The sequence below is a fragment of the Chlorocebus sabaeus genome, chromosome 9 (genome assembly GCF_047675955.1).
Source record: "Chlorocebus sabaeus isolate Y175 chromosome 9, mChlSab1.0.hap1, whole genome shotgun sequence".
NCBI lineage: Eukaryota > Metazoa > Chordata > Mammalia > Primates > Cercopithecidae > Chlorocebus > Chlorocebus sabaeus.
In genome coordinates, this window is record NC_132912.1 from 62547373 (window position 1) to 62834412 (window position 287040).

The 287040-nt window shown below is 47.1% G+C and overlaps 1 protein-coding gene, 1 non-coding gene and 3 pseudogenes across 4 annotated transcripts; 3 read left to right on the forward strand and 2 right to left on the reverse strand.

Annotated features, from left to right (window-relative positions):
• Positions 1 to 20480: 20480 nt before the first annotated feature.
• LOC103216786 (histone H2A.Z pseudogene) lies at positions 20481 to 25592 on the reverse strand (annotated as a pseudogene).
• Positions 25593 to 49357: 23765 nt separating this feature from the next.
• On the forward strand, positions 49358 to 185337 carry DLG5 (discs large MAGUK scaffold protein 5). 3 transcript variants are annotated; one of them, XM_007962848.3, is made up of 32 exons: positions 49358 to 50259; positions 106412 to 106480; positions 118504 to 118666; positions 121010 to 121153; positions 121844 to 122027; positions 132046 to 132305; positions 133561 to 133873; positions 139871 to 140055; positions 141753 to 141878; positions 144878 to 145010; positions 145408 to 145535; positions 146217 to 146392; positions 146774 to 146877; positions 151617 to 151709; positions 154017 to 155036; positions 156105 to 156228; positions 156649 to 156793; positions 158164 to 158276; positions 158940 to 159029; positions 159314 to 159464; positions 163593 to 163755; positions 163912 to 164045; positions 164749 to 164889; positions 166207 to 166390; positions 167991 to 168139; positions 169002 to 169172; positions 170062 to 170258; positions 179527 to 179670; positions 179931 to 180058; positions 181161 to 181270; positions 181999 to 182108; positions 183578 to 185337. In XM_007962848.3, exons 1-32 carry the CDS (start codon positions 49956 to 49958, stop codon positions 183679 to 183681), a joined length of 5760 nt encoding a protein of 1919 aa, XP_007961039.2. In that variant the 5' UTR covers positions 49358 to 49955; the 3' UTR covers positions 183682 to 185337. The 3 variants fall into 3 exon arrangements, with proteins under 3 accessions (XP_007961039.2, XP_007961040.2, XP_072875133.1); XM_007962849.3 differs by having other exon boundaries at positions 121022 to 121153; XM_073019032.1 differs by lacking the exon at positions 49358 to 50259 and adding an exon at positions 103111 to 103252.
• Positions 185338 to 186871: 1534 nt separating this feature from the next.
• Positions 186872 to 195729, forward strand: LOC140712396 (inosine-5'-monophosphate dehydrogenase 1-like; annotated as a pseudogene).
• Positions 195730 to 199035: 3306 nt separating this feature from the next.
• Positions 199036 to 199140, forward strand: LOC119628271 (U6 spliceosomal RNA). The gene has a single exon (XR_005244560.2). It is a non-coding gene; the product is annotated as a U6 spliceosomal RNA (small nuclear RNA).
• Positions 199141 to 243762: 44622 nt separating this feature from the next.
• On the reverse strand, positions 243763 to 245763 carry LOC103216787 (zinc finger protein 532 pseudogene; annotated as a pseudogene).
• Positions 245764 to 287040: the final 41277 nt, after the last annotated feature.

Genomic DNA, 287040 nt, shown 5'->3' on the forward strand with positions numbered 1-287040 from the left:
GGGTCATCTTGTTATGAGCCTGAGTTCTACAATCAGAGTGTCAAGATTTAAATCTCAACTCCCCCTTTTTTAAATTTTTATTTATTTTTTAATTTTAAATAGAGACGGGTCTTGCTATATGTTCCCAGCCCAGTTGGTCTCGAACACCTGGGTTCAAACAATCCTCTCAAAGTGCTGGGATTACAGGCGTGAGCCACCATGCTGAGTCCCAGTTCCCCCTTTCCATCTGGTGAACATGAACAAATTACTTAACCTCTCCTTGCCTCACTTGACTCATGTATAAGATAGGAATACTGTTTAGTAGTGTTTGACTCATTGGGTCATTGTGAGTTTTAAAGGTGATTACACATAAAAAGGTCTTAGTACAGTGTCTGGCACATAATACACATTAAATGTTTGCAGTTATTAATACAGTGACATTATTTTTTCCTGGAAAACATGGTCTGTGAATTCACAACTAAAAACCAATTCTCTAGCTCTTTTTGTTTGACCCTAAGTGGAGCTTGGTGGACTTGGGATCTAGCCTCCCTAGACATAGCAACTACCCAGCTGTCTGCTCAATCAGTAGGTTGTGGGAAGTATTTTACATGGGGGAGGAGAAGGGTTAGGGAAGGGGATGGATGTTGGCCACTGCGTGGTTGAGGGCTTGAACACTTTAATGCACGCCATAAAGTAAGTGTGATCTCATTTTAGAGTCACAGGTAGTAAGACCAGAATAATTCAGACAGGCAGGTTTTCTGTAGAGGTGCGGATGTTGGTAACACCTATGTATTTAGATTATGTAAGAAGGTATCCCATAAGGGGGAACTTAACATTTTTCTCTCTCTTTAAAAGAATATGTTAGGGCCGGGTGCAGTGGCTCATGCCTGTAATCCCAGCACTTTGGGAGGCCAAGGCTGGTGGATCATTTGAGGTCAGGAGTTTAAGACCAGCCTGGCCAACATGGTGAAACCCCATCTCTACTAAAAATACAAAAATTAGCCGGGTAGTGGTGGTGCACACCTGTAATCCCAACTATTCAGGAGGCTGACACAGGAGAATCACTTGATCCTGGGAGGCAGAGGTTGTGGTAAGCTGAGATCACACCAGTGTACTTCAGTCTGGGTGACAGAGTGAGACCCTGTTAAAAAAAAAAATAAAAAAAAGAATAGAACAGAAACTGGGTGACAAGGACAGAGGTAGGAAGTGACTCTAGTTTTTGTTTGTTTGTTTGTTTTGTTTTGTTTTGTCGTTTGTTTGTTTTTCCAGACAGGTTCATTCTCTGTCACCCAGGCTGGAGTAGAGTGGCATGATGACTTCGGATCACTGCGACCTCTTCACCTCCCAGGCTCAAGCAGTCCTTCCCACCTCAGCCTCCAGAGCAGGTAGGACTACAGGCACATTGCCCTGCTAATTTTTCTTTCTTTCTTTTTTTTGTTTTTGTAGTGATGGGATTTCACCATGTTGCCCAGGCTTCACTCTGTTCTGTTGTACCTTTCTAATTTTGTACCTTCTGAAGGTCTTGCCAATTTTTTTTTTTTTTTTTAAATCAATACCTGGGCAACATGGCAAAACCCCATCTCCACAAAAAATAAAAAAAATTAGCTGGGCATCATGGCACACATCTGTGGTCCCAGCTACTCAGGAGGCTGACGTGGGAGGATCGGTTGAGCCCAGAAGGTGGAGACTGCAGTGAATCAAGATCACACCACTGCATTCCAGCCTGGGCAACAGAGTGAGACCCTGTCTCAAAAAAATAAATCAACAGCTGATGGTAAAGAAATCCAGTTACCTTGGAGCAAACCCTGTCCCGGAAAGTACTTGAGTGTTCTGAAGGTAGTTGAGTGGTCCCTTCCAGTGATAGCGACGTAAAGCTGGTAGGCACTAGTCACCAGTTAGGACAAGGTAACCAAAAAATGCAAGTCAACAAGCCTTAAATACATAGGATTTTCTTTCTGACATAAAAAGTCCACAGTAGGCATTCCAAGGCTGATAGAACAGTTCACCAAGTTGTTGGGGAGGGACCCAGGCCCCTCCCAGCCTTCCACTACACCACCCCTCCACCATTCCTCATGGTTCAATGTGGCTGCTGAGGTTCCAGGCATTCCAGCCAGGAGAAGGGGAAAGAGACATAGCACTTCCCTTTAAGGAAAGTTCCCAAAAGTTACTTGACACTTCTGTTTACATCCCATGAGCCAGAACTGACATAGCCAAACCCAGCTCCAGAGAGGCTGGAAAATGTTTGGACTCTGGGTGGCCATGTGCCTAGCTAAAAATAGATCCCTCTGTTAGCAAAGAAAGAGGGGGAGGGCCACAGGAAGTGGAGAATGATGTATCTCTGCCTCATGATGGGCAGGACTTTTCTTTTTTGCTTTTTTGGCTTGACAAAGGTCAGAATATCCCCCTAATCCCTCAGAAAAAAGGGACTGAGACCCTGATCCCTTCATTCTCCCTTTTACTTTCCCCTTCTTGCAAATTTCATGCTTGAGTTACGGTGGGGTTTTTTTTTTTTTTAATATATAAACTGACATTTAAATTAGATCACATTCCCTTCGCAGGCTGTTTAAAATGTTTCAGGGCTGATGGAAAATGTGACTGTCAAACATTCATTCAACAAATAACACTTTTTTGACCCCCTACTGTATCCTGGCCCCAATACCAGGTCCTGGGTTTAAAGTGATGAACAGTATTGCTATGGCTCTTTTCCTTGTGGAATTAATCTAGTCACAGCACTGTCCAGCAGTACTGCAGTATATAGTAATATAGATGACAGTAATTATGTAAGTCTTATGTAATTTTTTTTTTTTTTTTTTTTGAGACAGAGTCTCGCTCTGTTGCCCGGGCTGGAGTGCAGTGGCCGGATCTCAGCTCACTGCAAGCTCCGCCTCCCGGGTTTACGCCATTCTCCGGCCTCAGCCTCCCAAGTAGCTGGGACTACAGGCGACCACCACCACGCCCGGCTAGTTTTTTGTGTTTTTAGTAGAGACGGGGTTTCACCGTGTTAGCCAGGATGGTCTCGATCTCCTGACCTCGTGATCCGCCCGTCTCGGCCTCCCAAAGTGCTGGGATTACAAGCTTGAGCCACCGCGCCCGGCTTTTTTTTTTTTTTTTGAGATGGAGTCTTGCTCTGTTGCCCATGCTGGAGTACAGTGGCACAATCTCAGCTCACTGCAACCTCTACCTCCTGGGTTCAAGCAATTTTCCTGTCTCAGCCTCCCGAGTAGCTGGCAGTACAGGCACACGCCACTACACCCAGCTAATTTTTTTGTATTTTTAGTGGAGATAGGGTTTCACCATATTGGCTAGGCTGGTCTTGAACTCCTGACCTCACGTAATCCACCCACCTCAGCCTCCCAAAGTGCTGGGATTACAGGTGTGAGCCACCATTCCCGGCCCATATGTAATTTTAAATCTAGTATTGGCCAGGCATGGTAGCTCACGTCTGTAATCCCAGCACTTTGGGAGGGTGAGGCAGGAGTACTGCTTGAATCCAGGCATTTGAGACCATCCTGAGCAACATGTAAAAACCCTGTCTCTACAAAGAATACAAAACATTATCCAGGCATGGTGGCACGCACTTGTAATCCCAGCTACTTGGGAGGCCGAGGTGGGAGGATCACCTGAGCCTAGGGAGAAGAAACGAGAAATTAATTTTAACAATACATTTTATAACATGCCCAAAATGTCATTTCAATGTGTAATCAATATAAAAATGACTGAGATATTTTACACTCTTATTTTCATACTAAGTTTTCCAAATCCAGTGTCTATTTTGCGCTTAGCACATAGCAAGTTTCACGTGCTCAGTAGCCACATAGCCCAAGGGTTGGCCATTCAGCTCCCCCGCTCACTCTCCAAGAACTTTCCAGTAAATGCTTCCTAGGGCTTACATTAACCAGAAATGATTTTCTGTTGCCTGCTAGCCTGGCCCCAAACCTGAGACCTGTATGAAGGTGGATAGTCCACACTCAGAAAAGAGAAGCAGGATAGTAGTCATGGAAGTTGGAATCTGCCAAGGAGTATGCAACAACTCACCAGCCAAATGAACTTGTCCTAAAAATACAGATCTAATTTTTTTAAAAAAGAAAAGACCAAGTGCAGTGGCTCACACCTGTAATCCCAGCATCCCAGCACTTTGGGAAGCCAAGGCGGGTGGATCACTTGAGGTCAGGAGTTTGAGATCAGCCTGGCCAACATGGTGAAACTCCATCTCTACTAAAGATACAAAAATTAGCCAGGCATGATGGCGCGTGCCTGTAGTCCCAGCTACTCAGGAGGCATGAGAATCGCTTGAACCCAGGAGGCAGAGGCTGCAGTGAGCCAAAACCGCGCCATTACACTCCAGCCTGAGCGACAGAGCAAGACCCTGTCTCAGGGGAAAAAAAGGAAGGGAAAAATGGTGAAGAGAGCCCAGTGTAGACAGACCCGAGTCTCATCATCTTCTCAAGAAGCTTTTTGGGTTGCCCAGGCCTTAAGTAGGCCTGTGCTTCCAAATTTCATTTGCTGGAGGAGTGCCAGTGTGCTGGCGAAGTCAGAGGCTAGAAGAAGCACGTTCTTGCACCTTGCAGTCTGTTCCACCACCGAGGAGCGGGCCTGACCCGAGTGGCCTGCAGTAAAGCTCCGAGTCAGGGAGCATGGTAAAATCACCTAACGCTGGTGTTTCAGGTAAATCACAATCTCTCCCCATAGACAACTTGATCTTCCTCATGTACAAGATAAGCTACTTATTCAGTAAGACAGCACTCAGGGAAGTATGAATTTTCAGACCTCGTGATAAATCCACTGGTCTGGCACAAATGGACCTGGACTGGGATAGCCATGACTCCAGTTCTAGCCACCTTTCTGCCTGCCATTAGCAGCATTGCCTGCGGCAGGCTGCCTCCCTTCTGTGTCTGTTTCCCAGTCTGTATAATGGAGATTAAACTCTCAGCCATGCATGTCTGCTTCCAAGCATCCATGAGGCATCTAGAAGCCAGAAAGCTTTGTACATCAGTTAGGCAGAACATGCAGAGGGAGCTGGTCACTGCTGATGGAGTCTCAAGTCTTGGCTAGCTCCTTCCATACCTCACCCTCTTGCCTTTCAGGAATTGTCCTGAGACCTGAAGCTGAGCCCTGAGAGGGTGCCTGGGACTGCCCCCGGCCCTGGTGTCACTGTGCGCCACAGCTTACCCTGATGTTCTCTAGGCCCCTTCCCTAACACTGAAACTACTCTCTAACCTGGGTAGGTTTTTTTTTTTTCTTTCTTGGGGGGGTGGGGAGAGGGGGGACAGGTTTGCTCTTGTTGCCCAGACTGGAGTGCAATGACATGATCTCAGCTCACTGCAACCTCTGCCTCCTGGATTCAAATGATTCTCCTGCCTCAGCCTCCCAAGTAGCTGAGATTACAGGCATGCACGACCATGCCCGGCTAATTTTTGTATTTTTAGTAGAAATGAGGGTTCACCATGTTGGCCAGGCTGGTCTCGAACTCCTGACCTCAGGTGATCCACCCGCCTTGGCATCCCAAAGTGCTAGAATTACAGGCGTGAGCCACTGCGCCCAGCCATGGATGTTTTGTTTTGCTAATTGTCTGCCTTTCCCTGGTCGAATGTAAGCTCCATAAGGACAGGGGTTTTGTTTTTTAATTCACTGCTGTATCCCCAGTGCTTAGCACACAGTGCCTGGCACGTAGTAGCCACTTTAAACACATCAGTCAAATGAGTATATGAAGGAGTGGATTCCATCTTAAATTCACTTTTAGAATTTGACGTCAAGGAGGAGTGAGGGCCTTGGAGCCCAGCAGGCCTGGAGTGGAATCCCTGCTTGGTTACTGCATAGCTCCAAGTTGTTCCCATCCTGATCAGGGTTAAGATGTCCTCCTGGCTGCAGGGTCTCCCTATTTAAGGACTGCACAAGCGTAACTGCCTCTTGTCCTCTCACCACTTCACAAAAGGCTCAATTCCAATTTTGCCCAAAGAGGGCCCCTCACAGGGCCAGACCAAGGGCATCAGGCTCTGACCACCATCTCCCGCCTCCCCACATTTTCTGCCTTCAGGCCTGGGCCCCAACCCTGGCCCCAAACACAAGAGCCAGAGCCAAATGCTTCTAGCATATACCACCACGGGTGATTTATTTAAGGGTCTCCGAATAATCGCTTAAGTGTCACCATGGCAACCTGAAGAGTTGCCATGGAGATTGGAGCAGGAAACATCCCCATGGAGACCCCTGGGAGACGCTCTAGGAAATCATTACCAGGTGGAGGGGGCTTGGGAAGGGGGAGCTGGACAAATAAGGGAGCCCCACGGTTTGTGTGCTGCCACAAGAAGGGGGGTTGAAGGAGCAAAGTGGGAAAGACCAGCCTAGAAAAGCAGGCAAGTTAATGATCTCCAACTCTAGGGTCCCATGTGATGAATAACTTCCATTATGTCCATAGAAGAGATCTGACAGAAAAGACAAGAATCTGGTGGTAATGGTGGCCCCCAGGACGGGGTTGGAGGAAAGAGGTTTCTTTTTCACTTTATACTCCTTTGTACTATTTGACTTTCTTTTATCATAGGCATGTAAATAGTTATTATTCCAAAATTAAATAAGTTATTTACTATGTTAAATATTTTATATGCTCAAAACAACCCCATAGAGTAGGTATCATCTCCATTATATGGATGAGGAAACTGCTGTTAAGAAAGGTTCAGAAAGTGGCCCACAAGGCCAGGAGTGGCGACTCATGCCTGTAATCCCAGCACTTTGGAAGGCCAAGGTGGAAGGATCACTTGAACCCAAGAGTTCAAGGTGAGCCTGAGCAACAGAGTGAGACCCTGTCTCTACAAAAATATTTTAAAATTATCTGGAGGTGGTGCACACCTATAATCCCGGCTACTCAGGAAGCTGAGCTGGGAAGATTGCTTGAGCCCAGGAGGTCAAGGCTGCAGTGAACCATAATCTCAACACTGCACTTCAGCCTGGGTGACAGAGTGTGACCCTGTCTCGAAAGAAGAAAGGGAGGAAAGAAAGGGAAGAGAGGGAGGGCAGGAAGGGAGGGAGGAAGGGAGGGAGGAAGGGAGGGAGGGAGGGAGGGCGGGCACAGTCATGACGACAGTCGAGAATCAAATCCAGAGCTCCTTGTCCCCTATGCAAGCCTGGATTCTCTGATCTCAACCCAGCTCTACCACTAACATGTCAGGCACCTTTAGGTAACCCGCATCCCTCTGGGCCTCAGTTTCCTTACCTGTCAGATAGTTTAGCAGTTGGGACTGGATGAAGACGAAGGTCTCTCTAGCTTGACATCCTGAGTTCACGAAGAGTTCCCCTCAGCACCATGAAGAATCACAGCTGTGGGTGGGGAGTGGGGAGTAGGGAGTGTGGTGACAGGGAGGAAAGGGGCGTGACAACAACCCTCAGGGACCTTGAGAAACCTCTGGATTCTCCCTTTGCAGAGAGTGTAAGAGAAGCAGGGAAGGTGAACCACCAGGAAAGTGTGCATCAAAACCGCAATGGAGCCAGGCGAGGTGGCTCCTGCCTGTTATCCCAGCACTTTGGGAGGCTGAGGCAGGGGAATCACTTGAGCCCAGGAGTTTGAGGTTACAGTGAGCTAAGATTGTGCCACTACACTCCAGCCTGGGCAACAGAGAGCCAGTCTCAAAAAACGGAATAGAAAAAAAAAAAAAAGTTTTTGAAAAACACATGGCTGATTCCGGGAGCGGTGACTCACACCTGTAATCCCAGCACTTTGGGAGGCTGAAGCGGGTGGATCAGTTGAGGTCAGGAGTTCGAGATCAACCTGGCCAACATGATGAAACCCTGTCTCTACTAAAAATACAAAAATTACCCGGACATGCTTGCTTGAGCCCAGGAGACAGAGGTTGCAGTGAGCTGAGATCGCATCACTGTACATCAGCCTGGGTGACAAATTGAGACTTTATCTCAAAACAAAAAACAAAACAAAACAAAAAAAACACAGCTGGGTGCAATGGCTCTCACACCTGTAATTCCAGCACTTCAGGAGGCTGAAGTGGGCAGATCACTTAAACCCGGAAGTTTGAGACCAGCTTGTGTGACAGAGTGAGACCCTGTCTCAGGGGAAAAAAAAAAAAAAAAAAAAAGGCCAGTCTTGGTGGCACGCCTGTAATCCCAGCAGTTTGGGATGCTGACACGGGTGTATCACCTGACATCAGGAGTTCGAGACCAGCCTGGCCAACATGGAGAAACCCTGTCTCTACTAAAAATGTAGAAGTTAGCTGGGTGTGATGGTGGACGCCTGTAATTCCAGCTATTCAGGAGGCTGAGCTGGGAGAATCACTTGAACCCGGGAAGCAGAGGTTGCAGTGAGTCGAGATTGCATCATCGCACTCCATCCTGGGTGACAAGAGTGAAATTCCATCTCAACAACAACAACCAAAAAAAAAAAAAAAAAAAAAAACCCACCCACACACAATGAGACACCTCATGGCCACTGGGATGGCTGGAATAAAACATATGAACAATTACAAGTATTTGCAAGGATGTGGAGAAATCAGAACCCTCCTATGCTGCTGGGTGGGAGTGTCAAATGGGGCAGCCACTTTGAGACACAGTTTGGCAGTTCCTCAAAAAATTAAACATATGGACACCAGATGACCCGGCCATTCCTCTGTTAGGTAGTAGACACCCAAGACAAATGAAAATACACCTCCACATAAAAACTGGCATGAAATGTCCAGAGCAGCATTATCCGTGGTAACCAAAAGCTGAATCTCCCCAAAAGTCTATCAACTGATGAACGGATAAACAAAATGTGATATGTCCATACAATGAAATATTATTCAATCATAGAAAGGATTGAAGTTCTGATACACACTACAACATGGATGAACCCTGAAAACATGCTATGTGAAAGAAGCCAGTCACAGAAGACCACACAGGATCACATAGTAAATGATTCCATTTATATGGAATGTCCAGAATAGGGAAATCAAAAGCAACAGAGAGTAGATTATTGGTTGCCTAGGGTTGGGGGAGAGGAGAAGTGGGAGTGAGAGAATAGCTAAGGCAGTGGTCTCCAACGTTTTTGGCACCAGGGACTGGTTTCATGGAAGACAATTTTTCCACAGACTGCCGGAGGGTGGGAGATAGTTTCAGGATGATTCAAGTGCATAACATTTTATTGTGCACTTTATTTCTATTATTATTACATTGTAATATATAATGAAATAATTATACAACTCACCATAATGTAGAATCAGTGGGAGCCCTGAGCTTGTTTTCCTGCAACTAGATGGTCCCATCTAGGGGGTTTGGGAAACAAGGATACCCTAAGTGTGTTGCTTATGCCCAGTCTACTCCATAATCTCGTTTTGGTTCACTGCGGAAAATCCTGCTTCACAAGGATAGGATGTTGGAAACAGAAGCAGGCTTTTCATTGCTTTTCTGGCAATCTCAGGACATTCTGCCTTGACTTTAATCAGAACATACAGAGATTTGAAGTTGTCTCAAACATACTTTCAAGGCAGCTGTGCAACTGAAGTATATCGACTCACTTGCCACCATAAAGCCTGCCACCAGATACAGCTTAATTTTCCCTTGCCACTCACTGATGGGGTTTTGATATGAGTCTGCAAGCAATTGATTTATGATGGTCTCTGTGCAGGCAAACCTCTCTGCTAACATTCATCTGTATTTGCAGCCACTCCCCAGGGCAAGCATCACCACCTCAGCTTCACCTCAGATCATCAGGCATTAGATTTTCATAAGAGGCACAACCTAGATCCCTCACATGTGCAGTTCACAATAGGATTCACGCTTCTGTGAGACTCGAATGCTGCTGCTGACCTGACAGAAGGTGGAGCTCAAGTGGTAATGTGAGCAGTGGGGAGTGGCTGTAAACACAGATGAAGCTTCACTCACTTGCCCACTGCTCACCTTCTGCTGTGCGGCAGGTTCCTAACAGGCTGGGCTGTGGACCATTACTCTTACCAGTCTGTGGCCCAGGGGTTGGGGACCCCTGAGCTAAGGAGTTTCTTTTTAGGGTGATTAAAATGTTCTAAATTGACTGTGGTGATAGAGATACAATTATGCAAAATACTAAAAGCCAGTGAATTGCACAATTTAAATGGGTGAATTGTATACTATGTGAATTATGTCTCAATAAAGATGTTTAAAAAGGAGAGAGGGACGGCACTGACCCAAGGTCACATAACCACTGAGTGGCCACCCCAAGTGCCCTGCCCCTGCCTATCCTTTTACTTTTCTGCTCTTGTTAAGGAGGACCAGAAGACTCTCCATGGGGCAGCCTTGAAGACTGATTCTAAAATGAACGAGGGCTGGGCGTAGTGTGGCTCACACCTGTAATCCCAACACTTTGGGAAGCTGAGGCAGGTAGATCATGGGTCAGGAGCTCAAGATCAGTCTAGCCAATATGGTTGAAACTGTGTCTCTACTAAAAATACAAAAAAATTAGCCAGGTATGGTGGTGCACACCTGTAGTCCGAGCTACTCGGGAGGCTGAGGTAGGAGAATCTCTTGAACCCGGGAGGCGGAGGTTGCAGTGAGCTGAGATCGCACCACTGCACTCCGGCCTGGGTGACAGAGCGAGACTCCACCTCAAAAAATAAAAATAAAATAAATAAATAAATAAATAAATAAATAAATAAATAAAATGAACGGGTAGTCAGGCATGGTGGTGTGCACATGTAGTCCCAGCTACTCGAGAGGCTGGGGCGGGAGCATTGTTCGAGCCCAGGAGTTCAAGGCCGCAGAGAGCCATGATCACACCACTGCACTTTAGCCTGGGCAACAGAGTGAGACCCTGTCTCAAAAAAAAAATTAAAAATAAAAATGAACAGGTGCCAGGTGGTAGGGGCCCTCCCATGACTCCCCTCTGCCAGAGCAGAGTTCTTTAACAGATGGGGCTGCCTCAAATTTCACTTAGGGAAAGGGTTGCCCTGCCAGAGGAAAAGAAAAGCAAAGGTTTGAAAGCCACTGACAGAGAAAGGGTTAAAAAATGATGGCAAAGGGATTCAGAACCTGGGCTTTGTCTTTGTATTAAGCAGGTCTTTATTCTGATGCTTTGACATCTTGGGGTTTTGCTGACCCTAGAGAAACTGCCCCTCCCATGGCTAGAGATGGTAAGGGACTCACTTGTGAGTGTGCCTTTTGTATGCAAACCAACCAATCCAGAGTCCATTTCCCAACTATTCCCTTTACAGGGCCCTTCCAGGGTTCTCACACTCCAGGCCACTATTCCCCAGGCCCTACACCCCACTGACAAGCCCACTGAAATTATTCACAGTAGCCAATTCTAGGCTTGCCTCCTACTCTGCCTCGACCGTTCCTTCCCTCAGAAACACAGCAAATGCTCCTGCCTACATTTCCCCCTCCCTGACTCCGTCTTCTGACCACCTTGGGGCCTCTGCTCCTGGACCTGCCTGATATGGCCTGCCCTCCCTGCTTGGGAACTGTGAGTAACAACTATTCTTTCAATAGCAATCAGATCCTGAACTCTTGGCCTTACCACATGTGAATATAAATAAGATCTACTTTTGAAAGCTGGCTTCATGCTCCCTGGGCATCAAACTTGCAAACTCTAGGCCTAGAGCAGCAGCTCATGCCTGTAATCCTGGCAGCTTGGCAGGCCCAGGTGGGAGGATAACTTGAGCCTAGGAGTTTGAGACCAACCTGGGCAACCCAAGGAGACCTCATCTCTACAAAAATATTTTTAAAAAATTAAGAGGGTGTGAGACCAGGCGTGATGGCTCACACCTGTAATCCCAGCACTTTGGAAGGCTGAGGCAGATGGATCATTTGAGGTCAGGAGTTCAAGACCAGCCTGGCCAATATGGTGAAACCCTGTCTCTACTAAAAATACAAAAAAATTAGCTGGGCATGGTGGCACGCCCTGTAATCCCAGCTATTCAGGAGGCTGAGGCAGGAGAATTGCTTGAACCTGGGAAACAGAAGCTGCAGTGAGCCAAGATCATACCACTGCACTCCAGCCTGAACAACAGAGTGAGACTCTGCCTCAAAAAAAAGAAAAAAAAATTAACAGGATGTGGTGGTGCATGCCTATGGTCCCAGCTACTTAGAAGGCTGAGGTGGGAGGATGTCTTGAGTCTGGGAGGCCGAGGCTGCAGCAATTCATGATGGTGCCACCGTACTCCAGCCTGAGCAACAGGCAAGAAGACCCTGTCTCAAAAAAAAAAAAAAAAAAAAAATGCAAACTCCTCACCTCTGTGCTTCGCTTTTCTCACCAGTAAGCCTAGGTTGCCAGCCATGCCTGCCTCAGGGCTGTCATGTATAATAGTGTAGGCTGTACCTTGTGCAAGGGAGCCATGCCAGGGAGCTGAGTGGAGCCTCCAATGTGCTCCCTGCTCTGCTCTCCAAGCTGGAGTTTTGCCAGGGAGAACAGGCGTCTTTTCCTTATTTGTAAAGAGGCCCAAATGGGCCAGCAGTGGCCTTGCCCACCTTGTGAGACTGCTGTCAGGACAAAAGCAGTAGAGTCCTGGTGCAGCACTTGGCACTCCAGAAATGGTGTTATCAGGGTCTCCATGGGGAGCAGGGAGCACCTTGAGATACTGCAACAACTTCTAGGAAGGCTTCCATTCTCTTTTCTTTGGGGTAGTGGGCGGCTGTATGTATATTTCAAGTCCATTTTATTGAACTCTCAAAAGAAGGTCACCCGAGCTGGTACCCAGGCTACAAATGAATAGATAGTTGCACACCCATGTCCATAGCCACATTATTCACAATAGCCAAAAAGCAGAAGCAGCGCAAGTGTCCACTGAAACGAAATGTAGCCTATACATATAGTGGAATATGATTCAGCCCTGAAAAGGAAGGAAATTCTGACACCTGCTACATCATGGATGGGCCTTGAAGACATTATGCAAGTGAAATAAGCCAATCACAGAAGGACACCTACTGTGTGATTCCACTTATATGACATACCTAGGGCAGTCGTATTTGTAAAAACAAAATAGAATGGTGGTTGCCGTGGGTAGCAGGTGGGGGAAAAGGGGAGTTAGTGTTTAAAGGTGCACAGTTGCAGTTTCGTAAGATGAAAACAGTTCTGGAGATTGCTTGTACAACAATGTGAAGGTACTTAATTTCACTGAAATATACACTTAAAAACAGTGAAGATAGTACATTTTATTTTACATATATTTTACCACGCTTTTTTGTAAAGGCACAGCCAAGTCATACTTCCCAGAAAAACCACCCATATGGGAGTAATTACTGTCCCTGCTCTTGTCCTACAGAAAAACGGCTCAGAGACCGAGCACGGTGGCTCACTCCTGTAATCCAGGAGGCTAGGAGGCTGAGGCTGGTGGATCATTTGAGGTCAGGAGTTCAAGACCAGCCTGGCCAACATGGTGAAACCCTGTCTCTACTAAAAATACAAAAATTAGCAGGTGTGGTGGCAGGTGCCTGTAGTCCCAGCTACTTGGGAGGCTGAGGCAGGAAAATCAGTTGAACCCCAGAGGCAGAAGTTGCAGTCAGTTGAGATTGTGCCACTGCACGCCAGCCTGGGCAACATAGAGAGACTCCATCCCCAAAAAAGAAAAACGGCTCAGACAACAGTAAGCCATCTTTAAAGTGTCTCTCAATTAGTAAGTTTCCATCACTCCGCTGGACATCCTTGGGACTGGCCCAGGCTGTGCACGCTCTCTGTCGCCTTGTGGGACACTTGTTCCCTTGCCAACACCAGCTATTATCACTTTGTTATATGCACGCATATATATCTATGTATGGGCATTTATCGATTTGACAAGAGAAAATGTTATCTATTTTATTTTCTTTATTTATTAATTTACTCTGAGAGAGGGCCTTGCTCTGTCACCCAGGCTGAAGTGCAGTGATGCAGTCTCAACTCACTGCTATCCTCCACCTCTGGGGCTCAAGCCATCCTCCCACTTCAGCCTCCCGAGTAGCTGGTACTACAGGCACGTGCCACCATGCCTGGCTAATTTTCGAATTTTTAGCAGAGGCGGGTTTTGCCATGTTGCCCAGGCTGGTGTTGAATTCTTGGGCTCAAGTGATCTACCCACCTCAACCTCCCAAAGTGCTGGGATTACAGACTTGAGCCACTGTGTCTGGCCCTATCTATTTTAATTTTTACTTCTTTGTTTACATCTGAGGTTTCAAATTTTGTTGGCTATTTTTCTTTTTTCATAAGTTGCCTGTCTTTAAGGCTAAGAGAGCAACCAGGAGAACAAGTGTGTTCACTTGGCGTTCTCAGTCCCACAGGTGTGTCAGACCTCATTGCCCTGTTTTTAATGACTTGCATTGTTTTTGGCACAAAGTGTATTAATCAGAGTTCCTGGTAACAAGAAATAGAAACCAAATCTGGTTAATGAAGTGGAAAAGCTTTGTTTTGTCATGCTTTTGGAAACATATCAGGCAGCTCACAGAATCTTCGTGAAGGCTAGAAACCCAGGATGAGAAAATGAACAAAAACCAAGGGTTACTGGCAGCAGAGTCCAGCTGGATCCCACCCAAGCCTTGGTCTGGTTAGAACACTGGGTTCCATGCCAAGGGACCCAGTGCTGCCTCTGCCCCCACTGCCCAAAGAACATTCTCCCGTTTTCCTTAGCAGGAGCATCCAGTGAGCCACACTGGCCACCAGAGAGGGAACAGGGAAAGTGAATATCTATCATTCCTGTCCTGGGGAACAAGAAGCAAGGGGAGGCCTTCACACAGTGGAGTAAGGTGGATATAGATGCTGGGCTGTCCAAAAGATGCTGACCACCAAGTTTATGAACTACTTAACAGGGTACAAAGCATCTTCCTGTCCATAAATAGAGCTATCAATGGCCACCACACGCTGGTGTTGCTACGTAGAAGGCACTAAGCTGAGCATATGACATGCTACATCATTAGCTCTTCTTTTTTTTTTTTTGAGACAGAGTCTCGCTCTGTTGCCCAGGCTGGAGTGCAGTGCCGCGATGCTCTCTGCTCACTGCAAGCTCCGCCTCCTGGGTTCACACCATTCTCCTGCCTCAGCCTCCCAAGTAGCTGGGACTACAGGCACCCGCCACCACGCCCGGCTAATTTTTTTTGTTTTTTTTTTTAGTAGAGATGGGGTTAACTGTGTTAGCCAGGATGGTCTCAATCTCCTGACCTCGTGATCCGCCCGCCTTGGCCTCCCGAAGTGCTGGGATTACAGGCATGAGCCACCGCGCCCGGCCTACATCATTAGCTCTTCTAATCATCCTCCAAGGTTGGTATTACTCTCTCTGTTTTGTAAGTAAGAAATCCAAGCTTGGAGTGATTCTATCACTTCCCCCAGGTACACAGTGAATGTCAGAGCCAAAATGCAAACCCTGCTGCATCTGACTCTAAAATCACACACAGCCAGGCGCAGTGGCTCACACCTGTAATCCCAACACTTCAGGAGGCCGAGGCAGGTGGATCACAAGGTCAGGGGTTTGAGACCAGCCTGCCCAACATGGTGAACCCCGTCTCTACTAAAAATACAAAAATTAGCCAGGCGCGGTGGCGGGCACCTGCAATCCCAGCTACTTGGGAGACTGAGGCAGGAGAATCGCTTGAACTTGGGAAGTGGAGGTTGCAGTGAACTGAGATCGCACCAGTGCACTCTAGCCCGGGTGACAGAGCAAGACTTCGTCTCAAAAAAAAAAAAAACGTAAATAAATAAAATAAAATCATATGCCACAGGGCCTCCCAGGTGGTTGTTTTGACAATCACAATACCCCACCACCACCCACCCCCCAGGAGTGGCCAGAGGCTTCCCAGTGAGTGAGTGACAGAATACAGCCCCACTAGATTCATTCTCTTTGGATTATCTTCAAGATGCCAGGAGAGCTCCAAATATAAGGGCTCTCCTGATTGCCATAAGGAAGAGACTTCGGTGATGTGTTTTCTGCATGTTCCCTGTTTTAGCCAATATATCAAGAAAATGCGTAAAATGTGTATTTAAAAATATATTTTAGGCCAGGCGAGGTGGCTGATGCCTGTAATCCCAGCACTTTGGATAGATCACTTGAGGTCAGGAGTTTGAAACTAGCCTGGTCAACATGGTGAAACCTCGTCTCTGCTGAAAAAATACAAAAATTAGCTGGGCGTGGTGGCATACACCTGTAGTCCTAGCTACTCGGGAGGCTGAGGCAGGAGGATAGCTTGAACCTGGGAGGTGGCAGTTTCAGTGAGTCAAGATTGCACCACTGCATTCCAGTGTGATCGACAGAGCAAAACTCCCTTTCAAAAAAAAAAAAAAAAAAAAAGGCTGGGCGCGGTGGCTCACACCTATAATCCCAGCACTTTGGGAGGCCAAGGCAGGCGGATCACGAGGTCAGGAGATCGAGACCATCCTGGCTAACATGGTGGAACCCTGTCTCTACTAAAAATACAAAAGAATTAGCTGGGCATGGTGGCAGGCACCTGTAGTCCCAGCTTCTTGGGAGGCTGAGGCAGGAGAATGGCGTGAACACAGGAGGCAGAGCTTGCAGTGAGCCGAGATCGAACCACTGCACTCCAGCCTGGGCAACAGAGTGAGAACCTGTCTCAATAAAAAAAAAAAAAAAAAAAGAAGAAGTATTTTAAAGCCTCTGGTTCTAGGTCTGATGGAGGTGTCTGATGGAGTAGCAGGTATCATATTTATCTTTCCCTGGCCTCTACTGTGAATGAATATAAAGCCCGGACAAAATATAGTAAACTCTTTGCAGATATGCTACATCAACCGGTACAGGGATATGGTCACTGAGAGAGTTCACCCCCGCTTTCACGCTGAAGACATTTTCTTGACGACGGGAAACAGTGTCCAAGGAGAGACTAGCAGTGTTATTAGCTGGGGAAAACAGATGGGAGTGCAAGGCTGCTGAGGCAACGGGGATTTCGGGGAGAGCAAGGAGACACAGAGCAGAAACCCAAAAATTCTGCTTAAAAATTCTTCTTGAGGACACAAGGAAGTTTTTGAGGGATAAAAATATTCTATATTTTGATTGTGGTGATGGTTACACATGTGTTTACAGTCATCAAAAGCCATTAAACTGTGCTCTTAAAATGAGTGAGTTTTATTGTAAGTATATCAATATGTTAATTGCATTTTGTATTTATTTATTTTGAAACAGGGTCTCGCTCTGTCACCCAGGCTGGAGCACAGTGGAGTGATCACAGCTCACTGCAGCCTTGTCCCCTGGGGCTCAAGTGATCCTCCCACCTCAACCTTCCAAGGAGCTGGGACTACAGGTGCACACCACCATGCCCGGCTATGGGGCCTCCCAATGTTGCCCAGATTGGCCTCAAATTCCTGGGCTCAAGTGATCCTCCCACCTCAGCCTCCCAAAGTGCCGAGATTATAGGTGTGAGCCACCACACCTGGCCAGTTTTTATTTTTGAAGAATGCCTTTGTCAAGCTCACCCATCCTCACTAACACTGTGAATGAACATTAAAAAAATATTGTCCTAGACTGTTTCCTAATAATTTTACTAAGGCAGTGAGAGTTATAATAAGCTAAAATACGATGAGATTAGCATCGCCCATCCTAAATCCCAACGTACTGTATTTTAAATCAATAAAGTTATTGTATTTTATTTTGTTTACTGAGTTGGGGTCTCCCTCTATTGCCTAGGCTGGAAAATAGTGGTGCGATCACATCTCACTGCAACCTCGACCTCCTAGACTCATGCAATCCTCCCATCTCTGCATCCCAAGTAGCTGGGACTACAGGTATGCATCACCAAGCCCCGCTAATTTGTTAATTTTTTAACAGAAATGCAGTCTCACTATGTTGCCCAGGCTGGTCTTAAACTCCTGGGCTCAAGTGATCCTCCCTCCCCGGCCTCCCAAAGTGCTGGGATTACAAACATGAGCTCCCACACCTAGCCAAAGTTGATTATTTTATTTTTTTTGAGTCAGAATCTCGCTCTGTCACCCAGGCTGGAGTGCAGTGGCATGCTATCGACTCACTGCAACCTCTGCCTCCTGGGTTCAAGTGATTCTCCTGCCTCAACCTCCCAAGTAACTGGGATTACAGGAGCAGACCAATATGCCCAGCTAATTTTTGTATTTTTGTAGGGACAGGGTTTTCGCCATGGTGGTCAGGCTGGTCTCGAACTCCTGGCCTCAAGTGATCCACCCGCTTCAGTCTTCCAAAGTGCTGGGATTACAGGCGTGGGCCACCGTGCCCAGCCAGAAATTGATTATTTTAAAATTCTCCTTCTTGAGGCTTCACTGACTCCTAAACTCCCACACACAGGGCAAGACTCCGGCAGATGGAGTAGAGAATAGCCTCTGCAGCTAGACAGCTGAGTTGAAGTTTCAGAGGCTTTTCAGGGCTGGGAGAGTTGGAGTTTGGCCCCAGCCAGAGTAGAGAGACTTTGGCGAAGACCTGAGGTTTTCACTTGAGATCCTAGAAAGATCGTACATACGCAGAGTGGGCCATGAGTTAGTAATGGGAATGGAGACAACTATGCCCTCTTGGATGCTGGAAAACAAATGAATGAGTGGCAACTACTTTAGCCGATCCAAGCTAAACTGAATAGGAGAAGAAGCTAAAAGCAACCAGATTTACTCTGTGGAATTTCCAAAAGGCTCAGGAATTGGCACCAGAATTAGACGTGAAAGTGGGGCTTAAGGACAAGAGAACTGTTTGAAAATTTAAGAAAAAAATTATATACCCCAAATGCCCTCCTCATATCCTGCCATCCAGAAAATTGGTGGGAGACTAAAGTTTATTCCCAGGAGATGGCTGGGCACGGTGGCTCACACCTGTAATCCCAGCACTTTGGGAGGCCAGCAGTTCGAGACCAGCCTGGCCAACACGAAGAAGCCACCTCTAAAAAAATACAAAAATTAGCATGATAAGGTGGCATGTGCCTGTAGTCCCAGCTACTCAGGGAGCTGAAGCACAAGACTCTCTTGAACCTGGGAGGCGGAAGTTGCAGTGAGCCAAGATCGTTCCCCTGTACTCCAGCCTGGGTGATAGAGCGAGACTCCATCTCTAAATAAATAAATAAATAAATAAATAAATAAATAAATAAATAAAGTTTATTCCCAGAAGAAAGTAAATTGCATGGTCTCTAGATTAGAGGACTCTGGACTCAGCTAGTAAGAGGGGTCTGTACTTACGGCAGGGGATTAAGCAAACATTTACAGCTGTAGTGTGAAACCCCGGCCTTCTTCATTCACTGAGCTCCTAGGGCTTCATAACTCCAGGTGATCAGTTGAAGAATGTATTTTGGAGACTCTGACTACCTAAAAAAAAAAAGATCTAAAGATACTCACGACAATGAATGGCTCAGCCAGATCACCCTGCAATGAAGTTCATAGTCAAAAAGTTCTCCCCATGTGCTCAGACTTTTCAATCAGCTTTTTAGTGCCCCTACTCAGATAACCAACAGTCATCAGACATCTGACCAAAGTCTCTAACATGAAAGGCAGAGATGAAAATAAATGGAAAAACCTACTTGGAGAAAATTATTTTATGCAAGGAAAAGAGAACTTTTAAAAATACAACAAAAAACCTATCATTATTATTTCTTAGCGAGATCTTAAAAGCATGCGTCAGGCTGAGCACGGTGGCTCACACCTATGATCTCAGTACTTTGGAAGGCCGAGGTGGGTGGATCCTTTGAGGTCAGGAGTTCGAGACCAGCCTGGCCAACATGGTGAAACCCCGCCTCTACTAAAAATACAAAAATTAGCTGGGCGTGGTGGCGGGCGCCTGTAGTCCCAGCACATGGGAGGCTGAGGCAGGAGAATCTCCCGAACCCAGGAGGCAGAGGTTGCAATGAGCAGAGATTATACCACTGCACTCCAGCCTGGGTGACAGAGCAAGACTCCGTCTCAAAAAAAAAAACAAAACAAATCATGCATTTCTGAAACAAGAACACAATACTATCAAAAATAGACATAATACTTATATGGATATTTTTCCCCCTTTCTGAGATAGAGTCTTGCTGTGTTGCCCAGACTAGAGTCCAGTAGTTATTCATAGGTGTAATCCCACTACTGATCAACTGATCAGCATGGGAGTTTTGACCTGCTCCATCTCTCTCTCTCTCTTTTTTTAGTTTTGGATATGACCTTTATTAAGCTTGTGCACCAGAGTGGAAATAATGCCTGTACAAAACCAAATGTTTGTTACTATAACTTCTGCATCACCGTTAAAATCCAGTTTTTTAAAAACTCAATCAAAACCCACTACTTTGGAATCAATAGCTTCTTTGAAGCCATAGTAACACTTAAACATGGTTAAGACTAGAATGCAGAAATTGGTCGGTTGGAAAGCTAATTAAACTTCCAGCTTGCTCAGATACAATTACAAAAAGACAAACTTGGGCTGGGAGCGGTGGCTCACGCCTGTAATCCCAGCACTTTGGGAGGCCAAGGCAGGCGGATCACCTGATGTCAGGAGTTCGAGGCCAGCCTGGCCAACATGATGAAAACCCATCTCTACTAAAAATACAAAAGTTAGCCAGGCGTGGTGGCGCGTGCCTATAATCGCAGCTACTTAGGAGGCTGAGCCAGGAGAATCGCTTGAACCTGGGAGGCGGAGGTTGCAGTGAGCTGAGATCACGCCATTGCACTCTAGCCTGGGCAACAAGAGCAAAACTCTATCTACAAAAAAAAAAAAAAAAAGATGAAATTGTGCTTTTCACAGAGACACAGTCCACTGGAATTACCATGCTGGACAGTTGGTAGAGTACTTAGAGTCCCGAGATAATAAGGAATCCAGGCCGCCTTTAGACAGTCTGCTGTTGTCCTTTCTTCCCCATCAGAGGTCTGTGAGTGTGTGGAATGACACCACCACCAGCAATTGTAGCCTTGATGAGAGAATCCTTGATGAGAGAAGATGAAGATGAAGAGAATTCTTCATCTTCACAAACAGCAAGTTGCAAGTGACAAGGGGTAATACGCTTTACCTTGAAGTCTTTTGATGCCTTTGCTGCCAGTTCAGGTAGCTCTGTGGTGAGTTACTCTAGGATGGCTATGCTATGCACTGCGGCAGTTGCACCCACATGCCCATGACTGGTTGTCCTAGATCTCAGGTGTCGATGAATATGTCCCACTGGGAACTGCAGGTCGGCTCTCTACGAGTGGGAAACCACCTTTGTCTTGGTTTTTCCAGAGTCCTTCCCAGCCTTATTGCCAGTCGTTTCGAATTCTGCTGAAGCTCAAACAAGCAAGACAGAGAAAGGGCTAATCAAACACCCAGCAAGATCCCACCATCTATTTCTTCAATGTAATGCAATTTAAACTACCAACCTGCTCCTTTTCTGATCCGGGCCAGTTCACCCCTCCTTAGGCAACCTGATGGTCCTCCGCTCCCAGGAGGCCATCATATTGATGCCGAACTTAGTACGGATACCCGATCGGCATAGCGTGCTACAGCCCAGAACTCCTGGGCTTAAGCAATCTTCCTGCCCCTGCCTCCCCAGGAACTAGCACTAAAGGTACAAACCACTATGCCCAGCAAGAGTATAATGTATATAGACATTCAATTTGCAAATATATAAACCCGAGACAAAAACACAATACTGTTGGGGTTTTGGTTGTTTTTGAGACCGTGTCTCACTCTGTCACCTAGACTGGAGTACAGTGGTGTGAACATGGCTTACTGCAGCCTTGACCTCCTGGAATCAAGCAGCCCTCCTGCTTCAGCCTCCCATGTAGTTGGGACAACAGGCACATGCCATCACACTCAACTAATCTTTTCATTTTTTTATAGAGATGGGGTCTCACTTTGCTGCCCAGGCTGGTTTTGAACTCCTGATCTCAGTCCTCCACCTCAGCCTCCCAAAGTACTGGGATTACAGGTATGGGCCACCATGCCTGGCCACTATTTTTTTTTTTTTTTTTTTAGGGGAACATTCAAAGGACAAAAGGAGCTCTTTAAACTTAAAAATATAATGTGAGAAATCAAAAACTCAGTAGAAGGATCGGAATATAAAATTGAGGAAAGCTTACAAAAACATAGTCACAGAAAATAGGAGAGAAGAGATAAGAAAATTAGAGGCCTGGCCGGACGCGGTGGCTCACGCCTGTAATCCCAGCACTTTGGGAGGCCGAGGCGGGCGGATCATGAGGTCAGGAGATCGAGACCATCCTGGCTAACAGAGTGAAACCCCGTCTCTACTAAAAATACAAAAAATTAGCCAGGCGTGGCGCCTGTAGTCCCAGCTACTCGGAGGCTGAGGCAGGAGAATGGCGTGAACCCGGGAGGCGGAGCTTGCAGTGAGCCGAGATCACGCCACTGCACTCCAGCCTGGGCGACAAAGCAAGACTCTGTCTCAAAAAAAAAAAAAAGAAAGAAAATTAGAGGCCTAATACAGGAATTCCACTTTCTGAATAATAGGAATTCCAGAAAAATAAATAAATAAATAAACAAACAAATAAATAAACAAAAAAAAACAACAGAGAAGAAGGAGTGGAGGAAATGCTCAAAGAAACACCCGGGCTGGGCACGATTGCTCACACCTGTAATTCCAGCACTTTGGGAGGCCAAGGTGGGTGGATCATGAGATCAGGAGTTTGAGACCAGCTTGGCCAACATATGAAACCTCATCTGTACTAAAAATACAAAAAATTAGCCAAGTGTGGTGACAGGCGCTTGTAATCCCAGCTACTCAGGAAGCTGAGGCAGGAGAATCACTTGAACTCGGGAGGGGGAGGTTCCAGTGAGCCGAGATTGTGCCACTGCACTCTAGCCGGGTGACAGAGCAAAACTCCATCTCAAATAAAATAAAATAAAATACCCAAAGAAAATTTTCAAAAACGGAGACATATATTTCCCGTTTAAAAGGGCCCAAGATGTTCTTGGCCCAATGGATTAAAAGAGACCAACATCAAGGCAAATCATTGTAATTTAGAACACTGAAGACAAAGAGAAGATCCTGCAAGTTTCTGAAGGGAAAGGGGAGCAGGTCAGGAATTAACAGTGGCTTGAATGTTTCAATAGATGCACTGGGAGTTAGAAGACAAGCAATGCTTTCAAATTTCCAAAGGAAAATCATCTCCAACGTAATTCTTTTTTTTTTTTTTTTTTTTGAGACAAAGTCTCACTCTGTCACCCAGGCTGGAATGTAGTGGTGCAATCTCAGCTTGCTGCAACCTCTGTCTTCTGACTTCAAGCAATTCTCCTGCCTCAGTCTCCCATGTAGCTGGGATTATAGGCATTAGCCACCAGACCTGACTAATTTTTTGTATTTTTAGTAGAGACAGGGTTTCACCAAGTTGGCCAGGCTGGTCTCAAACTCCTGACCTCAAGTGATCTGCCTACCTCGTATTCCCATAGTGCTGGGATTACAGGTGTGAGCCATGGTAACCAGCCATACAACTTAAAATTTTATACCCAACCAAACTATCAATCAAGGTTGAAGATAGAAAAAGACATTTGAGTTATTTAAGGTTCAGTAAAAAATGTTTATATACTCAGGAGGCTCCTGAAGGATGTGTTTCACCAAAATAAGGTAGTAAACCAAGAAAAAGACAAGGGGAAACAGGAATCTGACATGTGATAGACAAAGAGAATCCCCCAGGATGTTGGTAAAAAGAGACTGCAAGATGACAACAATGCAACAGTCCTGTAGGACAACCAGCCTAGACCAGATAAGGTCAGAAACGTCTAAGAGAGATTTCTTCTTTTCTTTTTTTTGAGACGGAGTTTTGCTCTTGTCACCCAGGCTGGAATACAATGGTGTGATCTCGGCTCACTGCAACCTCTGCCTCCCGAGTTGAAGCAATTCTCCTGCCACAGCCTCCCGAGTAGCCGGGATTACAGGCACCTGCCACCATGCCCGGCTAATTTTTTGTATTTTTAGTAGAGACAGGGTTTTACCATGCTGGCCAGGCTGGTCTCAAACTCCTGACCTCAGGCGATCCACCCATGTTGTCCTCCCAAAGTGCTGGGATTACAGGTGTGAGCCACTGTGCCCAGCCATGTCTAAGAGAGGTTTCTTCAAGAAAATAAAATTGGTAGAATATCATCTGAAAGTATTGAGGGAATATTTCAACAACTGAAAGAGCTTAGCATTAAATACATAGGAAACTAAGTAAATGAAGTGGGGGTGGAGATAATTATTAGCTCCAGGGAAAATAAAAAATTGTGCATAGTCCATCACATGGTAATAGTGTTTACATAGTGGTAATAATGTAAATACTGGCTACTGCTCTAACCAAATTATTGTATAACTATAGTGGAAAGATGGAGGCCAGGAAGGGCGCATGAGTTGTTCGAGTACGGAAGACAATAAATAGTGCCTAAAACTGAAAAAGTATGACGTAGTAATAAAATAATATTATTGAGGGAAATGGAGATAAATGCCAAAAGAATGAGCTATAAAAATTGAAGATGGCCAGGTGTACTGGCTCATGCCTGTATTCCCAGCACTTTGGGAGGCCGAGGCGGGTGGATCACTTGAAGTCAGGAGCTCAAGACCAGCCTGGCCAACATGGCGAAACCCCGTCTCTACTAAAAATACAAAAATTAGCCAGGTATGGTGGCATACGCCTATAATCCCAGCTACTCGGGAGGCTGAGGCAAGATGAGAATCGCTTGAATCTGGGAGGTGGAGGTTGCAGTGAGCTGAGATCATGTCACTGCACTCCAGCCTGGGTGACAGAGCGACACCCTGTCTCAAAAAAAAAAAAAAAAATGAAGGTGATTATCTCTGCTAAGGGGAAGGGAGAGGGCTCTTTTTCATAAGTCTTGCACCATCCTTTGACTTTTTAAACTATGTAAATGAATAACTTAAATAAAAATTAAAACTTTGACCCAATTTCTATCTCCAAACGTACAGCCTAAGGCAGGCAAACACACAAAGCAATGTAAAGACAAAGCATCCAAAACCTGAAAAGGAAAGTTAAGTTGTACACAGGGAAGGACAGCATATGCGTAGGTAAGAGGAACAGCAGGACTTCTGGAAATAGGCTGAAAATATTAATGATGCCTCCTTAGACTCATCCAGGAAACCATCATATTTAACATGACCTGGAACTTGACCTTTCAGGATGCAGTCTGTTCTCCCAGGGATGGGAGGTGGGAGCTTCCCCAGGGAAAGTAACGTGGGATGGAAGTTTCTAAAAGCCAAAGCAGCCATCACTGTCCCTCCCACTTCCTGTTCCTCTTCATCCATCCTCTCCTCCATCCTCCACCAGCCCCTCAGGATCCCTGCTTAGAGATATTGACCTGTGCTCATGTTTGCGAAGATCAAACTGACTGAGGGGATTAGGACGCGCTTAAGAGCCAGCAGACAAATCTGGCTTTACTTTTACCCCTGCATCCTCTCTCCCCAGCCATGCTCGTGGTATCTGGGCAGACAGCTCAGCCAACCCACCTGCACAGCTTCCCCAGACATTCCACACCCAGACAGTGGTGCCAGGAGTAAAGCGGCAGAGAAAGGGAAGGTATTAGGGTAGAATTAAGGTGAGGAAGTGACTCAGCCCCACATAAGCCTGCAGGCATCCGGAGGAGTTCTCAGGAGGCAGTGGTGGCTGGGCAGCATTTCAAGCTGGCCTGTGAGTGAGGCTGAAATGTGACTCGCTCTGCCCCACCAGGCACTCGGTGTTGCAGGGGAGGGCTGGCTGTGCTCCTGTCACCAACCCAGACTCCCAGAACATCCCTGGTGGTCTGGTTGGGTTTGGGGTCACTGGATTTTGCATGGCAATGGGTTTCTTTCTTCTGGGTTTGTTTGCCTTGCATAGGGTAGAACGAGGTAGAGACGTGACTACGGCAGGAGCGGCCTCTCCTGTGAAAGAAGCCACTCCCCTCGAGGACAGAGGGCGGTCCGCTTTGGGGGCCTGGCAGGGGAAAGCAAGCCCGTAGGCAGGACCACTGCGTCATACAGAATATGCTGCCTTTCAGTTAGACAATTCAAATTCAAGCTCTTGACACTTGGACAAGATACCAGCCTCTCAGAGACTGTTTATTCATGGAACAAACCCTGGAAAACAAAATTACCTCGACTGTGTGTCAGATGCGTTCACTCTGTAACCACCTCTGATATGCCAGGGTCTGGGTTCAGTTTAGAAATAATTTTTAAAAGTAAGCCATCTCACTCCATTAAGATGGCTACTATCTGGCTGGGTGCGGTGGCTCACTTCTGTAATCCCAGCACTTTGGGAGGCCAAGGCAGGAGGATCGCTTGAGCTCAGGGGTTCAAGACCAGCCTGGGCAACACAGCTAAACCCTGCTTCTACAAAAAAATATTTAAAATTAGGCAGGTGGTGCCATGCATCTGTAGTCCCAGCTACTTGGGGGTGCTGAGGCAAGAGGGTTGCTTGAACTCAGCAGGTAGAGGCTGTAGTGAGCCAAGATTGTGCCATTGCACTCCAACCTATAGGACAAAATGAGACCCTGTCTCAAAAAAAAAAAAAAAAAAAAAAAAGGATGGTTACAATGAAAAATTTAAAAATATATTTAAAAATAGGCTGGGCACAGTGGCTCGCACCTGTAATCTCAGCACTTTGGGAGACCAAACTGGGAGGATCATCTGAGGCCAGGAGTTGGAGACCAGCCTGGTCAACATAGCCAGACCCTGTCTCTACACAAAATTTAAAAATTAGCCAGGCATGGTCACACATGCCTATAGTCCCAGCTACTGGGAAGGCTGAGATAGTAGGATCCTTGAGCCCAGGAGTTCAATCCTATAGTAAGCTATGATCATGCCACTGCATTGCACTCCAGCCTGGGCAACAGAACAAGACTCTGTGTCTGTAAGTAAGTAAATAAATAAATAAATAAATATTTTAAACATAAATAAAAACCAGAAAATAACAAGCCTTAGCAAGGATATGGAGAAACTGAAATTCTTGTGCACTATGGTTGGAAATATACAATCGTGCAGCTGCTATGGAAAAGAGTATGGCAGTCCCTCAGAAAATTAAACATAGACCAGGTGTGGTGGCTCACACCTATAGTCTCAGCCCTTTGAGAGGCCAAAGCAAGAGGATCACTAGAGATCAGGAGTTTAAGACCAGCTTGGGCAACACAGAGAGGCCCCCATCTCTACAAAAAAAAAAATTTAATTAGCTGGGCATGGTGGTATGCACCTGTGGGGCCAGCTACTTGGGAAACTGAGGCGGGAGGATCACTTGAGCCAGGTGAAGGCTGCAGTGAGCTCTGATCACACCGCTGCACTCCAGCTTGGGTGACAGAGAGAGACCCTGTCTCAGAAAAAAACAAAATAATAAATAAATAAATAAATAAATAAATAAATAAATAAATAAACATAGGCTGAGTGTGATGGCTCATGCCTATAATCTCAGCGCTTTGGGAGGCAGAGGTAGAAGGATACCTTGAGCCCAGGAGTTCAAGGTTGCAGTGAACTGTGATCACATCACTGCACTACAGCCTGAGTGACAGAGTGAGACCTTGTCTCGTAGATAAATAAAACATAGAATTACCATATAATCCAGGTCGGGCACAGTGGCTCACACCACTCAGGCGGATCACCTGAGGTCAGGAGTTCAAGACCAGTCTGGCCAACATGGTGAAACCCCGTCTCTACTAAAAATACAAAAATTAGCCAAGTGTAGTGGTGCGTGCCTGTAGTCCCAGCTACTCAGGAGGCTGATGCAGAATTGCTTGAACCCAGGAGGCGGAGGTTGCAGTGAACTAAGATGGCACCACTTCACTCCACCCTGGGTGACAGAGTGAGACTCTGTCTCAAAAAAAAAAAAAATTGCCATATGATTCAGCAGAGTATTTGCCTAAAATAACTAATTAGTTTGATAATAAAATCCATCAGCCTCGGTCTCTCAAAGTACTGGGATTACAGACGTGAGCCACCACGCCCGGCCTGGTGTCTTTTTAAAAGAAATTTAGGCCAGGCGTGGTGGCTCACGCCTGTAATCCCAGCACTCTGGGAGGCCGAGACGGGTGGATCACGAGGTTAGGAGCTCAAGACCAGCGTGGCCAAGGTGGTGAATCCCCGTCTCTACTAAAAATACAAAAATATTAGGCACTCGGCAGTGACGGATGCCTTTAATCCCAGCTACTCGGGAGGCTGAGGCAGGAAAATTGCTTGAACCCAGGAGACGGAGGTTGCAGTGAGCTGAGATCTTGCCACCATTGCACTCTAGCCTGGGTAACAGAGCAAGACTCCTTCTCAAACAAACAAACAAAAAAGAAGTTTAAAAGTATTATTGTTTTAATTATGGTAAAATAGGCATAACATAAAATTAACCATCTTAATCATTTCAAGGGCACAGTTCACTAGTATTAATTACATTCACATTGCTGTGCAACCAATTTCCAGAACTCTTTTCATCTTGCAAAACTGAAACTCTGTACCCTACCTGTTAAGCAACAATTCCCCATTCTCCCCTCTCCCAGCCCCTGGCAGCCCCTCTTCTATTTTCTCTCTCTGGGATTTGGACTATTCTAGGTACCACAAGTAAATGGAATCGCATAGGATTTGTCTTTTTGTGACTGGCATATTCCACTTAGCATGATGTCCTCAAGGTTTATCCATTGTAGGATGTAAGAATTTCCTTTCTTCTTAAGGCTGAATATCTTACTGCATGTACATATCACATTTTGCTGCTCCATTCATCTGTCGATGGACATTTGGGTTGCTTCCACCTTTTGACTTTTGTGAACAATCCTGCTATGAAGGTGGGTGTCCAAATAACTCTATGATACTCTGCTGTTAATTTTTTTCTTTTTTTTTTTTTTTTTTTTTTTTTTGAGAGAGTTTTGCTCTTGTTGCCCAGGCTGGAGTGCAATGGCCCGATCTCGGCTCGCTGCAACCTCTGCCTCCAGGCTTCAGGTGATACTCCTGCCTCAGCCTCCCGAGTAGCTGGAATTAAATGCATGTGCCACATGAGCACAGTGGCTCACGTCTGTAATCTCAGCACTTTGGGAGACCTAGGCAGGTGGGTCGCTTGAGGTCAGGAGTTCAAGACCAGCCTGGCCCACATGGTAAAACCCCATCTCTACTAAAAATACAAACATTAGCCGGGTGTAGTGGTGGGCACCTGTAATCTCAGTTACTCAGGAGGCTGAGGCAGAATAGCTTGAACCCAGGAGGCGGAGTTTGTAGTGAGCCAAGATCGTGCCATTGCACTCCAGTCTGGGTGACAGAGAGACTCCATCTCAAAAAAAAAAAAAAAAATTTAAATTAAAAAACTAAAATAAAGTAAATGGGTTTCCTCGTAGTTCAGTTTACATATATACTGGGCTTGACATGTGGTTCCCAGGTCTTCTCGCCTGGGTTTCAGGGCAGTGTTTATGTATCAAAGGGGATGTAAGTACCAGTTCCTTAGGAAAGGCCCAGGAGAAAGGCTGTAGCCTTAACAAATGAGAAGTAGGGGACTCAGAGAAGAAGATGACAAGCCTACAACAAGAGGGGAAGAAACTTACTGTTTTGTTGGTGATGGTGGGTTTTTTTATCTTTTTTTTCTTTTTGAGACGGAGTCTTGCTCTGTTGCCAGGCTGGAGTGCAATGGCGTGATCTCAGCTCACTTCAACCTCGGCCTCCTTGGTTCAAGCGATTCCCCTGCCTCAGCCTCCCAAATAGCTGGGACTACAGGCCCGTGCCACCACGCCCAGCTAATTTTTTGTATTTTAAAAGACGGGGTTTCACCATGTTAGCCAGGGTAGTCTCAATCTCCTGACCTCATGATCCACCCGCCTCAGCCTCCCAAAGTGCTAGGATTACAGGCATGAGCCACTGCACCCAGCTGAAACTTACTTTAATACTCACCATTTGGGCACCACAGTTTCCTAGATGAACAGAGAGTATATCTTGTAATATTTAAAGACATGGCATTGCCAGGTGTGGTGGCTCACGCCTATAATTCTAGCACTCTAGGAGGCTGAGGCGGGCGGATCACCTGAGGTCAGCAGTTTGAGACCAGCCTGGCCAACCTGGTGAAACCCTGTCTCTACCAGTAATACAAAATTATCTGCGCATGGTGACACATGCCTGTAATTCCAGCTACTTGGGAGGCTGAGGCAGGAGAATTGCTTGAACCAGGAAGCAGAGATTGCAGTGAGCCGAGATCGCGCCATTACACTCCAGCCTGGGCAACAAGAGCAAAACTCTGTCTCAAAAAATAAAATAAAATAAAGACGTGACATTGCTAAATACCTATTTTACTCTCCATTTTGACTTGTGAGATGTGTATCTGTAAGTGTGTGTAGTAAGGGCATTACGCAGAACTACCCAGAAGTGCTTTCCTGAGCAAGGATATCCATAGCAGAGATTGTTCGTTGTCCTGCAAATCCATTCTCCCTCCTTCCTTAATCATGAAACTCCCAGCTTTTAGCTGGGCACACAGCCACCAAGAACAAGGACTACATTTCCCAGTATCACTTGCAGTTCTTTCTTTCTGAGAGATTAAGCTGTGGCCACTGGAATATATGCAGTGCCTGTATGACTTTCTGAAAGTGTATTCAAAGGAAAGGGACAAAAAATTCTTTTTGTCTTTCCTCCTTCTTGTTGGCTAGGATATAGACGTGATGGCTGGAGCTCAAGCAGCTCAAGCCATTTGCAGAGACAGTGGAACAAGAGCAACGGAACCTACCTCATGGAGCCCTATATCAGTCTGGATAGCTGACTTCAGATCTTCATTTATGTGGGACAGAAATGTATTTCTGTTTTGTTTAATTTGCTGTTATTTGGGGATTTCTGTTACTCACAGAAAAAAAAACTTATGTTTTGGGGTTTTGTTTTGTTTGTTTGTTTTTGGTTTTTTTGAGATGGAGTCTAGCTCTGTCACCCAGGCTGAAGTGCAGTGGTGTGACCTTGGCTCACTGCAACCTCTGCCTCCTGGGTTCAAGTGATTCTCCTGCCTCAGTCTCCCTAGTAGCTGGGATTACAGGCGCCTGCCACCACACCTAGCTAATTTTTGTATTTTTGTAGAGACAGGATTTTGCAATGTTGGTCAGGCTTGTCTCGAACTCCTGACCTCAGGTGATCTGCCCACCTTGGGATTACAGGCAGAATTACAGGCATGAGCCACTATAGCCAGCCAGAAAAAAAAAAATTTTAACTGACTTTCACAGTAGCCAATAAACCTTGGGCTTACTCCCATCCGGGGTCTATGCACCATTTTTCTTTTCTTTTATTTGAGATAGGAACTCACTCTGTTGCCCACAGGCTGGCATACAGGGGTATGATCATAGCTCACTACAGCCTCTTATTCCTGGACTCAAGTGATCCTCCTTCCTTAGCCTCCCAAAGTGCTAGTGTGTGAGCCACCACACCTGACTTTTTTTTTTTTCTTTTTTTTTTTCGAGATGGAGTCTCGCTCTGTCACCCAGGCTGGAGTGCAGTGGCGTGATCTCGGCTCACTGTAAGCTCCGCCTCCTGGGTTCATGCCATTCTCCTGCCTCAACCTCCTGAGTAGCTGGGACTACAGGCACCCGCCACCACATCTGGCTAATTTTTTTGTAGTTTTAGTAGAGACGGGGTTTTACCATGTTAGGCAGGATGGTCTCAATCTCCTGACCTTGAGGAGATTTCACCATGTTGGCCAGACTGCCTCTGGTCTCGAACTCCTGACCTCAAGTGATCTGCCTACCTTGGCCTCCCAAAGTGTTGGGATTACAGGCATTACCACTGCATCTGGCCATTTTCTTACTTTTCTTTATGGTTTGACTGTGAATGTCTATGTCACAAGACAAGACATTGCCTTGTTTTGAATTTATGACCACACGTTTTCTTCTGTGGCTTGCTTCTTTATGCAACATTTTTTGGACTTTTGCCTGTGTCGATGCTTGTGACTGTAGCTATACATTCTCACTGCTGCATGGCCGATTCTATTGTATAAACATACCACAATTTACTTAGCCATTCTTCTGTTGATAGTCATTTGGATTGTGTCCAGTCTTTGGTAATTACTAACAATGCTGCTGTATGTGACTCCTAATGCACACATCTATTTAATACATTTAAGAGGAAGTGCTGGGTCATGGGGTATGTGATTTTCAACTTTCCCAGGTAATGCCTAACTGTTTTCTGAAATGCGTCTGCTTCTAGACTGTCTCATCTGCAGTTCAACCTACTCAGTAGCACTAGGGTAGTCTCTCCTCACAGGTAACACCAATTGAGCTCTCTTGGTTTCATCAGGGTAAGAGTTTGGGGAAAGGGGAGGAAAAAAACGGTCAGGTGTGGCTGGGCGCGGTAGCTCACGCCTGTAATCCCAGCACTTTGGGAGGCCAAGGCGGGCAGATCACCTGAGGTCGAGAGTTCAAGACCAGCCTGACCAACATGGAGACACCCCATCTCTACTAAAAATACAAAATTAGCCGAGCGTGGTGGCACATGCTTGTAATCCCAGCTACTCGGGAGGCTGAGGCAGGAGAATCCCTTGAACCCGGGAGGCAGAGGTTGTGGGGAGCCGAGATGGTGCCACTGCACTCCAGCCTGGGCGACAGAGTGAGAGACTCTGTCTCAAAAAAAAAAAAAAAAAAAAGTAAGAAAATGATTCCCCTCAGAATCAGAGTAGAAGTTAGATGAAAGCAAGAGGCAGGGAATAATAATGTCATGGAGGGGTCCAGGAAAGGAGGAAAGGCTTCTGAGGTTCTGGTAAGGTTCTATTTCTTATCCTGGGGGCCAGCACATGGGGGTGACTATATGGGTGTTTGCTTTGGAACTGGTTTGAAACTATACACATACATTTTCTGCTGTCTTGTGCCTGTAAGAGAGAAGGAGGGAGGAAGAGTGAAGACACTGTTTTGACAGTGGAGGGGGAGAGAATGAATGCTTTTTTCCCTCTTCCTTCCCTGTCAGCATTCATGACTCATTCCACCACTATTTAGCACTTACTCCATTCTGCTTGAATTACTGTTAGCTGTTAACACGTCTGTCTCCCTCTGTCATTAATTTATTCATTCAGCTGACAATTACTGAAAGTCCCCAAAGTGTCTGCAGGAAAAAGGGGCGACTGAAGAGAGTTAACCAATAAAAGGGAAAAAACCTGGCCCCTATCCTCCAGCAGCTCAGTCTTGGGGTGGGGGATGGGAGAGACAGATTCCTCTGGAGCTCTGTGGCAATTTGGCCCTGTGCCCTCAGGGCCTGGGCTCTAACAGAGGTGCAAGTGCGAGATCCACCTGAGAACTGGGACGGGTTTCCTGCTGCCCTGTATCCTTTACCACCTGGCACAACCATGGAGACAGCTGGTGTGTGTTAGGGCCTGGGTAAGTCAGTGTGAGTCTCTTCAAGCTTCAAATACAAGTTTAAATCGAAAGCCTAGTTGACTATCCCGGGAAAGGGATTTCAGAGAGTGCTGGTTCACTGTCCTGATAAAATTCATCTAGGGTGCTAGTTAAAAATTCAGGTTTTGCCGGGCGCGGTGGCTCACGCCTGTAATCCCAGCACTTTGGGAGGCCGAGGTGGATGGATCACCTGAGGTCAGGAGTTCAAGACCAGCCTGGCCAACATGGTGAAACCCTGTTTCTACTAAAAACACAAAAATTATAGCCGGGCACGGTGTGAGCCACTGCACCAGGCCAAACCTAAACCTAATTTTTTTTTTTTTGGAGACAGAGTTTGGCTTCATGCCTATAATCCCAGCACTTTGGGAGGCCGAGGCAAGTGGATCACAAGGTTAGGAGTTCCAGACCAGTCTGGCCAACATGGCGAAACCCCATCTCTACTAAAAATATAAAAATTAGCCAGTGTGGTGGCAAGCGCCTGTAATCCCAGCTACTTGGAAGGCCAAAGCAGGAGAATTGCTTGAATTTGGGAGACAGAGGTTGCAGTGAGCCGAGTTTGCACCACTGCACTCCAGCCTGGGCAACATAGCGAGACTCCATCTCAAAAAACTAAAAATAAATTTTAAAAATACAAAAATTAGCTGGGCGTGGTGGCAGCTGCCTGTAATCCCAGCTACTCAGGAGGCTGAGGCAGAATTGCTTGAACCTGGGGTGGGGATGGGTGGGGCAGAGGTTGCAGTGAGCCGAGATCTTGCCATTGCGCTCCAGCCTGGACAACAAGAGTGAAACTCTGTTTCAAAAAAAAAAATTAGGTTTGGCCTGGTGCAGTGGCTCATACCTGTAATCCCAGCATTTTGGGAGGCCGAGGCAAGAGGATCACTTGAGCCCAGGGGTTTGAGACCAGCCTGGAAAACAAAGCGAGATCCTGTCTCTACAAACATTTTTTTAAAATGAGCCCCATTTGGTGGTGCGTGCCTGTAATCCTAGCTACTCAGGAGGGTAAGGTGGGAGGATCCCTTGAACCCAGGCATTTGAGGCTGAATTTGATCCCTTGAACCCAGGCATTTGCAGTGAGCCATTACTGCACCACTGCACTCCAGCCTGAGTGACAGAAAAAAAAAAAAAAAAAAGTGTCTCAGACTCTTGTCCTAGGTTGAAGCCCAGGAATCTGGATGTAAAACTAGCCCTTACAGTGTTATGTGTGTTGTCTGGTGATATGTGTGTCCTGCTCTTTTCTGAGTGTAAACTATATTTCACCATCTGGGAAGCCCTGAAGTGACTGCGTTGGGGGTTAGCAGAGTGGCCTCCTTATTCCCAGGAAAGTGCTAGGTCTGAGATTGAGAAGGCCTTATTCATATCTCTCAATATCTCTCTTGGGGGTCAGTGAATGTTTGTGGAAGTCAAATGAACTAAGAATAAACGAGAAAGAACCCAACATTTCTCTGAAATGTAAATGAATCCTGCCACCAACTCTGGAACATGCAAAATACTGTTCTATTAGTATTTGATTTTTTGATATTGTTTAGAGACAGGACCTGGCTGTGTCACCCAGGCTGGAGTGCAGTGGCACAATCACAGCACACTGCAGCCTCAAACTCCCAGGCTCAAGTGATCCTTGCGCCTCAGCCTCTCTGTAGGATTACAGGTGTGTGCCGCCATGCCTAGCTAATTTTAGGGTCTCACTATGTTGCCCAGCCTTGTCTCCAACTCCTGGCTTCAAGTGATCCTCCTGCCTCGGCCTCCCTAAGTGCTGGGATTATAAGCATGAGCCACTACACTTGACCATGTCCTATTATTCATATTTGTGTTTATTTGAAAACACAATATCTGAAGTGGTACCGTAAGGTGTTTGAGAGTTCATTTCTGGACATGGGTTTTAATCCCTGTTCTTCGACTTGCTATTTGTGTGACTTTGGGCACATCATCTGATGCCCCCTTGACTCAGTTTCCCCACTTGTTAATGGACATGCTAATAATGGTACATATATGTATCAGAGGGCTGTTCTGAGGACTGAAAGAGTCTATATATGAAACGTAGTTAATAACGTGTATGGCACACTACTACTAGAATGGTGAGTACTGTGATTTGTGATCCCCTTTGCTTTTGTCTTGCAGCGAGAAGGTGGAGCCAGGCTTGGGTGGAGACAACCCCAGGAAGGGAGAAGGGACTCTTCTAGAGCCAGTCAGCCTCCCTGAATAAAAGAGGCTCAGAAAACCTGGGTGGGGCTTATGCTCCCTGAAACCAAGGAAGAAAAACCTCCCTATGGAGGGCAGAGCTCCGTATGCAGGCCACAACTGGCCTTTCCTGGTTGGGAAGCTTCTGTGGTGCCTAGTAACTCACTCCTGTGTGCATTTTTCCTCCTTTAGCCTCTTCAGTTTTACCATAGATTGAAGTCAGACCCTGCGGAGTTGCTGAAAAGGCTCATGTGCTTGCTTTCCTGGGCAGTCAGGAGGGAGGAAACCAGGGAGCAAGACTGGGTCATTAAAAACCTCTGGAGGAGAAGACCTCGGGTAAGTCAGCATTTTCCTGCTTGGATTCAGGGTCCTCCCCTGAAAAAATGAAGGAACTGGACATGTAGATGTGCCCAGTTATGCTGAGAAAAAGAGGGAGGTGGGTTATGTGGCAGCTGAACTGAGATCAGAAGTGACCCAGGGAGTGGGGATGTATCGGGGGGTCCCCTGCAATTCAAGGCATTTTCCTCCCAAAAGACTTATGTCCAGAATTATCATCCCATTTCACAGATAAGAAAAGTCATAAAACAGGCAACGGGGAGGTATGGAAACAAACGAAGCCCACTCAAATGAAAATGAGCAAAGGCTATTTATTCAGAGCTTGCTATAGCAAGGGAGTCAGCTACCATCACTTGCCTTTGTCAGAGGACTCAAAGGCGGGCAGGGGAGTGGGGAAGCTTTATGGTGGGAAAAGGGGAGGCTTTGGGTGTGCCCTGATTGGAGGCTGTTGACATCGGGGAGCTGTAGGTGGGCTTATTAGAAGCAGGACATCCTATGTGACTGGTTAGGGGAGCATAGCTGGCTTCCTTCAGTTGGTCCTAAGTTGCATACTAGGGCAAAAATTAGGATGTTGTTGGTCAAGTTCTGGCCATTTTGGGCTGATTGCTGCAGGGGTTGTTTGGCTTCCTGGACTTGGTTGCCAGTGGTGGGTTGGCTTTCTGAATTGGTTGCTACAGGTTGTGGGTTGGAGTTCTATTTTTAAATATAGTCTGGCCATTGCCTATTTGTATGTTCAGTCTCAGAGGTCTTCATGGCCCTGCACCCAAGCAACTATCTCTGCGGTGGCCTGCTGCTGCTGCAACACCTCGTGTGACCATGTTTGCTTAAACGAGGCCTCCCGTGGAGGAGCTTTTCCTCCAAGGAACTCCTCCAGTAAAGCTGCATAGAGCTGGATGGCTCCCAGCTGGAAACTGAAGGCCAGTGTTCCATCTGGCAGTTGTTTCTCCAGCTGCTGCTTCGACACAAAGGAGGTTTGCTTAAAGGGGGTCAGCCTTATCCACACCTGTGGGGAGTTGTTTTAAGGTGGTTGATTTCATCACTTTCCAGCTTCATGATCCTGAGCAGGCTGACTTGCTTCTCTGAGCCTCAGTGTGGAATGGTGGTACTGCTATGGCTACACAGAGAAGAGGAGGAACAATAGAGAAGGTGTGGGTGAAAGGGACTCTGAATGCCGTGGAATGCTTCGGGGCATTCTCGTCACCTCCAAGAGTCTGATTGGGCCCATGGGCCCCCTTTGCATCTGGTTTCCACGTGCCTGCACCCACCGGCAGGGCAGGTGGGGCCACTGTTGATTTCTGGCTTATTCCCCAAGAGCTGGTTTTCCTTTCTTGGAAGGCAGGGGCAGTTTTTGTTTTTTTGTTTTGTTCTGAGACGGAGTTTCACTCTTGTTGCCCAGGCTGGAGTACAATGGCACGATCTCGGCTCACTGCAACCTCCGCCTCCCGTGTTCAAGTGATTATCCTGTCTCAGCCTCCCAAGTAGCTGCGATTACAGGCATGCACCACCACACCTGGCTAATTTTGTATTTTTAGTAGTGACAGGGTTTTACCATGTTGGTCAGGCTGGTCTGGAACTCCTGACCTCAGGTGATCTGCCCCCCTCCCAAAGTGCTGGGATTACAGGCATGAGCCACTGCACCCGGCCTGGCAGGGGCAGTTTTGATGCATGTACAAAAAGTTCTTCTGGGACTTCTCAGCCACTCCTGAGATTTTCTTCCCCTGCAAGATGGGAACCACACACAACTAGAAAGACTGGGAGGGGTGGCAATACACAGCTTCAGATCCCTCATCTGTATGATGGAGCTGATGCTTACTGCCTATGGATGTGGTGAAGATTAACTGGGGCCTGTGGACAAAGCACTCAGTACAGTGCCTGGAACATACTTAGTGCTCAGGAAAGGGGGACTGCTTCAATTTGCTTTGTGGCTGGGGTTGTATTTACTCTAGATATACTGGTCCTCTCAGACCTGAGTCCCTGGTCTAGACTGAAAAATGGAAGTGTTCTTATGGAGAGTTCCTGAGGACAATTACAAGTACCCAAAACAAGTAATCTCCTCTCCCTCCCTAATTCATTCTTTCAACAAGTAGGTGAGGTTTTTGTTTGTTTTTATTTTTTGAGACAGGGTCTTGCTCTGTCACCCAGGCTGGAGTGCAGTGGCACAATCATAGCCCACTGCAACCTCGACCTCCTGGGCTCAAGTGATTCTCCGATCTCAGCCTCCCAAGTAGCTGGGACCATGTCCAGCAAAATTTCTTTTTACTTTTTGTAGAGACAGGGTCTCCCTATGTTGCCCAGGCTGGTCTCAAACTCCTGGGATCAAGTGATCGTCGCTCCTTGGCCTCCCAAAGTGTTGTGATTACAGGCGTCAGCCACCACGCCCTGCCTCTACCAATAGTTTTGAGCCCCTACCAAGCTAGATACTGGGGATATAGACGTGAACTGAACAGGTGTTCTGTGGAGCTTAGAGTCTAGCAGGAAGCAGTCAGCAAACACAGAGTAACATAAAAGTAGTATAAAATGTGGCCAGGCGCCGTGGCTCACGCCTATAATCCCAACACTTGAGGAGGCTGAGGCAGGCAGATCACTTGAGGTCAGGAGTTTGAGACCAGCCTAGCCAACGTGGTGAAACCCCATCTCTACTAAAAAAAAATACAAAAAAATTAGCTGGGTGCACCTGTAATCCCAGCTACTCAGGAGGCTGAGGCAGGAGAATCACCTGAACCCAGGAGGCGGAAGTTGCAGTGAGCCAAGATCGTGCCATTGCACTCCAGCCTGGGCAACACGAGCGAAACTCTGTCTCGAAAAAAAAAAAAAAAAAAAAAAAGTATAAAACGTGATGAATGTCAGGAAGAAAAATGACTGCTCATAGAATCCAATTTTGGTCATTTGTGGGGGAGGTGGGAACAAAGTGGGGATATGCAGAAATAACCTTTAAACTGAGACCTACAGGACAGAAAGATGTGAGCTCCCCTTGGCACACTTTCCCTTGCCTTGGGTTTTTCAATTTTCAGGTATTTCTGAAGCATCTACTCCAGGTCTTCCTCTGTCATATGCACTGTGAAGGATATGAGAAAAATAACAGCATAAGGTCCCTGTCCCTAGTATGTTTGGGAGGCAAAGACATCCCAGGCCAAACTTATGAATGATGCAAGGCAATAGATAATGGCAAAAGAGGAAGAGGCATCAGGACTTCGGGGAGGGAAAGGCAACGTCAGCAGGAGATTCCTGCCCTAGAGAATGAGAGGAGTTTGGACAGGCAAAGAGGAGGCAGAAGTGGGCCCTGGGGGAGAAGGCGCACATTGTATTGGTGGAGGACAGAGAGGGTCAGTAGCTGGAGTATTGGGCGAAGCAATAGGAGATGAGTTAGAAGACAGCAAGTTTTGGATGCCCTGCAGGCAATGGGGAGCTAGTGGAGACTTTTGAGGAGTTGAGGGAGTGGTATGTTGTTCTGAAGAGGTGACTCCCACAATGCATGAGGCATTGTGCATTGGAAGACTAGGCTGATTGGGAGATAATCTGCTTGGCCCACTGGGGTTCACCGAGAAGGCTGTTCAGGCCTCAGGTTAAATTGTCAATCCTTTGGGAGAAGTAACCAGGATGATGTTATCACAGAGTGTCAGATCCTTTCCAGCTGTGACTTCAAACTGGTTCCTGTAAAAGAGACACACCATAGGAGTGTTTTAACAGGGAAGGAGGATGACGGCTGAGGAGCTAGGGCATAGGCCTTGCAGGGTTTCTGCAAAGAATTTAGGCGATAAACTTGAATTCCCACTCTAGTTTTGACAATAAATGATGTGTAGTTTTGGGCAAGCAACTTCTTAGCTCTTCATTTGCAAAGTAAGGATAGTTAGCCCTAGGGCTTAGCCAAGAACTTGGCACACAGTAAGCACTTAATAAATAGTATTTTTATTTATTTTATCATTAATAATTCATTAGTCCTTTCTAAGGATTAATCTGAGGTTCTCAAATGCTTTGAATCTCTCATCTCAGAATCTTGCCTTGTCCTTGGTATCTGGGCAAGATTCATGACTAGGTCTGGGCCTCACTCAGATTCCCTGTCTTGCTCTGTCCCCAGGCTAGAGTGCTGTGGCCCGATCTTGGCTCACTGCAACCTCCAACTTCCTGATTCAAATGATTCTCCTGCCTCAGCCTCCCAAGTAGCTGGGATTATAGGCATGTGCCACCACGCCCGGCTAATTTTTGTATTTTTGGTAGAAATGGGGTTTCACTATGTTGGCCAGGGTGGTCTCCATCTCCTGACCTCGTGATCCGACCGCCTCAGACTCCTGAAGTGCTGGGATTACAGGCGTGAGTCACCGCGCCCGGTCAGATTCCCTGCTTTAAAATCCTAGGATATTTGCCTCTGGGCCATTACTGAACTAAGAACAAAAGCAGTCTGGAAGAAAAATGTCTTCCTGATTTGAGAAGCTACCAAGAGCCAAGTTGGAGGTAATTTTTAACAAACAGGCATAGTTCATTTCATAGATACAGCATTCCTAAAAAGGTGTGTACAATATGGCATTTTCCTAAATAGAATTCCATTTTCAGCATCCTGGGGGAGTTAATTCTTTTAAGAAACTCTGCAAGGAAATCCTTTTAAATGTTGCATCTCGGATGTTGGGCCACGTGCAATTTCCCATGTGGGACAGGAAACCCGTCCTAGAAAGTACTGCTCCTCTGCTCACACACATCCATGTGTTCAGACTCATACTTGTGCAGTTTGCACTCACAGACACCCACAGGCACCTGGAAATGGTTCCTCCCCTGCTCACAGTGCCCTCACACTCTTGTCAATGTGAGTGCATGGACACTCAGGTGTGCACATGCATGCACTAACAGGCACACACAAGTACACATGCTCTTGTTGGCAGCCTTGTGTACTTCCAAAGGAGCTGCACACTCACAGCAGAGCGCCAGGATCTGTTTCTCCAGGGAACAGCTGTCGCTTATCCATTAGAACATAAAATCCAAGGCCAGAGGCCCCTGGGGCCTCTGCTCACTTAGCCTGCAGAGAAAGCCCTGTATCCAGTGTCTTTATTTGAAAATGTTCCTGTTCCCTCCAATCACTAGTGGAATAATGGATTCTGCCATAGATAACTTCTCCAAAAGCAAAGCCTGGTGGAAGGGTAGATTTCCATTCTTCCTATCACAGGGTGTTTTTGAGTGCCTAGGGCAGTGTCCTAGGCAGTATCTAGGCAGGTAGGTACAGAGGGTACAATAATAAACAAGTCGATGTCCCTTCTGCTCCCACAGAGCTCTTAGCTCATTGGGGATTGTTAGTCTTCTAATGCCATAACAAAATCCCACCAACTTAGAGCCTTAGAACAGCACCCATTTCAGGCCAGGTGTGGTGGCTCACACCTGTAATCCCAGCACTTTGGGAGGCCAAGGCCAGTGGATCAGGAGGTCAGGAGATCAAGACCATCCTGGCTAACACGGTGAAACCCTGTCTCTACTAAAAATACAAAAAATTAGCCAGGCATGGTAGTGGGCGTCTATACTCCTAGCTACTTGGAAGCCTTAGGCAGGAGAATGGCATGAACCCGGGAGGCAGAGCTTGCAGTGAGCCTAGATCAGGCCACTGCACTCCAGCCTGGGCGACAGAGCGAGACTCCGTCTCAAAACACAAACAAACAAAAAAACCAGAACATTTAGTATTTCACAGCTCTGTAGATCACAGGTCCAGGTCAGCTTGGCAGGTTTCTCTGCTCAGGCTTTCATAGCTTTCAAGGTAGTAGCTGCTGGGATCTTACCCAGGGCTCTGGGAAGAATCCACTTCCAAGCTCATTCAGTTGTTGCCAGAATCCAGTTCCTTGTGATTGTGAGAGTGAGGTTCCTGGCTCCTTGCTGGCTGTCAGCTGGGGACCACTCTTAGCTGCTTGCACGTGGGACCCTCCATCTCAGAGCCAGGAGTGACCAGTCAGATCCTTCTCATGCTTGGAATCTCTCTCACTTCCCTTTCTACTGCCTCCAGGTGGAGGAAATTCTCTGCTTTTAAGAGCTCACATGATCAGATTAGATTGTGCCTGCCTGGATACTTGAGGATACTCTCCCTATTTTATTTTATTTTATTTTATTTATTTTTTCCTTTTTTTTTCTTTCTTTTTTTGAGATGGAGTTTCACTCTTATTGCCCAGGCTGGAGAACAATGGCGTGATCTTGGCTCACTGCAACCTCCGCCTCCCAGGTTCAAGCGATTCTCCTGCCTCAGCCTCCCAAGTAGCTGGGATTACAGGCATGCACCACCATACTCAGATAATTTTGTAATTTTAGTAGAGACGGGGGTTTCTCCATGTTGGCCAGGCTGGTCTCAAACTCCTGACCTCAGGTGATCCACCCACCTCGGCCTCCCAAAGTGCTGGGATTACAGGTATGAGCCACCATGCCCAGCCTACTTGCCCTTTTTTATTTTATTTTATTTTTATTTTTATTTTCTTGGAGACAGAGTCTCGCTCTGTTACCCAGGCTGGAGTGCAGTGGTACGATCTCAGCTCACTGCAACCTCTGCCTCCCAGGGTCAAGCAATTCTCCTGCCTCAGCCTCCCAAGTAGCTGGGATTACAGGTACGTGCCACCACGCCCAGCTAATTTTTGTATTTTTAGTAGAGAGGGTTTCACCACGTTGGCCAGGCTGGTCTTGAACTCCTGACCTCAGGTGATCCACCTACTTCAGCCTCCCAAAGTGCTAGGATTACAGGTGTGAGCCACCGAGCCCGACCTACTCTCCCTATTTTAAAGTCCAGAACTTTAATAACATCTGTTAAGTCCCTGTAGCCATATAACAACACATCTTCACAGGTTCCAGGGACTGGAGCATGGTTGCCTTTTGGGAGCTTGGAAGGGGAGATATTCTGTTTATCACAGGAATATAGAAAACAAACATAATTTTTTTTTTTTTCTTTTAAGACAGAGTCTCACTCTGTCGCCCGGGCTGGAGTGCAGTGACATGATCTCTCCTCACTGCAACCTCCTCCTCTCAGGTTCAAGCAATTCTCCTGCCTCAGCCTCCCAAGTAGCTGGGATTACGCTGATAAGCCGGGCACAGTGGCTCACACCTGTAATCCCAGCACTTTTGGGAGGCTGAGGTGGGTGGATCACCTGAGGTCAGGAGTTTGAGACTAGCTGGCCAACAGGGTGAAACCCTACCTGTACTAAAAAAACAAAAATTAGCTGAGCGTGGTGGTGGGCACCTGTAATCCCAGGTACTTGGAAGGCTGAGGTAGGAAGCAGGAGAATCGCTTGAACCCAGGAGGCGGAGGTTGCAGTGAGCTGAGATGGCGCCATTGCACTCCAGCCTGCGGAACAAGAGCGAGACTCCATTTCAAAAAAAAACCAAAAAACCAAAAATTAAAAAAAAAAAATACACGCTGATAAACCTTAATAAATGGAGTAAAAAGTTGCAATGAGAGCATGTAGCAGAGATACCAAACCCTTTTCAAGGAGATTGGTAAGGCACGTATGGCTTCCTAAAGCAGGTTAACATCTAAGCTGAAATGTGAAGAATGGGCTCAAAGAGTTAATGCTCCCAGACAGCACTGTGCTTGCAGAAGGCTTGAGGGGCTGTGCCCTCAGGGCTATATTTGCCTTGGTGCCATCAGTTTAGGTCTGAATTTCTGAGCAAGGGTATCTTTTTTCTTTTTCATTCCCCAAAGAAAATATTTTAGAGGCAGAGTCTCACTGTGTTACCCCATTTGGCCTCGAACTTGGGTTCAAGTAATCCTCCTTAGTCACCTGAGCAGCTGGGAAGAGCAGTGTGGCCTGGTAGGCCAAGTTTGTCAGCAGGTCAAAGCAAGACAGGGTGGCGCTCCTGGTGCTTAGCATCCCAGCAGTGGCCACTCCGCAGTGGGCAGAGTTCATGGTCCATGCATGAAGTTCCCAACCTGCCACCCCTTTCCTGCGGCACCAGGGAGAATTTGTGACCTTCTCTCATTTGGCTTCTGATGCTTCTCTTTTTTAATTTTTTATAGACACTGGTCTCACTATGTTGCTCAGGCAGGTCTCAAACTTCTGGGCTCAAGCTATCCCGCCTCAGCCTTCCAAAGTGCTGGGATTACAGGTGTGAGCCATGGCGCCCAGCCACTTCTCCTTTTTGAGGCGCTTTCCTTCCCCATCTTCCCATTTTTAGTTGATATTATTTTGAAGTAGGGCCTCAATGCAAAGCTCTTTAGTTTATTCATTCATTCATACGTTCACCTGTTAATTAAAAAGACTATCTATTGAGCACCTACCACATGCCTGGTACAGTGCTATGGAGATACGGCAGAGAACAAGGTCCTGGGGGCCCCTGCCCTCGCTATCTGAAGACATGCTAAATGGAAATCTTTCAGCTAGAGTCCACAACCATTCATTCATGAAACTAAAAACATCTGTTCAAAACCTGTTGCTACATGCTGTGGAGCCTTTCTTCTCAGAGGGAAGCCAAAAGAACAGTGGTATTTACCATGGATTGAGCACTAGTTCCTTTGATACTATTATTGACATCCCTATTTCACAGGAGGAAAGCGAGGCAATTGGAGGTTTACCCAACATTACTCAGCTCGTAAGTTGCCAAGCCGGCATTTCAATCAGGCATTCTGACCTACAGGAGTTGCCTGCTCTAACATTAGGGAGTTTATATGCCTGCCAGACACCAGGCATTGTGGAGGGCTTTGTATAAGTCCTAGCATTTAATTCTCCTAATAACCCTACCAAAGGGTGATATTTATTGCCACTTTAGAGATGCAGAAATTGATGCTCCAGGAAGTATAGTACCTAGCCCCAGGAGACACAGCCAGTGAGTGTCCGAGCTGGGCACTGAGCTCATTTCCGTCCAGCTCACCTGCAGGAGGGAAGGAGCATGGGGACAGAAGATGATTGAAGAGTCAACCCTAGAGAGAAAGGAGCCAGGGGGGAGGGAGAGGAAGGTGGGGCAACAAGATGTCCCCAGTGGATGAAGCCCAGCGGAGGTGACAGTAGAGGAGGTATGAAGGAAAGGCCTGGAGGTGGCATCAGGATGGGAGACAACAGTTTTCTATGGGGAGTTGTGCTCAAAAGCCTGATTATAGGCGGGGCATGGTGGCTCATGTCTGTAATCCCAGCACTTTGGGAGGCCAAGGCAGGAGGATAGCTTGAGGCCAGCAGTTTGAGCCTAGCCTGGGCAACATAACAAGACTGTCTCTACAAAAATAAAAATAGGCCAAGCGCGGTGGCTCACGCCTGTAATCCCAGCACTATGGGAGGCCGAGGCGGGTGGATCATGAGGTCAGGAGATGGAGACCATCCTGGGTAACATGGTGAAACCCTGTCTCTACTAAACATACAAAAAATTAGCCGGGCGTGGTGGCAGGCGCCTATTGTCCTAGCTACTTGGGAGGCTGAGGCAGGAGAATGGTGTGAACCCGGGAGATGGAACTTGCAGTGAGCTGAGATTGTGCAACTGCACTCCAGCCTGGGCGACAGAGCAAGACTCCGTCTCAAAATAAATAAATAAATAAAAATTAAAATTAAAAAATACCTAGGTATGATGATGGTGTCTGCAGTCTCAGCTACTTGGGAGGCTGAGGTGGGAGGATCACTTGAGGAGTTGGAGGCTGTAGTGAGGTATGATGGTGCCACTGCACTCCAGCCTGGGAGACAGAGAAAGAATCTATCTCTAAAAATAAATAAATAGGGCGGGGCACAGTGGCTTATGCCTGTAATCCAGCACTGTGGGAGGCCCAAGAGGTGGATCTCTTGAGGCTAGGAGTTCAAGACCAGCTTGGCCAACATGGTGAAACCACGTTTCTACTAAAAATACAAAAATTAAGGCCGGGAGTGGTGGCTCACACCTATAATCCCAGCACTTTGGGAGGCTAGGGAGGGCAGATCACCTAAGGTCGGGAGTTCAAGACCAGCCTGACCAACATGGAGAAACCCTGTCTCTACTAAAATTACAAAATTAGCCACATGCCTGTAATCCCAGCTACTCAGGAGGCTGAAGCAGGAGAATCGCTTGAACCTGGGAGGTGGAGGTTGCAGTGAGCCAAGATCATGCCATTGCACTCCAACCTGGGCAACAAGAGTGAAACTCCGTCTCAAAAAAAAAAAAAAAAAAAATGTAGCCAGGTGTGGTCATACACACCTGTTATCCCAGCTACTCAGAAGGCTGAGGCAGGAGAATCACTTGAGCCTGGAAGGCAGAGGTTGCAGTGAGCCCACTGCACTCCAGCCTGGGTGACAGAGCAAGACCCTGTCGCCAATAAATAAATAAAATAAATAAATAGGCTGGGTATGGTGGCTCATGCCTGTAATCCCAGTACTTTGGGAGGCCAAGGTGGGTGGATCACCTGACGTCAGGAGTTCGAGACCAGCCTGGCCAACATGGCGAAACCCCGTCTCTACTAAAAATATAAAAATTAGCCGGGCATAGTGGCGTGCACCTGTAGTCCCAGCTACTCGGAAGGCTGAGGCAGGAGAATCGCTTGAACCCGGGAGGTGGAGGTTGCAGTGAGCTGAAATCACGCCACTGCACTCCAGCCTGGGTGACAAAGTGAGACTCTGTCTCCAGAAAAACAAATAAAATAAATTAAAAAAAAAAAGCAAACAAATGCAAGAATTAAAAAAAAAAATAAAAAAAAAAGAAGCTGATTGTAAAGCACCAACCAAGCAGTGAGCAGTCTATGAGATGTGGAGGTCCCAATGTCAAGCAATGATTGTTTCTGCAGGAGACGTGAGAGGAAAGGGAGGACCCTTGAGAATGAGGAGACTCAAACCTGTTTTTGACAAATGAGAAGGGGCCCAAACCAAAGCAGAAGCCGACTGTGTGTGAGCGCATGTGTCGGGGGGAGGAGAGGGATACACAGATTATATCCAGAGCATGGAAGGGCTCTCCTCAAAGACGAGCAGCTCTCTAAGACTGGAAGAAAGTAGGAAAGGTGGGTAAATCTACAGAGATGTCCTTAGGCAGCAGAAGAGTGAAGTGATAGGGTGATTTGTAAAATAAAGACCCCAGTCTTTGTCCTTCTCACCTCCCCACTGTGCTGATTCGAGTTTGAGTTTCTTAGGACTGCCATAACCAATGACCACAAACTGGGTGGCTTAAAACAAGAACCACTGACTCCACTGCAGTTGTTTTATTAGCTCAAACTTCTGAAGGTCAGAAGTCTGAAATCCAGGTGTTGCAGGGTTGGTTTCTTCTGGAGGCTCTCAAGGAGAATCTGTGCCGGCGTCTCCCCTAGCTTCTGGTGGTGGCCCCCCATTCTTCACATTCCTCGGCTTGTGGCCGCATCATTTCAGTCTCTGATCCAACTTCACATGGCATTTTCTCTGTGTCTCTGCATCCAAATTTCCCTATTCTAATAAGAACACCAGTCACTGGATGAGGACCTGCCCTAATCCAGTATGACCTCATGTGAACTTGATTACATCTGCAAAGACCCTATTCTAAATAAGTCACATTCACAGGTACTGAGTGTTAGGACTTGAACATATCTTTTGGGGGAACACAATTCAACCCACTACAAGGGTGTGCCCCAGAAGGTATAAAATGCTGCAGAAGTACAAGGTCACACCAAGGTCATTGGCTCAAGGAATCTTAAAATTGGTCCAGGTGGTGACTAACATCTGTAATCCCAGAACTTTGGGGGACCAAGGTGGGAGGATAACTTGAGCCCAGTAGTTCAAGACCAGCCTGGACAATGTGGCAAGACCCTATGTCTACAAAATATTAGAAAAATTAGCCAGGTGTGGTGTCAAGCACCTATGGTCCCAGCTACTTGGGAGGCTGAGGCAGGATAGTTGCCTGAGCCCAAGAAATTGAGGCTGCAGTGAGCTGTGTTTGCCTCATTGCAATCCAGCCTGGGCGAAAGAGACTCTGTCTTAAAAAATGTTTGTTTTTTTTTTTTTTTCTGAGACAGAGTCTTGCTCTGTCACCCAGGCTGAAGTGCAGTGGTGCAGTCTCAGCTCGCTGCAACCTCCACCTCCCGAGTTCAAGCAATTCTCATGCCTCAGCCTCCCGAATAGCTGGGATTACAGGCATGCACCATCATGCCTGGCTAAATTTTTATATTTTTGGTAGAGACGGGGTTTTACCATGTTGGCAGGCTGGTCTCCAACTCCTGAGCGCAGGCAATCCGCCTACTTCAGCCTCCCAAAGTGCTGGGATTACAGGTGTGAGCCACTTCACGTGGCTAAAAAATATGCTTCTAATCATAAGCTAAATTAGTCCCCAACTTTTCCTCTTTTCCCCTTCTTCTACTTTCGCCTTCCTTCCTTCACTTAGCTTTCTAGTTCATCCAGCTAAGAATACAAGTGCCAGGTGAAAGGTGCCTGAAAGGTGACTGCCTTGCAGATGATTTAAGCTCTGGAGTTGCCCAAAGGGAACTGGCAGTCAGAAAGAAGAACTGCATCTCAGGAGCAGGAGTGGGAGGGAAGAGTCAGGGAGCCTGTCTGGAACCCTGATACTGTGCAATGGCCAGCCTTCCACTCCCTTAAAACCTTGCTTAGCCATAGAGGGTCAGACTACCGGAGCAGGAAGGTATCTTTAAATAGTTCAGTTCTGCCACATTGGGGTCCATCTGGAGGCCTTAAAGAACTTGATAACTCTATGGACCTCATCCCAGTAAAATACATAAATGTTCACAAAAAAGTTGAGATCATGTCAAAAGCTTCATTGACATCCTTAAACTTATTCATGAAGCCAAGGCTAAGAACCCCTCATCTAGTACATTCTCCCTCCACCATTTCTCCTGAGGACAAAACAGATCGGCAAGGGTTATTGCTTTGTTCCACCTTGTGCAGCTGCTCAGAGGGCAGTCCAAATCCAAAGTGCAAATTCTGATACTGTTGTTCTTTCTACCATATTATGAGTTCGTTTCCATAAATAAAAACGACTTCTCCCCTTGAAGAAACAGACTAAGAAGACGTTGCTTTTTGAGGGAAGAGGGGAGGCATGTGGCTGGGACTGGCAGTGTGGGTAGACAAAGTGGCCCCCACTCCCAGCGAGATCCACTCATTCCATCGCAGATATTTGAAATGGACAGAGGAGCACTGCGGGGTCACTGAGCGCAGTCAGGGTTCTAGCTTTGAAGGACCTTGTCCTGCAGTCAGGGAGGTAAGCAGTAAGTGTCCACAAACAGCTGGGCTGTCGTGGAAGAGGAGACATTCTTGGGCTTTAAGGGGGACTGCAGACCCTTTCCAGGTCATCAAAGGAAGCAAGGTAGTCCGCTGATTTGTCTCCCTCTGAGACATTTAGGGGGAGAGCGCCCCACTTGCCAGAAAGACCAAGGACTGCACCGCAGATGCCCACCTTTCTCTTCCTCATCCAGCGACACACCCTCCTGCCAACATCCCAACTCCTTTAGACTCTGGGAGCAGCTCTTCTCAAATGCTGGCGCGGGGAATAGCCTATTTACCGCAGTTGAGGCGATTTAATTGGGAAATTCTCTACTTAGGTGCTCCTTGGAGAGGAAAAGCCTCATGGATTCGGCGGAGGTGGTAATCTGGAGATGTCCAAATTTAGGGGAAACCTTCCCCACCATTTGTCTCCAGGCTTTAATTTGGAGTTCTCAGTTTAGGACCCACTGGATTGGGGGCAAGATTTGTATGAGGGGGTCTCCAGCAGCTTGTGGGCTGGCCGCGTGCCCGGCCTGACTCCGCGTCCCCCACCTCCGGCTGCGCCTGGGCCTCGGGGGACCGAGAACCAGCCGGCGCCGCGTCCCCGCCTAGCGGGCGGGCCAGGGCCGGGGACCCCTCCCCTCCGCCCGTCCCCCCCTCCGCCCGTCCCCTCCTCCGCTGCTGCCACCTCCCGGAGGGACGGCCTGGGGAGGGGAGAGAGGAGGGACCGGCCGGCGGCGGCGGGGCTGGGGCTATGGCGGAGCGGACTGCGGCTGCGGGGCCCCGGTGAGCCGGACCGGGGTGCACGGGGGCCGAGGCAGCCTCCGAGCCGGGTCGGAGCCGTCGGGGGCCCGGGGAACACTGCCCAGGCGACTTTCTCCCGGGAGTTGTAGTCTCGCTCGGGGGGCGGCGCGCGGCCCGGCTTTCGGGGCGAGTTTTCTCGCGGGGCGGGCGGCGCGCGCGGAGGCTGAGGGGGAGGGGGAGCATGCCCGGCTGGAGCCCGGCCTCGGGGCGCGCCCCGGCCGCCGTCCCCACCTCCGCCTCCTCCTTCTCCTCCTGCGTCTCCTCCTCCTCTTCCAGTCCCGCCGCCGCGGCAGCCAACATGGCTGCGCTCCGGAGCCCGGGAGGCGGCCGCTGCTGAGCGCCGCCCGCCGCCCCGGGCCCCCAGCCCGCCCAGGCCCCGGCCCCGGCCCATGGCTCCCGCCGCCTCGCGGCTCCCGGCGCGCTAGGGCTGCTGCCGAGGCGCTCGCCCGCCCGCCCGCCGGCCTCTGGGGGCCCGGGAGGCGTCCGGCGGGGCGGGGCGGCGCAGCCCGCCACCATGGAGCCCCAGCGCCGGGAGCTGCTCGCCCAGTGTCAGCAGAGCCTGGCCCAGGCCATGACGGAGGTGGAAGCCGTGCTCGGGCTGCTCGAGGCCGCGGGAGCGCTCAGTCCCGGCGAGCGGCGGCAGCTGGACGAGGAGGCGGGAGGCGCCAAGGCGGAGCTGCTGCTCAAGCTGCTCCTGGCCAAGGAGCGGGACCACTTCCAGGACCTGCGGGCGGCGCTGGAGAAGACGCAGCCTCACCTGCTGCCCATTCTCTACCTGAACGGCGTCGTCGGGCCGCCGCAGCCCGCGGAAGGAGCGGGTGAGTGGCAGAGACCCTCGACCCCCGCCTCTGGGACGCGCCCTCCGCTTCTCCCTCCTGCTGGCGGAGGGGGACCTCGCCGGGGCCGCCGCTCCACCTGGCCATGGCCTTGGTGGACTCGTTCCTCTAGCCCAGCTGGGGAGGCGGCGGTGCGCGGACCCCAAAGTCCTGCCGCCTCCGCAAGTCCCGCCGTTTGCTGTGAACAATGCCCCCCGCTGAAGGCCTTCACCCTCAGGTGCCTCGGCGGCAGGGTGCCCGGGGGCCACCAGGTCCAGTAGCGGGTAGGGGGTACCTCGAAGGATGTTCATCAGTCCCTTTTCTGAGGCTCCTAACCACCCGCTAGTCTTTTGGGACCCTGTGCTAGCCTTTAACCAAGGATAACGTCTAAAAGAATGGGACCTGGGCCAGGACCCATACTCTTAAATTTTGGTGCCTGCCATCCTGTGCCGGGGCCGCCGTTGCCTTTTTATTTTCTGGCTGTCCCAGCTCCCTTTCCTCTGCTCAGAGCCCAGTCTCCCCCGGACTTGTGGCTGATTGTGCACAATGCCTGCCTGGGTTTCTTTGGAAACTGTGGGCCCTGAAAAGTTGGGGAAGTTGCATTGCACCATGGGAAAATCCTAGTAGTGGCTGTTGGGGCTAAGTTCCCTCCCGGACAGCACCGAGCTGCTTAAGGAGGAAGGCTGGTGACTGGTTCCCTTGGGGGTGCCTTTTGGAACCCCTGTGTCCTTGGTCTTGGGGATGACTGATTTTTAAGTGTGTGTTTCGGGGCAAGAACGGATACTGGCGGGAGTTTCTGACAAGTGGTAGGCTTGTCCTGGTCTGGTCGCGGAGTGTGGAAGCCAGCCCTTCAGACAAGGCAGCTGGAGGAAGAAGACATGGCACTGAGGGAGGAAGAGAACAAGCATTTATTGGGCATCTACTATTGTGGCAGGCACTCTGCCTTGTCACGTTCAATTGTCGTTGCCACTATGTGAGCTTTCTGTTATTCTTTGCCAGAGAGAAAACTCTGACTTGGAGTGGTTAAAATGCCCAGAAAGTATTGGGGACCAGGAATTTTGAATTATAACCTATTGTTTGAACTTGTTCAGAGCCAGGAAACAAAGTGCCATCTTTCTAGGTCTTGTCCTTGTTTTAACAGTGGATCGATAGGTACAGTAAAAATAAATAAAGATATATGTATAAAAGAAAAACAAGTGAACCGAGAGGGCTGAGAAATTGCCCTTAGCAACTTGAAGGTCAGAGGCTGATGGGACCCGTTTATTTGGCTGTTAAAAGCTCCACTTATTAAGGGAATGATTTTATAAGCCGTTCCTGGTAACAGCTCTCTTATATTGGCCATCTTAACCTCACTTTTTATAGCTGCAGGAAACTGGCAGAGAGACTAAACTGCTGGCCACACAGCGGGTCATTTCATTGGTGGCCCTCCTGTCTCCACTTTGAGCTTCTGACTTGCATCTCTGTCAAACCTGCATTCTTTCCCCCCAGTTGTGGTCATGTCAGAGTTGCTGGGCAAACCTAATCCTTTCCTGGGATAGTGCTTTGGGAGATGCTAGGAAGGGACTGTCAGATGTGGCCATGAGGACAAGGACAGAGGGGATCCCAACAAAGTAATTTTTTTCTTTTTAATTGTATCTGTGTATCTAATCTATCTCTGAAGGAAGAAGTTAACATCTGTTTCTGGAAGTCTTTCCTAGGAAGCACAGAAGTTAAGAGTACAGGCTAGAAGTCTGCGTTGGGAAGCATGTGAATCAATGCTCACCTTAATCTCTGAGAATAGATTGATGGGTCAATTGCCATTAATTAGGTCTCATCCTTTCCATGCCTGGTGGAGAATGTGGGGCCTCATGGGGCTGAAGTTCTAGGAGCTAGTCGTGACCTCTAAGGAAGGCAGAGATTAGGGTTTGGATTTTATCCCCTCAGGCATTGATTTCAGACCCCAGTTTTACCACAATGCAGAGTTCTGTGACTTTGGAGAGGGTCATGAAATCCTTAGAAAAATAATTTTCAAGGAGAAGTTAAGTTCATTTTATTTAATACATTAGAAAAAAGTTGGCTGGATGTGGTGGCTCATGCCTGTAATCCCAGCACTTTGGGAAGCTGAGGCGGGCAGATCACTTAAGGCCAGGAGTTCGAGACCAGCCTGGCCAACATGGTGAAACCCCGTTTGTACTAAAAATACAAAAATTAGCTGGGCGTGGTGGCGGGCGCCTGTAGTCCCAGCTACTTGGGAGGCTGAAGCAGGAGAATCACTTGACTCTGGGAAGTGGAGGTTGCAGTGAGCCGACATGGTGCCCCTGCATTCCAGCCTGGGTGACAGAGCAAGACTCCGTCTCAAGGAAAAGAAAGAAAAAAGTTAGGACAGCATTTGGTATGACAAGATGCCACCTGAAGCCCCTGGGGGAGAGGGTAACATGGTGTGTCAGCAAACAGTGGCGTGTTGGGGGCCTTTTTTTTTTTTTTTTGAGACAGAGTCTCACTGTGTCACCCAGGCTGGAGTGCAGTGGCACAGTCTCGGCTCACTGCAGCCTCCGCCTCCCAGTCTCAAGCCATCCTCCTGCCTCAGCCCTCCCAAGTAGCTGGGACCACAGGAACATGCCACTACACCAGCTAATTTTTGTATATTTTGCAGAGATGGGGTTTCTCCATGTTGTCCAGGATGGTCTCGAACTCCTGAGTTCAAGCGATCTGCTTGCCTCTGCCTCCCAAAAGTGTTGGGACTACAGGAGTGAGCCACTGCCCCTGGGGTGGGGTGGGGGGGGGGGCTCCTTTGTGAAGGGTGAATTGCTGTGTTACAGGTCTCCAGTTTTTCGCTTTTTTTTCTTTTAGCCAGGAAGTGTTTCTTATGGTCAAAGCTCAGTGCATGAGAGTGGCTCTGGCTGAAGGAATGGAAGTCTTCTTCCTTGAGGAGTCATAGTCAGGAAAATCCAGCACTTGGTCCTGCCTCCTTCCACTCCTGAGTGATTTCCACTCTGTGCTCTGGGCGGCAGCTCTGGGTGTGAATTGGCCTCAGTTCGAGGCCATTGCGGAGCCTGAGAGAGGAACCAGCTGGCTCCCTAGGATCCTTAGCATCAACGGGTGCTGCTTTGGCACCCTCTCTCTGTTGGAGGTGATGCCATCACCCACCTAGGAGCTTCCTTGATGGACACCTTGTGTGGGCTCCTGGTCCAGAGTGCCCATCCCCCACTGGCACTTGGGTGCTGAGGGAGTCTGCATTGGCAGCAGCCTACCACGTGGGGCCTGGAACTGGAAGGAAACTGGGGAGGACACATGCCTGGGTGCTGGTGGGCAGGTGAGCAAACCCAACCCATCGGGGCCACTCTTGCTGAGTTCGATCCCCAAACATTCATAACCCACCATGCTCAGGCCTGGGGGTGTGGAGCGACTAGGAGGCACACAGTGTTGTGGTCACGATTTTGTGTCCTATCTTCATATCTCATTGACTCCGTGGCAGCCCCAGGGAGATGAGTGGTGTCCTATGATCTTCATGTCATTTAGTTCCAGGGCCCTGTCTGTAAGGAAGAAGTCACAGTGCAGAAAGGTGCCGGAGTCAAGGCCAAGCCCAGTGCTCCTGATTCCTTGTCTAGGGGTGGTTTTTCCTGTTCCCTGGTTAGGCCTTCCCACTACAACTTCAGGACATTTCCAGTCACTGGGGGACTCTGAAATTACGTAGCTTTCTCTTGTCCTGGATTTGATATGTAGATCTGTAGGGAACAAGTGAACACCTTCTCCCCAGCTGGTGGTAGGGGGAGGACAGAATTGTTGTTTACTTCTGAGTGGCTCAGTTGGGTCTCTTGTTTTTCCCAGTAACGGAGTCTAGCGTGGTCACTTGGAGCCCCATGCAGTCCTTTGTTTTTTCTCTTTGATTCAGGGAAACACCTGGGTTTTTTCCCTTGAGGATTCTCAACTCCATGCCCCTGGAGTGAGCCTCAGTATCTTCATCTGTAAGATGGGCTAATGGTGCTACACTGCCTGCCTCTGTCACCAGGTGGGGCTGGGGTGTAGATAGGGGCTGGGGTACACAGGATGTAATTCTAGCCCGTAGCTTGCCACCTTGTTGAGGGAATGGGACACTCATGAACTCATGAGAGTGACATTATGAGACAGATCAACTGATACAGGTGCACAAACAGGCTTTTTCTTGTATTAAAAACTCGGTATGCTACATACTTTCCCCAGATACTCTCATTCACCTCTAGTGGCTTTCATTACCATCTAAATGTGGGGCTCCTCAAGTCATTCCCACCAGGCCTCTCTTGGGAGGCAGAAACGGCAGAACTCGGTGAGTGCCTGCTGGACCTCTCGTGTGCTCACTGCCTAATGTTTCCTTCTCGTTCCCACTCCCCACATGTCCCGTGCCTCCTCTTTACTTTCTTAGTGAACTGACTCACTTGCTTTATCAAACTTAAGAGAATGGAGCCCGCAGCGTCTGTTGGAGAAGCCGAGGAGAGCTTCGCGAATGTGCTGGGACTTGGTGTTGAAGCGAAGCTCTGAATGCCTGGAGGGATGGAGGGAGGACGTGTGGGCAGCAGAGGCTGAGCTGTAGAGAGGAGCTGTGTGTTTACCCAGCCTGAGCAGAGCAGGGCATTGGCCTTGGCTCTGGGTGGAAGGGAGATGGGGATGCAGAGGTAATCTGGAGGACCTTGATGGCTAGGCTGAGTGGGGGGTTTGAATTTAGGCATTGTACACTATCAGAAGTTAGAGCTGGAAGTTTTTTTTTTTTTTCCCCCCCCCAAGGAAATAACCCTGCCAGGCTTTTCCAGTGGGACTAGTGCAGGTGGGTGCTGATTGTCAGGTGTAGGTTATTTATTATTCAGTAGAGGTTGCCTGGGCCTTTTGTTCTCTCTCTACTTCCTTCAGGTACCAGCCACCTTTTCTTCATCCCCTCTGCCCTGGAGGGTCAGCAGGGCAAGGGATATAAGTAAAAGCTCCAGCTGTTGTAGTTTTTCTTTTGGTTCTTTTGTTTGTTTATTTACTTATTTTTCTTAGACACAGTGGAGTGCAGTGGTGCAATCATAGCTCACTGCAGCCTCAAACTCCTGAGCTCAAGCCATCCTCCTGCCTCAGCCTCCTTAGTAGCTGAGATTACAGGTGCATGCCAGCCTGCATGGCTAATTTAGGTTGTTTTGTGTTATTTGAGAGGAAGTGGCAAAGGCATTTGAAATTAATGGGTGAGAAGATATTTCTAAGTGAAGGACAGATTTTATCTGTATCATTTCAGGGTACCTTTATTGCAAAATGATAGAAACTTAGTTCAGACCATCTTAGGTAGAAAAAGAGAAATGTATTGACTTAGAATATTCCACAACCTTTGGATGGATGGTGGAAACTGGCCTTTGGGACATTTGACCTCTTGGATCGATGCTGTGGGCTTTTCCCACGGGTCTGAACATGACTTCAGGCCCCTCTGTTCGTGTTCACAGCCCCTGACCAGGGAAGAAAGGGAGCTCTATCTAATCAGCCCAGGAAAACCTCATGGGAGGATTCTGATTGGTCTGGCCAGCGTTACGTGTCTGCGTGAGGCCTGGTGACTGTGGCCAGGGCTAGAGGACTAAGACTGGCTCAGCTTTGGCCCTGTGCCCAGCAGTGAAACCACAGGGTAAGATGATGGGCTGCTGTGATTGGCAGCCCATTCCAATACTATGTGGGTTTTTTAGTGAGGCAGAGCAGTTGTCTAAAGGAAGACAAGCAGGAGCGATGTTGCGCAGGTAAAAGAGCAGATGAATGTCCACTCCAAGCATTGCCACCTTTGTGCGATAATACAGTTAGCACACGCGGTCATTGCTGGAGTGGGATGGTGGGTCTAGGTAGTGATGATCAGACTTTACAAAGTTTTAGACCTTGAGCAAGGTTTTTAATCCTTCTGAGCTTATCTCCTCTACAAAGTGATTAAAACACTAACTACTTCGCTGTGCTGTTTGACAATCCATGGTAAGAAAAATGGAAGAGCATTTTGTTACACTGAGCAATATAGCACAACAGTGACAGTAGTAGACAGCAACTAGCCTTAGAGCCAGAAAACTGGGAATCTCCTGGTGTTTCTGAGGTTCTGTGGGAGCTCCTTGTATACTATGCCAAGCAGGTGTCAGAGCTGTCCTCCCTGAACCAAATTTGCTATTATAGTCCTCATTCCCAGAATAGAGCCTGGTACAAGATGGGTGTGCAATAACTTTTTGTTGAACGAATGGTCAGCTGTGTGTAAAGTGAATGATGTATCCTTGTCCAGATCCTCTTCAAATATACATGCAGATTCCTAAGTGGTGACCTCATGGTGGCAGAGGCTGTGGGAGAGGAGGAAGGCTTGAGCAAGCCCCAGATGTACACATGGATATCACCGCCCACGGTATGTCTGTGATGGAAGCAGGTGGTGTGACATTGATGTCTGAAGTCCCCAAGGTTGCCCATCAGGTACTGGCGGTGTGGGGCTGGCTGCCAGGAGCCATGTGGAGCACCCACACTGGCTGTTGTAAGACATTCCCTTTTTACACATAGAATTTGAATGTCAACTTGATGTCCTCAAAAGAATACTGAGGAACTTTTCTTTAAAGAAGAAAAAGCCCTAAACTGGATATCTGCTCGTAACTGCAAAATCTTGACCTTGGCAGAGCCTTTTAGCTTCCTGGTGCTTGTTTTTTTTTTTTTTTTTTTCCCAGTTCAACAGTTAAAACAGAAGAGGTTGAGCATTGACGGGGGACTTGCTCATTCCTGTGGGGTTTTGAGCACTTTCCAGGTGCCATTTGGTCCAAGGAGGTTGGGTGATTGGGTTGGACTCGATTTTGGGGGCCCTTCCAGCTCTACATCAGGATTGCTGTTAATCTGATTTAATGTTAGTGTTGAGTGGTTTTTGATACTCTGACTTTCCATTTCCTGGAAAAGTAAGCAGAGTAGGATAAATATTTTGTCTCAGTTTTTTTTTTTTTTTTTTTTTTTTTTGAGATGGAGCCTTACTCTGTCACTCAGGCTGGAGTGCAATGGTGCAATCTCAGCTCACTGAAACCTCTGCCTCCCAGGTTCAAGTGATTCTCTTGTCTCAGCTTCCTGAGTAGCTGAGATTACAGGTGCGCACCACCACCCCCAGCTAATTTTTGTATTTTTAGTAGAGACAGGGTTTTGCCATCTTAGCCAGGCTGGTCTGGAACTCCTGACCTCAGGTGATCCGCCTGCCTTAGCCTCCCAGAATGCTGGGATTATAGGCATGAGCCACCGCTCCTGGCCATTGTCTCAGTTTTTTTTGTCCCACCTCATTCCAACCACCTGTATGTTCTGCCTTGTGCGAGGGGGCTCTACAGTCATTTCCTGAAACCCTGGGAAGATGTGAGCCACAGAAGTAGCAGATGTAGAGAAAGAGGGCTGAGCTGCGTGTTGGCCTGGGCAGTAGGGATGCTGTGTGTGTTCAGCAGGGAAGAATCTTAAATGGGATTGCGCTGGGGGGAAATTGGATTTTTTTTCGCCTTTTACCTGGCATAGATTGCATACCTCTGAACTGTATATCTCTATTGATCTTTTTGAGACTGCATTCCACAAAAGAGCTACAGAAGCATTTTAAACCAAACAGATGGTTGGAGTGTCCCATGTTGGCAGTCTATCCCTCTAAACCCTTGGTGGATAATTCCTAGTTGACTGTTGACCTTGACGTTCATTTCACACTTCAAAAAGGCTCATAACCCATTTGCTTTGAGGATTTAAACAAAATTGTGATAATAATTTACATAACATGAAATTTACCATTGAAACCTTTTTTTTTTTTTTTTTTTTTTTTTTTTTTTTGATATGGAGTCTCTCTCTGTCGCCCAGGCTGGAGTACAGTGGCGTGATCTCAGCTCACTGCAACCTCTGTCTCCCCAGTTTCAGCAATTCTCCTGCCTCAGCCTCCCAAGTAGCTGGGACTACAGGCATGCGCCGCCACGCCTGGCTAATTTTTTTGTATTTTTAGTAGAGACAAGGTTTCCCCATGTTGGCCGGGCTGATCTTGAACTCCTCTCCTCAAATGATCTGCCCGCCTTGGCCTCCCAAAGTGCTGGGATTACAGGCGTGAGCCACCGCGCCCGGCCAGCATTAAGTATTTTTACACTGTTGTGCAAACATCAACACCATCCATCTCTAGAAGTTTTTCATCTTGCAAAATCGAAACTCTACCTTTTGAATAATAACTCTACATGGCCTCCTAGGCCTTGACACTCACCATTATATGAATACTTTCTGTCTCTTTCTTTCTCTCTCTTTCTTTCTTTCTTTCTTTTTTTTTTTTTTTTTTTTTTTTTTTTGAGACGGAGTCTCACTCTGTCGCCCAGGCTGGAGTGCAGTGGCCGGATCTCTGCTCACTGCAAGCTCCGCCTCCTGGGTTCACGCCATTCTCCTGCCTCAGCCTCCCAAGTAGCTGGGACTACAGGCGCCCGCCACCTCGCCCGGCTAATTTTTTGTATTTTTTTTAGTAGAGACGGGGTTTCACCGTGTTAGCCAGCATGGTCTCGATCTCCTGACCTCGTGATCCACCCATCTCGGCCTCCCAAAGTGCTGGGATTACAGGCTTGAGCCACCGCGCCCGGCCTTCTTTCTTTTCTTTTCTTTTCTTTCTTTCTTTCTTTCTTTCTTTCTTTCTTTCTTTCTTTCTTTCTTTCTTTCTTTCTTTCTTTCTTTCTTTCTTTCTTTCTTTCTCTCTCTCTCTCTCTCTCTCTCTCTCTCTTTCTCGCTCTCTCTCTCTCTCTCTTCTTTTTTTTTTTTTTTTTGGAGATGGGGTCTCACTCTGTTGCTCAGCCTGGAGTGCATGGAGTGCAGTGGTACAGTCATGGTTCACTGCAGCCTCGACCTCCCATGCTCAATCAATCTTCCCACCTCAGCCTCCTGAGTAGCAGGGACTACAGGCACATGCCACCACACCCAGCTCCTTTTTGTATTTATTTTTTATTTTTTGAGATGGAGTCTCGTTCTGTCGTCCAGGCTGCAGTACAGTGGAGCAGTCTCGGCTCACTGCAAGCTCCGCCTCCCGGGTTCACGCCATTCTCCAGTCTCAGCCTCCTGAGTAGCTGGGACTACAGGCGCCCGCCACCATGCCCGGCTAATTTTTTGTTTTTGTATTTTTTGCATTTTTTTTTTTCAGAGATGGGGCTTTGCCATGTTTCCCAGGCTAGTCTTGAACTCCTGGGTTCAAGTGATCTGGCCGCCTTGGCCTCACAAGTTGTCTGTTTCTAAGAATTTGACTACTTTAGATATCTTTTATGAGTGAAGTTAATACAGATTTGTCTTTTTGTGACTGGCTTACTTCTCTAAGCATAAAGTCCTCAAGGTTCATCCATGTTGTAGTATGTGTCAAAATTCCTTTTTTAGGCCAAATAATATTCCTATATATATATATTCTATATTTCTTTCTTTACCTGTTGATGGATATACTTGAGTTGTCTTCACCTTTTGGCCATTGTGAATAATGCTGCTATGACACCATGGGTGTACAAATATCTCTTTGAGTTCCTGCTTTCTCTTTTGGGTTTATACCCAGAAGTGAACTTGCTGGGTCATATGGTAATTCTATGTTCAATTTTTTGAGAAGGTACCATACTGCTTACTTTGAGTTTTAATTAAGAAAATCCACGCTGTTCATAGCACCCTGACCTGGGGGTGGATAGCATTTTCTTTCCTTTTTTTCTTCTGAAAATTGTTTTTGACCAGGCGCGGTGGCTCATGCCTGTAATCCCAGCACTTTGGGAGGCCGAGGCGGGTGGATCACCTGAGGCCGGGAGTTTGAGACCAGCCTGGCCAACATGACGAAACCCCATCTCTACTAAAAATACAAAAAATGACTGGGTGTGGTGGTGTGTGCCTGTAATCCCAGCTACTTGGGAGGCTGAGGCAGGAGAATTGCTTGAATCCATGAGGCAGAGGCTGCAGTTAGCTGAGATTGCGCCATTGCACTCTAGCCTGGGCAGCAAGAGCGAAACTCTCTCACAAAAAAAAAAAAATTTTTTTTTCTTCCTTCAGATATGGTTTGGAAAGTCTTAGGACAGTTCACTAGTTATCTGTGACTCTCTTACTTTTTGAGACAGGGTCTTGCTTTGTTGTTTGGGCTGAGTGCAGTGGCGTGATCATGGCTTACTGTAGCCTCAACCTCCTGGGCTCAAGCAATCCTCCTGCCTCAGGCTCCTGAGTAGTTGGTACTACAGGCATGTGCCACCATGCCCAGCTAATTTTTTTTTTATTTTTAGTAGAGACAAGGGCTCACTATATTGCCCAGGCTGGTCTCGAACTCCTGGCCTCAAACAATCCATTATTGACATGAGCTACCGCACCCGTCCTACATGTGACTCTTTGAAGGCCAGACGTTAACCAAACAATCCTAGTGGTATTCATATCTGGCAGCCAAGGAATGTTCACACATTTTCTTTGTGTTTTCAGTACTTACATCTTCATCCCTAAAGGCCTTGAAGTATGTTCGTTATTTCTGCTCTGTGGATACTTCCTCCTTATCCCGTTCAGAATTGGTTTGGTTTTTCAGTCTCAAATCCGGGATAACAAGGCTATTGAGACTTTCTTTCAAAAGGCCTAGATCAGCATTTCCCAAAGAAACATCTTCTAACTGCTAGTTTGCTAGGATGTTGGTGCTGCTGTGGCCTAAAAGGGTTCTGTGGTCAAATGCATCCAGGCAGTGCTAGGTTCTTTTCTGCAGGCCCCTTGAGAGGGCTAAGCCCCTGTGCTTTGGGGCTCTACTAGAGTGGCTTTATTAGGCAGTGTTTCCCAAACTGATTTAACCACAGAGTCCTTTATCATGGAGCATCTTGTGACATCAGTGTTCTGAGGAATGCATTTTTGGGAAATTAAAACATTAATGTATGAAACTGGAACATCAACATATACCATCATTTTTTTACGTTTCCCCTAGCCCTCTCATTCAGAGTACCAAAACCCTAAACTTTCCTTTTTTTTTTGAGGTGGCATCTCACTCTGTTGCTCAGGCTGAAGCGCAGTGGTGTAATCTCAGTTCACTGCAACCTTCGTTCCCCGGGTTCAAGCAATTCTCCTGCCTCAGCCTCCCGAGTAGCTGGGATTACAGGTGCCTGCCACTACACCTGGCTAATTTTTGTATTTTTAGGAGAGAAGGGGTTTCACTATCTTGGCCAGGCTGGTCTTGAACTCCTGACCTCGTGATCCACCTGCTTCAGCCTCCCAAAGTGCCACGTTTACAGGTGTGAGCCACTGTGCCCAGCCCCTAGCCTTTTGAATTCTGATACCAGCTGAAATAGTCACATGTAATTCTGGGGCCAGTAGTCATTGTTTTATAGATGTGTGTCTTCTCTGGTCCTGTTTCCCCTATGGGGTTCGCCAATAATGAAGTCTGGTTTTGTGATTATTGTTTTTTGAGTTGCTCTAGAGACTAGAAATGAGTGAAGAGAACTGGGCTTTGGGCCACAGTTGGGGTTTCTGGGAGATCCTTGGAAGGATGTGTGGAGAGCCATCCTGGTGGTTTGGCGGCTGCAGGTCTGGGAATGGTTAGGTTTTGGGCAAGTCTTTGCTGAGCCCCTGGAAGGTGCTGGGCTGGGAGGCGGGGAAGGTGATCTCTGCTTTCAGAGTGTTATGTTACTCCTGGGAGGAGAAGGACATGGATGAGTGACCCAGGGGGCATTCTTGGTGGATTTGGAGCCAGGGAGCAAGGCTGCAGGACTAGAGACATCTGAATATCATGAGTCTATTCTTGGGGACCCCCACAGACTGGGATTTAAATCTTTGCTCTTTACTCCTAAGCTGTGTGACTTTAAGTCGCTTAACCTCCTGGACCTGATTTCTCTTCCCCATCTGTAGAAGAGTGGCTAATAGTATTCTCCCAGGGCTTTGGTGAGGATGGAGATGATTTAGGTGAGACAGGAGCAAGCCGCTGCTGCCGCCTCTGGAGCAATTGGGGGTAGCTTGTCCCTGAGTAGAGAACAAACTCCCAGCCTGTGCATGGAATCAGGAGGCATCCCAGGGCATAGGCCATACTTGGAGTTCAAGTGAGAGATGCCCAAGGCAGAGGCCTGCAGTGGACGAGGAGGCCCATGCTTCTCTGGGCTGCTTAAAACACACCTTCACAATCCTTTTGTCCTAGAGCCCACATTTTTGACTGTGACCTGTGAGGAGTTAGTTCCAAAAGGACCTTGAAGAGTTTGTTTTTGAAGAAAGGAGACTTAGAGGGACTTAGATGCTGCCCATTTTCAGATGGTGCAGGGCATGTGATAAGATCTGATTCTTTTTGATCCCAGAACGCTGAACATGGGCTGATTGCCAGAAGTTACTTGGAGGTAGAATTGAGTTCATTTTAAGGAAGAACCATTCTGCCTCCCTGTCTTTCTTCCTTTTAAAATTCTATTAAAGACTTTCAAGAGCTAGGCATGGTGGCTTATACCTGTAATCCCAGCTCTTCAGGAGGTCGAGGCAGGAGGATCCCTTGAGCCCAGGAGTTCGAGACCAGCCTGGGCAACACGGCAAAACCACGTGTCTACAAAAATAAAAAAAAAATTAGCTGGGCAAAGGGACACTACCTGTAGCCCCAGCTATTCGGGAGGCTGAGGCGGGAGGATTGGTTGAGCCCAAGAGTTTGAGGTTGCAGTGAGCTATGAGTGTACCACTGCGCTCCAGCCTGGGAGACAGAACCAGACCCCAGCTCTGAAAAAGCGAAAAATGAAAAAGGCTTTCACACATGTGGAAGAACAGAGAGGATAATATAATCATCACCCATCTCTCCCAACAAAATCCCAGGCAGCATGTCATTTTTCTTATAAATACTTAAAAATGTGTCTCTAAGAGATGAGGCATTAATAATAATTTCTTAATGTTATCAAGTTGCCCGGGTGATGCTCAGTTTTGCTTGTCTCAAAGATTCATTTTATTGGTGGCTTGTTAAAATCAGAATTTTAGCAAGGGCTTCCCACTGCATTTAGTTGATGTTGTCTTTGAAGTCTGTTTTAAAATCCCTGGCTGCTCCCCTTGCCCAGGCCAGTTGTTTCAGGAAGAACTTTGAAAAATGATTGGTGCTATCCAGCTCTGGAATGGACTGTTCTAGGTGGCCACTTGTAATCCTAAAACTGTTTAGCCATGGTTTCCTCACAGGGCTGTTGCAAACAATTAAATGAAATAGCACGTACAAAGTGTAAATGTCCTTTATGACCTAAGTTTTTTATTTTATTTTTTTAACCATGAGATCTTTTTTGTTAACTGGACTCTTAGGTGAAAGCCAGATCTATAAAATAGATGAGAGAGGTACTGATGGGGAGGGAATATAGGCTTGGAGCTTGTCCCTTGAGCTTGTGGCCTTCCTGAGGCTCCTCCACAGGGTTCCCACGGGTTCTTCACAGTTCCACAGAACACAGTTTGAAAACCACTGGTCTGCTTGCTTTTGATTTAAGATACTCCCCACGTGGGGGAGGGAAGCACCACCTGAAAGCCTCACCTTGCTTTGTGTGAGCTGAGCTGAGGTGGTGAGCCACCGCTGGAGCCAGAGGCTGCCAATGGTGTTTTCACTGGGTACTCTTGTCTTCACCTGCTTCCTTTGTAGGTTTCCTCTTGGGATGAACTGTGCTTTTAAAAAAGACAAATAGCCACTTTGTGGTGAGTCAAAACCACTCTCTGTTACTCTGGACAGTGATGTGGGGAGGAGCAGAGTGAAAATCCCATCAGAAAGTCAATTGCAGTGAGAAGTGGTTACTTTTTTTTTTTTGAAAAATTATTCTTGTGGGCGTGCTGGCATGTTCCTGTAGTCCTAGCTACTTGGGAGGCTGAGGCGGGAGGATCACTTGAGCCCAGGAGTTGTGGACTGTAGTGCGCTATGCTGCTATGCTAATCAGCTGGCCGGTTCGGCATCAGTATGGTGACCTGGGAGCAGGGGACCACCAGGTTGCCTAAGGAAGTCAGAAATGGAGCATGTCAAAACTCTCATTCTGATCAGTGGTGGGGTCATGCCTTTGAGTGGCTACCGTACTCCAGCCTGGGCAACGTAGTGAGACCCCACCCCATCTCTAAAAATAAATTGATAGATAGATAGATATAAACAGATAGAAAAAGGATCTTTTTTTTTTTTTTTTTTTTTTTAAAGAGACGATCCTGTCTGTTGCCCATGCTGTCATGATCGATGGCATGATCCTAGCTCATTGTAATCTCGAACTCCTGGGCTCAGGTGATCCTCCTGCCTCAGCCTCTCTGAGTAGCTAGGACAACAGGTACCCACCATCATGATTAGCTAATTAAAAAAATTTTTTCATGGAGATGGGGTCTTGCTGTGTTGCCCAGGCTGGTCTTGAACTCCTGGCCTTAAGTGATCCTCCCTCCTCAGCCTCCTAAAGTGTTGGGATCACAGACGTGAGCTGCCACACCCAACCTGTTTATTTTTTTTAAGAAAATGTTATCACTAGTTTGCCTTACCCCTCTGTTGCATAAGAGAACTATTCGTTTTTATGCGTAAACAAGCTCCTGCTAACATGCAGCCTACCGTGGGGGCTGCAAGGCTGCCTGGGTGGAAAGCGGTGCCATTAGAGATGGTCCCCTCTGACTCAGAGCTGCTGCCCTGGTGGCTGCCTCAAGCCAGGGTGTGTTTTCCCCGCCCACAGGATTTTTATAGATGTGGCATGCCTCTCAGACAGTTCTCAGACCTCTTCCTCAGAGTCCACGCCAGTTTGCTTGTCTGAATGGTCCCTCCCGGGCTCTAAGATGGCCCCTGAGTCCCCAGATTAAATCCTCACATCATTTGACCATTGCCAATCTGCTATCGAAATGTAGTAAAGATCTTTCCAGCCAATATTGAGGAAGGTGATAGCAAAACAAAGGAAACAAAATCTAATTCTATTTACATATTTTAACGTAAGAAGTAATAATTTAAAATACTTTAATTCTGGCTGGGCATGGTAGCTCACACCTATAATCTCAGCACTTTGGGAGGCAGGTGAATTGCTTGAGCCCAGGAGTTCGAGACCTGCCTGAGCCACATAGGGAGACCCCATCTCTACAAAAAATTCAAAAATTAGCTGGGCATGGTGGTGCATGCCTGTGATCCCAGTTACTTGGGAGGCTGAGGTGGGAGGATCCCTTGAACCTGGGAGGTATAGCTTGCATGAGCTGAGATCAGGCCACTGCCCTCCAACCTGGGTGGACAGTAAGACCCTGTCTCAATCAATCAATTGCTCACTCAATAAAATCAATTCTTAAAAAAAATATATATAGTGGCCTTTTCAGTATTCATGGTAACCTCTATACTCACTCCAACTAACCTTTCCTCTCATCTGGCCAGAACTTCTTTTCCTGTTTATGTTTTTTTTTTTTTTTTTCCCCCCTTCAGACAGAATCTCGCTCTGTCACCCAGGCTGCACTGCAGCCTGGAGTGCAGCGGCGCAGTCTTGGCTCACTTCAACCTCTGCCTTCCGGGTTCAAGAGATTCTTGTGTCTCAGCCTCCTCAGAAGCTGGGATTACAGGCGTGCGCCATCACACCCAGGTCATTTTTGGTATTTTTAGTAGAGACAGGGTTTCATCATGTTGGTCAGGCTGATCTCAAACTCCTGACTTCAGGTGATCCACCCACCTTGGCCCCCCAAAGTGCTGGGATGACAGGCCTGAGCCACCACGCCCGGCCTACATTTCTTTTTTTTTTTTTTGAGACGGAGTCTCGCTCTGTCGCCCAGGCTAGAGTGCAGTGGCGGGATCTCGGCTCACTGCAAGCTCCACCTCCCGGGTTCATATCATTCTCCTGCCTCAGCCTCCTGAGTAGCTGGGACTACAGGCACCTGCCACCACGCCCGGCTAGTTTTTTTTGATTTTTTTAGTAGAGACGGGGTTTCACCGTGTTAGCCAGGATGGTCTCGATCTCCTGACCTCGTGATCCGCCCGTCTCGGCCTCCCAAAGTGCTGGGATTACAGGCTTGAGCCACCGTGCCCGGCCCGGCCTACATTTCTTAAGCAGCCCATGATTGTTGGGTGCCACAGCTGGAAGGGATCTTAGAAACCACTTCACCCAAACTCCTTCTTTTACGAATGAGAAACAGCAGTCCTGAGACACAGTGACTTGATCATGATTTCATGGCATGCCACTGGCAGAGCTGGATCCAGGATCCAGGTCTCTTCCCAGCCTGGGGTTCCTTCCAAGACTTCTTTGCCAAAAGCAGGCTGGGTAGGAAGTCTCAGATCCGTGACTGGTTTTTCTTGACCTTTTCCCGGCTTTGTGGGCACCAGCCTTTACAGTGAGGGTGAGCAAGTGACACAGCATCCCAGTTTCTGGACTTGGGCTACAGCCTTTCATTCCTAACAATGAAAAAAATCTTTTTCAGCCTCTGCAATTGATATTTATCTTTTACAGATGGGCACACTTGGCCAGTAGAGTTTGGCAGCCCGCTCAGGGCCATCCGCTGCTGAGAGGCTAGGCAAGCCCTGGAGTCCTTGTCAGGTTCTTGATAATGACTGCATTTACTGAGTACTGCCAGCCACCCTGTGATCATTTCTGTGGTCTGAGCCTTGCCTACCTCTCCTCTCGTCATCACAGCATTCGTCCATTCATTCAGCAGATGTGTTCTGAGCATCTGTCACACTGGGGGCTTTCTGGATGCAGACGTAGGACGTGATATCTAAATTGAGTGCTGAGTCAGGGGATGGGTCTGATGCTGGCAGGAGACCCACGTCTCCTTTTTATGACACAGTGGAAACTCTGGGTGCTGACTGCTGTGGCTTCATCTTGCTTAGTCACAGGGCAGAGTTCAGGCAGGAAAATGAGGCCACCAGGACTCTTGTCCCAGGGAGAAAAGCCTTTTATAAAGATAAGACAATAAAGCCCCGTGGACACTGAGTTGGGACCCACCCTGATAGCCAACCTCAGTAGGAACTGGATCCAAGAAAAAACAGGAAAGTAAACAAAACCAAAATGTGCTCATTTTGAGTCCTCCTCCTGAATAAAACAGCTAAACCCGTGGCGGTTTAGAGTTTAGGGGCTGTGGGTGTGAATATATATATGCCTATGTATTCCCCCCCTCATTTTCGCTAGAAAATGGCAAACCACCTTTCTGTATCTTGTCGTATTCCCCCCGATTTTGTGAGCCCAGGGAGAGAGAACAAAACAGTGACCAGCTGTCCTTGTTTCTGTGGGAAGTTGTGAAATTTCATGTAATCTTGATCTTTTGTCCTCAGCCTCCCTCATTTTTTTTTTTTAATACTTTAAGTTCTGGGGTACATGTGCAGAACACGCAGGCTTGTTACATAGGTATACACGTGCTGTGGTGGTTTGCTGCACCCATCAACCCGTCATCTACGTTAGGTATTTTTCCTATTGCTATTCCTCTCCTAGACCCCCACCCCTGACTGGCCCTGGCGTGCGATGTTCCCCTCCCTGTGTCCATGTGCTCTCATTGTTCAACTCCCACTTAGGAGTGAGAACATGCGGTATTTGGTTTTCTGTGACCTCCCTCATCTTAAGTCTTCTCATGAGAACTCAGTGGAACTGGTCACAGTGTCTTCTCCTTGCATGAGATAACACAAGCTTTAGGGTGGAGCCCAGATTCCGACAAGGGTTTATCTGTTCATCTCTCCAGCAAGTACCCGGTCACTGCTCTTTACCAGGCTTGGCTAAGCGCCGAGCATGCAAAGATGAAAAGATATCTACCATGAACAATATCCCAACCTGGATTTGTTCTTTTAGCTGGAACATATATATCCTGCTGTTGTGTTTCAGAAGTTTTCCTTTTCAATTGCTCTATCGTGGAGCTTTTAGAAAATATCAGTCTAGCTTACTGACTTCCTCCTTCTCACCTTCCATTTTGTGCTTTATAGCACATGGCTAGTGTTTTTGTGTCTAAAAATCAGCAGATTCTCAGAAGGGCCACAAAGAAGATGGCTTCTGCCCCCCTTCCCCCCAGGAGTTTATTGTCTCTTTGGAAAACTTGTGTCTAGTGGTGCAGATTGTGCTGGACAGATGAGGCTGCTTGAAGTTTCGGTGCCTAAGGAAGGAGGGTGTACGGTGAGCTGGGCATAGGCAGGCGGCTGGAAGGGGGGAGGCAGGCCTTGCAAGGGGAGAACACAGAGCAGGACTTGGGAGAGAATCCATTCTATAACTGGCGGGTCTGTCGGTAATTCGGGCATTCTGATTGGAGCCTTCGCTCAGCGGGTGCTGGAACAGTGAGGCCAGGCCAACCAGCTTCTGCTGTCCTTCCAGTCATTCTCTCTGGGCTGGTTCTCTTGTGAGGCTGCTGGGGCTGGAGACAGGAATGGGTTGGGTTGGCGTGGGGTGGGAGGCTGATGGGTGGTCTGTGATGTGTGAAGGAGGACCCGGTGGCCGCAGGTGGGTAGGTGAGGATGTAGACCGGCTGGCCTTCCCAGGATCCCCTGAGGTGTCTGACTGGCTTTCTATGAGTTGCTAGGAGGATTGGAAAACCAACATTCTTCCCAGTTTCAAGTCTGAGCATTACAGTGGGGATGTTTGGAAATCAAGTTCATGTGTCCTCTGGGGAGTGTGGGACATGCTCCTGTGTTGTGGCTGTCTCTTTGGGGAGGAGAAGAGCATGGCTAAGGAGAGAGGAGGCTGAGGGTACCGCTGCTTTCCAGGCCTCATGTCCTCACCTCTCCGATGGGATCCGTGACTGCCCCGCCCTCACGTGGCTGGTGTGAAAGGTAGGTGGCTGCTGCAGGTTCATGGCCACACATGGGTGGTTGTATGCTGTGTAGGTGGTAGGCGTTGTGTTGCATAGGATACTTTATTATTTTTGTATTTATTTTCTCATTTGATCTCACCAGCAACCCTTTAGGGGTCCTTACTTGACCTTACAAGTGAGGAAGCAGGTGGGGAAGCCTGGGTTACTCGGGAGTCAGTTTAGGAGAGTAATTAAGAATCTGTACCTGAGCCAAGATACTGGGTTTGAATCCTGAATCTGCCACTTTCTATGACCCTGGCCAAATTGCTTTCTCTCTCTGTGCCTTAGTTTCCTCATCTATGGAATGGGGATAATAATAGGACCTTGTACTGTGAGGATTAAAGAAGTTACTGAGTGTTGAGAGCAGTGCGTGGCACATGGTAAGTACTGTGTAAGCATAAGCTCCTGTATTTGTGTGTGTATTTGAGACAGGGTATCACTCTGTTGCCCAGGCTGGAGTGCAGTGGCATGATCTCAGCTCATTGCCACCTCCACCTCACAGGCTCAATTGATTATCCTACCTTACTTAGCCTCCTGAGCAGCTGCAACTATAGGTGCATGCCACTATGCCTGGCTACTTTTTATATTTTTTATAGAGACGAGGTTTCACCATGTTTCCCAGGCTGGTCTTGAACTTCTGGGCTCAAGTGACCTGCCTGCCTTGGCCTCCCAAAGTGCTGAGATTACAGGCATGAGTCACCACACTGGCCCGGTTTTTTTATTCTTATGATTGTCCCAGTCCCATGGCTGTTTAAGTGGCATGGGAGGCAGGAGCCCAGCCATGACATCCAGGGCGGGTTGGCTGGTTTGTTTCTCCCTACTCTACCCCCAACTCAGGGTGTGGTCTGCAGACCAGTGCTGGTTTGCAATCTCCTGGTTCCTGGTCTGTGATGAAGTAAGCACAGAGATTGAGTGTTTAGCAACCTTTAGAGCAGCTTGACCTTGTTGGTACTCATTGAACAGGTATAGACTGCTTCAGTGTTGTCAGATCACTTGGTGAGTGGTGTGTAGTGTGAGCTGCAGGTAAGTCATCAATAGAAGGACGATGTGATTGCAAATAAAAAAGTGGAGCTCTGGGTCAGGTGCGGTGGCTCATGCCTGTAATCCCAGCACTCTAGGAGCCCGAGTCGGGTGGATCACCTGAGGTCAGGAGTTCAAGGCCAACCAGGCCAACGTAGTGAAACCCCATGTCTACTAAAAAATGTAAAAATTAGCTGGGCGTGGTGGTACGTGCCTGTACTCCCAGCTACTCGGGAGGCTGAGACAGGAGAGTCACTTGAACTGGAGCGGTGGATGTTGGAGTGAGCCAAGATTACGCCACTGCACTCCAGCCTGGGCAACCGAGGGAGACTCCAATCTCAGACAAAAAAAACAAAACAAAACAAAGTGAAGTGCAACACTGTTGCTGCTCACCCCGAACAGTCGACTTCCTTGGGAGGAACCTCAGCCAGTGGGAGAAGGTGAGATTGATGGCATTTTGCAGGCCAGTGCATGACATTTGTGTTCCAGCAGTCCCTGACGATTCAAGAAAGTGAGACCTCACAGTGGAGACTTATCAATGAGCAGTTGTTTCCATTTCACACCAGTGATGCTTACTGTGCAAATGCTTTTCCTACCATTCCCTTAGCAGGTATGGTTCAGCCAGGTTTGGTAAGAGTCCATACTGGAACACAACCTTGAGCTCATCCTGTTTCACCTCTTAGACTGGTGAGAACTAGAAAGCTGGATGCTGTCTATCAGCAGTGGGTGTGGGGATGCAGGAACTCTTGCCTTTGCAGGTGCAGCTGTCCTGGAGCCTCTGGCAGGGTACCGGCAAAGCCCCGACCCAGAAGCCCCTCTTGTGGGTGTCAGTTTCCCAGGTTCTCATGCAGGTCCTAAGGGGAAGGTCCAGGGTGTTCACTGCAGTGTTGCTTGTGGTGGTGAGGTAGAGCTGGATGTCCATTCCTGCAGAGCTAATGGGTATAATGGGTGGGTATGAGTCCATAGTCCCTTGCAGCAATGCCCAGCGCCTGGTGAGAAGCACACGTGGCAGGCAGTGTGATGGATTTAAATGCACAGTGCTCAGTGAAAACGTAAGAAATAGAGCATGAATGGTGAAGTGCTATTATGTAGATGCTGATATAGAACCCGTCTTGCAAGAACACGAAAAGATAAACACACGAGAATGGTTGACTGTGGGTGAGGGAAGGGAAATGGGAATTAAAGGAAATAAATAAGATGAGAGAGGGAAGAGGAAAGAAATGCATCTCTTTCCCATCCTAGAGCTGTCTTTGAGGGGAGGGCCTCGGCTGTGCTCCATCACTCAGTTCTGTGGCACCTTGTGCCTTGGCTGAGCTGGCAACCTCAGGCAGGTTGTTCACCCAGAAATGGTCTTGATAAAGAGTTAACCATGCTGTTACGTAGCTGTTAAAGTCACCAGGTGGGGAGGGACAACTTCGGGTCATGTGACAGTTGACACAGTAGGAACAAGGTGTTTTTAATGTAGGGACAAGGATGATTAGGTGATTGTGGAAGGAAGAGGTGCGCAAACACTTGATTTAAAGATAGCATTGGGAATATGCATCAGCTGTGCATGCAAAAACCCATGTTCTCATCTTGGCCATAGTGAAAAAAGTATGAATGGTCTAGAAAAACAACCACTCCATTCCTTGTGTTTACTGAGCTTATGATACCACATAAGACAGGAAGATGGGCTGGGTGAGGTGGCTCATGCCTGTAATCCTAGCACTTTGGGAGGCCGAGGTGGGAGGATCGATTGAGCCCAGGAGTTTGAGACCAGCCTGGGCAACACAGTGAGAACTCATCTCTATGAAAATATTTTAAAAAATGACAAGGAGCCAGCAGATTTTTTTTTTTTTTTTTTTTTTTTTTTTTTGAGACAAAGTCTTGGCTCTTGTTGCCCAGGCTGTTGGAGTGCAATGGTGCGATCTTGGCTCACTGCAACCTGTGCCTCCCGGGTTCAAGTGATTCTCCTTCCTCAGCCTCCGGAGTAGCTGGGATTACAGGCATCTGCCACCACACCCAGCTAATTTTCGTATTTTTTGTAGAGATGGGGTTTCACCATGTTGGTCAGGCTGGTCTCGAACTCTGACCTCAGGCAATCTCCCCACCTCAGCCTCCCAAAGTGCTGGGATTACAGGCGTGAGCCACCGCGCCCGGCCGCAGCCAGGAGATTTTTACCTTCAGGAAAGTAAAACTCTGCTGAGGATCAGGAGCAACATATTCTTTTTCTTTTTGTTGAGATGGGGGTTTTGCCATATTGCCCAGGCTGAAGGGCAGTGGTCATTCATAGACGTGATCATTGTGCACTACAGCCTCAAACTCCTGAACTCAAGGTATCCTCCCACCGCAGCCTCCTGAGTAGCTGGGATACGGGTGCACACCACCACACTTGACTTAGGGCAACCTTTTAATTGCCAGAAACCACTGTTAAGGAATTGCGAGAGCTCTTGTTTTCCGGGAATATTCAGGTAGAACCTCAGCCATGTCAGGGGAGGAGTTCTGTCATCTTCATGGTTGAGGTAGATGCCATCTGCGGTCCTTCCTGCACTAATTGAAGTGGGCTCCAAGTTTTAGGTCTGAGGCTATAACAGGCAGGATATCCCTTATCCAAAATACTTAAGACCAGAAATATTTCAGATTTTGGAATATTCCCATATACATAATGAGATACCTTGGGGATGGGACCGAAGTCTAAACATGAAGTTCATTTATGTTTCATATATACCTTTTACACATAGCTTAAAAGTGATTTTTTTTTTTTTTTTTTTTTGAGATGGAGTTTCAAAACAGAGTCTCACTCTGTTGCCCAGGCTAAAGTGCAGTGCCGTGATCTTGTCTCGCTGCAACCTCTGCCTCCCAGGTTCAAGCAGTTCTCCTGCCTCAGCTTCCTGAGCAGTTGGGATTGCAGGTGCCCAGCATCATGCCCAGCTAATATTTGTATTTTTGATTTTATTATTCATTTATTTATTTATTTTTTTGAGACAGAGTCTTACTCTATCACCCAGGCTGGAGTACAGTGGCACAATCTCAGTTCACTGCAACCTCCGCCTCCTGGGTTTAAGCAGTCCTCCTGCCTCAGCCTTCCGAGTAGCAGGGACTACAGGCGCATGCCACAACGCCTGGCTAATTTTTGTATTTTTAGTGGAGACAGGGTTTCTCCATGTTGGCCAGCCTGGCCTCAAACTCCTGACCTCAGGTGATCCACCTGCCTCGGCCTCAAGAACTGTGTGTATGAAACAAAGTGTATGTACATTGAGCCATCAGAATGCAAAGGTATTACTATCCCATGTTGATGCTGTAAAAGTTTTGGATTCTGGAGCGTTTTGGATTTTTGAATGAGGGATGCTCAATGGCTCATTTTTAATGGGAGCACAGTCTTGCCCTATGGGATTTATGTCACCAGTTCCCCTTGATTGGAGATGCAGAGATTTCCCGTTTTTTTCTGTACTCGCAATGCTGCGGTGCATCTCCTCATGCTGTAGATCTTTGTGTGCTTCTTTATTTTCTCAGGATGAATTCCTGGAAGTGGTGCTGTTGGGTCAAAGGGTGTGGACTTCGAATGGCTATCGATACAAAGTGCTAGGCTGAAACAGCAGTCCTGGGTTCACGCTTGGGGTTCCCCAGGTGCAGTCTTTGGATTGGCTTTTTCAGAGTCACTGGGGAAACTTCTGAAAGATTAAACCTCTCGGCCTCACCCTAGGTCTGTGAATCAGAACCTGGGTGTGGGCTGGTCCTCAGGGGGTCCTTTTACTCAGTGGTGTTTGGGAAATAGGCATGGCATCTCCTCAGTGTCCAAGCCTGCCCTGGAAGGGAGACAGAGAGACCACACCTGTCTGTTCCCTCTAAGGGAGAGCTGTGGTGTGAGTGCAGCTCGGCGGCAGCGAGTGAGAGGAGCTCAGTTTAGGGACTTGGCTCTGGGTGCCACTTTGCTCCTCTGTAGAGTGGGAGTGGCCTTGGGGAGTCTAATGTGCTAATACCAGCATACGAGTGAGTATTTCTCTTACTAATGTCATAAGAGGAGAAGGATCTCATGGTTGGCTTTCTGGCTGGGCCGGGCCAGATCTGGGAAGAGTGTGCAGGGAGAAGTGGGTCAGGACAGAGAGCTCATCTTTCCAGCCCTTCCCCAGGGGGACCTTGGGTTGCTCCACCTTTGGAGCGGGGTGCTGTTGGCTCAGGCCCACGGTGGGCCCTGGTGTCCTTATGTCCAGGTCAGCAAAGAGGAGCTGCTTCTGCCCTTGGTTGCTGCATCCTGTGCCTAGAAGTGAGAGTGCCAGGAAGCTGGGGTGTGGGCTTCCCAGCCAATGTCCGCAGTGCAGAGAGGAGGCCCCAAGGTGCCTCCCCACCCATAAGCGTGGGCCACAGAAGTCGCGCATGCTGCCTTTCTGATGCAATGCAGCAGTCTTTCCTCGGAGGGCCACAGCTGCACTGTGTGGATGTGCTACTTCCTGATGCCGGAGTTAGTCCGGATGGGTTTGCTCAGGTGCACCCAGCCAACGGGTAACTCTTTGCCAGGTGTAACCTCCAGGATGCTACTGTAAATGGGCTGTTTACTAGTTGTCCCTGTGAAGGTCAAGTCGGCTCTGATGGCCCTGCTTCTTGGTCTGTAAGTCAGAAGGAACATCATTCGTTCACTTCTTCAAGTAAACGTACTGTGCTGTGGTGGAGTCAGGATGAATGATCCACATTAGGGAGCAGACAGCAGCACAGCTGACTTGGGGACTGGTAAGTTGTGCCCTGCTATGGGCGCTTCGGAAACACATCCAAGGAAGGGGATTGTTTTTCTTTTCCTTTTTTTTTTTTTTTTTTTTTTGAGATGGGGTCTTGCTCTGTCACCCAGGCTGGAGTGCAATAACCTCTGCCTCCCAGGTTCAAGCCATTCTCCTGCCTCAGCCTCCCAAGCAGCTGGGATTACAGGCGTGCACCACCACGCCCGGCTTGCTTATTTATTTATTTGAGATGAAATTTCACTCTGTCACCCAGGCTGGAGTGTAGTGGCACGATCTTGGCTCACTGCAACCTCTGCCTCCCGGGTTCAAGTGATCCTCCTATCTCAGCCTCCTGAGTAGCTGGGATTACAGGCACATGCCACCACGCCTGGCTCATTTTCATATTTTTAGTAGAGATGGGGTTTCACCATGTTGGTCAGGCTGGTCTCAAACTCCTGACCTCGTGATCTGCCCGCCTTGGCGTCCCAAAGTGCTGGGATTACAGGTGTGAGCCACTGCGCCTGGGCTTTATTCTTGTATTTTTAGTAAAGACGGGGTTTCACCATGTTGGCCAGGCTGGTCTTGAACTCCTGACCTCAAGTCATCTGCCCGCCTTGGCCTCCCAAACTGTTAGGATTACAGGCGTGAGCCACCATGCCCAGCAAAGGGGATTGTTTTTCTCTTGTGGAAGGGGGCCCTGGGGTGAAGGTCCGTCTCCTGAAGGAGATAACTTGAGAACGGAGCTTTCTGGGCTTAGTAGAAGTCCATTAGGTGATGGGTAGGTGCATTCCAGGCAGGAGGAGCAGAAGCGTGAGGATATGCAGTAATGTAGGACACAGCCAGGTGTGCCAGGTCACCGTGGGCACCATGGTGACTGGAAGTGGCTGGGTCAGGGAGGAGTTGCAGGAGATGAGCTGGAGAGGAGGTGGAGGCTGTGCCGAGGACCCAGCCTTGTGGCCTCCCGGATCTGGCCTCCAAATCTGCTTCTGCTTTTGAGCTGTGAGGCTTAGGTAAGTTGCCTAGTCTCTTGGAGCCTCAGCTTCCTCACTTGTAATATGCAAGTAATAAGACGAACTTAAGAGGGAGTTATTAAATGATATAATATATATACAGTGTAGAGCAGAGAACTCGACACATAGTCAGATGTTCACAAAGTGTTTATCTCCTCCCTTTAAAGGCTGGGGTAAGGCTTTTTGACTTTAGGCCAGAGGGAGCCAGAGAAGGTTGTGGAGCACGAAATTGATAAGATTATATCTATTTGCTGTTATGCTTGGGTGCTGGTGTTGTGTGGAGGATACTAGGCCAAGACGAGGATGAGTGAGGAGTGAGAAGAGCCTTCCTCTTTCATGGTCTCTTGCTGGATTTCTCCTCAGCCATCTCCGGTGGGCTGCGGGGATGGCTTGCCAGGGCTCTGAGCTGAAGTTTTGGAGGAAGAGGCCAGGGTTTAAAATGTGTCCCTGGTGAGCCAGCTACCCCTGAGCGAACCTATGGGATTGGACACTTGCTGAGCACAAGTCTGGTCATGAGAAAGTGGGACGTGTGTTAGTAGAGGGGCAGAAAGCTGAGCCTGAGCCTTTGGAACTATGTGTTGTAGTGTAGCCATAGAAAGCATTTGTTGACCACTTGTGTGTGCCTGGGAGGTTGCAAGGATCATCTCATCCCACCCTCATCCCAGCAACTCTAAGATGAAATCCACTACTCTCCCCATTTTACAGACGAGGGAAATGAGGCACAGAGAGAGTAAGTCACTTGCCCAGAGTCCCAAGCCAGTGAGTCGGGATTTTGCCCTTGGCTGTTGGAATCCTGAGAGCACGCCCACTGTGCTGGGGTGGGGAATTGGAGCAGGCTTTGGGGAGTTTTCTGCTACCAGTTCCTGCTGGCAGATTTCCATTGCCCACATGGAAGAACGCTACAGCAAGGAGTGTTGGTCTGTGGTGAGGTGGCTGCCTCTGGAGGTGCTGAGCTCCCCAGTCTGGGAGGGCCTAGATGGCTGCCTGGCCTGGGTGCTGCCATAGCAGAGTCAGTGCCATCCTTGCTAGGGAGACAGGTTACATGCTATCCTAACCCTTGCCAACCTCAAGGCTGATGGGACCTCAGAAACCAAGCCCTGCAGGAAGGCACAGATCTGGGAGAATTCAGAGGAAAGCTATCTTCAGACTGGGCTATGAGTTGTCCAAGTACGTGGAGAGTGGCAGGTCTGGGGTGCTACCTGCTGTTTTCCAGCACTGGCTAGTTGATGACAGCTGTCCTGGGCTGCAAGCCTCTTTGCCACATCTGGTTAGGAGGAAAATCCTGGGATTGCTGCCCCATCCCAGTGTGGCTGACTTCGGGTGAGTGCCCTCCCTTTCTGGTCTTTGCATCTAGCATTTGATGACCTTGCACAGCACGGAGCTTCCTCCACTTCCTCACCGCCCGCCTGCCCCTCTCAGGCATGCACAGGCCTGTCAGGAGCCAGGCCGTGGAGGGGGCAGGGGCCCACTTCCTCAGGAGCACTCAGGGCAAGCCCTGACCTGAAGGGATAGACGCGGGGCCCAGCCGCGTGACTCGTGTGCCCTCAGGAGCTGCTCCTACACTGGTGCCAGGTGGTGTCATCCGGGGTTCGGATTAAAAGATAACTCTATTGGCAGGAGGAGGCAGGCCTTTTCTGGCTTTAATAACCAAGCCCACAGCCTGCGCCAGGCAGCATCTCCCAGCCCCTGCTCCCATGTGCCTCTGCCTCTCCTTTTGCTCCCCGCGTGCCCGGGAGGCTGGCAGGAGACCCATCCTCAGCTTGTGCTGCCACCACTGTCTCCCCTACCTTGTCCCCAGCTCCCATCTGTGGAGAGGTTTTTAAATCCTAACGAGCAATTCAGGATTTGCTTCCCTTTTTCTCTCTTCTTCTCCAAGAAAAGCAAAGTCCCAGGGAACTGCAGAGTCCATGTGTGGTAGAGGGTGGAGATGTGGAAACAGGATCTAGGTCTTTGGGGAGGCCAGGTTGATGGGGGACATGCAGGGTTGCTTTGGCCTAAGCATGGTGGCCGAGTGAGCTGTGTGCCACTTGGTCACCTGCGCTGATGGAGAAGGCTCTTCTGGCTCCTGGGAGGAAGGTGCTTGTGGTAGCAGGAGCTACCCTGAGGCCAAAGCTTCCTTGAAGCCATGTTGGTCTTGAGTAGTCTTTGGTGGTCCTACACTCCTGAATGGGCAATCACAGGACTTTGGAGGGTCTCCGGGGAGCCTCAGAGGCTGTACTGTCTATGGGAAAGGAGATAGACCCTGCCTGGAAATTCCACCACTCTCCAGTGACACAGAGGCAAAGGGACCAGAATATTTGGATAGAATATTTTTAAACTTCTTCACCATGTCTCCTATGTTTGCATAGGCCCTCATTTTGGGAATCACATCCTTTTTTTTTTTTTTTTTCTTTAATTCTACCACTAAGAAATGATACAATAGATTTTTTTTCTTTTTCTTCTCTTTCTTCTCTTTCTTTTGTCTCTTTTCTCTCTCCCCCTCTCCCCTTCTCTGCCTTTCCCTCTCTCCCCATCTCCCTGTCTTTCTCTCTTTGTAGAAACAGGGTCTCACTATGTTGCCTAGGCTGGTCTTGAACTCCTGGGCTTAGGTGATCGACCCACCTCAGGCTCCCAAAGTGCTGGGATTACAGGCATGAGCCAATCAGATTTTTTTCTTTAAGTACTGTTTTTATCTGTTTGCTTAAATATTAGTTTATTAAGAGAAAAGATTCTCTTAGGATATTTTCCCCTTTGGGGTATATAAAACATGGCAGCAGTAGCACATTACTCACTTGTTTTTAAATCAATTGTTAAATTGCAAAAATGTTTTAATTTTTTTTTTTTTTTTTTTGGAGATGGGGTCTCTCTCTGTTGCCCAGGCTGGAGTGCAGTGGCGCAATCTCCACTCACTGCGACCTTCGCCTCCCAGGTTCAAGCTATTCTCCTGCCTCAGCCTCCCGAGTAGCTGGGATTACAGGCATGCACCACCACGTTCAGCTAATTTTTGTATTTTTAGTAGAGATGGGGTTTTACCATGTTGGCCAGGCTTGTCTTGAACTCCTGACCTCAGGTGATCTACCTGCCTTGGCCTCCCAAAGTGTTGGGATTATAGGTATAAGCCACCATGCCTGGCTTTTTAAGTTTTTGATTCCTATTTTTTTTTTTTCCCTACAGTAAGCAACAAATATTTTATAGAATTATTTGGGCAGTGGGATTATTTTTCTTCAAATTCTGTTTTGAACATTTTAATGATACTCTCTTTTCTTCTCTGACATTTTGTTTTGAAAATGTTCAGATCCACCAAAGAATGGAAGGGAAAGTACAATAAACACTTGTTTAGTGTTCACCTAGACTCACCAGTGGTTAACAGCTTACCATATTTGCTTTTTTTTGTTTTGTTTTTTTTGAGAGAGAATTTCGCTCTTGTTGCCCAAACTGGAGTGCAATGGCGTGATCTGGGCTCACTGTAACCTCTGCCTCCCGGGTTCAAGCAATTCTCCTGCCTCAGCCTCCCGAGTAGCTGGGATTACAGGCATGCGCCACCATGCCCAGCTAATTTTTTTGTATTTTTAGTAGAAATGGGGTTTCACCATATTAGCCAGGCTGGTCTCTAACTCCTGACCTCAGTGATCCACCTGCCTCGGCCTCCCAAAGTGCTGGGATTACAGGCGTGAGCTACCGTGCCCTCCCATATTTGCTTTTTTACTTTCTCACTCTGCATATGTATCCACATAAAACTTGTTTTCCGGATCCATTTGGAAAAAAGTTGTGGACATCAGGACAGTTTACCCCTAAACCTTGAAGCATGCACAAACCAGGACGTATTCATACATGACACACCTCCATTATTAGAACCAAGAACCTCAACACTGATGCAATTATATCCTCTAGTCTATATTTCTTCATAAATCTCTCTAATTGTCCTAAACCTGCCTTTTACAGATTTTTTAAAAATCTAGGCTCTGAAGAAACATGTTGCAGCTGGTTGTTAGGCTAATATTATACTAGCCAAATATAATCTGGATTATCCATGGTTGACAGATCTTTGTTAGAACACGTTGTTATGATATAGACATTTACACACACTACCTTTTTTTTTTGAGAGAGTCTCCTTTGCCCAGGCTGGAGTGCTGTGGTGGGATCTTGGCTCACTGCAAATTTTGCCTCTCGGGTTCGAGCGATTCTTGTGCCTCAGCCTCCTGAGTAGCTGGGATTACAGGCGTGCATCACCACGCCTAGCTAATTTTTGAATTTTTAGTAGAGACGGGGTTTCACTATGTTGGCCAGGCTGGTCTTGAACTCCTGACCTCAGGTGATCCTCCTGCCTCGGCCTCCCAAAGTGTTGGGATTACAGGCGTGAGCCACTGCGCCCAGCCTACACTGACTTCTGATATCCCCAGGATAGCCTTAGAATTCTTGAAACTTGAGAGGGGACTGGGAGATCTGGGGAGATCTGCTATCCTCTTTTTACAGAATCCGTGGTCTGAACAGCTGAGGGACTTTTCCAGCGTCCCTGAATTGAGGTTTGCTTCTGTGTTCTGAATTTCTTCACTTATGAAATCTGACACCTTCAAGTCTGGACATTTTAAACTGTCCTGCCAAATTCTTTTCTATACCCAGGGCTCAAATGTACCATTGCCAGGAGTGTTACAGGTTATTTGACATAAAACAGAGAAAACCCAGTAGCATCTTTTACAAAGCTCAGAAACTTTTTCTCTTGTTTCCCCTTTTGGTGTGGGGTCACTGGCCTCCTTAGCTCTGGACACCTTCAGAACATCAGCCAGGGCCACTGCAGACCAAAGCACAGCCAGGGGAGAAGGGAAATCCTGGGGAGGAAGGAAAAGGCGTGAGTAGTGAAACGGCGTTGGTGGGGACAGGGTGGAAGAAGAGATGGTTGACGGGCCACGGCAGTGCTGCCCCGCGGGTGAGGGTCTGTCAGCTGAGTGCCTGCTGTGGACCTCCCATGGGAAGCAGCCTGGGGCTGCAGAGTGAGCACTGATGGACTTGGTCAGACTGGGGTTAAGTCCAGTGGTGTGACCTGCTCATCACTTTTCTTCCTTGAACCCATGTCCAGCTCTCAAAGGTTGTATCGAAGTTCCAAGAAGAAAAGCAGAGCAAGTGCTTTGAAAGGACATAGGAAGGAAGGTGGCCCTGCCCCCAAGACCGCTGTGCTGGGGTCTTGGCAAACCCCTTGCTCCTGGAACAGTCAGAGACTGGTGCAAGACCTCTGGAGTGGATAGTGCCAACTGGGGGAGGGCAGGGTGAGGAAAGGCCTTGTTCCCCAGGAGGAAGAGAGGTGCTGAGCTAGCAGCGAGGGCTTCTTGGAGGAGGTGAGATTTGAGTTTTTTGGATGGGCAGAGGTGGAGAAGGGGTACGTTGGCAATCAGGGAGTAGAAAAAGTTGGGCTGCTTTGGGCAGTAGAACTCCTTGCCCATCCAGAAGATCCTAAAATAGACCAGTAGAAAGGGCTGCTTCCGTCCTCTGTGTTTAAAGGAAAGGGTTTCTTGGGATTCTGAGCTGTTCTTCCTACCCCATTAAAAAAAAAAAAAAAAAAAGCTTTATTCTTTGCTGACAATAAAGCATGCACATTCATGTAGAAAATTTAATTAAGAAGAAAAAGAAAAGCACACAAAATCCCAGAGGCAACCCTGTTAACATTGTGCTGGGGAACAATAGAACTTCTCTTGTCTGGCAAGTGTGCTAGGTGTTATCTCATTTTAGCCTCACAAAAATCCTGGGAGGTGGGTACCTTGCTTATCCCTGTTTTAGGGGCAAGGAGAGTGAGGCGCAGACAGAGGCACAGAGTGGTTAAGGAATTTGCCCTGAGTCCCACAGCTAGTCAGTGGGTGAGCTGGGATTCCCAGGCAGGCAGTTGGGCTCCAGAGCTCACACAGGTAGCCCCTCTGCAATCCTGACCCCCCTTGTAGATAACCTTGCTGTTTTTGTATGTGCACACGCAGCCTTTCACACACACAGGCTAGGATTCAGATTCTGAGTAGGCGATAGAGATCCAAAACCACCGGGCAGTAGACACGCACCATCTTCTGCCCACAGCTTCCTACACGAGGCCTTCCATTGGTGGCTTATTAGAGTTTGGGAACGGAGGTTTTGTCCACTGGCTCTGGTTGCCTGAGGGACAGAAAGATCAGCCCATCGGTGGGACGGCCCCACACGGGCTGCATGCAGGGCAGGGAGACAGTAGGGGGTGGAGAAGAGGACTCAGCACTGGGAAGGGTTCAGGTGCAGGGAGTAGGGGGTCAAAAACTGCTGTCCCTTCCCCCATCTCCCATTAATGCAGTTTCCTCCAGGGAGAATTAGAAAACCAGGTAATGGTATCTGCAATGACTTCTAGTCCGCAGGCTGTGGCTATGTTTTGGTTACTTTTTGCTGGTCCATTTGAACTACTTTGGGCTTCTGTCATTCTGCCCCCAAGCACAGGACAGCCCACAGCAGATGCTTCCCTGTGGCATTAGGGACTGACTGTGGACTCGGCAAGTCACAGCCCAGCACTGCTGCCCATTGAGACACGAGATTGGCGAGTCTATCTGTGGGGGGCAGGGACTCCTGGAGCCCTTTGCCATGCCCCCAGCCCCTTGGCCTGGCAGGGCCACTGGAGGACAGACACTGCCAATGGCCTCCTTGGACCTTGCTTTCTCTTCAGGAAAGTGGGACTGAGATGTCTGTTCTCATTAACTAACAGGGTTATGGAGGAATACATGGGCTAGTGGGTAAGGAAAATGCAGCGGCATTACTTCGGGTTCCCCAGTGAATACCTTTGTCCCCTGACAGTCCCGCTTAAGTATGCATTGTGTGTTAGGTCTTTAGTGCACTTTCACCTCTTCCTCTCTCTCCTTCCTTGCTGAGACACTGGCGGGTAGGCAAGGTGAGGTTTATTTATCCTGCAATCAAGAATGGAGGAAACAGAGTTTCGGAGGGGCTGCTTTGGTGGTCACATGGTTAGCACGCCAACGCCAGTGCCAGAGACAGGGCTGGGACCAGGCTTGGCCCCCAGCCTGGGGGTGCCCTGTCCCTGCGCACACAGCATGCTGGCCTTGCCATTCTCCCAGTGACCCAGTACCTACTACGTTTAGTCTGAGAGGACAGCAGGAAGCCAGTGTTCCAGATTCAGTTTTGTTTGTCCTTGGCTGCATGGCTGCCTCTCTGGTTGTTCATTTATTCAGCAATCCTTCATTTTCATTTTAAAAACTTGATTACCCTTTAAAATGGACAAATACTGTATATATTTATCATGTGCACTTATTGTTTTGAAATTCAGCAATCCTTTATTGGGTGCCTCCTGGTTGTCTGGCCCTGTGAGACAGGCTAGGGCAGCAGAGATGAAGGTACCACCGTGGCCTCCAGGAACTCACCGTCTGGTGTGCGAGGTGGCTTGTAAACAGTCAGTGGCAATGTGTGTACAGGTGCAGTGTCCAAGGGGAGCAGGCTGGGGCTCTGGGAACACAGAGGCCTCAGTTTCCCCATCTGTCAAATGGGGCACTGGACTACTTTATCTTTGGGGTCCCTTCTGTTGACATTCTGTGACTCTGCCTGATAACAGTGCTCTCTTACAAGTAAGAACACATCTAGTGTCAGCCAAAATTTTATGATGAAAGTGCTCCCAAGTCAGATGCAGAGGGAGGAACCTGTTGCATTCCATACGTTTCCCTTTTCACAAACAAGTCCTCACTTTCCGATGGGCCACCTACATTTGTTTTGCACGGCCAGGCAGTGTTTTTCTCACAGGTTGCTTGGCTAATGGCTGTATGCCCATGCCAGCGGACTGCTTATGGCTCACGAGGTAGGGAGGGATTGAGGGCACGTGTCAGATGTGCTACTGCAATCAGAGCCAGGACTGGTTGCGATTCCATTAGCTGGGGTATCCCAGGAAACTGTGCCATCCCTGGTTCCTAATGCCTCGTTTGGTCTGTAGGTGTGTCCGTCCTCCCGAGTCTGGGACTTGTGGGGACCATAAATGCAGATGATGAGGGCAGGTGTCTCCGAGGCAACCTGCAGAAAGAGGCAGGGTTGAGTCTGAGAGAGGGGCAGGGCTGGGGACAGCTAGATCCCTGAGGGTTCCCCCTTTGTGGGCCTCATGCTAGGGGACTCATTCAAGGTTATACAGCCAGCAAGCAGCAGAGCCGGATGGCTCCGGAGTCAGTGTTCCCGCGTGCAGAATGTGAGCTTTTCAGCACACCAGCCCTCAGCCACCTGCCCTGGGAGAAAGTGTTTGAGATGAAGTGCTGAGGGGCTGCATTTTCAGTAGGATCCAGGGACCTTTTTTGTGATGTCCTGTGAGAATGATGTGTAGCAGGGTGGAAGGGAATGTGGCTTTTGGGAATGAGCTGAGCTGAATTGTTGCTTTCTTCACGTGTGTGTGTGTGTGTGTGTGTGTGTGTGTGTGTTGGGGGACAGAGGTGAGCTCACCAGCCTATGAATAATGAGCCTGTGTGAGGTGACAGCTGCTCACAGAACAAAGAGACGTGGAGACTCACCACCTTCCCTCCTTTGTTAAGTCCTTACTGTGCCCCAATCACTGCTGCAGGCTGTGAGATGCAGAGATAAACCAAAGCCTCATCCTTGAGAAGTCCCCAGCAGGACCGCATCTGCAGTTTGCAGGCCCAGTGCAAAATGAAAATCAGGAGCTCCTTTTTCCACGTAAATCATTGAGGATTTCACGATGGCAGCAGCAGAGTGTGAAGCCAGTTGTGGGCCTTGTGAGACTGCACAAGGTCACACGTCCATGAAACCACCCTGGTCCCAGCCTCATAGGTGAAGCCAGGCCTAGTAGACATCAGCTAGAACCATAGAGAGGCATGCATAGGGAGATAGGGGAGCAGGTCATTCCTGAGTAGGGGGATCTGGGAAACTCCTCGGAGAGGTCTCATTTGAGCTGGGCTTGAAGGGTCGGCTGGGATGTTGGTAGAGGCAGTAGTGATGGTGGAATTAGAAAACCGAATGGGAATACCGGGGAATGGGCTGAGTGTGATGAGCACATGGCACTATAGTCTGGCCAGAGGTATGGGTGGTAGAAGGGGGAGCCCTGGGAGGGTATGGACAGGTTAGGCTAGGCCCATGGAGACCCTCCAGTGCCAGCTTCTGGGCAGGTTTTATTCTGAGGCAACAGAGAAGAGCTGGGGACTCCTGGAAGCTCAGAGATTGTGCAGGACGGGCTCTGGGAAGCTCTCTTTGGAGGTGGCACTTGCTGATATTCCAGTAGCTCAGAATAACTACTCCAGAGCTACCTTGAGACGCCCAAGTGTAAAGCATAATTATTTACAGGTATGTGCCACTATGCCTGGCTAATTTTGTCTTTTTAGTAGAGACAGGGGTTTCTCCATGTTGGTCAGGCTGGTCTCGAACTCCCGACCTCAGGTGGTCCACATGCCTCGTCCTTCCAAAGTGTTGGGATTACAGGCGTGAACTACCGCGCCTGGCCGTAAAGTGTAATTATTGACCTCATCCTCTGTGTGCCATTATAGAGGAGGAAACAGAGGTGCAGAGAGGTATTATGTACCTTGCCCGTGGTGCTAAATGGCAAAGCTGGGACCCTAGAAACCCAAGGTGAATCGTGGGGTGGATGAGATAGTTGAACTGTGAGAGGTGTGGCCACATCGTGGCAGTGGAGAGGAAGTGACCAGCACAAGAGGCTTGGCGGTAGGACAGGTAGACCTTGGCTGCTGATGGGCTCAAGAGCTCCCTCCAGCTGAAGACTCCTGCTGCAGCTCAGCATCAGTGCTGGCAGGGACATCCCTCTTTGAGAAGCTGCTTGCCCTTCTCATTGGTAAGTCCTGCTAGCTGTTGTCTATAGGTTTTTGCCCCAATCTGCCTCTAAGTTCCCCCTTTTCCTCATCACCACCCTTTAGGGATGTTGTATTTTTTTTTTCTTGCAACTCTGGGTATCCAGCCCTCACCCATGCTGACAGCTCACTCTGTCCACCAGCTCACCACAAAGGCCACTTGTGGCAACAGACTCCATTGGTTCTGCTTGGCACAGGCCTGGGACGTTACCTGTGGGCTTCACAGCCAGGTGTTCATCTTATCCACTGAAAATGCAAACACCTAAGGGGAATGGAGATATTTGGAGATTTGAATGTTTCAGTTTGGGCAGTTCTTCTTCAGTTATCTTGATGGGGGTGTCCTCCCTGCCTTACACATTTGTTGTGGCTTTGTGTTGAGTACAGTGGTTCAGGTATGGTCAGAGCAGCTGGGATAGATGGAACTGACTTCAGTATATCTCAGTGGATGCTCTTGGCTTTGGGATCTTCTGCACTTTGGGGATGCTCACCATCCCTGGCTCCCACCCATAGTGCCCCTGCCTATCATTGTGTCCACCGTACCATGTCTCCACACATTTCCAAAAACTCCCTAGGATGGTTGTCAACCACTGGCTGAATTCTCAGGTTACTCCTGGGACAGATTCTAGCCTCTTCCTTGTAACTCCTTTTCTTTTCTTGTCCTCCATTGTCAGAGGGCGCAGTGCTTAGCATGAAGATACAGAGGCAGATGAAGTAGCCTGTGACCCCTGCTTAACCCCTTCTTGGGTCTAGAACCCGCATTCTGTCCATTCTCCCAGCCTAGCAGGTGACCTGCTGGAACTCAGTAACTCGACACCGCCTTGGTAATTGTCTGCTGAGGTCACAGTGAGCTCTTGTCACCGCCCATCCAGCAGGACCACAGTCCCCGACTGGGCTGACTGGTTCAGCCACTGTTCTGGACACTCATGGGAAACAAGTGGCCTTTGTGGTGAGCTGGTGGACAGAGTGCGCTGTCAGCATGGGTGAGGGCTGGATACCCAGAGTTTCTGGGGTAGGCTGCACCCAGGCCAGCCAGCTCAGAGCTGGGAGGCCCAGAACAGACCTCATTTTCTATGATAATGGGGAGCACAGAGTTGCAGAGACTTTTTTTTTTAGTGACTTGTGTCAACAGACTCCACTGGTTCTGCTTGGCACAGGCCTGGGAGGTTACCTGTGGGCTTGTGGGGCCTGGGAGGTTACCTGTGGGCTTCACGGCCACGTGTTCATCTTATCCACTGAAATGCAAACACCTAAGGGGAATGGAGATATTTGGAGATTTGAATGTTTCAGTTTGGGCAGTTCTTCTTCAGTTATCTTGATGGGGGGGTGTCTTTGTCACTCCCCGTCAAACACACACACACCCCACATATAAAAGACCACGCATCTTCAAAGAGCTTGGAAAATATTAGTTGACTTGGTTTAATGAGGTTTAATGTATAAAGCTTGAGAGGAACATGTACTTATTAACGGGGGCTGGGATGGTCCTTACGGGTGTCCTTGCCTGAGAATTCCATTTGCTTGGCACACGGTGTTAGTGCACAGGTGGATTTGGGCGCATTCCTATCTGTCTTTTGAGACTATCTTCAGAGGCTCCAGTGAATGGACTTAGAATGAAAAAGCAAGTGGCCCTTTAAAATAATGCCAGAAGAGTCAGTACCATTACCTAAAACTATGTCGCAAAGCTCTGACTGATGAATACTAATACATTTAACCCCTTCTTACCTAATCCTATTCATATGGGAATTCTGCTGTCCTCTGTCGTCATGGTTTTTTGCACATTCTTTGCTACCATTTTCCTCCCCAGGACCTTGCAGTCACCCAAGGGAAGAGGTGCTGACACAGACTGGGCTGTCCACGCGGGGGCTGCAGGAGAGGTGCGGAGTGGAGCCTGCCAAGGTCTTTCTTCTGAGGTTGCTGCCCAAGGAGGAGGCGAGGCACATAGGTTCCTGCCGTACTTTGCCTCCTAGTAATTCATTCTGCTCTCCCTGCACTTTGCATTTGCTCTGTTCTCTGGTGCTCCCTGACAGCCCTCCCCGCCCCCCTCTCTCATCTTTGATGTAGTCACCATGGACAAAAAAAAGCTCTCAAAATGAAAGAACAAGTTGTAGGCTCAGAATGTTTGCCCCCGAGGAAAATGCATGTTTGCACAAAATCCTGTCTGACAGTTTCCATTTAAACTAAGAAGTTGGGAGCCCAGCAGGCCCTAGGAAATATGAAAAATTGCCGCTTTGTTGGGCTGCGTGATGATGGCAGCTTGGGGTGGAACTCTGCCTGCCATGAGGGATCTGAGTTTTTCAGATGAAAATCACCGGCTGGCTGTAGGCATGGCTGCTGCTGCCATGAGCACACTCAACGGCGTGTGGCTCTGGAGCCTGTTTGTCTGTCCCTCAAGGTCTCCTCTTTGTTTTTCTGAAATGTGATGAAGTGGAACGTGACTTTAAAAATAGATATTTTCTGGAGATGGCCTGGCTGGGATCTCTGGCCTCAGCAGCCTTACTTCTGCCCCATGAGTCTCTTATCTCATCTCAGCTGATGGGACATTGGCAAGGGCAGCTTGTATTTTTTTTCCTTTTTATTCTTAGTAGTCTTTCCAAATATATTCCTTTTGATCACTTCTTTCTTTCCACACAGGCTACAGATTCAATAGAATCTCTTAACCATGTTAGCTTTTTTCTCCTTAATATTAATTTTATTTTCTGACTACCCAAGCAACAGTGCTTATTTAAAAAATAAAAGAAAGAAAAAGTTTCAAAAACTACAGATGATAGCAATCCAGTGTTCCCCTGAAGTGTCTGCTGGGGGCTTGAGGCTGGGAAAGAAGGCACAGTGGGCTCAGACAGTGTTCATCCGGGTGGGGTAGGCCTGCAGCTGCTGAGTGGACCCAGGACAGATGGCAGAGAGGACTGAGGACTCAGGCAGCTCAGGAGCAGTTACAGGCACAGGGCTGGCAGGTGGGTGCATCTGGTCATTTACTTTCTAGCTGAATGATCTTAGGTTAGTTCTTTGATCTTGGAGAGCCTCAGGGTTCTTGTCTGTAAAATGGGGCTAACAGCAATACGTTTGTCCGGGGTGCTGAAGTTTTAAGTGAGATAGTGTATGTGGGTGATGTCTGTATTGGAAGGGGCTGCACAGAGCATGGGTAAATGGTTGCAACTGTCTTAGTTTGCTAAGGCTGCCATACAGAGTATCACAGACCAGGAGGCTTAAACAACAGACATGGATTACCTCACAGTTCTAGAGGCTGGAAGTCCAAGGTCAAGGCGTCAGATGGGCAGGTTTCTTCTGAAGCTTCTTTCCTTAGCTTGCAGATGGCCATGTTCTTCATGCAGTTCTTCATGCAGTTCTCCTTCTTTGCATGTCTGTGTCCTGATCTCTTGTTATAAGGATGCCAATCATTTTGGATTAGCCCACCCTCATGGCCTCATTTTAACTTCATTACATCTTTAAAGACTTTATCTTCCAATACAGTCATATGTTGAGGAACTGCAGAAGGGGTTAGGGCTTCAACATGTGGATTTTGGGGGAATACACTTCAGTCCATAAGAGCAACATTACTGGCAGGGTGCGGTGGCTCATGCCTGTAATCCCAGCACTTCGGGAGGCCGAAGCAAGCAGATCACTTGAGGTCACATGAGGGAGTTCAAGACCAGACTGACCAATATAGTGAAACCCCATCTCTACTAAAATTACAAAAAATTATCCAGGCCTGGTGGCTTGCGCCTGTAATCCCAGCTACTCGGGAGTTTGAGGCGAACCTGGGAGGTGGAGGTTGCAGTGAGCTGAGATCTAGCCTGGGTGACAGAGAGAGACTCCGTCTCAAAAAAATAAAAGGCAACATTACTACTCTTACACTGTTCTCTAGTGACGACGGTGCCCATTTCTGGCTGAGGGTCAGTGGCAGGGTTCAGGAAGCTCAGAGGGCAGGATGCCCAGGGTGGGTGTGCAGACCCTGGTGGTATTCCCCAACTGAGCCACTCATCAGAGACTCTGAGCAGCGTCTTAAAAGCCTGGAATGCTGAAGGTGCTGATTCTTGGGGGTAGGAAGGGGTCCTGAGACATTTTTAGTTTTTATTTTTATTTTTTCCAGCATTTTTAAAGAGCAGCTTGGATGATTCTGATGAACAGCCAGACTGGGAGCCATTGGCCAGAAGCCCTGTTGACCAACTGCCCCTCCCTGTGGCTCTCACAGCCCGCACAGGGTGTCCAGGTGCTTGTTTTGGGGGGACCTTTCTTTACCTGGGGATTCCAGCGCTCTTGCCTTTGCTGGAGGGCACTTCCTTCTCTCATCCTGCTCATCAGAGTTGTCAGCTTGTTTCACTCCTGGCACTGGCATCAGCTTGCTGTGTGACCTGGCTCAGTCAGGCCCCCTCTGAACACCTGTAGGATGTCAGGGCTGGACAGTAGAGGGGATGCCTCTTAAACTATGAGAGGGCTGAAGTCTGACTAGAAAATGCAGATTCAACTCTTAACTCTTCACACATTCACTAAGCATTTGCCTTGCTCAGCGGGTAGAGAGAGCAGAGCAGGCATAGTGGTGCAGGCTGGAGGGTCCCAGTCCATTGAGATGAAACTGCCTGCAGAGCTCACTGCAAATGGCCAGAGGGTCAGGAGCTGCAGGAGGCTGAAATCTTTGGGGGCTGGCATACTTTGATTCCATTTGCTGTACTCCAGAATCATGGATGTGGATTTTGGTTTTTTTCTCTTTGCACAAGATAGTGAATGAAATATTTTCCCTTGTTACTCAAGATCAACTTTTCTGAGGGTTACCCATGTGTGAAAGATAATCTACATCCTTTTGTGCATTTGAAATGCTTCTGTGATCTCCTCTTCCATTTTCTGTGGTTGACTTGGGGCAATTTGAAGGCGTTGTGTGTCCAGATTTTGCTTGGAGTGTTTTAGGGGGAGCTCTTGTTTCTGCATTTAAACAAAGAGTAGCATGGGCCTGTTTTCTGAGCACAGGTAGCTAAGAATGAGCTCGTGCTCAACTGAAGGCCCATGTGAGCACTTGAATGTACTGAGATGACAGGTGTGGAATGGGTCATGATGAAAGCTTTGCTGTGGGGTTTTAGGGTGAAGAATGCTTGTGCTGTTTTATCTTTATTTGCGGGGGGATAGGAGGTGACAGCCTGAGTGTATTAGTACCCAAAGTCTTATTTAAAAGCTCCTCATTCCTGCTCTGGGTATGACAAAGGTGAACCTTGGATACCTCAGTGGATGTCTGCAGGTGAGTGTGTGCAGTGTCCTTTCTGTAAAACATTGTAAAGAGTCCTAGCGGTTTCAGGAATGGACTTCTGAAGGCCACTGTTTCCAAAATCCACACCAAGTACTGTGAAAATGAGGGTTGACCCTCCTGGACGGTGTTTCTTTATCGGAGAGGAAGCATGTTTGGAACATCTGAGGGCCCATCTTGGATTGGAGGATCATCTGCTTCAGGCAGGGCCCCCCAGAGAGCCTCTGATAGCCAAACTCTAAGGCTTTCTCTTTCTCGGGGCCTCAAAAGAAGTCGATGGAAAAAAGATAATTGCCCTTTTATTTTTCCCTGAGCGCTCTTTGAATCACAGTCATTTAAAAGATGTCAGAGACACAGATTAGATTGCAGAGTTTAATTCCAATCAGTAATTAATTACAGGAAGCCTGCTAAGCGCCGAGCACTGTGAACCATGTCTCTGGAGGTGGACCGGCCTGTAGAAACCACGCGCTCCAGGGATGAGGTACTCTTGCCTGACTGCCCAAGGCAGAAGTTGCTAATCCATTGTGGGTCCTTTCCCAATGAGCTGAGGTATGGCTTTAGGCACAGTACTCAGGCAGGGGGTGCGATGCAAGGCTGCTCTTTCAAGATGCACCTTATGCCTTTTCTGGTCTTATCCAAGCCCTTCAATTCTCAGATGGAGAAACAGGGCCAATCAGTTGCCTACTTAGTTGACTCCATGCATAGCATCTTTGACCTCCAAATGACCAGATCAGATGTTTCTTTGCTTCCGAGTCCTCCCTGGCATTTGGTGTGGCAGACCAGCCCCTCCAGGCTCCCTCCACCCCATTGCCTTCTAGGATGCATCATTCTCTTGCTCCTCCTAGTCCTGCTCCAAGTGATCTTTCTGTGTCTCTTCCAGAAACTCATTTTTTTCTCCTGTCTTCACAGGAAGTATTTCCCCAGATTCTGAACTGTATACACTTAGAACAATGTTACTTCAGGCCGGGCGTGGTGGCTTGTGCCTGTAATCCCTGAACTTTGGGAGGCTGAGGTGGGTGGATCCCCTGAGGTCAGGAGTTTGAGACCAGCCTGGCCTACATGGCAAAACACTGTCTTTCCTAAAAATACAAAAAATTAGCTGCTCCTGGTGGCAGGCACCTGTAATCTCAGTTACTTGAGAGGCTGAGTCAGGAGAATCGCTTGAACCCAGAAGGCGGAGGTTGCAGTGAGCTGAGATTGCACCACTACACTCAAGCCTGGGCAACAGAGGGAGACTCCTTCTCAAAGAAAAAAAAAAAGAACAATGTTACTTCATAGTCACTGTTTAGGAGGTCCATAGATCCAGGCCTCTCCTCTGTTTTTTCTTTTTCTTTCCCAGTGACATTGTTCAAATTGAGTCTTATGTTTTTTCTAACCCAAGGGCTTCCCATTACCAATTAGTGACTCTGGGCTTGCCACTCACATCCTGCAGGCTCAATGGTGTGCCTCTGGAGTGGACTGTGTTAGCCTGAAACTTTCTCCGTGCTGCCACATTCCAGTTTCTGAGTGTCAGCAGGCTGTCTTCACAAGGATTTTCTTTCATGCATTCTACCTGATGGATTTCAACGATCTCATTCCTCTTTCTTCAGTCCACTGCCCCTGTTAACTGTGTTACCTTCTAGGATGCCCCAACCACAAACCTCAGCACCATCCTCCATTCTTCCCTACCTGTGATCTTGGGCCCTCTCCCCACCCATACCCCATGACCAGTAGTTAAGGACAGCTCTTGTGGGAACATCCTAACTGTTCTCTCTGCTTCCAGGCTCTCCCTGCTTCCATCCTTGCAGTCCCCAGTTGCTGGAGACAGGTTCCCAAAGCTCATACCTGCTTGCTGATTCCTGTGTTCAAAAACCCTGGGCATTCTTGAACTCCAAGGCCCAGAAGCTGGAGCTTTCACCCTTAGTAATGAAAGTCAGAGTAGAAATTGTGTGAAACTAGGTGAGATGTGGTCCACCCTGAGGGCCCAGAGATTTTGGACACCTCTAATGGAGAGAAATGGAGGTGAAGCTCTTGGGTGTTTTTTTTTTTTTTTTTTTTTTTGACACATTGTTTCACTGGAATGCACCCAGGCTGGAGTGTAGTGGCGTGATCTCCTGATCTTGGCTCACTGCGATCTCTGCATCCCAGGTTCTCGTGCCTCACCCTCCCGAGTAGCTGGGATTACAGGTGTGTACCACCACACCTGGCTGATTTTTTTTTTTTTTTTTAAATAGGTTTCACCATGTTGGCCAGGCTGGTCTCCAACTCCTGGCCTCAAGTGATCCACCTGCCTCAGCCTCCCAGAATGCTGGGGTTACAGGCGTGAGCCACTGCACCTGGCCTTCTTGCTTTTTAATTCCTTTTCCTTTTGTATGCATGTTTGTTGTTTTTGTTGTTTGTGTTTTGAATAAGAGTAGAAGGAAGAAGGAGTTTCTGGAAGAGAAGAGGTTAACAGTAGAGAGTAGAGAGAAGCATGAAGGAAGACTGGGAAAGATTTGCAGTGGAGTTGGGGACGGAGATAGACCTGAGCCTCCTGAGGAGGCGAAAAATGGATCATTTATTAGCATTTCCTTTATAGTTACGAAGCACTTTCAGCATCCAGTACTTCATTTGCTCTGCAAAACAGCCTGTGAAATACTGACTATATAAAGGCTTTTAGCCTCAGTGTACAAATGACACCGAGGCTCAGAAAAAGTATTTGCTCCTGGTCACTGATTAGGAGGTGGCCAAAGCAGAGGGAGCCCATGTCCATCCAGCTTCTGATCCTGTGTCCTTTCCACAGTATGGGGTCGCTTTGTGCCTCCCACCCTATGCCAGGGGTCTTGACGAGTTCAAACTCAGCAGGAACATTGTGGTGGGCAAGGGGTTCTCCATGACCTCAGAGCCCTAGTTGCTGCTACTACAGACCCAGGCTGAGTTGCCTTGGTGGTCAGTGATTCTCAAGGCAGCCCACAAAGTAGATGAGGAGGGAAGTGTAGATGGCATTGAAGAAAGAGGGGGCAGAAACAGCACCCGTTTGCTGATGTCTTAGATAAGACCTTTCCTTTGTAGTTGCCCTCTTTGGTCTTTGTGGACAGAGTGTCCCTGACCTGTGAAGCCTGGGATGCCATGTCCTTGCCTAATGCCCAGTTCATGCCATGAGACTTGGGCAGTTCCCAGAGCCATCGTTTTCTCTGGCTGATGACTCAGCTTACGTTGAACTGAGATTAATGGAACATGCCATTGTGGGATGGTGTGGCACTAAGGGACAGTGGGGGAGGGACACCTTTACAGTTCTTTTGCCTTTAGTCTAAGCATCAGAATCATAAACAGCTTCCTGAAACTCCATTGGCCCGCTCCATTTCCTGCTGCCTTCTAAAGACCCAGGATGGAGATACTTATCTAGCTTGTTTCAGAGGCAGTACTGGTCTCTTCTGAGGGGATCAGAGAGTCCATAGCCAGAGGAGTGACAAGACCAGAGAGGTTGAAGCCAGGACCAGAGGACAAGGCTGGCAGCTGAGCTGTGACAGAGGTGACTGGAACCCTTCTTTCTCATGCTTCCCTTTTTTCCTTCTGTTGGAAAGATGGCCTTGGCCACAGTGCTGAATGCTGGCCACGAGATAGCACGCCTGTTTGGAGAAGAGCTACTGACTTGCCAGTAGTGATTACGAGGTACCTCCTGTTCCCTGAGTGTTGACACTGGGCGAGGAGTGCCTGCTTGCATCTTTTTCTATCCAGTGGGACAAGGAACTAGTGAGTATCACTTTTTCTGATCTTGTCAGAAAGGAGGAGGTCTGGTCAGGAGTTCAAGACTAGCCTGACCAACATGGTGAAATCCCATCTCTACTAAAATACAAAAATTAGCCAGGCGCAGAGGCACATGCCTGTAACCCTAGCTACTCAGGAGGCTGAGGCAGGAGAATCACTTGAACCCGGGAGATGAAGGTTGCAGTGAGCCGAAATCATGCACTCCAGCCTGGGTGACAGAGCGAGACCCTGTCTCAAAAAACAAAAAACAACAACAAAAAAGGAGGTCTAGGGTTAGTGGATGAGAGTCCTGCTTGAGTTGAGACCCTCTGCTTACTAGCTTTGTGGTCTTGGGCAAGTTACTTGGCTTCTCTGAGCCTACATTTCATCTAGAAGGTGAGTTGATAGTGGCCCATCTTGTAGGATTGCTAGGAGAATTAAATGAAATAATCCATACAAATCGTGCCTTTCCTGCAACAAGTGCTCAATAAACGTTACCTGATGTGAGTAGAGTGTACTGGTACATTCAACAAAAACATGAGCTGTGACATGTAGGATGCCTAGTAGACATTGAAGGCTCTCCCTAATGCTCTGCCTCATTTCCGTCAGCCTCCTTGATAACTGGGGAAGTTCAGGGGGTAGGTGGAGTGCAGATTCAGCTTGATCAGGAGTCGGGAGGATTGTGTCTCTCTCTTACCTTCACCATTAAGCAACATGGACATATCTGAGCACCTCTCTGAGCCCTGACCACATGCAGTTGTGTTCAGTTTGTTTGTTTGTTTATTTATTTTTATTTATTTTTTGAGATGGAGTCTCGTTCTGTTGCCCACGTTGGAGTGCAGTGGTGCAATCTCGACTCACTGCAACCTCCACCTCCTGGGTTCAAGCAGTTCTCCTGCCCCAGCCTCCCAAGTAGCTGGGATTATAGGCATGCACCACCATGCCCGGCTAATTTTTGTATTTTTAGTAGAGGCGGAGTTTTTCCATGTTGACCAGGCTGGTCCTGAAACCCTGACCTCAGGTGATCCGCCCGCTTTGGCCTCCCAGAGTGCTAGGATTACAGGCGTGAGCCACTGCACCCGGCTGTGTTCAGTTTCTTTACTTGTGTGGTCGACTCTCCCACCTCACTACTACCCACTTCTCCTCTGTCTTCTTGGTTGATTTCTCTTCTCATCCCTTAGCCCCTGGATGCTCAGGTTCATTCCTTGGAACTCTCCACTGCTCTTCCTGTCCGAACTTCTTCCTTGGGTGATTTTATCAAGGCCCATCACTTGAAATACTAAGCATATGCTGACAATTCTCAGATTATATCTCTAGTCATGACCTTGTCACTGAACTTGAGGCCTGTACATCCATCTGCCTTCCTGACGCCTCCCTTGTGTGTCTGTAGGCACCTCACGTGTGACCAGGCCCGGCGGGAACTCGTGATTCCCCAACTCCCTCCCCATCCGTTCCTCTTGCAGGCTTCCCCCTTTCAGCAAGGACCAACTTCATCCTTCCAGTTTCCAGGCCAAGAATCCTGGAGTCATCCTTGACTTTTCTTTCTTTCCGATTCCACATTGGGCCTGTGAGCAGATTTCAGCTCTGCTCCAAGCCAAATGTGGAGTAGGAAAGAAAGAAAAGCTCCACAATATCCCTCAAATCCAGCTACTTGTCACCAACACCATTCTTGTCACCCTGGTCCAAGCCCCCAGCATTGCTCCCCTGGACTTGTGAGTTTGCTGTCTGAGTTGTTTCTATGCTTCCCTGCTTATGGACAACATTCAACAAAGCATCTAATGAACCTAGGTAGATGTAAGTCAGATCATGGCTTTCCTCTACTCAGAATCTTCCAGAGGTTTCCCATCTCACTCTGAGTAAAGCCCTGCTTCCTCTCTGTGGCCCATAAGGTCCTGCCTGGAGCTGTCCCGTTGCCCCTCTGACCTCATCTGCATCTTCCTGCAGGTCCCTCCACCTGCAGCAGACAGGTCTCCCCGCATGGGGTGGCCCCAGGGCCTTTGCACTTGCTATTCCTTCCTCTAGCACTCCACACTTCCTCTAGGTCTCTGGGGAAAGATGACCTGCCCAGAGAGACCCCTGCCACCACTGTACAGTAGCCACATCTCCTCTCCACCCCCACCACCTACCATTTAACTCTGCCACATTTTTCTTCATAGCACTTACTACCCAATACAGTTTATGTTTGTTTGTTTCTCCCCCACCCCTGTCACCCTGTTCATGTGAGCTCCATGAGGGCAGGGATTTGTCCATCTTGCTTCCTGATGCATCCCAGTACTTCACCCAGCATTCATCCAGCGTTTGGCAAATGGATGGGCCTTGTGTTTCCGGGGACAGACATGCCCACCAATGAGTAGCACCTTTTACAGGGCACTGACGGATGTCTGTGTGTGGGTGGTGGGAGCCAGGACTGGATGAGTGGAGGTGCAAGCCTGGTGTGATTCCAGGCACACCGTGAGCATTCTGGTTTGTTCTTTGTGAACCAGAGAACCGGAAATCACAAGGCATACTGGGGATGGCTTGAAATTGCCATGGCCACGTGGAATGGTGGGAGGGGAGAGGAAGCCTCCTTATCCACAGGCATAGATAGGGCTGTATTCAGGTATTGAGGGGCGACACTCATGGCTGGCGTGAGGGGGAGGCATTAGCTCTTGAGGGAGATGGTTATGGGAGGTACACAGAGTACTCAGTGCAGAGCTTCTACGAGCAAAACATTCCAGAAGTCAAGGGAAGGCTGGGTGACTGTCCTCCATGTCCCGTCCATAGCATCTGCCATCCGTGTATACTGCAGAGGCCACCCTATGCCCTGCCTTCCTTAGGAGCCTGCGAGAGGATAACAGTAACGAGAGCTGGTGTTTGTGGATTGCTTGCTGTGTGCCTGGCTGTGTTCTAAGGGCTTTCCCTCTCTTTGCTCATTCTGTTCTCATCACCTATTATTCTTCCTATGTTTATAAATGAGGAGATGCACAGAAAGTAGAAGCAACTTATTTGAGGTCACACAACTGGCGAGTGGCAGGCCTGAGCCAGCGGTCCGACGCAGAGCCTGCCTTGGTACAGTTGCCCTGAGAGGGTGGAGGGCAGTGTACTCTGCAAGGTATGTGCTCCATCCGGTGTGGGAGGGAGGCAGCCTCTTCTCCATTTACTGACTGGTGGAAACTGAGTGCCGGGCCAGAGCAGGAGGGAGCCGGGGGTGCCTGGTGCATTTCAGAGAGCTGCTTCCTGCCTGTCATGACTTCTGGGGCTTATTGGAAGTTTATTCCAGGGCAGACATGGCCCCCGGGGGATGTCCGACTGGAGCATAATGGAGGCTTGGCTGCCCCTTGGGTGCCCGTGCTGCTCAGATTTCGTGTCTGGGTTTGGTGTGGCATGTGCTTTCAGGGTGGTGTGGGACAGAGGCGCTGCGACTGGCCCTGCTCTGCTCCTTCAGCTGTGCTCCTTGCCTTGCGGGTGCTGTCAGGCTTGGCTATGTTCATTGTCCCCCCTCCACCCACACCTTCCAGGGCATAGCACGATGGCCCCGTCGTCCTCCTGCCGAGTTCATCAGACCCTCTTTGGGCCTCCTCCTGTGCCTTTTTGGTGCAGAACTGTCTCAGCCTGGCCAGGAGTGACAGCAGGGAGCAGGGCTTGGTTTTGGTGATGGAAAGCAAGAACCGAGAGGTGTTCCCACCTGGTGTCAGGTTTGATGGTCTTAGGTCTCCCCACTGCTTTCCCTCCCTACCTGCTCCTATCCCCAGCCTGCAGCCCGGCAGCTCTGAAGGGAGGCAGAACAAAGAGGGTGGCTTTCATCAGACACAGGCTTTGTGCTCATCCCAAAGCCTCCAGGAGCCTTTGCTTTGCTGATGAGGACAAGCAGGCTATCCGACTGTGGACTCTTTTCATCCCTTGAAATTTAACAAACTTCCATCTTTCCTTCATGTGCCAGTTTTTTTTTTTTTTTTTTTTTAAATCCCTGTCACTTGTCACTTAAAAGAGGAAAAAAAAAAAAAAAGTACAGAAAAAGACCAAAACCAGTCCAGTAGTTAGCAAGTGAGGGGTCTTGCATGGTACTGAATGATTAATTCTGGGTGCACATGTTTTGTTTTCCCTCTTTTCATATTTTTGCCTTGGGGCATTTTGGGTGGGGAAGGGAGGGGAGTCACAGATGGCAAAATTGATGTGAGAGTTTTCTCAGGTTCAGGCAATTTAGTTCATTATTTTATAAATGGCCTCAAAAGTCCAGTGGGAAGGGGTTAGGGAATGTGTTAAGGAATAGACACAAAAGCCAGGTGCAGTGGCGCAAACCTTAATCCCAGCACTTCGGGAGGCTGAGGCGAGCAGATTGCTTGAGCCCAGAAGTTCAAGACCAGCCTGGGCAACAAAGAGAGACCCTGTCTCTATTTATTTTAAAACATAGAATTGAAGAAAAAAAAAAAAAAAGAATGGACAGAGAGCTCGGCAAGCATCATCTTCCTTCCCGCCACTCCACACAGATCTCACTGCATACCTGAGGTTAAATCTCCAATTGTCTGGGCAATGCCCCCTCCCCTTTACCTTTTTTTTTCTCTATTTTCCTTCCTTCCCTCACTCCCTCCCTCCCTCTCCCTCCCTCTTTCTGAAAAAAACTATAGGGTCAGCTGCTGTGGTGGCTCATGCCTATAATTCCAACATTTTGGGGTGGATCAGTTGAGGTAGGGAGTTCGAGACCAGCCTGGCCAACATGGTGAAACCCCGTCTCTACTAAAAAATACAAAATAGCCAGGCATGGTGGTGCGTGCCTGTAGTCCCGGCTACTCAGGAGGCTGAGGCTCGAGAATAGCTTGAACCTGGGAGGTAGAGGTTACAGTGAGCTGAGATTGCGCCACTCCACTCCAGCCTGGGCGACAGAGCGAGACTCTGTTTAAAAAAAAAAAAAAAAAAAAAAAAAAAGATGGGGTCTTGCTGTATTGCCCAGGGTAGTCTTGAACTCCTGACCTAAGTGATCCTTCCGCTTCAGCCTCCCAAAGTGCTGGGATTACAGGCAGAGAGCCACCTCACCTGGCCACCTTTACCTTTTAAAGATGGATGAGCAGTTCTTATAATGACCAGAAACGGGGAATCCACATCATTACTCTAATTTTTTTTTTTTTGTAGCACAGTGATGCTGCTTGTTCTAAAACTTGGTGGAGAATACTGTAGCATTATCTCAGTTGAGGAAAACAAATATTAAATCTTAACTTACAAACCGAGAGTGGGGTTTTCCCACCCTTGGGTGGCGTATAAGACACATGAGCAAGACTTCCTTGATGACATGCCAGTGTCTGTGGCTGCTCCATTCCAGGGCCGTGGTCACCCTATACCTCCCTGAAATACTGGGCCTTGTCTGCTTCCAAGTTTGGGTTTCAGTGTCTGCAGCCTTGGACCATGCTTTTAAAGGGTAGGAGGCTGAGCCCCTAGGGAGGGCTAGGGCTGCCCTGAATATAGTTTTTGTTTTTTGTTTTTTGTTTTTCTGCCACCTTTCTTCCCACCTGAGAACTGGGCATGGTTCTGTAAGCGGGCTTCCTAGTAGCCCACTAGTAGGGTCTGAGCCCTCTGTTCCCCCAGCATCCCAGGAGGTCTTTAAAACAGAGAAGGTGGGCTCTGCCAAAGGTGATAGCACTCCGCAACTTTCACGCTGTCACCTCCTTCCTCATCTCTGCAGTTCACAGAATTGAATGGCTCTCGAGTGCAGGCTTGCCCACACCCTGCGACTTCCCTCTGCAGCCAGCACAGGCATGGGTATGGAATGGGGTCTATGAAGCCACAGCTCCTTCTCTTTCTTCCCACTTGGGTGCAAGTGGCTCAGCTCAGAATGCCTGTTGAGTGCTGTCTCGGTGTGGGGAGGTAGGCATGGAGGAGATGAGCCCATTCCCAGGGAATAGAGGCTGGGAAGCCTTGGCCCAAGCTAGCCCTGCTCTGAGACTTCTTACCCTTCCAGAGAAATGGGTTCTGCCTCTTGTCTCCTGCGAGCCAATCTGGCTTCTCATGTGCTTATCCAAGGCCACCACCTTCCAGGGCCAGCTCCAGGCCCCTGCCTCCATGAAGTCCTCTCTGACTGCTCTTCCCTGTGGAGCCAGACAGCAGTATTGTGTGCAGGATTTGAGAGCACAGGCGCTGGGGTAGACTGCCTGGGTTTGTATGCTGTTTGCACTCTTAGTAGCCCTAGCACGACCTTAAGCAAATTAATTTTTCTAACTCTTAGTTTCTTCCTCTGTGAAATGGGACTAATGACATCCTCTGGGTTGTTATGGAAATTAATGGAGGCAATACACGCAAAGTACTTAGCACAGTCACAGCACTTAGTAGTGCTTAGTACCTATTAGCTGCTATTATTTTTCTTGAGAGTGCCATATACAGTGCAGCGGTTTGCTTGTGGATTGTGCGACTTGTCACTCTAGTACAGCTTTCTATGTAGGTAATTGAGGAATTGAACAGCAGAATTGGAAGGGCCCTCTGCAGGTCTGGACTGCCCATAATAACAGCAGCTAACACTTAAGAGTACCAGCTATTTGAGGTGCTGTTTTAATCACTTTTCACAAACAGGCAGAATATCCCTTATCTGAAATCCTTGGAACCAGAAGTGTTTTTGGGTCTTGGATTTCTCCAGATTTTGGAATATTTTCATATACATAATGAGATATCTTGGGAGTGGGACCCAAGTCTAGATGGGAAATGTATTCGTGTTTCATATACACCTTATATACACATAGCGTGAAGATAATTTTGTTTTTCCTTTGAGGAAGCAGAATAAACTGTATCCTGTGCCTGCATTTTGACTGGCCCATCACATGAGGTTAGCTGTGGAATTTTCTGCAGTGGTGTCATGTTAGTACTCAAAAAGTTTCAGATTTTGGAGATTTTTGGATTTCAGATTTTTGGATTAGGGATACTCAGCCTGCATTAAATCAGTTTATCCTCAAACAGCTCTAAGAGATAAGCACTTCTATCATCCCATTTTACTGATAAGTATGTGGAAGCACAGAGAGGCAGAGTGACTTCCCTAATGGCACACAGCTAATAAGGGTCTGGGCTGGGAGCTGACTCCAGGCAGGTTGGCCCCAGCTGTGTTGCAGTCATTACTGTTTGGCTCAGAGAGAAGGGCCTTCTTCTGAAGGTTACTCACAGCAGATGAGTAGCCTCCAGGCTCTTGAGCCCCTGGCTTGCCATTCTTTCTCCCGAACCTGGCCCAGTGCCATGCTAGGCTGGGGGCACGTGTTAGAAACCTGGCTGACACATGCGAGTCCGGGAGCGACTGGGCACCTTTGGTCATTCTGCTGTAGGCTGTGGTTCCTCAGTGTGAACTGGAGGAGGGTGGCAGGATGTGGCAGGTGCCCTGAAAGTGACTGTCCTCCTGGGGCCCAGGCAGCACTTCCTGCTCTGTCTTCAGGGACCCCAGAGTCCAGAGAGTAGCAGCTTTCTCCCTCCCCTTTCCCTGGGGATTGAGGTAGGGGGTGCTGGCCTCCCTGTGACCGTGAGCTCTCTGCCTTTCTGCCTGGGCCCTTCTGGAGGACAGGGAGAACTCTGTGTGCTGGTTCAAGGCTGGAACAAGTTCCTTCAGCCACTGTGGGCTTCACGAAGAGGAAGCGTGAGTCACCAGGGCCTTTACAAGCTCCAGGTGAATGGAAGGGGTGTGTTGGGGGTGCGCTTCCATCTCTCTTGGGCCCCATGGGCTGTGGGAGGGGGCCTGGGAGGGCTGGCGCATTCCATTATTGTTCGGGTGAGTTTTACTGGAAGTTCTTTTGAAGTGGTCTTTGTGACCCAATGGTGATGAGTCACAGGGTAAACAGAATTAGCAGGGGCCGGGCTCTTGGAAAGGACACAGACAGTGCCTGTGGGCCAATCCCAGAGGGTCACCAGGCTGGCTTCCTCCCAGTGGCTTTCTTCCACCTCTCCCAGGGTTTTGGCTGCAGCTTCCATGTGCATCCCACCTGTGGACTCCAGCTCTGGGCCAGTGTGTAGTGCATGTGCCCTAGGGGCTTGTGAGAAATGCGTTCTGAAACCCCACCCTTGTCTGCTGAATAAGCGCTTACATTGCCCAGATGGTTCCTTTGATAGTAAAGAATCTCCTTATATCATGCTCTGGTCCACATGTCCACATCTAAACTTGGCCTCAAGCTCCGCTTTTCTGGAAATGTTTCCACATCATCCAACTCTCCCTGGGTCTTATCAGCACCTCTGCATGGTACTTGGTAGCTTGCATGAGTTTGTGGTAGGTGCCCTCCTCTCGTGTGTGTGCGCACGCGCGCGTACGTGCGCGTGTACAACACACACAACAGGAGGCTGATCCTACAGTTCCCCTTAGCCCTGGGCACGCTGTGAGGTAGAGAATGTCCCTCCACACTGTTTCTCCTTCCACAGCAGCCCATCCTAGGTTTCAGAGCAAGTTGGGTGGAGGTGCCTTCAGGAGAACCTGGGGAAATTGTCTCCTCCTGGACTGGGCTGTAGCAGAAGATGAGGAGCACCAAAGTATGCTTGGCCTAGATGGGACTCCCGTTGACTCCAAATTTGATGGCGAAACCCCAGAGGTAGATGACGCCAACACCTGCCCCTCAGCCCCATGGAAGCAACTGGCCTTGAAAGGACACTGTGTGACTTTGGGGGATAGTGGCTTCTTTTGCCTTTTCCTGACAGTTCTGACCACACAGGCCTTTAGGACAACAATAACCACAGAGACAAAGCATGACTGAGACAATGTCGTCTTTGGGCCTTTTTTCCCCCTTAATGACGTCCAAGGCTCTGGGAACATTGTAAAAACTGGGTCCTGTCCAATTTTAACCACTCCCCCCACCAGCTCCTAGGAGCCCTGCCAGCTCCCTGGGATGGGGGTGGGAGTGATGCCCAGAGATGCACATAAAGATGTCACGCTGCCCTGGTTAGGCCCCAGAGGCCAGTCAGGGCTGCAGGGACAGGGAAGAGGAACAGAACGTGTCGCTTGGCCCGCGGACTCCCCCAGCCAGGGAGGTAGGTGGGCGGAGAGAGGGAAGGGTGTCTGCCAAGCTTAATTAACAGTGGAAACTCGCCACGGGGGAGGAGAGAGACGATTTGAAGAGGAGGGGCAGTTTACTGGAAGATGGGGCGCTGCCGATGCCAACAGTAAGAAAGGGGAGCATTCCAGCAGCAGCATCCGGAGTGCAGGCTACCAGTGTCATAAGCCGGGATGGGTTGAGCATAGAGATTTCTGGAGGTGAGAGTGGGGGAATTTATTTATGCCTGCTTTCCTGAGTAGACATCTTCCAGAAACAATCTACCAACCTGCCAGTGGTTAGCCTTCCTTGCCCCCATAAAGAAAAATTACTATTTAAAAAATGGCAGTTGAGTTTAGAAAATAGACATTGTGTTGGGTTCTTTTTCTTTGAAGATATCAATGCATTGCCCCAATTGCATTTGACTTTATTTCACAGATAATGAAGCAATGTGTAAAGTGTGTGATACAGAAAGAGAGATGGGTTAAACAAACGTGTGATGCAGGCCAGATGTGGTGGCTCATGCCTGTAACTCCTAGCACTTTGGGAGGCTGAGGCCTGGTGGATCCTGAGATCAGGAGTTGGAGACCAGCCTGGCCAACGTAACAAAACCCCATCTCTACTAAAAATAGAAGAAATTAGGCAGGCGTGGTGGTGGGCGCCTGTAATCCCAGCTACTCAGGAGGCTGGGGCAGGAGAATTGCTTGAACCCAGGAGGTGGAGGTTGCAGTGAGCCGAGATCACGCCATTGTACTCCAACCCAGGCGACAATGCAAGACTCCGTCTCAAAAAAAAAAAAAAAAAAGGGTGTGATGCTTATTGTTTTGTTGATACAAAAATGCAGAGATATCGATTGTACAGCAAAACTAATAGTGTGGGTTGGACTTCAAATATGGGAGGTGGAGCTTGGGTTATTCATTTTTTAGCAGGATCGTAGAAATTCAAGACTGAACTGGGTTTTCTGGTTTCATCTCCCTTCAGATGTGCAGACTTCCCCATGACATCCATGCCACTTGAGTGCTGGGCCTCCCTCACCCCCTCACCCCCAGGCTTTTCATACCTGGCAGTGCTGACTATGGCCATCCAGACCTCTGTGGAGGTGCAGCTTTCTCCAGCATCCACCTGCTGCTCCTGATTTGGCTGCAGGAGGCCATCAAGAACAAATTTAATCCCTTCTGACAGTCGTATTAAGGGACAAGACATCTACCCACTCCCCAGTCATCCTCTTCAGCCCATGCTCAACGCCTTCAGATTCTTCAGAGAGTCTCTGAAAATGTGATAATGAGGCTACTGGTCATTGCCAGTCACGCCTGTCCTAGTGCTTGCCATTACCAAAGTTGCTTTTTGCTTGCTTGTCTCTTTTTTCTCTCCCACTTCATCTCTTTTTCTGATGGACACACCTGCTAGCTCACCTGCCTGCAGTCGGTGTCTCTGCCCTCCTGCATGGTCCTCATCTCCCCAGCAGAGTCTCCCTGCTTTCCTCTCAAGGTCTCTCCTGTCCCCAGGGGCCTCCCACCTACCATGCCTCTCCCTCCCCCTGCTCCCGTTTACCCCCATTTCTTCATTTCTCCTCTTTTCTGTTCAAAGATGCGTGTAGGGTGGCTAGTCAAGAATTGCAGTGGAAGAGTGTTTTTTTTGTTTTGTTTTGTTTTGTTTTTTTTTTTTTTTTTTTTTTTTTTTTTTTTGAGATGGGATCTCACTTCGTTGCCCAGGCTGAAGTGAGTGGCATGATCATGGCCCACTGCAGCCTTGACCTCCCAGGGCTCAGGTGATCATCCCACCTCAGACTCCCAGGTAGCTGGAACTAGAGGTGAGTGCCACCACACCCAGCTAATTTTTTGTATTTTTTGTAGAGATGGAGTTTCACCATGTTGCCCAGGCTGGTCTCAAACTCCTGAGCTGAAGCAATCTGCCCATCTCAGCCTCTCAAAGCACTGGGATTATAGGCGTGAGCCACTGTGCCCAACTGGGAGCTCCTTAAATTTGGTCCCCACATTTCTGGCTGTGGAGCCCAGGATCTCATTAGTTCTTGGCAGCTTTCTGACGCTAGAGCCCTAAGGCTTGTTCAAAGCCCTTATTGCAAAAATTCCGTCTCCAACTCACCCACTTGGCCTGGTACATACTGCTCTTCATTGTATAGTTATTTTGGCTCCAAGAACAAAACACTGGATTCGTCCTTGTTTTATTTGACCTGCCATCTCTGTGTGTTATACTTTGTCCACTCCCAATTTAGTCTCTGAGTCAGTTTGCCCTCCCTTTTAATTTATGTCATCCATAGTCTTGAGCAAAGCATACCTTCTGTTTCTGTTAATCATGGAAATATAATTGCTGAAATGGGGTGGGAGAGGGACCTTATAAGCCATTTGGTTGAACTCCTTCATTTTGCAGACCAGGAAACAGAGTTCCAGAAAACAAGCTACTTGCTCAGCACGACCCAGCTATGGGCACCTACATAGAGCTAGGTTCAGAAACTGGGCTTCCTGGTGCTGGGAGGGTAACATCTGGTTTTGAAAATATTTGAATTCAAACCAAACCACAGTGGTTGTGTGTCCACAACCAGGAATTAACATTAAGTGTGGACCAAAAAAAAAGTGCTACCCTCTGACTTTGCTGATGGTATAATTGCTTATCATTTTAGGAGTAACTTTTAATAAGGGGGCAGATGCTAACTAAATTGTTAAGAACTGAGCTTGAATACAGTTAGAACCTAAGAGCAGAGCAGTCAGAGAAAGAACAGATAGTTCAGTTGTTTAATTTCTGCTCTGTTACCCCCTGCATGGAAGCCAGAATCATATTAATAGAGATCTGTAGGAAACCCTCACACCCCATGTTTACCTGGGGCATGTCACTGCCTTGCTAAACGTTTCCCCAGATGCCCCAACAAGAAGCCAGCTGACTGACTCCAAGTTCCCCTCTGCCCGCCTGCCCAGAGCAGGAGGGGCGTATAAAGTGAGGTGGGAGGCCTGGCAGAAACACCGAAGTCCAGATCTGCTGAGCGTGCCTCCTCTGCTTGGCCCCTGGATGTGTATTTCTAGTGCCTGGTGCATGTGGCTCTCATGGCCTGGCATTGACTGATGATCAACTGGTCTGACAGTGGCTTGGGGTGAAGACGAGTGACCCCTTGGGATTAGTAACACGGTCTCCCCTCTTTCCCCAGGTTCTACCTACAGCGTCCTGTCCACCATGCCTTCAGACTCAGAAAGCAGCAGCTCCCTCAGCAGTGTGGGTGAGTACTGCCTTCTAGGGAGGACACCGGGTAGGCCAGGGGTCTGGGTGGAAGCCAAGACAGCTGGGGTTCATGGGAGAGGAAGCTAGTTCTCCCTTGTCAGATTACTCACAGGATCATCTTCTGTTGATTTCATTTACATTTTCTCCATCAGCAAAAACCCATTTCTGATGTTAGAAGGGAGGTGGGGAGGTGAGTGCTGGGAGGCACATGTTTTGCCATTGTTCACTTTGTCTGGGCACAGAGCTTCTAGGGGAGCCTGTTGTCCCACTATCCCCACCTCCACTCTACAGGCCTCGTAGTAACTCAGTGGCCACTGCCCAGGAGACTCACCCCTTTTGGAGTTTCCTTGGGGATAGGCATTGCCAGTCCACGCTGAATTGGATATGTTTCTCTGAACATGGGTTTCAGAAAGGCCATAAAATGAGGCCAGCCCTTTTCTGAGTTCACTGAAGTCCAGCAGGAAGGCCACAGTAGTCTCAGCCTTCCCACACCTCTGTGACCCATTCCCTCTGTTTTAGCACCTCTGGTGGGGTTTCTCATTGCCTGATCTGACCATGATGGATGCAGAGACCTTCAGTGGGAAGTTCCAGCATCTTTGGAGCCTGAAGGACTCACAGAAGTCATCTACTCCGACTATTTTCTTTTCCCCCTGCAGAGAGATGGGGAAACTGACATTCTGGGAGAGGAAGTCACATGCCTGAGATTCTAGGACTAGTCAGGACGGCTCTTCCGTATGTCAGTTCAAATCCTGAACACCTCCAGTATGCCAGAGGTGGGCTTGGGCTGTAGTGGCGAATTAGGCAGATGTGGGCCCCACACTCCTGGATGTTAGGGTCTTTTGGTGGGAAACAGTTAAATAAGTAGCCACAGTAAGGGAAGGCAGTGTGAAGAGAGGGAAGACAGTGACCAGCGGGGGAGTTCCATCTTAGTTTTCTGGGACTGCTATAATAAAGTGCCATAGACCAGGTGGCTTACACAGCAGAAATTGATTGTCTCACAGTTTTGGAGGACAGAAGCCCAAGATCAAAGTGTTAGTGAGGCCACGCGGGCTGAAGGTGCTAGGGAGGGATCTGTCCTGGGCCTCTCTCCTCACTTCTGGTGGCCTGCTGGTAATCCTTGGTGCTCCTTGGTTTGCCAGTATCACACTGATCTCTGCCTTTGTGTTCACATGATACTCTCCCTCCGTGTGTGTCTGTCTCCAAATTTCCCCTTTTAATAAGGATACTGGTCAGATTGGCCTAGGAGCCTGCCTTACCTCATCTTAAATTGATAATCTGTAAAGACTGTTTCACCATCAGCAATAACTGCCGTGGGCTGAGCAGCGCGCCTCTCAGGACTCCCCTTTTAGAATGCAGATGCGCCTCGGAAACGTAATGCTTTGACCTTTCCAAATAAGGTTCACGTTCACATTTACTGGATTGGGATTTTAGCATCTTTTGGGGGGCCACAATTCCACCCATAAAAACACAGTTCCCCCCATAACCCTCATCCTGTTTAGGACTCAGGGCGGGCCCTTCTGGGACTGCAGTTCAAAGCTCCTAACGGTATCCTGTTACTTTGTTCTGCCTGCTTTTGGTGCCCGGAGACACATCAATGGAATGATGGGATTGTTGGAATTTGGAAGATAGGACTCACCCTTCAGGAAGTGCATGGAGTGGGACAGTCAGGATCAGTAGATGGGGAAGGCGAGACTTTTTAAGGTGGACTGGGTAAGCCCTGAGCATACTCCTCTGACCTGTCTGGTTTTTCACCCTTCGCCAGTATCTGTCTGACAGATCGCAATCAGCAAACTCATTCCCATCGGCATTTCAGGGGTTAAATCGTTACCTTTACTAGGCACATGTGCATTCTAAAAGGGAATTCTAGAGAGGGGTATTGCCTAACCCATAGCAATTACTGCTGATGGCGGAATTCCCAGCCTGAGTAGGAAGATATTTCTTGGGCAGCTGGACCCCAGCGTACTCTGAAAGAAGCGTCATGGCCGTGACCCACCAGTTGGTTCTGCACTCACCTGAAGCTGGCTCAGTCCTTGCGATGGAGCCGTCAACAGTATCCCCATGCTCTTCCTGGGCAACACAGGCAGGCAGAGGGCAGGGCTCTGATGTGTTTCTTGGAGCAGGCTGGGTCTGTACTGTCTGTGTCTGGATATTTAATGCTGAAATAAGTGGTTGCATCCCTTCTGGGCAGAGCCTCTTGAGTTCACAGGGAACTGAGTTTTGCTTCTCTTGCTTTTCTGCTTGAGGTTACCATTGTCCTTTGGGTGCAGGCATCAGGGAACACCCACTCATACCACCTTAACCAATCAGGAAATGTATGAGCTCCCATATGAGGCTGTGCTGAGGTCAGCCAGTATAGGGGGATGCAACTCTGTCCTCCTCTGTGCGTTGTCTTCCCACAGTCTCATGGCGGGGTGTCTGTAGCAGCAACTCCAGCCATCACATCCAGACCTGACAGTGTCCAGGTCTGCAGTGTCCAGTATGGGCACCACTAACCACAAGTGGCTGCTTAAATTTAAATGAATTAAAATGAAATTTAAATGTCTAGTTTCTCAGGCAAATCCACCACATTCCAAGTGCTCTGTAGCCATCTGTGGTGAGTGGCAGAAGAAGGTGGGGTTTTTATGAGCAAAGGAACCTGTTGCAGAGTCCCTCAGTATGGCCTCCTCTCAGTGACCACAGTTGGCTGCTTGTTCATGCCGAAACCAGTGGCTCACAAAGCCTGGTCCCTGGACCACGGGGACACTCATTAGAGATGCAGGTTTGAGCTTCCTCCCATCCCTGCTGCATCAGAAACTCTGAGGGTTTCTACAGCTTACTAGCCCTCCAGTTTGAGATGGACTGGCCCAACCTCATCTCTGGGAAGAGAACCAGAATGTCTGTACCAGACTTGCACCAGTCCCTCGGAGTGGAATGCCTGGTGGGGCTGGCCCTGGGAGCACTCCAGCACCTGCCAGGGAGTTCCTGCTGGCTCAGCCACACCTGATGAGACGCAGAAGTCTACAAGCACACATTGCCCTGGCAGGAGGGGCCACTGGTAAGGTCACATGGTGATCTTAGGAACCTGAGGAAAGGCAAGAGCAAAATACTTCTTAAAAAAAATCACCTCCACTTTCCCATTTACATCTCCCTAAATGGAAATGGCTGGGAAAAGAATGGCAGGTTGTATTCGGCATGAGAGGAAATCGGAGGCTGAAACCTTGGGCGTGTAGACAGCATTCTCTCAGGCGGTCTGTCCGGTCTCAGATCTCCAGCCTGGCCCTACTCACAACTCACCTTTGCCAACAGCCTTAAGGGCGGCAGGTCTTTGTGCCAAGGCCTCCTCGGGCAGTTTTCATGGGTTTTCATCAGCTAAGCACACACAGCTTCCCTGAGGCCCTCCTCCCCCGCCTCCTGCGCCTGTTGTTGTGACCTGCCCCCGACCCTACCCTGTGGATCTGCCCGGGACAGCGCACTAGTTTCAGGCAATCAATACTTTTTTCCTCCCCATTCATCCTGACCTAATTTCTCAGTAGCCTTTTATTTCTCATCTTGGAAAACTGGGGAGGTTTTAAGGAGGAGAAGAAACATTCTTGGGCATCTCTTGTAAAGCGAGCCTTAAATTCCATGAAGATTGAAATAGCAGGAGATTTCTTATTAAATGGAGAGGTCTCCAGGCTTATTGGCAGGAGAAAGAGCTGGAGGGCTTCCCTCGTATCCCAGGGAAGATTCCTTGAAAGTGCTTCTTCTGGTTGACAGGGGAAGGTGGGGAGAGCCATCAGGGAAGTGGGGGCTGCCCACTGACGCCCTGTGACCTCTGATCCTTCATTCCTGGCCCAGACTTTTGGATCAGGGATAACTGTTTGCAAAGCCAATTTATCAGAGATGGGAATGCCTCTTCCTCGTGGGGCAGGTGTTTGGTACTCATAGGGATCGCAGTGAGCATGGCCCCTAATGTTATCACATTGCCGGGGAGACAAGTACTGTCTGGCACGACTGGCTATTCTGCTCTGTGTAGAGCAGAAAGAAAGAAGTAACTCGGGAAGAAGCAGTTAGTTCTGATGAGGTGAATCAGAGAAAGTTCCTGGAGGAAGTGGCCCTTGAATTGGGCCTTCTAGGAAAGGTGCTCTGGACTCAGACGCAGCTGGGAAGTAATTGGCCATGGCTGCTTATGGTGGTTTGGGTTCTGAAAAGCAGAGCCTGAGTCAAGGGTTCGAAAGCAAGTCTTTGATCTGGCTAGAGATCTGGGGCCTGGACTTGAAGCATTGGAATCTAACCTCCTTTCACTCCAAGCTGGGGAAACACTGATCTGGAGTCACATACTCATTGACTAAGGAGGGGTGTCCCCCTTTGGCCTTCATTGTTGATGACATCAACGGGGGATTCCTTTAAAGGCAGTGGCTGCTGGATAGCCAGTAAAACAAGGGAGAAATAAGTCCATTCTGGCCAGCAAACGCAACTTTGGTCGGGAACAGAGGTTCTCAAACTGTACCAGGCGTCAGAATCACCCGGAGGGCTTTTACAACATGGAGTGCTGCAGGGACTTACTGCCAGGGTTTCTGATTCAGTGGGTCCAGGTGGGACCTGAAATTTTGCCTAGCAGGTTCTCTAGTGAAACTTAGGTGCTTTAAGAAGCACTCGTTCACCCCAGGCAAGGCCTGGGTCTTTCCTGGACGGCTGTGGGTGTCCTGAGTTGTAGGTGAGGATGACTTGGTGCTCTGATGACTGTGCTCTGCCACTGCTTTGCCTCTCCCTGGTAGCCAGGGCCTGGAAGTGGCTAGGAAGTTTACCTGGACATCTCTCTGGCTCCTGGAAGCACAGGCCTACAGGGCCTAGAAGCAAAGATGAGACCTGCCCAGCTGTAAGACCAAGGAGAAGCCTCCAGGGTCAGTGGGAGCATGACAGTGAGGGAGCCCAGGACAAAGGGTGGTGGCTGAGAAATCCACCTAGCCGCCAGTCCATTTGCTGAGCCTTGGTGGTAGTGACAGTAGCAGCCAGGGCAACTGACACAAGGAGCTGAGGATTCATGTGATGGGGACACTCCCTTCTGTCCTCCTTCTTACACCCAGGTCAGAAGGAGGCTGGCTGCCCCGAGGTCTTCATGGCTAGAGACTGTGATGGGTTGTGTTGGCATGGCTCTGAGCCCCTTCCTTCTGTCCTGTTTCCTTCTCTCCTTTCTCCAGCTTCCTCCTAAGCCAGGGCTGCGTCTTGCTGTTGCCTCCTTTATAAAATGGGGGTGGCTGCTCTTTGTCCACCATCCAGAGCCAGCTCCTGGTCTGGTGTCTTCCTATTTTGGGCCATTTTAGTCCAAACCAAATCCTTTACCTCTGAAATCTGATCCTGAACACAAAAGGAAAAAGAAAATCTGCTTCCTCCTCCAGGGGTTGCCAGACTTGGGTAAGGAAAGCCTGAGGTCATGGGAGAGTTGACAGCTTTGCTTTTGAGTCCAGAAGAACAACTGCACAAGGTTAGAACTGCATTGGAAGCTTTTGTTGACAGCTGCTTTGGAGGCTTTTGTTGACAACCCAGCTTGACGTTTGTTTTTGTTTTGCCTGTTTTTAAAAAGTTTACTGTAAATAACCACAGTGACAGCAGAGGAGGTTGGTCCTCATCTCTTTACCTGTCAACATCACTCGTAGGATGATGGCTTCATTCAGGGCATCACAGTTTGGTTTTCTTAAAAAAAAAATGTGAGGCTAGGTGTGGTTGCTCACACCTATAATCCCAGCACTTCAGGAGGCCAAGGTAGGAGGATGGCTTGAGCCCAGGAGTTTGGGACCAGCCTGGGCAACATAGTGGGGCCCTGTTGCTACAAAAAGTAAAAAAAATAATAATAATTAGCCAGGCATGGTAGCACACCCCTGTAGTCCCAGCTGCTTGGGAGGCTGAGGTGGGAGGATTGCTTGAGCCCAGGAGGTCGAGGTTGCAGTGAGTCATGATTGTGCCACTGCACTCCAACCTGGGTGACAGAGCAAGACCCTGTCTCAAAAAAAATTTTTTTTTGTTAAGGTTATGTTTATTGAGATATAATTTACATATACTAAAGTGTATTTTTTTTAAGTATACAGTTCAAGTTTTGACAAATAGTCATGCAACCATTGCTACTTTTAAGATGCAGAACACTTCCTTCTGTATCTTAAAAATTCCCTCTGCACCTTTGCAGTCTGCCCTTTTCCCCACCCTCAGTCCCTGGCAGCCACTCATCTCTTTTCTGTTCCTATAGTGTTGCCCTTCCCAGAATGTCATTATCAGTGGTCGTGTAGTCTGTACCTTTTAGAGTTGGGCTTCTTTTGCTTAACGCAGGGCACTCCAGCTTCCCCCACACCCTGTGTGCATCCACAGTTGTATCATTCATCCCTTTTCATTGCTGAGTAATACTCCATCATAAGGACATAACACCGTTGTTTATTCATTCCCTAGCTGCTCTGAACAGCTGTGTGCTGGTTTTTGTATGCACATAAATTCTCATTTCTCCTGGGTAAAATACCTAAGCATGGGATTGCTGGGTGGTATGGCAATTGCATGTTTAGCTTTATAAGAAACTGTCAAACTGTTTTCTGAAGTGGCTGCATGACTTTGTATTCCCATCAGCAGTGTTTGAGAATTCCAGTTTTGAGAATCCAGCTGTATCCTTGCCAGCATTTGGTGGCATTGCTTTTTATTTTAGCCATTCTGATGGGCATATGGTGGTAAAGGAACTTCATGGTTGTCTTCAAATGCTTACAGATCTATTGCGTACAAGAAATCCAGTTGTTCCTTGTGGACTTTAGGGGTTAGATCAAGGGTCAGTGGAAGGAATATCCAGAGACAGATTAACTCAGTAGAGGGCATCGTTTTAGGGGGAGAGATAAGATGGGTGCTGCTGGGGAGTAGTGAGCTTCTTCACTGTGGAGTTTGGTCTTAGTGGCCATTTTGAGGGATCCTGACAACCATTTGTATGGTAGGGCTGCGTCATTTTCAGAATATCTGTCAACCTCTAGATGCAAGTAAAAAGACAAAAACTTCAGTTGAATGGGGATCGAGAGGATTTTCTGCAACCCTTGCTGTTCTTTTGGAACTTCTCGGTGTAGCACACACATCTTGAGATTGGTCATGAGGTCCCCTGTGGCCCTCCTTGGCCCTCCTCAGCCCCCAACTACAAAAGGCCAGAGGCATGGGCTGCACTTTCTGCTGGGTCAGAGAGCCTGCTGTGTGATGGATCTCGGATCTGGTTGACCTTACTTTCTGTATATGTCCTGTATGCTCAAGCCTTTGGGCCAGGAGAAATGAAACAGGAATCCTTCCCTAGTAGGAGGCAGTATTGTGGGGGTGGTTGAGGTGTTGGCTCTGATGTCAGATCTGAGACTGCATGGGAATCCCATTTTCCTAGCCATGTAGTCTTTCTGGACGTGAGTCTCGAGGAGCGATCCTAGCACAACACCAGTAGGGAGCTGCGGAGATTAATGAGTTGAAGGTGGAGTGTCTTTAGCACAGAACCCAGTGCTTGGGCAGTGCTTGGCACATGTCATTGCTACTTTATCTGTGTGGCCAGCCACCCCCAGGTCCTCATGGCTGTAGACTGAGACGTCTGGAGACAGAGATGGGAAGCGTTGGGATGGTTCTGAGCCCTTCCTTCTGTCCTGCCGCCTCCTCTCCTCTCTCCAGCTTCCTTGAAAGTCAGGGCTGCATCTTTCTGTTGCCTCATTTACAAAATGGGGATGAAATGCAAAATTTCTTATCTTCCCAAAGGCAGGTTACTGGGCCTGATGGTGCTTTTCTGTTGTGAAACTGAACATTTGATGTTTCTCTACTATTTCTTGAACTTGATTATAGCATATAATAGCCATTCTGAAAGTGTGGCCTGATGTCCCTGAGGTCCTTTCAGAGGGCTCGTGAGGTGAGACTGTTTTCATAATGATACTAGGATGCCACTGGTCTTTTATGTTCTCATCCTCACATGGGTGTAGAGTCCAGTTTTCTAAAGGTTCTATCCTGGGTGTGTGACATTACACAGAGATGAGACTCCACCTGTCTCTGTGAAGCTGGATGTTAAACAGCCTGTGTAACAAAATGCAAAGCAATGACACTCTTCCTGCCGCATTGTTTTGTTTTGTAATGGAAAGGGTGGTTAATGTCCCATAAAAAAATCTTATGTGAATATACAATGGAGTTTTGACTTTTTAAAAAATAAGTAAATATTTAAAAATTCTTCTTGGTTTTGATTTCTAATCTTGTAAATTTTATTAGACATAACGTCTATGAACAAAAGCTCTTTAGAGTGTCAAATATAGCGGTCCTAAGATCCAAAAATATGCAAGCTTTGAGGTTAATACCTTGGTTTCTAGGATCATTTAGAGGTCCATATTCCATACCTCTGTGACCTGGACACACTGTTAAACCTTGGTAAGCTTGTGTTTCCCGATGTGCAAAATGAGGATAACAGTGATATCTACCTTATGAGGATTGAACAGGATAATGTATGAAAAGCATTTCAAAAACTGCCAGGCATGGCCGGGTGTGGTGCCTCACTGTAATCCCAGCACTTTGGAAGGCTGAGGTGGGTGGATCACCTGAGGTCAGGAGTTTGAGACCAGCCTGGCCAACATGGTGAAACTCCATCTCTACTAAATACAAAAAATCAGCCGGGCATGGTGGCACATGCCTGTAATCCCAGCTACTCTGGAGGCTGAGGCAGGAGAATCACTTGAACCCAGGAGGTGGAGGTTGCAGTGAGCCGAGATTGCACTACTGCACTCCAGCCTGGGCAACAAGAGTGAAACTCTGTCTCAAAAAAACAAAAACAGAACAACAACAAAAAACAAAACCTGCCAGGCTTGAAGTGCATGTTACTGATGGTTGTTATTTGGGAGGCAGCAAGGCATGAGGGTGAAGCACATGTGCTTCAAATCCAGACTGCCTGGGCACTTGAGTCAACGACCTAACCTTGGTGGGCCTCAGTTTCTCACCTGTGAAATGGGGATGATATTATCAGTACACACCTGTGAGGTTGTTGCGACGGTGAAATCAATGCTTGGAACATAACCTCCCCCTGGGCTTGGTTAGAGGTTGAGTAGCAGGCACATTCAAAGGAAGCTCCACTTATTGGAGAGTCAGGTAGGTTATAGTCAGTCAGATGACTTAGCACCATCACCCATCTGACCCACAAAACTGCTGGGGGCAGCAGTGAAGCTGAGGGTCTCTTGGCGGAAAGGTGTGGGAAGGCTTCTGAAGCTGTAGAGGAGACCCCTTTGGGGAGGGGAGATGCTGACCCCTGGCCTCACCTCCAAAGAATATTTTGACCACAGAGGTGTGGCCTGGAGCACAGAAATCCTGGTTGTCATGGTACTGGTGGCTTTTAAACACAATCTGTGTTGCTTAATGACAGGGACACATTCTGAGAAATGCGTTGTCATTTGGTAATTTAGTCATTGTGTAAACATGAGTGTGCTTACACAAACTTAGATGGTATCTACCCCATACCTAGGTTACATGATATGGCCTGTTGTTCCTAGGCTGCAAACCTGTGCAGCATGGTACTGTACTGGCTACGGTAGGCAGTTGTAACACAATGGTAAGTATTTGTGTGTCTATACATAGAAAACAAAAGGTGCAGCAAAAGTACAGAATGAAAGATAAAAAATGGTCCAGCAGTACAGGGCACTTACATGAATGGAGCTTGCAGGACCTGAAGTTGTTCTGGGTGAGTCAGTGAGTGAGTGAGGAGAGAATGTGAGGACATAGGACATGACTGTACACTGCTGTAAGCTTTGTAAACACTGTACACTTAGGCTGTATTCAACTTATAGAAAATATTTTTCCTTCTTCAATAGTAAACTATAGCTTACTGTAACTTTTTTACTTTATAAACTTTATATATATTTTTTTAACTTTTTGACTGTTTTGTAATAGCACTTAGCTTAAAACACAAACACATTGGGCCAGGTGTGGTGGCTCATGCCTGTAATCCGATCACTTTGGAAACCCAAGGCAGGTGGATCCCTTGAGCGCAGAAGTTTGAGACTAGCCTGGGCAACATGGCAAAACCCTGTCTGTACAAAAAAATTAGCTGGGCGTGGTGGCACATGCCTGTAGTCCCGGCTACTTGGGAGGCTGAGGTGGGAGGATCGCTTGAGCCCAGGAGGCAGAGGTTGCAGTGAGCCGAGATGGTGCCACTGTATTCCAGCCTGGGTGACGACAAGACCCTGTCTCAAAAAAAAAAAAAAGAATACACACAAACACATGGTACAGCTGAATATTTTCTTTCTTTTTATCCTTATTTTATAGGCTTTTTCTATTTAAAAAATTTTTAATTATTTTTGTACTTTTAAAACTTTTTTTGTTAAAAACTAAGACACAAATACATTAATATATTAGCCTAGGGCTACAGAGGGTCAGAATCAGCAAGACGTCATTAGGTGACAGGAATTTTTCACCTCTGTCGTAATCTTTTAATTTATTTTTTTAGAGACAAGTTCTTGCTCTGTCACCCAGGCTGGAATGCAGTAGAGTGATCTCGGCTCACTGCAGCCTTGACCTCCTGGGCTCAGCCTCCCAAGTAGCTGTGACTCTAGGCACGTGCCACCACACCCAGCTAATTTTTTTGTATTTTTTGTTAGAGACGGGGTTTCGCCATGTTGGCCAGGCTGGTCTCAAACTCCTGAGCTCAAGGGATCCGCCTGCCTTGGCCTCCCAAAGTGCTTGGATTACAGGCGTGAGCCACCACTCTTGGCTAAGATTTTTGTATTTTTTTGTAGAGATGTGGTTTAATCTTTTTTTTTTTTTTTTTTTAAACACTTATTTCTTTTGTTTCTAACTCTATTATAATCTTATGGGACCACTGTCCTACATGTGGTCCATCATTGACTGAAACGTCTGGCACATGACTGTCCTGCATTTCAGGGGATGCTGGAGTCAGGTGGTTGGGGTTCCACAACCGAAAAACACTGAAAAGTGCAGCGCTGGGAGTTGAGGCTCCCCCTCCCACAGTGGTCTGGCTTGTCATGCCTGGCGCTGAGCTCCCTATCCTCCCTGGCCCTTCTGGAAGGCCCCAAGCCACAGCTTTTGTCTTGGGGGACTCTTGGTTTGCATGAACATTTGGCCAACAAGGATCATTGGGACATGGGTGGTCAGGACGGCACAGAGAGTCAGAAGACCTGTCATGTCCTGTGCCCTTTGTGCGTTGTGGGTCCACTGCAGAACACACACTGTGTCCCCTGACACGAGTCAGCCTGCCAGATCCCATCCACAAATTGGATGTTTGCTGTGAGCTCCTCTGACCTCACCAAGGGTCTCTAGGGTTGGTTGAGATACCAGGTAGACATATTGACAGGGTTCAATATAAAAGCACCATGGATTAGTCTCTTCTCCCAGGATGAGGTGCTTTCTTCCTAGAAATGGATTTGGATCTTGTCAGAGGTGGTGGTGGCAGCGGTGGCTGTTGCCTGCTAGGAGCATAAGGTGTGGGGCTCCCTGCAGGACACTCAGTCCTAAGGTGGGTGATAAGGGCTAGTGAGGGTTAAGTAGCCTGGAGGTATCAGGACCAACTTGAATGGCGTCACACTGACCTAAGCTGGGAGCCAGCAGCCCTCCTTTTAGCCTGCACGCCTGGGCTGGTTGGGCAGGTCTGTCAGGTGGGTGGACGGCTTGCAAAAAGGGAGCTGTGCAGTGTCCAGCCCTGGTCGAGGAGGGCGGGGACATGGCCCTTGGGCCCCAGCTGCCCTGGTCCTTAATAGCGTCACTGGATTTCAGGTGTGCCTTCCTCCTCGAGCTGTGCCTTCCACTCTCCTCAGGGCACAGTTTGGTCTATCCTGCTCCATGTGCCTTGCTGGGGTGGTTACTGGGGTTGTTGAGTGCTTGAATGCTGTAGCCAGATGCCCTGCACTCACTTTCAGTTCTACCTGCTACCCTCTCTGGCTCAGTGTTCTCATCTATGAAAGGGGAATGGTAAGAGGACCCACTTGTTGGGGTGTCACGAACAGCTAACACAAGACAACAGCTCCAGACAGCACCGGACGCCTCGTGAATGCCAGATGAATGCAAGTTCACTTTATTATTCCCCTTCCACAGGCACTACCGGGAAGGCGCCGTCCCCACCACCCCTCCTCACTGACCGGCAGGTGAACGAGAAGGTGGAGAACCTCTCCATCCAGCTGCGGCTGATGACCAGGGAGAGGAACGAGCTCCGCAAGCGCCTGGCCTTTGCCACGCATGGCACGGCCTTCGACAAGAGGTAGTAATCACGCCGTCTCCCCTGCCCAGGCCCCATGGTTGGGGTTACTACCCGATGCTGGTGCTGTCACCCCCAGACACCCCTAGCTCCTGGGGGTCCAGGCTGCACTGCCTGAGTGTCCCCTTTTCCCCACTTCACGTCCAGAAATGCTTCCCAGGGGCAGGACCCGCGGGCTTCTGGGGCAGGTCCCCATCCCACATGTGGCGAGGCCCCTTAGTAGTGGTGTGCTTGTGTGCAAAGTCAGCTCGTGTGTGTGTGAGAGTGTGTGAGTGTGTGTTCCTGCCAATGTCTCTTAGACCTGCCTAAGTTGAGTGAAGCTTTATGTGCTTGGTAAACATATTAATTGTTCCCTGCCACATACGTGTTTTATTTGTTTTTTGAGACGGGGTCTTGCTTTGTTGCCTGGGCTAGAATGCAGTGGCACAATCATGGTTCAATGCTGTTTTGACCTCCCCAGCTCAAGTGAACCTCCCACCTTAGCCTTCCGAGTAGCTGGGACTATAGGTGTGTGCCACCACGCCCAACTATTTTTTTTTTTATATAATTTTTTTTTGCTGCAGCAGGGTCTTTTGTTGTTGCCCAGGCTGGTTTTGAGCTTCTAGGCTCCAGTGATCCTCCTGCCTTGGCCTCCCAGAGTGCTGGAATTACAGGCGTGAACCACAGCGTCTGGCCCCACATGATGTGTTTTAAACAGACCACATTCTACCTGGTGTCTTTGTTGCTTTGAAGAAAATTTTTGCTTCTTTTGTTGTGAGTTAGAGGTAGATACCAGGGAAGGGTGGCCTGTAGGGTGGGGCAGAGAGAGAGTCTTTATCTACCTGCATGATCTAAGAGGATGTTCTGGGAAGGAGGAGGGCCACAGAGTGGTGTATCCTTTAGCTCCCATGCTGGTAGAGGTCTGGAGGGAAGAGGGCTTGGTGTAAACACTTCAGTTTCACCTCTTTCCTTCAGGAGCAAGGGTCTATGCCTCTGCACTCTGTGCCTCTGGGATTATGCCAGGGCTGCAGAGCCTGATCCTTGAGCTTATATTCGTGAGGATCTGCCCCTCAGCCATTTGGCCCAAAGGCAGGACGAGTGAAGACGTGAATGTGCTAGCACATGAGAGTTGGCACACTGTGGCCCACTGCCTGTTTTATAAATGAAGTTTTATTGGAACACAGCCATGCTCATTGGTTACAAAGTGTCTATGACTGCTTTCCTGCTACAAAGGCAGAGTTGAGTGGTTGCAACAGAAACCATGTAGTGTGCAAAGCCTTAAGTATTTACTATGTGGCCTTTCGCAAAAAAAAGTCTGCTGACCTCTGCTCTAGAAAAAGGGTCCTCAAACTTGAGCATGCACCAGAATCACCCACAGAGCTTGTTAATGCACAGATCATTGCCTCTCTTTCCCTCCCTTCAGAACACCTGACTCAGGAGGACTGGGGCTGGGGCTAGGCTTGAGAATATCTATTTGTGACAAGTTCCCAGATGATACTGTGTTGCAAGTTTGGGAACCCTACTCTGAGATCACTGCTCATGGCCAGTGTTCTTAACCTTGGTTGCACATTGGAACCCCTGGGGAGTTTTTAAAAATTCTCATGTTTAGGTCTTATCCTTAGAGATGCTAATGTAATTGATCTGGGCATTGGTATTTTAATGTGTACCCAAGATTGACAGTCACTGTTCTAAAGAGAGGAGAGATTTCTTTTATTTAATATTTTATGTTATGTTATGTTATTTATTATTTTTGAGACAGGATCCTCTCTGTTGCCCAGGCTGGAATGCAGTGGTGTGATCTTGACTCACTGCATCCTCAACCTTCTGGGCTCAAGTGATCCTCCCACCTTAGCCTCCTGAGTAGCTGGGACTACCGGCGCTTGCCACCACACCAGGCTAATTTTTTAATTTTTTTGTAGAGGTGGGGTTTCACCATGTTGCTCAGGCTGGTCTCAAACCCCTGGCTTCAAGCGATCCACCCGCCTCGGCCTCCCAAAGTGCTGGGATTACAGGCGTGAGCCACCATGCCCAGCCTACAGAGAAGAGACATTTCATCACAGGTTTCTGGTGGACTCAGAGTTGTTGTAGAGACTCCTGGGAGCTCCTACAGAACAAGTTGGCACCATCTCAGCTCTCCAGGCCTATGCAGGGAGCTCAGGCAACCATGGCTCCCTCTATCCTGGGGATTCTGATTCTGTGGATCTGAGTGAGGCCAGGATACCTGAGTTTAACAAACACTTAGGTGTGTGTGGTGCATAGGGGACCAGTATTTGGGAACCACTGGGCTGGCCTAATCCAGGACCTGGCTCCCCTGTCCATGTGAATCCTGGGGCCTGTGTTCATGGGGCCGTTTGCTCTCTGGGCCAGGCCCTACCATAGGCTGAATCCTGACTACGAGAGGCTGAAGATCCAGTGCGTGCGAGCCATGTCGGACCTGCAGAGCCTGCAGAACCAGCACACCAACGCCTTGAAGAGGTGTGAGGAGGTGGCCAAGGAGACTGACTTCTACCAGTGAGTGAGGCCTGCTTGGCCAGGGTCCCCAGCATCCACAGACAGCTGCTTTTGCCCTTCTTTCCTCTGGACTTGGTAGCCAGGGGTTCTGGTTCTAGTTCTGTCCCTGTGCAAGCAGCAAGCAGTCTGCCTACAGCAGTTGTATTTGTGCCTTTGGGCCCTAGTTTTCCTAAGTGTAAAGCAAGGCTGTTAATCCCTCACATCTTATTGCCAGCTTCAGAGACCTGGCGGGCAGGAAAGTGATTCAGAACATGCAGCAGGAGTCAGGCAGGTCTCTGGGTCTCTGTCCAGGGGCCGTAGTGCAACTTCTTCCTGGAGGATAGGCCCAAGGAGTGTTTCCCTTTGGTCTCCCAGTACCCCTCTGAGGGTCTTTGCCTGCCCACCTGCTGATACTTGCCCAGGCCCCAGTATTTGGAGGCACTAGGTCTGTACCAGAGGGGCCTGTCTCCCTTCCCTGGAGACACATGTGCCCTTTTTGGTGTCAGGTTTGTAAGTGGTGATTTGGATGTTTCTGGAATTGGGCTGTTAGCAGGTTTTGGCTTGCCTCTGAGTGCTACAGACCTAGCTGCCATTGGCTCCTGTCCGCTGTATCTACGGGAAGTGTTGGGACCTGAGGCTGGTGATGGCCTGGGGTGGGGCAGGGTGTGAGGGGCTGGCTGGGGCTCACTGAGCATGTACCGGGTGTTTCAGCACACTCCACAGCCGGCTCCTGAGTGACCAGACTCGGCTGAAGGATGACGTGGACATGCTGAGGCGGGAGAATGGGCAGCTGCTGCGGGAGCGAAACCTGCTGCAGCAGTCGTGGGAGGACATGAAGCGGCTCCACGAGGAGGACCAGAAGGAGATCGGTGACCTCCGTGCCCAGCAGCAGCAGGTAGGCCCAGCTCCTGCAGACTGGCCATTTCTCCCAAGTAGTCCTCATTCCTTTTAATGGAGAATAATATTGAGAAGTAAATGCCAGGTCAGGCACGTTGGCCCACGTCTGTGATCCCAGCGCTTTGGGAGACCAAAGTGAGAGATTGCTTGAGATGAGCCTGGGCAACATGGCAAGACCCCATCTCTACAAAAAAAGAAAAATTAGCTGGACATGGTGGTGCACCTGTAGTCCTAGCTACTCAGGAGGTTGAGGCAGGAGGATCATTGGAGCCTAGGAGTCTGAGGTTATAGTGAGCTATGATCATGCTACTGTACCCCAGTCTGGGCGATGGAGTAAGACCCTGTCTCTAAAAAAAAACACAGCCAACCAAGTGCTGGATGTGCTTGTAGCTTGGGTTAGCACTGTTTCCCGGCCCTCTCAGTGGAAAGAAGTAGGAAGTAGCTAAGTGTACATGTACACAAGGCCATACACATACATACATACACATATGTATATCTGTATTTCTGTATCAGACATGTAGATTGAAAGCCATGAGTTCACATTGACACTTTCAATTCTAATCCAAGACCACAGGTTCATTGTGGTTTCCACCCTTTTTGTTTGTGTAACTTCCTTTAAAAACATCAGTGACAAGGCCGGGTGCAGTGGCTCACACCTGTAATCCCAGCACTTTGGGAGGCTGACGTGGGCGGATCATGAGGTCAGGAGATCGAGACCATCCTGACTAACACGGTGAAACCCCTTCTCTACTAAAAATACAAAAAATTAGCCGGGCGTGGTGGCGGGCGCCTGTAGTCCCAGCTACTCGGGAGGCTGAGGCAGGAGAATGGCGTGAACCTGGGAAGCAGGGCATGCAGTGAGCCAGGATTGCACCACTGCATTCCAGTCTGGGTGACAGAGCGAGACTCTGCCTCAAAAAAAAAAAAAAAAAAATCCAATCAAGCAAACAACAAACAAACAGTGACAACCATAATTCCTGTGTTTTTGTTTTTGTTTTTTTGTTTTTGAGACGGAGTCTTGCTCTGTCGCCCAGGCTGGAGTGCAGTGGTATGATTTTGGCTCACTGCAACCTCTGCCTCCTGGGTTCAAGCGATTCTTCTGCCTCAATCTCCTGAGTAGCTGGGACTACAGGCGCCCGCCACCACACCCAGCTAATTTTTGTGTTTTTAGTAGAGACGGGGTTCACACCACGTTGGCCAGGATGGTCTTGATCTCCTGACCTCATGATCCACCCACGTTGGCCTCCCAAAGTGCTGGGATTGCAGGCGTGAGCCACCGTGCCCTGCCGATTCCTGTTATTCTTAATTTGTTTACTTGGTCAATCCCCCATGTGTAGCTGCCTCCCATGCCCTCTGCAGTCCCCCATCCCGTTCCCATCCCCTCCTGACCCTTTGTGGGCTCTCCCACCCCATGCCTTCTCTCTGCTAGGCCTGGTCTCCTCATGTGATGCCAGGACCCCCTCCTCATTCCGTGCCAGCTGTGATATCCCCTCTGGGGTGACCTGCCCCAGTGTAGGTCCCTGTCTTGCTCTACTTTGCCTAATGGCTTTAAGGTTTAATTGTTTAGAAAAAAGGAATATTCCATATTCCAATGAAACTGTATTCCATTGAAAAACTTGCTTCTCTTGAAAAACTTGCTGTTTATTTTCTTTTCTCCGGTATTGATTGAGGTTTTATGTGGAGTAACCAGGGCAGGCTCAGCAAGGGACCCTAAGATGGATATACTTGGAGCTATTAGAGTATTTTTTGTGTGCCCTCTGATTAGGGGAATTGGTTGTGTGAGGTGGCTGGGGCAGAGGTTGGTGTTTAGCCCATAGGTCTTGACTGAGCCTTGGTAATGGAAAGCTGGCAACAGGAAGATTGTCCTTCTCACACCTGCTGCATGGCTCAGAGAAGCTGCAACGGCACCCTTTCCACCCTTTATAGGTTCAGGAGGTGGGGGTGGTGCTCTTGGAGCATTTCTCTAAAGATGAAATGAGAGTAGAAGGTGCCTTGCTAGCTCTGGTTAGTACTGCCCACAGCCCGTTCCCCCTGCAGGGACCCTTCCTTGTGCATGTCAGTGGAGCTTCCTAGAGCAAACAGATTTAAAGACTGTAGGTTTTCAGTTTCTAAAAAGGCAAAAATATTTTTAACCTCAAAAGAAATCCTTTGGAGAAATCTTGAGTGTGAAGCAGGTAAGGATGGTGGTGCTGTGTCGAAACAAAGCTCCCGGGAAGCTGCCCGAGGGGATGGGCCTCTAAGGGTTCTAGCCCCTTCTCTGCCCTGGGGTGTGTGGTAACTTCCCCCACCTGTGGGCAGGCGGCCCCTCCCAGCCTTCACCTGCACCCTGCTGTGTGCTTTGTTTTCTTGCTCTTTTGCCAGCAGTTTGTTCTTCTTGTTCTACACTTGGCTCAGGTAACCTTTTGCCTTGGGGTTTAGTTTGGATTCTATTCTTCCTTGAGAGAGTCATCATTTCAGAAGTGTATATGACTCCACCTCGGTCCACGGGAAGCCCCACAGCCTTGCTAGAAAGTGTGAGGTTGGAGCATCTCAGTGTAGCAGAATTGTCTTATATGACTGTCACGAAGACACTGTGTGGAAGGCACTGGCGCTGTGTGCCCGTGTGTATGAGGCGCTCAGTCAGTGTTATGGTCATTAATGATATTGTTCTAATCCTGTCAAGTCTGGGTTTAAATCTGCCTCATCCAGGATGTGTAGAAATTAGAACCTGCATACATTGTGGGTGGGAAGAAATGATACAGCCACTGTGAAAGGCAGCCTAGTGATTCCTCAAAAAACTAAACAGAGCTAACAGGTGACCTCCCAGCGACACGCCTAGGTGTGCACCCAGGAGAACTGAAAATATATGTCCACACAGAAACTTGAGGTGTGAATATTCATAGCAGCCCAAAACCGGTAACAACCCAAAGGTCCACTGACTGATGAATGGATAAATAAAATGTGATCTATCCATACAATGGAATATTATTCAGCATAACAAGGAATGCAATACTGATCCATGCTATAATGTGGATGAACTTCAAAAACATGACAGCCAGTGAAAGAAACCAGCCACAAAAGACCACAAACTGTGATTCCAGGTACATGAAATGTCCACAACAGGGAAATCTATGTGGACACAAAGCAGATTGGTGGTTGTCTTGGGCTTGGGGTTTGGGAAGTGACTGCTGATGGGTACTGGTTTATTTTGGGGGTGATAAAAATGTTCTGGAATTAGATAGTGGTAGTGGCTTCACAACTTTGTGGATTCATAACCTCGTGAATATATTAAACTGAATTGTACACTTTGTGTGGTATGTAAATTATAACTCAGAGAGGGAAAAAAAAAGACTCAGAATTTCACCTTGTCATAAGTAGAGAAATCCAGGCTGGGTACAGTGGCTCACGCCTGTAATCCCAGCACTTTGGAAAGAGCAAGAGGATCCCTTGGGTCGAGGAGTCCAAGATCAGCCTGGGCAACATAGAGAGACTCTATCTGTACAAAACATTGTTTAATTAAAACAATTATTTTTTAGGAAGAGCACTCTGCCCTCAAGAAGCGTAAAGTTTCCTTGTCTCCTGTTCTCTGACTTTCTTGAGCACCTGCTCAGCTTTACAGACATTCAGACTGAGATGTCCCTCCCACCCCCATCCCCTCTCCCTTTCCTATCTGCCTAACGGGAGGGTCTTCCTCTCCAACCCCGCAGCCCATTCCCTGCTCTCCTTTTCCTACCGCTGTGGTCCTTGGCAGCAGGGTTGGGGGTGGGGATGCATCCTGGTCATTGGGGTCCCCCAGGTCAGTTCAGCTGGACCAGTGCCTCTCAGCAAACACCACCTCCAGACCCCACCAGGAGAAGAGGCCTGGCTGCCACAGGGAGCAGGGCTGGGAGCATCTCAGAGCTGCTGGGTGGCCAGCCCCCTATCCCGGCATCCCGGGCCCTCTTGCCTTCGTCAGGCGCGGGGTGGATGCCCAGGTGGCAGTAGGCCAGCAGCAGAGGAAGCGAGGACACGGGGATGGCCACAGGCTTGCTCCCCGCTGGGCCCGAGGGCAAAGGTCGACCTCGCTGGACAAGGGCAGTTTTGTTGCCGGGTTCCTCCCACGCCTTGTAAACTTGAAGAGGCCCTTGCAGGGTAAATGGTGCTGTTTGACTTGCGTGTTTGCTTGAGGGATTTGTGGGGCTTCCCGGCCCTCTGCATGATTTATCTCAGAGGAAATGAGGCAGCCCTGGGGGAGGGGGCGCCGTGGTTGAGAGCAGCAGACAGGTGTTTTGTCCGTATGTGCGTTTTGCTGGGGAGGGCCTCGGCCTGGCATCCCCATCTCTGGGTTTGGGCATTCTTCTAGGCTGTGTCAGAAAGCCCAGGAGACCCTGACAAGGCTTGATTGGGGAATCTAAGTAGAGGGTGTTTTTGCATCTTTTTTCTTTACTAAAATAGTGCGTATTCTTTGGTTAAAATAGAAAAAAGTCTTCAACCAATGTGGAAGGCAGCCACCCACCTCCTCAGACCCAGCCTAGCTTTGTGGAAATGACCATCCTCTGGGTAAACCATTGGGATGGATGTGGATCCTTGTAGATTTTTTTTTAAAATGTCACATTTAATACTCGTATAGTTTTGTTTTTTGTTCCCTGAAACCTGCTTTCAAAACAAATATCCTACAATATATCATGGGTTTCCTTACATTTTCTGTGAATTTGCACATCCAAAAAGGTCCTTGCTTGTTTTGTTGTCTGTCAGGTGTTAATCAAATTCTGTGTGGAGCGTCTTGGTGGTCAACATCTTCCCATGTTACAAACCGTGTTTCAGTGGACACACGTGTCTTTGTGCTCTTTTACACACACGTTTTGAAGTTTGAGCCTTACAGGTAGAATTCCTGAGACCAGGGCAGTGCACATGTTCCCCTAGGTCCTGCCAATCTATCTGGGAAACCTCTCAGGCCCCAAGAGTCTTCTGTCTCCTCCTCCTTGCCCTTTCCCCTGTCTTTAAAATATACTTTCTTGGCCAGGCGTGGTGGCTCACGCCTGTAATCCCAGCACTTTGGGAGGCCGAGGCAGGCAGATCACAAGGTCAGGAGATTGAGACCATCCTGCATAATATGGTGAAACCCTGTCTGTACTAGAAATACAAAAAATTAGCCGGGCGTAGTGGCGGGTGCCTGTAGTCCCAGCTACTCGGGAGGCTGAGGCAGGAGAATGGCATGAACCCAGGAGGCGGAGCTTGCAGTGAGCCAAGATCTCACCACTGCACTCCAGCCTGGGCGACAGAGCGAGACTCCGTCTCAAAAAAAACAAAAAACAAACAAAAAAAAAACTTGTAATTCATGAATGTCGATTTTCTTGTCCCAGGTATCCTGAATGAATGCCCTTTGATGGGCCTGAAAGAAGGGAGGAGAGGGGTTTCCTGGTTGCTGAAGGGCATCCCTTACAGAGAAGCCCACAGAGGAGTGTTCTGACCAGTGTGGGGTACAGGTAGGAGGGTTGGTCTCTTCCTGGCCTCCCTGCAGGGAGCAGCCCAGACTATGGCTGTCTTTGTGCCTCCCCAGTGTAACTTCCACCCCCTTCTCCTTAAACTCACAGGCCAACTGTCCTGTGCTCAGGCCGGCGGGGCATCATCTCTAAAGACTGCTGCCTGCCTGAGGGGAGAAGTTGACTCTCAGGCCAGGCTCAGGGGCTCACACCTGTCATCTTAGCACTTTGGGAGGCCGAAGCCGGTGCATCACTTGAGTCTAGGAGCTCAAGACCAGCCTGGGCAACATAGTGAGACACCCCCCCCCCCATCTCTATACAAAATAAAAAATTAGCCAGGTGTGGTGGGGCATGCCTGTGATCCCAGCTACTTGGGAGGCTGAGGCAGGAGGCTCACTTGAGCCTGGGAGGTTGAGGTTGCAGTGAACTGTGATCACTTTAATTTTAGAATTCTGGGACAAATTTAAATGTTCTCTCTTTCATTAGCCTTTGCTGGGAAGCTAAACATTTGACTGTAGTTAGATATGTGTGTGTGCGCGTGCGCGCATGTGTGTGCACGTACACGTGGAAATACCTACCAAGTACATAATCCTCTAATGGTGAGAGGGAAATATTCTAGACCAATAGATTTAGTTTTTCGGATTCTCCGGAGTTAACCGTGACCTGGTTCCCCAGCTTTGTTCAGAGGCTGTTGGTTACGTAGCACAGGCCTGGCACGGAGTCCTGCTTGTAGAGAAAGGGTGAGAAGTGTTTGGAGGCCTGCGAGCCTCTTTGAGTATCTGGTTGCTGCCCTGTGGGAACAGGTTATTCTGTTTGACTCCAAGGCTAGAGTGAGAACCGGAGGTTAGGAGTTGCAGGGAGGCGGAGTAGCTTGTGGTGAGCACGACCCTTTCCCAAGGAGCTTTCACCTGTGGAACAGGCTGAGGGTGGCGGTTATCGTGGTGGAAGCAGTATGGGGCCTGATCTCTCTCTCTCTCGGTCTTCTGACCCGAGTATCCCATCATGTTATGAAGGCTGGGGGGAACAGCAGAAAGGACCTCGAGGTCTGCGCTGGGATTTCCCTGACCTACCCTGTCGCACTGGGAATTCGTGGCCCACTCTCATGGCCCTTTCTGGCAGCCTGATTCCCACGGCCCTGAATCGTCCTTGGATTGTCACACAGGCCTGGATCCAGGCCCCTCAAGGTTAGCCGTTCAGGGGACTGCAAAGAGGCCGAACCATGGTATAGACTTCTGATTCTGCCATGCACTGGTGGAGGTGGGCTCTGCTGGGCTACTGCCCAGAACCCGGCTTTGTATCATTTCAAGGCTGCCTTTAGAACGAGTTTGTTTCTGAGCTGGGAAGGCGGGAAGCCGCTGCAGGAGAGCATTGGCTCGTCTCCGCGCGGCTGCCACCTTGTGGGGAACTCAGGCAATGGCAGCCACCTTTGTTCCCCAGCAAACCAGACTCATTTGGAGCCAATGGAGTTCTCACTTGGCTTAGGGGATATTTAGAGAGTAAAACATTTGAGGTAATTTTTTTTTTTTTTTTGAGACAGAGTATCACTCTGTCACCCAGGCTGGGGTACAGTGGTACAATCTTGGCTCACTGCAACCTACGCCTCCTGGGTTCAAGCAATTCTCCTGCCTCAGCCTCCTGAGTAGCAGGGATTCCAGGTACCCGCCAACACACCTGGCTAATTTTTGTATTTTTCGTAGAGACAGGGTTTCACCATGTTAGCCAGGCTGGTCTCGAACTCCCAACCTTGTGATCTGCCCACCTCGGCCTCCCAAAGTGCTAGGATTACAGGCGTGAGCCACCGCGCCCGGCCTGAAGTAATTTTTAATTGGCATTTTTGAGGTATTGCTCACCAATCAGGGCAATCCAGTTTAGATGCTGGACCTTTCCAGACGTGGGTGGAAGGCATTGGTTGACCAGATTTCAGGAGTTTATTGACTAGATTATGGTCATGGGTGAGCCCAATTTTTTTTTTTTTTTTTGAGATGAAGTCTCGTGCTTCTCCCAGGCTGGAGTGCAGTGGTGCGATCTCGACTCACTGCAACCTCCGCCTCCTGGGTTCAAGCGATTCTCCTGCCTCAGCCTCCCGAGTAGCTAGGATTGCAGGTGCCTGCCACCACGTGCAGCTAATTTTTGTGTGTTTAGTAGAGACAAGGTTTCACCATGTTGGTCAGGTTGGTCTGGACCTCCTGATCTCAGGTGATCTGCCCACCTCGGCCTCTCAAAGTTCTGGGACTACAGGCATGAGCCACTGTGCCTGGCCAGGCTTTTTTTTTTTTTTTTTTTTTTTTTTTTTAAAGATTTTAGATGTAGAGCGGGCACTGTCAGTGAGGTTCTGGTTCTCAGTGTGCATTCCTGTTTTGCAACAGTGATGCCATTTTACAAAACAGTGAAGATTTTGACCACCTGAAACACCTGTGTACTGCTTTTTAAAATAAATTCTATATTTTGGTGTCCTAGTAAGATTTCCCTTGAAAGAAAATATTCCGCTTTAAAAATAAAGGAAAAAGAATGAACCTGAAACGAACCAATCCTCCCTCCCTCCCTCCCTCCCTCCCTCCCTTCCTTCCTTCCTTCCTTCCTTCCTTCCTTCCTTCCTTCCTTCCTTCTTTCCTTCCTTCCTTCCCTCTGTTTCTCTCTTTCTCCTCCCCTTCCTTCCTTCCCCTCTTCCCTCCCTCCCTCCCTCCCTCCATCCCTCCCTTTCTCCCTCTTCCTTGACTTCCTCTTTAAGAGTCAACAGTCCTAGGATCTAATGTCTAGGCCTTAGAGGAAGGAGCTTACTTTCTTGTTGCTATGATTCTGACTTTTAAATTAAGCCCTCTTTTGCTTTTTGTGTTTTTCATGTTTTTTGAGGGCTGACCCTAACTCCAAAGAGAATATTCCATCGTCCCAGGTTCTGGTTCTCTAGGCTGCAAACACTTGATAACCCAGGATCCCACTGAATGAGCCAGGGAATTCCTCAGCTGTTGGAGCTGGAAGGGCCAGACAAGCTTACCTGGTCTAGCCTTGGCATTTGAGGAATCCGGAAGCTGAAACCCAGAGAGGTGGAGTGACTCACCCCAGGGCTCAGATCCCATGAGGTGCTTAGCCGAAGCCAGCAGCCCCCCTGGCAACCTCTTAACTCATCTTCTTGGTTTGGTTTTTTCTCTATAACAGCACCCCAAATGAACTTTAGTGCCTGTCATTCAGAGTAGAATGCTGTCTAGCTTAAAACCCTCCACAGCTTCCTGTCTCACTCAGGAGACCATCTTCACTGTGAGCCCTGCAACCGTGGCCACCCCCATGCCCACGCCCACTTCTCCAGGTCCCCTTTGAATCCACCTCCCGCTGTGCACTGGGCTCCTGCTACTCCACCCTGCCCCTCCCCTCTCTTTATCTCTAGAACACGCCCGCAGGCCCTGCCTCTGGGCCTTTGTCCCTGCCCTCCCCTCTGCCCGGTGTGCTCTTCTTCATTTGCCTCTGAATTCTGAAGTCACCTTCTTCAAGAAGCCTCTTCAGCCTTAGCCTCCCTCGCAGTCCTCCGCTCTGCTACTCAGATGGCTCTCTCCAGCCCATTATACTGTTTTATTTTTTATTTTCTTGATAGTTCTTACCTTGCTCTGAAGTTGCTTTATTTGGCCTGTCTGTGTGTCCACACCCTCCAAATTAGGATAAAAGGCCCACAGGTCACAGCCTCTTTCTGTCCTGTCTGGCATCACCAGCACCTAGAACAGTGCTAGACATATTAGGTATTTGCGTGGGATGCTAGCGTACCCTACACCATGGAGGGTCACCCTAGGGCTTTTGAGAGTCTTGAGGTCCGATTTACAAAACCTGATTCTGGGCTATGTGACTTTCTGGGAGGACTCACAAGATTCAGTATGTAATTATACTCAATGGCTGACATGTATTACAACAAACGTACACAGAGCAAAGTCGGCAAAGGGGAAAGGCGCGTGAGGCAAAGTCCAGAGGAAACTGGGCCCGAGTTTCCAAGAGTCCTCTCCTGGTGGAGTTTCACCAGATGCACTGAATTCCTCCAGAATGGAGTCCCAACAACACACGAGAAGTGCTGGCCTCCACGGAGGCCTGTTAGACACTCAGTGCCCAAGTGTCTTACTGGGGGCTGGTCATGTGGGTACCTCTGCCTAGCATGTACCCAGATTCTGTACTCCCAGAAGAAAGCAGGTGTTCAGCATAAGCCACTTTGTTTGTACAGGCTCAGTACCAGAGCTGCTTATATCACCGGAAGAAAGTTTTACATCAGCCTAGAGAACTGTTTACTGTTTGGGTTCCTAGACGCCATTCAGTAGGGTCAACCTTGCAAGCAGGTCTTTCTAAGGATATCGAAATCTCAGGTCAGCTGTGTTAACTGTTCTGCACAATACTTAGTAAATACTTGTGACTGAGTGAATCTAAATGAATCAGCCCAGTGTGACTGCAAGGCCTGGAGAATTGGACCTCAAGACTCTCAAAAGCCCTAGGGTGACCCCCCCACCTTGTCATCAGTCCCACCCTCAGACAGACAAAAGTGAGAGTGGGAGGTCTCCTCCACCACCTCCTCCAGACCCTTGGTAAGTGGGACTGTCTGGTCTCCAGGTGTTGAAGCACAACGGGTCATCCGAGATTCTCAACAAGCTGTATGACACGGCCATGGACAAGTTGGAGGTGGTCAAGAAGGACTATGATGCCCTGCGGAAGAGGTACAGTGAGAAAGTCGCCATCCACAATGCAGACCTGAGCCGCCTGGAGCAGCTTGGGGAGGAGAACCAGCGGCTGCTGAAGCAGACGGAGATGCTGACCCAGCAGAGGGACACGGCCATCCAGCTACAGCACCAGTGTGCCCTCTCCCTGAGGAGGTAGGGCTAGGGCCACGGGGGGCTGGGGGCAAATGGGTCCTGTAAGGTTCCCAACCACCCCCAGGTGATGAGAAGAGCATGAGTTACGGTGCTTTTTCAATCAAAAAATGCTTCTGACCAGGAAACCTTTTTTTTTTTGACACCGAATCTGTCTTGGGAATCATGGCTTCCTCCTCCCATCTGAACATCCCTGTTTACCTTCAGGTTCACAGACACCATTCAGTGGTTAGCCTTGCAAGCGGGCCTTTCTGAGGATGTAGAAATTTCAGGTCTGCTGTATTAACTGCGCTACACAATGCTTAATAAATACTGGTGTGTTCTGAGCATCCTGTTTCTTTGGTCCCTGCCATGTGCCTCTCCCCTCTGTGACAGTCACCCACCTAGCAAATAGGAAAGTTAATTCTCTGGGGCGTGTGTCTTCTGTTATCTTTAGAGATGTGATATATGCCCTCAAACAGTGTTTTGTAGAGTATGTGCCTGTGAATCACCAGTTCTCTGGAGCATTTATCAGTTTCACATGAAAAGTGCTCTCTGGCGATAAATAGGTTTGAGCATTGCCAGGTTGAACCCAGACAGATGTCTCTGCTGCAGGACTTCTCAGAGCCTTCAGTGTGGTGGTGTGCAGTAGATAGACTCTCCAGGAGGCAGCCAAGATGCAGAGTTTCCCAAACATAAATCATCAGATAATATACTTTTTTTGGGGTCATGGAGCTCCATGCAGAACCGGCGTCTATGGACCATACTGAGAATTGCTGGTCTGCAGCCATGGGCTGTGATTTGCAGGCTGCCTGTGTGGAAGATGCCCCCCGGCCTGGAAGGACCGAGCTGTGCTCTTCGAGCGAACTTGATGACCTTGTCACAGGACTGTACTGTTCGTATCTGTGAAATGAGGCGGTTTGACTAAATGATCGTTAAGGCCTCTTTATGCTGTTATCCTGGCATTGTTTTGTTTTTATTGTTTTTTAAAATTAATGTGGCTTGACTGTGGGAGAAATACGCTGTTGTTTCTAGTGGAGCGGAGGGCATGATGTCCTCAGTTCAACTCCTGGCATTTGTAAAGGGCTGAGAAAAATTCCAGGTCTGGGGGCACTAGTACTCCGTGACTTTTCTCTCTTGGGGGTGGAGAGAGTGACTTCACTTGAAATTTCACGCTTGACTGTCCAGCACAGCAGAGCTGGCGGGAGGCAGCAGCACAGCCGGCCACTGACCGGGCAGGGCCCCTGCCCCTCCCACGTCTCGCCGCCTCTCTCCCCAGGTTTGAGGCGATCCACCATGAGCTGAACAAGGCCACAGCGCAGAACAAGGACCTGCAGTGGGAGATGGAGCTGCTGCAGTCAGAGCTGACCGAGCTGAGAACCACGCAGGTGAAGACAGCAAAGGAGTCGGAGAAATACAGGGAGGAGCGGGACGCTGTGTACAGCGAGTACAAGCTCATCATGAGTGAGCGCGACCAGGTCATCTCTGAGCTGGACAAGCTGCAGACCGAGGTGGAACTGGCTGAGTCCAAGCTCAAGAGCAGCACATCTGAGAAGAAGGCGGCCAGTGAGGAGATGGAGGCGCTGCGGCAGGTAGGTGGGTAGGCCGGTGGCTGGCTTTCAGCCTCTCCTACAGCGTCCCGGGAAGAGGGGCTGCAGAGTGCATGGTGTCTGGATTAGAAGCCTCCTTCCCATTGGAGTAAAGGGCTTCTGATAGGAGGCCTAAGTGCAAGCTGGGTTATCAGACACCACTGAGGTAACTCCTGAGCTCATGCTCAATGCCCAGCTCTAGTCTGGATTACAGGGGACAAGTGGGGAGGGAGGCCCAGACATAGTCATGGATACCTGGAGCTTACACACCAGGAAGAGTCAGATGACGCGCACCGATACTCTCACACCCAAACCCATTGCTACGTAATTGCAGATCAGTCTCATGCTGAAAGTCAGTGATATCTCAAGGACTTGCTTATTATGAAGCAAGATACCAAGGCCAAGTTCCCAAAGCCACAGATACGTTAGGCCTCTTGCGTCTGGAAGAGTACCCTCAGGGGCCCTTCTCCACCAGCAGTGTGCATCTGATCGAGTCTGCTCTTGAAAAAGTGTTTCAGGCTCCTGCTGGGAAGATGTGCTAGTAGGCTGAGCCTACTAGTTCTTCTCCTGAAGCCTTGCTGTCTGGGGGCCACACCTCCAGGGTTGGGGAGCTGGGATGTTTGATAGCATTGGATTGGGCCACCTAGCTCAACTCCTGGGTGGCCAGTGTGGATTTTCTGCCTCCTTCCTACCTGTCAACCTCTCCTCATCGTGGAGCTCCTTGCCCTAGGTCTAGCTGAGCCCTGCTGGGGCTTGGATGGGCCCATGGAGATTCCCTTCAGTCTGTGTTGTGTGTGGCTCTGATTAGAGCTTCTAGACTTGATCACAGCAGATTCTTTCCCCTATCAGAATAGTTCTCGGATATTCACGCCCCTCTATTCTTCTGCCTTTCTGTGCAGGTCAGTTGGAATGCAGCTTTCAAAGGTGGTTTATGAGAAGCAAAAAGCAAGGCGTTAAAGGTCAGGCAGTTTGGCAGGGGTGGTATGCATTGGATCATTACTACCAGGTCCTGCCATACCAAGTGTGAGGCAGGTGATGCCTGATGGGTGACCAGCATGTCTTTCAACTGATACAACTTCTCTTCACGCCCGGGCAGTGATAGGGGATGTGGGGAATGCATGAGACACAGGCCCCTTGCTGAGAGATGGCCCTCCTCAGTCATGTGGTCTCAAACTTCTCTAGGCCTCTGTTTCTTTTTTTTTTTTTTATGAGACTGAGTCTTGTTCTGTTGCCCAAGCTGAAGTACAGTGGCACAATCTTGGCTCACTGCAACCTCTACCTCCCGGGTTCAAGCAATTCTCATGCCTTAGCTTCCCAAGTAGCTGGAGTTACAGGCGTGCGCCGCCACGCCTGGCTAATTTTTTGTATTTTTAGTACAGATGTGGCTTTCCCATGTTGGCCAGGCTGGTCTCGAACTTGTGGACTCAAGCAATCCTTCCACCTCAGCCTCCCAAAGTATGGGGATTACAAGCATAATTTCACTGCCTGGTGAGCCACTGTGCCTGGCCTCTGGGCCTCAGTTTCTATTTTTAATTTACTTTTTTGTTGAGACAGCCTGTCTGTTCCCCAGGCTGGAGTGCAGTGGCACAATCATAGCTCACTGTAATCTTGACCTTTTGGGCTCAAGTGATCCTCCCACCTCAGCCCCTCAAGTAGCTGGGACTATATGCAAGCACCATCACACCCAGCTAATTCTGAATTTTTTTGTAGTGATGCGGTCTCACTATGTTGCCCAGGCTGGTCTCAAACTCCTGGGCTCAAGCGATCCTCCTGCCTCGGCCTCCCAAAGTGCTGGGATTACAGGCGTGAGCCCCTGCACCCAGCCAGCCTCAGTTTCTTCATCTGCACAATGGAATGGTGGTTGTGATGAACAAATGATTCAATATAGAAAATACATCATTGTGCCTGCACAAAGCAACAGTGAGTTGAGATGGGCATTCATTATTATGCCCATCTGAATCTTACTACTCTGTTAGGATTAGGGTGAACCTCATTAAACTGTTTCTTTGGGTAAAAATGGGCCAACCAAGTAATGGGAATTTCATACAAGGAACCACTAAGACTTCTGGAGACCCTTGAGGCAAAAGCCAGTGTGAAGATGAATATTTACTGCAATGAAATTTTTGAAAAGTCTATTAGAATAAATTTTTAGTAAGTGAAGATAATGCATTAGAACTTGGTAATCATCCTAGAAAAACCATGAACTCATGTTCACATCCTGGTTTCTGAGCACATAATTGTTGGGGGAAAATGTCAATATCAAATAAGGAAAACAAAGTGATGAAGATGGAAACTTGGAAAATGACCAAGTCAGTAACTGCTGTGAAATGTCACAGAATATCAGACACATGCCTGGGGAATGACAGCGAGCCTGTGCGGATGGAGTTTTGAGATTTTCTTTTTTCTTTCTTTCTTTCTTTCTTTTTTTTGAAACGTACTTTCCCTCTTTTTCCCAGGCTGGAGTGAAGTGGCACGATCTCAACTCACTATAACCTCCACCTGTTGGGTTCCAGTGATCCTCCTGTCTCAGCCTCCTGAGTAGCTGGGATTATAGACACCTGCCAGTACGCCCAGCTAATTTTTGTATTTTTAGTAGAGATGGGGTTTCGCCATGTTGGCCAGGCTGGTCTTGAACTCCTGACCTCAGGTGATCCACCCACCTTGGCCTCCCAACATGCTAGGATTACAGGCCTGAGCCACTGCGCCTGGGCAAATTTTGAGATCTTTGAAGTTAATGGTGAAGGCTCTTTGTAGAAATGTAGAAAGCACAGAGATGTACAGAGAATACCTGAGTTCCCTGCGGTGCTGGCATCCAGCAATGAGACCCCCAGGCCTGACGTCCTTGGGGCAGCCGTCGCCTTCCCAGCACTCAAGGCGAGCCCTTCAGCCTGGAGCCCGCCTCCAGCCTCCACAGGGGGTATTGGCTGGGCACCAAGTACAGCTGTCAGCTGAGACAGGGATCTTTTCCAGGCCCCGTTCCGAGTCAGCAGGCAGGAGATAGCCCCCGCTGCTGCCCGTCAGCTCTAAGAGCTGAAATCCTCAGCTCCTTCTCAAGTTGGTCTGGCTTCATGAATAAGAGCACTCTCCACCGGCAAGAGCAGGCCAGGAGGGGTGGGCAGTGAGGCACCCTGGGGATTGGCCCCGCCACCCCACTGGCTGCTGCCTGTCAGGGGTCAGCTGTGGGGGGCCTTCTGGCAGGTCTAACTCCCTCACCACAGAGCTCTCTTCATCCTGCTCAGCCCGAGGGCTGGGCTTCAGTTTCTGGTGTTGTGCTTGCATGCCCCTGTCTTCTATCTGCACCTCTTGCTCCATTTTCCCTTTTCCTTCTCCATGCCCTCTCTCCCTTCTGTGTTCTTCTGAGTGGGCTGAGGCAAAGAGCACCGGGAGGCCAGGGGCCTGTCAGGGTCTTTGACAGGTTGGCTGTGCCCTCACCTCCTTACCAGCTCCCAGAGGGGAGATATCCTCAGGAGCTCCCCCAAGGCCACCCTCCTGCCTCAGGCCAGGAGCTGACCTTGTCCAGCGAAGGCTCATTGCTCCCAGGAGGAGGGAGGAACTGCCTGGGGAGTTGAGGTTGGCACCACTGGAAGCCATAGGTCACTGCTGCCTATTGCAGAGATCTCCCAGGTTCCAACGCACTTTCCCAGACGGGCCCTGCTCACCGAACCCTGTCTGTAGAAGGGCAGCCCCCCACGCTCCTGCCGTCTGCTGCCCTGGATGCAGTTTCACGTCCAGCTACAGGTCCTGGTTGAGGAGCTGAGCTCAGCTGTGGTGGACAGACTGGACAGTGCCAGGGGACAAGGTGAGGCAGCACTGGCCTTTCCAGAACTTAGATGCAGAGGACTGTTGTAGCAAGATAAGCTGCCCAGGAAGCAGAGGGAGGTGCCCTCACCTGAGAGCCGTCTGCTCAGGGGCACCACTCCACACTTGGGCCCCATCCTTCCCTGGGACCCTCGAGTGGGCTCTGGCCCTCTGGGGCTGGGTTGCAGCCCATGGGCCTTTCTCACTGGCCTCATGGCTGGGTCTGGCAAGTGTCTTGTGAAGACCGGTCCATCTCTTCCCACACCTTTGCTCACCCAGCACTGGAAGAAAGAGACTGCAGGTGGCGCTTTTAGAGCAGACTCAGACTGACATCTGATGCCTGGGGTAGAGTCTGCCTGGGGTAGAGGAGCCGGTACTGATCATGAGTCAGCTCTGCAGGATGGGGGAGCCCTGGTGAGTCACTTCTAGACCCTGCGGTTCCTCACCAGTGTGATCAGAATCAATCAGTTGGTCACTTGGGTCTGCTGGGCTTCCAAATTTTACCATTTTTTTAAAGGTACCTCTTTCCCCTCTTCCCCCTTCACTAAAACTAAGTATAGTACTTCTTGTACTCCTTACAAGGAAGCAGTATTTGGGGATGAATTCATTTTGGAGACCAGCAATGGCGTGGGGCCCAGGGGAAGGAAGGGAGCTGTGGGCTGGGGGAGCTGCCCACCTCCTACGCTGCCTCTCCTCCTGTCTGCACCTGGGGCCTCCCTAGATGCTCATCCAGAGCACCATGGAGAAACCTTTCAGGGAATCCACGTGGTAACATGTGTCATCTCTAAAACTATCCATAAATATATTGTAAAACAGTGAGTATAATGTAAATTTTGAAAAGTATTTTTTATCATAAATTCTTGACTAAATTAATATACTTTTTTTTTTTTTTTTTGAGACCGAGTCTCACTCTGTTGTCCAGGATGGAGTGAGTTGGCGCCATCTGGGCTCACTGCGACTTCTGTCTCCCAAGTTCAAGCAATTCTCCTGCCTCAGTCTCCCGTGGAGCTGGGACCACAGGCACATGCCACCATGTCTGGCTAATTTTCGTAGTTTTAGTAGAAATGGGGTTTCACCATGTTGGCCAGGCTGGTCTCGAACTCCTGATCTCATGTGATCTGCCTGCCTTGGCCTCCCAAAGTGCTGGGATTACAGGTGTGAGCCACTGTACCCTGCCCCCAAATAATTCTTTTTAAAATGAAAATTTAAGGATTTTTTTTTTTTGAAAATAGCAAACTAAACAAACACGGCATACCATGTAAAGCTGAAAAAATAATCAAAACTGAAATGATTTGAATGACTCCCAGGAACTGTGAGGTCCGAGCAAAGCCAGTCACTGCACTGGCACCCTCGAGTTTTGATGGTCCTTTTTGTGCAAATTGTTTTTCAGCTCCTCTGCCTCTGTTTTGAGAGATGGGGGGATTTATCAACTGACTGTAGGTGTTTTCTTGTCAACTTCATTCTCTTCTCTTGTTTTCTATGTCTGAGATCTTTCTGAACATGTTTTTGCAGAGGCTGCCATCTCCTGTTCTCTGGAGAATGATCTTTAGAGGGAACGGAAGCTTTCTTCCTGTGCGTGTGTGTCTTCCTGTGTCCTAGCACTTGAGGGTGGAGAGTCTCGGGGCGGGGACACCAGTGTCATCACCGCCTCTGTTGTCATGCTTCTGTTTTGCGTGTTTGGAAAGCCTTTGAACCAGGGGAGGAGTTATTCTTACAGTAAACACTCACTTTGTCATCCATCATTTCTCCGTGTTTTCTAAGGATTATAGAGGTGTGGAGGGGGCTTTTCATATGGGTGCTTCTAAGAGTTTGACTTGAAATTTTAGTGGAGCATATAACTCTCTAGGGATGTGCCAAGATACAAATGCTTTGGATTTCAGCTTTTTAAACGAACTGAGATACACAGCACTTCACCAGCAGGAATACTGATGTATTTTTGTCTTTAAAAATAACTCAGCTTGCCAGATTATAAAAACCAGGATCACAGACATGGTGGGGGCTGTGGGGGGGGGGCTGGTTAATAGGACAGTGGCTGTGGGGTGTAGTCACTGGGGGTATGGGTGGAGGGGGTGTGCTGCGATGGGCTCCGTGTTTCCATCCAGCTCCCTAGAGCCTCAGCCTTGACCCCTGCGCTGGTGGGAGGCGCTCCTGGTCCATGAGGCTCAGCAGCCTCTCCCTCTCCCTGCCCCTTACTCCCACCAGATCAAAGACACGGTGACAATGGATGCTGGGAGAGCCAACAAGGAGGTTGAAATCCTTCGAAAGCAGTGCAAGGCTCTGTGCCAGGAGCTGAAGGAAGCCCTTCAGGAGGCGGATGTGGCCAAGTGCCGTCGGGACTGGGCCTTCCAGGAGCGAGACAAGATCGTAGCAGAGCGTGACAGCATCCGGTACGGGGTGCCTTCGAGCTGGCGTGGGCTCGCATCTCCCCAGGATGTGGGGACCTGCTAGGGTCTGATGGGAGGGTCTGAATCGTTTGCTGTGTGTCCAGGTAAGGTGGGAGGGACCTGGGCTCCTCCTTTCTCACCCCTAGTTGATGCCCCAGCCTTGCCTCTTAGTTTTAGAATTTTCCATTGTTTCTCCCTCCCATGTCACTCAGCCCTATATGTCCTGAGTATGTACTATGTCCACATGAGACGCCTGTGAAGGGGCATGAGGCCGACCTCTTTTATTTGAGGGCTTCTGATGAGAAGAGCACATCCGAAATGCGTCCTTTTAGCAGTATTCCCCAGGCGCCTACTGTGTGCCAGGGTCTCAGATCCCTGGACCAAACAGACCTCGGGAGAGGCTTGGGTGGGCAAAGCAGTGGGGGAGGAAGATGCGCGACTGAGCTCCAGGGCTGTGGGGGGCATGCAGGGCTCCCTGGGGTGTGGGGAGGTCTCCCCAGAGAGCATGGCATTCGAGCTAGAACTGGAAGCGCGAGTGGGGTTTTTCCAGGTGGAAAAGGGGGAAGGGCATTGCAGACGGAGGGGACCTGTGGCGTGTGCTCAGGGCAGGGACATGGGTGAGTCATGGGGAGGGCAGGCTGACGAGATTCCCAGGGGCAGGTGTAGAGGCCTTGAAAGGGAAGCCAAGCAGTGTGGACTTGATCCTGGCTGGGGAGGATCCAGGAGAGGCTGTGGTCGTGATGATGTTTGGGGTGGGGAGAGATAATGTCTTGGTATTTGGGAGGTTTCCAAAAGATTCCTTGTGGTTGGTCAGGGGAGAGACCAATGTCTCTAGGGGCTGATCAGGAGATGAGGATGGCTAGGTCGTGAGGCCCTGCCAATGGAGAGCACAGCTAGGTGCCCAATGCAAGGGGAGGGAGGCCCAGGGGCTGCTCCCTGTCTGCTTCTGCCCGGACCCCTTCCACGGGTATCTCTAGGGGACAGTCCTCAGCCAGGCTCTGACTGAGGCTGGGGGAGATTTGAGGCTGTGGAGAGGTAGGAACCACAGTCCTCTGGTTATATCCGTTTATGGAGGTGGCACAGAGCCCAGGCCCCTCCACAGCCAGGTCATCTGTCTCCACCTCCTTAGGGTCCTCTTTCGTAGAGTCTCGCCAAGCTTGTACTTTGCACCTGCACAGAGCTAAGAGAGACAGAGATACATGGGGACCGGCAGCTATCCGAAGGGGCTCCCATCCCAGTTGCAGGGTACAGGGATAGCTCTAGAAAGCTCTGCCTGTGGGTAGATATGAGACATGGAGTAGTGCTGGAGCACAGGCCTGCCAAGCAGGTGGGGGTGCTTCATATAGAGGAGAGCCACCCCCGGCCCCTCAAGTTGACCTTAGAACAGTGAGTGTGTGCAGAGGGTGGTCCTTAACCCCAGGCACATTGAGGGTGAAACGGGGCATTGGGAACCTGACAGTTGTTGCGGGGTGACTCTGGGGGTATATCTTCCCTGCACAGGTCCTCCACGTTCCCTCTGTCGTGCACTGGGGCTGGCCTAGGTGGTCTTACCCCCAGATTCCCAAGCGCTCCTGTGCATCTGGGGATGGGGCACATGCCGGCAGGTATTTGCAGTGAGGCAGCCAGGCCATCCGCTGCAGACTGGGAGCCCCTTTCCCCGTGCCCCTTCAGGTGACCTTGTCTGCTGCTCCTTCCACCAGGACACTGTGTGACAACCTGAGGCGGGAGCGGGACCGTGCGGTGAGTGAGCTGGCCGAGGCCCTGCGCAGCCTGGATGACACCCGCAAGCAGAAGAATGACGTCAGCCGTGAGCTGAAGGAGCTCAAGTAGGCTGGGACAGGCTCACATCTGGGAGCCCCTTCTGGGCAAGGCAATGCTGAGTGCATTGGCCAGGGCCTCATCCTTCTGTGTCGACCTGGCTGTTTGTCCCTTCACTTCACTCTGTCTTGCTCTGTCAGTCTGTAGAATGGGTTTGAATGTTATCTCTATGTTGGGTTAATTAGAAATTTTTAGGCCAGAAATTCTTAGACACAGGGCAGGCACTGTGTGCCAAGGCACTAGGAAGGGGGGAGGGCCCTGTTCCCAAGCAGTCCATTCGGGGCAGGCATGCATGTGTTACCCATTCATTCATTCCCCTAATCACTCACTCGCTGAGATTTTTCAAGTACCTGCTCTGTATGGGCCAGCCTCCATTAGAGGCACTGGAGAAATGGCACTGACAAGCATATCAAGTCCCTTTCCTCATGGGCTCACAGTGCACAGGAAGAGACACAGACCAAGGTCAGGTCCATCTAAGAGACAAGTACATCAATGAGTAAAATGGCGACAGATTGTGATCTAGAGTTTTAAAGGCAATTGCAACCCCCATCCAGCAGTCTGTTCTGCCTGTGTTATTTGGATGCCCATTTGGAAGACTGGGGTGTCAGATATCCTCCCCTTGGTTACAGCAGCCTCCCAGGGTGTCATTTAAACACTCAGTGGCCTTTAGTAGTGCATTGAAATACAAAGATCAGGGTTTAAGCATAGAAATTGGCAAAGCCCAATAGGCCACGGTCTAAAACCCAAATCTAGTTGGAAAGCAGTGGCTCTCCATCCATTATGTGACATTTCCCTATCTGTTAGTGTGGTGAGGGGGCAGTGAGAAGCTCATGTGTGAGTGCAAGTGTGCAAGCCTTGCACACTCAAGCAATGCCCTTCAGAAGGGAGTGACAGCTTCTCTTCTTTTCCATTCAGTAAAACTCCTAATGAGACAAAGAGCTCCGTTTATTCTGTAAAAATCCAGACTCTCTGGAGCTTGGGTGCTCTCAGGAATATTTTAGGAGTTAAGAGGCAAGGCAGGACTCTTCACAGGGACCATCTTGGGTCTAGCAATGTGATGGAATCAAGGAGTTCTCTTTGAAGGGAAAGCCTAGAACCTCTGGGGCGTGAACATGGGATGTTTTGCCTCTTGTTTGGGCCAGAGTTGCCTGAAGCTTGTGCATTCAGCTTCTGTGTTCATTCAGCATGTTTGCGTTTGTGCCTCCTGTCTGCTAAGTTCTCTAACTGGCAGGATGCGGGTGAGGGGGTCTGTGTTGCTGCCTGGGAAGCCTCAGGCACTCCCTGGTAATTCCAGATGAGACAGGTATAGTGAGCATTGAATGCTAAGCTCGGCTGCATTGGCCTGGGGAGGGGCTGGGGCAGCGTTGGAAGGCATTGGAGCTCTGCCCTGGAGGCTGAGTGGCATTCTAGAGCCGGCTGGTGAGAGCACAGCCTAGGCAGAAGTGCGGCCCTGGAGCTTGTCTGCTGAAGCAGGAAACACAAGTAGGTCAGGAGCCCAGTGGGCAGCGTTCATGAGCTGGCAAGGCAGCCTGGACCCAGATTTCAGGGAGGGTGTCACAGGCCAGTCACCTGAGGATATAATGAGGCTTCTGAGTCTCTCTTTCACATCCTCATTACTGGGTCTTTCTCAGAGCTATTATTTTTAATTTTGATGAAGTCAAACCTACTTTTTTTTTTTTTAAATGCAGTTTCACTCCAGCCCAGGCTGGAGTGCATTTTGGTATAGTCTTTGCTCACTGCAACCTCTGCTTCCCGGGTTCAAGTGAGTCTTGTGCCTCAGCCTCCCGAGTAGCTGGGATTACAGGTGCCCACCACACCTGGCTAACTTCTGTATTTTTAGTGGAGACGAGGTTTCACCATGTTGGCCAGGCTGGTCTTGAACTCCTGGCCTCAAGTGATCCACCCACCTCGGCCTCCTGAAGTGTTGGGATTACGGGCATAGGCCACCACGCCTGGCCATCAGTGAACATTTTTTAAAAGTGTAACAATGGCATTAAAGGAAATGTTAAGAACTACGTCTTCATCCTAATATAACTATTTAAGTGGTATTTCTGTTGCTGCTTCTGTCAGTTTGCATTTCAATTTGTGATATATTGGTGTTAACTTTTATCCGAGGTTAAGGGATTTAGGTTGAGATTCATTTCTTTGGCCATGGATGTGTAGTCGCTCCAGCATCATTAATTGGAGGCTGTCCTTCCTCTGTTAACGTATGCACCTTTGGTAACTTGGGGCATTCGTGGGTTTCTTACTCTGTTCTACAGACCTGTGTGTCTGTCTCCCTGACAGCAGCACAGTCTTGATTGCTGTAGCTGTATACTAAATCTTAAATTGGGTAGAGAGTTTCCTCCCACTTAGTCATTTTCAAAATAGTTTTAGCAATTCTGATGCCTTTTTGTATACACTTTAGAATAGCCGTCTGTATCTATAAAAAATCTTGTTGGCATTTTGATTTTATTTTTTAAATTAAATTTTATTCTTTTGAGATGGAGTCTCACTCTGTCGCCAGGCTGGAGTGCAGTGGTGTGACCTCTACTCCCTGCAACCTCTACCTCCCTGATTCAAGTAATTCTCCTGCCTCCCGAGTAGCTGAGATTACAGGCGCATGCCACCACGCCCAGCTAATTTTTGTATTTTTAGTGGAGATGAGGTTTTACCATGTCAGTCAGGCTAGTCTTAAACTCCTGACTTCAGGTGATCTGCCCATCTCGGCCTCCCAAAGTGCTGGGATTACAGGTATGGACCACTGTACCCAGCTGGCATTTTAATTTTAATTGTGTTAAACCTCTAGATAAATTTGGGGAGAATGTGTCTTTTTTTAAAAAACCACTGTGAAAACTCACAGATACCCTGGAAGCCTTGACCTGACTCTCCGAGTTATTGGGAAACAGTGGGGAAAGGAGCCTATTTTAGCTCTCACGAACTGCCTGCCTCATGAGGTTCAGAGCCGTTACGCGGTGGGATGTTTCACCTCCCAAGGGGCTTTCACCATGACTCTCTCTCTTCACAGGGAACAGATGGAATCCCAGTTGGAAAAGGAGGCCCGGTTCCGGCAGCTGATGGCCCACAGCTCCCACGACTCGGCCATTGACACGGATTCCATGGAGTGGGAAACGGAAGTTGTAGAGTTTGAGAGGGAGACGGTAAGCTGCCTCTGATGGTTCTTCTCTCCTTCTCTGATGGATGAGGGAGGAGAAGGTGACCCTCTTGCAGTATCTCCCAGTTTCACCACTCCAAGTTTGGAGGTTTTCCTTTTCCTCCCAGGAGTGCGATGGCATCCTTTCCCAGCAGCTGTCCAGGCTGGGTTGCAGTCAGGGAAGGGCAGGGTCCTGGGGGGACGCTGACAGGGATGTCTGTCTGCAGTGGCCAGAAGGGGCAGGTTGCAGGTACTCATAGGTTTCCATCCTGGGGATGGAGTGTCTCATCAGATGAGGTGAAGGGACAGTCCCCCACATTGGAGTGAGCAGCTCGGGGGCTTAAGAGCCAAATGTTTCTGTCACTGCTTTGTGAAATGCGTTGCTGTTGCTGCTGTTTTTGCAGGAGGATATTGACTTGAAGGCACTGGGGTTTGATATGGCAGAAGGTGTGAATGAGCCTTGTTTCCCGGGGGACTGTGGCATATTTGTCACTAAAGTGGATAAAGGAAGCATTGCTGATGGGCGCTTAAGGTAAGAGTTGAGGCCCAGGCCCTGGAGGCAAGGTGGGGCCCTTCTCCCCAGTGCGGAGGACCCGAAGAGAGCCAGGTAGCACTTAGGTGAACATTTCCCAGCCTGAGATCTGTCCAAGGCCTGCAGTCTCAGCATTTAATACTGCTCCGAAAAGAAACAGTGCTTCTCAGTTGCCTCTGAATCTGATTATTCTTTAGTTACCAGGTGCTGTCTTTTGCTCCTTTGGGTGGGAAAGTGCTCAGGGGGTATGTGTGAGAGCCCAGGACGTACATGGCATGCTCATTCAGGGAAATAGTCATGATGATAAAATAGCTAACACTATCACAGTGCTGACTGTTTGCTGAGTACTGGTTTAAATACTTTATAGAAATTAATTGATTAGTCTTTACAACCCTACAAGGTAGGCATGATTGTTGCCCCCATTTTACATATGAGGACATTGAGGCCTGGAGGGGCTGGATCATACAACTAGTAAGTGGTAGGGCCAGGATTTAAACCCAGGCTGTCTAACCTCAGCATCTGCAAATTTTACCAATGTGCACTCCTGCAAGAGGAGATTTTCTGAACGTGTATGTGAGGCACCCACACCTTGGCAGTCAGCCCCCTGAATGGTAGTGGTGGGCGGCTAACCGCTGGTCCCACAGCCTGTGTGAGTGCTGAACTGGCTGTGCCCCTTCTCAGGGTCAACGACTGGCTGCTGAGAATCAACGATGTGGACCTCATCAACAAGGACAAGAAGCAGGCCATCAAGGCGCTCCTTAATGGGGAGGGGGCCATCAACATGGTCGTGCGGCGGAGGAAGTCCCTGGGTGGGAAGGTGGTTACGCCGCTGCACATCAACCTCAGTGGACAGAAAGGTAGCAGGCCTATGGACATGGCAGAGTGCCTCAGGTGGCTGGGGCCCTTTTTTGTGGACAGGTGCCAGGGGTGCCCCTTAGAGTACCTCGTTCACAGGGATGAGGGGCCGATGCCATTTAAATGTAGCCCATGTGCTTTCCTGGCAGGAGGTTGTCTGGGCCCTGAGTCTTGCTTTCTGAGTGTTTGATTTACCCGGGCAGATGTAAGGGCAGATGTAACTGAGCCCCCAATTGGTGGGACCTGGGGCAGGGTGCAGGGGTAGATAGGGTGCAGCCTGCTGACATCCTCTTTTGTAGGAAGATGGTAACAAAGATGAGGTGGGGTGACCGGGGCTGGGCAGCGAGGCCGGGGGCCACCCAGTGACCTCCTGTGGCTTGCAGACAGTGGCATCAGTCTGGAGAATGGAGTGTATGCTGCCGCCGTGCTGCCCGGAAGCCCTGCCGCCAAAGAAGGGTCCCTTGCTGTGGGAGACAGGATTGTTGCGGTAAGTCTCAAGACCGGAGCCAGGGTCATCTGCCGTGCATAGACAGATTACATTGGGGAGGTTTGAGCAAGAAGTAATGAGCAAAGATTTTATATTTTCCTTGTTCTGGGGATTGTACTATGTGAACATTTAAACATAGGTTTCTTGATGGTATGTTTCTATTTACTGTAGAAAATTAGGAAATAAAAGGTCTAGGAGGGAAATAAGAATCAATTGCGTTGCTACAATGTGTAGATAACCTTTCTCCATCTCTCTCTGTCGCTCAGGCTGGAGTACAGTGATGCAATCCCAGCTCACTGCAACCTCCAAAGGCCTAAGAGGGAAATAAGAACCACTTGCTTTCGTACCACCTGTAGATAACCTTTATTAACTTTTTTTCTTTTCTTTCTTTTTTTTTTTTTTTTTGATATGGAGTCTTGCTCTGTCGCCCAGGTTGGAGTGCAGTGGCGCAATCCTGGCTCACTGCAACCTCCGACTCTTGTGTTCAGGTGATTCTCCTGCCTCAGCCTCCTGAGTAGCTGGGATTACAGGCGTGTGCCACCATGCCTGGCTAATTTTTGTACTTTTATAGAGACGGGGTTTCACCATGATGGCCAGGCTGGTCTCGAATTCCTGACCTCAGGTGATCTGCCCGCCTTGGCTTCCCAGAGTGCTGGGATTACAGGTATGGGCCACAGCGCCCAGCTTTATTAACATTTTAAATGTAGTTCTCTACATTGAACATTCTCATGAATGTTTATCAAGGACAGTTTAAAAAATTGACATCATTGTGTTGTGACTTTTAAACACGACCCTTTTTTAAAAAAACTAAATGTAATACCTATTTTTAAATTTTTGTTACCAAAGTAAGTCCTATTTGTTGTAAAATAGCCAAGCAATACAAAAATATGTAAAATGAAAAGTGGCAGTCCCTTCCCCCTTTAATCCTGCTCCTAGAGATTGTCCCTGCCCCCATTTGGAAGATAAGTACCCAGCCCACATAAGTGCCCCTACAAATCTATATATACCTAGATAGATTTCTTGGTTTTGTTTTGCTATTTATGTACAATAATGAGATCTGCAATTTGCATCCTACGTTGGATATCTTTCCAAGTCTAGCCTGGCTAATGTTACCCACCTTATGGTATTCTGTTGTTTGATTATATGTAGTATAAATTATCCCCCCCGATGGACATAGAAGTTGTTTGCAGCGTCTGCAATTGCAAACAGTCCTGCATTTAACTTTACCTGTGTGCATAGACCCTCTGGAGACACCTAATGGTATCTCTGAGACTGAGCTACAAATGCCATGAGATTGCTGAGTCATAGGACATGCAAATTTAATACTTCTGACTAACCTTTTAAAACTGAAAATGCCAGCAGGGCACAGTGGCTCACTCCTGTAATCCCAGCACTTTGGGAGGCTGAGGTGGGTGGATCACCTGAGGTCGGGAGTTCGGGACCAGCCTGGGCAACATGGTGAAACCCTGTCTTTACTAAAAATACAAAAATTAGCCGGGCTTGGTGGTGGGTGCCTGTCAGCCCAGCTACTCGGGAGGCTGAGGCAGGAGAATCACTTGAACCTGGGAGGCAGAGGTTGCAGTGAGCTGAGATCACACCACTGCCCTCTATCCTGGGTGACAGAGCAAGACTCCTGTCTCTAATAAATAAAAAATAAAAACTGAAAATGCCATACACTTTTTCATGGCATACATACAAAATTCCAGTAGTACAAAAGGCAAATAGTGACAACAACTCTTCCTCTGGCTAGACCTCTTGTGTACTACTTCCCACCCCGATGGCAATCACTGTTAACAATTTATTATATTATGTCCCAGAAACTTTCAAAACATGTACATCTCACACATTTTTGGGGGGTTGGGGTAACCTGTGTGGGATTATAATATACTCAATTGCTCATCTTGCTTTTTGTTTTATTTTTATTATTTTTATTATTATTATTTTTTTTTTTTTTGAGACGGAGTCTTGCTCTGTCGCCCGGGCTGGAGTGCAGTGGCCGGATCTCAGCTCACTGCAAGCTCCGCCTCCCGGGTTTACGCCATTCTCCTGCCTCAGCCTCCCGAGTAGCGGGGACTACAGGCACCCGCCACCTCGCCCGGCTAGTTTTTTGTGTTTTTAGTAGAGACGGGGTTTCACTGTGTTAGCCAGGATGGTCTCGATCTCCTGACCTCGTGATCCGCCCGTCTCGGCCTCCCAAAGTGCTGGGATTACAGGCTTGAGCCACCGCGCCCGGCCTATTTTTATTATTTTTTAAGATGGAGTGTCACTCTGTTGCCCAGGCTGGAGTCCAATGGTGTGATCTTGGCTGACTGTAGCCTCCGCCTCTCAGGTTCAAGTGATTATCCTGCTTCAGCCTCCCAAGTAGCTGGGATTACAGGCACATGCCACCACACCCAGCTAATTTTTGTATTTTTAGTAGAGATGGGGTTTTGCCATGTTGGCCAGGCTGGTCTCGAACTCCTGACCTCAAGTGATCCACCTGCCTTGGCCTTTCCAAGTGCTGGGATTACAGATGTGAGCCACCACACCCAGCCAGATTTTAGCAGCATGTCTTGGAGGTCCCTCCATATTCATATCTTTTTATTTTTATTTTTGTTTGAGATAGTCTCACTCTGTTGCCCAGACTGGAGTGCAGTGGCATGATCTTGGCTCACTGCAACCTCTGCCTCCCAGGTCCAAGTGATTCTCCTGCCTCAGCCACCTGAGCAGCTGGGATTACAGACCTGTGCCACCAAGCCCTGCTAGTTTTTTTGTATTTTTGGTAGAGATGGGGGTTTCACCATGTTGCCCAGGCTGGTCTTGAACTCCTGACCTCAAATGATCTGCCCTTAGCCTCCTAAAGTGCTGGGATTACAGGTGTGAACCACCATGCCCAGCCCATATTCACGTCTTTAGATCTGCCTTGGTTATTTCCATAACTGCGTGTCATTCCTTAGTAACAGCAGCCTAAGCTATTGATCAGTCCCTCCCGAGGGATAGTCTGGGCATCTCTGCCTTTACTTACATCTGTGTCGTGCTGCGTGGCCACTTCATAGGGACCCAGGAGTGTGCCCTGGGGTACATTCCTGGGGTGAGGGTTTGCTGGGTCAGAGGGCATGAATGTTTAACATCCAGTGAGATCTTCCCCCTTTGCTCCAAAAAGGTCATGGCTTTTTCAGTCCTCCCTGCAGCATGTGGGGAACTCATTGCCTCACATCTTTGCCAGTGTTTTTCAGATTTTTGGGGGAGCCAGAGTATAAAAACTATATGGCCATTGTGAAAAATTTTTAAATGTGGATATGTTATAAGGAAAAAAACACAAATTAATTTACTACTTCAAGATAATCACTCTGCATATATTTTAAGAAGAAAACTTGACTTTGGCCAGGCGTGGTGGCTCACGCCTGTAATCCTAGCACTTTGGGAGACCAAGGTGGGTGGATTGCCTGAGTTCAGGAGTTCAAGACCAGCCTGGGCAACACAGTGAAACCCTGTCTCTACTAAAATACAAAAAAATTAGCCGGGCATGGAGGCATGCGTCTGCAATCCCAGTTACTTGGGAGGCTGAGATAGGAGAATTACTCGAACCTGGGAGGCGGAGGTTGCAGTGAGCCGAGATCATGCCTCTGCACTTCAGCCTGAGGGACAGAGCGAGACTCCATCTCAAAAAAAAAAAAAAAAAAAAAAAAAAGAAAACTTGACTTTGAAATGATTATAGATTCATAGGAAGCTGCAGAGATAGTACAGGGGAGTCCTGTGTACTCTTCTCCCTGCTTCCCCTCATGGTTGCACATTGCGTGAGTATAATATCAAAGCTAGCATATTGACATTGGTACTGTGTCTGTGTGTGTGGTTGTGTGTGGTTTAACACATGATGTTCTGTTTAACCACCACCATAATGAAGATGCGTAGCTGTTCCATCAGCACTGAGGTCTCCCTCCCTCTGCCCATTTGTAGTAACACCCCCTGCTCCCTCCCATCCCTGCCCCCTGGCAGCTGATTTGTTCTCCATCTCTGTGATGTTGTCCTTTTGAGAATGTTACAGACATGGAATCATATAGTATGTGATCTTTGGAGCTGGGCTGTTTTCATTCCGCACCATGCCTGCAAGATCCACCCAAGAGGCTGGTGTGCCGGCCGCTTGTTCCTTATCATTGCTGAGCAGTGCTCTGCAATGTGGGTGTATCACAGTTTAGTCGTTCACCTGTTGCACATACACTTCTTAAGAAGGTCTGCACATATCTGTGAGGGATGTGGGCAGAGATTCCGGGAGCAGGGTTCAGAGGTTCTTTGTGAACACTCACAGGGCCCCACTTCATGTGGTACTTTCTCTACAAGGCCTTTCCTATCCATGGTCTTGTTTTTAGTCCCCCTGCTTTCCCGAGCCACATGCATGCATTTATCTTCCATTTCCTCTGTGGAGGCAAGAGGCTGGGAAGTTCTGAGCCGAGGTCCCGTGCCACGTGGCAGGGCACAGCCAGGCCAAGATGTTCCCTCCAGGTCCTCGGTGTTCTGATCCCAGAAGGACACGTTCCTACCCCAGCCTGCTGTGAAGGCTTTTGTGTTCCTCTACCTCAGAAACCCCTTAGCTGGACTCCTTGAGCCTCATCAGGAGGACCTCTATCCTTTGCCAACTCCTGACTTTGGCACCTTGCATTTGGTGACTGTCTAGCACAGGAGGTTAGGTGGGCAGAGACCCCAACCTGGTAGGCCTGAGGCCGCTCTGCCTGTGGCCCGACGTGCTGTCTGTCCTGCTCTAGATCAATGGCATTGCACTGGACAACAAGTCTCTGAATGAATGTGAATCTCTGCTGCGGAGCTGCCAGGACTCCCTGACCCTGTCCCTCCTGAAGGTAAGGGCTGGACGTGGCTCCGCTCTCATAGCCAGGAGTATGGGCAAAGCCCTGACTCCACACAGCCACACTACTCCTCAGGGTCACAGGATCCTTGAGAACAGGGTGGGGATTTACCGAGTGCAGTGGGGGCAGGAACCCTGACTGGACGCTGGCCTGCAATCAAAAAACCGCAATCAAGGCCATGTTGGGCACAGTTGGGTACATTTGAATCTGGACCTGATAATTAGATGACCTTAAGGAATTGTTGCCAATTTTCCTAGGTATGATGATGGCACTGGGGTTGTTATACAGGAGAATGGCCTTATTTGGGGGAAGTACAAACTAAAGTTGTTAGAAGTGATGTGTCATGGCCAGGCATGGTGGCTCATGTCTGTAATCCCAACACTTTGGGAGACCAAGGCAGTTGAATCACTTGAGCCCAGCAACACAGCAAGACCTTGTCTCTGCAGAAAATACAAAAAGCCCAGGAGGTCGAGGTGGCAGTGAGCCGTGATCGTGCCACTGCACTCCAGCCTGGGTGACAAAGTGAGACCCTGTCTCAAAAATGAAAGGAAGGGGCTGGGCGCGATGGCTCATGCCTGTAATCCCAGCACTTTGGGAGGCAGGTGGATCACCTGAGGTCGGGAGTTCAAGACCAGCCTGACCAACATGGAGAAACCCCATCTCTACTAAAAATACAAAAATAGCCGGACGTGGTGGCGCGTTCCTGTAATCTCAGCTACTCAGGAGCCTGAGGCAAGAGAATCGCTTGAACCCAGGAGGTAGAGGTTGCAGTGAGCTGAGATCATGCCTTTGCACTCCAGCCTGGGTAACAAGAGCGAAACTCCATCTCAAAAAAAAAAAAAAAGGGAGAAAAAGGAAGGGAAGTGACGTGTCATGATCTTTGTAACTTGCTTTCCAGTGTTCTGTAGTATCATTATAGATATAGACAAAAAGACAATTAAGTGAAATGTTGTTGAATCTACATGGCACATTTATGGACATTTATTATACTTTTCTACATATTTGAAAAGTTTAATAATAGAAAGTTAGAAAAAATAGGCCCAATTTAGAAAACATGTCTTAATGAAATGGCTGGGCCTATTTTTTCTAACTTTCTATTAAGAGATATTTTCTAAATTAACTATTTTCAAATTAATTGACTTTTTTTTGGAAACAGTTTTATGTTTATGGAAAAGTTGGGCTGATACAGAATTCTTAGTACTCTCTCAACCACCCCACCACCACCATCCCCACTCCTGTCCCTAAGTTTCCCCAATTTTGGCATTTTGCATTAGTGTAGTTAGTACATGCGTTACAATTAGCGAGCCAATGTGGATGCATTAGTATTAACTATAAAGCATAGTTTACATTAAGGTTCAGTCTTGGTGGTGTATTTTCTGTGAGTTTTGATGCAGGTAATGACATGTACCACCATTATAATATCATACACAGTAGTTTCACTGCTCTAAACATTCCCTATGCTCCCCATATTTATCCAAGCCCCTGGCAACAACTGATTCTTTTACTGCCTCCAGGCTTGTGTGTTTTCCAGAATGCCATAGAGTTGGAATCACAGAGTGTATAGAGTGGCTTCTTCACTTGCTAATATACACTTAAGGTTCCTCCACGTCGTTTCAGTTCTTTTTAGTGCTAATTAATATTCCGTTGTCTGGGTGTACCACAAGAGATATATTTTTAACAATGAATTTTTATTTTTATGTTTAATATTAAAAAAAATACTCAAGACATTATGCAGGTGATTTCCTTTTTTTTTTTTTTTGAGACAGAGCCTTGCTCTGTCACCCAGGCTAGAGTACAGTGGTGTGATCTCACTTCACTGCAATCTCCATCTCCTGGGTTCAAGTGATTCTCCTGCCTCAGCCTCCCAAGTAGCTGGGACTACTGGTGCATGCCACCGTGCCTGGCTTATTTTTATAATTTTAGTAGAGACGGGGTTTCACCGTATTGGTCAGGCTGGTCTTGAACTCCTGACCTCATGACCTGCCTGCCTCGGCCTCCCAAAGTGCTGGGAATACAGGCATGAACCACCGTGCCCGGCCCAGGTGATTTCAGAAAGTGTTCAAAGTTAATAAAACTTTGACTCTTCTTTGAGTTCAGAGTGACCAGGGCCATGAGAAAACTTCTCCATTAGGAAGAAGCACATGTGTTTGTATGTATGTGCATCTCTGTCTGTCTGTCTCTTTTTTAAGGGGCAGGTGGCCCATTCCTGACCATTGCTTTACCTGTGGGGACGGTTTTCAGTGGCAGCTCTAAGTCCTGCCATCTCACTTTCTCTCTCACTACTCTGCAATCCCTGCCTAGGTGTTCCCTCAGAGCGCCTCGTGGAGTGGCCAGAACATTTTTGAAAATATCAAAGACTCTGATAAGATGCTGAGTTTTCGAGCCCATGGCCCGGAAGTCCAGGCTCATAACAAACGGAATTTGATACAGCACAATAACTCCACGCAGACAGACATCTTCTACACGGACAGGCTGGAAGACAGGAAGGAGCCAGGCCCCCCAGGAGGCAGCAGCTCCTTTCTGCACAAACCATTCCCTGGGGGACCCTTGCAAGTCTGCCCCCAGGCCTGTCCCAGTGCCTCTGAGCGTAGCCTGAGCTCCTTCCGCTCAGATGCCTCTGGGGACCGTGGCTTTGGGCTGGTGGATGTGCGTAGCCGGCGGCCACTGCTGCCCTTTGAGACAGAGGTGGGCCCCTGTGGGGTTGGGGAGGCCCCCCTGGACAAGGTGGACTCTGAAGGCTCCAACAGCGGCGGGACCTGGCCCAAGGCCGTGCTCAGCTCCACGGCAGCACCTGAGAAGCTCTCCGTTTATAAGAAGCCAAAGCAAAGAAAGTCCATCTTTGACCCTAACACTTTCAAACGTCCCCAGACACCCCCCAAAATAGATTACCTGCTGCCAGGTCCTGGGCCTGCTCACTCTCCCCAGCCCTCCAAGAGGGCAGGGCCTCTGACACCCCCAAAACCTCCCAGAAGGAGCGACTCCATTAAGTTCCAGCACAGGCTGGAGACTAGCTCCGAGTCAGAGGCCACTCTGGTGGGCAGCTCCCCATCCACTAGTCCCCCAAGTGCCCTGCCCCCCGATGTGGACCCCGGGGAGCCCATGCACGCATCACCCCCTCGCAAGGCCAGGGTCCGCATCGCTTCCAGCTACTACCCTGAAGGAGATGGGGACTCCTCCTACCTGCCGGCCAAGAAATCCTGTGATGAGGACCTCACCTCCCAGAAGGTGGACGAGCTGGGGCAGAAGCGTCGCCGGCCAAAATCTGCTCCCAGTTTTCGGCCTAAGCTTGCTCCAGTAGTGATTCCTGCTCAGTTCCTGGAGGTAGTGCTGAGCCCCAGGGTGCAGGGAGGGGGAGGCCTGGGGGGGCAGTTGGCCAAAGGAGGGCTGCTGAGTGGCCCTGCACCAGTGTTCCAGGCTCCTGTTTAGCCTGGTACCTTTGCCTTTGCTGTTGGACTCAAGTGGGAAGTGGCCCAGCTAGGAGGTAGGTAAGTGAAGTGGAAATGCGTGGTAGTGGGAGTGTGACATAAGAGGGGAACACCTTCTTGGGCATAGCATTTGGTTTGCTTTTTTAATAAGATGCTTTTGAACTTAAACAATAAAACCTAGGGCATGGACTTGTCTTGAAGGGCTAGGGAGATGAGGTGGCACATGTGAGGCTGAGTGGGCAGCAGGACGGCCTGATTGTGTGTGCTGTCATAGTTTCCAGAAGAGTGAGATTGCTGGGGACTGTGGAAAGCATCTCAGGCACCAGTCCACACTGCTTACTGGGGACAGAGCGCTTCCTACAGGCCTGCACATCAGACAGAGTTGTATGTGCCTGATACACGTGTGCATTCTCACCTTTTACATGATCTCTATGTGAAAGATTCATTCTCTGTGGTTTTCTTCTGAAGTAGAGCTGCCCCTTACAGATGTGTAAGGCAACATGAATGGGCAACACTTCTCTCCAGCTGTCCCCTCCTGTGCCCCAGTGGGAGGAGCTGGTTCCTGGGACAGAAACTGGCTTGCAGAGCTGCCCAAGCGCTCTACTGTTTTCGTGTTTTGTTTTGTTTTTTTTCCCCCAAAACGGAGTCTCGCTCTGTTACCCAGGCCTGAGTGCAGTGGTGCAGTCCTGGCTCACTGCAACTTCTGCCCCCCGAGTTCAAGCGATTCTCCTGCCTCAGCCTCCCAAGTAGCTGGGATTACAGGCACCCACTACCATGCCCAGGTAATTTTTGTATTTTTAGTAAAGATGGGGTTTCGCCATGTTGGTCAGGATGGTCTCAAACTCCTGACCTCAGGTGATCCGCCTGCTTCGGCCTCCCAAAGTGCTGGGATTACAGGTGTGAGCCACATTGCCCAGCCACGCTCCACTCTTTCTAGCAGACACTCTTGCCCTTGAATCTGCAGGAACAGAAGTGTGTCCCAGCCAGTGGAGAACTCTCCCCGGAGCTCCAGGAGTGGGCACCTTACTCACCTGGGCATTCCAGCCGGCATAGCAACCCCCCGCTATACCCTAGCAGGCCGTCTGTGGGTGAGTCAGCCAGCCAGGGGCTGGGGCTGAGGGTCGGTGTAAACTCGGGATGCCTAGTCTCCAGAGAGAGGGGAGGCAGCATTTCAGAGAACTGCCATGACTTTTCAGCCCTGAGGTCCAGGGAACTGGGAAATGCTGCCCTGTCTGGGATGGTTTGTCTTGTAGCCATGACATGTCTAAGCTTGTCAAAATGCTTTCTCCCCTGGGAAATAGGAAGCATGAAAGAGACTTCCCCACTTTTTACAGATGGAGACAGGCCAGGAGCCACAGCCACATTGTGAATTGATGGTTAAAACTCATCTCCCAAGTCCTTTTCCCAAAAGACTGGGGCTGTGTCCTGGGATACAGGGAAAAGGCTTGTTTAAGTCCAGGGCTGGCTGGGTCCTTTGGGGCGACTCTTCTCACCAAGCGCATTTCTAGGCACTGTTCCCCGGAGTTTGACCCCCAGCACCACCGTGAGCTCCATCCTGCGGAACCCCATCTACACTGTGCGTAGCCACAGGGTTGGCCCCTGCAGCTCTCCACCTGCGGCCCGAGATGCTGGCCCCCAGGGTTTGCATCCCAGGTATGTGAAGGCACCCTACGCTTCTCTGTACCCCAGCTGCCCAAGCCTGCCTGGACATGGAACCACTGGTGCATAAAGAGGCTCACTGGTGGAGAAGCTTCCTTGCCTGACTGGGAGGGGCTGGCTAGAGCAGCACAGGGAAGGGAGCCTTAGGGCTGCTTTCTGAATTAATCAGCACAAGGTTTCAAAAGGTACTGAAGGACACGATAGTGATAGCAACTGATATTTGAGTGCTTATGTCCCAGCCACTGTGCCCAGACCTTTATGAATATCATTTCACCGAATCAACAGCAACCTCATGGGCTAAGTCCTGTTACTGTCTCTGTCTTCAAGATGAGGAAACTGATACTTCATAAGAGCGTGGGCTGGCTCCAGGCCACTGTTACTCATTCATTTGACAGATTTTTTTTGAGAACCTACTGCATGCCTTGGTCTATCCTAATTATAAGAGAATACAATGCTGAACTAAACAGATTAGCTTCCAGCTCATGTGGTGTGGTTTTACAAATGTGGGAGGCAGAAAGAAAAAAAATGAACGAAGTGATGTGAGATGGTGACGAGAGGCTATGAAGGTGGTCAAACGGTGACAGGCTGGGCTGTGACTTGGAAGAGGGTGGCAAGTTAGAGTGAGTGGTCAGAAAGGGCCCTATGGCAGAGGGGATGCTGCTGTGACCAGAAGGAGGAAAGAGGCCAGCCGCACAAGACCTGGACTGGAGCCTCCAGGGAGAAGGGCCATCAGTGCCAAGGCCAGGGTACCCGGGCACAGTGGTGGGAGCTTGGCAAAGGGACAGCGAGTCAGGAAGAGGTTTGAGGTCACAGGGACCTGCAGTCGTGATAAAAAGTTTGGATTTTATTCTAAGGACAGTGGAGACCACTGGAGAGTTTAAGCAGGGAAGAGATGTCATCTCATTGCATAGCCAGAAAAAGATGCTGTTGAGGCCTGGCCTCAGGGCAGCCTGACGTGGGCCATCCCTGCTCTGCCCTCCAGTTTCCTAGGCACACTGTCCTGAGTGAGGCACATAGGTCCCCTCCCCAAAGTCCTCTGTGCCCATCTTGTCCCTCCTTACCCACTTCCTGGGAGAATAGGTTCCCCCTCCCCGGGCCCACCCAGGTTCCAGAGCCTCTGTTTTTTATCGCTTCCTCCTAGTGAGCCTAATCCTGACCCCATGGCTGGAGTGGGTATGACACTGGCCGTCCCATGTGTGTGGCCTTTTCTACTGCTTGAAGGCTATCCTTGGCCGATCATCAGTGGCTCCTGGGCCTCCCTTCTGCCTGCTTGGGAAGCCTTGGCTGGTCTGTGTGTTTCTCCCCAGTGGCCACATCTGTTTCTGTTTCTCTTCCGGAACTCCTCACCTCTTGTTTTTACGCAGTGTCCAGCACCAGGGACGCCTGAGCCTGGACCTGAGCCACAGGGCCTGCAGCGACTACTCCGAGATGAGAGCCACCCACGGGTCCAACTCACTGCCCTCTAGCGCCCGCCTCGGTAACTGCACCATTTGGACTTTGTGCTGCCGCGGGTGCCAAGCTTTTCATCTCTGCCTGCATCCTAATGTCCAGATCTGCGGGTGGGCTCCCCACACGAGCTCCTGTCACCTCCTGGGATTGAGCTCATTTCCCTACTGGGAAGGGCTGCTTCCTTCACGGGCCAGCGATGCCCATGCTGCTGTCAGAGCCATTGTTTTTGCCTTCTGCTTTCTGTGGGGCCCTTATGGTCATTCAGGTGACTGCTCAGCTAGGAGCCTTGCTCCCTGTCCCTGAGGTTGTTGGCCTCATTCTGGACTGTTTTATATGGCTCTTCATACATTTTTGTATGGAAAGTGAACCCCAGAGGAGAGTCAGACAGAGGTAGCCCTTGGCGATCTTGGGGGAGCAGATGGAGCCGCCGCCGTGTCACTTAGGCTGCTGTTCCGTGGCTGGAAGTGAGACTTGTGTGCCTCTGTTCTGGAGCAGTCTGTGCCTGCACAGTTTATTGAGATAAATGTTAAACGTCTGCTTTTCCTGACTGTTCCACATCAAGGCTCCCTTGGGAGTAAACAGCAGGGCCCAGCTTTGCGTTTATCATCCTGACTGGTAGCCTGGTGGGGAGGGAGGACAGGGTGGTGTTTAACCACAAGGTCTGAAGTTTTGTTCCCATATGGAACAATAGGTTCTTCGAGTAACTTGCAATTCAAGGCGGAACGCATTAAAATCCCATCAACACCAAGATATCCGCGGTCTGTCGTGGGCTCTGACAGAGGTAAGGACTTCTGGACACTCCCATCTGTCCTGCTTTTCCTGCAGTCTGATTCCTCATGGTGGAGTCTCTGGACTTAGCTGAGAACTTCATAGTCATCTCAGTCAGTCAGTAAAAATTCACTGAACCCAGCAGTAGGCCTGGTGATGTGGGAGGTAGGGGGCAACGCAGAGCCCAGCATCGAACTCCAGACTATGCAATGCAGTGGGGATAGGCTGCCTCTTGATCTTGGCTGTTGGGGAAGTGAGATGGGGGTTCACAGTGGCATTACCTGCTCCTCTCTGCAGGTTCAGTGTCACATTCTGAATGCAGCACTCCTCCGCAGTCACCCCTGAACATCGACACCCTGTCCTCTTGTAGCCAGTCCCAGACCTCAGCCTCCACATTGCCCAGAATCGCTGTCAACCCCGCCTCCCTCGGGGAGCGGAGAAAGGACAGGTGAGTGTGGCCAGTCATCGGTGGCGTGGGTAAACCAGTGGACAGTGTGCACCCTGGCGGCGGGCCCGGGCTCTGCAGGGAAGGGGCTTAGTAGAAGCAGCAGGAGTAGCTTGGGTGTCCCAGCATTTGCCGGTATCACCAGTAAGTGCCATGGGGCACTGGATGCAGGGAGGTGGGGCACGTGTGGATGGCAAGGCAGGGAGCCAAGTGGGCTCACAGTAGATGATGCTGGAAACGACCTGACGGTGATTGTGCCATCATGGCACCGTTTACACCGTCCTGGGCCCTTGTTCAAGCACTTTACATGTGGCTAAGTCACGAGATTCTTCCAGGGACCTTGTCAGTGTCGTTATTATTGTTATCCCTGTTTCACAGTTGAGGAAACTGGATCCAGACGTTGGAGTGACAGACCTGTGGCCACGTGGTTAGCGGCTGGCACCGGGACTCATTCTTACCCTTTGCTTTTCCCTCTCACTCGAAGCTTTCTGTTGTGAAATAAAATATACACAGGAAGAAAGTGTATAAAGCATAAATGTGCAGCCTAGCTTTTTACTGGTTCATTTTAGAATGCAGGTCCATCTTAGGTTTCAGGTTGACTGTAGGCTTGCTGTCTGTCCAGAGGCACCTCCTCTGTGGAGTCCGTCCCCCCTGCGCACTATGCACACACATCCCTCTCTGTTGTTCCCCTAGACGAAACTTACTAGATTGTGTTTATATTTAACAGCTTCTGTCCAGATTGTAGATCTTAAAGAGCTCTGATTAAAATTAAACTTTATTTAATCACCAAAAGAAACACAGCTACTCTCGTTCATTTGAATCCAGAAAGCTGAGGCCTCTGTAGCTAGGAGCCTCAGCATGGGTGGGCCCTATGTTAAGAAAATCTTTTTTTGTTGTTGTTGTTGAGACAGTTTTGCTCTTGTCCCCCAGGCTGGAGTGCAGTGGTGCAATCTTGGCTCACTGCAATCTCCGCCTCCCCAGTTCAAGTGATTCTCTTGCCTCAGCCTCCCGAGTGGCTGGGATTACAGGCGCCCACCACCACGCCTGGCTAATTTTTGTATTTTTGGTGGAGACGGGGTTTCACCATGTTGGTCAAGCTGGTCTTGAACTCCTGACCTCAGGTGATCCGTGGGCCTTGGCCTCCCAAAATGTTGGGATTACAGACGTGAGCCACCACGCCCAGCCAGAGAAAATCTTATATTTGACTTGAAAATCTGAACTTAAAAGGCAACAAACCAGAGAACCTGAGGGGTAACGGAAGGACACCAAAACACAGCGGCCCCGCCCCAATAGGAAGTGCTGACGGAACTCTTACCATGTGGCACGTGCAGGAGCATGCTGGCCTGTTTTACTCAGCCCCAGCCCTGGCCACAGAGAGGATGGGACTTTCCCCAAGTGAAGTGGGTTCTTCAGTTGTGGAAAGGGCCTTGCCACCCACCGTCAGGCATTCCCTTAGCTCCTTGCAGGGCATGGAGAGCCAGGACCTGCTCCAGAAGGGAGAAAAATGTGAGTGACTCCTGCCCTCATGGTGGTTAGGATCCGATTGGAGATGAAATTGGACATGTGTGACCTGACTAAGCAACAGCTTTCTTTTTAAAAATAGCCCCGTTTCCCAGATTCTGAAGTATAGTATTTTATACTTGTTATGGAAAATTGGGGACATAGAAAAGTAGGAAGAAGGCCGAGTGCGGTGGTTCATGCCTGTAATCCCAGCACTTTGGGAGGCTGAGGCAGGTGGATCACCTGAGGTCAGGAATTTGAGACCAGCCTGGCCAACATGGTGAAACCCCATCTCTACTAAAAATACAAAAATTAGCCAGGCATAGTGGCAGGCGCCTGTAGTCCCTACTACTCAGGAGGCTGAGGCAGGAGAATTGCTTGAACCCAGGAGGCAGAGGTTGTAGTGAGCTGAGATCGCGGCACTGCACTCCAGCCTGGGTGACAGAGTAAGACTCCGTCTCAAAAAATAAAAAGCAGACAAGTAGAGAGAAGAAAAAAGTCACAGATAATCTCTTCAACAAGAGATTCAATTGCCTTTACCCTTTGGAAATATATATGTATATATATTACATGCTTTATTATTTATGTACATAATTACATCTCCCTTAATGTTATGTTTTTAGCTATTTGTAATAGTTTAAGTATACTTTATAAACCTCTTTTGAGAAGCAGCTATTGTTTAGAGAAAACTTTGCATATTATAAACAATTCAAATAATTCAGAAGACTAAAAAGTTAAAGATTATCTCTGGTTAGGCGAGATAGCTTATGCCTGTAATCCCAACACTTTGGGTGGTTGAGATGGGCGGATCACCTGAGGTCAGGAGTTTGAGACCAGCCTGGCCAACATGGTGAAACCCCGTCTCTACTAAAAACAAAAATTAGCTGGGCATGATGGTGCACACCTGTAATCCCAGCTACTTGGGAGGCTGAGGCAGGAGAATTGTTGGAATCTGGGAGGTGGAGGTTGCAGTGAGCTGAGATCATGCCACTGCACTCCAGCCTGGGTGACAGAGTGAGAATCCGTCTCCAAAAAAAAAAAAAAAAAGAAAAAAAGATTATCTCGGATCCCCTCACCTGGAGACACCATTGTTAACACTTGGTAATGTCCTGCGTAAGAAGCCTCCTTGTGCATAAATCCATGCATACTTGTGTATGCAGATGCAGATAAATATAAGTGAAATGATGCCGATCGGGCCTCCCCACCCTGTGGTGCCTCCCTTACATCTTTGCATGTCGCTGGAACCTGAGAACCTGCTTCAGATCGTCATTCTGTCGTGTGGCTATTGCTGTGACTTAGTTGCTTGCTCCTTTATTGTGATAACACCTGTTGTATGGAGGTGGACCTCTTTCTGCTCTGGGTCTCTGTTTCATCATCTAAGGCTGGAGCAGGAGGGTGATCTGGGGGTGGCTGTGTGCTGAAGGCTCTGCAGCTGTCCACAGCACGGGGCTCTAATCTGTGTTGCATCGAAAGGGACTGTGGGTGTAGGCTGGGGTGGATCTGTCTGAGCGGGAGGGTCAAGGGAGGACTTCTAGAGTGGGCAAGTTTGGGAAGTGGGAACACTTTGGAGGGTGGGAGAAAGCAGGGACAACTCAAGAATAATTTTAATCTCTTCCCAAGAGGGCTGGGCCATAGGGCCGCAGGCTGAGAGTGCCAATCGGGAAGCTGCTCTGCCTCCAGGTGGCTGGGGTGGGGTGGTTTAGGTGCCTCCCTGCTAGAATCTATCCCGACCATGTGCTGTAGAGGGGACCTGGACTGGCCCCCTCAGCCTTTGGCTATATGGTTTTATCCTGTGAGGAAAATCTCAGGTGTCCACACCCTGGAGGAATGAGGCCCTGGGCGGCATGAAGTCCTGACGGGAGGCTCCGCATCACTCGACTGTCTTTTCCGTTATGTTCCAGGTGTCTCTGATTGTCTTTCTCCTCTGAGCGTCCCTTCTTTCTAACCTTTGTCACCTTCCAGATGTCTCTGCCACCACAGATCTCTTCTGAGGCTGCCCGTGGCCACCAGGCCCAGGCCTTCCACCATGCGGTTGGCTTGCCCAGAGGCTCCCCACCGAGCCCCTGCCCCAGTGCCCTTGGGTACACTGGACAGCCCCAGAGCAGCAAGTGCATGACTGCAACCTTGCTCCTAGCTGCCTCCTCCCTTTACAAAGGCTTGGGTCTGCAGCGGCTTAATTTCCATGACCAGTTTGCATCACTCTGTGTAGCCAGTAAACATAAAAATGGATTATTTTCTGTTGCCCCCTCAGGATGGAATGTCATCCCAGGAGCCATCTCTTTTCCTCGGAGGGCATCTCGAGCCCCCCGGAGTTTGTAATTGCATATTGTGGGGCAGCTTCTCTCCTATAATGAAAATCTGCGTGTATCAGTGTTGATAGTTCACACGGATCGTTCTCTGTGTCTTTGGCCTGGGTGGTTGTGTGTCTGGGTGTGCTGGCTCGTGTTGCGTGAGGCTGTGGGAATGTGGTCCTTTGTCACACGGGTGGGCCCACCGTGTCCCCATGTTGCTGTGTCACAATGGGAGCATCCAGGCTTGGGGCCCTTTCTGCACTGCCTGATTGGAGAACTCAGGCTCTCCCCAACCCTTTTGTTTGACCCTGAGTCCCCGAAACTTTTGACTTTTCCTTAGGCCTTATGTGGAGGAGCCACGCCACGTGAAGGTGCAGAAGGGCTCAGAGCCACTGGGCATCTCCATCGTGAGTGGAGAGAAGGGTGGCATCTATGTCTCCAAGGTGACCGTGGGGAGCATCGCTCACCAGGCTGGCCTGGAGTACGGGGATCAGTTACTGGAGGTGAGAGGGAGCTGCCCTCCTGCATGGCGCCCATGGAAACCTGCCCTTCTTCCCCCCGCCTCCTCCTAGGGAACCGCAGTGCTCCCAAGTCCCTAGGGCCTCCTCCCTGTCCACAGCCCCGACCCCATCACTGAGCCCCTCCTGATGTTTCCCCAGTTCAATGGCATAAACCTGCGGAGCGCCACGGAGCAGCAGGCGCGGCTCATCATCGGGCAGCAGTGTGATACCATCACCATCCTGGCCCAGTACAACCCCCACGTGCACCAGCTCAGCAGCCACTCTCGGTCCAGGTGAGCGTGGGCCTCCCCGGGCCGTCTGGGCTGGGGGTGGAGAGGTGGGTGCGGCAGCACTCCGCTCATTGCAGGGAGACTCAGGGTGACAGCCGCAAGTTCTGAGGATCCTACTGCTGCTAAAGAGAGAGTTGACCAGCCCTGGATTTTGGAAAAGGGGCATATAGAGAGAGGCTGTCTTCTCCTGAAACGGGGTGTGAAAACAGATGGCTGTGGTCCCCCTGAACAGCAGCGGCCTGTGGTAGCCAGGAGTCGTGGCCCTGGGGGTGGATTCTCACTCAAAGTGTTTGGCTCCCTGTCCAGGAGCAGACGCTGTACACCTGTCTGTATCTGCCCCTGAGTTGTGGGTGGAAGGGCAGAAAAGAAAGGGAGGCATGCCCGGCAGTGCTGCGCCACAAGCTCAGCAGGAGAGACGGGATGCACAGGCAGAGGAAAAGGGACAGGACGCGCACAGCTCCCCGAGGCCAGATGCCTTTGGAGGGGGCCCCTGAGCTGAGGACAGGTGGAGGGGAGAGGACAGGTGGATCCTTTGGGGTGGATGTCATGGGTCCAGGCTTCTAATGTGTCTGTTCTGCTCAGGGCACAGGGTACAGTGCTGTGTGACCCGGTCCCCATTTATAGCTCAGACCTAGTTGCCACAGGAGCGGGGGTGGCTCTGGGTATCTTTATACTGCTCCTTATCCCTCCTGTCCTCCATCTTCAGCTCACACCTGGACCCTGCCGGTACCCACTCCACTCTCCAGGGCAGCGGCACCACCACCCCGGAGCATCCCTCTGTCATTGACCCACTGATGGAGCAGGATGAGGGGCCTAGCACCCCCCCAGCCAAGCAGAGCAGCTCCAGGTCAGCAGATGTGTGCTGTGAGCCTTCCCTCTGTCCACTTCGGCTGGGTGGGGCTGAGCACATTCTCCAAGTGGCGTGGGCACTGGGCAGCTGGCCTCATATGCTGCAGGCCACACACCAGGTCTTCAGGAATTGGGCTGGGAGCACAGCATTCCTTTTTTCCCTCCCTGCTTTCTTTTCCTTTCTCTTTTTCTCCTGTTTTCTAATTGACTTGTTCTTTCCCCTGCATCTTCTCTTTCTCTTCTCCTTTTCTCATTCACTCGCTTTCTGAGTCTGTCTTTGGACACATTCCCACAGTCGTCACCCTGCCAGGCCCTGGGCTCTGGCCACCCACAGCAGTGCTTCCCTCAACGAGGTGGCAGACCAGTGCTGGGCACAGTGTGCAGCACAGTCAAAACTGCTGGCCGCCGCGCAGGAAGATCACTGGAGTGTGGCAGGGGAGGTGGCAGCTGGATTAAAATGTTCAGGACAGGCAAGAGCCAGGGGTGGGCAAGTCCAGGCCGAGGGAGCAGCAGAGTTCAGGAGGAGGAAGGAGCCCCGTGGGAGCTGCAAAACATCCAGCCTGGCCCGGGGCTGTGGGGAGGGCCATCCAGGCCAGGGTGCGACATGATCACTCTGCAGTCCTGGAGGAGCTGTGTCTCCAGCACTGAGAGGCCTTCACTAAGCCCTGGGCAGCATCTCACAGAATGAGGCCAGCTCTGCATTCTCTATACCAGAGTTTGTCACATGGGAACTTAGCTCCTGCAAGGTTTTCCTCCCAGGCTGGCATCTCCCCTGAAGCCCTCTTTATCTGTTTCCATCGCTGTCCCATCTGTCTCCCTCCATGTGTTTAGCAGCTTACTTTCAGCTTCCCTCCCTTGATTGTAAGTGCCTTGATGGCAAGGGGCTCCTCTTCACGAGTTAGCAGTTCCTGGTCTATAGAATTTGCTTGGTAGACATTTGCTGAATGCGTTGCTGTGCTCTGGACAGTGAGGCCAACTTTACCTTTCCTTAGGAAGAACTAAGGAAAATGGGTGTGATCCCCATGGGAGAGAGGCCATCCTGATCTCTAAGGCATGAGATTGATAGCTGGGCCTGGGAGCCTGGGTTTTGACTCCCCACTCAACTGACTTTGGACCTGGCTTCATCTCCAGTGCACCTCAGCATCCTGCCCTGAACGCCGAGCCAGTAGAACTGGCAGCCACCTCTCAGCTCCCTGTGGTTCTGAGAACCCAGGAAGCAGGCAGAAAGCGATTAAGACACTGGCCACTGCTTTGTCTTTTTGTGCCTCCTCCCTCCTTGTGCACAGTTGAGGAACTTTGTTTTGTTTCCTGAAAGGATTGCGGGAGATACCAACAAGAAGACCCTGGAGCCACGCGTTGTCTTCATCAAAAAGTCCCAGCTGGAGCTTGGGGTGCACTTGTGTGGTGGGAACCTGCATGGGGTGTTTGTGGCTGAGGTGGAGGATGACAGTCCTGCCAAGGGTCCTGACGGCCTCGTGCCAGGGGACCTCATCCTGGAGGTGAGTTCTGAGCTGCTGAGTAGGCCAGGCCTCCATCTACCTGCCCCAGGTGGCTTGCTGCCATCTCAGGTGGCACCAAAGACAGAGGAGTACAGCCTCTCATCTGGTGAGCCAGTCAGGGCTGACTTCTGTTGTTGTTGAGGCAGAGTCTTGCTCTGTTGTCAGGCTGGAGTGCACTGGCACAATCTCGGCTCACTGCAACCTTCACTTCCCAGGTTCAAGCGGTTCTTCTGCCTCAGCCTTCCGAGTAGCTGGGACTACAGGCGTGTGCCACAATACCAAGCTAATTTTTATATTTTTAGTAGAGACCAGATTTCACCATGTTGCCCAGGCTGGTCTCAAACTCCTGACCTCAAGTGATCTGCCCGCCTTGGCCTTCCAAAGTGCTATGATGACAGGCATGAGCTACTGTGCCCAGCCTCAGGGTTGATTTTTTTTTTTGAGACGGAGTTTTGCTCTTGTTGCCCACGCTGGAGTACAGTGGCACAATCTTGGTTCACTGCAACTTCTGCCTCCCAGGTTCAAGCGATTCTCCTGCCTCAGCCACCTGAGTAGCTGAGATTACAGGTGTGCGCCAACACGCCCAGCTAATTTTGTTTTGTATTTTTAGTAGAGACGGGGTTTCATCACATTGGACAGGCTGGTCTCAAACTCCTGACCTCAGGTGATCCACCTGCCTCGGCCTCCCAAAGTACAGGGATTACAGGCGTGAGCCACTGTGCCTGGCCAGGGTTGATTTTTAATCCCTGTAAACCCAGAATCCTACCAAGCCCCTTTGAGCAGGTCCCTGTGAAGCCAGGTAGGCCATCGAGGGAACCTGAGGGCAGAGCCTTGGCTCAGGCCCTGGGCACCAGGAGGTGCTTGCCCTCAGGTGGTGTAGCTGCAGGACTGTTCTGATGAGAGAGGATGGTTTTTCTCTGTAGTCTCCTGCCTCATGGGGGAGATGGTTTGTGAGAATATAAAGGCACAAGTTGGGCTGGGCTTGGTGGCTCACACCTGTAATCCCAGAACTTTAGGAGGCCAAGGTGGGAGAATTGCTTGAGCCCAGGAGTTCAAGACCAGCCTCGGCAACATAGTGAGATCCTATCTTTACAAAAAACAAAACAAAATTTAGCCAGGCGTGGTGGAGTGTGCCTGTAGTCCCAGCTACTCTGGAGGCTGAGGTGGGAGGATCACTTGAGCTTAGGAGGTCTGGGCTACAGTGAGCTGTGATTGCACTACTGCACTCAGTCTGTGTGACAGAGGGGAGACCCTGTTTCAAAAAATAAATAAATAAAAGCACAGGTAGCATCAGCAAGAGGAAGGGCCCTATTCTGAAAAGCCCAGACTTGCTGGTCACCAGAACAGGGTTTTTCCTGGATAAGCTGTCAAGGGCAGAGCAGCCACTTGGCAGAGGACCTGGTGTCCAGGGAGCATGCACGGGAGCTGGAGGCTGGGGAGACGGTGAAGACTCAGCCCTTCCTGCAGAGGGGAGGCAGGCAGAGTCTCAGTTAAGGAGGGATGTGGAATATCTGCCATATGGTCAGCACTGGCCCCTCTCGAATGCCCATGCTGTCCCCTGGCTTCTGCCTTCTGACACATCCACCCCCATCCCTGGCAGTATGGCAGCCTGGACGTGCGGAATAAGACAGTGGAGGAGGTCTACGTGGAAATGCTGAAGCCCAGGGATGGCGTCCGCCTGAAGGTGCAGTACCGCCCCGAGGAGTTCACGAAGGCCAAGGGCCTGCCTGGTGACAGCTTCTACATCAGGTACCAGTGGCTGGGGAATCAGTGGGAGATTTGGGGACAGAGGACAGGCTTTCATTGGAGATTCTCTTCCTGGTAAATGGCTGTCTGTTTCTTGCCCCACAAGGCTGGGGCCATGATCATCATTCCTTGACACTCAAATCTGCACACTTACTTATGGTGGGATGATTGTGACTTAGAACAACCTTTAGGGCTTAAAGAAACAGGTGGGCTCCTTTAGGGGTTAAGGCCTGGAGAATTTGGAGGCAGTCAAGCCCTGTTTTCCTGTGTGCTGTGCTCCTTTTTTTCTGGTGTCCCCCAAGCCAGGTTTGCAGATCCCTCTGCAGTGTGTGTGGACTTCCAGGCATCTTCAGTGCCCTTACTACTGTATGAAATGCTGTGGGCATTTAGGGATGGCAGCAGGCTTTCTAGGAAGAGCTCAGAGCTTTCTTCTCATTTCCTAAGACCCGAGATCACAGAAAGCATGAGAACACTGATGCGGTACAGCTCCCTGTCTCTAGGGTAGGAGATGACATGTTTCCATCCTAGGGAGATTCCAGTCTGTGGGAACCAGGAGCCTGGGCTTCGAGGAGGGAGGCAACTGGGAAAGGCCACCTGGAAAGGGAAGTTATGGCCTCAGATCTTGGCGAGTTCTTTCTCTGATGGGGATGTGCCCTCAGTGTTAGGGGAGCAAAGGCAGTCTTTGTCCCTTTATGTAAAACACAGGGCTCCCCACTTTGAGAATCACCACCTCGGCGGTTCCTGATCAAGTTTGGAGATAACTCAAAGCAGAATATCAGCCTTAGGGGCCTGGCCACAGAAGGCACCTTGTTTGTCCTCGGTGGCCAGAGCCGCCTGATCATGTTCCCTCTGTGCTGTGGTCCAGGGCCCTGTACGACCGGCTGGCAGATGTGGAGCATGAGCTGAGCTTTAAGAAGGACGACATTCTCTACGTGGATGACACCTTGCCCCAGGGCACGTTTGGGTCCTGGATGGCTTGGCAGCTGGACGAGAATGCCCAGAAGATCCAGCGTGGGCAGATTCCCAGCAAATATGTGTAAGTGGTCTCTGGGTCTGGGGCGGGGTGGGGCAGGGGTCGCTGAGGGCCACCAGCCATGGAGCTGTCCCATGGGAGGGGGCTGGGGCCAGGGCTGCTGAAGGAGGGATTCTGCTTGTCATCTTAGCTTCTGCTCTCTACGTTTTGACAAAAGTGCTGGTCTAAAAAGCTGCTCCTAGTGTGAGTCAGTGCTGCATAGAGCACAGTGGTGGGTCAGGAGGCGTTACTTGTTTTAGAAAAATGGATTTATGGAGATACTTACGCCTTGCTGCTCCCTCACAGTGTACCATTCAATGGTTTTCAGCATATTCACATGTGTGTGCAGCCGCCACCACAGTTAATTTTAGAGCATTTCCATCACCTCAAACAAACCCCAGACCCATTAGCTGTCAGCCGCTTATCTTACTGTCCTCCCACCCAGCCCTCAGCCCTAGGCAGCCACTACTTCACTTCTGATACCCACGGGTCTCCCTGTCTGGACTCCTGTGTGGATGGGATTGCATAGTGTGGCCTTTCGTCTGGCTCGTCACTGAGCATGTTTTCGAGGCAGCCTGCATCCCTGCATCATTTCCCTTCTATGGCAGGAAGTGTAACTCATCACCAAGTGAAGGCTGTCCTAGCAGTTCCTTTTGACACTGAGCTGAATATGCTGTAGTAGAAAAAATCACCTGCTCTGAGAGGTTGCCCTGGTGCTGGTGTTCATGTCGCCCCACAGCATGTACCGAGGGGTCCCAGGGGCGTGGGAGGAGATGTAGCCTTGAGACCTGCCAAGGAGTGTGGGGGGAGCCCAGTGCCCTGGCCCACCCTTGCTTTTCACACCAGGAAGGTCGGGTAGGGTAGGGCAGCAGGGTCTCGATGGCCCTGCCCAGCATTGTCCCCTGTGCCACAGGATGGACCAAGAATTCTCCAGGAGGCTCAGCATGTCTGAAGTCAAAGATGACAATAGTACCACAAAGACACTGTCGGCAGCTGCACGCCGGTCCTTTTTTCGGAGGAAACACAAGCACAAACGCAGCGGATCCAAGGATGGGAAAGACCTGCTCTCCTTGGATGCCTTTTCCAATGACTCCATTCCACTCTTTGAAGGCAAGTGGCCGAGCTCATTTTCCAGTGGGCTCTCCAGATGGGGTTTGCGGTGGATCCAGGAGCTCTACAACTGGGACTTAAAGAAAAGGGAGGCTTACTTTGCATTGTGTACAAGTCTGAAGGTGTGTGTCCGGCTTGGTCGGGGGGTGCTGCCATCTTCAGAGCCACATCTATGGGGTGTGGCTTCCATCCTCCCGGTCACCGCCTATCAGTGCAACCAGCACATCCCTGTTTCAGGCAGCAGGAGGAAGGAAGGGGTAAGGCAGAAGTGTGCCTCAGCTGAGCGTACCTCTTTCAGCAGCTATCTGGAAGCCCTAACCTGTGACTTCGACTTACATCTCATTGTCCACTTGCATGTGCAAGAGAGGTCAAAAAGGCATGTTTTGGCCAGGCACAGTAGCTCACACCTTTAATCCCAGCACTTCGGGAGGCTGAGGTGGGTGGATCACCTGAAGTCAGGAGTTCGAGACCAGCCTGGCCAATGTGGTGAAACCCTGTCTCTACTAAAAATACAAAAATTAGCCAGGTGTGGTGGCATGTGCCTGTAATCCCAGCTACTTGGGAGGCTGAGGCAGGAAAATCGCCTGAACCCAGGAGGCGGAGGTTGCAGTGAGCCAAGATCGCTCCATTGTACTCCAGCCTGGGTGACAGAGCAAGATCCTGTCTCAAAAAATAATAATTAAAACAAGAAGAAAAGGCATGTTTTAGCTGCGTGCATTGCTGGCTTCAGTACGAGGTTCAGTTACTAAGGAAGAATGGAGGGATGGCTATTGGGTAGGCAAAAAGCAATCTCTGCTGAGTGCCTTGCTTGCCATTTGTTTTTAGGTTATTACAGGCTGCTTGGTAATGACCAAGGGCCATCGGTTTCTGCAGAACATCTGCATTTCTGGCCTCAGTCCTCTGTTCATTAACAACTCTTACATGATACTTCTGGGGCAAGATGCTAATCCTGGGCTGGAGTTGAGTAATAGGAGATGTCAGACATCCCCTGGTAAACAGTCCTTGTGGAAAGGATGCATTTGTCCTTTAAAGCAAGAGGTCCTTAGGAATGTGGCACCCAGGGCCCTGGTGTGTCTACTGTCCTAGAACATACCCTCCCTGCAATCAGGTATGGGGGTGGCAGTGAGCAGCAGAGTGTAGGGCAGCTGGCTGCCTCCCTCCCTCCCTTCCCTTTTCACAATGAAGACCTTAGGCCTAGGGAGTTGAGTGGATCACACTGTAGTTCATGGCCCCTGTCACTATCAGCCGGGACAAGGGTTGGCAAACTATCGGCCATGGACTGAGTCTGGACCACTGCCTATTTTTAGATGGTCTGTGAGCTAAACATGGGTTTTTACACTTTTAAAAATGTGAGATGTAAAAAATCTGTTAGCCCTTTGCTGATAACAGTTGCTTAATTTTGCCGTTTTGCCTTCAAAGCCTAAAGTATTTACTATCTTGCCCCTTATAGAAAAAGTTTAGGCCAGGCGTGGTGGCACACACCTGTAATCCCAGCACTTTGGGAGGCCGAGGTGGGTGGATCACTTGAGGCAGGTAGTTCAAGACCAGCCTAGCCACCATGGTGAAACCCCATCTCTACTAAAAAAAAAATACAAAAATTAGCCTGGTGTGGTGGCTCATGCCTGTAGTTCCAGCTACTGCAGAGGCTGAGGCAGGAAGATTGCTTCAGCCTGGGGGGTCAAAGCTGCAGTGAGCTGTGATCATGCTACTGCACTCTAGCCCAGGCAACAGAGTGAGACCCTGTCTCAAAAAAAAAAAAAAAAAAAAAAAAAAAATAAATAAATAAATAAATAAATAAATAAATAAATAAATAAAAATTGCCAACCTGTTACTCAAGGCAAGGTTTCTCTCTTATTTTGCTTTTTGGTTTTCCTTCACTCTCTTTGGTCTCCACTCTTGTGCCCTCTGCTCCTTTCTCTGCAGGTGCCATTTCCGGTATATTTGGCATTTGTCCAGTGGTGTTAGCGTCTTTGAAAAATAGCCCTTTGTCTATTCTTCCTTTTAGCTCTTCAGGTCTTTTTCAGTACATATCTTGAAGTTGTCGTGAGGTACATACACCTTTTGCATTGTTATACCTTCCTGGTAAATTGACCTTTTTGTCATTATAAAATGCCCTTCTTGATCTCCAGGAATGTTTCTTGCTGAAAGTCTATTTTATGTGATATTTTTATTGACATTGCCAGTTTTCTTTTGGTTATCTTTGGCACAGTTTATCTTTTTCTTTTACTTCAAACTTTTCTGTCACTTTATATTTAAATATCCCTTGTAAGCAGCATGTGGGACTTTTTAAATCCACTGTGGCAATCTGTCTTTTTAAAAATTTTATCCATGTGTAACATACATACAGCAATGCGCACATTCATTTACAGAAAAGTGAGCAGCGTGAGGAATTTCCACAATCTGAACACCCTTGTGACAGTCTTGATTGTTTCGTCAGGAGTATTTACCCTATTACATAAAGTAGACATTTGCCATCTTACTGTTTGTTTTCTATTCATTCTACCTCATCTACGTTTGTCCCTTCCTTCTTGCTTTTTAAAAATGAATCATGTGTTTGTTTTATTCTGCCCCTATACCATCTACTATTATCCTTTCACATCTACTAGTGTTGTTTCTATTTTATTCTTTTGGGGGTTAAACTAGATGTCACAGCATGCACCTTTGACTTACTGCTAGGAGAAATCATTGCTTTGACTACTTCCCTGATAATTGTAAAACAGCAAACCACTAACTCCATTTGTCTCTTTTCTAGCTTTGATACTATTCTCATTTTATTTTATTATTATTTTAGTTTTTGAGGTGGAATCTCGCTTTGTCACCCAGGCTGGAGTGCAGTGGTGAGATCTCGGCTCACTGCAACCTCCGCCTCCTAGGCTTAAGCAATTTTCCTGCCTCAGCCTGCCAAGTGGCTGGGATTACAGGCATCTGTCACCACATGTGGTTAATTTTTGTATTTTTAGTAAAGATGGGGTTTCACCATGTTGGCCAGGCTGGTCTTGAAACTCCTGACCTCAGTGAGCCGCCCAGCTCAGCCTCCCAAAGTGCTGGGATTACAGGCACAAGGCACTGTGCCCGGCCATACTTTTCTCATTTTAATTCTACAGCTACTTTAACTCCAACTCAGTCTATCCATTTGCACATCAGTTATTCATCAGTTTTTGCCTTTTACATTTCCATTGCTCTTCATTCCTTCCTGCAGTTTTGTGCTTCATTCTTATTTTGTTTTCTTTCTGCTAAACAACTCGCAGAAATGTTTTTCTTATAATGCAGGTTTGTTGGTGACACATCCTGTCAGTGTTTGTGTCTGAAAATGTCCATTTTAATATCATTTTTGGAGATTTTCACTGGATATAGAATTTTAGATTGGTGGATGTTTTACTTGGGTGCTTTAAAGATACCATTCCCGGTGCCTGGCTCTCTTTGTGTAGTGGTTTCCCGTGGCTGCTGTACCCAATTACCACAGACTATGTGTAGCTTCAAGCACACGGGTTTATCCTCCCAGTTCCGGAGGCCGGAAGTCCACACTCAGGACCACTGGGTCAGTCAAATTGTTGGCCAGTCTTCGCTCCCTCGGGGCTTGAGGAGAGAGCCTGTTCCTTGCCCCTGCCAGCTTCTGGTGGCTGCCATCAAGCCTTTATTCTGGCCACATCACTGTCACCTTCAAATTTCATCCGCTCCATCTTCACATCACCTCCTGTTCCACGTGGGTCTCTCTCTCAACAACCTCTGGCTCTCAGAGGATCCATGGGGTTTTATTTAGGACCCACCTCCCCAGATACTCCAGGAAAAGCCCCTCCTCCCAAGGCCTTTAACTGAATCATTGCTTCTTTTGTTGCATAAGGTAATGCTCATGGGATCTGGGGCTTAGAACGTGAATCAGTCTTTGGGGGACACTTGTCAGCCTGCCATGCTCATTGCAGGTGAGAAGTCATCCTTGCAGGCTCAGTGCTGAAGGCAGTGCCACCACCCGTCCACCACCATGGGTGGGTAGGGTTTTCTCTGCCTTTCTTTCTCAGAAAGAAATTTCTTAATTTCTTACCATACCATGCTTCCCCCGTGTGGTTTTCTTTGTGTTTATCCTGCTCAGAAGGTTCTTAGCGCTTTTTACATCTATAGCTTGGTGGTGTGGTCGGTTTTGGAGATTCCTGGCTGCAGTTTCTTTCATACTGCTTCTGTGCTGACCTCGCCTCTCCTCAGGGTTTTCAGTTTTCGACCGTACCATGTCTGTCTCCTATCTTCTGGGCTCTTTTTCTCCTGTATTTTCCACTTCTTTCTTTCTCTCCATGATTCAGCCAGCCTGGTTGTTTTCTAGTCACCTTTTTTCATGTTCATTATTCCACTCTTCTGTTGCATCCATTATGTTCTTACTTTCAGAAATTGTATTTTATTTATCACTCTAGAGTTTCTACTTGGTTCTTTTTTACCAGGCTTTAATTCTCTGCTGAGACTTTCCCTCTTGTCATCTGTCCTCTTAAATACTTTAGTCATATTTTTTTAAAGACCGCGTTTGGTAACTGTCATGTGTGGTCATCCCTGAGTCTCTTTCTGTGGTCTTTGTTTTTCTTGGTCTTGCCCCATGATATGCCTGGTTATTGTTTATTGAGATGTCAGAAGTTATGTTTAGGGGATTTTCGGGGCTCTGAGTGAGGGTCTGCCCTCTGCTCTGGAGATAGCCGCTGCTCACAGATCACCTCGATCCAGCCACAGGCTCAGCTGACCTCAGGATGGGTTGCAGCTTTTGTGCAGCTGTGGTTCACTCTGACCCTAGGGGGCGGCCCACCGGTGGTCCCAGCCTGGGGTGTTCCTTAGTGCCGCTCCTCGCTAGGGAGCCTTGACTTCCAGTTTCTCACTCTTCAGCACTGGGAGGCCATGGAACACTCTACTCTGCTCAGTGTCTTAGTGACTTTCTTAGATGCTTAGCTTCTTGCTTTTCACAGCTTAAGAATTTGGCAAATGGTTTTAAGGGAAAACCTCTGATATCAGACTTAGTTCTTTGCCCTTCCCTTCCTCTGGAATCATGACCCATCAGGTCCTGGCAGCCCTGAACTCCATTTCGATCTCACCTGCTTTGGAGATTTTCAGAAACTTTTTGTGGGTTCTCAGTCCTTAGCGGCCCTCTGCCCGGGTTCTCAGCCCTCAGCAGCGGCCCTCTGCCTGGGTTCTCTGCCCTCAGCAACGGCCCTCTGCCTGGGTTCTCTGCCCTCAGCAGCGGCCCTCTGCCTGGGTTCTCTGCCCTCAGCAGCGGCCCTCTGCCTGGGTTCTCTGCCCTCAGCAGCGGCCCTCTGCCTGGGTTCTCAGCCCTCAGCAGCGGCCCTCTGCCTGGGTTCTCAGCCCTCAGCAGTGGCCCTCTGCCTGGGTTCTCAGCCCTCAGCAGCGGCCCTCTGCCTGGGTTCTCTGCCCCTCACTCTCACTTTAGAAGTCTCTAGTTGCTCTGAAGGGGGAAAGGCCTGCAGAATGTCAGCTTCTACTACTCCAATTTCCTTCTCTCCAGGATCTTGGCATCTCAAATCCTGTCTGTCTCTGCCACTCTGCGATGCCTTCAAAAAGATATTTCTTATTTTTTACCCAGATTTTCTAGTTGTTCTCCAAGGGATGATGCAAGCTGTTCCATTATACCTGGGAATAGTAATACCTATGTAGTAGTTTAAAAGTTACCCCAGGTAATTCTAATGCACAGTGGGTTTTGAATTCCTGCTTTAGTTTATTGCTTCCAGCTGCCACATAGCATCCCTGGTACCCCTCACCCCGCTGATTGTGCACCCACCCACAATGCTCTCCTAAGTGGACTCAACTCTCCACCACCCAGAGGACACTGCATGTCTTTATGCTTACCCCTTTAGGAGCTTGTGCGGGAGTGTCTCAGGAATATATGGAGGACTGGTTTTCCTTTTATCTTAGTCTGCTAGGGCTGCCATAACCAAATACCACAGGCCGGGCACGATGGCTCACACCTGTAATCCCAGCACTTTGGGAGGCTGAGGCAAGAGGATTGTTTGAGGCCAGGAGTTCAAGACCAGCCTGGGCAACATGGCAAGACTCCCATCTCTACAAAAACTTTAAAAAACTAATCAAGTGTGGTGGCGTGTGCCTGTAGTCCCAGCTGCTCAGGAGGCTGGGGCTGGAGGATGACCTAAGCCCAGGAGTTCAGTGCTGCAATGAGCTATGATTGTGCCACCCACTTCAGCCTGGCAACAAAGCAAGAGCATATCTCAAAAAAAAAAAAACAAACAAACAAACCCAAAAAACCGATACCACAGACTAGGTGACTTAAATCACAAGAATTCATTTTCTCCCAGTTCTCGAGGTTGGAAATCCGAGACCTGGGTGCCAGTGTGGTTGGTTCTGGTGAGGGCTCTCATCCTGCCTTGTATGCGGCTGCCTTCTTGCTGTGTCCTCACATGTTGGAGACAGAGAGATTGATCTCTGATGTGTCTTCCTCTTAAAAAGCCACAGTTCCATCAGATTAGGGCCCTACTCTTCTGACCTCATTTAACTTACCTCCTGAAGACTCCGCCTCCAAATGTAGTCACTTTGGGACTTAGGGCTTCAGCATATAAATGTTGAGGGGACAAAGTTCAGTCCACAGCAGGTTTTAAAGAAAGCCATTGCAGTATAGTCTAAGGTTGGAACCCCCAAGACCATGCCTTTGCTGTGCCCTGATCAGCTGTAACCTTGGAGAGGCTGGTTTTCTTCTCCAGTTGGAGTCAGTGACTCATAAGATGCTGTCTAGTCTTACGATTCTGTAATTGTGAGGACTTCTGACAAAGAAGATTGTCAGGGAAGAACAGGAATCTCCTAAATTGGTACCCCACAATGTAGAATGTTAATAGTCAGTAAGGGAGAATATGATTTTTTTAACCATTAACATTTTAATGTATTTCTTTCCAGTTTTTTACTTAATACAACAAAACTGGGATTACACTGCATTATACCATTTTCATCCAGCTATTTCCACTATCATATTGTTAGCATCTTCCCATATCAGTAATATTCTTCCAAACCATTCTTTTAAGCACTATATTGAATTCCGCCCTACAGCGACTGTGCCATAATTTGAGAATATGATTCTTATACCAGTAAATGGAGGGAACGGTGACATAGTGTACATCAGCAAGGAAGTGGATAAGTCAATGCAGAGGAAGTGTTCATGGCATGCCCAAAAGTAGAGAGGCCCACCACGAATCACCAGGGATGCCTCCCAGAAACACAGCCCCAGACAAGGAGCGAGTTACAAAATATCCACAGACACACTTAAGCAATGTATATTTCAGGTTTCCTTTAGCATATAAAAGTCAGTTTATGAGAACTAGGCTATACTTCCAGCTCATAATAGTGGTTACCTTCAAGGGGGCCGGTGGGGACTGGGGTTGGGGAAGGGGTATCAGAGAGGAGTTGCTGGCCTTATCCATGAGGTTCGGATTTGTTACAGAAAGGATTTGTTTATGTAAACTCCTCTCAAAAGGAGTTCTTTGTCCCCTGACTCCTCCTCGGAGCCTTCACTCAGAACCACATGGGGTTCCAAGGTGGTGAATGTGACCACCAAACCCTCCAGTTTTAAACAACAGAGCTGCTAGTCACCAGGTTAGGCAATGCTGTGTAAAAGACTGTATGGATGTATGTGGATAATGATCAGTTTTATTATTATTTATTTATTTATTTATTTATTTTTATTGAGCTCTAGTCTTGCTCTGTTGCCCAGGCTGGAGTACAGTGGTACAGTCTCAGTTCACTGCAACCTCCGCCTCCTGGGTTCAAGTGATTGTTGTGCTTCAGCCTCCCAAGTGGCTGGGACTACAGGCGCACACCACCATACCCAGCTAATTTTTGTATTTTTAGTAGAGATGGGGTCTTTCCATATTGGCCAGGCTGGTCTCAAACTCCTGACCTCAAGCGATCCACGTGCCTCAGCCTCCCAAAGTGCTGGGATTACCGACGTGAGCCACCACTCCCAGCAGAGATCACTTCCAAAAACACATGTGGGGACAGGGCAAGGGAAGAGGAGAGACTTGACTTATTCCCCCTGAGTTTGCCCACAGGTTGGTCTTCATGGAGCCTGCTGCTGCAGCTGGCACTGTGCTTGTGTTCTCCTGAGACTTCTGCCTCCTGGTCCCTGTGCCTACTCTGCAGTCACTCCTTGCTCTGCATATGCGTACAGATCCCTCCAGGCCGAGCCTCTCATGGACCCTTCCTCCCAAGCCTGCTGCCATCTTGTGTTCTGCCCTCCCCGTTACCTCCATACTTACCCTCTTGCTCTGCTCTTTCTGGAGACACTGCTCTCATCCCACTTGCCTCCTGGGCCTGCCCAAGTGGTCTCTTCACCCTGTCATCCAGCCACAGTGTCTACTGAAGCCTGTTGCTCCTGGAATTGCCAGGCAACTCTTGCGTGCTGTCTTGCTGTTCATGTGTTGCTCTGTTGTGACTCTAGTTAAAGCGTGCCCTTTTTAATGGCAGGAACTCTGTGTTCTATTCTTTATTATGTTTCTGACATGCCAGCACAGTGACTTATACCAGGGAGATGCCAGGAAGATGCTTGCTGGGTTTTAGACCGTGTTCTCCCTGCAAGGACTTTATTCATTTGGTGCAAGGGGAGGTTTATTGCATGTGTCAACTAGGATATTGGTTTGACTGCTTTAACTGAAACCAAATAACAGTGGCTTAAGCATGATGGGCAGTTTGTTTCTGTGTCATTTATAAGCCCGAGCTGTGGGTGATGTGGGAGAGGCAGTTGTGTTCTGAGGATCATCCAGGACCCAGGTCCCATCTTGTGACTCTTCCATTTCTTAAGGGTTATCCTCAACTGCATGGCCAGAGCTGGCTCACAGCACTCACGCGTTCTAGCCGTGCAGATGGGGGAGTCCTCACCTCTGTCACTGGGCAGGTCTGGGTTACACTGACCACACCTTCCTGGGGAGTGGGAGCTCTCCTGCCAGACCCCAGAGGTTACCTTGCCGGAGAGCAGAGGAGAATGGAGATGGGGCAGGGGAAGCAGGTGTGGACCCATGAGGAAAAATCAGAGCCGAAGGAAGCTCTGGGATGAGTGGTTGAGACCAGCTGCCTCTGGTGTTCACAGAGGGCGTGGGGGGTGCTCATGCTGGACTCCAGGGGAGACGATGCCCAGGTGTACCTGGGACATGAGATTTTCAGTGCTGAAGCTGAGGGAGTCCCAGGCAAACCAGAGTGGGCAAGGTCAGGGAGCGGGGTACCCCAGCCCCACTCAGGTCCTCCACTCCACGCTGGGTCTGTGACGCTGCTGCTTTCTCTCCCTCAGATTCGGTGAGCCTGGCCTATCAGCGGGTCCAGAAGGTGGACTGTGCCGCTCTGAGGCCTGTCCTGATTCTGGGGCCTTTGCTGGACGTGGTGAAGGAGATGCTGGTGAATGAGGCGCCTGGCAAGTTCTGCAGATGTCCCCTTGGTAAGGGGCACAGGGCACCCTCTATGCCTACTGGGTTCTTTGTCTCTATGTCCCTGTCCGCTTGCCTGCCCAGCTGTGCACAGTAGGCGGCAGCACTGGGGGACGGATTTCGCAGTATTTCAGAGCCTCCTGACATGGGTCAGATTCATGCATGGCAGGACTGGGTACTGAGAGCTGCTGAGCAGTATTCTTCCCCTGCTCCCTCTGCTGGGGCTCAGCAGGGCCTGGGGCTCCCTGATTCCTATGTCTGTGCTTTGCAGAGGTGATGAAGGCCTCCCAGCAGGCCATTGAGCGGGGTGTCAAAGATTGCCTGTTTGTCGACTATAAGCGGAGAAGCGGCCATTTCGATGTGACCACTGTGGCGTCAATAAAGGAGATCACAGAAAAGGTACCCAGGGCTTCAGTCTGAGGGTTAGGCATCCAGTATTAGACCCCCTGTGCACAGGTCTGGGCCCCTGGTCCGTGATCCTCTGCCCCAGCGGCTCTCAGACCTTAAGCCCACCGTGTTGTGTTAGTCTGAGTTCACCTGCGCCTGGGCTTGCCCTCGTGGCTGCTGTGTGTTTCTGCAAGCACATCCCTTGGCGGGGGTGGAGGAGCTGCAGGCACATCCCTTGGCGGGGGTGGAGGAGTTGCCCTGTGTGCGTGCCACCCGTCTCCCTCTCTGGCGGGTGGTGGGGAGTCTCATCTCTGATGAGAGTATTGAGCTCTGCAGAAAGGCCTCTTGCAGGGCATTCCAGAACGGGGTCCCCAAATGCATGTGCTGAACAATTTCACATGCACCTTCTGGGGACAGGAACATACCTTCCCTCAGGGTCCCTGCCCCTAAAAGGGCTATGTCTCTTGGTGCCTTCGAATATCCTAGGCAACATGAGGGCGGGGACATCTGTGGGGAGTGCTGGCGGAGCAAACACTCAGAGTCGGGGGACATGGCCGCTCCTTGGGCTGCATTTCTCCAGGCTGCTCAGCTTGCTCGCTGGGCTTTGCTTTCCTTCTCTGTGAGATGAAGGTGTTGGCTTCTCACTGCTGAAAGTGGGCGAGCTCTAGTAGGGGGAATGCCCTGGTGGAGCATCTGGGGGGGGGGAGTGCACGGGCCTGCACTCCCGTGGTTCTTCGTTCGTCCGAGCCAGAACGAAGACTCTGGCTCTTCGTTCGCTCAGTCTGGCAAAAATAATGCTTCAGAGGCCAGTGTGGGGCAGGGCTTTCAGAAAGTCCCTGTATCTGGGCAAAGGTGGGAAAGGAAGTTTGGAGTTGGGCTGGCCACCCCCCACCGGGCCCCACCAGCCCTGGCTGCCATCCTTGGCCTTCATCACAGCGAGTGGGGTTTGTTGGGAGTTTCCTGGGTATGGTTTCCCCACAGTGCACCATGTGGCTTTGCTGCCTTGTTTGTGGGTAGAGCTCTGTGAGGTGAGGTGGGTCCTGCTGGTGGCAGGACAGGGCGCTGGCTGCCCCTCCCTGCCCCCCGGGGCTCACTCTGCACCCCCTACCCCCAGAACCGACACTGCCTCCTGGACATCGCTCCCCACGCCATCGAGCGGCTGCACCACATGCACATCTACCCCATTGTCATCTTCATCCACTACAAGAGCGCCAAGCACGTCAAGTAGGTGACTGGCCCCCTGGGCTCCGCCGGGGCCTTGTCACAGCTATGGCTGGGAGCCCAAGTGGGGAGCAGGCTGTGTTGGGGTGGGGGGTTGAGGAATGAGAGATGGGCCGATGGGTCTTGAAATAGATAGCACATGTAGAAAATGACCCTTCCCTCTCGGCCCTGTCCCCCACTCAGAGGTGGTGTCAGCCAAGCGCAGCCCCTTCCCCACGCCCGTCCGCCATTTGGGTGCTGCCCACTGTTCCTTGGGCGTGGCCAGCTTGGTTTGCACAGCTCCCCTCCTGCCCCAGCCCCCTTTCCTCTCTACATGCTGCTTAGGAGCAGGGGAGCCGGTGGCCTGGGCAGGGTCCCACTCAGCCCCGAGCTGGCTCATGACTCAGGAGCTGTTGCCTTTGCTGAGCTTCGGCTCCTGTGCTGGTTGGGCCAAGGGCTCACCAAGACTCTGCTCCATTTTGGCTTTCTGTGCTGCTGAGCTTCTGGGACCTGTGCTGGGGCTGCTGGTGCGTCTGCTCCAAGTGCATGCACTGGGGTGCCCTCCTTCCGCCCTCTGCCCAGAGCTCCCCCGCAGCCTGCACACTGTTGCTGCGCTTTATGTGGGGAGCACGTGGGGCCTCCCCCGACAGCCTACCCCTGCCTCGATGGGGCCCCTGTTAGCCTGGACAGAGGAAGGAAAGAGGGCCTGGAGGAGGCTCAGTGCTCAGCCTGGTGTCGGGCTGTTCCCACAGGGAGCAGAGAGACCCCATCTACCTGAGGGACAAGGTGACTCAGAGGCATTCCAAAGAGCAGTTTGAGGCGGCACAGAAGGTTGAGCAGGAGTACAGCAGGTACTTCACAGGTAGGTGTGCGTGGGCCTGGAGCAGGGAGCTGGCAGCAGGGAAGGAAGCAGAGGCTTTCCAAGACAGTTTTCTTAGCTGTGGAGAAGCCCATGCTGCCTACATGCTCCCAAGTGCCGTCATGAGCACGTTGCTGACAAGTCAGGTGTTCAGATTGCAGCCCCTGGCCAGTGTCAGGATTCTCATGGGTTGAATGTTTAGCTCACTGATCTTGGCCTCAGGTCCTGCCTGGCTTGCCCACTCGTTTCCACATGTGCAGTGGTGGGTCTGTCTCGAAGCACAGGTGCCGTTTAGTGCAGCCACAGTGTCCTCAGGCATGGCGGGGACTGCAGCAGCCCCCAGTGTGCCAGCAGTGGCTAGAGGCCCATCTGTCCCTAGCACCCTCCAGGGCAGGCCAGTTTTGCAGTGGGATTTGGCAAAAAAAAAAAAAAACAAACAAAAAAAACCACAATGCTGCCCCCTTACCATCTCTGGTCTTCAAAGTGAAACAAACTCAATGAAGTGTGGTTCTATTTCACCTTCCGGCCTTCATTCAGCCTCTTGAGGAAAGTCTGTCAGTTGCAGGGCATTAGCATTTGCATTCACAGAGGATGGGACAGGGATTCTAACTGCATTGTGGAGAGTGTTATGATCTAGTCTGGGGACCTGGACTTGGTGCCCGTGTGTATGTAGGTATGTGCATGTGCAGGTGTGCGTACCTGTGTGTGTGTGTGCGCGTATGTGTACTTTCATTTCCATTCCTCACAGACTGGTATTTAGCCAAATACACTGACAATTCCTAGAGAGATGAAAATTTTAAAACTCTAAAACTTGGAAAAGGTAAGCTCCATTTTTTTCTTGTTAGATTCAACAGACATAAAATTACGACATCCCGTTTCCATAGCACTCCATTAGAAACTACGTTAGAAACGTCCCATTTCTAAACACTCACTGTCAATTTCTGAGCATGGCTTGTTGCAGTGGGGGCTTGGTTTGTGTCCAGTTGCTGTTCTGTGGAGCACACTGGAGTTCCCCTGGCCCGCTGTCTATAGACCCCGGCGTCAAACTCCTATAATACAGAGCTGGCCCGAGTTGGAGTCATCATCGTGCTGTGACTCTTCTCTTGGCCATGAGCTGTCTGGCTCCTTAAACTGGTCGTTTCCTGCAGAATCCTGCCAATGATTAGACCACCGCTACATGTCCTCCAAACTTCTTTCTGATGCCCTGGGATTCCCCCAACCATCGCAAACCCAACCCAGGGTATTACTGCAGTGGGGTGGGCAGTTTACATGTGAGTGATCAATTCACGAGGGGCAATTTTCTTTCCCAGTTTCTTGTTGGTGAAGGAGAGTCAGGTGGGGATGGAGCAGAGTGCCAAGTAGCTCAAAGCAGACAGCCACACAGTAGAAAGAGTGCAAACTGTACTGCCTTGCCTCAAACCTGGGGTCTTACTCTGAGCTGAATGACATGTGTCTGGGGGTCTCTTTTGCAGGGGTCATCCAGGGAGGAGCCCTGTCAAGCATTTGCACTCAGATCTTGGCAATAGTCAATCAAGAACAAAATAAAGTCCTGTGGATTCCAGCCTGCCCGCTCTAGGAGAACACTGTGCTGTGGATGACTGCAGCTGGCCGCCTGAGGGGACGCCAGGCTCAGCTCTTTTCTAGCGACTCAAAGTGGAAGTCTGTCCGTCTATGAACATGCAGGGGAAGGATCCAGAACCAGGACCGAGAAGCACCTCCTTTGTAGACAGAGGGCCACAGCTGCGTGGGATCCAGGCCCAGGCCCGCACCCTCTGCCCCTGTCACACGTGTTCTTTAACACAAAACAGATAACACTAAAGACGGGTTCAGCACCCACCTTTCTTTAGCCAGCTGATCAGAGATGCTGCAAAGAGAACCTTTTGGATCACTCGTTTACAAACTTTTTCTAAGTATTTGGTGGTTTATGTTTACTTGAACGGCTCCATGTTGCTGGTGCCCAGCCCCTGCCCTCTCTGTCAACCCCTGTCGCTTTGGTGTTGGTTTCGTTCCCGTCTTCAGCAAAACGACCTTGGAACCTCAATGGGGGCTGCTTTGCTTTGGGAGGTTCTTGTTGGTGGGACCAGAGCTTTGACAAAGCTCCTGCTCCTTAGTGGCACCTCTCCTGGAAGGACGTCACAACTGCAGGTGCTCAGACTGCCTGTGGCAGCAGAACCAGTGCCTTTGGCATTTTCCTCCCACACTGGGGAAGGTGACTTTGGTGTTCTTACAAACTCGTCTCTCGGCCTTTCTCTCCTGCCTTCCACAGCCTCTTGTTTCTCCTCCATCTGTGCTTATTACTTGAGCACTGTGTCTGCTCTGTGAGAGCTGCGTGGGCAGGGCCGCGGTGGGGTCCAGGTGGTGTCAGCTGTGCTGATGCCTGCCATTGGGTCCTCCTTAGGCTCTGTAAGTCATGACAGCCTTCATCAGTGCAATGTTTGCAGGGTAATTCTTAAACCTTTTAGAGGGTGGCAGGTACATCAGTTCCTTTTAATATGAAAACATTCATGTTTCAGACATTGAATTGAGAGCTTTTAGGAGAAGCATAATGGTTATTGTTGTCACTATCAACAGTCTAAAAAGAAAAACAGGTCTTTTTAATCTTGGTTACAGCACTCACGGCATGCACCTTACTCAATGTGGGTGTCTTCGTTTGGGCCTTTTTTTTTTTTTTTTTTTTTTGCACTTCTGAGGCTGGGTATGTCTGGCTGAAGATTTCATGTGGTTCCTCCTTAAGCTGTGCGTCCTGTTAATAATAGGTACTGTACTGGGCTCTGTGTAAGTGTCATTGGGGTAGGACCTATATTTTAATACTGTTCCTAACATTTCATTTTACTAGCGAGAAATCTTTGATTTCATTTTATTCTTTGTAATTCTAGACGCTAGATTGTAGTTTAGCCATAACTGATGTTTTTTAAAAAGGGATATATTTTCTTGCACAGTTGTTCAAAAAAGAGACAAGTTTCAGTCCTCAATGCTGTCCTTTGTTTTACAGGTACAAGTTTTCTAGCTCAGACAAACTATGAAAAACTGTAGACTATTCTCAAGGTATTAACTCGCAGACCCTCTGGGGGTAGGGACTGTTTTCTAAGTTGCAGGCAGAGTGGGACTGAGATGGTACAGTGTGCACACACAGGTACTGAGCTGACAGACTGGGATTTTCTGTACTAAAATGTTACTTTGTATCAAAAGTTAAACAGGCTTTAGTACAACAAATAAAGGTCAATTTCTGTAAGGTTGTGTTTGAAGATGCGAGTTTTTAATCTCTTCCTAGTGGGTCAGCTTTCCTGTATTTCTAAACTTGAGACAGCTGCTCTTCTCTGCAGCTGGTAGCTGGAGTTGGCTGCTGCGCAGTTTCTTTTTGGCTCACATGACAATTCACGTCCCTGCTACCTGCTGCGTCAGCCTCTCTCTCACTTCTTCCTCCCCTTCCCTGCCGCCCATCTGTCCAGTGTGGCATGAGCTGGTGACTGCAGCCAGGCTGCCCATCTGTGTGAGACCCAGAGCCTGCCCTCTGGCCCTCACATTCAATTCTGCAGGCTTGGGAAAAGCAAAAGGGAGTTGGCTGAGTGCTCTGGGCAGCATTCTCAGTCAGGGCCCTGTCTGGGGCCCCCGGCTGGGAACGGCCCCACCTGCATGGGGGCTGCTTTGTGGCACCTGACAGCATCACATTGGGAGATCACCCAGCATTGCTGGACTCCCAGAACAGGCCACGTGGGCCTGAACTCCATGTTGCAGGCTGGGCCTTTAGCTGCAGGAAGCCAGGTCTGAGGCCTGGGGCAGAGCAGAGCCCTCCTTCTCCGATCCTTTTTCTTGGAGGGACTTGGGGGCAGAATGTTCTCCAGAAGCCTCACTCACACTGCACTGGTGGCCAGGCTGGTGGGGGGCAGACTGGTGTGGATGCCTCCCTCATCATTTCCTGCTGGGTAAAGTTCCACCATGGCCCTGCAGTCTTGATCTCACCTGTGGGTACGGGGTGTCACAGAGCTGTGCAGGGCTCTGGTAGTTGGAGTGGGCCCTTGTGTCTGTAGGGACAAGGCCTGCCTGTGCCTCCTTGACAGCCCACACCCAGCGCCATCCTCAGAGTGGGCAACAGCGCCATCGATCTTTTTTTTAATTTTTTTTGAGACGGAGTTTCGCTCTTGTTGCCCAGGCTGGAGTGCAATGGCATGCTCTCGGCTCACCGCAGCCTCTGCCTCCCGGGTTCAAGTGATTCTCCTGCCTCAGCCTCCCGAGTAGCTGGGATCACAGGCATGCGCCACCACGCCTGGCTAATTTTATATTTTTAGTAGAGATGGGGTTTCTCCATGTTTGTCAGGCTGGTCTCGAACTCCTGACCTCAGGTGATCCGCCCATCTCGGCCTCCCAAAGTGCTGGGATTACAGGTGTGAGCCACTGCTCCCGGTCTAACACCATCGATTTTAAGTCACTGGCTGGGCAGATGGGGGGTGTGGGGGTTGGGGCAGTGGCTAGTGGTTTTAGGAGTGGTTTCTAGCTCAGATGTGATGCCAAACCTTCACAGTTGCACTTCTGCCATTGTGATTTTATTTTCTTCTTTAGATTTTTCTGTAATTTCCAGATTTTCTACAGGCACCTTGGTTTTCTTTTATAATTAGAAGGGGGGAAAAATCCTATGTCTTTTTCAAATGGAAGGCAGTTAAGTCACTCTTAAGATTAACTCTTAACTCTTAAGCAACAGTTAAGATTGCTCTTTCTGGACACACTGGGGCCTTGCAGGGCAGCCCCAAGACATGCTGTCAAGCAGCCCTGAGAGGATTTGTACCCTGGTGGGTTAGAGGCTTATTTACACCACATGGAGACCATGCTGGGGGGCGGGATTGTGGGCACAGCCAAATGGGCCTCCTGGAGATGGTGTCTGTCTCACACTGGCTCATATCATTCTGGAAAAGCAAATTTTCAACTCCAGCCATGAGGCCAAGAAATTGAATACGAGATGACCTCTGCGGCCCCTTCCCATGCTAACAGCTATGATTCTGTGATACGGGTGGGCAACAGGAATCAAATGGAGCTTGACTTTGCTCCTGGCCTAGCAGAGGTTACGGGAAACCCCAGCTTCAAGGCAGGAGGAGACCTCATGCTTACGCGCGGACCCTGAGCGGCTCTGGAGGAGAAGCCGAGCACCAGCCAGAAGCCTCAGGCCCTTCTTTCCAGCAGAGAAAAAGCTTTGAGGCTCAACAGCAGTGGACTAACCAGAGGCTTGCTCCAGGAAGCTGAGCTGCCGCCTCCTGTGGGGTTGATGAGATACAGGGCCACAAGAGTCATGATGTCAAGGATGAAGAGAAACGTGAAGTACAGGAAGGGATGCAGATGAACATAAATTGCAGACAAGGGCGCACGTGCTCATGTGTGAATGGTGGACCTCAGCGGATGGGGGCTCTATGGCGGGTGGACCTTCTGTACTGCCCCTTCTGCGACTTTTCTGGCCTGTGGGTTCCCTCAGCCTTCTCTTGTCTGTCCATACTATTTCATTTGCTCTCCCTTTATAGAATATAGTCTCTGGGGTCCTGATGGTTCCCCTTTAGTTTTCCCTATTACTGTGTGTTTTTATCTGTTTTTTTCCCCAACTGTGAAAGATGTCATACCTAGAGAAGAGCATCTCCAATATAAATGTATAGTTTTGCTTTTAAGTAGAGATGGGATCTTGCTATGTTGCCCAGGCTGGTCTTGAACTCCTGGGCTCAAGCAATCCTCCCACCTTAGCCTCCCCAAGTGCTGGGATTACAGGCATGAGCCACTGTGCCTGGCCATAAATGTATAGTTTAAAGAGAAAAATGGATAGTGTTTCCATCTTTAAGGAGCAGAACACTACCACCACCTTAGAAGCACTCGTATGCCTTCACCCAGTTGAATGCCCCACACTCTCCACCAAAGTAAGTGCTAGCCTGACCTGTAGTTAATAATTTCCTTGCTCTTCACATATTGTTCGGTTTTAAAAACATTGAGCATGAAGCACAGATTAGCTGTGTGGGGAAAGCACAGTGTTCCCAAAGTTGAATGAAGTCTGCTGGAGAACGTAATGTGATCTCAAGGTCAGAGTGGACCTCAGCTTTCCCCAGAATTTACGAGGGGCCCTTCTGGGGAAGCCAGGGAGCAGCAAGGCTTGAATGAGTCCTGCGTGTAGCAGGGCTGCCACCATCAGGGCCGCCCTATCCATGGACGAGACCCTGATCATCTGGCAAGAATGTGGATGGAGGGTGCCGGCTGCTGAGTTCTGTTTTTGCAGTCCCACAGCTGACCTTTCGATTTCAGGAGGAAGTCGAAGCTGAGCACTGCTGTGGGATGGATTGAGGACTGCAGCTGATCTGGAGGGCGGGAAGCTTTTCCATCATGTCCAGATAAGCCGAGTAGAAAGAATGTGGATGGGATCACCTGGGCAACCTGTCTTCAGCTGAGCTGCGGGAAGCCCGCAGAGATCTTGGTGCCAGTGGCTCCTGACGTGTCTGTCCTGAATCCTTGCTCCAGACCAGAATCACTGCCTTCGGGGTCTGGTGCCAGCTGTCATCTTGACACCTCTTCTCTATTTTTCTGAGAATCTCCTGGGAATGTTGACTTCTTTTGATTTTCCTGTCTTCCTCTCCTTCGATGAACCTGTTTCCTGTGAGGAAACACTTGAGGAGAAAAGCTTAGCCACGGATCTGAATTCTTTCTCCACAGGAGGGTCCCTGGGCTTATCTTCTCCTATGCATCTTCTTCTTGAACAGGGCTGGACAAAGTAAAAACTAGCGAAGTGTGGCTGGGCGTGGTGGCTCACGCCTGTAATCCCAGCACTTTGAGGGGCCGAGGCAGGCAGATCACAAGGTCAGGAGATCGAGACTGTCCTGGCTAACACGATGAAACCCCGTCTCTACTAAAAATACAAAAAATTAGCCGGGTGTGGTGGCAGGCGCCTGTAGTCCCAGCTACTCGGGAGGCTGACGCAGGAGAATGGAGTGAACCCAGGAGGCAGAGCTTGCAGTGAGCTGAGATCATGCTACTGCACTCCAGCCTGGGTGACAGAGCAAGACTCCGTCTCAAAAAAGCAAACAAACAAAAAACTAGCAAAGTCGGTTCATCCTGGTGTGTGGATTTTTATGTCTGGGTTGGGAGGCCGGAGGCTGGGGTGGCCACGCAGACCCTGAGAGCCAAAACAGCAAGGGCTGTGGGCATCTGCTGCGGACCACTTTCCCTCTTGTTTCTGGAGCTTCAGTTATTTATGTGCTGGGGATCCGGGACAGTTCCCTCATTTTCTTTTCTTTTTCTTTCTTTTTTTTTTTTTTAAGACAGGATCTTATTCTGTCACCCAGGCTGGAGTGCAGTGGTGCAATCATAGCTCACTGTAGCCTGCAACTCCTGGGCTCAAGCGAGTCTCCCGCCTCAGCCTCCCAAGGAACTAGAACTACAGGTACACGCCACCACACCCAGCCAGTTTTTAAATTTTTTGTATAAACGGGTCTCACTATGTTGTCCAGGCTGGTCTCAAAGTCCTGGCCTCGTGATTCTCCCACCTTGGCCTCCCAAAGTGTTGGGATTACAGGTGTGAGCCCCTGGGTCTGGCCAGCTCCCTCATTTTTTGGTTGCTCCAGTGTCGTTTTGTCATTTTACTCTTATTTTGTGGAGATACAGTCAACTTTCATCCTTTAGTCCCTTCTATTGAGTTTTTCAGTTTTGCTAACATATTTTTAATTTCCAAGAACTCTTTTATATCTTCCTGTACTTGTTTCATGAATGCAATATCTTTCTGAGGATAGTATTTTTTTTTCTTCATCCTATATAATTCCAATTCCTCTAAGTTTTTGTTTTGTTTTGTTTTGTTTTTTGCCTTGTTCTTGGTTTTGCATATGAGAGGCTTTAACCTCAGGTGTCAGGTAATCACTGGGTGTTGACTAATGATGAAGCCTGGGAAATGTAAAAGTCTAGATCAAATGGGTGAGAGTGCGGTCTTTTGAGTCTTTTGAGTTTCACTGTAGGATGGTCTAGCTGGGCTATTCACTGGGGAAGCGCAACAGTGGTCTCTTTAGGTCTCAGAGATTTGCCAGGTTATCCCAAGAGGCCCCTTCCTATATGACGGGAAGGATCGGCCTGGCCGCATCTTTGAGCACAGTAGGGGAAGAAGGCTGGGACTCCCGGCACTCAGCATTCAGCATGCCAGCATATGGTCACTTCATCCTTTTGTTTTCAGTGTGGCGCCCATTCTCTGGATCCGTGCTGGCATCCCCTAGTTCCAAACCTCTCTTACACTCTCTAGAGAATAAACCTCCTAGCTTCGGCCATGTCGAGGAAAAGGCTGTAGCTCTGTGGCTTGGAAACTAGGAATCGGTTTCTCGCCCAGCTTTTACCCATTCCGTACTTAAGCGTCCCCTCCACCCCAACTTCTGTGGGGTAACAATGCCACAGTTCTGTGTATTTAAAGATTCTTAACATTTTCTTCTGCTGGTTTTGGATGTGGTATTACCAGGTCTGTTAAGGAATTTGCCACTGGTCTCTGCTTTTCAACTTCTAAAATGATTTTGTGGTTGTTGTCCCTCTGCTTTCTCTGTATTTCTTAAATTAGTGTCCTTTTAAAAGAAATTCTTTCTACTGTTTTATAATAGGATTTTAATAGGGGGACAAAATTAAGTTTATGTATCAATCTGTGATTTCTTAACCCCAAAGTAAGGTTTATCTTTGCTATTATTTTACTATCATTTATTGGAGTCTTGAAAGGCCTAAAATGTATACCTTATTCCTTCTAACAGCAGCATCCCCTTCTAATTTTGGGGTGTGTTGGCCAGGCTTTAATTACAGAGGAAGAACCAATATTTTTCATATATATACAAATTTGTTAAAGGAATTGGATTGTGGGTGCTGGCTAAGCAAGTCCAGAATCAGGGAGGTCATGGGCACAGACCACAGCTATTGTCTATGGGCAGTCAGGAGTGATGGAACTCCTCAGGCACAAGTACGGCAGACGCCACTGCCCATGGGTGGAATTTCTTTTCTTTTTTTCAGGGAAGCTTCAACTTTTAAGGCCTTTTTAGGCTTCTGCCTTTAAAACTTTTCAACTGATTACATCAGGGTCAGCCAGATCTTTCAGGATACTCTCTTTTTTTTTTTTTTTTTTTGAGACCTAGTCTTGCTGTGTCATCCAGGCTGGAGTGCAGTGGTGTGGTCTCGGCTCACTGCAAGCTCCGCCTCCTGGGTTCACGCCATTCTCCTGCCTCAGCCTCCCAAGTAGCTGGGACTACAGGTGCCCACCACCACGCCCGGCTAATTTTTTGTATTTTTCAGTAGAGACAGGGTTTTACCGTGTAAGCCAGGATAGTCTTGATCTCCTGACCTCGTGATCCACCCACCTCGGTCCCCCAAAGTGCTGGGATTACAGGCGTGAGCCACCTGACCTCGTGATCCACCTGCCTCGGTCCCCCAAAGTGCTGGGATTACAGGCGTGAGCCACCACACCCAGCCTAGGATACTCTCTTAATGTCCATCACATCTGCAAAATACCTTCACAGCAGCACCTAGCTTAAATAACTAAGGACTGTCACTGAGCCAAGTTGACATGTACACACACACACACACATCATCATCACAGTGGGTTTACCAGTAACTTTCTTCACCAGTTTCCCATAACTGAGCATTTGGATTACATTCTTGTTGTTATTTGTGTTTACAGACTTATTTAACGTTATACTTACAGAAGCTTCTGTGGGGAGTTTTTAGTTTATAGATAAGGACATCAGGACCATCAGTTACAGTAAACTGCCTAAGCTGTTCTCTTATGCTGTGTACTATTAAGAATAAAATAAAATTTGTTCTTTTTCTGAATTGCTGTCACAGATGCGACGTGCTCTGCGGAAGCTTAGGAACATCTAAGCTACTTTAATGTACTCTTACTTAAGTCATTTAAAGATGGATAGAGGTGCTGATAAATAAGTAAATATGACAATAAGAAGTGGGAATGATAGGGCCTTAGGTGCCCACCTGCAGACTAGAGTGCTGTGTGGGGCCAGGCTGTGCCCCGAGCACATCTAGGGTGTGTGGCCAGTGAATGATACACATCTCAGAACACAGAGTGGAACAGAACAGAATCAGAAAACTGTTTCACTTTCAGCAACAATGCATGCTGGTGTTGCTTTTCCATAGAAATAAAAAGTGATAAATCTAAAATTACATGATATTTTGCTTTAAATAACAGCTCTTTTTTATTAAGATTATCTGCTAATAATAGAATGAAGATAAAATACATTTAAATGCATTTTACAGGTTTAAGTTTTTCTTGATGTTTGGTAACCGGTTTTTACATTTTTGTGTTTGAGATAAATATTTACTTTTGTTAATATATTGTATAATTTCTAAATAGTTCCTCTTGTTCTTAAAAACCAATGTACTTTTTCAAATTGCATTTTTCATAACATCCTAAATACTTATTACTTAGTAAAAATAGTATTTTTAAGGGCTACAAGATTTGGACTCAGCAGGTGATTCCAGGAGGCTGCTGCTTGAGGGAATCTTCATTTGTGATGAACACAATTGTTTGTTTAAAACCAAAAATCTCAGAGTTGAATCTGAAAGGTGTGTGTCCATGTATATATTCCTGAAGATCAGAAGGCAGGTTCCTTATTTCACGTTAAAGCACAGATAATTGGCTCTTAGAAATGGAACCAATCCAAATGTCTACAAATGCAGAAGACCGTGGCGGGGAATCCTACCAGGAGAACATCTTTGGGTCCCCTCAGGCTCCTCACTCCAGTTACCCCAACAATTGGAGAAGAAAGGCCCAGGTATTGGAGAACAATGCTAAAGCAATGCTTGATCCTGGCTGGAGTCAGTTCTTCTGTCCTGTACCGCTGGGCTTGATTTTCCTGTGTGGTGTAATAGATGGATTATATGGTACTGTCAGTGTTGCTAGTATTAAGAGGTTAGAGTTACCGCTTATAACCCAACTCCCTGGTCAGCAAAATCCAGTGCAATATCCACGCTGCCTGGGAAGGGAGCTCAGGATGACAAGCTGACTGCGGATGAAGTTGTGTCAATATCCAAATGTATTCCTGATGATACGTTCTTCTGTGCTGTTGTTGGATCTGCAGAAGGCCATTGCCAATGCTGATCAGGTTCAGAGAGGTTTAAAGCCTTCATGCTGTCTATTCACAAGTGGGAATTCACTGACTCAGTTTCTTAATCACAGCTCTGCCCCACCTGTTTATTGATTAGGTCAGTGTGCGGCTTTGGGATGATCTGTCATAATAGGCATCATTATGACATCATTCTAGAACCCAGGGATGGAACTAGCTCAGCAGGCAAGATGGTGGCCGTACATGCCCAGGTGACAAAAGCCAGCACAGACCCGTGTATGGATGGGACAGTCCCTGCAAGCAGCAGCAGAGATCCAGCCATTCCTGGCTGCAGTGAAAGAGGTTAAAAAGACTCTCAGAAAGTTTGACCTGTGCCCAGATGCCACCCTCATCCAAGAGGTTTCCTAGTCATTCCACAGCAGCCAGTTGGTGGAACAAGAAACACACAACATCATGTGCTGGGCTCAAAGCCCTGGAAAGGGGAGCAGGAACTATAATCACGATACTTCGTGCTTGTCGTCAAGCATGTGGGCTCTGACATGGGGACATCCCGCAGGGGGCACAGTGCCCTCAAGCTTATTAGATAGCTAGATATGACAACTGAACCATTCTGTAGGGGGTGAATTCAGGGATAAAAAACAGGCCCACAGTGGGCATGGTACATGTCCCCACAGTGGGGAGCCAGTTCCTCTTCCAAAACTGCGGGCCTCAGATGACCCCCAGGACCAGGTGGACGCCTGACTCCTTGATTGCATGAAGGATCTCGCAGGTCACACCTCCGAGCTGGGTTGACATAGGTGAATGAAGGACTGGATGATTTCAGTGGGTGGGACTGAAAACTGCCTTGGCTTGGAAGACCACTCTCTGGAAGGATGATCAGACCTTCCTGGGGCATTTTTTTTTTCCCAAAAATAGAAGGGATATAAAAAATATATACATGAGAGCCCCTGCCCCCGGCCCGCCTGGCCTGCCTGGCCTGTGGCGGCAGTGTGGCTGTGCAGGTGGCCACTCAGGTGTTTATGTCCGTTGCGGGTCTCGCAGCAGCCTTGCAGACTGCCTGATCAGCAGTGGCACCGGCTACGTGCCCGAGGACAGGCTCACCGTGCAGCAGCTCTTCACCAGCACCAACGGCCTCACCTACAACGACTTCCTGATTCTCCTAGGATTCATAGACTTCATAGCTGATGAAGTGGACCTGACCTCAGCCCTGACCCGCAAGGGCTGAAGACGCCGCTGATCTCCTTCCCTGTGGACACTGACAGAGGCTGACATGGCAATCGGGATGGCTCTGATGGAAGGTATTGGTATCATTCACCACAACTGCACCCCAGAGTTCCAGGGCAACGAGGTGCGGAAGGTCAAGAAGTTTGAACAGGGCTTCATCACAGACCCCGTGATGCTGAGCCCCTTGCACACCGTGGGTGATGTGCTGGAGGCCAAGATGCAGCATGGCTTCTCTGGTATCCTCCTCACTGAGACGGGCACCGTGGGCAGCAAGCTGGTGGGCATCGTCACCTCCCAAGATGTCGAGGGACATCTTGCTGAGAGGGACCAAACCACCTTCCTCAGTGAGGTAATGATGCCAAGGATGAAACTGGTGGTGGCTCCAGCAGGCATGACATTGAAAGAGGCAAATGAGGTCCTGCAGCGTAGCAAGAAAGGAAAGCTGCCTATCGTCAGTGATCATGGTGAGCTGGTGGCCATCATTGCCCGCACCGACCTGAAGAAGAATCGAGACTACCCTCTGACCTCCAAGGATTGCCACAAGCTGCTGCTGTGGGGGGCAGCTGTGGGCACCCGTGAGGATGACAAATACTGCCTGGACCTGCTCACCCAGGCAGGCGTCAACGTCATAGTCTTGGACTCGTCCCAAGGGAACTCAGTGTATCAGATCACCATGGTGCATTACATCAAACAGAAGTAGCCCCACTTCCAGGTGATTAGGGGGAACGTGGTGACAGCAGCCCAGGCCAAGAACCTGATTGATGCTGGTGTGGACGGGCTGTGCCTGGGCATGGGCTGCGGCTCCATCTGCATCACCCAGGAAGTGATGGCCTGCAGTTGGCCCCAGGGCACTGCTCTGTACAAGGTGGCCGAGTATGCCCAGTGCTTTGATGTGCCTATCATAGCCGATCTTGACCATGGGGTATGTGGTCAAAGCCCTGGCCCTTGGAGCCTCCACAGTGATGATGGGCTCCCTGCTGGCCACCACCGTGGAGGCACCTGGCGAGTACTCCTCAGACGGGGTGCAGCTCAAGAAGTACCAGGGCATGGGCTCACTGGATGCCATGGAGAAGAGCAGCAGCAGCCAGAAATCCCCCCTCAGCGAGGGGGATAAGGTAAAGATCGCACAGGGTGTCTTGGGCTCCATCAAGGACAAAGGGTCCATTCAGAAGTTCGAGCCCTGTCTCATAGTGGGCATCCAGCATGGCTGCCAGGATATCGGGACCCACAGCCTGTCTGTCCTTCGGTCCATGATGTACTCAGGAGACCTCAAGTTTGAGAAGCGGACCATGTCGGTCCAGACTGAGGGTGGTGTCCATGGCCTGCACTCTTACGAGAAGCAGCTATACTGAGGACAGCAGTGGAAGCTGAGGTGGTGGAGGGGGTGCACCCCAGTGTCCACCTTCGGGCACAGTCTCCCTCCATCACTGAGTGATCCACAGATTTGCACTACAGGTTCCCCAGCTCCTTTCTAGGGAGAGAGGAGGGGAGGTCCTGAGGGGTCTGTGGCCTCTTGCTCAGCATCCCCTGCAGAGTCAGGACTGCTCCCTGGGCCAGGCTGCCCTGGGAGCGCCCCCAGCCTGGCCAGCTGGACTCTCAGGCCCTGCACCTGCCCCAGGTCTTTCTTGCTCCTCCAGCCTGGCCCCCACCCCAGGGGTAGGCAGCCCCTCCTGGCTTCTCCTGTAGGACACCTCCGTGCCCCCAGCCCCCCAGGAAATGGTGCTCTCCTGGCCCTGCCTCTGGCCCTTCCAGGGCCGCTGCCCCCTCAGCCATGTGGCACTTCTGAGCTCTTGACCTAGGCCAAGGGGAGGTCTCTGCCCCCTTCCCCAGCCCTGGGCTACCCTTGGGTCCTGCTCCTCAGGCCACTCCCCTGTCACTGGCCCTGGGGAGGAGGCTGCCCTGGTCATGGCCACCTGCCTGTCATTCCTGACTCACCACCGTCCCCAGGTGTACATTTCCTGCTCTCTCCTCAGCTGCAGTTGAAGGCTTTAACTTTGCACACTTTGGGATCACAGTTACATCAGTGTGTATTAAATAATCAGAATAAATCAAGTAGGTTTCAACGCCTCCAAATATCTATATCTATGTATAGATATATAGATACATATATATAGATATCAGTCTCATGCCACTCTTCATCCCAAAAAGTAACACTATTTTTATCCATTTCTTAATCCCTACTGCTGCTTTCTGCAGATACCAGCTAAATCAAATGTGAATTCCTGCTCCCTCCTTCACACCCAGAAGGTAGCATACATACATAAATGTTCAGTATCTTAATTTTTTTTCCACATAACACAGAAAACAGGTGTCGTGACCCTATTGCAGTTACTGCTGTGGTGGCAAATGGACTCGTCAGAGGAGGGGAGTCCGAAAATGCAGAACTGCCAGGCAAGGAGCCTAGAGGTAAGAGAACGCAAGTCCATGTCAGTAGGGTAAGGTTCAAAGTGCATCCCGGAGAGCCTGCTTCCCTGGCAAAGGTACTACCAAAACGCTAACGAGTCCTCAAGAAAGAGAAGACTGGGGTGTGTGTGTGTATGGGGTGGGGGTGGGGGAGCCCTGGGGCTATGTGGGCTCTTAGCAGAAGAGTTGTAGCCCCTGCCCTGGGAATCACATGTAGTGATTGCTGAGTGTAGAACAGCCATTGTATATCCTGGGGTCACAGGGAATAGAGATCTTCTCCCGAAATTGGACAAGGAAGAGTGCCTGTCTGGGCTCACCCCCTTGATGCTTATGTAATATTTTGAGCTTGAAGTGTTGGATGAGACCTTGAGACCTGAAGGGAAGGGAGGAACTTGGAGGGAGGGACACCAAGTACTTCAAACGTCCTGGGAAGTGAAGAAAGAAATGTATATTGGCCGCCACCAAGAAGAAGATGGCAGGGAGGTTTCCCCTGAGAACTAGGAGGAGTCGGTGGTCCTCTAGCACTGTGGGTGGAGATGCTGCCTTCGGGATTCACTATGGGTGATGACTGGATGGGACCAGAAAGATAAAAGGTCTGGACTTCTCTGGTCTTGTGCAGTGTGCACCACCATGGGAAAGGGCTCTAATATTTGCAAAACACCTACTATGTGTCAGACATTATACTGGGTGACTTTCATATGCTTTTATATGTTTGCCCAGGGTTAAGGTCCTTTATTCTTTTTTTTTTTTTTAAAGGTCCTTTATTCTTTTTTTTTTATTTCATTGTGGCATTCTTTTATTCAAATTAAACTTATTTTTATGAGATCAATGTAATTAACTATATGTCTAATATAAAGAGCAACAAACCTTGTTATTTTAAAACTACAGAACATTATTTTGATATATTGAGCCAAATATGCAAAACTTGACTTAAAATTGCATATTTGACACCTTTATTTAAGATAAATTCTAAATGAAAATCTAAATCATGCTTTTATTGTAAATATTAATATAGGCACATGGAAAACATCCAAGCAGTATAAGCAAGGCATGAAGTAAAAAGTCTGAAGTTCACTGACAGTGTAAACGGTCTATTACCACCTTAACTGTGATCACGCTTCACTTCTGTAATAATTGTAGACCACCCAAATGAGAATGAGCAACAGCTACTTATTCTCAGCTTGGTACATCCCCAGAGAGTCAGCCATGGTCATTTGCCATTGCAGACACTCAAAGGCAATCAGGGGAGTGAGAAAGCTTTATGGTGGGAAAAGGGGAGGCTTCAGGTGAGCCCTGATCAAAGGCTGTTGGCATCTAGAGGCTGTGGGTGAGCTAACTAGAAGCAGGGTATCCTATGTGATTGGTTAGGGAAGCCTATTTGGCCTTCTCTGGTTGGTCCTACTAAAGGATTTTCAAAGCAGAGGCAAGAATTAGGGAAGCTGGCAGGTAATGATCAAGTCCTGGTCATTTGGGACCAAAGGCTACAGGAGTTGTCTGGCTTCCTGGACTGGTTGCTGCAGACTGTGGGTCAGAGTTCTGTTTTTGTATATGATCTTCCCATTGTCTGTATATTCTAGTAGATCCCATAATGAAACCACCAGATATGAGTTACAGCATGAAGTAAGTACACAGTGTCAACTGGAATGTGTTCTTGCCAAAAATCCTCCACCTGGGCCTTACCAAGGCTTTAAATCCAACTACTGGTTTATAGGAAGCTTAGGGAATGAAGACACAATCAGGCAAATCTAAAATGAAGGATATTCTATAAGACAGTGACCTGGTCTCTTCAGTGCTATGCATTTAAAAAGGGCTGGGGAAGGAGGGCTGGTGGGAGGACTGTTTTAGATTAAAAGAATGTTAAGGGACTTGAATAACCAAATAAAATAAACATTGAAACTGGCCCAATTTTCTCATAAAACTGAAGCTTGGGCTGGGAGCAGTGGCTCACGCCTGTAATTCTAGCACTTTAGGAGGCCAAGGTGGGTGGATCACCTGAGGTCAGGAGTTCGAGACCAGCCTGGCCCACATGGCAAAACCCCATCTCTACTAAAAATACAAAAATTAGCCAGGCGTGGTGCCATACGCCTGTAATCCCAGCTGCTTGGGAGGCTGAGGCAGGAGAATCACTTGAACCCGGAAGGTGAAGTGTGCAGTGAGCCAAGATGGCGCCACTTCACTCCAGCTTGGGTTAAAGAGTGAAACTCTTGTCTCAAAAAAAAAAAAAAAAAAAAAAAAAGAAAGAAAGAAAAAGAAAAGTGCTCGCTTCAGCAGCACATATACTAAAATTGGAATGATACAGAGAAGATTAGCATGGCCCCTGTGAGGATGACATGCAAATTGATGAAGCGTTCCATATTTAAAAAAAAAAACGGAAACAAAAACCTTGAAGCTTGGAAAATTTAATTTGTCTTATCTGAGTTCCTTTCTTGGGAAACCAACCATCAGGCCTCCAGAATGATACCAGGAACTGATTTTCCAGATCACTGCCACTGGACAATGAGGTGCACCTGCTGCTTCTTGACCAACTTCTTATCCCTGCCTCATTCCTGTTTTCCTACATGTGGTTACAATGAGATGCTGGACCCCCTTATACTACCGCCTGCTGCCTTATTGACCCACTCCTCGTCCCTGCCCCTCTTGTTTTCCCTTCCCACTATATAAACCCTTAACTTTAGTTGGTGGGAAGGGACATATTTGAGGCTGGTCTCCCTTTTCTTCAGCTGACATCACTCAAATAAAATCATCTTCCCTGGCAATACTTGTTGCCACAGTGATTGGCTTTCTGTGTGGTGAGCAACAGGACCTAGACCAAGCCCCTGGTGATCAGCAACAACATTTGGGAAACAACTGAGATTTTTATATGGACTCAATTATATAGTATTGGGGAATCACTTACTGTGTTACGGTGTTAATGGCATCTTGTAGGGGAATATGTTGAGGTAGTGCAAACTCAACAGTTTAAAGATGCAGCATCTGAAGTAATTTCTTCTGAAATGGTTCAGTAAAAAAAATTTATAATGCAGTATGGCGAAATGTAGTTTTAGATGTAAGTGGTGAGTACATGGGTTTTCATGACAGAAAAACAGACTAGTCTATGTTTGTGCTTTTTATAATCATGTTTAGAGAGGAGTCTTTTGTGCTCTATCTTAAATTCTACTTATTAACTACTGTTGCAGTTTAATGTCTGTATGAGCAAAAAATAGTCTTGTATTCCCCTTTCATATTTTTTCCTAAACATAATTATAATCCACCTACTAGATTTTTTCCCTACCCAATGCCATGGAAATTTTCCTATATCAGACTGTGTGGATCTGCCACATTCTTTTTTATGGCAACACACATAGTATTTATTTGGGAGAATGTACTCACTTATTGAGTATTGATAACTTCATTTTTTATAGTCTTTCTACTGTTAAAAGCATTATATTACTCTAGACTCAAAGAAACAGTGAAGGAGGCATTCAAGGAAATAGGCTGGTTGCTTGCTGTAAGAGATAGAACCTAGGATGCTGACCAGGATGGTTGAGAAGGTGGTCAGCCCACCCCAGAGCTGGTAATGGGAGGGGACTAGTGTCTGGAGAAGCAGCCAGGTGTGCTCATCCCCCAAGGGACATAGCATGGCCAAGGGAGGTAAAACGGTTTTATTAAACTGTTTCAGTATAATGAAGAAAATAGAGGGGAGACTGACCATGACTAAGAGCCTCTGCTTAAACTCAGCCAGTTTCAGTGCAGGTCATGGTTTCCTGAGGTTTAGCTGTGAGACATCTTCATTAGGTTTTATCAAGGGAAGGCGAGGGTTAAAGATAGAGAGGGAGTTGGCGGCTCTACAGCAATGCAGGTTCTATGTTCAGCATAAGACTTGCAGAGATGGGGGACCAGCTTAATGCCAGTGCTCACTGCTGCTTACAGGCTGGGGCAATTATAGCCCTGGGTGGGAGGGATCTTGGGGGGCATGTTACCTGGGAAAATGTTGATAACATGTTCCCATGATGAGGTGATTTGGCCCTTGTTCTGGCCGAATGTGATGTTCTTTATACTTTTTTACGGCAGAATGTAAGAAAGTCAGGTGGTTGGTCAGGCTGTTTCTCATGGCCCAACCCCCCATGGAATGTTTTACTTTAACCAATATCTGTGAAATGCAGGGGTATGGTGGGTGTGTTTACAGAATGGTGCAGTTTGGACTAACAGTTCTCAGGACAGGGGCAGCTGCCTTTCCAGCCACGTTATGTCTGCCTGGACATGTGGACCTTTGGGGTTGTGTCTGTGCTGACTGGCTAATGTCATGGCTAGAGGCCTGAGATAGCCAGCCTGGCCAATGCCACCTCCAGCAGGCTGGCAGGGTTGCAGCAGCCATTAGGAAAGGGCCAGACAGGGTGTGTGCATGAACCATACTGTGAATGCATGCATGAGTGACTATGGCCCAGTAAGTGTCCTGCAGACAGAGAGGCATCTGTTCTGTTAGGACAATGACACAGATATTTCAAACATCGTCTCACAAGGGGCCCTATCATCCCTTACCCTCATCCCCCAGGGCAGTCAGGAAGGGGAGATGATCCATTTCCAAAGTGGGTACTGTTGACTGTGAGAGAGATAGACTTCTTAAACATCCTTTTAAGGGCTTATTTTCAAGAAATTTTTTTTTTTTTTTTTTTAAAGAATTCAACCAGAAGTGATTACTAGAAACAGGCAGGTGGCCTGGTGGCGTGGGTGCATTTTTCAAATGTTTTGTCAACAAAGCTGCAGGGTTCTCCTACTTCTGTGTGTAGATCGGAGCCCAAACCAGGATCTTTGCTTGGAGGAGAACCTCCAGAGAAGCCCCTCGTAGCTGTGTCCCTCTGCAAGATGAGTGGGCAGCCTTGCCCTGCGAGCTTGGACAAAACGAAAACTCCAAGCTCCCAGGATACAGGGTGGTTCTATGTGCATTCCTCCTGGGAGGCCAGCTTCCTCTGGATTTGTTCTTAGGCTTTTGCAGCCGAGGGCCACTGCAAATAAAGGTTATCCAGGGAGATGACATGACCGCGAGGGCTCTGGCTGGCCCCATAGATGAGCCTAAAAGACGAGATTAGAGCAGCTCGGTGTGTGTCCATGACCTTAGTGGGGATCTGAACCATCAAGAACACCATCCTATTTGTGGGCAAGAATGTCTGTTCTTGTTTGGGATCGGTGGGTTGGCAGCAACACCCTATGGAAGCAGCAGGAGCAATGGTAGCTTACAATTGTGGCTGGTTCTTAACTCTCACCAAGAGAATGGAAAGGTTTGGACTTTCCCCAGGGGAAACAGGACTGAGCCACTTCTAGTGATTCTTGGGACAACCCAAGGGGACTAGGGTGTTTTCAGGAGAGACACTGGGCCTGCTACTAATCTGGAAAGAAGGCCGAGAGTCAATTTAAATGAAATAGAAAATGCAGTATCACTCTGACCACAAAAAGCAGCTCCTCTGCTCACACAGAGGTAGGATACAGGCGATCAGATTCCCCACGTTCCTGAGGCTGTCCTTTGGAGGACAGATCACAGGTTAAGTTACAAAACTCAGACTACAGCAAACCCTGACGGCAAATCCGGAGACATTTTAGGGGGACAGTGTCACTGGCTTCAAATATCTGTGTGGGCGGAGGATTACCTAGGTGCCGAGGCAAGAGACTGAAGGCACAAACTGTTTCAGTATAATAAAGAAAATTGTTAGAATAAGAATAGTTATAATACAAATTAGATATAGAGATGATCATGAACAATTATCAATCACTATTATAAACATTATTAATAATTAGCTTTTAATATTACTCTTTGTTGCATTACTAACATAACCTAGGAATAACCAGTGGGTATAGGGTCAGGTGCTGAAGGGACATTGTGAAAAGTGACCTAGAAGGCAAGAGGGGTGAGCCTTCTGTCACACCCGCATAAGGGCCGCTTGAGGGCTTCTTGGTTAAGCGATAACGCCAGTGTCTGGGAGGGCACCCGTTACTTAGCAGACCGCGAAAAACAGTCTCCTTTCCCTGGAGGAGTCAGGGAACACTCTGCTCCACCAGCTTATATTATCCAGGCCTGTCCGCAGTCATCCGGAGGCCTAAACCCCTCCCTGTGGTGATGTGCTTCAATGGTCACACTCCTTGTCCACTTTCATGCTCCTCCCGTACTCCTGGTTCCTCTTTGAAGTTTGTAGTAGATAGCGGCAGAAGAAATAGTGAAAGTCTTAAAGTCTTTGATCTTTCTTGTAAGTGTGGAGAAGAAAACGCTGTTGTGTGCTGACTGTTCTGCTTCGGCTACTTAAAAGGGAAGGGCGCACTATCCTGTAATCACGTGACTTGCATCACCTTGTCAATCACTTAGAAGATTCACCCTCCTTACCCTGCCCCCTAGTCTTGTATGCAGTAAATATCTGCGAGCCCAGATGTTCCGGGCCACTACGATCTCTGTGTCTTGATGGTAGTGGTCCCCCAGGCCCAGCTGCTTTCTCTTTATCTCTTTGTCATGTGCCTTTATTTATTACAATCTCTCATCTCCGCACATGGGGGGAATATCTGCTAAGCCCTGTAGGGCTGGACCCTACATATCTGGATGGCCTTCAGAAGCAGGCCCAAGGAAAGACATTCCAGGAGGCAGATTTCTGATCAGTATGGAGAACAGCTTCCCTGCCACTGCACACATTCCGTGGTGCAAGCAGACCCCAGGCCGGGTAAGGCTGGTCCATGAATTGGCTGGGCCAGTTCCCTGCCACTGCCTCCCTGACCCCAGTCCAATTCCTTGCTGGGTTTTCAGGTTGGAGCTCCACCTACACACAGAAATAATCTGGGAGAGTCACAGAGGGCCTCTGCTTTCCTTCCCCAGATGTTCCTTGCTGGCTCTTTCAAGGTAGATAGCCCCTCACCCTGGATGTGAGGTCCTTCCCCTACTCTTTTTGCCTTGCAGTCTTGCTGCCCCCACCCCTGCCCCACCCCAGGGCAAGATTGCTTCCTGGGAAGGGAACCCAGGAGAAGGCAGAGTTCAAGTTCTCTTCATTGGCTGCTGGGAATGTATGTTTGGGTCCATGAAGACAAGTTCTTCTGGGAGAAGGCTGAGGACTCCACCTAGGATAGCTGATGAGCACCTTCTTCTTAACCATGACAACTAAAAGGACTTCTTAATAAGGTCCTAATTAATTTTCATTTCTTAATGAGGCTACTGAAAAGCAGGAGAAACATCAGTGAAAAGGATTGGGGCATTTCTACCTGAGGCTGCCTTCTTGAGAGCCTCAGAATGACAGCTGGTGGCCTGGCTTCCTTAATAAACTACTGGTATGAAATCAGGGGGAATTCTGACCTCACTTCGGGTGCGTGTACTGAGTAAACTGAAATTTCTTTCTTGTATGAAGAGTGAAGTTATGGCTCTGAGCACAGAAATCCCTTCTAGGTGCCAGAAATGTCTTTTCAAAGGGGTTGGTGGGTTGGTGTTGAAAGGGTTCTGGCTGTGCCTCTGTGACCTGGACAGAGCCAGCCCAGTTCTTTGGGTCTCAATGTTCCCTTCTGTAAAGACAAGGCTTGGAGACTTTCCCTTGGGATGGGGGAAGGGAACACATGGACACCCCTAGGAGGGCAGTGAGCCTCACGTGGAGTCTGTTTCTAGAGGAGCAAAGCTGCTTCTGGTTACCTCCTGGGTTGGGGCTGCTTGTCCTGTGATGGGGCAGCTGGCCCTCAGTGTGATGATGATGACACCTCTTGGGCCGGACTGGGATGGGTTGAGTTGGGCTCATAGGGAAAGTTGTGCAGAGGTTGAGCTGTGTCTCAGAGTGTGGTCTGACCATGAAGAGTAGGGTCTGTCTGCAGCAGCTTCACCCCGACTGGGGCTGGGCCTTCCTCCTGGGTCCTGCATTCAGCCGGGGAGCATGGCAGCAACACCAGTGCTCCCTTGCCTCTCCCCAGCACCTCATGGCATGAGGGCTGGGACCCCTGCTCAACTGGCTAGGTCCATGGATGGGGGTGAAGGAGAGTCTAGTTTCGACTCCTGGCCTTTTTTTTTTTTTTTTAATGACATGGAAAGTATTTTTAAGAAACAAAAACCTTTCTCTGCCTAGGTTATACTGTGCAGCAAAAAATTCTTCCTGCCCCTTGATATGCTTTGAGTCAAACATATCTTGCTAAAAAACAGACAGCAGTGTGGCCTGAGCTTCCACTTTTAATTCTCATTGAAATTTGAATTTAAATCGCAGAGATGGTGTATAGTTGTTGTGTTCAAACAACGCAGAAGAATATAGAGACTCTGGAAGGAAGTTCTGCTATCACCTCTACCCCTCTCCTCCCCACTCTCCTCCCTTCTCTTTCTGGCCTGAGTATCAGGAGACATTGCTTTGAGAGGCCACAGTATGCGGTCTGGGTTGGAGGGCCAAGCCAACGACAGGAGGTGCATCACCTCAGAGAGACTCAGCGGCAGGCAAAGCACGATAACCACAGAAGAGACGGGTCTGTGGTGACCCCCCAGGCCCAGCAGGTACCAGCCAGGACTGTGCCTCTGCCATCCGCACATTGACAGGGAAGAGCCAGCACTGCCCATCTGCATGCCAGCTCCTGTGGGCTCTTTCTGGCCTCAAAGGGAAGAAGGCATCCGCAGCTCGGTCATAGCAAAGCCCATGACTACGCATGTGGAAACCTCAGTGGATCAGGCTCAGGAGCGAAGCTGCATGACCCTGACCCTGTGGCTGGCGGCATTCAGCAGGGGCCACTTTAGCAGGAAAGAGCAGGGAGGCAACATAAGCTGAAGGGTAGGGATGTGTGAGCCATGAGATAGGTGGCTGCTGTTAGCGAGTCCATTCCAGGGGCTCCTAGGGGGCTGTGGGGGGATCATTCAGAGGCGCCCCGTCTCAGGTGTCTCTCGTCTCCTCCCCACCACTGCATGAGTTGAACATGGACATTCAGAGCTGTGGTGTACGGGATATACTGCGTCGGGGAGCAGGTGTCACTCCCTTGTCTCTGGACCAACGCTGCTGGGCTGCCCTGATTACGCAGCATTCATTTAACTTCTTTAGGGAGCACTGACAGTGTGCCAAGCTCTCCTCTGAGTGCTCAGAATACAGGTTATTGAATCAGACATGGGCCTTGCCCTCGAGATGCTGACAGCAATCTGGTGGTGCTAATGCTAGCGGGATGGGCTGTCACCTTCACGCACACAGCAGAGGGCAACACAGCCTCTGCAGGGAGTGTGGAGTATGCACTTTGTTAGGTGATGAGCTCCTAGAGTCCTAAAACACAGTCCTTTATTTATGTCATTGGCCCCACTGCCCCAACCTTTCACCGTGCCCACACTCTCTGGGCTTTTCAGCTTCCTGGTGATTCAAGAGACTCTCATTGGTTGTTTTGGAGCACAGGTAGCTTTTCCCCTCTGAATGGCCCTTTGAAAGGTAATCCCGACACCTGCCCTCACCAGTCCCATACAAGAGCCATGGCTGTAATAAACACTCAAGTGGCAATTATCCATTCAAGGATCATCTGTCTTGGGAATTAGTTTTTGTTGTGGTGGTTGTTTCATCTGACTTCTCAGATACTTTCTCGCCAACGTGGTTGGTGAGTTATTGGAGAAGTGAGACTCATTTTACTATTGCCAATACTGGCTGCAAGAGAGAAGCAAAATAGTGAAGTGGAAAGAGCGGGAGCCAGGAGCCCGAGGACTTGTACCCTCGTCTTGATTCTGACGTGAGCTGGCTCACAGGCTTTCATCGTGGGCATTATTCCCATCACCTGTGAGCTTGAGGTTGCAAACCAGCGTGCATTATTTGTGGGAGCACGCGGTGTATTTTAAGTATAAACAATGCAGCGGAGCTATAAGGAACTTAGGAACTGCTGTCAAGGAGGCAAGGAATAGGATACAGGAAGGGAAAACAGTACTTCGGGTCTAATTCTGCTGCATGAGAGGAACAGTTTGTATCACAGGGTAGGGTAACTTGTAACTGGAAAGAGCGGGGAGAAAATGTAGGCCAAGGGGTAGATTGTTTAAATGGATTAATTCTTGGACTGTGCGCTCGAGCTTTAGCAGGGCTGTGTCTGTGGGACTCCTGTGAGGCCTGGCTTGTGGATGGGTCCTGTAGACATTTGTGATTTGCTTATGCAAGGTCACCTAGGGATAGTATAGGCTTAGAGACAATTTTTTGAGTTCCCAAAATAGAAGGGTAGTGTATATTTAAACTTCAAAACCCCTGTGAGTCCTAGACATTGGTTAATCCTCCCAGCTCAGCCTCTTGAGTAACTGGAACTACTCAAGTATCATGTGACACCATGCCTGGCTAATTTTTTAAAAAAACTTTTGTAGGTTGCCCAGGCTGGTCTTAAGCTCCTGGCCTCAAGCAGTCCTCCCACCTCAATCTCCCAAGGTGCTCTGTTGCTCCTAGATAATCCCCAATTTATGTGTCTGTGTGAGGGGTTTCTTAGTTCCAACAACCCGCAGGCAAGGCCAAAGGTTTCTGCCACTTTTCCCTGTGTGGGTATTCAAAGCCATGTTTCCTAAAACAGCCCCATCCTACCATACCCTTCCACCTTCAAGGCAGCTACGGCAGTCACTTATGCTTCATTCTCCAGAGTTCTGTCCCCTTGGCGTTCTGACTCCTGGGGGTTTCCATTACCTTCCTGCGAGCTCAGCTACGCATTAAAATTATGTTTTGTAAATTGTACCCAACATTTTCTTGGCATTTTGTTGCAGATAAGCCCTTCAGGTTATCTTGTCTACTCTGGTGCCAGAGGAGAAGCCTCATGAACATCAGCAGCATCTGACTTTTTACAAAGGAATCTGAGCTAGGAGAGTAAAATAGTAGGATTTGCTAGAGCTACACACACAGTGTATGGGTGCTCAGTCTCCAGATTGTTCAGTTTGTGGAAATAGTTTCTAATAAACAAAAGGATCCTACTTTGTATCTATGATCCTCTTTTTTGTTTCTCATTGAGAATAGCTTTAAGTGTTTGAGTGAGTTTCCATCTTGCATCGGGAAGGTAAGATTCTTTGGGGTGAGAACTTTTCAGCAGTCAGGACAAGAAGCTTACCTTGGTTGATCTTGGGTAATTGCAAGTGACAGACAAAGCCTCCCGGACTTCCCCGCCTCATCTCGGGCTGGATGCTGGTGAGCTTATTCAGCACTGGGCACAGCAAGTCCTGTTCCATCAACCAACCAGCTCTCTTGTCACATGGGCCATCTGTCCATTAATATGGGGTGTGACCATTTATGGAAGTGATTACAAACCCTCATCCTACTCACAGCCTCAACATCTATTGTATCTTGGCGGCCAAGTAGGAAAAAGTAGCAAAATTAATTTGATTGTGACTGCTTTCTTTATTCTGGTCCTCCCTGTCTTCACTTTATTCAGGTAAGTAAAGAAAACTCCATTAAAGGCAAAACAAGCAAACAAAAAAAGGCAGCCAAGGAGTTTGAGAGTAATGTAGTTTCAGAAACAGCAACTTTGGAACACGTATGATCTCCCATGGTTTGCGGGTATACCACAAACGTTTTTTCTTAAAAGTATGGGACATACTGTTTGATGTCAAAGTATTGAGAGGAAGATCAAATCTGCAGATTTCAGATTTCCCTTGATAGTGACTGTTTTACTCTGATATGCCTAAAATTAACATATGTCACATTTAAAAATGTATTACACATATTCATATAAGCTTAAGAAAGGGTATCATGAAACAAACAAATTCAAACACACTTCAGTGATTGAAGTCAAACAAACATGCATGAGGTCAACTCTAAGATTCTGCAAAAAACAGCTCTAGGCAGTTCACTGCTACGTAAACAAGAAGTTGGAAGTTGGGGGTTCAGCTTCACTTGAAAATCATGGAGTTGTCACCCATTCCTCTCTCAATACTGTACCCTTATCCTCCACCTCGCCTCTTGTTGTTTCCCTTTCTTTAGTTTCTGACGCTGGCTTCTCGGCTTCAGCCATTCTCAACAGAGGGAACAGCGTGAGAAAAGTCAGTTGAGTTTCCCATGGGATTACATCTCCTCTACCTCCTGGGAAACAACCTCCCTATTTTTCTGTAGCTGCCGTTTTTGGAAGGCAGCTTCCTCTACCCCCCTCCACTTACTCATGAAACTGCTCAGTCATCTTGGCTTCACATCCAGTTCTCCCTCCTCCAGGATCTAGGAGTTTTCCTCCAACTGTCTCTCCATTTCATGAACGGCATCATATTTATTGTCTGTACAACTCATTTTACTCAGGGAGCAGAGGTCAGTTGTAACCTCTATGGACATTGTTCTCTTCAGACAAGCCTGCCATTTGGGGAGGGACACAGTGGATGGGGGATACCACATGGTGAGTCAGCTGAGTCTAATACTCTTTGGAAACCAGTAGGTGATGGATGCCACAGTCAACTCTTTCCCCACATTTAGGTCACTTATTCTTGTACACAACAGACCCTGCCTCGCTTCACTCATCTCACCTCCATCTCTGCTCTCTTGAGATCCTAAATTTAATTCACTGAAGGGAGGGACCACTTCATCTTTTTCATCCCTTTTGACATGCAGCACAGGGCTGGTTTTTCCAGAGGTTACCAGCCAAATTCTTATGGCATGAATGAATAAATGGGTATTTCTGATTACCAAATCAGTCTCCAGCCTTCAATTCCCTGTGACCATCTCAAAATTCATAGTTCTCCTATCATCTCTAGTCTGAAATATCTAAAATCCTCCATGTCTATTTTCTGCTTCAAATCTGACCCTCTCAACCTTCCCATATCTCTTAATGATACAGTTATTATTCTCTAATACTCAGCAGAAACCTCAATCATCTTGGAATCCTTCTCTTCTTGGTCCCATTGAGTTAGGTATTCCCTTTTCATTCACATAGCTACAACCTGGGTTTCATCAACTGCCTAAGTTTAGGCCCTTATCACCCAAGCCTGGACTTTTCTAAGTGCCTCCTGCTTCATTGCCTTGAACAATACAATAAAACCAGGCTCATCTTCCCAAAACATTGTTTTCTTCAAGTAAATGAACTGCATCTAAAAAATAAACATCCATGGCTCCTATAACTAGTGAAATATAATTCAGATGTCAGCCTACACTCAAGGCCCACCGCCACCACCCCACAACTGACTTCAGCTGACTTTCCAGCCTTCCTCTTTCCACCTGGACTTTGCAACGTTTCTGTCCAGTTGGACTGGTTTGCTCACGGGCTCCCCAAGCAGGCCTCTGGCAATATTAAATGTCCTTGTTCATCCTGCCACACAGCCCTTTTTATTTGGTCTTTCCAAATTCTGCCCAGTCTTCAAGGCTCAGTCAAGGGCGTGTCCCTTCTCTTTGACACCTTCACCAGCCACTTACAAAGACCACAACCTATTTATCCTTGAAGTTCTTGAAGTTTCAACTTCAGGGCCTCACACCTCCCCCCCCACCCAAGCCTTGGACCTTATTTTATATTTGTAACTATATATATATATATATATATATATATATATATATAGTTTTTTTAAAAAAAAAAGTTCTTTCACTGTTATAAACTTCAACCCCACGTAAACTTGTACCCACCCTTCTGATCATCTGCAACTCTCAGCTGCAGTTTAACTGATCTGCAGGGTTAGAGCTATTTGCAGTGTCTTATTGAGTAAGCCTGAAAACATGCTCAGAGCTCACACTGAGTCTCCTATTTATTTGATTTCCATTTGGATCAAATCCCCAAGGGTATGTTAAATATGTATTTTGAATATATATTTCCATTCGTGTAGACTTCAGAACTCCTGGATGCAGAGGCGGGGAAGATCTTGCCCTTGGCATCAGGGCACATGTTTTTGGAAGGATTAAATGCAAGCATTTATAAAGGGAGACAGGCAACATGAGTACCCTAAGAAAAGTACAAACAAAGTACTGTAGGGGGTTAAAGAAGAGATGATGCTAGGTTTGGCATTTTACCCATGGTATCCCAACATCCCAGCAAGGTGTGCCGGGTATGCGAGAGAACGGCAGCTGTCTTTTCCTGGTGCCTGGCTTATTCTCCACACCCTTGGCCCCCCAGCGCAGCTAATGAGGCATTCCTTGTGCTCCTAGTTTTGCCACCCCAGCTCCTTTCTGGCTTCCCCAGAAATCTGTGGTCTAAAAAGGTGTCAAAGTGCCTCCTCGTCTAATTTTCCAACATGCAATGCTTTTAGAAGAGCACTTACAGCTTTCACTTTGTGTGTGTTTGAACATTCTTAAACAACAAAGTCTTGCTCTGTCACCCTAGACTAGACTGCAGTGGCACAATCATAGCACACTGCAACATCAACCTCTTTGGCTCAAACCCTCCTCCTGCCTCAGCCTCCTGAGTAGGGACTACAAGCATGTGCCACCACGCCTGGTTATTATTATTTTTAAAATTTTTGTAGAGATGAAATTTTACTATGTTGCCCAGGCTGGTCTCGAACTCCTGGCCTCCAGTCATCCTCCTGCCTCAGCTCCCAAAGTACTGATAGGCATATGAGCCACTGCTCCAGGTCCTTGTTTTGTTTTTAAATCCCCATCTGTACCCATGAATTGAGTTTGTAAAGTCAACAAAAGTGAAAACCACTTTGCCCTGGTGGATGGAGAAAGGGGAGAGAATGTGAGGGAAGGACCTGCAACTGTGCGATCCTGAAGCCAAGCGTCATTAGCTTTGCAGCCTTGTTCTTCCTTCTGACCGAAATAGACTCTTGTCTTGTTTGATTTGGTGTCCCTCACTAGCCTCCCTCTGGGGTAAGACTTCCCTTTGCTATGAATGCTGAATCCTCTGTTTTGGCTGCCCAGCTCAGAGCTACATTTTGTGTACAGTTACTCCAGTGTTTGGAGGCAGTTTCTTTGGGATTGTATTTCTCTATTCCCTCTCCACTACTTTTCGGTTTCCCTGTTTTATTCTGTGCTAACAAGCTTTGGTCCGACTATGTCTTGATATATTTACACAGGTCAGTGCGAATCCCCATTTCGTCATTGCCCTGGTCATTTCTACCCGCTTGCTGAGAATCCTGGCCCACCCCCCAGCGGGAGACCTATGGTGACATGGCCTTCTCTCCTCAAGGACTTTCTCCCTAGCAGCGGCCTCTGATGGCAGCTCTCCCAGGCCTGGAAACAGCTGTGAGGCTTCTTCAGACCCAGTTTCTGAAAGACAGCTTCAGATCTTCAAAAAGACCTGCATTTACTGGACTTCTGTTAGGGCCTGGTTCCCTAAGCCCTGAAGGGACTACCCCTCTCCCTTTCTCCTCATCTTCAAGCCTCTCTCCAGCCTCAGGGCCAGGAGCAGCACCCTTGCAGGCTTCTTCGGTAGATCTTTTTCCAGGTTTCCTCTCTCCACTGGATCCAGTCACACTGGCCACTGAGTCTGAGAGTCTGGTCTCGGCTCAGGAGGTCTGGTTTCCCTGGCAACATGGGTGAGGCTGAGCCTCCCAACTGCCCATGACAGTTATTCAGGAACTTTCAGTTGGTGTTCACCTGCTTGCTGAGGTTGACAGGGCGGTGACTGTTTAACTGTATTTTACAGAAGCAAGGCAAGGCTTGGTCAGAGTCTTCTAGGCTGGGACTAAAACCCAAGTATCTTTTCTCTGATTCATTTGTGATCTTCCACATCACACTCTGTGGTCATCAATGGCTCCAATGTCACCTCCAGCCCTATATTGGAAATGCTAGGCTTGGGGACATCTCAGGATCCCTACCAGATGGTCAAACATGGCCTGATTCTGATTCAGGGAAGAAATCTAATGCCAAACTTCACCCAGGGCAAGTTTTCCAACGTGTGGTCACAGGACACCTGAATCAGAATCATTTAGGATATTTGTTTTAAATGCTGAGTCCCAGGCCCCAGTTCTTACCAAATCTCCTGGGGATGGGCCTGGAAAGAATGAAACTAGGCCCCTGTCTCTCACCATACACAAAAATCAAATCAAAATAGATTAGAGACTTAAATCCAAGACCTGAAACTACAAAGCTACCAAAAGAAAACATTGGGAAAATGCTCCAGGACATTGGCCTGAGCAAAGATATTTTTTTCTGTAAGACATAAAAAGCAGAGGCAACCAAAGCAAAAATGATTTTTTTTTTCCAGTGGAGTTCCGCTCTTGTTGCCCAGGCTGGAGTGCAATGGCATGATCTTGGCTCACTGCAACCTTCACCTCCTGGGTTCAAACGATTCTCCTGCCTCAGTCTCCAAAGTAGCTTGGATTACAAGCATCTGTCATTACACCTGGCTAATTTTTGTATTTTTAGTAGAGATGGGGTTTCACCATGTTGGCCAGGCTGGTCTCAAACTCCTGACTTCAGGTGATCTGCCTACTTCAGCCTCTCAAAGTGCTGGGATTACAGGTGTGAACCACAGTACCTGGCTTGTTTTTGTTTTTGTTTTTGTTTTAGAGACATAGTCTCACTGTGTCACCCAGGGCCGAGTGTAGTGGTGCAATCTGAGGTTACTGCAACCTCTGTCTCCCCAGTTCAAGCGATTCTCATGCCTCAACCTTCCAAGTAGCTGGGATGACAGGTGCGTACCACCGCAGCCGGCTACTTTTTGTATTTTTAGTAGAGATGGGGTTTCGCCATATTGGTCAGGCTGGTCTTGAACTCCTGGCCTCATGTGATCTGCCTGCCTCAGCCTCCCAAAGTGCTGGGATTACAGGTGTGAGCCACCATGCCTGGCCCCCAAAATGATACTTTGGATTACATCAAACTAAAAATCTTCTGCACAGCAAGGAAAACAATCAACAAAGTGAAGAGAGAACCTGTAGAATGGAAGAAAACATGTGCAAACTATCTTACACCTTTCCTCTTCACCTCATAGACAGTAGATTGGTGGTTACCAGAGGCTGGGAAGGGGAGGAAGGAGGGGGAATAAATAAATAAATGTCTTCATTTCCACTAAACTGTACATTTAAAAGTGGTACAGATGGTAAATTATATATGTATATTTTATCTCAAAAATATACAAAAGGTAATTTTTAAAAAAGTTACAGCCTTCTATACCACTGTAGGAAGATTATAGTTAATAACAATATATAGTTTCAAATAGCTAGAGGGAGGATAGTGAATATCCCCAATACAAAGAAATGGTAAGTGTTTGAGATGATGGATATGCTAATCACCCTGATCTAATTATGATAACATATCTATTAAAACATCACTATGTACCCCAATGAATATGTACGATTATGATTTATACATATATTTATACATATCTTTGTACTAGTCAAAGAGTCTAATGTCACTCATCTGCTCCCTTCTCTGCTTTGGCTGTGCAACACAGAGCTACATTTTGTGTACAGTTACTCTAGCGTTTGGAGGCAATTTTTGTTTTTCTTTTTTTTTTTTTTTTTTTGAGACGGAGTCTGGCTCTGTCGCCCAGGCTGGAGTGCAGTGGCCGGATCTCAGCTCACTGCAAGCTCCGCCTCCCGGGTTTACGCCATTCTCCTGCCTCAGCCTCCCGAGTAGCTGGGACTACAGGCGCCGCCACCACGCCCGGCTAGTTTTTTGTATTTTTTAGTAGAGACGGGGTTTCACCGTGTTAGTCAGGATGGTCTCGATCTCCTGACCTCGTGATCCACCCGTCTCGGCCTCAATGGAGTTTCGCTCCTGTCACCCAGGCTAGAGTGCAATGGCGCGATCTCAGCTCACTGCAACCTCTGCCTCCTGGGTTCAAGTGATTCTCCTGCCTCAGACTCCAAAGAGGCTGGGATTGCAGGCATCCACCCACCGCACCTGAATATTTTTTGATAGTCAATCAAAAAATGAAATGAATAAAGCTTCTATGACCATTCAAAATAATGCAAATTAAAAGAAAGGAAATGATCACCCTGGAAAAAATTTTTAAAAATTAAAAGGCTTAGGTTGGGCACGGTGGCTCATGCCTGTAATCCCAGCAATTTGGGAGGCCGAGGCGGGTGGATCATTTGAGGTCAGGAATTCAAGACCAGCCTGGCCAACATGATGAAACCTTGTCTCTATTAAAAATACAAAAATTAGCTGGGTGTGGTGGCACATGCCTGTAATCCCATCTACTCGGAGGCTGAGGCAGGGAGGCAGAGACTGCAGTGAGTGGAGATGGCGCCACTGCACTCCAGCCTGAGTGAGAGAGCAAGACTCGGTCTCAATTTAAAAGAAAATTAAAAAGGCTCTGTAAAAGCCTTTTTTGCTCTTTACAAAGATGAAAAGGCGAGCTACAGACTAGAAGAAACTAAGTGGAAATTACTGACAAAGGACTCATCTCTCGAATACATAAAGAATTCCCAAGCTCAATGTCATTAGCCATTAGAACAATAAAAATTAAGAACAAAACAAGGTAGCACTACATGGGGAGTCTAAGGCAGTTAGAATTTGCAAGGCAGAGTACTATAGAGAAGAAAGTTATACAAAGAAAGAGCTCAAGAAATCTGCATATGGGTACGCTTGAATCTTTGGCTGAATATGAATCTGTGCAATTGTAGAGTAAAACTCAAGAAGGCTGGAAAAGAACTACCAACGAAAGAAAAATTTCCAGGGAACTCTAACCCAAACAATTCTCAGAACTCACGCAAAACTGGGAATCGTTTTAATTCCTACAAGCCGGAATGGAGAGACATTGTTGAATACATGGAGGGCTTAGCAGAAACTCCAGAAGGGTAATCATAGTATGGCTGAAATAGCCCTAGCATACAGGATAATCTAGGCCTGCCCTAAACACGTTTAAAAATGTCTTAAATACCTGCTAGAACAAATCCAAACACTCTTTAAAGCAATGCAATGCAATACGGTACTGCCAAATATAATATACAAATGCTATGCCTCCAATTAAAAATTAGTAGGCATATGAGGCAGCAAGAAAGCATTACCCCATACCAGGAGAAAACTTAATTAGAAAAAAAATTACATAGATGATGGGTGTCATGACAAGAGCCAACTTGAAGGAATACTCAGTGACCAAGTTCAGGACAATTTAAACAAGAAAATATGATGATAATAGTGAATTATAACACATAGAATAAAATAAATATCCACAAGTCCACACTGATATAAATAAATAGAGGAGAAAGGATTCCTCTTCCTCTCATTAAAAGTCCAGTGAACAAAGGTAGAATAAATTATGGAACTAAAAAATTGCCATTTGGGCAACACCATGGTAATAATTATTGCTGGCAAGAATCTTTAACCCTTTTCCATTTGCTCAAGAATATTCACCAGCAGCGCTTCCGGCTGCAGTGTTTACCTTGAGATAACTTTACCATGAAATATCTCACTTTCATTCTTTTCTTTTTTTTTTTTTTGAGACGGAGTCTTCGCTCTGTTGCCCAGGCTGCAGTGCAATGGTGTGCCCTCGGTTCACTGCAACCCCTGCCTCCTGGGTTCAAGTGATTCTCCTGCCTCAGCCTCGCAAGTATCTGGGATTACAGGCATGCGCCAACACTCCCGGCTAATATTTCATATTTTTTGTAGAGACAGGGTTTCACCATGTTGGGCAGGCTGGTCTTGAACTCCTGACCTCAAGTGATCAGCCCGCCTCGGCCTCCCAAATTGCTGGGATTACAGGCATGAGCCACGGCTTCTGACCACAATTTTATTATTTTCACATCACTCTAGTATATCGACTTTGGAAACAGAGACATCATCCTGGGCGCACGTAATCCTCACGCCTGTAATCCAGCACTTTGGGAGGCCGAGGCGGATGGATCACGAGGTCAGGAGATCGAGACCATTCTGGCTAACACGGTAAAACCCCGTCTCTACTAAAATTACAAAACAGATTAGCCTGGCATGGAGGCGGGCACCTGTAGTCCCAGCTGCTTGGGAGGCTGAGACAGGAGAATGGCGTTAACCCAGGAGGCAGAGCTTGCAGTGAGCTGAGACCCGTGTCACTGCACTCTAGCCTGGGCTACAGAGCGAGACTCCATCTAAAAAAAAAAAAAAAAAAAAAAAAAAAAGACATCATCCTATTTATAGCATTCTGCTTTTAGCAGTGATATTTCCATTGACAAAATATAGTAATTCTCAATTGCTAAAAATGTCAAATCCTAGAAAATGCAGGTTTTTTTTTTTTTCTTTTTCAGATGGAGTTTTGCTCTTGTTGCCCATGCGGGAGTGCAATGGCGTGATCTCTGCTCACTTCAACCTCCGCCTCCAGGGTTCAAGTGATTCTCCTGCCTCAACCTTCCAAGTAGCTGAGATTACAGACACCCACCACCATGCCCAGCTAATTTTTGTATTTTTAATAGAGATGGGGTTTCACTATGTTGGCCAGGCTGGTCTCGAACTCCTGACCTCAGGCGATCTGCCCGCCTTGGCCTCCCAAAGTGCTGGGATTACAGGTGTGAGCCACTGCACCCGGCAAATGTAGCATTTCTTTCTTTTTCTTTTTTTTTTTTTTAATTATACTTTTAAGTTCTAGGGTACATGTGCACAACGTGCATGTTTGTTACATAGGTATACATGTGCAATGTTGGTTTGCTGCACCAATTAACTCATCATTTACATTAGGTATTTCTCCTAATGCTATCCTTTCCCCTGCTTGTCCCCGACCCCACAACATCTATGAGTGATATTAACATTGTTCTCAAACAGTTGTTGGCCAAAGATTCATTTGGTGAATTTGATTTGTCTGAAATAGATGATTCTGATGATTCAGATGATTCTGATGTTAGTTCTGTTTAGAATTAACTCCAAGAACAATTCTTCTATTTTTCTTTTCTTTTTTTTGAGATACGGAGTCTCACTCTGTCATTCAGGCTGGAGTGCAGTGGAGCCATCTCGGCTCACTGCAACCTTTGCCTCCCAGGTTCAAGAGATTCTCCTGCCTCAGCCTCTCGAGTAGCTGGGATTACAGGTGCCCGCCACCATGCCAGGCTAATTTTTGTATTTTTAGTAGAGATTGGGTTTCACCATGTTGGCCAGGCTGGTCTTGAACTCCTGACCTCAGATGATCCACCTGCCTCAGCCTCTCAAAGTGCTGGGATTACAGGCGTGAGCTACGGCACCCAGCTGTATTTTATTTTTACATTGAAAATCAGATTTGCTCCAAACTCAAAGAGTGTGTTTAGGTAAAATTAAATGAGTGCTGGCAACAAGTTGCACTTTTTAATTTTCTAAACAGAAAAAGGGTTAATAGATGCTAAAATTAGTGGGCAAAAATACAATGTAAAAGAAGAGATTTGACTGGTCTCAAAATATGTCTCCAGAAGATACCAATTATAAAGGGGAAATAGTAACTTTACAGTTAATAAATGTGACAAGCATCACCTTAACCAAATGCTAAAAATTAACATAATGAGTCATAAGACATATTGGCATCTTGTACCTCTTGATAAGATGCACTGAGAAGGGTACAACATGGTTTCTGTAGTGTTCATGCCAAATTGTATAACTACAACCTAATGATGAGAAAATACCAGACATAAGCAAATTGACAAACATTGTGCAAAATAATGTTTTGCAAAAAAGTGTCAAAATTATGAGCTGTCTCAAATTGGAAGAGACTAGGGACATGTGACAACTAAATGCAATGTGGGGGCCTTGATTGGATCCTGGGCCATTAAATAATAAAGAGGCATTGGTGAAATTTGAATAAGGCCTATAGATTCATTATAGTATTGAATCTATGTTAACTTCCTGATTTAATGTGTTGGTGTACAGTTTTTCACGATAGCCTCTAATGATTCTTTGCATTTCTGAGATTTCAGTTTTTATGTCCCCTTTTTCATTTCTGATTTTATTTATTTGGGTCTTTTTTTCTTAGTCTATCTAAAGGCTTGTCAATTTTGTTTATCTTTTCAGAAAAACAACTTTTTCATTTTGTTGATGTGCATTTTTTAGTCTCAATTTCATTTATTTGTGCTCTGATCCTAGTTACGTCTTTCCTTCTACTTATTTTGGGTGTGGTTCTTGCCTCTCTTGTTCCTTGAGGTGCATTGTTAGGTTGTTTATTTGAAGTCTTTCTGCTTTTTTGACATAGAGACTTATTGCTAAATACTTTCCTCTTAGTACTGCATTTACCATATCCCATAGATTTTGCTATGTTGTATTTCCATTTTCCTTTGTTTAAAACATTTTTTAATTTTCTTCTTAATATTCCTTCACTGACCCCAATGGTCATTCAGGAGCGTGTTGTTTAATTTTCATGGATTTGTGTGTTCTCTGAGGTTCCTCTTGTTACTGATTTCTAGTTTTGTTCCATTGTGATCAGGAAAGATACTTGATATGATTTCTATTTTTAGAGTTTGTTCAGACTTGTTTTTTGGCCTGAGATATGATCTGAAGAATATTTCACGTGCTGATCAAAAGAATGTGTATCCTGCAACAGCTGATGAAATGTTCTATAAATGTCAGCTAGGCCCTAGTATGTGGTTTCATTTATTTGTTTGTCTGTCTTTATTTATTTTTGAGATGGAGTTTTGCTCTTGTCACCCAGGCTGGAGTGCAATGGCACAATCTCGGTTCACTGCAACCTCTGCTTCCCAGGTTCAAGTGATTCTCCTGCCTCAACCTCCCAAGTAGCTAGGATTACCGACACCCACAACGATGCCTGGCTAATTTTTGTATTTATAGTAGAGATTGGGTTTCACCATGTTGGTCAGGCTGGCTAGTATGTAGTTTCACTCCACTATTTCCAACTTTTTTCTTTTTCTTTTTTTTTTTTTTTTTGAGATAGAGTCTTGCTCTGTCACCCAGGCTGGAGTGTAGTGGCCGGATCTCGGCTCATTGTAACCTCTGCCTCCCAGGTTCAAGCAATTCTCCTGCCTCAGCCTCCCAAGTAGCTGGGATTACAGGCACGTGCCACCACGCCTGGCTAAGTTTTTTTTGTATTTTTAGTAGAGATGGGAGTTCACCATGTTGGCCAGGTTGGTCTCGAACTCCTGACCTCAGGTGATCCACCCACCTGGGCCTCCCAGACTGCTGGGATTACAGGTGTGAGCCACCATGCCCAACCTAACTTCACTACTTTTTTTTTTTTTTATTGATTTTCTGTCTGGATAACCTATCTGTTACTGAGAGTGGGGTGTTGAAGTATCTTACTATTATTTTATTGCAGTCTATCTCTCCCTTTAGATTTATTAACATTTGCTTTACTTGGGAGTTCCAATGTTAGATGCATAGCTTTTTATAATTGTGATATGCTCCTGAAGAATTGACCCCTTTATTATTATATAGATTATATAGTAACCTTCTTTGTCTTTTTTTTTTACAGTCTTTGATGTGTAGTCTATTTTATCTGATATAATTATAGCTACTCCTAGCGTTTTCTGGTTTCCACTTGCATGTTATATATTTTTCCACCCCTTCCCTGTCAGTCTGTGTGTGTCTTTGTAGGTGCAATGGGTTTCTTGAAGGTAGCATATAGTTGGGTCATGTTTCTTTATCCATTCAGCCACTGTGTTAGTCTGTTTTGCATTGTTATAAAGCGTGCATCCCAAGACAGCTTTGAATGCAGCCCAACACAAATTCATAAACTTTCTTGAAACACTATGAGATTTTTCTGCTATTTAAAAAGTTCATCAGCTATCATTAGTGTTAGTATATTTTATTTGTGACTGAAGACGGTTCTTCTTTCAGTGTGGCCTAGGGAAGTCAAAAGATTGGACACCCCTGTAATATAAAGAAATACCTGAGACTGGGTAATTTGTAAAGGAGTTTATCTGGCTGACAGTTCTACAGACTATACAAGAAGGACGGCACTAGCCTCTGCTTCTGGCGAAGGCCTCAGACTGCTTCCATTCATGGCAGAAGGCAAAGAGGGAGCAGACATGTCACATGGCAAGAGAGGGAGAAAGAGGAAGTGCTAGATTCTTTTTAAACAACCAGCTCTTGCATGAACTAATATAGTGAGAATTCACTCATCACCAAGGGGATGACACCAAGCCATTCATGAGGGACCCACCCCTGTGATCTGAACACTTCTCATTAGGCTCCACATCAAGTGTTGGAAATCGAATTCCAACATGAGATTTGGAGGGGACAAATACTCAATTATATCAGCCACTCTATGCCTTTTAATTAGAGAATTGAGATCATTTACTTCCAGTGCTGTTATTGATAAGTAAGAACTTATCTGTCTCATGACCTCCTTTTGGGGAGGTCATGGTTCCCTGTTTGTTGTTGTTTCTTGTGAGTATCCATCTACGTCTTTTCATCGAAGGATTATTTATTCCAATTTTCTCCATTCACTTGTGTTTTTTATTGAATATATCAGCTTAGCAAATCCTTGCTAGTAGGTCGCTGCTTCCTTTTCGGCTGTAGATGGCGCCTAAAGCCCAAGTTCGCGTTGGCGCTAGTAAATGGTCAGAGTCAAATGAGGGAGGTCCCAAAGGAATTGTCCAGTGTGGGACAGCTGGCTGGGGGTTTGTGCTGGGGAGTCGGGGGTGCTGTGGAATGTACCTCTTACAGTGTGGTGCTACTGAACAGCCACCCTTTGATTTGGTACCTCCTTTGGCTAAGTTACAAAGCACAGTTTCCAAGGCTGGGGATGGTACTTCCACAATCCTCGTTTGTCTCTGCCTGTCCTCAGGGATATTTCTCCTTTCAGGCAGTCACGATGTTTCCCGTGAATTAGGCAAGGACAGGCCTCTACTAGAGAACCCAATAAGGTAGGGAACCTGCTCGACCACCTCAATTTTACTTTTTTCAGTGTTGAAACTGTGAGTTAGGGGAGATTTTTTTTATGTGGTCGGTGCTGGGCAGAATGAGAGGAGGGACGTCGCAGATGGGGAAGTTTTAAATTCTCCTCCTGTCTAGTTGGAGTATTTTCAATTCTCTGTGGCCCTGGAAACTCATCTGTGTACCTGAATTCGGGGTTGCTGCTGGTGAAAATCTCTGTGCTGTGTATTTGTTCCTAGTTTTCTGTCAGGTAGAGTGAAGTCAGCTTGCCTCTATGCTGCCATTTTGGAACCAGAAGTCTCTTTCTAGAACACTAGAACTTATTTCTCCTAACTGGCTGTAATTTTGTGTCTTTTAGCAAATCTCTTCTTAACTCTTTCTTTCCCTTGCTTTTCCCAGCCTCTAGTATCCTGTGTTCTACTTTTTACCCCTATGAAATCTTTTTTAAAAATATTATTTTAGCTTCCACATGTGAGTGAAAACTTAGTATCTAACTTTCTGTTCCTGGCTTATTTCATTTACCATAATGTCCTCCAGTTCCATCCATGTTGCCATGAATGACAGGATTTCATTCTTTTTTATGGGTGAATAGTATTCCATAGTGTATACATACCACATTTTCATTTATCCATTATTGTTGAACACCTAGGTTGATTCTGTATCTTAGCTGTTGTGAATAGGGCTGCGATGAAGATGGACGTATGATGTCTGTCCAAAATAATGATTTCCCTTTGTTTGGATAAATTCTCAGCAGTGGGATTGCTGGGTCATATGGTAGTTCTAGTTGTAGTTTTTTGAGGAACCTCCATACTGTTCTCCCCAGTGGCTGTACCAATTTACATCTCCATCAGTAGTGTGTAAGTGTTCCCTTTTCTCTGCATCCCTGCCAGCATTTGTTATTTATTTATTTATTGATAATAGCCATGTTAACTGGGGTGAGATGATACCTCATTGGGGTTTTGATTTACATTTCCATGATAATTAGTGATGTTGAGAATTTTTAATGTATTTATTGGCCATTTGTATGTCTTGAGAAATATCTGTTGAGATCATTTGCCCATTTTTATTTATTTATTTATTTATTTATTTATTTATTATTATTATACTTTAAGTTCTAGGGTACGTGTGCATAACGTGCAGGTTTGTTACATATGTATACTTGTGCCATGTTGCTGTGCTGCACCCATCAACTCGTCAGCACCCATCAACTCGTCATTTACATCAGGTATAACTCCCAATGCAATCCCTCCCCCCTCCCCCCTCCCCATGATAGGCCCTGGTGTGTGATGTTCCCCTTCCTGAGTCCAAGTGATCTCATTGTTCAGTTCCCACCTATGAGTGAGAACATGCGGTGTTTGGTTTTCTGTTCTTGCGATAGTTTGCTAAGAATGATGGTTTCCAGCTGCATCCATGTCCCTACAAAGGACACAAACTCATCCTTTTTTATGGCTGCATAGTATTCCATGGTGTATATGTGCCACATTTTCTTAATCCAGTCTGTCACTGATGGACATTTGGGTTGATTCCAAGTCTTTGCTATTGTGAATAGTGCCGCAATAAACATACGTGTGCATGTGTCTTTATAGCAGCATGATTTATAATCCTTTGGCAGCAAAAGCCAAAATTGACAAATGGGATCTAATTAAACTAAAGAGCTTCTGCACAGCAAAAGAAACTACCATCAGAGTGAAAAGGCAACCTACAGAATGGGAGAAAATTTTTGCAATCTACTCATCTGACAAAGGGCTAATATCCAGAACCTACAAAGAACTCAAACAAATTTACAAGAAAAAAACAAACAACCCCATCAAAAAGTGGGCAAAGGATATGAACAGACATTTCTCAGAAGAAGACATTCATACAGCCAACAGACACATGAAAAAATGCTCATCATCACTGGCCATCAGAGAAATGCAAATCAAAACCACAATGAGATACCATCTCACACCAGTTAGAATGGCGATCATTAAAAAGTCAGGAAACAACAGGTGCTGGAGAGGATGTGGAGAAATAGAAACACTTTTACACTGTTGGTGGGATTGTAAACTAGTTCAACCATTATAGAAAACAGTATGGCGATTCCTCAAGGATCTAGAACTAGATGTACCATATGACTCAGCCATCCCATTACTGGGTATTTGCCCATTTTTAAAATGGATTATTATTATTATTATTTTGCTGTTGAGATGTTTGGGTTCCTTGTATATTCTGGATATTAATCCCCTATCAGATGAGTAGTTTGCAAATATTTTCTCCCATTCTGTAGGTTGTCTTTTCACTTTGTTGATTGTTTCCTTTGCAGAAGATTTGTAGTTCCATATACTCCTGTTTATTTTTACTTTACCATGTACTATTTGTTTATACCATATACCATTTGCTATTTGTTTATACCATATACTATTTGTAAACTTATTTATTTTTACTTTACGATATACTCTTATTTCTTTATTTTTACGTTTGTTTCCTGTGCTTTTGCAGCCTTATTCATAGAATATTTTCCCAGACCAATGCCTTGAAGTGTTTCCCCTGTTTTCTTCTAGAAGTTTTATTGCTTTTGGTCTTATATTTAGGATTTTGATCCCTTTTGAACTGATTTTTGTATAGAATGAGAGGTAGCTGGGCACAGTGGCTCATGCCTGTAATCCCAGCACTTTGGGAGGCCGAGGTGGGCAGATCACAAGGTCAGGAGTTCGAGACCAGCCTGGCCAACAGTGAAACCTTGTCTCTACTAAAAATACAAAAATTAGCCAGGCGTGGTGGCGCGAGCCTGTAGTCCCAGCTACTCAGGAGGCTGAGGCAGGAGAATTGCTTGAACCTGGGAGGCAGAGGTTGCATGGGTGACAGAGTGAGATGTTGTCAAAAAAAAAAAAAAAAAAAGGGTGAGAGGTGAGGGTCTAGTTTCATTCTTTTTCATATGGATATCCAATTTTCCTAGCACCATTTATTGAAGAGACTGTCCTTTTCCCAAAAAGTGTTATTAGCACCTTTGTTGAAAATCAGTTGGCTGTACACTATTCACAACAGTAAAGACATGGAATCAACCCGAATGCCCATCAGTAATAGGATAAAGAAAATATGGTACCTATACACCATCAACTACTATGCAGCCATAAAAAGGAATGAGATCATGTCCTCTGCAGGGACATGGATGGATCTAGAAACCAGCAAACTGATGCAGGAACAGAAAACTAAACACCACATGTTCTCACTTATAAGTGGGAGCTGAATAATGAGAACACATAGACACAGGGAGGGGAACAATACACACTGGGGCCTGTTATGGGGTGGGCAGAAGGAAGGAGAGCATCAGTAATGCATGCTGGGCTTAATACCTGGGTAATGGGTTGATAGGTACAGCAAACTTCCATGCCACACGTTTACATATTCAACAAGCCTGCACTGCACCTGTATACTGGAACTTAAAATAAAAAATTTAAAAAAAAATCAGGCCGGGCGCGGTGGCTCAAGCCTGTAATCCCAGCACTTTGGGAGGCCGAGACGGGCGGATCACGAGGTCAAGAGATCGAGACCATCCTGGTTAACACGGTGAAACCCCATCTCTACTAAAAAATACAAAAAACTAGCCGGGCGAGGTGGCGGGCGCCTGTAGTCCCAGCTACTCGGGAGGCTGAGGCCAGAGAATGGCGTGAACCCGGGAGGCGGAGCTTGCAGTGAGCTGAGATCCGGCCACTGCACTCCAGCCCGGGTGACAGAGCGAGACTCCGTCTCAAAAAAAAAAAAAAAAAAAAAAAAAAAAAAAAAAAAAAAAATCAGTTGACTGTAGATATGTGGATTCATTTCTGTGTTCTCAATTCTGTTGCATTGGTCTACATGTTTTTATTCCAGTACCATGCTGTTTTGGTTATTAGAGGTTTGTTGTATATTTTGAGGTCTGATAGTATGATACTTCCAGGTTTTTTCTTCATTCTTTGTGCTCAGTATTGCTTTGGCTATTTGGAGTCTTTGTAGTTTCATACAACTTTTAGGTTTCTTTTCCCTATTTCAGTGAAGAATGTCATTGGTATTTTGATAGGGATTGCATTGAATCTACAGATTGCTTTGGGTAGTATTGTCATTTTAACAATATTAATTCTTCTGATCCATGAGCATAGAATGTCTTTCCATTTGCATCTTTTTCAATTTTTTTCATCACCGTTTTGGAGATTTCCTTGTTGAGGTTTTTCACCTCCTTGGTTAAATTTATTTTACATGTTTTATTTATTTGGTAGCTATTGTAAATGAAATTGCCCTCTTGATTACTTTTTAGCTAGTTCATTGTTCATATATCAAAACACTTACAAATTTTATATATTAATTTTGTATCCTGTGACTTTAGTGCTGTAGTGAAATCGTTTAAGAGTTTTTTTTCTTTTTTTGAGTAGTTAGGTTTTTCTATACGCAAGATCATGTTATTTGCAAACAGGGACAATTTTACTTCCTTTCCCATTTGGATGTCCTTTATTTCTTTGTCTTGTCCAATTGCCGTGGTTAGTACTTCCAGTATTACCTTGAATAGGAGCAGTAAGAGTGGGCATCCTTGTCTTGTTCCAGTTCTTAGAAGAAAAGCTTTCATCTATTCCCCATTTTGTTAAATGTTATCTGTGTGTTTGTCATATATGGCCATTATTATTTGAGGTACTTTCCTTCTATATCTAATTAAGAGTGTTTTTTTTTTGTTTGTTTGTTTGTTTTTAAATCGTGAATGGATGTTGAATTCTATCAAAAGCTGTTTCTGTGTCTGTTGAGATGATCATATGGTTTTTGTCCTTTGTTCTATTGATGTGATGTATCAAGTTTATTGATTTGGGTATGTTGAAACATCCTTGCATTCCTGGAATAAATCCCACTTAATCTTGGTGTATTTTCTTTTTGATATGTTTTGAATTAAGTTTGCTAGTATTTTGTTGAGAGATTTTGCATTAATGTTCTTTGGTAATATTGGCCTGTAAGTTTTCTTTTTTCATTATGTTCTTGTCTGGTTTTGCTATCAGGGTTATGTTGGCCTTGTAGAATGAGTTAGCAAGAATACACTCTGCTTCAATTTTTGGGAATAGTTTAAGAAGGACTAGTACTAATTCTTCTTTAAAAGTTCAGTATAATTCAATGATGAAGCCCTGTGGTCTTGGGCTTTTCTTTGTTGGAAGACTTTCAATTACTGATTCAATCTCATTACTTGTTATTGTTCTGTTTAGTTTTTTTTTTTTTTTTTAATTCCTTCTTGGTTCAGTCTTGGTAGGTTGTACATGTTCAGGAATTTGTCTATTTCATCTAGATTTTCAAATTTATTGGCATATAGGTTTTCATAATAGTCTCTAATGATCCTTTGTATTTCTGTGCTATCCTTTGTGATGTCTCATTTTTTTGTTGTTCAGTTCATTTACTAGGGCCTTCTTTCTTTTAAAGTTTTAAATTTTGATGATGTACTATTTAACCATTTTTTTTTTTCTTTTACAAATTGTGTTTTTAATGCCATGACCAGGAACTCTTCACCAAGCCCTAGATCCTAAAGATTTTCTCCTATGTTTTCTTCTAGAAGTTTCATAGTTTTACATTTAAATTTATAACCCATTTTAATTGGATTGTTCATTTGTTTGTTTTTTTGTTGTTGAGATGTTTGAGTTCCTTGTATATTTTGGATATTAATCCTCTATCAGATGAGTAGTTTGCAAATATTTTAAGTTGATTTTCATATAAGTTGTGAGGTTTAGATCGAGGTTCATTTTTTTGCCTATGGACGTCTACTTGGTCAAATACCATTTGTTGAAAAGTCCATTCTTCCTGCATTTGATAACTTTTGCACCTTGAAAAAATCGGTAGATGGTACCTGTACAGGGCTATTTTGAGGTCCTCTGGTCCATTGATCTATGCGTCTATTACTCCACCAATATCACAAAGTCTTGATCACTGTAGCTATGCAATGTCTTAAAACTGGGTTGAATTATCCCTCCTACGTTAGTCTTCATTTTCAAAATTGTTTTAGCTTTTTAGGTTCCTTTGCCTTCCCAAATACATTTTCAAATAATCTTGTTTATCTCTGTAAAAAACTTACTGGGATTTTTATAGAAATTGTAGCAAAAGTATAAACAGTATGGTGGGTGTTGTAACCCATGAACATGTTATGTCTCTATTTATTTCTCTTTATTTATTTTAAGCTTTTAATTTTTTTGATCAGCATTTTGTCATTTTTCGCATTCAGTCCTGTATAGGTTTTGCTATATTCACGCCTCAGTATTAGAAATTTTTGTTACAGTCATAAATGGTATTTTAAATTGCAGTTTCCATGGATATATAGTAATACAAGTGTTTTTTGTATGTTGAACTTGTATCTTTCAGTCTTACCATAGTTCCTAGGAGTTAGATGATTTTGTTTGTTTGTTTGTTTTGTTTAGGTGTATTGCCTGAGGATTTCTATAGATGATCATATGATCTGCTAATAGGACAACTTTTTCTTTCTGATTTTTATGTATTTTATTTCCTTTTATTTTTTTGAGACAGAGTCTTGCTCTCTCACCCAGGCTGGAGTGCAAAGGTGCAATCTCAGCTCACTGCAACCTCTGCCTCCTGGGTTCAAGCAATTCTCCTGCCTCAGCCTCCTGAGTAGCTGGGACTACAGGTGTGAGCCACCACACCTGACTAATTTTTGATTTTTAGTAGAGACAGGGTTTCACCATGTTGGTCAGGCTGGTCTTGAACTCCTGACTTCACAATCCACCTGCCTCAACCTCCCAAAGTGCTGGGATTATAGGTGTAAGTCACCGTGCCTGGCCTTTATTTCCTTTTTTTTTTTTTTTTTTATTTGTTATACTGGCTAGCCCTTCCAGTACTAGAAGTGATAAAAGACATCCTTGTCTTGTATCTAATCTTAGGGAGAAAGTATTCCATCTTTTGCCATTATGTATGATGTTATCTGTAGATTTATTTTGTAGCTGTTCATTATTAATTTGAGAAATTTTTCCTCTTAAGTATTTTGAGAATTTTTCTTATAAATGAGTGTCAAATTTTGTAAAATTGTTCTTTTGCATCAATTGACATAATCATGTGATTTTTTTTCCTGTAGCATGTCAATATGGTAGATTACCTTGATTGATTTTCAAATATTGAACCAGCTTTGCATTCCTGAAATAACCCTTACTTGACGGTGGTGTATAATTAGTTTTGGATATTATTGAATTCTTTGCTATATTTTAATAAGGATTATATCTATATTCATCAGGACTGTTGATCTGTCATTTTCTCTTTTTTTATAATGTATTTTTCTGGTTTTAGCATCAGGGTCATATTAACTTTACAAAATAAATTGGGATGTGTTTATTTTCTATATTCTGGAAGAGATTGTGTAGCACTGGAGTTAATTCTTCTTTAAAAGTTTGGCATAATTCAGTGGTGAAGGCATCTGTTCCTGGAGATTTGGTTGAGGGAGGAGTTTTAAAATTAGGGGTTTAATTTTCTCAATGGTTACATGGCTATTCAAACTTTTTACACCATATTAGTTGACTTGTGGTCATGTGTGGGTTTGGTTCATTTTATCAAAATTGTCAAGATTTATGTGTGTAAAGTTGTAGTATTCCTTTATTATTCTTTTGATGTCTGTAGAGTCTGTAATAATGTTTCTAGTTTCACTTCTGATACTGTATTTTCTCTCTTTTCCTTTGTCAGTCCTTTTTTTTTTTTTTTTTTTTTTTCCTGACGAACTCTCACTCTGTTGCCCAGGCTGGAGTGCAGTGGTGTGATCTCAGCTCACTGCAACCTCCGCCTCCTGGGTTCAAGCAATTATTGTGCTTCAGCCTCACGAGTAGCTGGGACCACAGTCGTGCACCACCATGCCTGGCTAATCTTTGTGTTTTTAGTAGAGATGGGGTTTTACCACATTGGCCAGGCTGATCTCGAACTCCAGGCCCCAAGTGATCCACTCACCTCGATAGAAGTTTGTCAATTTCACAAATCTTTTGAAATAACCAGTTTTTGCTTCATTAATTTACTATGTATTTTTTTTCAATTTCATTTATTTCTGCTATTGTCATTTTTTCTTCCTTCTGTTTGCTTTTTGTTTCTTTTTTTTTTGTGGGGGGGCGGGGGATAGAATCTTGCTTTGTGGCCCAGGCTAGAGTGCATGTGTGGATTTCAAGGATTTAGTGCAATCTTGGCTCACTGCAACCTCTACCTCCCAGGCTCAAGCAATTCTTGTGCTTCAGCCTTCCAAGTAGCTGGGGTTACAGAGATGGGGTTTCACCATGTTGGCCAGGCTGGTCTTGAACTCCTGGCCTCAAGTGATCCACCCACCTTGGCTTCCCAAAGTGCTGGGAAACAAGTGTGAGCCACCATGCCCAGCCCCTGTTTAGTTTGTTCTTATTTTTCTAGTTTCCTGATATAGGACCTTATAATATTAATTTGTGGCTTCTTCTTTTCTAATATAACTATTTCACTCAGTGCTATAAATTTCCCTATCAGCACTGTTTTGGCTGCACCACACAAATTTGAATATGTTGTATTTTCATTGTCATTGAATCTTCACGTATATATTGGTCAGTATAGGGATAGATAGTAAATACTTTAGGCTTTGTGGGGCACATAAGGTCTGTGTCACTCCTCCTCCTTTTTTTTCTTTTTCCTTATAACATTTTCTAAGTGTAAAAATTATTCTTAGCTTGCAACTTGTACCAAAACTGGCTCGTGGAGCTATAGTTTGCCTATCTCTGCTTTAGACCTATTTCTTACCTTTCACAGTCAGAGTATGTGTCTCTAGCCTAGCATAGTGTATGTCCTGGTTGAACTTTTCAGCTTAAAATGCACACACACACACACGCACACACACACACACGATTGCCTTCCTTCTTTCTTGCAATTTTTTTACAACCTTCTTTTTTTCTAGGACTCATTTCAGTTCTTACCACTACTTCTATGAAATTTGTTCTACCTGATTCACTCTACATCTGACTCTCAGAAAACTTACTGAATGTGGGTTTGATAATACTATTTTGTGCTGAGCACAGATTGCCATTATTTGCTACTTATGTATTTTAATTTCATGTATTTTGTTTCTACAACTGGATTGTAGGTTCCTGGAGAGCTGGAATTTATCTTAACTTCAACTATAATAATGATGCTTTGTTTTAAAACAACCCCTTCTGGTTTATAAAGCTTTATAAAATGTTGTGTGTTGTGTGTTGTGTGTGTGTGTGTGTGTGTCTGTGTGTCTGTGTGTCTGTGTGTTTTAGTTCATCATGAGAATCCTGTGAAGCAGTTGGGGCAAGGAATTTTATCTATAGTTGACAAATGAAGAAACCGAGGCTCAGACAGTTAACATGGACCAAGGCTCCATGGCTAGTAAAGGACAAAATCAGATCTCAATGTCAGTGCTGGCCCATTGCTCCCTTCAGCTCCCTGAAACCCAGCAGTGGGATGGGCACATCAAACATCCTTGACTTAGCCTGTTGAGTATTAATGTCCATTTCCCTGGCCATGTCACCCAGTCCTTAAGTCCATACCTCTACTTCTTCCCCTCCCTCTGTATGTCTTTCTGCTGCCTACTACTGTTGTTTCAATGCGAACTTGGACTGTCATCCTTTGTGAAGACATGGTCAAAATAGGAACCTTGATTCTTTCATATTTGGAAAATCCCTCTCTAGAGAAAGAGGACTCAATCTGACACTATATTCATTTCCTGGAGCTGTTCTTTTTTATTTTTTTGAGATGGAGTTTCGCTCTTGTTGCCCAGGCTGGAGGGCAAAGGCATGATCTCGGATCACTGCAACCTCTGCCTCCTGGATTCAAGCGATTCTCCTGCTTCAGCCTCCCAAGTAGCTGGGATTACAGGTGCCTGCCACCATGCCTGGCTAATTTTGTATTGTTAGTAAAGGTCAAATTTTACCATTTTGGTCAGGCTAGTCTTGAACTCCTAACCTCAAGTGATCCACCTGCCTCGGCCTCCCAAAGTGCTGGGATTACAGGTGTTAGCCACTGCGCCTGGCATCCTGGAGCTATTCTTGACATGAAGGGCCACGTTCCAGTGGAGGGGGCTTATCACTCAGGGGCTTTACAACAGTCCCCAAAGAAAGACCATTTCCTTGCCATTGCCTTGTCTTCCATGATAGCACACTGAGGATGGGAGCCCAGGCCTGTTGGGCTCTGGCACACGAAATTGGCTCCTTTGGGGCTTCTGCATTCATGGTGAAGAAGTTAGTGGAGAATCTAGGGATGGGATTTTCACACCCCAACAAGTGACTTGAAAAACACAGAAGGAAATGAAGGCCTGCTCACTGCTGCTGTGAAACAAATACTCTATACTTGTCCCCACCGTGAGCCGGATGTCCCGAGGCTTTGAGGAAGGTCTTCAGCTTAGACTTGGGGTGTCAGAATAGCCACTCCCCTTCCGGACACCCTAAGCTCGAGCCTGAGCCCTGCCTGGTGTGTGCTTGCCAATGTCCTTGCTGTCTCCACACAGACTCTGCCTTACCCGGGAAGGGCTTGCCTACCACCACCCCCATTCCAGAGCTGGAAGGCAGCCTGCACACAGACCTTGTCCATGAGTCAAACTCCCCCAAATCTGACTTTCAAAGGAGAAGATAAACGGAACCCAGGCAAGGAGGTTCCCTTGAGCACATGATGGGAATACTCAAACACTGGCGGGCTCTTTCTTCAGTGCTCAGCACCCATTAATTCAAAAACAACACATCTAAATTAGCTGGGTGGGCATGGTTCTGTGTGCCTATAGTCCTAGCTACTTGGGAAGCTGAGGTGGGAGGATCGCTTGAGCCCCAGATTTCGAGGCTGCAGTGAGCTATGATCACACCATTGCACTCCAGCCTGGGTGACGGAGTAAGATCCTGTCTCTAAAATAAACAAACAAACAAACTCTAAAAACCCAAAACAAAGATAGCACATCTATCATACCTGGAGAAGCTCATTTTCCTATAAGGCCCCTTCTTCTGCCTAGTCCTCTACAATCATTCAAATCTTTGTGAGTACCTCCTCCAGGAAGCCTCTGAAGGCTGGATACCTTGAGAGGATAAATAATGGATACCATTTACTGAGCACTTACTGCAGGCCAGCTGTGCTAGGCACTTTCCTCGCATTAATTTACTCCATCCCCACAACAACTTCATCAGGTAGATGCTATTATTCTCTGCACTTTATGGAAGGTGAGGCCTGGTCACTTGCCAGAAGTGTGAAGTTTAGTAAAGCAAGAGCCTGGAGTTTGAGTGCAGGTATGTGCTCCTGCACAGTACATCCTACTGGACCACCCATCTTTCTATCAGTCAAGGACATTAGTTGCAGATAATAGAAACCAATCTTGGCTGGGATCATCAGAAAATGAACCTCTGAAAGGATAAGAGGTGGCTCATAAAATCTCTGAGAGAGTGCTCACATATACCACATATAAAAATTGGGAGAATAAAATTTCTTGGAGGGTTAACCCAGGCTGGATCCTCCCCAGTCCCATTTCTGCTTCCTAAGCACATAGGAAGATGAGGTTTCTCAGCCTGCCTTTCAGTTAGGCCAATGGAGCATAAGGGGAAATTAATGCATAGTGTTTCCAGGCCTGTCCCTAAAATTTCTTGCCATATCCTTGACTTTCATGGCCCTTGACTTTCATGGCCCTGTGAAAGAGAAGGAACTGTGATGCTGGAACCACACTATGAATAGCCCAGGGCACGAGTCACCACCTGGGGATGCATTGCCCAGACAAGCTGTCCAACCCGCATCCACCTGTGTATGATTGGAAAGCAAAACTGCTGAAATGTTGGGATTTATTTGTTTCATGGGATAACCTACCCTATTCTGACCATTAAGACTGGAAAATTAAGCTTGGTGGCTTCATGCTCAAGCCCAGCATCTCAAATCACAGGCTAGGACTGCTTCAGTGAAGACATTAATGCCATCGCTGCTGGCATAGATGCTGCAACTTGCACCACTATCACCGCTGGCCCTGGACAATGGACACTGGACAGAGCCTGTGCTGGCTGCTTCTGGAGAGTAGGAGCTGTCACCATGCTTGCTCGAATACATTCTGTGCAGCTGGATCATTAAGATATGGATTCTACCTTCAAAGGGCCAACTGTCCAGTCCGAGGAGTGAAAATCCACAAAAAGCCATTGTAACAGAAGAGAAAGTGCTGAGTCTGTTGGCAGAGGACAGTTACTGGACTCTGATCCCTGGAAGAAGAGAGGGCTTTAGGTCAGGATAAGCTGCCTATGTGGTTTTGGGCTCTTGTGATATTGTCTAAGTGTACGTCAAATTAAGTTACTATCTTTTGAAATTCAAGAACCTAAGGAAAATATTGAGGATAAAAGTGATACAGAATTAATTTTTACTAACCAAAAGAGGCCTACAGTCCCCAAATACATATTCTCAGTGTATATATAGGTATGTATATGTACATTTCTACTCCAGTCTTCACTCTTAGGTCAATAGTTACCTCTTTCTCTTCCAGAATGGCCTTATTTGGCAGATTGAAGTAAAAGGTAACTTTATGTGTTGTTGTTTTAATTATAGGACATTATGGTGTTTTAAAGATCTTTTATTAATGAACCCAAAGTCCTATCCTTTTCCTGTCAGTACTTTCATTAATGGCACAATAATAACACCACCATCAATTGTTTTACGAGTACTCTTAATTGTCATTTGGGTTTCGTGTCTGGAATAGTTTTCCAAAAAAAAAGAAAGAAAGAAAAATAAAAAATCTCATTGTATTCAAAGGCTTTTCCAGGAAGGTTTATTTAATAGTTTATACAGAGAGCTGTTAACATTGATGTCCCCACACACATTCTTGGTTTTTCTTCTTATTCTTCTTCTTTTTTTTTTTTTTTTTTGAGACAGTCTCACCCTGTCGCCAGGCTGAAGTGTAGTGGCATGATCTCGGCTCACTGCAACCTCTGCCTCCCAGGTTCAAGCGATTCTCCTGCCTCAGCCTCCCAAGTAGCTGGGACTACAGGCGCACGCCACCATGCCCAGCTAATTTTTTGTACGTTTGTAGAGACAGGGTTTTACCATGTTGGCCAAGATGGTCTCGATCTCTTGACCTTGTGATCCACCCGCCTCAGCCTCCCAAAGTGCTGGGATTACAGGCACATTCTTGGTTTTTCATACTCATCAATCATTCCTTCACACGTCTAGTTTCCTGACTGATAACATAAAACATTGCATTTCTTAGTAGCCGTTTAAAATGTAATTCTTAATGAAATTATTAATGACATATTAATGTCATACTTTTACTATATGTTTATGTTCCTAGTCTTCCTGGGTCCCTTGGCGTTTGCTATTCTACAGGTCTTAATAAGGGATAGCAAAAGATTGGAAACAAGCTGAATATCCATAGAATGGGGACTGCTTCAATTATGGTACATCTCACAGTGGAATACTAGGCAGTGGTAAAAAATAATGAGGAGGCACTTCATGTTCTGATGTGGATTGATCTTCAAGATTACGGTGATGCCCTGCCTAACAAATGTTTTTGTCAGTGATGGACCACATATATAATGGTGATCCCATAAGATTATAATAGAGCTGCCCTGTACAGGTATACCATTTTTAATCTTTTCTACCATATTGTTACTGTACTTTTTCTATGTTTAGGTATGTTTAGATGCGTAAATACTTTCCATTTTGTTACAGTTGCCTACAGTGTTCTGTAAATATGTTGTATAGGTTTGTAGCGTAGGAACAATAGGCATTACCACATAGCCTAGGTGAGTAGTAAGCTGTTCCATCCAGGTTTGTGTAAGTACTCTAAGATGTTCACAGAACAACAGACAAAATTGCCTAAGGCCATATCCCTGTCATTAAGCGATGCATGACTGTATTAAGAAAGACAGCCAGGCCGGGCGCGGTGGCTCACGCCTGTAATCCCAGCACTTTGGGAGGCCAAGGTGGGTGGATCATGAGGTCAGGAGATCGAGACCATCCTGGCCAACACAGTCAAACCCCATCTCTACTAAAAATACAAAAAATCAGCTGGATGTGGTGGCATGTGCTTATATTCCCAGCTACTCAGGAGGCTGAGGCAGGAGAATCGCTTGAACTCGGGAGGTGGAGGTTGCAGTGAGCTGAGACCCGCACCACTGCACTCTAGCCAGAGTGAGACTTTGCCTTAAAAAAAAAAAAAAAAAAGACAGATAGCCAAATGCAGAATAGACTACAGAGAATGATTTCTCTTTTGTTATAAAAGAGATGTTAGGACATGTATTGGTTGTAAAAGCATGAAATGCCTCTGTGAGGATATATCCAAGAAAGAGATAACATCTGTTGGCTGTTGGGAAGGAAATTGTGTGGCTGAAAGACTGTGTTGAGGGGGAGAATTTTCAGTGGTAATTTATACATCTAAATACATCAATGTGTATTTCCTAAGTGTGAGGACATTCGCTTATATAACCACTATGCAATGATCCAAATTTGGAAATTTAACATGAATATACTATAATCTACAGCCCATATTGAAATTTCAGTTTTCTCAATCATGACTTTATAGCCATTTTTCCCCCAGTTTAAGACTGTTTTAGTTCATTCAGGCTGCTCTAACAAAATACCATAGACTAGGTAGCTTATGAACAACAGAGATTTATTTCTCACAGTTCTGGACACTGGCAAGTCCAAGAGCAAGGTGCTGGCAGATTCAATGTCTGGCGAGGGCCTTGCTTTCTGGCTCAGAGATGGTGCCTTCTTGCTGTGTCCTCACATGGTAAAGGGGTGAGTGGGTCTCTCAGCCTCTTTTATAAGGGCACTGATCTCGTTCATGAGAACTTACCTCCATGACCTAATAACCTCCTAAAAGCCCTACCTTCTAATATCATCACTTTAGGGGTTAGGATTTCAACATTTGATGGTAAGGATGGGAGTTGCAGGGGCACAAACATTTCAATCATAGCAAGAACCCAACTCAGGATTGCACATTGCACTTAGCTGTCTTGTATCTCAGTGTCTTTTAATTTGGAATGATTTCTAGGACTTTCTTTGTCTTTCTTTTTGTCAACAGCAGCAATGATTAAGCCTCTTTAAGTGGCTTCTCAGGCAGTAGATGTAGACAGGTGGGAGCTGGGTTAAGAGAGTCAGAGGACAGAAAATGATAGGGATGGCTGTCAGCTTCTGCCTAGTTTGTGGTCTAATATGCAGATCCCCTTTGTGGGCTTCTTGGAATAATGGAGTCTGGAGAGGGTGAGAATATGCCCCTGCTTGGGGAGGTGGCAGATGGGGGTAAAGCTTACAGTATTCTAAACTGGGTCTAAATAGAAATAGGACCGTATTTTGAGATCGTAAGCCAATGAGGCCAGGTAACATTTAGAATGCATTCTTAGGTAGATTTATTTTTATTTATTTATTTTATATTATTATTATTTTTTGAGGCAGAGCCTTGCTCTGTCACCAGGCTGGTGTGCAGTGGCATGATCTCAGCTCACTACAATTTCTGCCTCCCGGGTTCAAGCGATTCTCCTGCCTCAGTCTCCCGAGTAGCTGGGACTACAGGCACGCACCAATACGTCCAGCTAATTTTTGTATTTTTAGTAGAGTTGGGGTTTCACCATGTTGGCCAGGATGGTCTTGATCTCTTGACCTCGTGATGCACCCATCTCAGCCTCCCAAAGTGTTGGGATTACAGGTGTGAACCACCATGCCCAGCCTCTTAGGTAGATTTATAAAAGGAGATTGCCTATAGCTTTCATCAGTTTTTTAAAAGACTTTTTATTATGTGAAATTTTTAACAGATACAAAAATAGACAAAATAGTTTAATGAACTTGCATGTACCCATCTCCCAGCTTCAACAATTATTATCATTCTTCCATTCTTGCTTAATCTATTCCCTGACTTTCCCCTGCCTGAAAGAATGTTAAAGAAAATCCCCATACATCATATCTTTTTACCCTCAAATACTTCAGAACATCTTTCTAACAAATAAGGATTAAACATACATAACCACAACTTTATTATCACATCCAACAAATTAATAATGTTGTCTTAATGAGATCTAATATCAATACACATTCCATTTGCAATCTCTTATTAATGTCTTTTTTTTTTTTTTTTTTTGAGACAGAGTCTTGCTCTGTCGCCCGGGCTGGAGTGCAGTGGTATGATCTCGGCTCACTGCAAGCTCTGCCTCCCAGGTTCACACCATTCTCCTGCCTCAGTCTCCCAAGTAGCTGGGACTATAGGCACCCACCACCACGCCCAGCTAATTTTTTATATTTTTAGTAGAGATGGGGTTTCACTGTGTTAGCCAGGATGGTCTCGATCTCCTGAACTTGTGATCCACCCACCTCGGCCTCCCAAAGTGCTGGGATTACAGGCACGAACCACCACACCCGGCCTCATCAGTGTCTTTTTATGGTTGGTTGGTTTGTGTTGAGATTTAAACAGGAGGACTTTCTAGTGTGGCCCTGAAGGACAGTAGTGAAGGAAAATACTCCTACTGGGCATAACTTCAAGCAGTACCCCTGATTGTTTATTTCCCTGAAAAAAGAGGTTACCAGAGATATGGATCTACACTGATTTATGGGCAATGGCTAATGGTTTAGCTGGCTGGGCTTGGAAGGGGACAATTGGAAAACTGGTCACAAGGCATTCTGAGGAAGAAGTGGATGGACAGACCTCTAAGATTGGCCACAAAAGCGAAGATTTCTGTATCTCATGTAAATGCTCACCTAGAGTAATTACAGCAGCAGAAGATTTTAATAATCAAGTGGGCAAGATAATCTGTCCTCTGGATCAGCTAGCCTCTTTCCTCAGCTACCTAATGTGTTCATGCTCAAAGTGGCCAAGGCAAGAGTGATGTGGACTGTCCACTTACTAAAGTCTAATGCCTACCACCACTGCTGAGTGGCCAACCTTCGAACAGCAGAGACCAACTGAGCCCTCAATGGCACCTTTCCCTGGAAGAACCAGCCAGTCTTTGCTTTTTCTGCCTGCAATACTCCTGCCAGAGCTATTATCCATATATGAATATAATGCCTTGTTCACCATGGTAGTATGACAATCTGCCTTGCTTCTGATCAAGAAATTCATTTTACAGCAAATAAAGTACAGCAGTGGGTTCATGCTCATGGAAATCCTGGGTCTACCTTATTGTCTTGATTACTATAGCTTTATAGAAAGTCTTAAAATCAGATAGTATAAGTCTTCTTTGTTCTTTTTAAAAATTGTTCTGGCTATTGTAGATTCTTTGTATTTTCATATAGGTTTTAGAATAAGCTTGTGAATTTCTACCAAAAAAAAAAAATCCTGTTGAAATTTGAATGGGATTGCATTGAATCTGTAGATCAATTTGGAGAAAATTGGTGTCTTAACAATACTGAGTCTTTCAATCCATGAACATGGTGTATCCCTCTATTTATTTAAGTCTTCTTTATTTTATTTCAGCAATATTTTACAGGATTTTATTTTGTTTTTTTTGTGTTAAAAATTTTTAAATAGAGATGGAGTCTTTCTATGTTGGCCAGGCTGGACTCAAACTCTGCTCAAGCAATCCTTTTGCATCAGGCTTCCAAGTAGCTGGGACTATAGGCTCGTATCACCATGCCTGGCTTACAGCTTTTTGTATGTGGGTCTTTTGTTCACATTTTGTTAAATACAATCCTAATTATTTTAACGTTTGTGAGGCTATTGTATAAATGGTACATTTCACATTTTCATTTCCCAATAGTTTATTGTCAATATGTAAAAATACAATTGATTTTTGTATACTGACTTTGTAATTTATGATTTTTATAAGTTTTCTTATTTTAGTAGTTTTGTGTATTTCTTAGGATTTTTACACACAAATATAATTGTGTCCTCTGCAAAAACAGTTTTACTTCCCTCTTTCCAATCTGTTTGTTTCTCCTTCCCTTTCTTTCATTCTTTCTTTCTTTTCCTTTCTTCTTTCTTTCTTCCTCACTCTCTTTTTTTCTTCCTTTCTTATTAAATCTTTTTATTTCCATAGGTTATTGGGGAACACGTGGTGTTTGGTTACATGAATAAATTCTTTAGCGGTGATCTGTGAGATTTTGGTGCACCCATCACCCAAGCAGTATTCACTGTACCCAAGTTGTGGTCTTTTATCCCTTACCCCCTTCCTACCCTTTTCTGTTGGAGTCCCCAAAGTACATTGTATCTTTCTTATGTCTTTGCATCCTCATAGCTTAACTTCCACATATGAGTGAGAACATATATATTTGGTTTTCCATTCCTGAGTTACTTCACTTAGAATAACAGTCTCCAGTCTCCAGGTCACTGTGAATGCCATTAATTCTTTCCTTTTTATGGCCAAGTAATATTCCATTGTATATATATACCATGGTTTCTTTATCCACTCATTGATTGATGGGCATTTGGGTTGGTTCCATGTTTTTACAATTGCAAATTGTGCTGTTATATCTTTTGTACATGTACAAGTATCTTTTTCATATAATGACTTCTTTTCCTCTGGGTAGATAGCCAGTAGTAGGATTGCTGAATTAAATGGTAGTTCTACTTTTAGCTCTTTAAGGAATCTTCACAGTGTTTTCCATAGTGGTTGTACTAGTTTACATTCCCACCTGCCTCAGAGGTCTCTGAAATGTCTTGGAGGCTTTTTCCCCATTGCCTTGGATATTGGCACTTGTCTCCCTTTTGGTTATGTATCTCTAGCAAGTGGTTGCTCCGTAGAGACTGGTTAAATACTTGTTACCAAAAGAAAATATCTCTAGTAAGTGGTTGCTCCATAGCCTGTTTGGATTCTTCCCTTGAAAAAGCTTTTCCTTTCTTTGGCACATGGCTAGGCTGAAAAATTTCCAAACTATTATGCTCTGCTTCCTCTTTAAATATAAGTTCCAACTTTGAGTCATTCCTTTGCTCCCACATCTAAGCATATGTTGTTAGAGGCAGCCATGCCACTTCTTAAACACTTTGGTGCTCAGAAATTTCTTCTGCCAGATAATGTAGATTATCACTTTGAAATTCAAACTTCCATAGATCCCTAGGGCATGGACACAATACTGCTAAGTTCTTTGCTAAGGCATAACAAAGGTGACATTTGTTCCATTTCCCAATAAGTTTGTCATTTCCATCTGAGGTATCAGCCTGGACTTCACTGTTCATATCACTATCATCATTTTGGTCACAATATTTAACCAGTCTCTAAAAAGTTCCAAATTTTCTCTCATCTTTCTCTCTTCTTCTAAGCTCTCCAAACTTTTCCAACCTCTGCCCATTACCTGGCTCCAAAGCTGCTTCCACATTTCCAGTTATCTTCATAGCCATGTCCCACTCCTTGGTTCTAATTTTCTGTATTAAGCCATTCTTGTATTTCTATAAAAATACCTGAGACTGGTTAGTTTATAAAGAAAAGCAGTTTAATTGGCTCATAGTTCTTCAGACTGTACAGGAAGCATAGCACTGGCATCTGCTTCTGGGGAGGTTTCAGGAAGCTTACAATCATGGTGAAAGGTGAAGCTGGAGCAGGTGTCTCACATGGTGGGAGTAGAAGCAAGAGAGAGTAGGGGAGGTGCCACACACTTTAAACAACTAGATTTTGCAGGGAAAGCACCAAGCTATGAGGGATCCACCTCCATGACCCAGACACCTCCCACCAGGCCTGACTTCCAACACTGGGGATTTTATTTCAACATGAGGTTGGGGTGGGGACAAACTGCATCAACCTCCGATGTAAAAATCCAGTAATCAAGCAGCAATATTTTAAGTGCAGCATGGAATCTTCCATGTCATTATTTACAAGACCTGAATCTCTTTACATAATAACAAAATTGAATACAGATGACTTAGCCATTAAGTCCATTTAAAAAATCTGTCCTTTTACATGGTGACAGATTTTACTTTTTGTTATCTTTCTCTTTCTCTTTATCTTTTGCTCTTCCTTGACTTCCTTTTCTTATGTCTGTGTTTTTTGGCTGTTTATCAATTCCCCTGCAGTACCTGCATGTATGCGTGTTTTTTTTTTTTTTTTTTTTTTAATGTTTCTTGTGCTTTTTCTTTTTCTACTTTTTCTTCTTCTTCCTGCTATTCTAACTTTCTGCAGAACTGGCCCTACTACTGTGGCCTCAGGTTTGGCTCCCAGAAGGGCTCTGACTTCTGCTTGGACTCTGGCTCCTCCTATGCCTACCTGTCCAACTGGTGCTGTGTCCAGGCTGTCTTTTGCTTTCTCCATTATCTTTCAGGACCTTAGAAGTGTTTCCTGAAGTTTCCTCATCTTTTACAGATACATTACTTCCACTGTCACTTTCATTATAATCTGGCTCAAAAGCAGCTTCATCAGTGTCTCTAGTTAAGTCAGGGGACAGTGGAGAGGAGTGACTTAACTGGGGTTTAGGGTTGGTAGCATTCTTCTCAACTTGCCCAGTAATTTGCTCTTTCTCAATCTGTGTGTCTGGTGGATTAAGAGTATCAAGTAACTTATTGCCACTTGACTCTTTGTCATTCTCTGCTTGTAATATATGTGTCTCATGATCTTTACGAAGACTTCTACCTATAAATTTTGCCTCTTACCTTGAGTGTTTAGTATCATAAGTGGCTTTGTGATCATGAGGTTTTTTGATCTCTTGAGTGACTACAATGAACTTTTTTGGAATCTCCTCTGCCATTTTTAAGAACCTCTCTTTCCTCCATCAGCTTAATTTTCTGTTCAGATGCAGAAGCTATAGTTTGTTGTTTTTTTAATTTTAAAAAATTTTTTTTCATGTTTTGTACATACTTTTTATTTGTTGAATAAATGAACATTTGTCAATATGTACATAACCACGTAGAGCGAGCATTAGATTTACAGAGCGACATATTTGGGTTCTAATATGCAAAGCCACTTACCAGCTATGAGAGCTTCGGCAAAGAACTGAATCTGAGCTCAGCTTCCTCAACTGTAAAACCAGGTTATTTGGACCCATGTGGCCTACCACATAGGCTTATTGCAAGGTTCCAATGCAGAAACATATGAAAGTGCTATGAATACAACTTAGAACAATACAAACATAACAAGTAACAGCAATGGAATTTCAAGCTGAAATTCACACCCTTGGATCGTACTGATGTACTGATGGAGTCAACGAGAAAGTGACACAATAGCTGATTACTAAAGAGAAGGAATATGCCATTCTTCTGAGTGGGAAGAATTCTGCAACATCCTGTAGCTTGTCCCTGCAATGAATCACTTCCCAAACTTCACAAAGATGTCAGAGACCCACCGTCAATAACTCTCTCACAGAAGCACAAGGGCCAAATGTCCCGTGTTTATTTACATATGAAATGTGTTCTATACAGTTACGATGGATGGAGTGCATAACACCTGACAGCAGCAAAGCCTCTCGAGGAACGTAACGTTGACTACAGTATATCATGCAAGTATCTATATATACACAAAATAATTCCTTTTCTTAAAAAAAAAAAAGTACAAAACATGTTCAGGGATAAATACAAAATATAAAATGCAAAAGAAAACACAAAACAAAACCAAAAAATAGACCTCTCTCAGATAACTATAAACGGAAGGGACAGAAGAGTACCTCTGCTGCATTTTAATAAAGCAGACGTTAAATGCACTTCTTGAAATGGCTGAACTAAACCCGGGTGGCCCAGTGCTTAAGGTAACGGCCAATTGCAATACACAGGCGGCTGCATTGATAAGTCGGTGGTTGAATTTGTGCATCCCGACTCTAAGTACCAGAACATTTGGCAGTAGCACCCAGAACAGGAAACACCAACTCTTTTGACAGCAAAGGGTTAAGTCAACTGATTTTTTTCTGTCAAGAGACAGAGAAATACTTGATATTCTTAGTTGTGTTTCTGTAATAGTTAACAAATTACACGACAAACACCTGACTACATAAATCTATTGAATGGTCTAACTACATATTTGTAACTTTTATAGTAGTCCAGCCCTTTCGTTACTTTCCCTCCTTGTGCTTTTAAAGCCAGCCTTGCAGATCTGCCCAGAAAACCAGTACCATTTTTTTCTTCAGAATAGCCTTCCCCATTCCTCAAAATGGAATTGGGGAAATCAGCATTTCTTATTAGATTCCTGGCTTCAGTTTTTATCCATGCTGGGAAAGGAGCGACCTGCAAGGCTGCTTTAAACACCCTTTGGCGTCACCTGAAGACAAAGGCACGCCCACACTGGAGCGCAGTTGTCTCAAATGTGAACTCCCTCAGGGCAGGCACACCCAGGAAGTGCTAAGACACTTAAATGTTCCTAGTGTTTTCGAGACCCACAATTACTTACAATTTATGTAGTGAATTCTAAAAATTAAAAACACTAAAAAAGCCATTATTTTAGCAACATACAAAATAGTTTATTTGAATTTAGGAATGGCCCCTGTCACTAAGAACTTTGTTTTAAAGAAACAGTACAAAAAGAAAAATTCTAACCCAAAACAACTCAAATCGTTTTCCACTAAATACTGATACAAACATGTAACAAACAGTATAAAAAGTTATTCATTTAAATATATACAAACTATTTTAAACTCAAATACTGTTTTAATACTTATCAAGGATATATATGATGACGTGAAGGAAGGTACGCTGAAAGAGAATATATTGCAACAGCCTAGACAGTACTGTTAACTCTATTATACTGCAAACTTTTTGTAATAAAAATGTCTTTTTTATTCCAATGTGGACAGGGATTTCCCCCATGGAGCATCTGTGGCTATTTCTCGGCTGAGCTCATCCTTTTGGATTTGATGAAGGCCATGCCGTGTGTCCGCATGTGAGTATTTAAGGCAGCTTCAGTTTCAAAAGTTTTTGCGCATACTCTGCACTTTCTGTCTTACATGGCGCCATCGGGGGATTCATCCTTGTGGTTGGGTTTGTTCTCCTGTTAGTTATCTTCCCCAGCCCCGTTCTGCTGGACACTGGCTGAGGTTCCTTTAACCTGTGTACGATGAAGAGGTGCCGGACAGAGAGATGTGAGACGTGTAGCAGAGGCCACACTCCCGGCGCTGGTAGGAAGAACCATCCGATTTGTGCTGAGGGATGTGTTTGTGGAACTGCAGCAGGTTTTTGGTGGTGAAGCCACACACGGCACACTTGTGAACCTAAAAACATTGATTTTCAGCTTTTTCAGTGGTTGAGTGATTCCTCCTCAGGGAGGCCTGAACTCCAGAACGGGTTCTTCCAACTTCCGCTTGGGACTGGGGACCTTGGTGTCTTCTTTTATTTCTGTTTCCTCCTCATTGGTGGTGTCTGTCATTTCTTTCAGGTCAGGGTCCTTGATGCCGTGCATCAGTTGGACGTGCATCTCCAGCATCAGTTGTTTGGTAAAGGTACGTTTGGAGTCTGGGCAGTGCGAGCAGGCGTACGCTTTCCTGATGCCTTTATGCTTCATCCGGTTGTGCCGGCACAGGCTGTGGGACGAGCTGAAAGACTTGTCACACTGGCAGCAGGGGTGTTTCTTCATTTGCTTCCCATGCTCCTTCCTCACGTGGGATATGCACACATCTCTCTGCATGAACAGGTGGTCACACTCCCAACACGTGCACCCAGGACTGGCCACTTTCTTGATTTTTTCACAGGAGATGGAGATTTCTTTTCCAATTTCTCTTTCCCATTCATGGATTTGGTGCCCTCTTTGTTCTGATTTGCTGAATTTTGAGTTGCAGGCTTAATGCTCAAAGGCAAGTTTATACCCAAGTTTGGAGGCCTTTCAGTACTTTTCAGTGTTCCATGCATAGACTTGATATGGTCCATCATAAGTTGCTTCTCTGCATATAAAAGAGAACAGTCTGGACACTTGAAAACAGACACTTTCTGGTTTTCAATGTGTTGGTCAAAGTGCCGATACAGCAAGGTTTGCAGGGTGAACGCAGTGTCGGACATGAAACACTTTTGTATGATTTTTGGTTCTCCTATCTTGATGCCAGGATGCTGTGTGTAGGCGTGGGAATGTGTGCTTGGGGCAGACTTAAACGCCATTGGACAAATAGGACACCTGTAGAAGACTTCACAGTGAGAACCTTGAATGTGAGACTTCAGAGCAGCCACATCAGAGTACACAACACTGCAATGCACACATCGAAAACCAACTCTCCTTGTGTAGTGCAGACAGTTCTTGGTGACATGGGTCTGGAAGTCCACCGACCTGCAGATGGCCCTGCACTCAGGGCAGATGCAGGGAGATTTGTGCTGATGGATTCTTTGGTATGATGCATAACTGCACTGGTTAGGAAGCAGCATCTGGCAGACAGTACAAGTCTTTTGTCCACTCATATCTGCAGCCTGCTGGAAATGTGTAGCCAGTGACGTCTCGTCCTGGAAGACTTCATTTCCAAACCTTTTAGACTATGTCTACACAGTTTGGAGGGGTCTTCATCTAGGGGCATGGCTGGGGTGATGGGAGTGCTTGAAGGAGCCAATACGACTGTCCCAGTTATGCCAGACTGAATTTTTGTGACAATGTGTGTGCTGGCTCCCACAGGGCTCTGAAGAGTGGAAGTTTAAGTGCAAGTATTGCTTGATGGAGAAACTATCATTTGACCTGCTGGGACTGGCTGAATGTCGAGTCTTTCAGAGTCACCTCAGAGGCAGGCACGTCTCCTTTCAAGGACTTTGCTCCATCTTTACTGTCAAGGGAGGACACTGTGCGAAACCCATTATGTCGGCCATCGCTGGTGGGGTTGTGACCGTCTTTCTTTCTGCTCTCAGAGGAGCCGATGTTCTGAACATTCTTGACGATAACGCTGACACCCACGTTGGAAGATGATGGTGCGTGGGAGTCATCCTCTCCGTGAGCATTCTGCTTCATGTGACTTTCGTGGTCATCGTGTCCAGACTCAATAGCTGCTTTAGGATCAACCCTATCTGGGATGTCAAATGCTGCCAGGAGGTCATCAAAGTCTGGGGTCTTCATATCTCCCATGGTCATGAATTCGAGCAGATGTTCTTGCGAACCCTGACGTTTTGGAAAGACTTTAGACCAATGTTCAGTTACTGTCACACGGCTGCATTCTCAGCAAATAGGAAAGGGTTAAAAACAGCCCCAGTCACCAGGCCTTTTGGCCTTCATAGTAGTCAGAAGCATCCTCAACACCCTTTAGTAGCTTCTAAAAGAAAAAGCACAAAACAGGACATACCCACTTCCTGGGGTTGGCCTTCGTGGAGGTCAAGTCCGGGCGTCTGGGCGCAGCCCTTATGACCTTTGCTCAGCGCTGCGCGGCTGGCGGCTGCTGCTGCTGTCGTCGGAGTGGTGGCGGCATTTCCATGTTATGGGCGTGTCATCTGGGTTCCCGCTGCCGGGGTCTGTGTGTGCGTGTGCGGTGGAGCGGGGTCTCGCTGCCCCTGCCGCCACTGGGCCTTGCGGAGCGACCAGCCTGGGCGGGCCCCGCACCTCCGTGGGCACAGTGCTCTAGGCCACGTGGCGGCGGCGGCAGCGGCCGGCCTGCTAGGCTGGGGCCTACCACTGGGGGTGTGGGCCCAGGCGGCGGCCTGTTGTTTTTAATAGATATCCTTTATTAGGTTGAAAAATCTTAGTTTTCTAATACTTTAATTAGAGTTTTTGTTGTTGTTGTTTTGCGATCGGGTTTCCCTCTGTCACCCAGCTGGAGTGCAGTAGTGCAATCTTGGCTGACTGCAACCTCCACCTCCTGCTTTCAGTGATCTTCCTGTTACCAGGGGTCCTTGCTCCCAGAGCTCCCAAGATGGTGGTGGGCCACTTCCAAAATGGCGGCAGGCCACTTCCAAGATGGTGGCAGGCCTTGTCTTCTCTGACCTGGGGTTCTCCGCCTCACTGATTCCAAGGAATGGAATCTTGGGCTATGCGGAGAGTGTTGTAGCTCTATTAGAAGCCGTGGGTCACGGAAGAGAATTGTGCAACCCAGTGACTAGTGTTCAGCTCCATTAGAATGAACCCAGGCACTTAGCCATGCAGGAACAATGGCAAACCTTTAGCCCCATTGGGAGTGGCGATGGGCACCTTGCTGGATCAGGAGCACAGCGGACACCCTGCTGGATCCAGAGGGATGGAAGTCAGCAGGGGGTCTGCGACTGTGGCCAACAGCAGGGGTGGAGGAGTGAAAGCTCAGCTCCAGCCATAACAAACAGAAGAGTGCAATTGCAAGATAGAATAGAGTGAAAACAGAGCTCCCATACAAAGGGAGGGGACCCAAAGAGGGTAGCCATTGCTGGCTCCAGTGCCTGCGTTTATATCCTGACCATTGTCCCTCCCACTGTGCTCTCAGGCAACAGATGATTGGCTATTTCTTTACCTCCTGTTTTTGCCTAATTAGCATTTTAGTGAGCTGTCTTTACTATCTGATTGGTCAGGTGTGAGCTAAGTTGCAAGCTCCGTTTTTAAAGGTGGAAGTGGTCACCTTCCCAGCTAGGCTTAGGGATTCTTAGTCGGCCTAGGAAATCCAGCTAGTCCTGTCTCTCACTCCCACCTCAGCCTCCCAAGTAGCTGGGACTACAGGCATGTGCCACCATATCCAGCTAATTTTTAAATTTTTTATAGAGATGGGGTTTCACTATGTTATGCAGGTTGGTCTTAAATTTCTGGGCTCAAGTGATCCTCCCACCTTGGCCTCCGAAAGTGCTGGGATTACAGGTGTGAGCCACCACACCTGACGAGAGTTTTTTGTTTTGTTTTGTTTTTTAATGTCATAAACGCCTGTTTCTGTTAAGTTTTTTCACATCTCTCAAGACTATGATTTTTCTCTTTTATCCTATTAATGTCATGAATTACACTAATTTTTCAAATATTAGACCAACTTTGCAATCTGGAATAAGCACCTCTCCCCCGCCCCTGCCAAGTCACATGTATTATCCTTTTTCTGTTTTACTATATTTGATTTGCTAATATTTTGTTAAGGATTTATATTAATAAGAAATACTATTAGCCTGTAGTTTTCTTATAATGACTTTGTTTTTCTTATCAGGATAATACTGGCATCATAAAATGATATGGCAAATATTCTCTCCATCTCTTGTTCTGAAAGTGTTAGTGTGATATTGGTGTTATTTTCTCCTTAAATATTTTATAAACTTCACCAGTGAAGTGATCTGTGTCGGTGTGTTCTTTGTGAAAAAACATTTTAAAACTATGATGATTTCTTTCATAGATATAGTATAACTTAGATTATCTCTTCTGTCATTTTTGTAATTTGCTTCTTTGAAAAAAGGGGTAATTTCATTATATCCATAAATGTATTTGCATATGTTTGTTTACATTATTCCTTTTTTTATTTTAATGTTCCTAGGACTTGTAGTTATGTCTCCTTTTAAACTTCTGATATTGGTGGTTTTTGTTTTTCTTGAGCAGTCTAAAGGTTTATCGATTGTATTATACTTTTAAAAGATACAGCTTTTGCTTTAATTGGGTTATCTCTACTGTTATCCATTTTCTATTTCATTATTCTTATTCTCACCTTGATTTTATTCTTTTCTTCTGTTTATTTTCAGTTTAATCTATCCTTTCTAGTCCTTAATGAGGAAGCTTAGTGATTGCTTTTAGACCTTCCTTCTAAGGCCCACTTCACCTGTTCTACAAATGCCTTTTTGTTCCCCTTTTGCAATCCTAATTGTTCTATTTGTTCCTGGAGGACACTGGGAGTTTCAAGTGTCCTGCAACTGAAGCTACTTCCATTAGACTCTTCATCAGATTTTAAAAAGGGTTTGTGACCAGAAAATTTCAGACTATTTGACACCAATTAAGTATAGATTTTTAGGTTCAATTTCTTACATAATCTATCAATTGTACATTTCTATGTAATAAGGCCTAGAGCAGTTGACTGAACATTGTGGGGGAAGAAGATGTGTGCTTCATCTTTTTAATTCTTTCTCTCCCACTTCAGGAGAATTGTTGCTGCATAAGGCCTCTCAGGTCAGTGCCATTTCCCTCCTATTTTTCTGTATGTGAAATAGCGTAAATTCTGGCTATGCCCAAGTTTGTTGGTGAGCAGAAAGTTAAACTCTCTCTTCAGACTCAGTAAGTTTGTTAGAAAATCTGATATCTGGGCCAGGCGCGGTGGCTCACGCCTGTAATCCCAGCACTGTGGAAAGCCGAGGCCGGCGGATCATGAGGTCAGGAGATGGAGACCATCCTGGCTAACACGGTGAAACCCCGTCTCTACTGAAAATACAAAAAATTAGCTGGACGTGGTGGTGGGCGCCTGTAGACCCAGCTACTGGGGAGGCTGAGGCAGGAGAATGGCGTGAACCCAAGAGGCGGAGCTTGCAGTGAACCGAGATGGCGCCACTGCACTCCAGCCTGGGTGACAGAGCGAGACTCCGTCTCAAAAAAAAAAAAAAAAAAAAAAAAAAAAAAAAAGAAAAACTGGTATCTGGATTTGGTTCTAGTCTAGCATAGATTAAGAAGTAGAAATATGTTGAAATGCAGATAAAGAGCATTTTAAATAATAACAGATCCAATATGATGAAATAGGAGTAAATTCTTTTTTGTTTCATTTTCCTCCAATTTCATTTTAAAACAGGTGATTTTTTAAAAGAAGATGGTTTTGTTCCAGTAGGCATTTGATGCATTAGCCTTCCTCGGCTTTCCCAGCAGGGATATAGACCTAGCTAAATGACCTGGTAGTGTTTTCTCTGAGTCAAGTTGTCAAGTTAGCATTAAATGTGGTCTCTGGATATGAGAAGAGATGGATAATCTAATAGTCTACAGATGTCAGAAACTTTATTCTCACCTTTTCTCTCCATATTTTAAATTTATATGTCTTTTTGAAAAACATTTAGACTGCCACCTCCAATTAGGATATAGAAAGTTCCAAGAGATCATTGCTTTCACTGAAATAATGTGAGTAAACTGGACAAGCTACAGAAGCATAGTTGTTAAAAACCCAAGCTGAGGATAAAGAAGTGAAAATAAACTAAATTCCAGAGTGCAAAGAGCCCTTGCTAGGAAAGTGAGACCCGAGGCTGCTTTCCTCATAGGGGTATGGTGGATGGAAGATTGAACCCACTGTAGATGGGAAGTTTTGCAGATGCAAGGAGAAACTAGCTGAACTTTTAACAAATTTGCATGAGCTGGCAAAATGTATTAAAATCTCCCAGAGTCCCATTCTTCACTGAGAACCTGGCAGTAGCAAGAACAGGGAAGGAGAATTAAGAGAGACTTGCTCAGGGCACACCTGCCTACTAATTCTTTCTAAATGTGCACATAATTAAATAGAGAAGACGTGTTTATAAAAAACAAGAAGGGCTGGGTACAGTGGTTCATGCCTGTAATCTCAGCAATTTGGGAGGCTGAGGTGGGTGGGCCACCTGAGGTTAGGAGTTCAAGACCAGCCTGGCCAACATGGTGAAACCCCGTCTCTACTAAAAATACAAAAAGTAGCCGGGCATGGTGTTGCACACCTGTAATCCCAGCTACTTGGGAGGCTGAGGCACAAGAATTGCTAACCCGGGAGGCGAAGGTTGCAGTAAGCTGAAATCACACCACTGCACTCCAGCCTGGGCAACAGAGTGAGATTCTGTCTCAAAAAAAAAAAAAAAAAAAAAAAAGCAGGGAGATGTAATGAATAATCAAGAGAAAACAAAAACAGAATGAGGAATGACCCAGATGTTGAAATCAGCAGACAAAAACTTTAAATAAGTATTACAACACTGTTAACATGTTCACTGGAAAAGCCAAGCAAAAGCAAAATGTGTGAACAGATTGTAAATTTCGGCAGGAAATCTGAAACTCTATGAAAGAATAAAATGGAAATTCTAGTCCTGAAATGAAAAATTCATTTGAAGGACTTATCAGCAGGTTGAATAGAGCACAAGAAAAGACATGTAAACTTGAAAATAGGTTAATTAAATTAATCTAAACCGATGCATAAAGAGAAAAATTAAAACTCAAGCAGCATAAATACAAAGAAAACCATACCAAAGCACATAATGGTCAGATTGCTGAAATACTAAAGAGAGTATCTTAAGTGCTATCAGAGAAAAAGGGCAAATACATTTAAGAAGGTAACAATAAGAAAGAATGATGGCTGAATTCTTATTAAAAATGCAGAAGACAATGTAATGGCTTCTTTAAAATGCTGAAAGAATTTAAAAAAGCATTCAAAATACATACTTCAAAAATAAAGGCAAAATAAAGACATTTGTAGACAGGGAAAAGTTGAGGAACTTAGCCCAGTAAGTAGACTTGCACTACATAAGTCTGCAAATTATAAAAATTTTAGGTTAAAAGGAAATGATACCTGATGATATGGTTTGCATCTACGTCCCCACCCAAATCTCATGTTGTATTGTAATCCCTATTCTTGGAGGTGAGGCTGCCTGGTGGGAGGCCAATTCATCATAAATAGTTTAGCACCATTCCCTTGGTGCTGTTCTTGTGATTATGAGTGAGTTCTCGTGTGATCTGGTTGTTTGGAAGTGTGTAGCACTTCCTCCCTTGGTTCTCTGTCTTGCTCCTGCTCCCTCCTTATAAGATAGCCAGCTCTGACTTTGCCTTCCACCATAAGTATAAGCTCCCTGAGGCCTCCCCAGAAACAGAAGCTGCCATGCTTCCTGTACAGCCTGCAGAACCATGAACCAATTAAACCTCTTTTCTTATAAATTACTCTGTCTCAGGTATGTCTTTATAGCAATGGAAGAATGACCTGATACACCAGATTAATCCTGGATCTGTAGGAAAGAAGAGTGTTGGAAAGGGTAAATATGTAGAAATGTGTGTATGTGTATTTGTGTAGATGCATGTGGATGCTCACATACATCAAGATACTATTATTATTTTATTTAATATGTATGTCTTTATATATTATATAAATATGTATATATTATGTATGTGTTTAATACATATTAATATGTAATTAATATATTAACATGTATGTATGTATTAAACAAATAATAATGTCTTGATGGATGTGAGTATGTACATGCAGGCACATACATACATATATACACACATATACATACATATATATACTCATATATAAGTAATATATATGTATACACACACATACATATTACTTTCTTGGCTCCAAGCTGAAGAATGAATACTGGTATACTGGTGGTGAACTTGCTCAGATTTTATCTGTTGAATATATCTTTAGTTTGTATTTATTGTCGGTGAGTTTTTTTTCCTGGGTAAAGGAAATTGTAAATTTCTATGTTAACAGGTGGGTGTATTAGGCCATTCTGGCACTGCTATGAAGAAATACCTGAGACTGAGTAATTTATAAGGAAAGAAGTGCAGTTGCCTCACTGTTCCGGTGTCTGTATAGGAAGCATAGAGGTATCTGCTTTTGGGGAGGTCTCAGGAAGGTTTTACTCATGGTAGAAGGTGAAGCAGCAGCAGGCACTTCATACGGTGAAAGCAGGAGCAAGAGATGGGGAGTGAGCAGAGGTGCCACACCCTTTTTTTTTTTTTTTCTTAAGACAGAGTTTCGCTCTTTTTGCCCAGGTTGGAGTGCAATGGCGCGATCTCAGCTCACTGCAACCTCTGCCACCCGGGTTGAAGTGATTCTCCTGCCTCAGCCTCCTTAGTAGCTGGGATTAGAGGTGTGCACCATCATGCCTGGCTACTTTTGTATTTTTAGTAGAGATGGGGTTTCACCATGTTGGCCAGGCTGGTCTCAAACTCCTGACCTCAGGTGAACTGCCCACTTTGGTCTCCCAAAGTGTTGGGATTACAGGCATGAGCCACTGTGCCTGGCCAGGTGCCACACACTTTTAAATGACCAGATTTTGTGAGAATTCACTACCACGAAGACAGCACCAAGCCATGAGGGAAACACCCCCATAATCCAAGCATCCTCCACCAGCCCTGCCTCCAGCACTGGGGATCATAATCCAACATGATTTGGGAAGGGACAAATATCCAAACTATATCATTCCACCCCTGACCCCTCCTAAACTCATGTCCTTTTCACATTGCAAAATGTAATCATGCCTTCTCAACAGTCCCCCAAAGTCTTAACTTATTCCAGCATTAACTCAAAAGTCCAAAGTCTCGTTTGAAACAAAACAAATCCCTTCCACCTATGACCCTGTAAAATAAAAAACAAGTTACTTACTTCCAAGGTACAAAGGCATTGGATAAACATTCCCATTCCAAAGGGAGAAACTGGCCAAAAGAAAAGGGCTACAGGCTCCCTGCATGTTTGAAACCCAGCAGGGCAGTCATTCAATCTTTTTTTAAAATTTTTTTAAAAAATTATTATACTTTAAGTTCTAGGGTACATGTGCACAACGTGCAGGTTTGTTACATATATATACATGTGCCATGTTGGTGTGCTGCATCCATTAACTCGTCATTTACATGAGGTATATCTCCTAATGCTATCCCTGCCCTCTCCCGCCTCCCTACAATAGGCCCCGGTGTGTGATGTTCCCCTTCCTGTGTCCAAGTGATCTCATTGTTCAATTCCCACCTATGAGTGAGAACATGCGGTGTTTGGTTTTCTGTTCTTCTGATAGTTTGCTGAGAATGATGGTTTCCAGCTGCATCCATGTCCCTACAAAGGACACCAACTCATCCTTTTTTATGGTTGCATAGTATTCCATGGTGTATATGTGCCACATTTTCTTAATCCAGTCTGTCACTGATGGACATTTGGGCTGATTCCAAGTCTTCACTATTGTGAATAGTGCTGCAATAAACATACAGGTGCATGTGTATTTATAGCAGCATGATTTATAATCCTTTGGGTATATACCCAGTAATGGGATGGCTGGGTCAAATGGTATTTCTAGTTCTAGATCCTTGAGGAATCACCACACTGTCTTCCACAATGGTTGAACTAGTTTACAGTCCCACCAACAGTGTAAAATTGTTCCTATTTCTCCATATCCTCTCCAGCACCTGTTGTTTCTTGATCTTTTAATGATTGCCATTCTAACTGGTGTGAGATGGTTTTGATTTGAATTCTCGTTGTGGTTTTGATTTGAATCTTAAAGCTCCAAAATAACCTTTTTTTGACTCTATGTCCTACAACAAGGGGACACTGGTGCAAGGGGTGGGCTCCCTAGGTCTCAGGCAGCTCCACCTCTGTGGCTTTGCAGGGTACATCCCCTGTAGCTGCTCTCACAGTTGAGTGTTTGTGACTTTTCCAGGTGCAGGGTACAAGCTGCCAGTGGATCTGCCATTCTGGGGTCTGGAGAAAGGTGGTCTCCTTCTCACAGCTCCACTAGGCAGTGGCCCAGTGGGGACTCTGTGTGGGGGCTCTAACCTCACATTTCCCCTTGGTACTTTCCTAGTAGAGGGTTTCTATAAGGAAAACCTGTCCCTGAATCAGGTTTTTGCATGGGCTCCTGGGCATTCTCATATAGCCTCTGAAATCTAGGCAGAGGCTGCCTAGCGTTCTTCACTCTTACATTCTGCACATCTACAGGTTTAATATCACATGAAAGCCACCAAGGCTTATGGCTTGCATTCTCCAAAGTGGCAACCTGAGCTGTACCTGGGCCCTTTTGAGCCAGAGTTGGAGCTGGAGTAGCTGGGATGTGGGGAGCAGTGTCCTGAAGCTGTGCAGGGCCACTGGGCCCTGGACCTGGCCCATGAAACCATTCTTTCCTTCTAAGCCTCTGGACCTGGGATGGGAGGGACAGGCACAAAGGTTGTCTTCAAATGTCTTCATGGCCTTTTCCTCATGTCTTAGATAAAGGTACTTGGCTCCATTTAGCTATACAAATATCTTATACAAGTGGTTATTCCACAGCCTACTTGAATTCCTCTCCCAAAAAAACTTTTTCTTTCTCTGTCACATGGTCCAGCTGCAAATTTTCCAAACGTTTAAGTTCTGCTTCTTGTTTATATATAAATTCCAACTTTAAGTCATTTCTTTGCTCCTGCATCTGAATGTGGACTGTTAGAAGCAGTCAGGCCACATCTTGAACACTGCTGCTTAGAAATTTCTTCTGCCAGATGCTGTAAATCATCACTTCAAACTTCCATAGATCTCTAGTGCAAGAGCAGAATGCAGCCAAGGTCTTTGCTAAAGTATAGCAAGGGTGACCTTTGCTCCAGTTCCCAGTAAGTTTCTGATTTCCATCTGAGACCTCATCAGCCTGGACTTCGCTGTCCATATCACTATCAGCATTTTGGTTACAACTATTTAAACAGTCTCTAAGAAGTTCCAAACTTCCCCTCATCTTCCTGTCTTCTTCTGAGCTCTCCAAACTCTTCAAACCTCTGCTTATTACCCAATTGCAAAGCTGCTTTCACATTTCTAGGTATCTTTATAGCAATGCCCCATGCTAGGCACCAATTTTCTATATTAGACTGTTTTTGCACTTGTAAAGAAATTCCTGAGACAATGTATTTATAAGAAAAGAGGTTTAATTGGCTCACAATTCTTCAGGCTGTGCAGGAAGCATAGTGCTGGCATCTGCTTCTCGGGAGGCCTCAGGGAGCTTTTACTGATGGTGGAAGGTGAAGCAGGAGCAGGCACTGCACATGGTAAAGTCAGGAGCAAGAGAGAGAGATGGGGGGAAGTGACACACACTTTTAAATGACCAGATCTTGTGAGAACTCATTATCATGAAGACAATGCCAAGCCATGAGGGACCTGCCTCCATGACCCAAACACCTCCCACCAGGCCCCGCCTCCATCATTGGAGATCACAATTCAATATGAGATCTGGGTGGGACAAATATCCAAACAATATCAGCAGTTATTTTCTGTTGGGAAAAGCTGAGTGTTGGGAGAAGCTGAGGCAGGGCTTGCATGTATGATATAATGTAAAAAAGTCTTGGAACATGTCCAGGGTCCAGGGTCCAGGGTCTAAAACCCTTTGTGGTCTTTGGAACACCAAGCTCTGTGCTAAAGGGTGGGAGGCTACTCTGACGCACCATAATCTAAGCCCAGGGCATAAAATCCCTTGTGGCTTGAATAGAATCCAGGGCTCGTGGCTCTGGAATGTGTCTAGACTTGCTGGCTCCTTGCTCCTTGCTCTCCCAGGATTGATTGTATCTTGAGTTAAAAGAACCTGCTCTCCCTTATCTCAAGTAGCAGAGCAAATGCTAAACCATCACAACTGTAAATCATGTGCTTAATGCAACGTGCCATTTTGACCTCCACATTCTCACCCCCTGATTCTTTGTTGGATTACCAATAAATAGTGTGGGCTTCCGGAGCTCAGGGCCTTCGCAGCCTCCATACACTAGCGACGGTCCCTGGTCCCAGCTTTTTCTCTCTCAAACTGTCTTTTTCTCAATCCTTTCACTCTGCTGGACTTTGTCACCCCCACGACCTGGTGTTGGGTCTGATCACCCAACAATTTTCTTTCAGTGCATTGAAATGGTCAGTCTACTGTCTTCTAGCTTCCATTGTTTCTTTTGAGAATTTTTCTGTTACTCTTAACTGCTGCCTCTCTGTAGACATCTTTTAAGGTTTCTCTTTGTCTTTGGTTTTTTGCAGTTTCACTATAATGTATTTACATGTTGATTTATTTTTAAAATTTTCTTCCCTGAGATTTATTCTGCTTCTTAAACACATGGTTTGATGTCTTTAATTAGTGGGGTTTTTGTTGTTGTTGTTTTTTGTTTTTTTTTTTCTGAGATGGGGTCTTGCACTGTTGCCCAGGCTGGAGTGCAATGGTATGATCTTGGCTCACTGCAACCTCCGCCTCCCAGGTTCAAGCAATTCTCCTGCCTCAGCCTCCCAAATAGCTGGGGTTACAGGCACGTGCCACCATGCCCAGCTCATTTTTGTATTTTTAGTAGAGATGGGGTGTCACCATATTGGCCAGGCTGGTCTCAAACTCCTGACCTCATGATCCGCCCACCTCAACCTCCCTCCCAAAATGCTGGAATTACAGGCATGAGCCACTGTGCCTGGCCTTTTATTAGTTTTGGACAATCTCTAGTAATGATTTATTCACATTTGCCTCTGTTCCCATTATTTTTTCTTTAGGGATACCAATAAAACATACGTGTTAGACTGTCTTACCATATCCTCTGCATCTCGATCTGTCAAGAAGCAATTATTTTCATGTCTCTTCACAATTAGGACTTTCTGAGCAAATGTTATTGATATTTGAGTTAAAGAAAGTTAGAGGGTGTTAGGACTAAAGCCATCTGCTCCCATTCAAAGGGCAATAAGATTTATCTTCTTCTAACTCCCACCCACCCAACTTCAGGCCAAATGCTTGCATTCTGTAGTAGAGACGTTCCCGTTTTTCTTTCTGAGACTTAATTTACATTTCAAAGGGGAATAAAACCTGGAACCATGGAGCCAGTTGCTTCCATTCTGAAGGACTGTGAATGACTGGAGAGCAAAGGTGTTTCTCTCTGAAAGAGAGGATTGTAGCTGGGAATGTGTAGTCTATATGAATTACGTTCTTAATTTAAACTGTTAGATTCATAATTTCAGAATTTCTCTTCTATACTGCAAAAACTCCTCTGCATAGGCAGGCTCATCAAACTATGCACTTTAAATAGGTGGATTTTATTGTATGTAAACCGTACCTCAATAAAGCTGTTAAAAAGATAAAATCAGACAGAAAAAAAGTTATTGAATTTTTAATTTTCATAATGTATTTTTCAATTCTAAAAAATCTATTTGGTTTTGTGAAAGGAATATAAATCTTGGGGCCCCCAAATCACTAAGTTAAAGACAAAAGTTAAGTTAAGCTGTGAACTGCTTAGAGTCAACCTGCCTCCCATTCTACCCAAAGTCACCCCTCTACTCACTGAGATAAATGTATATCTGATTGCCTCCTTTGGAGAGACTAATCAGAAACTCAGTGCAACTGTTTGTCTCTTATTTACTTATAACCTGGAAACCTTGCCCTGCTTGGAGTCTTCCCATCTTTGCTTTGAGTTGTCCCATCTTTCCAATGCAAACCTGTGTTCATCTTGCATATGATGTCTCATGTCTCCCTAGAATGTATAAAACCAAACTGGGCTCTGACCACCTTGGGCACATGTTGTTAGGACCTCCTGAGGGTGTGTCACAGGCACATGTCCTCAATCTTGGCAAAATAAACTTTCTAAATTAATTGAGACTCATCTCAGATGATCAGGGTTCACAGTTTCCTTACACATCTGCTATGTCACTTTTTTTGATTTCTAGTTTTCTGCCAAAATGGTTTAAATAAACTTTTATCTCCTTGAACATAGTAGACCTATTTATTTTATGGTATCTACTGATGATTCCATTATTTGCAGTTCCTGTGGGTGGGTCTATTTGTTGTTTCTGTTCATTCTCATCCATAGCATTTTTTAATTTTTTTTTTTTTTTTTTTTCAGATGGAGTTTCACTCTGTCACCCAGGCTGGAGTGCAGTGGCACAATCTCAAGTGATTCTCCTGCCTCAGCTTTCTGAGTAGCTGGAATTATAGGGGCCCCCCACCATGCCCGGCTAATTTTTGTATTTTTAGTAGAGATGGGGTTTCACCATGTTGGCCAGGCTGGTCTCAAACTCCTGACCTTGTGATCCACCTGCCCCAGCCTCCCAAAGTGAGCCATGGCAGCTGGTCCCATCCATAGCATTTTATCTTCACGTGTACTTGGTTATCCTTGACTCTGTGTTAGACATTGTGCTTGGAAAACATAATTTAAGGCCTATGCTGTGCCCTTGTCTTCTAAAAATAGTTTTTTATTCCTTTTGCCAGGTGACTGGGAGCACTACCAACACAGAATTACCTTAATTCAAGTTCAGGCCTTGTTGTTTTCTCCACCACTCAGATTTTTGAACCACATTTTCATCTATGTGAGGACTGGTTTGTTTTTTGTTGTTCTTACTTCAAGTGTGCAGCATTTTGGGGTCACATCCCAAAGCCAGATCATATATTGGGTCTGACACTTGGTGGGACCTGGATGCCAACTTTTTTCCCATAGTACCTTGAGGCCACCAAAGCCCAGAAGCACAGCTAAACTTGGAACAATAGAGGCCCAGTTGTTTTACTAACCTCTCTAGATTCTGGGCCTCTTTTGGAACTTGGCCAGATAATTTTTCACTATCTTCCAAGCTCTGTGATGCTTGTAAGGCCAAGGAGGGAGGATTGCTTGAGCCTAGGAGTTCAAGACCAGCCTTGGCAACCTTGGGAAACCCTGTTTCCACTAAAAATACAAAAAATTAGTCGGGCATGCTGGTGCGTGCCTATAATCCCAGCTACTTGGGAGACTGAGGCAGAAGAATTGCTTGAACCTGGGAGGTGGAGGTTGCAGCGAGCAGAGATTGCACTGCTGCGCTTCACCCTGGGCAACTGAGTGAGACTCCGTCTCAAAAAAAAAAAAAAAAAAAAAAAAAGGGAAATGAAGTCTTAGAGCCTCTACTTGGGAGCGTGAACAGGAACCAGAACCAGCAAGAACATCCCATCAACAGACCACCAGAGCCAACCTTGCAGGATACGCTTTCAATAGCAATACCGTGTGGCAGCATCCAGCAATGGCGGCATAGGGCTGGAGTTGTTCTTTGTCCATCTGGTGCCAGGGAGCCGGACTGAAGAAGCAGAATTCCTGGACAATACAGGGGAGGAGGGAGGGCCCAGGGAGGAGGCGCTGGACTTCCTTTGCATCACAGTAGGCTAGTGCTCAGGCAGTTATGAGAGAAGGCGAGCTCACATCCTTGCTCTGCCACAGCCTGAGAAGTTGGCAAGTCACTGCATCTCTTTCTGCCTCCGTTTCTTTATTTGCAGAATGGTGACAATAATAGAACCTATCTCCTAAGGTGGTTGTGAGGATCAAATGAATTAGTGCATGTTGAATAGTGCCTGGTACATATTAGGTGCCCGGTAAATGTTGGAGGTTGCTGCTGTTGTTATCATTATTATTAGAAAAGATGAAAAGGGATGAAACAATGTTGGCACCCAAGTTAGCTTATGCCATAAGATGCAGAAGTAGATATAATAATTCTTACTTTACAAATGATGAGACTGAGTTTCAGAAAATGCAAATAATTTACTCAAAAGCAAACAGGCCTGATCACACCAAATCTTTCCCAGAAACTGAATTTATTGCTGGTAGAGATCATATCTGCACTGAAACTCTGGTCTTCCCATCTGACTTGTGTTTCCCAGAAGTTTGAACTTAACCTAAAAACCAGATCTCCACGATGCTTCAGTCACGATGAGAGTCAGATGCAAAGTTTTATGGCAAATGAATCTGAAGTCCAAGTGAATCACATGGGGGAAAAAAACCTCATTTCTTTTTCTTTTTCTCTTCCCATCTTCAGTGCTTCTGCCTGAGTTTAACCCTCATCTCCTGCCTGGACTATGGGTCTTCTTCCTCTTCCTCTTCCTCTTCTTCTTCTCCTTCTTCTTCCTCCTCCTCTTCCTCCTCCTCCTCCTCTCCTCCTTCTTCTCCTTCTTCTTCGATAGAGTTTCACTCTTGTTGCCCAGGCTGGAGTGCAGTGGAACAATCTTGGCTCACTCCGCCTCCCAGGTTCAAATGATTGTCCCCACTTCAGCCTCCAGAGCAGCTGAGATTACAGGCACCTGCCACCATGCCCGGCTAGTTTTTTGTATTTTTAGTAGAGATGGGTTTCACCATGTTGGCCAGGCTGGTCTTGAACTCCTGACCTTGGCCTCCCAAGGTGCTGGGATTACAGGCGTGAGCCACCATGCCTAGCCCCGTCATCTTCTACTTAGTTTCCTTTCTCCTAGCACTGTTGCCTTCTAGCCTGCCCTCCATGCATGTAGAAGGGTGGGGTGGTTTTCCTAACTAAAATATCCTCCTACCTAGATCCTTTCAGAGACCCCCCCACCCCGACATCTCCTGTAACACTGCACAGCCTCCTTAGCTGTGTTCAATCTGACCCCGTCTCCCTGCTGAACTTCTTTTCCTGCTGCTATCTCAAGAGCTGGGTTCTCTTTCTTTTTGTTCCTGAAGCATTTGGGCACACTCCTACAGTAGCACTCACCATGTTTTATTGCAACTGTCATTTGCACCGAATCTTCCCAGGAGACTAAATTCATTGCCAATAGAGATCATATCTGCTCCCCTGGTGTCCCCTTAGTCACTAACATGGTGCAAACTAGAAAGTGTTGATGAATGGGGCAGATTATCCTTGGGGCTCATTTAGGATACAGAGGTGGCCACTCGAGTTTAGGATCAAATGCAGCTCTTCCTTATATTATGGGGAAGTAAAAAAAATGGGAATGAAAAATAAATGACCATTACATGCTATATCAATGTGTCAATTTTATGTATGCTAAGAAACCTCAAATAATGCAGTTTGGCTATACACCAGAGCCTAATCAACAAGTGAAAGGAAAGATATTATCACGGCCAGAATTTACAGAGGTACTTTCTTGTGATATCAGAGAAAAACAGCTCAAATTGGAAAGATTAGGCAGGTCCCAAATGGCAGGTTAGAAGACCAGAGTACTAGAGTAGTCTGCAGATTTATGGGGGCATGCTGGGAGCATCAGCAGCAACTTCTTATTATTCTTGTTGTTGGTGGTGGTTGTTGTTGGTGGGACAACAGAGAAGTCAGGCATTCCTAACTGAGCTACTTGGATCCAATCCTAACTTAGCTGTGCTACTAGCTGTGTGACCTTGGACAAGCTCCTCAGCCTCTCTGTGACAAAGTTGACTCATACGTAAAATGGGGTAGTCATAGCACACCCAGCGTTACTGTGAGGAGTTAATATTTACAAAATGCTTGGCGCAGTGTCTTAGTCCATTTCTGTTGCTATAAAGGAAAGCCCAAGGCTGGATAACTTATAAAGAAAAGAGGTTTATTTGGCTCACGGTTTGGCAGGCTGTGCAGGAAGCATGGCACCAGCATCTGCTCCTGCTGAGAGCTCCAGGCTGCTTCTACTCGTGGTGGAAGGTGAAAGGGAGCCTATATGTGCAGAGATCGCTAGTGAGAGGAAGAGAAAGAGGAGGGAGGGGGTGCCACACGCCTCTAAACAAAAAGCTCTTGTGAGAACAGAGTGAGAATTCACTTATCCCTCCACCATCCCCCAGGGAGGGCATTAATCTATTCATGAGGGATCCACTCCCAAGATCCAAACACCTCCCATCAGGCCCCACCACCAGCCCTGGGGATCGAATTTCAACATGTGATTTGGAGCACAAACATCCCAACTACAGCAAACTGTGTCTGGCAAATAGTAAGCAGCACACGTGTTAGCTCATGATGTCACCCATCCAGGAATCAGTCCTATTCCAATGAAGGCTAACCCACAACATCAAGGTGTCTGGGAGAGAAGGGTCTGGCTTCCTTCCTCTCACTCTGATGCTCCTCACTCATGCATGTCTAGTTCTTGTGTCACATCAAGTAGCTCTGGTTTTGAAAACTAGTCCTCATTTCCCTTTTCCTGGAGAGCTGTGGTCAACAGCTAGGCTCGTTAACCAGCCATCGTTCCTCTGAGAATAACTGAATCTGGACCGTCTGATCAGTATATCACCTGAATGCATTTGGCTCCCCTCCCTGAGAATTGGCTCCCTTGTCTTACCTCCTTGGCATTGCAAGTTTAAAAACAAAAGCTTTCTGGGCTTTGACTTATGGCCACCTGCTGTTTCTGTTGCCCAGCCGACACTGAAGAATGTTCTGTCTTAGGCGCTTCCATTATTGGCAACAAAGATTTTTTCCCCCTCATATATTGCTTAAGTTGCATCAATTGATTAATGATCTGTAGAGTGCATTTTCTAGCACTTTTCCATTGGTGTCTCCTGAGTGGGCTCGTTCATGAGCAAAATGTGTCTGCTTTTCTCTCCCTTGCCTCACTCACGGCTGCTTCTGGGTGGTGTGGTGGGCAGGGAATGGAGTTTTATGGCAAGAGAGGAGCTGGATCCCAGGATTCATCATGAACGAGCCCACTCAGAAGACAGTGGAAAAGTGCTAGAAGATGCAGTCTATAGATCATTAAACTCATGCTCTTAAGGTCCCTGGAGCCTGTCCTATTAGGACACAGATCTTAAGCTTTTTAAAAAATTTTCCAATGCATTGAGCTTCTTCTTTTACTTTAAATCAACCCTGAGTGTTTTTTTTTTTTTTTTTTTTTGCTTCTGTTAGCTAGAGTTGATGTCTGTGGCTTAGAGTCAAAGAGCCCAGTGAACACCGGATGGGAAGGGTTTGGCCAGATGAGCCCTAAGGCCCCTTCCAGCCTCACCACTTTGAATAGATGAGTGAATGAATGAATGGTTGATGGAACTGAACCAGATTCCTTCTAGTTTGAGCTCTGAGAGAAAGTCAAGTGAAGGTGGTGGGAGGCAGGGGGAAGGTGAGAAATGTGACCACTGCAGATGCTGATCACAGAATGACCAGAGTTCTGCATGGACCAGGTTTAGGACACGCTCAGGGAGCCTGCCCCTGCTGAGCGCTTCTTTGCTGACTGGCTGGGTGACCTGAGGGAAGCCATGCAAGCTCCCGAGGTCCCATTTTCCCCTCTAAGGAGAGGATTATTCTATGCTCTTTGCTCCTTCCTCTTCTGTAGCTAAATTAAAATGCACGCGTGACTAACAACAGTGCTGGGGTGGTCTGCGTGGAGTGCCGCCTGTTGGGCTGTGAGCAATTTGCCGAAGAAGTCTTCATCCTGGTAATTTGGGCCAGATGCTTCAGTGCAGACCCCGCTGACTCATCAACAGCCCTGCCTTCCTGAAGACTGAGCTGGGGGTCAGCTCTCCGCTCATGCCATCTGCCTTTCCAGAAGCACCCTGCTGGCGGGGTGCGGGGGAGTGGGGGGCAGGAAGAACATACACTTAGGGAGACTACTTGGTGTGGGGGGATCCGAAGGATGGGGAGTTATTCTAGCTGGCATGAAGATTTATCGGAAGGAGGAATTGGTATAAGTGAGTGTCTATGTGTGGGACTCAGGGGGCTGTGAAACTTGCATGCATTTGGAAGAGGAAATGTTCAAAAGCACCAGTTCATGATATTTTCACAGCTGTTTGGGAAGCAGTCTGTGGGCAGAAGCAGCAAGCTCAGGGACGAGAGAGAGCTGGTGGTTTGGCAGGATGGGCAAAAGGCTCTTTATAGCTTTGTACCCTTTTTCTGCTGCTCTCGGCTTCTCTTTCCTTTCATTTTTCCAGATCCTCTGGCCTTCTAGGTTTCCGCCTCTTGTTTCCATATGTCACCTTCTGTAGCAGAACCCATTTTAGTTGCAAGTGACTATTCCCCAACTTGTAACAACTTGGGGACCGAGTGGGGCTTTATTGGCTCCTGGAGTCAAACCCTGAATTTGAACAACCAAGTCTTAGAAAGGGAAGGCTGCAGCTGGATTTCAGGAATGGCCAGAACCGGGACTTGAACTCTGCTGGCAGAGCTTCATCTTTGCTTCTCTCTATGTAGTGGTTTTATTGTCTCTTACCATAGACCAGCTTCTGCTACACGGTCGGAAATGTGGTTGCCAACAGGACCCTGGTTCACCTGTTGTAATTCTGACTGCTGGAGAGGGACTGGCTTTTACTTTCTCTATCCCAAGTTGAATTAGGGAGAAAGCTCAAGACTAAAAATCACAGCTCTGCCAGTGACTACCTGTGTGACGCTGCAGGAGTTCATCGCTCTGAACAGCAGTTTTCTCGCCTGAGAAGTGGGAATGAATATGGCTCCCAGATCAGAGAGGCAGGTATTGCCTGGTGGTTGGGAGCGGAGGCTCTGGAGCCAGAACACCTGGCTACAGTTTCAGTTTTGCTGCTTAGATGCAGTCTGACTTTGGTCTGGGTCCCCAATCTGTGAATGTCCCAGCTTTCTCATCTCTAAAATAATGGGGATGATAATGACACCTACTTGTAGAAGTAGTGTGAGAAGTAAATGAGTCAGTGCTCATAAAGAATGTAGTTCACTGAATGGCATTTAGCAAGCAATCAGTGCTAGCATTTACTCCTTGCCGTCTCCACAGTTCTTGGTAACATTTCTCTAGGGCCTCCCCATGGCTGCCACTTAATCAGGACAGGCTGTGAGCTCTGGGCCATTCCCTCTGCAGCCGGTGGCCCCTCTGCTTCTTTCTCGGCTACTCCAGAATGGAAGTGAGTAAGAACTGAGAGTGCCGTTCTTATATTGAATCTGTTCTTATTTATAGTTTTAAAAAGTAACCTTCTAGAGCCTTTGTTCCCTATTATGAATGGATTGGTTTTAAGAATAGCTTCTATTCTGAGCACTGTGTCAAATGCTCCACATTGATGATTTAATTGTAAGAACAACACAGCCAGGCAAGAGTTCCTAACTCCCCCACCTTTTATTTGTTAATAGGTTAAGGAAATGCACCTGTAGTTAACTAGTCAGAGATCATGCTTACGAAAGCGGCATGATTAAAACCCAGCTCTGTCCGGCTAGAGGCATCTTCTGGGGAAGGCTGAGCCGAGATTGAGCATGGAGACCACGTTTCCTGGAGCCCCAAGGCCTGGGCATCCTGGTGGCCTCGGCGGGGGCTTCTCATCTGCCTCGGTCTCCCCTGCTCCCTGAGTCAGGCAGGCCTGTTTGCATAGAAGCTTAACTTCTGCTGGCTGGTATTTTGTTTGCTCACACACTGACTTTCACTCTGTGCGCCTTTGCCTTGACTTGTTTCCCAACTAGAGAATAGGTTCTATGTGGTGGGTGTTGTGCCCAAAGTCTTTGTCCCCCTCACACCCCTCGCCCAGGGCAGGAGATGCAGCTGCGCGCCTCCGTGATCTGGGCTGGAGGAGAGGGAGGAGAGGAGTACGTCAGTCCCGCTCTCCGCCAGGCGGTGGCGCCAGGGTGCAGGCCAGGCCGGGCTCAGCGTGGCTGTCTCGGCTCGGCAGCTGCAGCCCACCAGGCTCCTCAGGACCCCACCTGGAGAAGCGCTCGTTCTGGGCGCTACCTGTGAGGAGAGGCCCAGGGGAGTGGCGAGGCTGTAGCAGAGAATGTGGGCGTTCGTGAGCCCCGCGGTTCGGGCTCCTGCTTTCTGGGGACAGCCAGCATGGCCCTGAAGTCCGCAGCCCTTCAGGGCGCGCCCCTCAGAGCCCAGGGGTGCCCGCGCCGGCTCCGGCCAGTCCGCCTTCTGCAGAAGGAAAACTAGGCCCTGGCTCGCTGGGACGGGTCCTTTCGGGGACTGCGGCTGCTTCCCTGTTCGTAGACTCAGCAGCCAGTGATGTGACTTCAAGGCCCCCTCGAGCTCTACCTTCTTAAAAAAATAAAACGTAGACCTCTCTTCAGTCATGTGGGTTATGTGAGAGCAGCCTGATTTGGGGCTACTATTCATTCATTCATTAGTTCATTCATTTGGGATCGAGACCATGGTATGCCAGGCACCTTAGCAGGGCTGAAGACAGAGCTAGAACCCGGCAGACACCGCCACTGCTCCTGTGGGATCTGAGGTTTAGTGGGGAACACAAGGAATTGAGCACATGGACGGAAAGTGCCCTTAAACCAGCCCAGGAAGATCAAGGCGAGCTTCCTGGAGGAAGAGGCACCTAAGCTGATGACTGAAGGCGAGAAAGAGTTGGCGGGGCTTAAAAAGGGGGATGGGGCTGGAATTGGACATGAGCCTCAGAGACTCCTTGTTTTTTCGGGGGGTGTGGGGAGCTGGCTCTGTGCTCTCCCATTTTTGTCACTCAGTGCAGAGACCCATGACCTGGGTAGGGAGGAAGCCTATTTCCATCTGTCCCTGTGCAAGGCGAGGTCCTGTACAGGATTAGAACTCTGATGAAATCAAATTTTCTTTCTCCACAGGAAAACGATGTCTGCATGGGTCTCCCCGGTTTTGCCCACAACTGCAGGGTCCTACGGATGCCCAGTGGAGCCCACGGTGAGAACCTGAGGGTCAGGCTGAAGCGACCATGCTCCCCTGTGGTAAGTACCTGCCTTCCTGAACCGCCTCTCCCACCCGCTGCCCCGGTGACTCTGCCAGTCTGTGTGTCTACACAGGCTGTGGGGAGGGAGGTGCGGGGGTGGGCTCTGCCCTGGCTTCTTGCCTTGCTTCCATCTAGTGTGGCTCTGCGGGGTGAGCCTACTCCCCTTAGAATACCCTTCTGGTTTTGGTGGCGAGAGACAAGTGTCATTCTTGGCCCACAACAGCACCCCAGGATACCTGGTGAAACACAGTGGGTTTTCCCAGCAGGGTGGGGTGAGCTACGCCTGGCTGGGCTGGCCTCCCTGCTTTCTTCGTTTGGGGTCGCCGAATGATGGGTTCCCGGCACCCACATCTTGGGGCCACTGGGGGACGGGGCTTTGTTGCTTTTCCCCTGCTGTTTGGTGAAGGACTGAGACTGCCAGTGTTCCCTGCCAGGCCAGTACTCCTCCTCTGGGGGCCTCCCCTGACCAGAGGAGGGTGGGAGGCAGTACCCTGGAGGAGAAAGGGCTTGGGGGTTGGGAGCAAGAGGCTGAAGGGGTTGGCCTTTTTGGGCTCTTTACCCACAGCAGAGCTTTTACAAAGTCCTGCAAACTAAGGTGTGAACCTTGGTTTCCTATTATAAAACAAAGATGCCCACGCCCATGGTGACCCGGGCATAGTATGAAGCTATGAGATACAAGGACAGTGACAGTAATGATTACCAGGGCTGCAGCTTATCAATTTTTGCTAAGCCAGCTCCTATGCGTGGTCTTTACATTTGTGAATCATGCACAGGACATAGATGTGAGCTGTCTGCATACTGAAGAGCACAGTGTTACTGAGAGTGGGGTGGTGATGAATGCTCTCCTGGGCTCCCTAGACCTGGGTGAGCCCAATAGCAACCCCAGCCTTCCTGTGCAACCTAGACAAGTCCTCCTCCTCTCTGGTGCTCATGTTTTATCATGGAGGAGGTTGGCCCAGATGACCCATGAGGGTCCATCCCATGAAGTGGCCTTGGGAGTGTCACCATCAGGAATCTGCCAGGGATGCTGAAGGCAAGGGACAAGGAGACCAAGGGGCTGGTTATTGATGACAGGCAAAGATGGGGACCTGGTGGAACAAAGATCTGACCCTCGAAGGACCCCCAAATCCATGGTTCCCCACAGGTAGTTACTCTCAGCCCTATGAAGAGGGTGTCCCTTACTGGAGGTGATTCAGAATCATCGAGACGGTGGGGCATGGAGGCTTTGTCATCCCAGCACTTTGGGAGACCAAGGTGGGAGGGTCGCTTGAACTTAGGAGTCAGAGACCAGCCTGGGCAACATCATGAGACTCTATTTCCACAAAACATTTAAAAATTAGCCAGATGTGGTGGTGTGTGCCTGTACTCTCAGCTACTCAGGAGGCTGAGACAGGAGGATCCTTTGAGCCCAGGGGTTTAAGGTTGCAGTGAGCTATGATCATGCCACTGTACTCCAGCTTGGGCAACAGAATGAGATCTTGTCTCTAAAAAAATAAAAATAAAAGCAAAAAAGACAGGGAAAACAATCACTGAGACTTTTTGGTAAATGAGACTTCCCTGTTGGGAGTCAAGCTGCCCTAGGGAGTAGCCTTGGGCATCAGAAGCAATAAAGGTAAAAATCAGGCCCAAGCTCCATGAAAGGCCCGGAAGGACCCATAAATCCAATCGACAAGCCTTATTAAACACATTGCCTGTTCAAACTTAGGTCTGGTGACCGTTTACTGGGTTTGCAATGTTATTATTAATGTTCAAAAAAGTGCCAGTGCAATCCCCATTGCCCCCACAATTTATACTTTTCTTCTCTTTGCAATGTTTTCCATCTGCCTCCGTTCTCTCTGACCCAAGGCAAGTAAAAATATGAGCCACCATTTAATGAAAATGTGTAATATCGTTTGGACGTGTCCCTACCCAAATGTCTTCTTGAATTGTAATCCCCATAATCCCCACATGTCTAGGGAGAGACCTGGTGAGAGGTGATTAGATCATGGGGGCGGTTTCCCCTATGCTGTTGTAGTGATAGTGAGTGAGTTCTCATGAGATCTGATGGTTTTATAAGGGACTCTTCCCACTTCACTCCTCACTCTTCTCTCTCCTGCCACCATGTGAAGAAGGACCTTGCTTCCCCTTTGCCTTGATTCTAAGTTTCTTGAGGCCTCCCTAGCCATGTGAAACTGTGAGTCAGTTAAGCCTCTTTCCTTTATAAATTACTCAGTCTCCAGCATTTCTTTATAGCAGTGTGAAAATGGACTAATACAATGTACTGTGTGCCAGGCCCTGTAATAAGTGCTTTATGTGCATTATTTCATTTAAGATTTCTGTGAGGTAGCGTCATTATAATCACTTCCTTTTTATTTTTTTAATGAATTTTTGATTTTTGATTTTTGTGGGTATATAGCAAGTCTATATATTTATGGGTTGTATGAGATATTTTGATACAGGCATGAAATGAATACTAAGCACAGCATGGAGAATGGGGTATTTATTACCTCAAGCATTTATCTTTTGTGTTCCAATCCAATTATAATCTTTTAGTTATTTTTAAATGTGTTAAATTATTTTTGACTATAGCCACCGTGTTGTGCTAGCAAATACTATGTCTTATTCATTCTAATAATATTTTTGGGTCTATTAACCATCCCCACTTCCCCCACTGCCCCACTACCCTTCCCAGTCTCTGGTAACTGTCCTTCCACTCTCTATGTCCATGAATTCAATTATTTTAATTTTAGCTCCCACACATAAGTGAGAACATATGTTTGTCTTTCTGTGCCTGGCTTATTTCACTTAACATAACGACCTTCAGTTCCATCCATGTTGTTGCAGATAATAGGATCTCATTCTATTTTTGTAGCTGAATGGTACTCCATTGCGTGTCTGTACATTTTCTTTATCCATTCATCTGTTGATGGATGACAGATGAATTTTGACTATTTCCAAATTTTGACTATTATAAACAGTGCTGCAATAAACATGAGAGTGCAGATATACTGATCTTTGATATACCGATACCCTTTCTTTTGGGTAAATACCTAGGAGTGGGATTGCTGGATCATATGGTAGCTCTATTTTTAGTTGTTTAAGAAACCTCCAGACTGCTCTCCATAGTGGTTGTACTAATTTACATTCCCATCAACAGTGGACAAGGGTTCTCTTTTCTCCACATCCTCGCCAGCATTTGTTATTGCCTGTCTTTTGGATAAAAGCCATTTTAACTGGTGTGAGATGATATCATTATAGTTTTGATTTGCATTTCTCTGATGATCAATGATGTTGAGCACCTTTTCATATGCCTGTTTGCCATTTGTATGCCTTCTTTTGAAAAATATCTATTCAGATCTTTTGCCTATTTTTGAATTGGATTATTTCATTTTATTTTTTCCTATAAAGTTGTTTGAGCTCCTTATGTATTCTCGTTACTAATCTCTTACCAGATGGGTAGTTTGAAAATATTTTCTCCCATTTTGTGGGTTGTCTCTTCACTTTGTTGATTGTTTCCTTTGCTGCTCAGAATCTTTTTAACTTGATGTGATCCCATTTGTCTGTTTTTGCTTTGGTTGCCTGTGCTTGTGGGGTATTGCTCAAGAAGTCTTTGCCCATTACAATGTCCAGGAGAGTTTCCCCAATGTTTTCCTTTAGTAGTTTCGTAGTTTGAGGTCTTAGATTTAATTCTTTAATCCATTTTTATTTGGTTTTATATATGATGAGACTTAGAGGTCTAGTTTCATTTTTCTGCATATAGATACCCACCTTTCCCAGCACTATTTATTGAAGAGACTGCCCTTTCCCCAATGTATATTCTTGGCACTTCTGTCAAAAATGAGTTCACTGTAGATATGTGAATTTATTTCTGGGTTCTCTATTCTGTTCCACTGGTTTATGTGTCTGCTTTGATGCCAGTACCATGCCGTTTTGGTTACTATAACTCTGTAGTAAAATTTGAAGTCAGGTAATGTGATTCCTCCAGTTTTGTTCTTTTTGCTTAGGGAAAGCTTTGATTGTTCTGGGTCTTTTGTGGTTCTATATAAGTTTTAAGATTGTTTTTATATTTCTGTGAAGAATGTCATTGGTATTTTGATAGGGATTGCATTGAATCTATAGACTGCTTTGGTTAGTATGAACATTTTAGTGATATTGACTCTTCCAATCCATGAACATGGAATATTTTTTCATTGTTTGTGTCCTCTTTAATTTCTTTAATCAGTGTTTTATAGTCTTCACTGTACAGATCTTTTAATTCTTTGGTTAATTATTTGTAGCTATTGTAAATGGGATGATTTTCTTAACTTCCTTTTCAGATTGTTTGCTGTTGGCATATAGAAATGCTATTAATTTTTCTATGTTGATTTTGTATGCTGCAACTTTACTGAATTTGCTTAAGAGCTGTAACCGTATTTTGGTGGAGTCTTTAGATTTTTCTGACTATAAGATCATGTCATCTGCAAACAATGATAATTTGCCTTCTTCTTTTCCAATTTGGATGCCCGTTTTTTCTTTCTCTTGTCTGATTGCTCTACCTAAGACTTCCAGTACTACGTTGAATAACAGTGGTGAAAGTGGGCATCCTTGTCTTGTTCCACATCTTGGAGGAAAGGCTTTCAGTTTCTCCCCATTTGGTATCATCACCTCCTCTTTAGAGATGAGGAATCTGGTATACAGAAAACATAAGTAGCTTGTCTGAGGTTACATTGTTAGGTTACATCCAGAGCCTGATTCAAAACCAGGTCTGTTAGAGTCCACTGAATTGTGCTCCACAAGGAAAGGAGATTTTTTTTTGGTTTTTTATTGTCCCTTGTATTGATCTGATGTGGCTAGGATTGTTCACCTCACTTTAGGTTGACCATACCGTTCTCCCCAAAAGTCTGGCCAGTTTGTGTTTTGTTCCTCCTGTCCTTCTGCCTAATAAACTTTGGGAAACCTAAGTGTCCCCAAGAAACCTACAGGCAAGTCAACTGCTGTGGCCTCCACTTTTGGTCAGCCCCTCTCAGTCATAGCAGGACTCATCCCACCTATAGATAGTGTCATCAAAACATTGGGGTGGAAGAGGCTCTGAGGTCAATAGATGGAAATGGAAATGTTTCTTCCTTTTGGCATTTATTTTCTGGGTAACAGGACTTAGGGAGGAATGATGGGAGGTGAAGGATTCATTCCTTCTAGCATCAGACTGGTTTAGTGGGCTTCTCTGCCACTTCTTTGGTCCAGTGGTGATTTCTCTGTGCCAGGTCAGACAAGAGGGAAGCCCAAGGACATCCAGGGAGCAGCTGTTCCCAATGTCATGGTGACAACACCCTTTCTTTTTTTATTTTATTTTATTTTTTTATTTTATTATGTTTTGGAGATGAAGTCTTGCTCTTATTCCCCAGGCTGGAGTGCAATGGTGCAATCTCAGCTCACTGCAACCTCCACCTCCTGGGTTCAAACGATTCTCCTGCCTCAGCCTCCCAAGTAGCTGGGATTACAGGCACCTGCCACCACGCCTGGCTAGTTTTTGTATTTTTAATAGAGATGGGGTTTCACCATGTGGCCAGGCTGGTCTTGAACTCAGGTGATCCACCCACCTTGGCCTCCCAAAGTGCTGGGATTACAGGTGTGAACCACCGTGCCTGGCTGACAACACTCTTTCTTTTGGGGATCCTTCCTGTCTTGCCCAGTGCCCTACTGCCAACAATAATCTCACTTCCCTGTCTTCCAGGAAAGAAGCAATAACTCAGTAATAATAAAGAGTAAGTGACTATCAATGTTGAGTAGCTCCCTGCTCCCCAGGGGTGGTGAGGGGTGAGATGGGAGCTGCATCGCAATTGTAAAGTTGAAGGAATTACTATTACTTCTGGAACTTCAAATGTCAGTGAGTGGCTTAGAGAAAGGATATCCTAGGTTGGATGCTGATGCTGCTGGTAGTCACAAAATAGTTTCGACTTTCTTTTTTTTTTTTTAGCTTTTAGGTTTAATTTACAAATGCCAACCTTCAGGCCCATATTCAATGGGTTCTCACCAGACTCACTCCCAGTCTCCTTAGTCTATGCACTCTGAAAACACCTCGTTGGGTTCCTCCAGGTGTCTCCCTGTTAGCAAGTGGAATCCTCATAAAAATCCAACTGTTGGGTGCTCGGTTTTGAGTGCCACTAGCCTGATATGCCCAAGATCCCGTGGTATGATTTCGGGAGGCCATGGGCACTACCCTCTTTAATGTCATCCCCAAAGTTTTGACTATATTGCAGGGTGGCTTTAGACTGATGTAACAAGATACCATAGACTGAGTGGCTTATAAACAACATAAATTTATTCCTCACAGTTCTGGAGGTTGGGAAGTCTAAGATCAAGGCACTGGCAGATCTGGTGTCTGGTGAGGACCTGCTTCCTGGTTCATAGATGGCACCTTCTGGCTGTGTCCTCATAGTGGAAGGGGCAAGAGGTCTTTCTGGGGTCTCTTTTATAAGGACACTAATCCCATTTGGAAAGGCTCCACCTTCATGACCTAACTACCTATCAAAGGCCTCATTGCTGCATACCACAACATTAGGGATTATTTTCAGCATATGCATTTGGGGAGGATACAAACATTCAGACCATGGTGCATCTATAGTGTGGACAACCCCTCTTCAGTCATGAGAACATCTTCTGCTTGCTTATCCTTGCAGGCATTATGGCCTAATGAGAAGGAAACTGAACTCAGACCAAGGAAACCTGGGTTTGAGTCCCATCCTTGTCACCATTTTTCTATCACGTGATGTAGAGCAAGTCACTTTATATTCCTGGCTCTCAATTTCCTCAGCTATTATAACTCTTGACCATGTTGAGAAGTTTTTGTCAGGCTTAAATAAGATAATATAAATAAAAGTAATTTTAAATAATTTTAAGCTGAAGAGTGATTAGGATGCTTGCAGCAAACAGGCAAAATAAAACAAAACCAAGATTGGCTGTCTTAGTCTGTTTTACACTGCTATAAGAGAACACTTGAGACTGGATAATTTATAATGAACAGAAATTTATTGGCTCATAGTTCTGAAGGCCAGGGAGTCCAAGATCAGGGTACTGGCATCTGACGAGGACCTTCTTGCTGTGTAACCACATGGCAGAAGGTGGGAGGACAAAGAGAGGGCAAGAGAGAAACACAAAGGAGACCAAATATACCCTGTCATAATGACATTAATTTCACCCATGAGGGCAGAGCCTTCATGGCCTAATCACCTCTCAAAGGCCTCCCCTCTTAATACTGTTACAATTAAATTTCAACATGCATTTTGGAGGAGACAAACATTCACACCATAGCACTGGTTTAAATAATAAAGGAGATTTATTGGGTCCTATAAGTGAAAAGTCCACAGACTGGACACATTGACACCATGGTTTCTCTGTGTGTCTCTCAGCTCTGTCCTCCTCCTGGTGCTGGCTTCATTGTGAGGCTTGAGCTGTGATAGCTTCAGGATTCACAGGTTCTCACAACAACCCCAGTAAGAGAGACTCTTGAGAAGAAGGAACAGTTTCCCCAAAGCATCCACCAAACCTGCCCTTGTATCTCATGGGTCCGAATTGGGTCATATATCTGTGGTGCTCTCTGAAGAGACTCCCAGTAAGTGGAACTTCTAAATTTTGATATATAAAACAGAAGAAGAAAATATGACCTCTACTTCTAATACTGTTGGAGGCTATAACCTAGTTATACAATGGAAATTAAGGTCCATAGAGATTAGGATATATGCCTAAATTATATTGCAGAGTGGAATTTAAACTCAGGTTGTTGACTGTGAAGTCTCTAATTTTTCTTTCTGTTTCCCAGTTTGCCAATTTTTAACATATGAGAGTATCTGTAATGTTTTTGTAAGAATGACCATGTTCAAACCCATGTTGTTTAAGGGTAAAGAAAAACAGGATGACCATATCTATCAAAAAATTCAGTGTAGAAAAGTTCAGAGAAGTAAGTAAAGGTAAATTGAGATCTCCTATCCAATGATAAACCACAAATACATTCGTAAACATTCTTCCAAATGTAACACTGCATAAAAACACATGTATGTGTACAACTTAATAAAAATGGAGTCATACTCTATGTGACTAAGACTGCAAATTACCTGCCAAGTGTATATTCTCATCTTCTCCTGTGGTAACAGGACTCTTGGCCACATGCCCAGTAGAAAAGTTCTTTTCTAGGTTCCCTGACAGATAGGAGTGGGACGTGGCTTGATAGGAGTCCTGGTAAAAGCTTTTGTGTCCCTTCTCTGGGATCCCCAGACATGACATGTTGGCTGAAGCTCCAGTAGCCATAATGTAGCCTTGAGGGTAGAAGCCACCTTAGGATGGCAGAACAGAAGGACTGAAAGATACTGAGCCTCTGATAGTTTCAAGGAGCTGCCACACGAGCTTAACCTGTCTATCTCCAACTTCTTTTATGTCAGAGAATAGACCATTAGTCTGTTTCAGCCATTAGGCTTTAAAAACTATGTATCTTATGCACATTTTAAAGTTGAAATCTAAAATTCTTAGTAAGTTTAAATAGTTGCAAATAATATAATTCTGACTTACTGAAACTGTTAACATTCTAAAACATTCTTTAAAGTGCATTCACAGTAGGCCGAGCACAGTGGGTCGTGCCTATAATCCCAGCATTTTGGGAGGCCGAGGCAGGAGGATTGCTTGAGCTCAGGAGTTTGAGACTAGCCTGGACAACATGGGCAACTCTGTCTCTACCAAAAAATACAAAAATTAGCTGAGTATGGTGGCTCACGCCTATAGTCCCAGCTACTCGGGAGGCTGAGATGGGAGGATTGCTTGAACCCAGGAACTTGAGGCTGCAGTGAGCCCTGATTGCACCACTGCACTTCAGCCTGGGTGACAGAGCGAGACCCTGTCTCAAAAAACAAAGTGTATTCAAAGAAATATAAATTTTATAATAATCTGATATTCACTATCATCTACTTAAAAATACATGAATAAAGCTGGGTGTGGTTGCTCATGCCTGTAATCCCAGCACTTTGGGAGGCCAAAGCGGGCAGATCACGAGGTCAAGAGATCGAGACCATCCTGGCCAACATGGTGAAACCTCGTCTTTACTAAAAATACAAAAATTAGCTGGGCATGGTGGCACGCACCTGTAGTCCCAGCTACTCGGGAGGCTGAGGCAAGAGAACCGCTTGAACCCGGGAGGCAGAGGTTACAGTGAGCCAAGATTGCGCCACTGCACTCCAGCCTGGGTGACAGAGCAAGACTCTGTCTCAAAAAATAAATAAATGAATAACCAAAAACCAAAAAAAAAAAAAAAAAAAAAACCCAACAAAAAAACACATAAAACAAAACCATGAACAAAACCTCCTTTAACAGTTTAATTTTAGATCGTTTATTTTTCTGCTTGATCTCTTATTTTCATTTTGTATGTCTTATAGGAATTCAACCTAACATACTTTTATGCTAGAAAGTCTTTTATAGATTACATTAGCCAATGTTTCTACAATACAATTACATACACAGGAACGCATACATTAACATCCTTTTTTATTTCTTGTGACCATACATCTCTGAGGATTAAAATTTTGTCCTGAATTAAGCTACATTATAATTTTTAATGAATATACAATTGAGAAAAAAAGTAAGTGTATTTTAAAATTTTATAAATAATAAACATAAAAATAAATAAATTGAGAAATGTATTTCTTAATAAGATGAATGGAGGTTTTTTTTTTCAACTAATTGGTTTGCTCATTCATGGTTGAATATTACATACTGCTAGAATGAAACAGGATTCAGCTAGTCTTCCTATTGTTTTTGTAGATGTTAGCGCTCAGAAACCTGGTTCATGTAAATAAGTAAATAAAAATGGAATGTGTTTTATTATAGCACTGTCATAATTCTGTGAACTTTTTATGAATTGCATGCTAAAATTGCATAATGATATATCATCAAAACCATTTTTAATATTCAATCAGCTAATAGCTTGATTAAGCCTTCCTTTAATTTTCTTGAAAGCAAGGAATTAGAAATCACTGACTTCATAGGATTTACAACCCAATCATTAGAGTAATTCACATTCTCAGTTTCTGGGAATTGTATCAAAAAGGCTCTGCACCAAAACCTATCAAATAACGATTAATTACCTTCTCATTCCTTTACACAGGGGCACTTGTTTAAACTGCTATTCACAAGATGTGTTGGGAGATATCCAAACATAAATTTCAATTTACCTTTATCAGCATAATATTTTTGATGGAATGCTTTTGTCTGAGTGCCAGCTTTAAACATATTTTCATCCAAATCTTGGAAAATGTCCACCAAATATCCTAGATGGCAAAGCTAGTTCTTATTGCCAAACCAATTAGTCAAGTCAAGATTATTTATTTTGAAATATGACACACGTTCAGAAAATTGCACTAAGCAAACTTTTACAAGTCAATAAATAATCAAAAGCCAACATCCCTGTAACTGTCACTCTTTTCTGGCATTCTGGAAACCCCAGCTCCTCTCCTTTCCCACTCATACCTCCCTCCCTTCCTGCTAGAGGATACCACGATCCTGACTTTATGGTAAGCATGCTTTTCTTCTTTGTAATTTTACCATGCATGTTCTTATCCCTAACCAATACAGTTAGTTTTTGCTTAATTTTGAATTTTTTATAAATGGAAATTTTACTGTGTGTTTCCTTTTGTGTTGCAACGTTGTGTTTGAGAAATTCATACATATACTTACATGTGTTCATTTTCATTTTGCTATAGTTGTCCATTGTATAAAATTAGTACAATATATTTACCCATTCTGCTATTAATGGGCATTTAGGTTATTTCCAGTTTGGTACTACAGTGAATCATGTTGCTATGAATATGCATTTCTATTCTACCTAGAAGTAGAATTGTTGAATTCTAGAACATGTCTGTCTTCAATTACAGTATATAGTGCCAATGTTTTTCAAGTGGTTGTACCCAAATTACACTCCTACTCATAGGAGAGTGCTTGTTGCTTCACGTCCTCACCCACACTCAGGTTCATCAGCTCAAAGACCACACATTTGTACCTTCTTTGTAACTCCTGCATATACCTTTGCACTTTATGTAGCTTCTGGAGGGCACATGGTGGTAGCTCAACATGGTTTTAATTTGCATTTCTCTGATAATGAAGGAGACTTAATTCTTTCTGTGAGTTGCTTGTTAGGACTTTGCCATTTTTCTATTGCAATCTTTATTTCTTGCTGTTTTGTAGGAGTTCTTTTTTATATTTTGGATATGATCCCATTAACACTTACATGTATTACAATGTTTTCTCCCACTCTGTGATTTGTCTTTTTACTTTTAAATGGTTGTTTTTAATGAATAAGAACTGTTTTTAATGGGGTCTGAATAACAAGCTTTTCCTCATTGGTAGTTCTTCTTGTGTCCTGATGAGGAAATTTTTCCCTACACTGGGGCTATGAATATAGTTTCTCATATTATCTTCTAGAAGCTCAATGAACACAATTTTAAGCAATTTTTACTTGCTGTGTTTTCCAGTTCTAGAATTCTCTCTCTCTCTCTTTATTTTCCCCAAATCTGGTGTGTCTTTTTGTATAGTTTCTGGATTTTTGCTGACATTGTTTTTTTCCTTTTATCTGCTTATACATAGGATTTTTAAAACTTTTAAATTATAAGCATTTGTGTATGGATCTGTGTATTAAATATGCACAGGTGGAAAAAATAGTATAATGATTTTCTGTGTATTCACTCTGCTTCAATAATGATCAATATTCTTTAATTCCTTTACAAAATGTATTCCCCACTCCCTCCCCCATTGCTGCTGCTTCTGCTCCCCTCCTTCTCCTCCTTCATCATCATCTTCCTTTCCTTCCTCCTCTTTCAATTTTGCTTCCTTCTTCACTTTAAAGCAATTTAAAGCTTTTTAAATGGAATTTAAAGCAAATTCAACGAGCTAGACATGGTGGTGTGGGCTTGTAGTTCTAGCTACTTGGGAGGCTGAGATGGGAAGATCACTTGAGTTCCGGAGTTTGAGTACAGCCCAGGCAACATAGTGAGACCCCCATCTCTAAAAATATATGATTAAAAAAAAAGCAAACCCAAGATGTTAGCTTATTTCTTTAACCAATATGAACTTTAGAAAATATATAACTGGCTGGATACAGTGACTCAGGCCTGTAATCCCAGAACTTTAGGAGGCTGAGGTAGGTGGATCATTTGAGGTCAGGGGTTCAAGACCAGCCTGGCCAACATGGTAAAACCCCATCTCAACTAAAAACATAAAAATGAGCCAGCTGTGATGGCATGTGCCTGTAATCCCAGCTACTTGGGAGGCTGAGACAGGAGAATCACTTGAACTCAGGAGGTAGAGGTTGCAGTGAGCCGAGATTACCCCACTGCACTCCAGCCTGGGCAACAGAGCAAGACTCCATCACACACACACACACACACAACGTATATACATATATATGTATATACATATATACGTATACATATATACATACATATATATATTTTTATATATAAAACCACAAAATCACACTAAGCAATATTAATACTGATTCCTTAATGTCATCTACTACCTTGTTCACCTTCGACTTTCAGTATTCCCAAATTAGCTTTACAACTCTTTAACAATTTAATTTTTTTTCAAACCAGGCTCCAGACAAGGTCTACACATTGTATGTGGTCATTGTGGCACAATTCTCCTTCAACAGTACAGTTGTTTTAAAGTCTGTATATGATAATGCCAGTATCTGGAGCCCCTGTGCGTCTGTTTCTAGTGTTTATTGTTTCTGCTGCTGCTTTTTTGGTTGTTGCTGTTGTTGAAACAGAGTCTTGCTCTGTCACCTAGGCTGAAGTGCAGTGGCATGATCTCGGCTCACTGCTACTTCTGTCTCCTGGGTTCAAGCTATTCTCCTGCCTCATCCTCCTGAGTAACTGGGATTACAGGTGCCCACCACCAAGTCTGGCTAATTTTTGTATTTTCAGTAGAGATAGGCTTTCACCATGTTGACCAGGCTGGTCTCGAACTCCGGACCTCAGGTGATCCGTCTGCCTCGGCCTCCCAAAGTGCTGGGATTACAGGCTAAGCCACTGGGCTTGGCCTGTTTCTGCTTCTTTTCTTTCATATTGTCTTGTATTACGAGGTTGGTTATCTTTTATTGTGTGCTTGAATTGTATTTGAAAAGTTGTTTTTTAAAATATAATGTTTAATCTAGGAGAATGTTTTCTTTTTCTAGAGAGGATTTGTTTTTGCTTCTGCCAGATGTTTGCGGACACTAGCTATCCTGCAGCAACTTATTCCAGATGTAAAGACCGAAATTAGTTGAGGCTGGTTTAGACTGAGTGCGGTGGCTCAAGGCTGTAATCCCAGCACTTTGGGAGACCAAGGCGGCTGGATCATTTGAGGCCAGGAATTCGAGACCAGCCTAGCCAACACAGTGAAACCCTGTTTCTACTAATAATACAAAAATTAGCTGGGCGTGATGGCACACACCTGTAGTCCCAGCTTCTCGGGAGGCTGAGGCATGAGATTCGCTTGAATCTGGCTGGCAGAGGTTGCAGTGAGCCACAGTCATGCCACTGCCCTCCTGCCTGGGTGATAGAGTGAGACTCTGTCTCAAAGAAAAAGTTTATGTTGCTTCAGGAACTATTTTATTTCTCTTTTACTCCTAGGTACCACTGCTGTGGTGGGCCTTGGTATCCAACTTCCGTCCCCTTTGTCCTGTGACGTAATAGAAGCACTCTTCAGGTCGGGCACGGTGGCTCATGCCTGTAATCCCAGCACTTTGGGAGGCCGAGGTGGGCAAATCACAAGGTCAGGAGTTCGAGACCAGTCTGACCAACATGGTAAAACTAAAAATATTTTAAAAATTATATATATTTTTATTTTTATATAAATACATAAAATAATTTTTTCTACTAAGAACATAAAAAATATTAGTCAGGCATGGTGGTGCACGCCTGTAATCCTAGCTACTCGGGAGGCTGAGGCAGGAGAATTTCTTGAACCCAGGAGGTGGAGGTTGCAGTGAGCCGAGATCACGCCACTGCCTGGGTGACAGAGCGAGACTCCATCTCAAACAAACAAACAAACAAAGAAGCACTCTTCAGCCTCTTCGCCTCTCATTCTTGCAGCTGGCTCTTCTAGGCAGAATTATCAAACATCCCCAAGAGAGAAGCAGACCGATCTCTATGGCACCAGTTGCATCTCTGAATTTCTGTTTTGTCCTAGATCTTGGCCAGCTTTTTTGTTTACTTGTTTTTTGTTTCTTACTATTTTAGTAGTCCTCCTACGGCTTAAAGAGGATTTTAAAAATACTATGTCCCCATTTTCTATTTCAATTAAGCCATCCTTAAGAGATTGGCTAAATATTCTCAATTTGCCATTAGCATCAGATTTAATTTATATTCTAAAATTGAAGTTAATTTATATACATAAAATACAAAAATCCTAAGTGTATAACTCAATAAATTTCTCCATATTTATATATACAAGTAATCAGTTATTATTATCTCAAGTAGATGTATTAATATAAAATCCCATGCAAACCTCACTTCTGAATTTTAGTTCTAAGGAAAAAAGATAAGATGCCGTGAATGTGTCACCAAATGAAATAAGATGCTGCTTCATTCAATATTTTTCACTGACAGGTTTTTTTGCCCCTTTACTCATGGAGCTTTCCTTCAGAAACAATGTATTCTTTGACAATACTTAGTTTGGAAGAGGTGAGATATCATTAAATAAAAATCGTCATTACTCCTAAACATCACTCTACAATATATCTGAACTCAAAACGTCCCAGTATAGTCCAAAATACCCCATTTCTAACAGCATGTTTCACCCTTAACTGAAATGTGTTTAAGGTATGGAAAAATAATGAGCTATTGGGTAGCAGTGAGAGCACTGACTTATGGTACCTTGATTAAGGGAGGCTTTGTGACACCAAGATTTTGAATGGTTCCTCTGTTTGACACTCATGAGCAATGCACCATACTACAATTCAAGACAGGTGAGAGATACACTTTTCTTTTGTAAAGTAGGAGAAGGACAATTGCTAAAGGAGCCATAGGAAAGGAGACATTAGGAAAGAGTAAATGTGGAAGTTTAGTTCTGGAAACGGATTATCTTAGATCTATTTTGTCTGAATTATTTTGGAAAGTGCTCACAGACCCAAGGACACACATACCCTAATAAAACTATTGTTTGAAGCCACTAGAGTCTACTTTATATACCATTAGCTGAACATGATTCTTAAATGATAAACTATAATCTCCACATTATAGGATTGTTGTGTAGGTTTAATGAGATAAGGTATGTAAGTTCCTTAGCAGCCATTACTTGGCATGTAATAAAAATGCAATAATAAGCTACTTATTGATCATCACTTTGATCATCACCAGCTGAATGAATACTTTCTTTCATTCATTCATTCATTCATTCAAATATTTATTGCATAAAAGCAATTCTCAAGGTGTTTTATGGTATATTCTGATGACCTTTATCACTGAACAAGTGTTCAAGAGGAGACTTCTTAGTTTGGAACAAAGAACAGAAGGTGGTGAAACCTGGATTCTTGCCTCAGCTCAACCTTTGGGAGCTGTGACATCTTGGGTTTTGGTTTCATCATCATCTGCCCAAATTTTGCATTGGGTTGGTCAAGAACTTAATAAGAAAGTGAACATGTAATCTTTCTGAAATACTGCAGAATGTGCAAGGAACCCCCCTACCTCCCACTTTGTTTTTTCAAAGTCCAGATTCCAGGCTTAAAAGGAACCCTTAAGATGCCATCTCAATCCCTATGGGCCAAAGTTCCTCTTCATACACTGGTCTCAAGCCCTTTTTGCCTCTAGACTCTTCATGTGAGAACACTCTCCCATGATTAACGGCTTTCGTTAGACACTATAATTCCCACACAGGGAAGACAGACACAGCAAAATGGGGGAGAGGTAGGTAGGGAAGGAGCTGGGACAGCTAGTTTGTAAAAGCCCCTCGTGGAATCAACAACCTCCCTCAAGAGATGGGTCTTCCTCCATCTCCCATGAAACTACTACTTGGCCCAGCATTCCCCAGAGTATGGACCAAGGGGCACAAATGCCATGAAAGGTGGATCTAGATGGAAGGCAGGAAGGACAGTGAATATAAGTGTATCATGAGGCACGATCGCTGTTCCCCTTTCAATTCTCCTCACCACTGATGATGACTTCTCTAGTCTTGGTTCATCTCGAACTTTAACAAGGAGAAAACTTGTCTTCAGGCAGGTAGTCTTTAGTTAATTTTTAAACTAATAGTTCGGTTTTCATTGTTTTTTTTTTTTTTCAGTTATCTCCTACTTATGGCAAGGGATATGCCATAAGTAGTAGCTAACACTTACCAAGTACTAAGCAGTGTTGTGAATTATTTCGTTCTTTTTTAGTAGAGATGTTGCTGAGGCTGGTCTCGAACTCTTGGGCTCAAGTGATCTTCCCACCTCAGCCTCCCAAGTAGCTGCAATTACAAGTATGAGCCACTATGCCCAGCTAATTTTTTTTTTTTTTAATTTTTCTAGAGACAGAGTCTTGCTGTGTTACCCAGGTTGGTCTCAAACTCCTGATCTCAAGTGATCCTCCCGCCTAGGCCTCCCTAAGTGTTGGGATTATAGGCATGAGCCACTGCACCCAGCCTAAAGCTAATTCTGAAGAATAGAAAGTAAAGGTACTATCTGGATGCATAAAAATCGAGACAGAGGTCCTCAAAAGATTCAACTTTGGGAAATATCAGTTTAGCCCAGGCTTCACTGTCCTGTCCCAAGGGCTGAGAGTCTGGCAGAAAGTCAGTGCAGAGCTGGCTGGACTGAAGGAAGAAAGGAGAAGCCCCTTTGGGTCTCCATTTAAAGCCATGGCAGAATGGCCCACCTGGATATGGGCTGACTTATATTCTTTTATCCCTTTTGTATTTTTCACCATGCAATTGTATTACCAATTCAAACAATGTGATATGATATAATCTGATACAATATAAACCAGAGCTTTTTCCAGTAAACCTCGCACAGCTAGTAAGGATCGTTAGGATTAATGGATTAACACACGTCAAGCATTTAGGATAGGGCCGAGCACCATGTAAGTGCAGTTACATTAGGGGGTGAAGGTGGTTAACAGAAGATGAGATGGGCTGAGGGCTGTGGAGGAGGGGCTCTCTCATAGTCCTGGAAGAGGCAAGTCCTCAATGAGCTCCGTCCATGGTAACTCAACAATGGGTCTGTCTGATGTGGTTCAGGACTCACTTCATTCTGGGCAGTTGCATGGATCTGCCAGGGTGAGCTGGGGATGCAGAAACATTCTGCCTGGGTGCCTGGACAGCCGCCAGTGATCCGAGCCTCTGTGCATCGCCAGCTGCAGGACCCCACCTCCACAGGAGTGGAACATTGATAAGTTCCTGAATGAACATTCATCAAATCCCTGCCCTGTGTTGAAGGCTGCATGCAGCTGGCTGATGAATCAGGAAAGTGTGTGTTTCTAGGCACCACCACCATCAGGCAGAAGTGAGCTGTTAAAGCCAGAGATGGATTCTTCTATACTTCTTTAAAACATTATTTTTAAATTCATTTTTTAAATCGTTTTTTTGGAGGGGGTACATGAGATAATTTAATACATTCATATAATTTTTAAAGACCAAATCTGTGTACGTGGGATATACATCACCTTAAATATTTGTCTTTTCTTTTTGCTAGAAACATTCAAATTATTTACTTCTGGCTGTGTTGAAGTGCGCAATAGATTATTGTAAAATGTAGTCACCCTCCTGATCTATTGAACACCAGCTCTTATTTCTTCTATACTTATTAGATGGTTAGACCAACAGACCAAGAGAACAGGATTAGGCAGGAACTCAGGCAGCTCAGTGAGCTTGAGTGCTTGGAGCTGGGACTTGCTTACACTCTGATTGGCCCTTACCTTCTGCAGAGTTCCTCCATTTGTAGAATATCCACAGGCATATTGGTAGTTCAAGGACAGAGCTTGTATAGAATGAACACGGCCACATCACTGACTAACCATGTAACCCTGGACAAAACATTTTTCCCTTTGGGCCTGATATGGTTTGGCTGTGTCCCCACCCAAATCTCATCTTGAATTGTAGTCCCCATAATCCCCACATGTCCTGGGAAGGACCATTCAATTGCCTCCCATGTGTGTGGGAGGTAATTGAATTATAGGGACAGTTTCCCCCATGCTATTCCCATGATAGTGAGTAAGTTCTCAAGAGATCTGATGGTTTTATAAGGGGCTTCCCCCTTCACTCTGCTCTCATTCTTCTCCCTCCTGCTGTCATGTGAAGAATAATGTGTTTGCTTCCCATTCTGCCATGATTTTAAGTTTCCTGAGACTTCTTCAGCCCTGTAGAACTGTGCATCTTTTCTTTATAATTTACCCAGTTTCACGCAGTTCTTTATAGCAGCGTGAGAATGGGCTAATACACAGCCTTTGCATCCTCATCTGTAAAATGCAAGTTGTAATTAGTACCCACCTTAAATGGTTGTTGCGCAGGTCAAATTAGATAAGGCAAGACAGGTGCCTGGCACACTGTGGATGATGCTGCTCTGGGCAGGCAGGACCAGGGGACTGGGCTCCAGGAGGTGAAGCTACTACCCTTGGACATATGGCTACTAAAAGGACAGAGCCCTTTATTCAAGCCCAGTGGCCTAGTCTACCTTAGGAAATATGTCCCCACCATGGTGTGATGTCCAGCCTCTGAAGTGCCACAGAATGAAACAGTGAAGTTCAAGACTCAGAAGTCAGCCTGTGATTTCTATAAGCTCAGATAGACGAGAATTTGGTTTATTTGATGTATATCAATGTTATGGATACAAATGTGATCAAAGTCTTCAGAGTCTTCAGTTGGAGGTGATCAAGGGTGTAGTAAACTAAAGAGAAGCTTTATTTGCACCTCTGTGGCTAAAATGAGTCATGTATGTTTTAAATGAGATGTTCCACTTGTTATGCAGTGCCTCAGAAAATGCATATAAATTTCCACATATATGTTAGATGTACCCAGGCTCAGAAAAGGGTCTTTTGTGGTATGAGACTTACACTGACAGTTCAGCATGAGGCTCTGGAAACCACTTGGGTTCAAATTCTGGCTACACCTCTACACCAGGAGCTGGGTAGCCTTCTGGCACGCTTCGGCTTCCTCATGTGCAAAATGGTGCTGAGAGTGGTGTCTATTTCACAGGGGATCTATCAATGGAAATGGGGCTCAACAGAGTCTAAGCTAGATGAGGCACTTAGCACAGGGCCTGACAAACAAGAGGAGCTCCGTGGTCATAGCTATTATCATAATTAAGATGCAAAGTCTCAGTTAAACTTACAAAGCTCTATCCTTGACAGCCAAAGTATGAACACATTGTTCTTCCCAGCTGTGGACTTGAATGCTGGCTGAGACTGGAGCCCTGGTATCTGAGCTCACAGATGCCTCCTACCTTCACAAAGCCAGCCTCTGCATTTTGTGAGGCTCTGAATTCTCCCCGCTCCTGCCCTCCCCGGCCTGCTGCCATCCTGCCTCAGGCTCAGTGCTCGGCACAGTGGGTTCTACCTAATGGTCTGCCCGCCAGCACTGAACATGCCGTGCATCAACTGGGGGAGGTTGTTCTAGAAGGGATGGCATATTGGCAATGCCTGAGGATGGGACCAAGGAAAATGAGGCCAGTGGGACCCTGTTGAACAGATGCCTGACTGTGACTTTAGCAATGACCTTCCTGATCAAAGGTGGTGCTTTCTTTCCAAGGAACATTTCAGACATCTTGTAATTGATGGGATGATGCTAACTCACAACGAGCTTTAATACAGCTGCTCCTGGGTAGGTTGGTTACCTCTCTCCGACTCAATTCTTTATCTCAAAAAATAGGAAGACAAAATATCTGCCCTTCTAGGCATTTATAAGGATCAACTTAGCTTGTAAGTATAATGCTCTGCAAATGTAAATTCTCTCTCTCTCTCCGCACCCCCCCACACACGCGCACGCACAAACACACACACACGCACACACACACACACACACACAGTTTCAGTTTTTCCATCTCTCAATCAAATAGGCTAGTGGAAGATAGGAGGCCAGACGTCCTTTTTTCTGACATTAATTTGATCCTGTGCATCTCCCCTCTGTCTTCGGCTGCAGCCTCTAAAGAGAAGAGGCCATCATGGGGCTTGCTGGGCAACGGGAGATGGATCATGAAAGATGATGATGATCCTACTGATTCATCTCCCAGATGGCTCAGGAAACAGACCTTTTGCAGGTGAGAGATTTGTGA

Bases quoted from the DNA above. Each gene is read 5' to 3' on its own strand.
- DLG5 (XM_007962848.3), top strand. From the start codon at position 49,956: ATGGAGCCCCAGCGCCGGGAGCTGCTCGCCCAGTGTCAGCAGAGCCTG. The intron at 156,794-158,163 runs GTATGTGAAGGC...GTTTTTACGCAG, and splicing joins CCCCAGGGTTTGCATCCCAG to TGTCCAGCACCAGGGACGCC. The intron at 168,140-169,001 runs GTACCAGTGGCT...GCTGTGGTCCAG, and splicing joins GGTGACAGCTTCTACATCAG to GGCCCTGTACGACCGGCTGG.